At 36.8% G+C, this 288358-nt stretch overlaps 17 protein-coding genes across 23 annotated transcripts; 8 read left to right on the top strand and 9 right to left on the bottom strand.

The window, feature by feature from the left end:
- Positions 1 to 5768: 5768 nt before the first annotated feature.
- Positions 5769 to 50729, bottom strand: abca12 (ATP-binding cassette, sub-family A (ABC1), member 12; the record flags this gene model as incomplete). The annotated part of the gene is made up of 45 exons (XM_081368102.1): positions 5769 to 6646; positions 7243 to 7380; positions 8262 to 8367; positions 8530 to 8622; positions 9571 to 9674; positions 10024 to 10158; positions 14896 to 15046; positions 15183 to 15292; positions 15830 to 16034; positions 16139 to 16392; positions 17210 to 17369; positions 18250 to 18365; positions 18619 to 18796; positions 22242 to 22296; positions 23058 to 23163; positions 27581 to 27668; positions 28627 to 28754; positions 29655 to 29754; positions 30501 to 30590; positions 31560 to 31806; positions 31980 to 32127; positions 33337 to 33573; positions 34295 to 34452; positions 34997 to 35193; positions 36157 to 36375; positions 36528 to 36711; positions 37512 to 37667; positions 37802 to 37936; positions 38027 to 38096; positions 39095 to 39424; positions 39507 to 39621; positions 40804 to 41092; positions 41385 to 41564; positions 42663 to 42753; positions 42854 to 42973; positions 43591 to 43730; positions 43883 to 44078; positions 44188 to 44352; positions 44755 to 44922; positions 46077 to 46207; positions 46354 to 46430; positions 47088 to 47296; positions 47555 to 47661; positions 48986 to 49089; positions 49405 to 50729. The coding sequence occupies 45 exons, from the start codon at positions 50727 to 50729 to the stop codon at positions 6545 to 6547; spliced, it is 7917 nt and encodes a 2638-aa protein (XP_081224228.1). The 3' UTR covers positions 5769 to 6544.
- Positions 50730 to 88848: 38119 nt separating this feature from the next.
- Positions 88849 to 98721, bottom strand: pofut2 (protein O-fucosyltransferase 2). The gene is made up of 9 exons (XM_081367536.1): positions 98537 to 98721; positions 97096 to 97346; positions 95465 to 95609; positions 93133 to 93243; positions 92980 to 93046; positions 92721 to 92846; positions 92301 to 92481; positions 90911 to 91034; positions 88849 to 90251 (listed from the first exon to the last, which is right to left on the bottom strand). The coding sequence occupies exons 1-9, from the start codon at positions 98710 to 98712 to the stop codon at positions 90098 to 90100; spliced, it is 1335 nt and encodes a 444-aa protein (XP_081223662.1). The 5' UTR covers positions 98713 to 98721; the 3' UTR covers positions 88849 to 90097.
- Positions 98722 to 100415: 1694 nt separating this feature from the next.
- On the top strand, positions 100416 to 130400 carry hibch (3-hydroxyisobutyryl-CoA hydrolase). The gene is made up of 14 exons (XM_081369376.1): positions 100416 to 100922; positions 101347 to 101389; positions 102640 to 102771; positions 102893 to 102977; positions 103092 to 103172; positions 103254 to 103306; positions 112060 to 112138; positions 118717 to 118862; positions 121103 to 121189; positions 124563 to 124621; positions 125918 to 125999; positions 127961 to 128080; positions 128235 to 128268; positions 128913 to 130400. The coding sequence occupies exons 1-14, from the start codon at positions 100891 to 100893 to the stop codon at positions 129026 to 129028; spliced, it is 1149 nt and encodes a 382-aa protein (XP_081225502.1). The 5' UTR covers positions 100416 to 100890; the 3' UTR covers positions 129029 to 130400.
- Positions 130401 to 132416: 2016 nt separating this feature from the next.
- On the bottom strand, positions 132417 to 132956 carry akap19 (A-kinase anchoring protein 19). Its single transcript, XM_081369378.1, has one exon. It carries the CDS (start codon positions 132813 to 132815, stop codon positions 132546 to 132548), a length of 270 nt encoding a protein of 89 aa, XP_081225504.1. The 5' UTR covers positions 132816 to 132956; the 3' UTR covers positions 132417 to 132545.
- A 4074-nt stretch (positions 132957 to 137030) lies between these two features.
- mstnb (myostatin b) lies at positions 137031 to 139987 on the top strand. Its single transcript, XM_081369377.1, has 3 exons — positions 137031 to 137501; positions 138246 to 138616; positions 139467 to 139987. The coding sequence occupies exons 1-3, from the start codon at positions 137126 to 137128 to the stop codon at positions 139845 to 139847; spliced, it is 1128 nt and encodes a 375-aa protein (XP_081225503.1). The 5' UTR covers positions 137031 to 137125; the 3' UTR covers positions 139848 to 139987.
- A 15567-nt stretch (positions 139988 to 155554) lies between these two features.
- pms1 (PMS1 homolog 1, mismatch repair system component) lies at positions 155555 to 186727 on the bottom strand. Of its 2 annotated transcripts, XM_081367661.1 has the most exons (13): positions 186609 to 186727; positions 186299 to 186440; positions 185573 to 185755; positions 185099 to 185201; positions 184857 to 185020; positions 181065 to 181181; positions 174078 to 174200; positions 173136 to 173285; positions 172287 to 173056; positions 161303 to 161782; positions 160961 to 161091; positions 156117 to 156277; positions 155555 to 155860 (listed from the first exon to the last, which is right to left on the bottom strand). In XM_081367661.1, exons 2-13 carry the CDS (start codon positions 186428 to 186430, stop codon positions 155663 to 155665), a joined length of 2712 nt encoding a protein of 903 aa, XP_081223787.1. In that variant the 5' UTR covers positions 186431 to 186440; positions 186609 to 186727; the 3' UTR covers positions 155555 to 155662. The 2 variants fall into 2 exon arrangements, with proteins under 2 accessions (XP_081223787.1, XP_081223788.1); XM_081367662.1 differs by lacking the exon at positions 174078 to 174200.
- Positions 186728 to 187380: 653 nt separating this feature from the next.
- ormdl1 (ORMDL sphingolipid biosynthesis regulator 1) lies at positions 187381 to 194001 on the top strand. 2 transcript variants are annotated; one of them, XM_081368022.1, is made up of 4 exons: positions 187381 to 187508; positions 189754 to 189936; positions 191651 to 191802; positions 192709 to 194001. In XM_081368022.1, exons 2-4 carry the CDS (start codon positions 189763 to 189765, stop codon positions 192842 to 192844), a joined length of 462 nt encoding a protein of 153 aa, XP_081224148.1. In that variant the 5' UTR covers positions 187381 to 187508; positions 189754 to 189762; the 3' UTR covers positions 192845 to 194001. The 2 variants fall into 2 exon arrangements, with proteins under 2 accessions (XP_081224148.1, XP_081224147.1); XM_081368021.1 differs by having other exon boundaries at positions 187381 to 187513.
- A 449-nt stretch (positions 194002 to 194450) lies between these two features.
- Positions 194451 to 196704, bottom strand: adat3 (adenosine deaminase tRNA specific 3). Of its 2 annotated transcripts, none has more exons than XM_081368437.1 (2): positions 195980 to 196128; positions 194451 to 195661 (listed from the first exon to the last, which is right to left on the bottom strand). In XM_081368437.1, exon 2 carries the CDS (start codon positions 195630 to 195632, stop codon positions 194628 to 194630), a length of 1005 nt encoding a protein of 334 aa, XP_081224563.1. In that variant the 5' UTR covers positions 195633 to 195661; positions 195980 to 196128; the 3' UTR covers positions 194451 to 194627. The 2 variants fall into 2 exon arrangements, with proteins under 2 accessions (XP_081224563.1, XP_081224564.1); XM_081368438.1 differs by lacking the exon at positions 195980 to 196128 and adding an exon at positions 196515 to 196704 and having other exon boundaries at positions 194480 to 195661.
- On the top strand, positions 196311 to 200654 carry osgepl1 (O-sialoglycoprotein endopeptidase-like 1). 2 transcript variants are annotated; one of them, XM_081368435.1, is made up of 7 exons: positions 196311 to 196683; positions 197481 to 197868; positions 197951 to 198155; positions 198747 to 198895; positions 199667 to 199797; positions 199887 to 199958; positions 200520 to 200654. In XM_081368435.1, exons 1-7 carry the CDS (start codon positions 196490 to 196492, stop codon positions 200602 to 200604), a joined length of 1224 nt encoding a protein of 407 aa, XP_081224561.1. In that variant the 5' UTR covers positions 196311 to 196489; the 3' UTR covers positions 200605 to 200654. The 2 variants fall into 2 exon arrangements, with proteins under 2 accessions (XP_081224561.1, XP_081224562.1); XM_081368436.1 differs by having other exon boundaries at positions 196360 to 196683; positions 197628 to 197868.
- Positions 200636 to 216231, bottom strand: ankar (ankyrin and armadillo repeat containing; the record flags this gene model as incomplete). The annotated part of the gene is made up of 22 exons (XM_081368434.1): positions 200636 to 200929; positions 201036 to 201082; positions 201174 to 201370; positions 201501 to 201610; positions 202542 to 202659; positions 202915 to 203073; positions 203165 to 203287; positions 203373 to 203479; positions 203578 to 203739; positions 204369 to 204522; positions 205846 to 206087; positions 206275 to 206443; positions 207527 to 207774; positions 208800 to 208904; positions 209116 to 209324; positions 209933 to 210134; positions 211256 to 211457; positions 211558 to 211738; positions 213259 to 213371; positions 213890 to 214053; positions 214149 to 214586; positions 216165 to 216231. The coding sequence occupies 22 exons, from the start codon at positions 216229 to 216231 to the stop codon at positions 200781 to 200783; spliced, it is 3666 nt and encodes a 1221-aa protein (XP_081224560.1). The 3' UTR covers positions 200636 to 200780.
- A 1571-nt stretch (positions 216232 to 217802) lies between these two features.
- LOC308692432 (uncharacterized protein) lies at positions 217803 to 219825 on the top strand. The gene is made up of 8 exons (XM_081368432.1): positions 217803 to 218159; positions 218265 to 218354; positions 218433 to 218512; positions 218607 to 218722; positions 219055 to 219152; positions 219244 to 219312; positions 219392 to 219450; positions 219537 to 219825. Exons 1-8 carry the CDS (start codon positions 217812 to 217814, stop codon positions 219655 to 219657), a joined length of 981 nt encoding a protein of 326 aa, XP_081224558.1. The 5' UTR covers positions 217803 to 217811; the 3' UTR covers positions 219658 to 219825.
- Positions 219622 to 221857, bottom strand: asnsd1 (asparagine synthetase domain containing 1). The gene is made up of 3 exons (XM_081368431.1): positions 220403 to 221857; positions 220126 to 220307; positions 219622 to 220030 (listed from the first exon to the last, which is right to left on the bottom strand). Exons 1-3 carry the CDS (start codon positions 221804 to 221806, stop codon positions 219784 to 219786), a joined length of 1833 nt encoding a protein of 610 aa, XP_081224557.1. The 5' UTR covers positions 221807 to 221857; the 3' UTR covers positions 219622 to 219783.
- On the bottom strand, positions 220739 to 222999 carry asdurf (ASNSD1 upstream open reading frame). The gene is made up of 4 exons (XM_081368433.1): positions 222835 to 222999; positions 222639 to 222692; positions 221945 to 222020; positions 220739 to 221859 (listed from the first exon to the last, which is right to left on the bottom strand). The coding sequence occupies exons 1-4, from the start codon at positions 222910 to 222912 to the stop codon at positions 221819 to 221821; spliced, it is 249 nt and encodes an 82-aa protein (XP_081224559.1). The 5' UTR covers positions 222913 to 222999; the 3' UTR covers positions 220739 to 221818.
- A 5057-nt stretch (positions 223000 to 228056) lies between these two features.
- slc40a1 (solute carrier family 40 member 1) lies at positions 228057 to 234912 on the top strand. Its single transcript, XM_081368430.1, has 8 exons — positions 228057 to 228410; positions 228538 to 228605; positions 229163 to 229322; positions 229453 to 229568; positions 230288 to 230414; positions 231149 to 231397; positions 231881 to 232501; positions 232730 to 234912. The coding sequence occupies exons 1-8, from the start codon at positions 228377 to 228379 to the stop codon at positions 233041 to 233043; spliced, it is 1689 nt and encodes a 562-aa protein (XP_081224556.1). The 5' UTR covers positions 228057 to 228376; the 3' UTR covers positions 233044 to 234912.
- wdr75 (WD repeat domain 75) lies at positions 234709 to 256519 on the bottom strand. The gene is made up of 21 exons (XM_081368429.1): positions 256381 to 256519; positions 254834 to 254963; positions 254652 to 254717; positions 254466 to 254565; positions 251625 to 251749; positions 249896 to 249966; positions 248523 to 248639; positions 248347 to 248435; positions 248076 to 248234; positions 246527 to 246586; positions 246331 to 246446; positions 245917 to 246092; positions 244194 to 244345; positions 243889 to 244069; positions 241403 to 241497; positions 240784 to 240879; positions 239850 to 240019; positions 239351 to 239410; positions 239122 to 239265; positions 236370 to 236461; positions 234709 to 236201 (listed from the first exon to the last, which is right to left on the bottom strand). Exons 1-21 carry the CDS (start codon positions 256485 to 256487, stop codon positions 235982 to 235984), a joined length of 2526 nt encoding a protein of 841 aa, XP_081224555.1. The 5' UTR covers positions 256488 to 256519; the 3' UTR covers positions 234709 to 235981.
- Positions 256520 to 257501: 982 nt separating this feature from the next.
- Positions 257502 to 276373, top strand: stat4 (signal transducer and activator of transcription 4). Of its 2 annotated transcripts, none has more exons than XM_081368825.1 (24): positions 257502 to 257850; positions 258777 to 258911; positions 259106 to 259241; positions 261815 to 261913; positions 262154 to 262246; positions 262354 to 262432; positions 262576 to 262661; positions 262907 to 263058; positions 263845 to 264003; positions 264165 to 264257; positions 264370 to 264429; positions 265714 to 265734; positions 265960 to 266050; positions 266487 to 266528; positions 266749 to 266832; positions 268020 to 268118; positions 268330 to 268465; positions 268634 to 268686; positions 268799 to 268893; positions 269147 to 269283; positions 269652 to 269843; positions 271134 to 271179; positions 271278 to 271380; positions 275173 to 276373. In XM_081368825.1, the coding sequence occupies exons 2-24, from the start codon at positions 258784 to 258786 to the stop codon at positions 275185 to 275187; spliced, it is 2199 nt and encodes a 732-aa protein (XP_081224951.1). In that variant the 5' UTR covers positions 257502 to 257850; positions 258777 to 258783; the 3' UTR covers positions 275188 to 276373. The 2 variants fall into 2 exon arrangements, with proteins under 2 accessions (XP_081224951.1, XP_081224950.1); XM_081368824.1 differs by having other exon boundaries at positions 266484 to 266528.
- Positions 276374 to 278032: 1659 nt separating this feature from the next.
- LOC308692637 (signal transducer and activator of transcription 1-like) lies at positions 278033 to 286484 on the top strand. Of its 2 annotated transcripts, none has more exons than XM_081368822.1 (23): positions 278033 to 278146; positions 278755 to 278882; positions 278966 to 279110; positions 279193 to 279288; positions 279560 to 279649; positions 279802 to 279880; positions 280109 to 280203; positions 280329 to 280480; positions 281162 to 281320; positions 281527 to 281619; positions 281748 to 281807; positions 281986 to 282015; positions 282347 to 282437; positions 282546 to 282584; positions 282654 to 282737; positions 282839 to 282937; positions 283017 to 283152; positions 283250 to 283305; positions 284152 to 284246; positions 284695 to 284834; positions 284953 to 285141; positions 286017 to 286092; positions 286191 to 286484. In XM_081368822.1, the coding sequence occupies exons 2-23, from the start codon at positions 278755 to 278757 to the stop codon at positions 286216 to 286218; spliced, it is 2160 nt and encodes a 719-aa protein (XP_081224948.1). In that variant the 5' UTR covers positions 278033 to 278146; the 3' UTR covers positions 286219 to 286484. The 2 variants fall into 2 exon arrangements, with proteins under 2 accessions (XP_081224948.1, XP_081224947.1); XM_081368821.1 differs by having other exon boundaries at positions 280314 to 280480.
- Positions 286485 to 288358: the final 1874 nt, after the last annotated feature.

Raw genomic sequence — 288358 nt, 5'->3', positions numbered from 1 at the left:
CTTAGTACAGCCCAAATCACCTTCATGAGCTGAAAAAACAGATCTATATGTATACAAAAGGGACTTAACCTGAGCCTGTTTGTCCTGAGGCAACTGAGACAAATCCATATTCTGGATTGCCTCCTCCATTTTATCCACTTCGACCGCCTGTAATGCAATAGTGGCTTGGTGACAAAATTGTTCCTCTGATGGTACAACAACATCACACCCCTCTGACTGCGAAACAGTCTCCACTTTACACAATGTTCCCACTGCGACATGAGGCTGCAGCAGGGCGTCCTGTTCCCCTACATTAACTATAGGTACAAAGGCCACCCCTTGGACAATTGGTACGAGAGATACAGAGGCTAAAAGGCCAGCAGGGAGCGAATTCTCTTTCCCCAAAGGCTCGAACAGCAACACAGGTGGAAGGCCTGCCGGTAAGGAAAACGTAACGGGCAAAAAACGCAATGAATCAGCAGGGATTCGCACAGTTTCTCGGCCCCCAACCCTAGCCAGTCGTTCCGTGGTCTCATACAAATCAATTTCAGTCTTCTTACAATACTGTAGGGCAGAAAGCCATGCAGGAGTCTCCTTCACAGTGGGAAGGTCAAAAAGCTTATGACCATGTTGACTAAACAACTCTCTATAACACTCCTGGATAACGTTCATGCCCAACAACCCAGGGAACCCACCCGGTAAGGAAGAGTGGGACAGGTCTTTCACCACGAGTACCCCCTTACTCTGAATTCTCTTCCCAAGAACAACAAAATCTAACTCCAAATAACCCAAATATGGTATGTCTAAGCCATTTGCAGCCCGTAACTGTAGCCACCCACAACTAAGCAACTTCTCTTTACCCCAAGGCTCAAAATGCTGGAAAAAGAACCTCTCTGAAATAGTGGTCACCATCGACCCAGTGTCCAATAAACAGGGAACCTCTACCCCACCCATAGTAACAGTGACAGAAGGACAGTTACCTAATAATTTAAGAAGGGCCTGGTTCCCACCTAATTCAGCAGGCTGAGAGCCAACGGTTACCCCTCCTGAAGTGTGGCTCATCAATTCAGGGGGTTGAAGTTTTCCGTCGGCCTACTAGGATTCAGAGAGCTACCTGGCTGTGACAAAGATGCCTGCTGCTCTGTAGATCTACGAAAATCCAAAACACAATTTCGGGCAATATGGCCTGGTTGGTTACAACGTCTGCAAATAATAGGGTTAACTCGCCTAGACGGATTAAAAACATGCTGTGACTGCAACTGCTGTAAACCTTGGGTGAGTTGATTAAGTTGCTCTTGTTGGGCCCTCAACATCTCTTTCAGTTCAGCCAACTCAGACGGATTCTCTCGACCTCGGGAGGGTAAATTATGCCCTTGGACTCTATACTGAGTAGCAAGAGATGGAACGGAGTAACTTCTTTCCCGTGTATCAGGGCGAAAACCCTCATCAACCCACCTAATTGCCTCTTTCCTTACCTCCAAAATGGTAGACTGTGGATGGAGCCGGACATAGCGCTTAAGCTCACGGCATAGGCTGTTATCGATCACGTGTTCTACAAACTGATCCCTGAGTAAAGAAGCGGAATTAGGCACGCCATCTGGAGCGCATTGTACCACCTTCTCCATCAAAGCAAAAAGGGCATGCGAGAAGTCTTGCAAGGACTCCCCCTCTTCCTGTTTACGGGAAAAGAACTGCTTCTGAAGGGAAATATACGAGTGCGCACACCCATATAACTCCCTTAACACAGAAAACACCTTTTCTGGATCCTCCCTCTCCTCCCTTGGTCTAAACTTAATTTCACTTCTGGCAGAACCTCCTAGATGGTCAAGAATAAACAGAGCTTCCTCCCTTGCTGATAAATTTCGAGCCCTTAAATTACTCTTAATCTCCTCCACCCATTCAAACACCTCTTCATCATCCCTTCCACTAAACATGGAACATCGTCTCTCTCTAGGGACAAGAATGACACGCTCTGCCATGGGCCTGGGGGCATCCACCACACCGCGAACATGTGTATCAGAGGCAGAGCTAATACTAACCGAGGGCCCTGCTGCAGAACTAGCTTGACGCTGTAACTGCTCATTCTCTGACTGCAAGGACTGAACCTGTCTTCGCAGATCTTCCAACTCACTCTCCATTAGGAAAATGCACCAAAATAATAATAATAAACCTGAAAGACGTACTCACGGGTAATTTGACAAACTGCCAGTCTCGAGAAAGCTTCCCTTGATCACTGCCCGCTGCTGCTTTGCCGCTGTAAAATAAACACTCACCCAAAACATCCAAATAAACAAAAACAAAAACCACAAATACACCTCCAAATTCAAACACATACAAAGTGTCCCAAGATTAGAAGTACACACCTCTGCCTGTACAAAACCCTGCCCGACTACGCCAAATGTGAGCGGAGGCTATTGCCACCTAAGATATAGAATATGTTTTGTAAATGCTCCCAACTACAGGGTTTCCAAATAAATGGAAAAAACAAGCAGAGATGCGTACAATCTTTATTTGATACCAAAGTAGTAAAAGGATAATCATACAAAAATTATAAGAAAAAAATACACAAGTTACAAATACAACAACATTCACACAAAAGAAAAGAATAAATCAAAGTGGCCACCTGTAAAATTGGATCTTGGACCGTCAATATCAATATCCCTTGGGATAAGTCACATTTGGGAAAGAAAAAGAAAAGAAAACAAAATATCCAAATGAATTAAATTCAAACCACCTCAATTCACACCTTCATACAAATGTATAACCAAAAATCACAATCCACACAATAAACAACAAAGGTATAAATGAATTAAATTAATCCTCCCAATCCCAGCAGCTAATAGCCCATGGTAGTTGTAAAAGAATTGACAGTAGATAAGAACGGTGGCAATAACCACCCACAGTACTCAAGAACACAATTAGCCACAGAAGAAAAGAACAAAAAGAGTAATATCAAATTAAAGAAAATACAATTAGATCAATCAATATAACAAATAAATAATTCAATACCCAATCATCTCAGCACACGCACACACTTCCATACACACAAACGCCACCACAAACACGCGTTCACACCGAGCTCACTCAAATATGCGCTCGCCTCAACACACACTCAAATAAAGACTCGTTCACATCAAACGTGTTCACACAAACATGCGTTCACACGAACACCCGCTCGCATCTCACACACGCACACACATAAAACCCCGCTCACACAACTGTGCGCTCGCACAAACACACGCTCGCATCAACACACACGTGCGCTTCTCAATCACAGTAGACCGTGGTGGGACTTGAGCGCGCACCCTCTTCAGTCTTCACAACACAACACCACGGGTCGCAGTTAGCGAGCCGCCACACAGCAGCAAAACAACAGCGGGCAGATTTCTATAAAAATAGTTACTCAATTTGGTCATTAACCACACATACACTATATCTAAAATTACATCTGTGATTAACAAACAACTTACAAAATAACATATCAACTTACCTACAGCACAATTGACTGGCCCTCGGTGAGAACGGTGAACAAACCACCCATACTGCCTCGATCACACTATATAAACGAGTCATCATTAAAAACGGCGCTATAAAAGAATAATTGCAGCAACATATCAATGCAGTAACATACCTTGATATATGTTAATGCAATTGAACATCCACAGGCCCACGGCAAAAGTTAAAAAAGGGATTTCCAACTTATGCAGGTCTACAACACTTAATACGCGCTCAATGCTTGATGCATAATAGATTGCTCTTGCGACACAAAAGAATGCAGCCTGCGTACCATGCCGGAAGGAAAACGGAAGTAAGAGGAAATCTCCGCATTTTTAAAGGGCCGTGAGCGTACCATGCCAGAGAGAAAACGGAAGTGAAAGGGAATCTCCGCATTTTTAAAGGGGCCGTGAGCTTAACTTCCGCCCAGCTCCATCCACCTACACAGAACGGAAGACCCTAAAAGGGTCACCCCATTACATTAGCTATACATTTTACATCTCATTGGGAAAAGGGAGAAGAGCGAGTTCGGCAAAAGGCGAATTCGAACTTGAGTCGAACGCGTCAAAAACTACTTTGTTTTAAGCACCTCACGCACGCTCTCAAGCCCCGTTCACTGTTCTACCTTCTCGCAGCAACATGAATTGCAAACACACATGTGACGTGGTTTAAACGGCTAATTAATCATTCAGAGAGCTTGAAATTTTATTTTTGAATACAAAAAAATTACCGAGGTCCAGACCTCGGTGACCTCATAGCTGGCTACGGCCATGGCCCCACTAAGGGGGATGCAGAGATGTTGCTACGTCTTTATATTAACATTTCTGATTGTTTAAATGATCAGCCCCCTTAAAATGTCTGGCTTGCCTGCCCTATTGCGTACCTCTGCATACAGGTGCAACACTGTTGCCCAAAAAATTGGTGAAGGGGGCCTTTGAGACATCTGTGCCCAGGGCACATCATCACCATAATCCGTCCCTGGCGGGTACCCATAAAAATATCACTGTAAGTCCCATCATTTGAATTCTGTATAATGTTTGCTGTATTTCTATTAAAATGTCTACTTTCCGGATGACTGTATTGTAAGATAACCACTGATGAACTTGAGTCTGAACAAACAACTGATTTCAAAGGTCTTATCTCCTCTGTCCACTGTGTTGCTAATAATAGTGCAATCATTTCCCCTGTATAAACAGGTAACTCATCACTTATTGATAACTGAAACTCTGGAACAGTAAAAGCAACTCCTATCTTTTTGTCTATACTCTTTGATACGTCTGTGTAAATCTTCATTAATATATGTCTGCACATTACATGAATAACATGTTTTTCTTTTCTAACAATGTAAAATCTACTGTGGCATCTGAAAGTAACCAAGGTTTTATTACTGGTAGCGGTAGTTGGACTAACTTTTAACTGATTAACTTTTAGTTCTGTTGCTTTCTGTATTACTGTCCATCCGAAGCTTTTCGTTTTCCATCTCTCTTTTTCCCAGCAGGGCTTTAAAGTGTCTTGTGTCAACTGGGCTTTAGTTATGAAGTTCAGTTTTAATGGCCTTCCTTCGTTCCTTCCTTCCTTTATTTTTATTTCATAGTTTTACTTACAACAGAATAAAACGGCAATATAAATCTTCCAAAACGTTCTGAATAAACTTTAAATATAAAGTATACTGTCTCATGGGCATTGTTATTGTATAGTATATTCTATACATAATATTTTGTCCTATATTGTCGGATAAAATATTAAACTTTTATAGATGGCAATCATATTAGTTTGTTTTCTTTTATCACAAAAGCACAATTAAGTGAATATATGGGTGCATTCATAATTAGCCTACTTAATTTCATTACTTTGGGTGCTTCTAAAATACAAAAATATATTTATTAAGAAATAAACTTGATATTTTACCAACAATTCGTTAAATATCATGGGTTGTTTGTGACTGTTATAATTTCCATTTTAATTTGACTATTGTGTATCAGTGTATCACTAGTACAGTTCATACTGTAGTGAAGGTATTTAGCTTTTTAAAATGCCATTGTGTGAGGGGTTAAGTCATTTTAAGTCATTTGAAGTATTTTAAAATGACACCGGTGACAAATTATCAGAAAGTGTCCCACTTTACCTGTGTTCCCATATGTAAAAGAGGAAAAAGAAAACTGAAATGCAGTTCGAATGAACAAAGTTCATCACTTCCACAGTGCTCAATATTCTATGCAAAGAAACTGCATACCTCAACTTATGACATAAAGAACCAATTGCACCGCATTCAATAAGACAAACGCTCAACAACTGCATGTGAAAAATAGCTTTAATGTAAAAATAAGCTTGGTACATTTTTAAAAGAGGAACTGTGCCTTGAAGCAGACAGAGGAAAGGGCCGATGAAATATTCAGTACATTCTTGCACAAGAGATGTGCCTTCAGAGAAAATATTAATGAGAGTGAAGATGTGCAGACATTGAAGAATCATTTATATCTCGGAGCCAAAAAAGTCTTTGTGATTTATTTCAACCGCAGACAAGAGCTGCATCGATGCAGCCAGCAGTTTAACAGGATGGACCCTTCCCTCTGCATACATATTCAGTTCTGTTATGTTTTGATTAAAATTATAATATATATCTGGTAGAGCTGGTAAAATTTCAAACAATTTAGTAAATAAATAACTTAATTTCCTTTGATAAGTAGCAGTGAATTTGTTTGAGGCCAAATGGAAGTATATGTTGAATTTAATGTAATGTAAACTAATGTAATGTTCTGCATATTTAACCTCAAAGGCGATACAAAGAACAAAAAAAAAAATCCATAAAAAGGTTCTTTAACGTTGATCAATATTTGAACCCATATTTGGAAGAGTAGAAAGGTGAATACACATAATTCTTCATAATGACCTTCAATAATAATTATCCATAAGGTATTTGGCGACTTCATTATTCAATACAACATTTTTTTTTTTGCCTTTCATCAAAATCACAAACCCAAAATATGATATAGTCTATAAAAGATTTCCTATATATTAAATTAATGTCTTTTTTGAGGTTCATTGAATGTCATAACGTGCAAATATTTCATCAGTCTAAAGCATCGTACGAGTCTAGACTGTCGATGTCCGAACCTTCCGGGACTTCCTGTGCGTCTGTGTCCATTTTCCCCATGGCAAAGTTAATGAAAACCTAAGGAGACAAGTCAAGACAATCATTTAGTGTCCAGATCACCACCTCAGTGTCTCTTTTCATTTTTCTCCATTTTCACCATCACCACCTTCACAATTAAACATTTTGTCATTTTTTACTCATTATTTATTCATATTTCAGTGTATAACAAAAGAGACTTTGGTCTGTTCCTCACATAAAGCTCTTGAATGATTTCAAAAGAATAAATATAATGTCAGGCAGATGTATTATTATAAATGAATCTAATTGTTACTTGAAATAAAAGAAATGTTAATATATAATCAAATAAAATATAAAAAGGGCATCTCCTCCTATTTTCATTTAGTCTAAACCTGATGTACAAAACCCCCTTAAAACTAGACATTTGACAAAAAGCCAGAACAAATTAATAAAACTTTAAATCCAAACATAAAATCTAATTCAAAACATTAATAAAAACTATAAAAGTATCTCAATGATACTAAAAAAAAAAAAAAAACACTGGTTTAAGGACTACTTTTACGACTTGACAAATCACTATGAACTGTAGAAAATGAGATGAGTGTGAAAATTCTTCAAAAAAAAAAAATCTTTTTGTTCCACAGAATGTATCTTACCTCATCCAGAGTGGTCTGGCTGACTGAAAAGTGTTTGATTTGCAGTACAGCCTTGTTGGACTCTAACAGGCCAAAGATTGAAGCCACACCACCAGGAGCAACAGGCACATGGTACTCCACCATATTCGAGTGATGATCCTTTATGTACAGAAGATGGATAACTTAGCTAGCTAAAATAACAGAATACACTTAAAGGGATCACATCAAAGATTTTTTTTACTAATAATGTTAGTAACATCATTTTCTGTTCCCAAAACAAGCATAATTTAATTTTTATGACCATTTCCACCCTCTCTCTGACCCATGCTGTTTTTATTTTTCCTGCTGTGCCTTCAAGACTTCTCTGTAAACACCCTATTTACATGTCAAATGAGATACAGTGCATTGCTGTCAAGTCCAATATACTGTAATTTAAATCTTCAATAATTGCATGTTGGCACATATGTGGGCTGTCATATGTTTAAATGTCTTCATCTGACGTAAAAAGTAGACGTTCAGAACGGGCTGGTTTCACAGCTTAGTTTTAAAGAGAATCTGTTATGTGTGTTTTTTTGTTGTTGTTGCTTTTTTCCATTTTCAACTTTCTTTGGTGTGTGATGTTTTTGAGCACAAAAAGGTCTGCAAAGTTTCAAAGCACAAAGTCACTCCAAAGAGAGTTATTCTCTATATATCAGTAAGCGCTGAGAGAGGTTCTGCAACAATGTAAAATATGTTTAAAAAAAACATTCAAGCATGAAAACTTGAATTGACTTTGTAAAAGGGCATAATATGTGCTCTACATAAATACTCACTTTCACTGGAAAAGTAGTTTTGAAACTTTCACAGTATGTTTTCATAGAACAATGATCTCTTATCATAAAAAAATCAAAGAATTTGATTCCTCATGACTCCAGAAGTGATCAATTCATTTAAATTTAGGAAAGATATCAGAAAATATACCCCAAAAATGTGTTAGTTGAATGTGTTAGAAATGTGTTTGAAGAAAAACATCATTGTGATATGCTTTTTTTTTCTCTCACCTTCAGGAACGTGCTGGGGAAATTCTGCTGCATGAAGTTACTGATCATATCTATATCATAGGAAGATCCAGCTAAGTACATCTTCACCGTGAATCCTTTGCCAAACCTGTCAGATGAACACAGATTATTTTATCACCAGGAAAAAAATGATGAAGCATCTGCAGGAGATATCAGGCTCTAGAGTGTGGAAAAGAAAAGGAGACGGGAAAGAACTATGGAAAATAATTGGTCGGAGGATACACGGGACACAGAGAGATAAAACACTGACCTGTTCTTGATGTGCTGTAGGGAGCCGAGACATCTGAACTGTCCTTTTACCATTATAGCCAGACGGGTGCAAAGGGCCTCACACTCCTCCATACTGTAGGACACAAAGACATATTGCTGAAACTCCCTTTCCAACTCTCTCAAACCCATCAAAATTGGCAAAAAACTTAAGAGCATAAGAAAATGCATAGACTCTTAGTCTATAATATATCACTGTCTTCAGGCTTTTTAAAAAACTATTTAAAGTTTTAGGCAATGCTTAGTGAAGCCAACATTTAAAGTTTGTCTTAAACTTTCATTTTATCAAGTTATCAGTGGAAACTTTGAATGCTTGAAACTTTTAAGACAAACTTTGAATGTTGGCGCCACTAAGCATTGTCTGAAACGATACATAGGTTTAAAAAATATATATTAATAGGTTAACTTATAATATGTAGTTAAACATGTTTAATGCAATATTTTACTACATTATTTAATATGTATATGTATATATAAAATATATGTATACATACGGCAACATTGTCTATAAAGCTGCTTTGTAATGATATTTATTGTGGTAAGTGGAATACAAATTTATATATATATATATATATATATATATATATATATATATATATATATATATATATATATATATATATATATATATATATATATATATATATATATATATATATATAAAATAATACATTTACTCTAAATAATTTACTCATAATACATTTACTCATAAATAATACATTAATACATCTTACTCTAATAGAGGGTTGCTTAGTATAATGACAGTGTCAAGGCCAGTTATTGTCCTTATAATATCCTGCTTAATATTTTTCTCAGTACAAACGCATCTGTATCTATGAAAATGTAGCTGCCTTTATAATTCACAAAATATGTCCCTTACAGTATATTTGAAAGTGGATCATCATATTTGGATGTCCTTGGCATCAAAAAACTTGAAACCCCCCCAGTTTTGGGTAAATGTGTCATTACTGCCCCCCATTTGTTTGGAGGAACTGATGGAGTTCTAGTCAAGAGCAGTCATTACCTGTGTGATGTCAGGACCACAGCACATTTGCCCATCACTTGCTCAGAGATGATCTTCCAAAGGTGTCGTTTGGAGCGTGGGTCCATTCCAGAGCTGGGTTCATCCTGAGAGGTTAGAGGAGACATTTAAGAAACGTGGGATGTTTCTGTGAGTTTACACAGAGACAAAAAAACCCATGCAAATCCCACACACTCCCCAGGTAAATGCAATCGTGCAATGCACCAAGCCAAAACTTCAAGTTAGAATAACTGATGTGATAAGAGACTTTGGCCAAACAGCACACCGACGCATTTCAGAGGTGTTTGTAATGAGTGTGCAATGTTTTACCCATTCAAACCCCTCTGAGCAAACACTCAAGACAACATGCAATACAGTGATTTATAATGTAGCTGTACTGATTACTAAATGGTAACTAGTTTCAGCTTAGTGGGATGATGTGTGTTTTTCACTCACCAGAAGAAGGATCTGTGGGTTTCCAATCAGAGCCAAGGCTGTAGACAGCTTCCGGCGTGTTCCACAACTGTAGTTCTCGCTTGTGTTGTGTCTGTGGTAATTCAGCTCCAACTTTTTCAACAGATAGTTCACAACCTAAAGAAAAAAAGATCAAATATTGAGATTCTCACAGCATGTATTAATATAGCATCATGTTAAATAAGAAAACAAATTGATAACAATTTGATTTTCACATTTAATGATGCAAATATGAGTTCCTCTTGCTCGTGCAAAACCCCACAAATCTAAGGTATTGTGATTGGTTGCCAGGGCGTTGGTACAGTATGTGGTTACAAAGGTGTTTTGGGTGGTAGTTAGGGTGTTGCTATGTGGTTGTTTACTGGGGTTTGTTCAAATCATCCTTAACTCTACAACCGTAATAGTGATGTTAGCCTTGCGAACATTACTAATTATGTAAAAATTAATTCAATTTTAAATTGAGGTTGCTCAATTAAATTGAAATAAACTGAAATCGCGATATGGGCGTAGTGTGGTTATCAAATTGCAAAGGCTGGGATTTAATTAAATAAATATATATGCTACGTGTTTCTCATCTCTGCATCTGCTCTGAGTTTGGGACGCTCTTTATGTGCATTTGGAAACGCACTATTTGCCAACCAGCTTCCCAAACTTGTAATAAAAAGCGTTTATAAGCCAACTGTGGTCAACAAAATAGAGGCTCCTCATGGTTTTCACCAAAATAAAATCTTGATGGTCTAATGTTTGAAAATGAAGAAATAAAGACAGCCGTAAGTATTGTAATTTTACAACTACAAAAAAAAATGTAGGTAACACTTTATTTTGATGGTCCCTTTTGAACATTCTGTTGACTATAAGTAACTTTGCAACTACATGTCAACTAACTCTCATTAGAGTATTAGTAGACAGTCTGTAGAATGTAGAACAGACAGAATGCAACTACATGTCAACTTATTCTAACCCAAACCCTACCAGTCTACTAATACTCTACTAACACTCTAATGAGAGTTAGTACACATGTAGGTGCAATGTTACTTATAGTCAACAGAATGTGTTAAAGGGACCATCAAAATAAAGTGAAACCAACATTTATTATTATTATTATTATTATTAAAAACTATTTTTTACAATGAAATATTCATTATTATGATTACTATATTTTAATAAATATTTTTATGAATAATATTACGAATCACCATTTAAAATCACAATTGCAATTTTTACCAGAAAAAAAAAATATTACAATTTGATGTTTTCCCAAAATTGTGCAGCCCTATTTCAAAACATTTATCACACTTGCAGTTCAGTCATAATTTCCCAGCAATTTAGTTTTGATTAACAAAGCAATAATTGTCCCCAAAAAGGCTTAACAAGTTGTTCTAACACATTAATTGTGTAGTCTTGACATCATAATGAGTCACTTTGAATAATGTTTTGATTAAATGCCTGTTGACATTTGACCCCACACAGAGAATGTCATGGTTTCTGCATTCATTTAACTAATTGGATTCATACATCAAAGGATCCAAGTAGACATTCTATGAATTTAAATAGCTTCTCATAAACCTGCAAGAAACCATAAAGGGCTCTCCGTCTAACAGGGTTTATATGCACCTACAGATCATCCTTTTGGGCCGGCATTGAACTGTGTGCTTCCCTCAGGACATCAAAATTTACCAGCCGTTTCCTCTGAATCCTCTAATCCAAGTTAATGGGCCAAAAAGCAAAAAGCCATTTCAAAGTCTCAGCAGCTTCTACACAAAGGCTTTCGGTCGCCAAAAGATGACTGATGGTATTCATAGATTGTTAAGTCAATTCCTTTGCCCTTTTTATAGAAGGGTAACATCATCATTACAGGGTGCCGGTTTTACTTCATTTTAGACAAAGTTGCACTTTATATCAACTTTATTCAGAATATTCATGCTTGGAGAACTAACGCTTCAAATCTTTGTCACGATTTACTCACCCTTATGTCATTTAAAACCCTTCTGACTTTCTTTCATTCACGGGTATATAAAAAGGACAGCGTTTATAGCATGTTCGAGCGGCTCTTTTCCTTAAAATGAAAGTGGATGGTGACCAGGGACAATCAAGCTCCAAAAAGACACAAAAAAGCAGTATAAAAATAGTCAACATGACTTGTGTGCCATTGTGTTCTATTATAAGTGTTTTGAAGCGAATCAATAGATTTGTGTGAGAAACAGAACAGATTATTCCCTGAAAATCCTTTAGTCACTTTCATTGTATAGAAAAAAAGAATATTCTTCAAAGCATCTACCTTGGCAGATGATACATCTTCATTTTTGCTTTTAAATTTGTTGAATTTCGTCACATTACTGTAATCAAATACTGCAGCTTCATATAAAAGCAGACTTTTTTCACAATTTCTGTAGATGACTCACAGTTCTTATAATGTTTCAATTTCAAGATATTATATACATTATTTGTGATCATTTCACCACAGGCTAACCAACGTCAAGTATTAGAAGAGACAACGCCAAATTACATAAGAGAAATGAAAACGCTTGACAGTGAGGTATGTGTGTGTTTGAGCCATGTGCTCATAACGTCATACTGTACATGCATGTCACAGTCTCTGATCATAATGGAGTTGATATATTCAGTTCAAGTTTAAGCCCTTTAGATCAAAATATTGTGCAGGATCAGGATGCAATAAAGAGAAAAAAGACAAAGCAGTGCGATTTATCTTCTAAACAGTTCTCCTGCGTATCTTCAGCAATTTCGCAATTGAGAACAGCACAGCAGGTCCTGCATTACAAAAACTGATGGTTCTGACTCTAAAATTTGATTTAGAAGCTCATGTATTCCTTACATTTAACTTTTTAAATGTCTTTTTTCATATTGACATTGCTGCTTCTGTATAAAAGCAATAAAAGCCTTGATTCAGTGTTACACTCAGCTATTAATAACCCATTGTTTCATAGGAACACTATTCCAACTTAAACTTGTTTTCATAATAACTTGCTAATATGTGACCCTGGATCACAAAACCAGTCACATGGGTCAATTTTTATAAATTGAGATTTATACATGACCTGAAAGCTGAATAAATACATTTTCCATTGATGTATGGTTTGTTAGGATAGGACAATATTTGGCCGAGATACAACTATTTGAACATCTGGAATCTGAGGGTGCAAAAAAATCTAAATATTGAGAAATATTCACGATTGTGCTGCATTCACTCACAAAAATAAATGTTTTATATATTTATGGTAGAAAATTTACAAAATTTCTTCATGGAACATGATCTTTACTTAATATCCTAATGATTTTGTCATAAAAGCAAAAATAGATCATTTTGAGCCATACAATGTATTGTTGGCTATTGCCACAAATATACCTGTGCGACTTGTGACTGGTTTTGTGATCCAGGGTCACATATGACATAGCAACCTCTTATGCAAATTATATATACCAGCAGTGTTTTAGCCTTTAGGAAAACTGATAAAGAGTTCAAATCATCTGCAGCCAAAGGCAAGTTTTACAGAAGTGCTTTTTACCAATAATCCTGAGAGAATGCAAGATTAATTAGCTTTCTCATTAATCAATATGGAAAAGAGCCAACCATTTCCTGTCAAATGCAATACTCAGACAATACCAAACTGAAATCTATTCACGTTCTACTGAGAAGTCCAGCAGGGATTTCCAGGTGGGTCGATGATGGTTAGTGCTGGTCAAGTGGGTAGACCCGCATTGCAAAAGTTGTTTAAAACTGGTGACGGTGGTCTCAATCACAACAGCAGCATCTCAATCACACTATAAGCTGGTGCTTTCAGAACTGCTGTTAAACCTCCATTTCCTGAAATGTTTTTGCATGTGTGGGAAAGATGTCACACTTGACGAAAGACACATGCAAAATCTTTCTTAGAGAGTTAAATGATGTCAATCGGTCATTGAGTTGTACATGATATTAACAGACAGCTGTCTGCTACGCCACATCTCTTCTCTCTCATTTCCAATCAGCAAACTCTATCACCAAACTCTATCAGTGGAATACATTTAATTGCATATAAGCAGGGATGTCAAGAGTATTATAGAATCAAGTCGATTATAGCATTATAGAATCAAGTCGATAACAAAATAAAAAAAGATGTAATGATGCCAGTCTCTCTTTATTTTCAGCAATTCAAACTATTGACTCAGCACTAACTCTTAAACTTGCGGATGTGTGACTTTCACTTTAAATTGAATTTGCTTCTATATATAACTGTTTAAACCTTGGGGTCAGTAAGATTTTTTGATGTTTTTAAAGAAGTCTCCACATTTATTTGATCATAAATACTGTAAAACAATGATATTAATAATAAAATATCTATTTTACATTTTTATAAAATGTCATTTATTACTGTAATGGCACAGCTGAATTTTTTTTAGTGTCACATGATCCTTCAGAAATCATTCTAATATGCTGATTTGGTGCTCAAGACCCATTTCTAATTAATTTCAATGTTGAAAACAGAATTATTTTTGTGGAAACTGTGACTTTTTTTTTCAGAAATCCTTGATGAATAGGAAGTTCAAAAGAACAGCATTTATTTGAAATAGAAATCTTTTGTAACATTATAAATGCACTGATCACTTTTGATCAATATGATGTTTGCTTGTTGAAAAAAGGGTATTATTTAAATCTTACAGACCCCAAATGTTTGAATTCTTGAAATTAGTATCGCGACACTTGAAATTTTATTGGTATCGAATACCGGAATTTTATAAAATAAAATGACAACCATGTATCATTATAACCGAAAACATGCACTGTTTGTAAGTCAATTTAATAAGAAACTGGCCTTTGCCAGAACATAAAAGATGTTGATATAGCTGTGACCTTACCTGGCTAGTCTCCCTCTTGGAGATGCCCCTGATGCGGGCATAAAAATAGAGATGCTCTTCTCCCGTCAGGAGGTCATCCAGTGCGTCCACCTGGGGGCAGTAACCAATGTTTATGCCCTCTCTCCTGCAGTCTATGATGTCAACCATCCTCCTGAGGACACAGGCCAGGGAGATTTATGGTCATGCAATGAAACCCAACGCAAATGCCTTGTAAAATGCTTTAGAAAAAGACGCTGAGCGACAGTAAAGGTACCAGATGTAGTTTTTAAAAGGAGAAAGAAAAGTACCCGTCAATGTCACAGATCTGAGCCGAGCCATCGGTAGGGCTAATGTCTCCTGTTAGCATCTTGAATGTAGTGGTCTTCCCTGCACCGTTGACTCCCAGCAATCCAAAGCACTAAGGAAGATATTAAGCTTCCGTTTAATCACAATGAATGTTTTGCTGTCATTGATTATTCTTAAAATCTGAATCATAAATCTTCTATGAATAACATTTGGAAAATAATGAAACAAATGCCTTAAATATTAAGTATATATAGCTGCATTTCCCCTCGGTGATCCATATTCTGGTAAACTTATTGATTTGGTCATTTTGTTTAATACTTGCACTAAACTTTATCCAACTCACTGAAAAAAACATTTTTTTAAGTTTGAAGCATAAAAAACAAGCATTTTGATCTTTGATCTGAATTTACCCACTTTACTTTCATAGTAAACATTCTTAACCTCCAGGTATTATAAATCATAAAGTGGAACAGCCACTTTTCACAATCCAATTCATTCACAATGCACAAAATCAATGATCATTTCTTGTTGATAATCGGAAATACATCTCATTACGAAAGCAAAATGTATTGCAAATTTATGTTTACTTTAATATTCTTGCGCATGTAAACACTCTCATAATTCATTTTACTAGGCAAATGGAACAGACCTCGCCAGCTGGGATGCCAACAGACAGCCTCTTCACCGCCTGTACCCTCTTGCTCAGGTTTCCGTACACCTTAGACAGCTCATTAACCTGCAGAATATCTGCACTTGCATCCCCACGGTCCACACGTAAGCGTTCAGCCACCACGTCTTCATCTTCATTGGGGCTATAGCTCTGAATAACGTTCGTCTTACACCAAAATAAACGTCTGTGAAGAAAACACAAATGCACAAAAATGAGACCGCTATATGATAAAAGGTTTTAAAAACCAGTAACCACTTTAAATCTATAGTGCCCGAGCCTCAGGTATACCTGACTTTGCGAAGGAGTGTCTTGTTAAGTAGCAGGCGGAGCGTGAAGCAGATAAAACCCTGCAGGAACATGGAGATGTACATCCAGCCCAGAACATCCATGCTGAAGGGGTTCTTGTAGGCATCCACCCCAAAAGCGCTCAAGATTTGCACCTGCATGTCAACCCTTGTCAACTCCATCAACCCATTGCCAAAGCTGAACTGAGGGAAGACTAGGAAGATGTTGCTCATGGTACGGTACACATCCTGGATGCTCTGAAATGGACAGGGAGAGGAAGTTAGAGAAGGAAGGACAATTTGCAAAGCTACTTATGTTTTTTTTTTATGTTTTTTGGTGGAAATTTATTTTAATATTCTCTGTTCTATTCCATACACTACAGTTCAAAATATTAGGGGTCGGTGAGATATTTTAAAGAGATAAATACTTTTATTTAGCCAGGATGGATTAAACTGATCAAAAGTGACAATAAAGACAATTATAATGTTACAACAGATTTCAATCTTAAACAACTCCTGTTCTTTTGAACTTTCTATTCATCAAAAAAAAATTATCACTGTTTCCAAAAAGAATATTAAGCAGCACAACTGTTTTCAACATTAATAATCAGATGAAATGTTTCTTGAGCACCAAATCAGCATATTAGAATGATTTCTGAAGAATCATGTGACACTGAAAATTCAGCTTTGCCATCACAGGAATAAATTACATTTTAAAATATATTCAAGTATAAAATAGATATTTTAAGTTGTAATAATATTTCACTTTTTTTTTTTAACAAATAAATTCAGCCTTGGTGATCATAAGAGACTTCTTTCAAAAACATCTTATCGACCACAAACTTTTGAATGGTAGTATATATCCCTACTTACTAAAGAATAAAAAAAATTGTATAATAGGTAGTGAGAATTTGAGGGCAATAAATGTGCTTAATTGTCATGAAAAAATATCACAAAGCAAAATTTCTAAATGGCCTTAAAATTGGTTTCAGTGTCTTAATATAATTTGATTTCTTTTGTAATTTAAATTTTTTTTTTATTTGGGGGTGAAACGTCCCTCTGACTTTTCTCTCACCAGGTCATTCTGGTTAAGCTGACCCAGGAAGTAGATAATGGATGTGGCGATGATGGTGTTGATACTGATGAAGAGATTGATGCAAACATAACCAATGAAGGCCATCTCCGTATCTTTGAATATCGCAGACAGAAGGTACATCCAAGGAAAGGTTGAGAAACTGAAAATAAATAATGAAATCGATGTGGTAAGTGACAAGCTTAAAAAAAAATGTCTGAACAGAAGAATTACAACATGGAGGAAGACAAAAGAACTATAGTAAGACTTCTGCTTTGAGTTTAACAAAGAGAGAGAGAATATATTCCACAGTTGAGCTAAGAAGCCAGAAGATAAATGAGTTCATCTATTTCCTTTTCGTGAAGCATTCTCTCTCCTCTTCAGCTCCACAGAATGATCTGTTTTTTTATTCATTACTCTTGGTGATTGGGGTGGCGGGGTCAAGGAAGAGGATGTGTTTAAACTGAGAGGGTACCGTGTGTGTGTACGCGCGAGTTGGCCGGCCTGTGTGCGTGTATTGTTAGTGGTGGAAAGTCCACACCGCTCAGCTAAACAAAAGCAATTAAGCAGGTTGAAGGGAAAGTGGTCGGATCTCTGTGATGTGTGGTTATTTATGGGCCGAGAGCCGGTGAGCTCACAGGCGGATGAATGCGGGCCAGACTGCTGACTTCACACATTGAAGGGCCTCCCAAGCAGCCTGGAGCTCTGAAGCCTAAAGACTGACTGTGAGTGGCCTCACTGCTCTCCACAATGCAATTAACTGGGTGACGAAGTGTGTGAAATCGCTTCTTCAGAGCCCAGGCCTTGCAGGAAAGCTTCAAGCAGCTCTCCTCTTTCTAGCAGAGAGCCTGTGTTTACCTGAAAGACAGCGCATTAACTAAAACTTCCCCTTTGCCAATGCAGCGACGTGTAGCATTTGCTGAATAATACATTCATGAAGCTCTAGTGCCTTGAGGACCTGTCAGCGCTAAGACATTCTAATGAGATGTCTGTCTTGTGACAGGAAAGTCTCTGGTGGTAAAGGTACTTTAATGTATGCTGACCCAAATAGCACCAGCAGAAGTGTGACCGCGCCAAGGTTCTGCTTCTCTGTGAAGGCTGGGAGCTGGAACGCTGCTATCATCACCACCGAGAGGACCACAGGAATCATGTAAAGAGCCTGCAATGCAGCAGAAAAGACGTCGTAAACACAAACAGTCTTCTGTAATATATATATATATATTTTTTTATTAATATTAGATTAATTATATAATCTGAGCAATTAAAAATGGCACAGGCACAAATGGTTGTTGTTACTGCATGCAGTTTATGTATTCTGGGTTGTAATTTTTTGCATAGTTTTGGTTTCTGTATATTTTAGATCAATGCAACGGATCTAAAAGGCTAAAATCTATCAACTAATGATGAAGTACCATATCATAGAAGAAGTTGATGATCCAGTAAAAAGGTTCGCTGATGCCAGAGATCTGTTGGAGTCTCTTGGAGCCTGTGTGATGTTCCTGAACCTCATAGATGACAAAGCTGGCAGTCATGATGGAGTAGCCAGTGAGGACACAGAGCGCAACCAGGATGCTGACCAAACCGCCCACCCTTGAGGATACAAAATGAAAGATTTCAATACTGAGGACCTCAAGACATGCAAGTTCAGAGTATATGACCTTACGGTATGTGTCCATTTATAATAGAACATAGGAATAAAAAAAATCTTATATATTGGTGCATTTTATAAATATATTTATTGTTTATATTTTATTTTATATTTTATATATACATATAATACCGGACAAAAGTTTAGAGTTGGTAATTTTTTTACATTTTGTCAAGAGAAGTCTTTTATGCTCAGCAAGGTTGCATTTATTTGATCGAAGATACTGAAAATAGTAATATTGTGAAACATTCTTACAATTAAAAATAAATGAACAGTTCAAATGCAAAAGACTCCAAGTGCCATCTGAAATTTTCTTCTAGAATGATAATTTTTATCAAGCTTGTATATTTAAGTTCAGTCATTTCACTTAAATGACAATGAAAATGATCTATTAATTGTCATTTAAGTGAAACTACTGAACTTAAATATACAAGCTTGATAAAAATGATCATTCAAGAAGAAAATTTCAGATGAACTCTTCAAATATTTTCTGTTTTCTCTCTCTGTGTATGTATGTATGTATGTATGTATGTATGTATGTATATATATATATATGTGTGTGTGAATGTATGTATGTATATATATATATATATATAAAATACTACTTCAAAATTCAGCTTTGCCATCATAGGAATAAATTACATATTTTCAGTCTTCAGTATCACATGATCCTTCAGAAATCATTATATTATTCTGATTTGGTGCTCAAAAAAAATCTTAATATTTTAGATTTTTTAAAAACAGTTGCTACTTAATATATTTTGTGGAAACTCTTTTTAAAAAAGACCTTTGAATGGTAGCACAGATTGATTACATGCACACATAAATAGTTTATAATAAGACCAGAAACATGTACAGTATTTATAAAGTAAATAGGTCCATAGCTGTACATTTAATAGATACACCTGCAAAAAACTAAAAAAGCTGTTATTCTGTGGCAGCTGTGCAGCGTGAGCATGTCCTGCTGTCTTACCCTTACAATACAAACTGCACTTCATATTTCCAACACTGTCACACATGAGCTTAACACTGTTCTTCAGTCAAGCCTGATGCATTTACAATGGCACCAGACACAGTGAGGAGAAAACATGAAAGCCATGAGAATTAAGATCTCTCTATCTGTGAGAATTGTTTAAGACAGAGTCAGAGACGATCAAGAGTTCAGTCTCAGTAGGACACTTCTTTTTCTAGCAGTCACCAGCTGAGCTCTTGCCTTTAATGCTGCCCCTTTGCGTCCCATCTCTCCCAAGCCCTCCAAAAAAATATAGCAAGAATGGAGGACAAATAAGAACAAACTGATCCCAGGGAAAGACAGAGGACCCATACCACAAGAGAGTTGAGCCTGAATGCAGAAGTGAGGATCATTTTTTATTCAGATAAGAAAGGGCTCGGTTGGTTGATCACTGAAGTCAAGGTATAAGAAATTACTTATAACGCACTTGTCTACAGCTTCAGACTTTCCTAGACAATTTTGGAACTTTGTATTGCAGATTTTCTTATTACCTCCTAAGGTTGACTCGATCGCATCAAAGCACTTTTTATTACTTTGAATTCAACGTGACTGCCTGACGCCAATGAAGACTGCTGGACATGCCCTATTTTAGCTAAAATTCCTAAATAACTCATTTTGATTACATTTGGATTCACTCACATACAACTTTTTCAGATAGTTGTTGAAGCTATAAAAATGATCAGCCTCATGTTAAAGTGGTGCTAATCTATGGTTAAGACACTTAATATCGATTTGGTCCTAACTAAGATGACTGACAACAACTTTGAAAAACAAATAAAAAAATTGATTTCATTAGGTATGAGACAAGGTTAGCAATCACACATTACAATATGTTACTGAAACATAATCTTCACAGTTTTTGAGTTTTTGAAGTATATACAATAGACTACTGCAAGAATGGCATAATTTTGTACGCCAACCTAGAAGTTAGAATCACCCTGGTTCCCTCAATATAAAGCCAATAGAGCTTTTCCATTGATTATTTCACAAAATAAGCTCTGTGATCAACAAAAGTTTGACTTCAGTGTCACCATCTCTACAGGTGAAACTCGAAAAATTAGAATATCGTGCAAAAGTTCATTTATTTCAGTAATTCAACTTAAAAGGTGAAACTAATATATTGATGATTATGCATGGCTTACAGCTTATGAAAATCCCAAATTCAAAATCTCAGAAATTTTGATTTTGAATTTAAGCCATAATCGTCAAAATGATAACAAATAAAGGCTTGAAATATCTTACTTTGCATGTAATGAGTCTATATAATATATAACTTTTGCACGAGTTTCACCTGTAAGTTTCAAACCAATATTTTAAGCTTTATTTAAATCTACAAGTTGGAAAGTTTGAGTTAGAATGGTAAGAGCGCGAGTATTACTACAACAAGGCTTTAAAAACGGGCGCGGCGTGATGATGTTTAATGTCCCAGACGACCATTGTGGTCCCATTTAGCCAGTAAAAGCTTAAATAATTACAAGTAGGGTAGTACTGATGTATGTCATAGAAAAAAGCTTGTGTTAACCACAGACCTTATTTCAGTCATATAACTAAAACCCCATTCAAAAAACCCATTGACTGCAGGATGATGGAACCAAGTTAAAAAATTATGAATCATTTTTGTGCTTTAGGACTCGTTCCTGCAGCACTCGATTTGTACTTGAAACAGCTGCCTGAGGCTGTTACCAATATGGCCGCCAAGTGCTTTGACTTGCCTTAAAAAGGGACTTTGCTTTTGATATAAGTATCTGGGAAACAAATGCATTATTTTCTGCTCTTTTCAGCTACTCACGGAATAATTTTTTATTTTGAGTAGCCAACCTATTCCTCTTCATTTTACTTGCTTTCTCTGCATGTTTTCTCCTCAGCCTAAGCCTAAGTAGCAGGCGTCAAGCCAGACTCATCCTAGCTGTGAGACTGAAACAATTGCGTTCATTTTACAGAGCGTGTCTTTCTAATTTAGGCACGGTTGAAATTGCCCACAGTGTTCAAAATACAAGCATGTTTGGGTGGCGACGTGGAATCAATTAACCTCTGAACCACCTTCAGAGTAAACACACATTATATTGGGTTAGTAATCAATAAGCCAAGCTCAGGAAAAAAAAAAAAAATCAAAGAGGAGTAAATACAGGAGTCAAATTGCATTAGTTCAAGTGCTCCACAAGAATGAAAATGTCAGAGCAATATTTGCATATCTTATCTAAAGCCCATCATTTGGCTGATTGCTTTCTTTTCCCCACCACTAGGTCTGTGATTTGGTACCGACCCAACTAATACGCTCAGTCTGTATTTGGTCCCACAGAGTACTTTATCAGCTTTAGTTGCCAGACAGAAGGACGGGCGTGTGTGTGTGTGCGTGTGTGTGCGTGTGCTCTTACATTACATCCTCGTCTTGCACTTGGCCAGGGTAAGGGTGGCTGGATATGGAGATAGCTGTAAAGAGAGATTTTAGCACATGAGAAAATACACTTGCTCCGGCCAACATGTGATCAGCAATCTGCTCCTCCCATGAACCTTTACTGAATTTATGCTCTGTTTTGCCCTGAATGAGTTCACTGGCTACATTTGAATGAATGCATCCCCCCTTTCCATTATTGACTGCTAGGATTGCATTAATCTTGCCTGGAGGCAGACAGTGAATCTCAGCCACTGGGCCAGTCTGGCAATGTTGAAATAAGACCAGCTCTATTCCTTCATTTCAGTTCTCAGCACCTCTAATTAGCATTCAGACCACTCTGCCTTCTAGTGGGAGATAGAATAGACACACTGCCCCCTGTCTAAGGATAGTGGTATTGCAATTGTTATTGTCACTATTGTCTCTGAAGGCAAAGATGATATTTCAGCATATTGCAAAAAAGCTTATTTTTTTCAGATAAACCCAGTAATTATAAAAAATATTTTTTTAAAGAACTTGGTAGAGTTCTTTGCAGTCAGTCAGAAGGTGTCCTCCTGTCTAAGTGGGCGGTTCTTGCTCAAAATAAGGTGCTAAGTGGATTAGACCTTATGATGCAAGTCAAAATTGTATACGCAAAAACTAAGTGCACAATAATGAAAACTCGGGATGCAGAACACATTTTATCTGTTATACAACTTAAAATTATAATCTTACTGACTCCAAACTTTTGAACAACAGTTTATGTGAAATGTTATAAATTCTAAGAGAAAACAAGAATCTACAAAAAGGTTTAACTAACTATATTGTTGTCGTTTCTCAGGTGGCAGACTGGATCTCAGGAGGAAGTTGTTAAGGCTGTTGAGGTAGGCAGGCATGGTGTGGTGACCTTCTGGATTATACCAAATCTGTGTGAACACAAATATTAATACAATGCACCACAATTTCTCTCTAATCAAATAAATGCTAAGGTAAATAAGGCTATAAGGTTCTGTTCCAAAACTTACTGAGCTGCATTGACTGCTGCCTTTTAAGGCTTTAACAGGAAAACTAACAGCCTAATATCCTAACATGTGTAAAAATACTGTACCAGATATTAGAATGATTTCTGAAGGATCATGTGACACTCAAGACTTGAGTAATGATGCTTGAGAAATGACTTGAGTAATGACTTGAGAAATTCAGCTTGGCTATCACAGGAATAAATTACATACATACACACACACACACACACACACACATATACATATATACACATACATACATAATATATATATATATATATATATATATATATATATATATATATATATATATATATATATATTATATATAAAGAAAACAGTGATTTTTACTGTATTTTTGATTAAATAAATGCAGCCTTGATGTGCAACATCTCAAAATTACAATGTTTCCAAACTATTGAGAGGTACTGTACATTGCTCATACAAATATTGGGCTCATACAACATTTGTAATTAGACTCAACTACTGTATTTTGGTATTGAATTAAATTTTCTCTTGCTTCATTTGTCATCTTGAAAGTATATGTTTTCACTGAATACTGCGTTCTTCACATGGGATGCATGCAATTGTCACAGTGTCTGGTTTATGTTCCTTGGGTCACCACTAGATGTCCTCCTTCCTCACGGTGTCCAGCACACTCTTGAACTACATTCCCCATGACCCTTGTCTTTTCATTGCACTCAGCTGTCCCTTATTACTGATCATTGCACTCAGCCTGTTTCCCATTATCATTGTCATTTCCCTGTGTATAAATACCCTGCCTGTTTAGTGTTTGTCACGGAGTCCTTGTTGTATTTCACGCCACTTCTGTGTCCGTTTCCTGCCTGTTCCTGTTCCTTGTGTTTTGGATTGCTTTATCGGTTTTTGACCCATGCCTGGACTTGACCATTGCTTTTGGATTACCCTTAATAAATCTTATACCGCTATTGGTTCTTCCTTTGTTTCACTAAGTGTGGGTCGTGACAGAAGGACTCCGTCAAACAAGAACCAGCAGTATGAGTTCAAACTTCTCTTCCCCAGCCACCGAACTGGAGAGGAGAGAATTTTTTAAGGGAACCCGCCTAGTTATTTTTCGTGGGACCCGGGGTGGTCGCAGAGGAGGAGGTGGTCGAGTGGAGATCCAACAGCGCTCTTCACCATGGCCCCCCTTCGACCCTGGGCTCGTGAGGGACGGACCGCAACCACCATCTCGCCGTCGTGGACAGAGAAGAGGGAAAAGGAACACGTCTGCTGATCCAGAGACTGTTCATGTCACGGCGGCCGATCCAGAGTCTGTTCACGTCACGTCTGTCGAGCCTGTGTCTTCGGACAAGATGGCCGACGCGGAGCTGGTGTCCCCTGAGGAGATGGCCACTGGAACATTGTTTGATTATTTTTCAACGCTACTTAAGATCCTAGAAACACCCAGGAATGTTCACGTCACGTCTGCCGAGCCTATGTCTTCGGACAAGATGGCCGCCGCCGAGAGCGTTCACGTCACGTCTGCCGAGCCTGTGTCTTCGGACAAGATGGCCACCGCCGAGCCTGTTCACGTCAAGCCTGCCGAGCCGGTGTCTTCGGAAAAGATGGCCGCCGCCGAGCCTGTTCACGTCATGCTTGCCGAGCCTGTGTCTTCGGACAAGATGGCCGCCGTCGAGCCTGTGTCTGTTCCTGGGCCTGAGCCGGTGGTGTCTATTCCTGAGCCTGAGCCGGTGGTGTCTGTTCTTGAGCCTGAGCCAGTGGCGTCTGTTCCTGAGCCCTCAGTGACCGCGACACTGGCCATTATGGCCACAGCCATGTGGTGTGTGTGGGCTACGCACACACTTGAGCCGGTGGTGTCTGTTCCTGGGCCGGTGGTGTCTGTTCCTGGGCCGGTGGTGTCTGTTCCTGGGCCGGTGGTGTCTGTTCCTGAGCCGGTGGTGTCTGTTCCTGAGCCGGTGGTGTCTGTTCCTGAGCCGGTGATGTCTGTTCCTGTTCTTGGGCCGGTGGTGTCTGTTCCTGAGCCGGTGGTGTCTGTTCCTGAGCCGGTGGTGTCTGTTCCTGAGCCGGAGCCAGTGTCGTCTGTTCCTGAGCCGCTGGTGTCTGTTCCTGAGCCGGAGCCAGTGTCGTCTGTTCCTGAGCCGGAGCCAGTGTCGTCTGTTCCTGAGCCGGAGCCAGTGTCGTCTGTTCCTGAGCCGGAGCCAGTGTCGTCTGTTCCTGAGCCGGAGCCAGTGTCGTCTGTTCCTGAGCCGGAGCCAGTGTCGTCTGTTCCTGAGCCGGAGCCAGTGTCGTCTGTTCCTGAGCCGGAGCCAGTGTCGTCTGTTCCTGAGCCGGAGCCAGTGTCGTCTGTTCCTGAGCCGGAGCCAGTGTCGTCTGTTCCTGAGCCGGAGCCAGTGTCGTCTGTTCCTGAGCCGGAGCCAGTGTCGTCTGTTCCTGAGCCGGAGCCAGTGTCGTCTGTTCCAGAGCCTGTGTCTGTTCCAGTTCCTGAGCCAGAGCCAGTGTCTGTGTATGTTCCAGAGCCGGAGCCGGAGCCAGTGTCTGTGTATGTTCCAGTTCCTGAGCCGGAGCCAGTGTCTGTGTATGTTCCAGTTCCTGAGCCGGAGCCAGTGTCTGTGTCTGTTCCAGTTCCTGAGCCGGAGCCAGTGTCTGTGTCTGTTCCAGAGCCGGAGCCGGAGCCAGTGTCTGTGTATGTTCCAGTTCCTGAGCCGGAGCCAGTGTCTGTGTATGTTCCAGTTCCTGAGCCGGAGCCAGTGTCTGTGTCTGTTCCAGTTCCTGAGCCGGAGCCAGTGTCTGTGTCTGTGTATGTTCCAGTTCCTGAGCCGGAGTCTGTGTCTGTTCCTGAACCTGAGTCGGTGGGGCCAGTTCCAGTGCCAGTTCCGGTGGTGCCAGTTCCAGTGCCTGAGCCGTTGGTGCCAGTTCCAGTTCCTGCGTCGTGGCCGCCCGAGGGGTCTTCACCGCCGTGGCCGCCCGAGGGAAAGTCTCCGCCCTGGCCGCCCGATGGACTGTTGACACCGCCCTGGCCGCCCAAGGGGTCTTCACCGCCATGGCCGCCTGAGGGAAAGTCTCCGCCCTGGCCGCCCGATGGACTGTTGACACCGCCCTGGCCGCCTGAGGGAAAGTCTCCGCCCTGGCCGCCCGATGGACTGTTGACACCGCCCTGGCCACCCGAGGGAAAGTCTCCGCCCTGGCCGCCCGAGGGAAAGTCTCCGCCCTGGCCGCCCGATGGACTGTTGACACCGCCCTGGCCGCCTGAGGGGTCTTCACCGCCATGGCCGCCTGAGGGAAAGTCTCCGCCCTGGCCGCCCGATGGACTGTTGACACCGCCCTGGCCGCCTGAGGGAAAGTCTCCGCCCTGGCCGCCCGATGGACTGTTGACACCGCCCTGGCCGCCCGAGGGAAAGTCTCCGCCCTGGCCGCCCGAGGGAAAGTCTCCGCCCTGGCCGCCCGAGGGAGAGTCTCCGCCCTGGCCGCCCGAGGGAAAGTCTCCGCCATGGCCGCCCGAAGGGTCGTCTTTGCCATGGCCGCCCGATGGGCAGTCTGCTTTGCCCTGGCCCCCTGCTAAGTCATCACCCCTGTTTCTGTTCCCCTCCATGGTCCTGGCCCTCCATCCCTTCCCCTGATCCTCCACCGTTGCACCTTCCTCCTGGACTTTTGTTGGGTTTCGTTTTTTGTTATGTCTTGGAGCGTCTGGTAGCCGCTCCGTAGAGGGGGGGTTATGTCACAGTGTCTGGTTTATGTTCCTTGGGTCACCACTAGATGTCCTCCTTCCTCACGGTGTCCAGCACACTCTTGAACTACATTCCCCATGACCCTTGTCTTTTCATTGCACTCAGCTGTCCCTTATTACTGATCATTGCACTCAGCCTGTTTCCCATTATCATTGTCATTTCCCTGTGTATAAATACCCTGCCTGTTTAGTGTTTGTCACGGAGTCCTTGTTGTATTTCACGCCACTTCTGTGTCCGTTTCCTGCCTGTTCCTGTTCCTTGTGTTTTGGATTGCTTTATCGGTTTTTGACCCATGCCTGGACTTGACCATTGCTTTTGGATTACCCTTAATAAATCTTATACCGCTATTGGTTCTTCCTTTGTTTCACTAAGTGTGGGTCGTGACAGCAATATTGCCTTAAACTTATGCCAAAAAGGTATCTTAGAAGGCAACATAATGATGCTGCCTACCTTTTGGAACAGCTTTCACAACAAGAGGGTGATTATGATGCATTAAAATGCTGGCAGCTTACTTGGTTTTGGAACAGAGCCTGTTAGCGTCCACATAAACTGCTACATTGGGACAATGAGCCACTTTGCCATTGGGGCAATGTAATATCACTCATCCAAATTACCTTACTAAGCGTTCTGTTAGCTGGCACATCTAACATGTCCAACTTAAGATCAATGGGAAGAGGCTTTCCAAAGTCCCAGCCTCCATATCTGAAACAAAGCACAAAACAACTTACATTAGAACGTGTAACTCCTGGCTGGTGTAACATCTTGTTCACATGTTGTATATATTTATTACATCTTCTGAATAGCTACTTATACAGTAGCTGAATTGAACTCGTTTAATACTTGAACTTTACACAGTTATTGAATTGAACTGACCCACCTCTGAACTGACTTGACTTTTTAGAGCTGCTTTACAGCAGAATTTGAATTTGTTTCATATTTAGTGAAGTTTGCATCATTGATTCTGTTATTTACAGTGAAGCTGCTTTAAAACAATCTGTACTGTATAAAGCGCTATAAAGGTGACTTGACAGTAACTGGGTGCAATGCGGTTGCTGGTAATTTTGACCCTATTTATGCATTTGTGTGGGTTTTTTGGTTAATGCATTCTAGGGTTAAAGGAATCTCATTTAGTAACTTTAATATATAAAGAATGTGGGAAAGAACATATAATTTGCCATCCAATTAAAGCACAATTTATTTAACAATAAATTTAGTGTTTTGAGACGCTAAAGACTTTTTCCTCATGATATACTCCTAATTAATAGTTTTATGCATTTGTTGAATTCTCATCCAATTTCTTTGTAGAGCAGTGATTTAGCTTTTTTATTACTATTTTCGCCGCCACACTGCAGCAGGGCTGTGTATTTTATTATTATTTTTTGGAAGAGCAATATATGAATAATAAATGCTTGCCTTACTATTTTAGGTGTAATAAAGTATTTTCGTGCCAGCAGCACGCTCAAGAGCTGTGTGCTATTTGACTAGGATGGAAAATGTCAGCTGGTCGGAAATGCCATGGTAAAGATGGGATACACCAATGCGCTTCCTCTTTAATTATTAATCAGCCTACCAGCGGTTCATAAATTCCTTAATATTCCACCTCACCTCATCTTTTGAAATTAGTTTAATGCTGTGAATTGATATGTGTAATCAAATTCACCTGTTTCTGACGAAGTCATTCGCAGTGGCCAACAGGTAGTCCTCTACGTTGATGCCCGTTAGGTTGTAGACAATCTGGGATGATGGATTTCTTGTGTGAGGTGGTTGGTAACCTGATGCAGGACACGACTGAAAGTGACAGAAAAGTAAGTGATATTTTGAGCAGACGCCACGATACAGGATTGGGAAAAAATCTGAATATAACAACGTGCTCCCTGTCAAATCGAGAGTAGAATTAGATACGCCCCCCAAAGGAAGCTGATTTGAAATAACATGAAGAGGCATTTACTAAATTACAAGAAAATTATAAGAAAATTACAAAAATCAACAGGCACACAGCAGAAAATTGCATTAGCCCAACTCAAGTTTGGCAACCAAATGTATTAATTACATCATTAAGTTGACAAATTATACCCATGTACTTGCTGATATGTAATAGTTTTTCCTCCATTGATATATTTCCCTGAATTAAGTTAAATTATTTGAATAAGTTAAACTAAGTTGAATACTGCAGAAAAACAATTTAGAGAACATACAGAACCACACTGTTTTCATTTCATTTTTTTTAATTAAGTGTTCTTCTATGACAGTCCATAAAATGAAAGCTATTTTTTTTAAAAAACTATAACTAATTTTATAGGTATAGAAATTAAAAACATGAATTAATATCATATAATGTCTATGCAAATGTGTGTTGTGAATGATAACGTTTATGTGTAATTTGAACGGAAATCATGTATTATTTCAATTATTAATTATTAAACATTCTATTTTTCTTATTCCTTACATTTGAATGTTGATTTTGCATTCTACTTGCTGCCTTGATTCAAAGTCAAAGGAACTGATTTTAAAATGCATTCTCAAATCAATTGTGAAGGGCGCGCAACCCTGCTGTGATCAACAATCACCTTCACGCTATCAAAACACTAATGATCTTTTTATCAATATTTAAACAGTGAAAGATGCACATCATTGAGGATAAGTGATAATGTTGTTTGTGTTATGATGGTTATGCTCTGTTTGACCCACCTGCACTTGGTTGCTACACTTGCAGGTGGTAAATGTAGCAGAGCTGTTGCCTCCAGAGATCCAGGTCTGAGATCCTGCAGGAGGTCTCTCTTTGCAAACCCTGTAAGAAAATAAAAAATAAAAATAGAAAGAAAAAAAATGTTTTCTTGTAGTAAAAAGAAGAAAACAATAGTCTACATGCAAGAACCACTTCAAACTCTGTAATGATTATTTTGAAGGTATCAGTGATAAAGTATAATCGGGAAATCAATCCTACAAACAGGAAATGCATGAGAAATGCAAATGATCCCTGGGTGAATCTCACAAAAACGTGCAAGTGAGGTTCTTCTCTGAGATTTACGCCCCTATACAGAAGCATTATTATAAGCTCTTACAGAAGAATTACAAAAGGCAGAGCTTTCAGATGTGTGGGTGAAAGAGAAATGGAAAAACAGAACAAGCAAGCAAGAGAGTGTTATGAGCGAGTTACAGAGAGAGGAAAAAGAGTAAGATGAGAAGAGATGGGAAAATAGCGTGATGAAAAACAGTGATAGAAAACTAAAAGTGGCACATTAGTGTGATGAAATTGACCAGGAACACGAGCAGACCCACTGACACAAGCAGACAGAGTATCAGAGTCCCAGGGCTCAGCTAAGTAGATGGCTACCAGAGCTTAAGAACAGACCCTACGAAGATCAGAGAGGCTAAAATCATAGCCGGCAAAAATGAAAGCCATTTGCAGTGGCCAGGTGAGCTGATGCTGTGATATGTAATCACTCAAGGCTTATAGCGGCCTGCAGTCTGATTACTGAGCTCACAGTTCTAAACTGCACCGCAGATCACTAAGACATATGGATGATTACTTACGAAGCTGTGGGGTCTCTCGTGCAGACGTGGTCAATGCCTGGATAGGACATCATGGCATCTACAAGACTGCTGGTGGTGGGATTCTGATTTCTGTGGAATGTGCAATGGCAATGTTTAAGGATGTGCAAAATATTTAATATTTACACTATATTTTATATTACTTTGGAGGCAATAGAAAAAATAACCAACGTTGGGAATACCGCAATAATGTGCTTTTATTTGCCCATGAAGTTTTTAGGTTGCGTCAGCTAAAGTGGCAATTGGCTAGTTGTGTGCCCGTAAGTATGAGAGGTATTTTATGTATCTCTGTCATAAACTTCATTAAATGTCAACAGAGTGAGGAAGTTCAAATAATTTCAGTGAATCAGTTATTTTGAATCAGTCAATGAATGATTTGTAAGCATAATTACTCAAAAATGTTCATGCAAGTTTTGGTGAGGCATTTTACATGCTTTGAAAGGTTGTAGTAAAATATATGGAGGTAAATGCTGTTGTTTATTATGTATTTTCCATCAATAAAAATGCTTACAGATATTTATACTTTGTGTTCATTTTGTGGGGGGAAAAACACTGAGGGGAAAAAAAGCCTTGCTAAAAAAAATAGCATCCCTACATTTACATTTCTACAAATCACCCTTCTAGGCAATTTCAGAGTTAAATAAATAAATAAATTATAGCCAGTCATAATCATAAAATAAGTTTTGTATATTTTCAATAATGATCATATGAAAGTACATTATCCTATACTGTTAAGCTATATTACCCAGTCATTAACAACATTATCATTTTCTGTTATCATCATCATCACCACCATTATCTTTGAGTAGATTAGCAAAGTCTAAACTTGAATAAATACATTTTAATAGAGTTCATGTAACTCAAAAAACAGAGCATGGCTCTAGTAATAGTAATGGTTTCAATACCCGGAGGATACATTAGCTGATGAAATGTACACTTTGAATGCAATGTTATTTGAAGTTAAGCAGTACCCATATTTTCTAACTGAAATCAGGGCTACTTTTGAATCACAAGCAAGTTACACAACAGAGCGAGTCTAACCTGAAGAAGGCATACTGTTCATCAACGTGGTACAGAGCAGGAGAGAGCACAATCTTAGGAAAATGCTGAAGATCACTCTTGATGGAGCCCAGGCCCATGGCAGCAATTACAAAGAATACGGGCAGCAACACCTGAGAGAACAGCCCCTTCCAGTCCCTCCTGGAGTGGTGCACGCGTTTCAGCAACATGGCCATCACCCGCTGTGCAGTCAAAGCAAGCCCACTCACAGTTGAGGTCCCAGTGAGGCCTTTAAAAGAGAAGAAGGGAGTATGCCACATAAGACAGAGCCACTCATCTCAACCGCTTCAATCCAGGTAAATTCTGAAGATGACCTTTCAAAGTTCAAAGCATTTAAGGGGTAACTGGGAAAGTACAGGCACTAATGCTGCAAGAAACTAATAGTCCTAAAAGACCACTTACTGGCTTTCTCTCCGAGGTGCATGCTGTTGATGTCGTCAGGAATGCTGTCTCTTGAAGCACACATGTCATTCACTATTACAGACTCTGATACAGAGAAGGTGTCACTTTCTCTAGGCTCCATGTCATCTCGAGTCAACTGCAGGAACACCTGAGAGAAAACACAGTCTTGTTGAGTGCACTTGGACAGGGTGGATCATGGTTCCCCTTTCAGGGATTTGTAAGGTGTTTCACGATCCTCACACTCTCAGAAAGTATTTGTACACTGTAAAAAAGATTTCTCAAAGTTGGAACTAAAAGATTATTGGAGTATGTTTTAGAAGAATATACTATTTCAGTCTTTCTACTTCAGGATTTCAGACAAAATGTTACTGGCTGTTTCTTTATCATTTTTTTGTGCAATTTCTAAGTGAGAATTGTAAATCCTACACCAATTTATTTTCAGTGTAGAAATTGTGTCGGAATTTGTGATTTGTGAATAATGAAAACAGCATGCAAATTCATCTTTTGAAAAACTATGAGACAATATATAAAACATCGAGATGACGGGAAGTGAAAAACCTTTCATAAAGAAAATAGTAATTTAAAGGGGTAATTTACTGTCACCATTTACTCACCCTAAAGTTGTTCTAATCCTGTTCTAAACACAAAAGAAGATATTTTGAAGAATGTTGGTAAGCAAACAGTTGCTGGACGCCATTGACTTCCATAGAATAAAAAATAAATAAAAAAACTTGGAAGTCAATGAGGGCCAGCAACTGTTTGGTTACCAATATTCTTCAAAATATATTATTTTGTGTTCAGAGAAACTCATACAGGTTTAGAACAACTAACTGATGGTGAGTAAATAATGACAGAATTTTTATTTTGGGGTAAACTATCCCTTTAAAAATTCTGTCATTACTGATGGTGAGTAAATAATGACAGAATTTTTATTTTGGGGTAAACTATCCCTTTAAAATGCTTGGCAACCCCGGCTGGAAGCTGCGACCCTCATGTTTGGAAACCATATCCCATTGGGTGGTCCCATCTCCCACCATAAGATGACTAAAAATAGTAGCCAACACAAATCTTATGCATTTAGACATGGATTGATTGCCTCAAAGATTTGAATTTCATTTCAATAACTGAAAATTCTCCCAGCTCTATGTAGGATCTTTGATTCTGAAATGATGTAAAATGTGAAGCTTGCACTGTATGCGCCAAGAATCCCAGGGAACCTAGTGGGGTTCGGCTTTCTTTAACAATGTTGGGCTGCACTGTTTGAGGCTTTGAAGGTTTCTGGGCTGGCTGTCTGAACCCCAGTGGCAATGGCTCAGTCCAAAATTCAATCTTGCACCTGTCTTCATCTGAAAATTACCTCTTCCAAGGTGGTGTCGGAAATGCCGTAGCAGCCCAGCTGAAGCTTGTCCAGGTTCTGATCCAGATCGGTGAGAAGAGACTGGTACGCAGCTGCGTTCTGGGTGGTGTATGGTGGAAGGGCGTAGACCAAATCACCCACCTCTCCCTCCTTCCGTCGAGCGTCAGGCAGGTAGGATTGAATGAAATCTCTGATTTCTTCAATGTCAAACTTTTTATTTGAATCAGGAGTCTGAACCTGAACCAAAAACATAGAAATGCATGTTGACATGACAAATTTAAAAATATAAATCCTGGAAAACCAGTGTCACATTTTACCACAATAATATAAAGATACATGAATACGATAATCATTATATACAGTATATAAACTACCTTTCAAAAGTTTCAAATAAGTATGATTTTTTTAAAGAAAATAATACTTTTATTCCGCAAGAGTGCAGTAAATTGATCAAAAGTGACAGTAAAGACATTAATAATGTTCCAAAAGATTACTATTTCAAATAAATAATGTTCTTTTGAAAGTTATACTCAAAGAATCCTGAAAAAATTGTATCACGGTTTCTACAAAAATATTAAGCAGCACAACAGCTTTCTTGAGCACCAGATCTGAATATTAGAATGATTTCTGAAGGATCATGTGACTGAAGACTGGAGTATTGATGCTAAAAATTCAGCTTTGCATCACAGGAATAAATTACATTTTTAAATAGAAAAGATAATTTATTACAATGATAATTCACAATATAAAAAAAAAAATGCAGTCTGGGTGGACATAAATGACTTAAACCAAAACATTTATAAAAAATCTTACTGACTTTTGAACAGTAGTGTATATCAATGTACCTTGGTATTACTATTTATACCCTTGTACTACAAGTGTACTACAGTACTCACATGGTACTTTTTGAGAGAGTTAACTCAAGCAAGAACTGAATGACATTTTCCATAGGATGTACCTTCTTTGTGAGGGTGAGGTTGTAGCCTTTAGCCAGCTTGTCTTTAAGGTAGAAGGGTGAACCACAGCATTTGAGGCCTCCGCGCTCCAGGAAGGCGATGCGGTCACTGAGAACTTCAGCCTCATCCAGGTGATGGCTGGAAAGAATGATCGTGCGTTCTGGACAGTTAAACAAAACGAACACAGAGGCATGTCAAATCAAAGATCCACTGATACAGGAGAGAGAGAGAGAGAGAGAGAGAGAGAGAGAGAGAGAGAGAGAGAGAGAGAGAGAGAGAGAGAGAGAGAGAGAGAGAGAGAGAGAGAGAGAGAGAGAGAGAGAGAGAGAGAGAGAGAGAGAGAGAGAGAGAGAGAGATTCTGAACAAAGAGCAGATGAACAAAGATAAACCAGGAGAATCTGACATGACCCTCTTTTACGGTCTTAAATCCTTGCTCGAGATAAATTCGCTAACTGTCTCCGAGGAAGATAATTAAACATCAGAGGGAGCATGATGGATAACAATCAGTCGTTACTACATCTGCGTCTGGATTTTTCCCTGTCTGGATTTGGCTGCACGCACCTTGAGAAAATCCATTCAAGCCTAATTAAATTCTAAACCAAGTGTCAGATACCCGATAAGAACAAAGCCCTTTGGGGAGTTTGCTTCAGGTACAAGCCAGGAGATTATTTTCACTCTGGTCTAAACTGCAGAGGGATTTCACCTTGCTTGTGCTGAAGGACAATGTCCCAGATGCTGCGTCGGGAACAGGGATCCACCCCGGTGGTCGGCTCATCTAGCACCACCAGCCGCGAGCCTCCAATGAAGGCAATGGAGATGGATAACTTCCTCTTCATACCTCCTGACAGGGTGCCGACACGCTTGTGGCGATGGGCGTGCATGTCTGTTTCCATTAGGATTCTAAGACAGGAAAAAGAGGGACCAAGTTAATGCAAATTTCTCATTTAGAAGATACTCTTATCTATAGTGATCTGAGGTAAATTGCCTTGCTCAAGGGCACAGTGTGTTCATGGATCTTCCATTGTGGTATATGAACCAACAAACTTTTACTAACATATAAATTAACCAATAAGACAGACCATTTCCAACTTAAGGTGCAATGTTGGGGACTAACTAAATCTGTACTTTTTCTCTGGAACAGTTATGGTTAACTAAAACTAAATTGAAATAAAGCTGGAATAAATTAAAATATACATTTTATGTATATTTTTTTTTAAATGCAAAGATGAATAACTCCTCATTTTTATAGCACTAAAAAGAATTAAGCACTAAAGTTAATAAATGGAAATAAATAAACCAAAATAAAAGTAAATTAAACCTAAATACGTATATTTAATAAACGATATAATTAACTAATAAAATGGCAAAAGCATATAACTAAAAAGTAAACAAATTCAAATGAAAATATAAAAATAAAAGCAATAGAAAAATAAATAATACTAAAATAACAGCGGTCTAAAAATAAGTATAAATATTTTATACAATTTCAAGTTAATGAATATACAGATATTTTACAAGGATAAACAACTTTTATGATTTATGACTCTTTATGTATCTAAATATTTTGTTAAACACTGCTGTTCATGTTTTTGTCTGATTTTATTATATTATTTTCATATTTTTAATTCTTTTATTTTATGTATTATTATTTGTTAATGAAAGCATATCACATTTACTTTTTCTTAGCAGCTGAACTATAGATTACAAGTAGGCTGTAGTGTGGGAAGCTACAATTTTAAAGGTTTCACATTAGAATACATGCCATATTAGTCAGGATAACAAATGGTTTCCAGATAAAGTAAATTTTCCTCAGGAAATGTCACAGAACAAAGTAATAATGTTGAGACAAATGTTGAAACTTACCTGTGCACTTGTTCTTTCACTTCCTGTTTGGTCAAGTTGGGAGCTTTGATCTGAGCGTATAGCAACAGATGTTCCTTAGTGGTAAGGTGGTCGAACAGGACATCATACTGCATGCACACACCCATCTCTTTACGCACATCATCTATCGACGTCTGCATATCCATCCCATAAACCTCAATAGTGCCGCTGGTGGGTGAAAACAACCCCGTCAGAAGCGACCTGAAACATAGAAAATACAAAAGTACAGTTCAATTTCAACTATTTTACCTACAATTCATGTGGACTACGTATTTGTATGCTTATTAGAATATTAAATCATTATCTTAGCAATTACAGCTATATTTAAATATAAAATAGACTTATGCTCTTACATAGTGGTGGTTTTTCCAGCTCCATTGTGACCCAGCAGAGAGGTGACATGCCCCTCATAGAAAGAAAGGTTCAGGTTGTCTACAGCATGCCGGCCTCCGTAAGTCTTTGTCAGGCCATACAGTGACACTCCAACAGGCAATCCTGAGAAGTCTTCTTCTCCATTACTCGCCAAGCTACTTTTACCTAACACAGATAAAGAGAAACAAAGATGTTAAAATATTGCAAAGAAATTGAAAGGATTAAAATGTTTTCCACAGTTGTAATTTGTGTCACCTTCACAGAGGGTAGAGAGTACAAGTATATTGGAGCAAATGAATTTGAAGCAAATGAAGAAACACTACCGTTCAAAATTGAATACTTCTATTTAGCAAGGGCACATTACATTGATCAAAACTGTGACAGTGAAGATATATCATTATTATTAAGACCTTGAATACTAAAAATTCAGATTTACCATCACAGGAAAAAAAGAGACATTTTCAAAGATATTAAAATGGAAAACACAATTTTCAAAATGTAATAATATTTCACAATATTAGTTTTACCGTATTTGTTATCAAATAAATGCAGCCTTGGTGAGCATAATAGGTTTCTTTCAAAGATTTTACAGCCCTCAAACTTTTGACCGGTAGTGTAGGAAATGTACTGAGGTGAAACAGAGGGGTCTTATTATTTTGTAATAATGACCAGCTGACTGTATATTACCCTGCTACTTACACAGCTACTTAAAACAGGCATTAAAAATGTAGTCATTGAAGCATTTCATTTCTTTGTGAAAATTATTCGATTATCTTTCCCTTAAATCAGCTTACGTGTTTTCCGAAAAGAAAAAAAACACACAGACATTTTTTTGTTTTCTATGAACTAGCTAAAAAAAAATTGTTGCAATACAGATTAGCACTCGTGCAAAAGTTCTTAAACCGCTCAATGCTGCTATTGACCAATCAGAATCAAGCATTCCAAATCAGTGTGTAATAATGTACCTTTGCTCTTGTCAGTGCTCTTTTGCTCCTGCATCACGTTGGTGAACAGCAGCCCTCTGCTTATTTTCTTTGGCGCTTTGCAACAGCAACTGAACATATCTGCCCAGAAGGATCGTGTCACAGGAAAGTACCATGGAACACCAATCCCATACTTTCCTGATTGAGAGAAAAATACACTGGATTACAACCATAATATTGTAATATTCACTTGTAAAATGAATATTGTTTCTTTTCATCTAACCACACAAAAAAAAATGGTTGAGTTTCTCAATTTAGCAGCTCGCACATACCTGGGAAGACCATGCGGATGTAAATCCCGACAATAAAATATACTATTGAGTCAATAAACAGCAACCAGCAGAGCCAACCGAAGGAGGAAGTGTCACCAGCCAGAGGAGAGATAAACATGTTGCTCCACTGGATGCCTGAGGTGTAAACACACAAAACATTCAGTCAATGTAATTATCCCAAACAAAAACTAATTACAGAGAGTCCGAGGGTTCTTGCCGACTTACCTTCCTCCTGTTTTTCATAGCGGGAGATATACTGACTGGCATAACTGAAGCATGTCGGAGAAAAGAGACTCTGTGAACCAAAGACAAACACAGTCAGACAGATTTACTACGGCTGTCATTCGATGTTCACCCAAAATCGAACATTCTGTCATTATTTAATCTCCAACAGGTCATTCCAAACCTTACTTTCTTACAAAACGTGAGCTGTTAAGGAAAAACATGAGAGTAAATAATGACAGAACATGTGGGGGTGATTATTTTTATGATCATTTTGTGATTCATCTCATATTTCTTGTAGCTAATACAGTAATGCATTAAAGAGAACAAAATGATCTTTAATTATTGGGTTTAGTAATGGAATATACTGTGTTCAGTCTCATTATATCAATATGGACATAGAGGTCTCACCTCACTCGCACAAAAACAGATCAAAACTCATAGAAAATAGTAATACCAACATGGAAATGCAAGTCTGCAATAACTCAAAACAACTGTATAACCCCACACTTCATGGACATATTACATGTGAAGTTGTTTTTGCAGCAGCCTGTGCATTAGTCCTCTGCTGGTGTTCGCATTAAAATTTCTATGAATGATGCGGTTTCACATTTGTGGGTGATATTTCACTTGTGGAGCTGCTATGATAATTAAATTTCACCAAACAAAGAATGCAAATGACTTTTGTTAAATGTCCCGTCTGGCTTTGATTTATAAATAAATTATCCGTCAAGAATTCTTTCCTCAGTTGTGTGTGTGTGTGTGTGTGCGTGCATATTATAATATTTGGTAAAACCTGAAATCATTGAGGAAAGTGACCTAATACACATACTAATTAATCTATAAATATAAAAATGCAAAAAGGTCCCCACCATGATAGAATGGTGTTTTAGAACTCACAACGAACAGAATGAAATTTATAATGTCAAACTGAAAGCCTGAAAAAAGCTGCATTCATTTTATATAATTAATCTCATGCGTTAATGAGAACTTTGAAAGCCCTTTTACATATCTCAAAATGTAACTGTGCAATGATGTTAAATTGCAAACCAATTTAAATGCAGTACAGACCAGAGCGCTCTTCACTGAGAAGGAAAGATTGTCCTCCAAGTGGATCAGCACGATGAAGGGGAAGAAGGAGATGACATAGATAAGGCTGCCACACAGCCCGGCGATGTTGGTCTTATCAAAGAAGGAGCTGACCAGGAAGCTGATTGCAAGGACGCTGAAGCCGTAGTCACAAAGGTAGAGGAAGAGCACAAAGCCATCGCTGCGAGGAAGGATGCCGCCAGCTTTCAAAATGATGGTGAGGATGATGATGGTCGCAAGCAAGAACGCAGCACTCTCTATGAACCAGGCAAAGAAGTGGCTGATGGGATTGACCCCCATCATTTTCATGTACTGTGGGATAAGAGAAAAGAATTTAGAGACCTAATCAAAGCTTGTTGGACCCGACTATGGAAAAATATGTTTGGTTCCATACCTCGTGAAGTCGTAGTTCTCTCTCGTGGACGAGTTTCTTCACAAAGTTGGCGATAAACAGCACCCAGGAAATCATGAGTGCCATTGGGAAGGCAAAAGCGATGCTGTTGAGATAACTGGGGAAGAGAACGATTTGAGATTAGCAGGTGGAGGCTATATTTGTTATCCTTAACTATATCACTTCAAAAGTTTAAGGAAGAGAAACCGATAAGCTGACTGACTTGTTTTGTAATTAAGAGTCTAAATTGATGGCCCAAAGTCTGCAATTAATTCAGACGTTAATTTGCTATGTAATGAATTGGTTTTTGTAAGATTACGTTTTGTAAGATTCTTTTTCTTTTTTAGATTAAACATTACAAATCTTTCACGGATCTGCAACGTCGGATTTTGAATATGAACATTTAAACAGTGATGATGTCATAATAATATTTGCATACTGATTGGCCATTTAGCCTTCTTTCACATTTACCTTTGTACGGCGAAATTAATCATGAGCAACAAAACAAAGTTAACTAGCAATTTCAAAGTTGCTAGTTTTCAAAGTTCTCTAAAAAAAATTCCAAATTATAACATTGTTTATTATTATGCTGATTAATAATGCTAAATGTATGGGAAAAACAAAACGTCTGAAGGAGCAACGTGTAAACTTGTCACAAACCTGGTTTAGTTAAACGGTCAGTTATCTGTATGACGGATCAAAATAACTGTATTTGTTGCATTCTCGTTTTCTGCAGCGTTGTAGCAAAAGTATCTATTTTGGTGCTCACTGCGTTTCAGATATTGTTAAAATAACCGCACCATCTGCAGCTCTTAATCTGGCGCTTTACGTCTTTAGTGTAAATGATTTTTACTAGTTTTTTAATGAACAAAAACAACACCAGCATCTGTTTAGCCACATTTGCATTGCAAAATAATTGTATGGGATGTCATTGTGAACTTATTTATACTGATTCTCTAGCCAGCAGAAAATACAGTGCCATGACAACAGCTCTGATCCAGCACTTCATCTACACAAAACCAAAGCCAAACCTAAGCTTACCTAAAACCTACACAGTTGTTTTGCTGTCTTGAAAGCACTACAGTTTGATGTAGCAAATGCAAATCTAGTATTTCTATGAAATACAAGAGAACATTCGTGTTACTAGAGTTTTTTTTCTAATAAACAAAATGAAACAGGTGTTCAGTGTCGGTGTAAAGCTGCTGATTATTTATACAGACTCCACATCTTAGATGAGCATCTCAGTCCTTATATGAGACGCTCAGTGTGTATGTGGGGTTTGTGCTTGTGAGACACTTACTCATCCTTGTAGTAGCAGGGATAAGGGAACGCCTGCATCTGGACCGCTGGCCCATCCATGGCTTTACCCGTCTGCATTTCGATGATGGCTCTCTCGATGCTCTCCTGCAGGAACACAAAGCCTCGGCTGTACCGCTGGGTCTTTGTTGACGAGATGTAGGCATCTTTCACCCAGAAGGGATTTCGCGAACGGTCGGTGCGCATGACATTCTCGATGTTCATGCGGATGGTGTAGTCGATGTTCGGGGGCAGGCTGCTGGAGGTCTCCTCGGGAAGTTTCAAAATGATGCCTGTGAAGATGAGCAGAACTCGTGTGTATAAAAGGGAAGTTCAGTATGCGAGTGATCTGTTGTCATAGTAACCTCAGAGGCCTGCTGCTCCTCGATAACAGTGAAAATCTATATCTCAATGGAATTGAATCGAATTGCACTGAATTACAGGCTTTACAGCCCGATGGCTCTCCAGTGTCTGTGGTGTCTTCAACCGAAAGTATCACCAAAGGCATGAGTGGAGTAGTCAGTTGAAGAGGTATCTCCTGATGAGAGTGTGAGTGTGAGTGTGTGTGAGTGTGTGTGTACTCACTGGCGTAGAGCTCACGGTTTTGAGCCAGTTTCTCTGCCTGTTTGTCGAGTTCATCCGTGGAGTTGAAGCCTCGGTGGCGGTCAAAGTTGACACAGGAGGAGAGGTTCAACATCAGCATAGAGAGGGTGGTGATCTGCTCCATGATGTACTTGTTTTTCTCTAACAGGACTGTCATGTTTGCTGAAAAGAGAGTAAGAAAAACTGTTCAAGCCACTGCAGATTTAGGATAAGACACATTTGGGTGTATAGGAGTAATGCATCTCTGGCTGTTGTCATGAGTTGTCAAGTGCTCGACTGTAAAGCACTATTCAGACCTGGCTAGTTTTCCCCGATGAGGTTTGGTAAATTTGTATCTCACAGACTTAAACCCTAATTGGAAAGTAAAGACAGTATTTCTCAGGGAGTCATGAATTCAGCATGTATAGATGGTAGTCTGTAATTTAAAGGGATAGTTCACCCAAAAATGGAAATTCTGTCAACATTTACTCATCCTCAAGTTGTTCCAAACCAGTATCAAAAGAAGATATTTTGACTTCCATAATATAAAAAAAAAAAATTGGAAGTCAATGAGGCCCATCAACTATTTGGTTACCAACATAGTTTAAAAAAAATATTTTGTGTTCAGCAACTTGTTTAACAAATTGTCACAAACCTGGTTTAGTTAAACGGTCAGAGTTATCTGTATGACAAATCTAAATAATTGTATTTTGCTGCTCACTGTGTTTCAGCTACTATTGTTAAAATAAGATGTTTTGAAGAATATCGGTAACCAAATAGTTGATGGGATTTTTCATACTATGGAAGTCTATATATCTTTTGTGTTCAGCAGAAGAAAGAAATTCATACAGGTTTGGAACTACTTTGAGGGTGTGTAAATGATGATTTTTGGGTGACCTATCTCTTTAATTGCTGTGTGAATCATTAATGTCCCTTTTTAATCACTGCTCATGGTTTATAGACAAGCTTCAGGGTCTTTGAGATTACAAGGAAGAATTGATATATTGTATATAAAACTAATAAAAAAAATGTCTTAGTCATAATAATGAGAAACTTTCTTATAATTATGGGTTAATATGTTAATTTATTTTTTTAAACACCTCATTATTAAAACTTTATATTATAACACAAAACTTTCTTATAAACACTAAATGAGAACTTTCTCGTAATAATGACTTTGTTTCTCATAAAATTGAGAAACATCCTTGTTATATTGACTATGAGAAACTTTTTGTAATAGCAATGATGCATAACCATGATATCAAACTCATGAGAACTTACAGAATTGGTCGAGAGTTGAGCTCATTTGTCCAACATCAATACCAGTCTGAGTCTGAATGAAGTTTTGGACGAAGGGATTGCGCAGAGAATTCTGTGAAGAGTTGTTTGATAAGTTAATGCAGTGGAGGGGAATTTAAAAAAATACAAATAAAAGTGTTTATTTGATTTTCACTTGACTCATTGTAGTATACCTGGAGTATTGGCAAGGTTTTTGTCAGAATGTTAGCAGACTGCATCACATAGGATGATGACTGAATCCACTCAGATGCATAAAGCTTTAGATCACCAAACTGGTGCAGTGAAGAATTTGACTGCAGGAAAGAAAAAAAAATTGCTTTGTTACAGTCAAACACAAAATGTTAAAAGAAAACACAATATTTTTTTCTTTGTAACCAGACTTGGTCTACAGTATAGGAGAATCAGATATGACTTTAGATGTAGGTCAGATGACCTTGTTTAAAAAAGCAGGATTTATGCTGCACTCCATTCCAAATCGGAAGTGGGATATGTACTTTACTTTGCAGGTATCTGATTCTCATCTAAGGCGTATCCTAGCAACCAAACATCGGAGGAAAAATTACGCTATGCAATGCTATCAATACAGTTACCAAAAGAAAGGTTCACTGTGTTTCACCATCATGTAGGAACTTTCATTTAATTCATACTTCTTTGAATATACTTATTTGTGCATACTTCTCCCTGGGTGCAGCCATGTTTGCATGATGTCATACATTCACAGTTTTATTCATATTTTCTTACACTTTTCAATGGAGAAAATCAGAAATTCCAACTTGAGAATGTAAAACGCATTTAAAAATGGGATTTGATCTCACATTTTTTTTATGCATGCAAAAAAAAAAAAAACAGTCAGTTATCATTAATGTATTTTATTACATTGGAAGTTTAAAAATAAATTTAAAAGCAGCACCTTTCTCATGATCTCTCTCGTCAGTGGTGTGTCTGGTGAGTAGAGGACCTGTCCTAACAGCATGGGCTTGAGGAAGGCCCAGGCCACCGCACCGCCTGTAGTGTTCACCATATCCAAGTAGAGGTTCATACAGAAGGGACCTGGAGACAAAGACATAAGCAGTATATTAATTAAGCCTGACCACAGCACTTCATCAATCTGAACTCAACATGCTGTAAGCAGATTCTTGACAGGTCATTATCATAATGCTTTATTGCACATTTAGCTGGATGCTGAGATTATGCGTTCATACTAGCATCGTGTGGGATTTTGAACTTCTTAATGAGCTCTTCTCTGTTGTGGTCCGACTGGACAGAAGGATCAGTATCGGTTACGATGGGAACTTTCGCTATGGCAAACAGCGTCAGGATGCCGTTTTTGCACAAGGCACGAGAGATGGTGTTAAAGGTGGCCCTGCTAGATATGGTGGACCGCTTTCCCCTCACCAGCTGTGGGAGAGAGAATCCAAAGACACATTTAAATAAATGAATAAACACAAAAATTAATGAATAATTATTAAATACATACATACATAAATTTTTCTTTGGGAGAACTTACACTGCGGAACTCTTTGTTGGCCACCAGGTTTAGTTCTCCTATGTTTGTCAGGTATTCCTGCAGTTTGCTAATGGCAGGTACCAGTTTCTGCATCATGTCCGTCAAAAATGTGACCATCTGTAGCATAGTTGCCACTAAATCCTGAATCTCTTTGGATAACATTAGCTGTAAAAAAATAAATAAAAATGTCACAGGGTTACAACAGGCAGTACCTCTGGTTTACTGTATTTAATTTTATGGTATTTTTTCTGGAAATGTAACAAAAAGTGATTTATATATTTATATATATTTATATACTATATCTGGATATTCCTGATAATAGCTTTTCATTATAAATAAACTGTATAGCAAAATATTGGCCATTTAACAGCAAGACCCAGCCCTAATCTAATAAAGTAAATAAGAAAAATAATGATGAATGTATGAGAAAAAAACAACTATTATTTAGTTTCATAGTAATCATTTGCGAAACATTACTTGTATTTAATTAACTACAAAACAGAGGAGCAGCCTTTGTATTTCATTGGATACAGTATGTCCAATACATTCTGTGGCCCCCAGCTTTACCCTGAATAAAGCAGCCTTCGTGTCCACATGACGAAGAAAGAGAACCGTGATGCTGTACCAATCATCTGACAGTTCACAGAAGGCACTGAAGATCTCCTGGCCTGTTGGGTCCAGTTGCAAAGACGAGGGGTCTGAGCACTGGTGTAGGTTTGCCAACCATGTCAAGATCTGTGATGAGAGGAAAAAGGACAAACAGAGACCATTGCAATAACTGTGTATTACCAAACATCTCACAATAATATATATATATATATATATATATATATAATATATATATTTCTGCGGAAAAACGCAGAAATTCTAACCCGATCCGAATTTTTTCATGACGGACTAAAGTTTCGGAGGCAGTGTGTAAACGTGATTGACACAAAGTGAGGTCGTATTTATTTTTTAACTTCTGAAAATGTATATTATATGTAAGGATACTCTCAATCATTGATATATATAAACCATAGTTAAAGTATGTGTGCTAATGTTAAAACTCCTCAGTTTCCTAAGAAGACCAAGGTGTTGTCTTGCCTTCATATGGATGGACTATACGTTACTTTGTTTATCATCAATAATTGTTCCTAGGTATTTAAAATCAAAACATCCTGTACAGTCTTTTCAATTTTAAGATGTAAAAAACTAGCCTAGAAATCTAGACGCACCCTAGCAGCAGCAAAATTTATTTTGCAGCCAGGGTAGTCTAGCAACTCTCCGTTGACTTTCGGAGCAGTAAAAACCTAAATTGGGTCAGGCCAATCACGTCGTGTAAAGAGTAGGCGGGGCGGGCTTAACATAATGACGACAGAGTTGCGACGGTTCCCTGTTACGTTTTTCTTTGAGAAAAGAGCAAAGAACGGCACTTAAGTCATTCTTAAAAAAGGAAGCTGTGTTCGTAGTTTTGCCGGCCAGATTCAAAAGTTGAATCTATCAACTAACATTAGCTCCGCTGTTGGGAAAATGCTCTGGTTGGTTGAAGCGCTGTCCTATTGCGTGCAGAGGGAATTTGAAAGACAGCCGTTTATCCCGCCCCTCGGACTGAGCCGTGTCTATGGTGAGTTGCCAGACCTAACATCTTGATGTATGTCTGGCTTGCCAGGCTAGTAAAAAACTACAATCAAACCCACAAATAAGACTATCAATATACTCAAAGTATGAGCAGCAGTTAATTTCCTTCTGACAGGAAACCAATGTCATATCATCAGCATACTTTATGAGGGAGAGATTATTACCATCGCACTGTAACTCACTAATGTATGCAGAGAACACTGTGTGAAGCCTTGATTTTTGGACAACTCTTTTGAGCCCCTGAGATGTATGCATGATTTGTGGTGTACCTGCATGTTGCTGCTGGGTAGAGGGTAATCTAGCAGAGTCTGAAGAACGGTAGGGGGAAAGTTGGTATACCGCTTGACATCCTGAACAAACAGAGTTGTATTTTTCAGCAGCTCTGAAACTTTCACTTCAGCTGTCAAAATGCAAGACAAAAGACAAGTGAGAGAGCAGACATGCATGCATGACAAAGCTGAAAAAGACTGATTGAACCACCATCTGATAGCTGAGGAATACTGGTGTTTCTGCAGTTCTTTTGCTGAAAGCGACAGTGGTACACACCTGGAGATGTAATATTGATATCAAGAGTTTTCAGAGAGGAGACGTTGAAGCCTACAATTTGAGAGAGAGTTGAGGTCCTTTGGAAAAAAGAAAACAGAAAGAGAGAGATATTAAAACCATGAGTATTATTCCTGGAGACAAACCGTTTAAAATGTTGTAAATTGTATTATATAAATAACTATATAAAATATATATATAGTGATAACAGTGATAAACAGCAAGATTTAATTTGATAGATAGAACAGATAGAAAGAGAAAAAGATAGAAAGAAAGATATATAGATATAGATATAGATATAGATATAGATATAGATATAGATATAGAGAGAAGATGTATAATCATCTGATGAATTGGTGAATCATTTATTTAACCTATTCATTGGAATTTGGGGTCTGAACAAAAAATGTATTCTCAAAATATATCAGGCTTGCCAATGCTTCATATGAAAAAGTGGACATTTGAGGCGAGTGAGTTTAATCGCTACCCCAGTTTGCTAAGCTTTAAGGTTATAAAGCATGGTAGAAAAATGTGACACTAATAACAAATATAGTGCAAACTGTTGAAAAAGTAGCTTGATACTGGAAATGCTTCATTGTATTGAAAAGGAATTAGCTGATTTCACTCTAATAAAAATGTTAGCAGTGTAGCTACTAGCTAAGTTATTCCACAACACTGGTAACATGCATAATACAAGCTACGGCAACAAGGTTGAAGGTCATTATAGAATGCAGTACCAGTCCACGTCAGTGCTGTAAGTGCTAGGGTCTCCAACAAATGTCTGGAAAATCAGATCATAGATGTTGCTGGTTTGGTTCACCAGGCTGGTTGAGAGCACATGGAAGGCCTGGATTGTGGGAACAACGGTGTCACATAGCAGTCTAGGGCCTAGTGGCAGAACCTGGCTGATCAGCTGCACAGAGGACATGTTTTCCAGAGCACATACCTACATTATCAAGAAAGAAAGTTACGGGTAAACCAATACTACACAGAAATCCACTCTTGTGCTACTGTATACTGACATAAAACTATATGTATGTCTTCAGAATACTTGAAACATAGCATATGAGTTAAATGGACTAAAAATGTCTCCTTTTGTCATTTTGTATGGCATGTGCATAATAATGAGTAACTAATGACAAAATGTTGATTTATTCTTCTAATAAACGTAATTTTTTTCTATGTAAACCATCAAGAATCTTACCTGAGTTAACAGGTTGTCCAGTATCAGGCCTGAACTCTCATTTGCCCAGTTGGCTGAGCCAAATTCAAAGGCAGTGTTTAGCACTTGCAGTAGAAGATGCAGATTTTCTGCAGAGAGACGAGAGAAATGGAAGAGAGAAAACAAAGATCAAGCTTTTGCAGAGCTAAAGTAACTTAAATTCCCTACAGGCATCATTACTTGCACCTAACTCCGCTTTCAGGCCAACCTTACAGTGCAGCAAGCAGCAAATGATCTAGCAAAGAAACCTCCCTTAGAAAAGAGACATTGAAAAGCTTTATGGTGCCGTGTGCTGATTTAGATCTGACAGCTCTTAGGTGTATAACACCTCAAGCAATATATAAGATCAGACACTTATGAGGGAAATTAAATGCTCAAGACATCAGCTTTATTAAAGAAAATATACCGCAAACTGGGAGGCTTAAAGAGCGACTTATCAATGAAAATGAGGGAGTGCTGCACACAAAGAAATGTGCACTCTGAAGAACAGCATGGTGATATATTTTAAAGTTAACTTTTAAAAGGATACTTCATCCAAAGAAATTGATTTACTTGCACTGTCTACTGATCTACTTATTTTTTACCAGAAAACAAGACATATCTAAACATCTGCAGAAGTGAAATTAATACTTAGGACTTGTTTTCAGAGCATATATATCTATTAGGTTTATTTTTCTTACCCCAAGGCAATGTTAAATTATTTTCTTGTTTAAAGCAAAAATGTCTCTAAATTTTGTTAGATATATGCCTAAAACAAAAACTATTTGCCAATTGGGTAGATGGATATATTCTAGAAAACAAGCTTTAATATCTAAATAATCTAAATGTCTAAATAATGCAGTTTTTCTTCTCAAGAAATGTAAGGTTCCAAATTTCTTCTTTCCATTTGTGTTTTATAGGGTGGGGGGAGGCAATGCTCAGTTGCTTTAAATGATAATAAAAAAGAGAGAAGTGAGGAAGAAAACAGAAATATTTGCCATTTTAAAGAGCAGAGACACTGTAAAAGGTTTTCTCATATACTCTGTCTGGCCACATGCCTTCTGGCTGAATATTGCAGAAAGCTGGCTTCAAATCTGTTGTTTACTGCATTGCTATGAAAACCAAAAACATGTTTGCAATGACATAAACATAAAGCAACATACATTGTTTAATGTCAATGGGGATTACTAAGAGTAATGTATTCAGTGGGAGAATATGGAGCCTGCAACATTTACTGTGCACATGCATCTTGTTCTTGAGCTAAACAAATGCAAATTATGCAGAAAAATAATTATGTATTCACACAGCTAAATGCAAAATACTTAAACGCGCTATATGCAACTGTGGATATCTAGTCAGCACATAAATTTGTCGAAATAACCCCTGAATGAACAGTGTTAGAGGTCAGTAGATGTTGTGAGATGATTTATGTACCTCGGGATTCGTTGGCCAGACTTCTCGTGATGGACTTAATAAGTGGAGAATACTGTAGGTCATCTGGAAGGCTATTAGCAAGGTTTGTCAGCAGCACAGGCAGCCTATGTAAACATAGAAAAGTTTAATTAACTAACAAAAAGTTTATATTTTTGCTGGGTTAACTAAATCATAATGCACTACACTATGGATTATGATCATTTATTTTCATGACCTCAAGAATGTGTTCTTTTCAGAGTCATAAACTATACTTCTCTGAAGAAGTAAGAAATTATGCAGGGTAAATGCCATGGTGGATGAAAACATGAGAGCAAAGTAATAGCCATGCAATGAACAAGAAAAATAAATGAAAAACTGGGCCTTGTTATGAGCTCATAACCAGGAACCAGCCTTCAGAGCAGAACCTCAAAGAAACTCACTTGTCGGTCCAGTTAGTGTCATTCATCCCCAGCAGATGGCCAATATTCATGCTAGAAGCCCCCAGCATTATTTTGGCGAGTTCAGACTCCACACTGCTACTATTGCCCAGCGAGATGAGATTTTGGATGGTGTGCAGCAGCTGCTGGGTAATATCAGCTGTTTGGGTGAGAGGGCTTCGGTCTGCTTGGATGATCATTAAGATTGTCTTCAGGGTGTGCTCCAGGTCTCCTATAATGCTGCTGAAAGAGTCTGTGTTCATGTTGGGCACCATGGCCAGAAGGTTGTTGAAAGAACTGACTACTTGAGATACAGCCCCATTGATGTCCCCAAAGGTGCTGGTGTCATTAAGAACAAAATACATTGTCTCCATGAGTTTGAGTGTGATATTGATGTACAGCCGTCCCTCAACAGGCATTATTGAGTATATGGAAGATGCAACTCCACTTAAAGAGTCCACAACTTGTAAGATTTGGATAGGGGAACCGGATAACTTAAGGCCCTCATAGAGACTCATGGACACTTGATTAGACACTGTCATCAAGATGTAAACAAGGCCATCTGGAGTCATATGCGTGGATGTCGGATCATAAGTAATGTTTAGAGAGTTAAGGAGAGACTGTGTAACCAACTGAGAGATTTCTGGGAAGTGGGATGTGATATCTGCAGTGCTGGATACTCTTGAGAGGGCAGTGAAAAGAGCCGATTTGATAGCGAAGAGGTACATGTGTGTTTCATTGGGGAGAATGACAACCATTGGATCGAATGTCTGGGTCAAAAGCATCTCCCTCTCAGCATCACTGCTCAGGCTGTAATTTGACATGGAGAGGTTGAAAAGGATGTGGGTGGCCATGGCACTGCTAAGAATGAGGGGATGGGTGACCTCTTGAATGGATTGTCCATTTGGAAGAGTTGTGATATTTGAGAGAGCAAGGACGTGGTTTAGGGAGTTAGAAATCATGCTGGTGGACATCATGACTTTTTCTATGTCTCCAGGATATGCCTCAAGCAATGCAAAGGCTTGCAGCATTTCTCCAGATATGTTGAAATACCCTGCTACCTCTCCAGAGAGGAGTGAGGTGAAGGTTTCAGCAGTTTGATCCATTGCTGTCAAATAGGATGCCATGCTCATCTGTGACCCTGTACTGTAAAATGAGCCAATTATGTTTTGGAGAATGCCAGTGACCTCAGGGCTGATGTCCTTGATTTCCTCAAAGTTCTCACTAAGGATGCTGTTGAGCGTCGTGAGGAACTGGATTGCAGTGTCAGTGCCATTTCCTTCTTGTGAGACAATGTTCGACACCGAAGCTTGAAGTTGTTGGGCCATGTGCTCGATTCTTTGTGCGATGTTCAGAGATGGCTGGTCAGATAGCGCCATGGCCACGTCAATCATTCTTCCGAGGCTTTCTGCCAGATTCTCTATTTTATTTAGGTCGTGCAAACTCCCTCCTTCACTAGCGATGTCCATGAACATCTCTAGGAACCATTGTCCATTACTAGGGAGTGTCAAGTAAGACAGCACGTTCAGAGCTGTGTCAATGGCTTCCTCCTGATTTGTGTTTCCAGCCATTTCCCTCGAAAGGCCCTTCAGGATGACACCCAAGTCTGGATTTGCAAAGAAAACATGGATGGTCTCAAAAATTTCAGTCGAGGTGGGTGGAATGGAGAGAGTTGCAAGCAAGGCTTGGTAGTCAATGTCAAGAAGGTCAAGGAAGTCATCCACCGGCTCCCTCTGTACTTTACGTGCAACACTTCTGTTGTTTCTTGTATGGGACAAAAGACCTTGTGGGTTCTGTCCATGAGCAATTTGCATTTGAAGTGGGCTTAGATATTGTTCCACAGGGGCGAAGAGGTCACTGGTTAGTTTGATCTGTTTCAGCAGGTACAAAGCATTCCCTGCAAGGTCAATAAAAGTGTCTGACAAGCAAGACAGAGGAGTTGGCATCTTGGTAAGAGTATCCCTTAATATCTCGTACAACTTGCGCAGGATCTCCAAGGCAAAATTTAGTCCAGTATCTTCAGTAGTGTACAGCCAGTTGAAAAACTCAACAGATTTCCATAGGGTGCCACTTGTATCTTCGAAGTACAGTACCTGCTGCATTACTCCATAAAGCATAGGCCACTCTCCCAGCAATCCTGTACCAATGATTTGCTGGATCACCTCTTTTATTATATTGTCAACCATGCTTCCATTGGGGTTCATAAATATGTCTCCACTCAGGATATAATTAATGGTTTCCTCTGTGAAATTCATTCCGGTTAGTGTGATCTCCAAAGCCTGCATGACGATCAGAGGGGTTGCAGTTGAGTTCTGTAGGAGATTGCCATTCTGTAGGATGACCTCAATGGTTTTTCCAATTGCATCGATGTATGGCACCATCCAGGGAGCTTCTGTCTTAATTTGCTCAAGAGCCATTTGTACTGTGGAGAGGCTGATGAGAGAGAAATTAGTATTGCACATTCTCATTCACAAAAAAAAAATATATATATATATATATGTATATATATATATATATATATACAAATAAAAAAGTCTCTTTAAGGATCCATTCACTAGCTAGATCAGATAATGTACTGTTATGCATATATACGAGAGATTATGAACTAATTCAGTCAAAGATATTTAAATTGATCTTTATGAATGAGCCATACAAACATAAGTAATCCAGTTTAAAAAGACATTTGTAGACATTTTATATCTAATTGCTGCAAAATTCATCTTGATTTTTGCTCTCCATTTCAGTGGGCACTCACATTATATTTATAGAACTGTATAGTTATAATAGACTTAGACAATTTCCATCATGTTCAATGATCTACAGCTGGTGCATAAATGTTCCTCCAGTCTTCCGTGACTGATTTGCCCAGATATGCACAAATGCATAGTTTGATTCCTATCAGTAGTCAGTTCATTACAGGGATGAGCACATAAAGCAGAATCAAGTTAAGAGCAGGGAGATAAAGTAATTTCTATTATTCTGTTATCTCTATCTGCTCAAACCTGTTTGGAAGCAAAGTAGTCAAACTGAATAAATCAACCTCAATGCAAATTTAATTACTCTTACTTAGTTGGTTTGCATGATTTCAACCCCTGGTCCTTATGGGTAATAACTGCAAATCTCATTGCAAATTTGAGGAGGTATTTCGGTAATTTAATCTTGCTCATGATAATGTTGAGGTATAATGGGCGTATGAGTGCATGTGGAATTGCTGCATTCTTTTGTTGTCGCCAATTTATTCAAGCTATACAGTTTGAAAAATAAAGGTGAAAAGCTCAATACACATTGAAGCACAGAGTGTGTATCTTTGTAAAAGATCTTTCTCTGTTATAAGACTGCCATTTGTTTTCTGTCATTTAATATGACTCAGGTCATGTTTCACTGTGAGAATTATGTTCCTGTAAAAATAACTCCAGCACATTAATACCTTTGGTACAGCGGCATCTGAGAGAGCTGGGCATTCCAGTTAGCCAGGTTTGTTAATTCTGATACTGAGAGGTTGGATATCATTGATGTGTTATAGAACAGGACTTCTGTTAGGTGAATGCTTGCAAAGGTATTGTTCAGGATCGCCCAGTAGAAAGTCTCCAGTGAACCGGCCATCATTTCTGCAGTGACGTTTATCCAAAGAGGGTTCATCTCCATTCCCTGTTTAGAAACATAAAGGGACAAAGTCTAAATCAGTCTTTAGTGCACACCACCATCTAGTGGTGACATATGACAGTTGTATTTGAGAGCAAAAAAAAACTGCTATTACCACAAACTACTAACAGAAAAACTGTAAATTGTTCATAAAACTGTAACTTGTCTCACCGTCATATTGAAAGCTGGAGTTGCATCTCCTGGTTTATTGAAGGCTGCTATGACTGGCAGTAGGCTGATGTTACACCACAAAGTGACATGGTCTTCACTTATTCCAGTCACAACTTGGACATCCTGCCATATCTGCTCCACGTAGCTGCAGTTCAGGCTCTGACCCCCCAAACCAGCCTGAGGGGTGAGCAATGAAAATAAAATAATTATCAGAGAAGGCAGAGATTGCAAGAGATATAGGATGATAATATATAGGATTTAAGAATTTTTATTATTTATTGGCAAAGTTCATAAAGACAGCTTATAAAACCAAGAATAACTACAGTATACACAAATAAATGTAAAACAAATTATATATAATTTATATTCTTTTCTTCTATTTTATTCTTCAAGGACATGTCACATTTGAAACAAAATAAAACAATATACCAGCCAAATAAATAAATACATAAAAACATTTCTCAGCTTGTCAGGATGGCAAAAAGTTGACCATGGTTCATACATTGGGCCCAAGGGAAGGGGAGGGGGGGGTCTTGTTTTATGCCTTGTGAATTCAAGTGATGTGATCATTGATACTCTCATAGACAAAGCATTCACTGAATGAGTGGCAGGAAGTAGAGCAATATACAATTATATACAATATAAAACACAAAAGTAGAAGCAGATGTAAAGATATACGACTCCTGCCAGGATTTGAGCATCTTTTGTCCAAGGAAACCAAATTCACTCTAGGGATGAAAAGCAGCATCTAACGCATGCTAGCTAATGTAGGCTAACTGTTTATCTGTGATTAATATACTTCTTGGCACACTGATTGGGCCTTTTGGGCCAATATTGCTATATTCATTTCTAAAAAAATTACTTAATTTGCTTGTTGTGTGTTTCCAAACAGCTAAAGGCACAATTAACAAATAATGCCAAGGTTATGCAAGATCTTATCTCCTTAACGCCTGATCAAAAACATAGCACATTACTGTGATATCATGTTCCTACTAATAAAAAGAGATTTTAACCGGTTAGCTCTCAAAGCCAACCTTTCAAATCCTCTTTTCTGTTTTCAGTTATTCTTCAAATGGCATAATAGGGAGCCATTTCTCTCACTTCCAATCACGCACCTAATAAGAGTGCTTAAAAAAAATGTTGTCTTAGCCAAAATCAAGTCATTTGAATAGGCTAGTGGGAAGCCACCTTAAGGGGAACCACTGTGTAACAACTAATCATAGATACAACTCTCCATTTTGATTTTACACTTTCATTCTTATATAATGCCATTCTTTCTTTCTACTGTCACTAAGCTCGACCCACAACAAACACATTGTAGGTCTCTGATAACACAGTATCATGCAGATTACGTTGTTACTGATGCAGTATGTGTCATGAATGAGAAGGTCAATAATTATTCACCAAGCTTCAGTTGCATGACACAGGAATGCCAGTTCACCAACCCTCTATTATATGCTGAAATCCCTGCATTATTTACATTCTTTAGAACTTTCTGAAAGTTCTGTCTTAACAGTCCATCACATCAGTAGATAGAAATGTTGTTCTAACCTGTAGAGCAGCTTCTGCAGTCAACACAATGGCCTGTGGCAATCCACCAACAAAAGACTGAGCATTAAAAGTGCTTGTATTCATAACATGGAAAATATCTGTCAAAAGGCTGGACAATGGCTGCTGGAGGAGATAGAAGAGCTCTGTGGAAAAGAAAGCACTTGCATTATAGATGCATACAGATCATATCAGGAAGAATCTGGAAACCTACCCTGCAACTCTTTTGCAGCTGTACTCAACTGTAGGCATGCTTTTCTCACCTGTTTGTGCCTGCATGTTGTGAGTACTGTTGACAATGGCTTCTTGAATTGTGGACACAATAGATGGCAACAAATCCCACATAGGAGTATCTCTGAATGTTGAAAACAGAGCAGCTAGCATCTCCTCCAACCTGTTCAATAAACACAGTCGGATTACCATTCAAAAGCTGAGACGATAAAAAAAAGGAAACATTTTAATATAGACTGTGGTTATGTATGCTTATGGGTTCGATTCCTGCCAATCCATACATGTAAATGTATGTGTGCTTTTTAATATACAAAAGTGCCCCTATTGTGCTATTTTGAACATTACCTTTCATGTAGTCTAATATAGCTTTCTGTTACAGTAAACAAAGTTGTTGAGTAGAAAGTGCACAGTTATTGTCTCCCAAAAGAAAGAATACCGGTAGAATCTGAACCGCTTAACCGTTAGTTCCTACATGTGCACCGGAATAAATTAGAAATATACACATCGGTTTGTTGATGGACATACACTTGTTAATGCTGATGGTGTGTAATTACAGTTGCAACATCTTATAATGTAGCGTATCACTGAGAAACATCCTGCTCAAGATGTCCTTGCGATGGAGGATCGGGTTGAATGACTAGTTCTTCGCACTCGAATTTATTTGGTAAAATCTACTCATCGTTATTGTCTTTACAGTGTGTAAAATCACTGAGCTTAAGGAAGCCTACCATTCAGTTATGGTTATGGGCGTTTCTTTTCCGACATGCGCTGTAGACCAATCACAAGAGACTGGGCCATCTGGCAAATCAGAGCAGAGAAGGCTCACGAAAAGGATGGATTTAGAGAGACTGAATCTTTGTACATTTGACAATCATTGAAAAATGTGGTGATGTGCAATGTATATTATGGGAAAATAAAAGTGTTTTTTTTACATTTGATGCATGTAAACCTGTAGTAGGAGACAGAATTAGGAACCTTTAAAATAGCATAATAGGGGCACTTTAACATTCTGGGATTCTGAAGAGCATTCTCTATACTGATCAATATGGCAGAATTTCATCAGCTGATTTAATCAACATCCCATTAGAAGACTCTAGACAACTCAATTTTGGTAAAAAATTGCCAGACCTACTGATAGTTTATGCTGAAATCGAGATGTGACAGACTAAACGACTGCCTCTGACATTTCTACCTCTGCTATCATAATTTTTTTATCATTTAAAAGTAGAAAACCCACAAACGCTTGATTAAAGAATCATCAAAGATCAACATGTATCTTAATTAGGGCTGTCAAAAGATTAATCGCGATTAATCGCATCCAAAATAAAAGTTTGTGTTTAAATAATATATGTGTGTGTACTGTGTATAATTAAATTTGTATATAATTACACACACATGCTTGTATATATTTAAGAAAAATGTGTAATTTATATATAAAAAAATATATTTATATATAATATAAATTATATATAAATATATACAGTATATGTATGCAAATATTTCTTAAATATATACATGCATGTATGTGTATTTATATATACAAAATAATTATACAGAGTACGCACACATATATTACAGTATGTAAACACAAACTTTTATTTTGGATGCGATTAATTGCGATTAATCTTTTGACAGCCCTAATCTTAATACAGCATTATGTAATAAGTGGCTTTGTGCAAAAAAAAAAAAAAAAAAAAATTGGACCAAATCTGAAGTGAACAAAAGCTATCAGATCTTCAGTGTGAGAAAAAACTCAGTCACAGCTAAAACCATGAGAGTCTGGGCCAACAACTGTCTGTGATCATTTCAAATATGGTCAAAGTTGTCAGAGAATATAAGCAATATGGCCACATGGACTCTCTGATTCTCTTGACAATGTAAATGAAGCTTTTGACTGAAAATCAGATAGTGAGTTGCCAGCCTTACTTGTCAAAGGTCAGCTGGTCAGCACTCCTGGAAAGGATCTGGACTAGAACGGCTACAGATTCGGTGGCAGTCTGGGCAGACTCATTTATGAATGGTGACACAGAGCCCAAAAAGGTGGCAAGCTGTGGAATCACAAATCAAGTTAAAAGTTTAAAACAAGTATAAATTGACATGTTTGTGTGTTTTTATTTATGAAATAAATGTGTCAGAAGATCTGTTTGTTATGAAGGAGATCTCAATCATGGGCCTTCGAGAAATAAAAGCAATTTACCTGTTCTGTTATTTCATTTAGGCTGCCAAGACTGAAGTTTCCTAAGTTGTCCCACATGTTTGTATAACCTGAGAAAAAATAATATGGTACATATAATATGGTACATATATCTTTGACAACTTGATTGAATAAAAAAGAATGATGCCCACAGTAGTTATGATCCAATGAATTCCAACAAACAACACCACAGTAAACTTGCCTTCATTTGAGTTTAGAACATACTCTGTGACCTTAAGAATTAAAGATATGATGGGCTGAGATGTGTTGTCTGATGGCAGAGAATTCTGAAGCTCTCTCATCACATTTACAATGCTGAAAATGAGAAAGAAAAAGATCATTAACTTCCATGACACATGCATACACAAATACATGTACTGCATATACACTACATACACACAACGTTTAGGGTCAGTAAGACGTTTTAATGTTTTTAAAATAAGTCTCTCATGCTCACCAAGGCTGCATTTGTTGATTAAAAAAAATACAGTAAAACACTAATATTGTGAAACAATATTACAATTTAAAATAGCTGTATTTATTTATTTGAAAAAATCTTACTGGCCCAAAACTTCTGAATGCTAGTACTGTATATACAGTAGATGAATAGATGGATGGATAGATAAATGTCTGTTTTTCGTTATCTACTATATATTAACAGATCTCCCTTATAAAGATATATCCTCTACATTTATACTCCATTCAATGTGTAGCTAGTAGAGGGGCCTTGGAGATACAAAGGCTGAGAATCACTGCTCTATACATATTTTAGGGGAAAAAAATGAAAGAGAGACATAGACACAATACTTTGGAAGTAATACAGTCTACACTTACATTTCATTCCATTTGTCAGGTCCACCAGGTTGGGATAGGGTCTGCAAATAGGTTAAAATGCTGTTTTTCATGGGAACCAACACCTCAGCCACCTCTGCTGGCAAAAGGGCATGAATCGCTCCTTCTACCATCTGGACAGTCTCCTGAGTGAGGTTGCTAGCTTTACTGTAGTCCATGTTAGGGTTCAGGATCAGCTGAAGTGAACCATGAATTGCACCAAGAATACTGTCGACCACATGCTGAGGTAAAGCTCCAGTCTCATTAGAAATACTCTCCAGAAACACTCTCACAGAACTGATGATGGCTTCTGTAAAGTTTTCACTTTGGAGACCACCTTCAGTGCTAGCCAATTGCAGAGCGTAGGTTAGTGTCTGAGATACTTGTCCAGTGACAGAGATGAAGGCTCTGTCCTCAGGAGAGAGCAATGGTGTCAGTGCTTCCAAAAGCTGATTAAGATCATTCCCAGTTGATGTGAGATCTACAGTGCTAACGTTTCCCTGGAATAATCCGGAAAGTGCCATTGTTAATTGTTGGGTAATTATCCACTCCTTTGTCAAGTTGCCTCCATTTGAGCTCAGAACAAATTCCGTGAGGTTTAGCAACATAGATATGATGGGCTGAGCTGTGTTGTTTGATGGCCAGGAAACCTGAAGTTCTTTCATGACATTTATAACTCTGAAAAAGAAAATGAACATTGTCAAGTTTCACATGACTCTTTCATAAGAGATTTGTTGCATTTATTATTCATGTTCTATAATTCATGTTCAGAACCAGACCTGTTATAAACCTAAATATACTTGAATTAATTAAAAAGTGTACTATTCAAGTAGTAATAGAAGATGTTTATTGTAGTAATGATGACAGAATTGCACATAAGAGTAGTAGCTGTTCCGTGCTACCACACAGTTAGCGATCACACTACACGTCCGTGCAAAGTAAGGAGGGATCATACTAGTCCAACGAACCAGACTTTGGAGGTCAAACGTGCTCCGGCACGGTTCAGATAGCCATGTGTCAGTACACACATATTGAAAGACAGAGATAGCCAGAATGATTTGGAAGAAATATATTGTCTGCACTTACACTTCATTCCATTTGTCAGGTCCACCAGGTTGGGAGATGGTCTTCAAATAGGTTAGAATGCCACTTGTGATGGGAACCAACACTTCAGCTGCCTCTTCTGGCAAAAGGGCATGAATAGCTCCCTCTAGCATCTGGACAGTCTCTTGCGTGAGGCTGGTAGCTTGATTGTAGTTCATATTGGGGTTCAGGGTCAGCTGAAGTGAACCATTAAGAGCACCAAGAATATTGTCAACCACATCCTGCGGTAAAGCTCCAGTCTCATTAGAAATACTCTCCAGAACCACTCTCACAGCACTGATAATGGCTTCTGTGAAGTTTTCACTTTGGAGACCACCTTCAGTGCTAGACACCTGTAGAGCGTAGTTTACTCTCTGAGACACCTGTCCAGCAATAGAAATGAAGATTTTTTCCTCAGGGGAGAGTAAGGGGGCCATGGCTTGCAGAAGCTGGTCAAGATCTACACCGGTTGCTGCAAGATCTACAGAACTAACATTCCCCTGGAAGACTGCCTCAAGTGCCATTGTCAGTTGTTGGTTAATAATCCAGTCCTTTGTCATGTTGCCTTCATTTGGGCTCAGAAGGTTTTCTGTGACTTTTATTATCATTGATATGTTGGACTGAGCTGTGTTGTTAGATGGTAGGGAATTCTGAAGTTCTGTCATCATGTTTATAATGCTGAAAAAGAAAATCAGTAAACTGTCATCTTTCCTCCAAATATACATATAGGTACATATAGAAATGTAATTAGAAAGTGAGAGTAAATAAAGAGAAAGACAATATATGCTAGAAATGTAATTAGAAAGTGAGAGTAAACAAAGAGAAAGACAATATATGCAACAAATATATAGTCTCTACACTTACAGTTCATTCCATTGATCAAATCCAGCAGGTTGGAAGATGTGATTCAGATAGGTTAAAATGCTGTTTTTGATGGGAACCAACACCTCACCCACCTCTGCGGGTAAAAGGGCATGAATCGCTCCTTCTGCCATCTGGATAGTTTCCTGTGTGAGGTTGCCAAGTTGAGCATAGCTCATATTGGGGTTCAGGATCAGCTGAAGTGAACTATTGAAAGCACCCAGAATTTTATCAACCACATCCTGAGGTAGAGCTTCAGTCTCATTAGACAGACTCTCCATAACCACTCTCACAGCACTGATGACTGCTTCTGAGAAGTTTTCACTTTGGAGACCACCATCAGTGCTAGCCACCTGCAGAGCATAGGTTAGTGTCTGAGACAACTGTTCGGCGACAGAAAGGAAACCTCTTTCCTCCGGGTAGAGCAGGGGGGCAAAGGCTTGCAAAAGATGGTCAAGATTGACCCCAGTTGTTGCGAGATCTACAGTACTATCATTCCCCAGGAAGATTCTGGCAAGTGCAATTGTCAGTTGTTGGTTAATGATCCAGTCTTTTGTCAAGTTGCCTTCATTTGAGCTCAGAAGAATTTCTGTGACCTCGATTATCATTGATAAAATGGGCTGAGCTGTATTGTTTGATGGGAGGAAATTCTGAAGTTCTGTCATCACATTTATAATGCTGAAAAGGAAAAGAACATCAGTAAAATTGTCATCTGTCCTCCAAATATACATAAAGTACATATTGTATAGACAAATTTAAAAAGAAAGCGATGGTGAAAAAGAGTGAAAGAACAATATGCAACAAATATATAGTCTCTACACTTACAGTTCATTCCATTGATCAAATCCAGCAGGTTGGGAGATGTGATTCAGATAGGTTAAAATGCTGTTTCTGATGGGAACCAACACCTCAGTCGCCTCTACTGGTAAAAGGGCATGAATTGCCTCCTCTACCATCTGGATAGTCTCCTGTGTGAGGTTGCCAAGTTGAGCATAGCTCATATTGGGGTTCAGGATCAGCTGAAGTGAACCATTAAAAGCACCAAGGATATTATCAACAACATCCTGAGGTACAGATCCAGTCTCATTAGACATACTCTCCAAAAACACTCTCACAGCACTGATGATGGCTTCTGTAAGGTTTTCACTTTGGAGACCACCTTCAGTGCTAGCCACCTCCAGAGCGTAGTTTAATGTCTGAGACACCTGTTCGGCGACAGAAAGTAAGGCTCTGTCCTCAGCGGAGAGTAAGGGGGCCATGGCTTGCAAAAGATTGTCAAGATCCACTCCAGTTGTTGCAAGATCTACAGAACTAACATTCCCCTGGAAAATTCTGGCAAGTGCCATTGTCAGTTGTTGGTTAATGATCCAGTCCTTTGTCATGTTACCTTCATTTGAGCTCAGAAGCTTTTCTGTGACTTTTATTATCATTGATATGATGGGCTGAGCTGTGTTGTTAGACGGCAGGGAATTCTGAAGTTCTGTCATCATGTTTATAATGCTGAAAAAGAAAAAAAGTATAACTGTCATCTCTCCAAATATACATAAATACATAAAAATGTAATAAGAAAGCGAGAGTGAAACAGAAAGAAAGAACAATATGCAACAAATATATAGTCTCTACACTTACAGTTCATTCCATTGATCAAATCCAGCAGGTTGGGAGATGTGATTCAGATAGGTTAAAATGCTGTTTTTGATGGGAACCAACACTTCAGTCGCCTCTACTGGTAAAAGGGCATGAATCGCCTCCTCTACCATCTGGATAGTCTCCTGTGTGAGGTTGCCAAGTTGAGCATAGCTCATATTGGGGTTCAGGATCAGCTGAAGTAAATCATTAAAAGCACCAGGAATATTGTCAACCATATCCTGAGGTACTGCTCCGGTTTCATTAGAAATACTTTCCAGAACCACTCTGACAACGCTAATGATGGCTTTTGTAAAGTTTTCACTTTGGAGACCACCATCAGCATTAGCTATCTCCATAGCGTAGTTTAATGTCTGAGACACCTGGTCAGTGACAGCAAGGAAGGCTCTGTCCTCAGGGGAGAGTAAGGGGGCCATGGCTTGCAAAAGCTGGTTAAGATCCACCCCAGTTGTTGCGAGATCTAAAGAACTAACATTCCCCTGGAAAATTCTGGCAAGTGCCATTGTCAGTTGTTGGTTAATGATCCAGTCTCTTGTCAAGTTGCCTTCATTTGAGCTTAGAATGAATTCTGAGACCTTCATCAACATGGATACAATAGGCTGAGCTGTGCTGTTTGATGGGAAGAAATTCTGAAATTCTTTCATCACATTGATAATGCTGAAAAAAGGAAAATCATCAAGACTGTTATGGAATCTTCCCATCTCTTTATACATATACAGTCAATCAAAAAAAGAGAGACACTTCATATGGAACAAATAAATAAGAAAATAAGAAAAAAACAATAATTTGGGAGTAATATAGTTTTGCACTTACAGTTCATTCCATATGTCAGGTCCACTAGGTTGGGAGATGGTCTGAAAATAGGTGAGAATGCTTTTTGTTATGGGAACCAACACCTCTGCTGCCTCTGCTGGCAAAAGTGCATTAATCAGTCCCTCCACCCTCTGGACAGTCTCCTGTGTGAGGTTGCTAGCTTGAGCATAGCTCATATTGGTGTTCAGGATCAGCTGAAGGGTACCGTTAAAAGCATTAAGAACATTTTCAACCACCCCCTGAGGTAGAACACCAAACTCATTATACATGCTCTCCAGAACCACTCTCACAGCACTGATGATGGCTTCGGTGAAGTTTTCATTTTGAAGACCACTGTCAGTGCTAGCCACCTGTAGAGCATAGTTTACTGCCTGAGAGACCTGGTCAACAACAGCGAGATACTCTCTCTCTTTAGGAGGGAGTAGGGGAATCATGGCTTGGAGGAGCTTCTCAAGATCCATCCCAGGTGTTGTGATATCTACAGAGCTAATTTCCCATTGGAAAATTCCTGCAAGTGCCGTTGTCACTTGTTGGTTAGTGATCCATTCCCTTGTCCAGCTGAGATAGGTCATGATCTGAGCTTCAATTTCAGCAGGAATACTAATGTTCATTGGGAAGCCAAGAGAATCGTAGAATGCCTGTTGAATCTCAAGGTTTCTTTTAATCAGTCCCAGCTCACCTTGCAGCATAATCATAATTGTATTGGCAACTCGTACAAGATCTTCGCCTTCCAGAGGAAGCTGCACATGGGTCAAGTTCTGGATCTGATTCATCACCAGCGTTACCATATCTGCCTCTGCATTGATGAGTGCCACTTGCATTTCTGTCATGCGTATCAGATGATTGAGAATCTCTGCAAACATACTGCCACTGGTGCCATTTGCAAGCTTGTTAAGATACCACAGAGTGATATCTCCATACACCTTCTGTGCATACTGCCCCTGCGCCATCAATGTTGAGTTAATGGTGTGGTATGGATACTGTTCTCTGATTACCTTTTTTAAGAGGTCTTCCAGAATGTTTAAATCACTTGTAATATCAGTCATGTTCTCTACACCGAGACCCTGAAGGTTCTGTCTGATGGCTGACAGTGTTGTTATCAGCACCTCTTCTGTCAATGCAAGTAGGTCAGATCCGGAACTAGACATGTTACTTAGTTTCTGATACTCTACCACAGTGATGTTAAGCAGATCTTTTAGACTCATTTGAGCATTCTCTGCTACAGGCATTATTTCAATTAAACCAGATGCACTCTGAATGAGCTGAAGGACACATTTGGCTTTTTCACTGGCAGGATGCCATTGGGGAGATTGTGTGGTTTGAGTGTTCAGGCATTGTGGGATTTGAACGGCCATATTCAGAGTCTGCAGTATGGATGCTGACCATCTATAATGAATTGTAGAATTGATTTGAGCTAATTCAAAAATGGTGAGATTGGAGGCTCGTAGTCCTTGACTGATGTTGAAAACAGGAGATGCATAAGCCAGCTCGAGAAGATGTTGAACCTTCCTCACAATTTCCATAGAGGCTTCTGCTGGCTGGGACATGTTCCATGGCAGGAACAGAGTGAGCACATCAACTACAACAGGGAGAGTCATGTTTCCCCTAAGAGGTGTTATTTGGATGGTGATATTATTTCCAAATGCAAGCATTGCACCAAGAAAATCAAATACATTCTGGATGTCAGCAACACAGTCATGGCCAAGAGCTGAACAGATCTCCAGATCTCGAATGAGGACATGAGTCTTATTTAACCCTGCTTCTAACTGATACTGCTGCTCTGGAGGCAAAATGGTTCCAAGTTGGCTCAAAATTGTGTGAAGAACTGCAAAACTCTCCTCATTGTTTAGCATCTGGATGGACCTGTTGTTCAAGACCTGAAGAACGTCAATGATCACTGGGTGTAGGCTGGTTGTCTGGGATCCTCCTGACAACAGGTTCTCTATCTGCCCCAGTCCAAGAGCCGCCATGATGTCATTTAACAGATTAAGTGAGAGTTGAGTGTCAAACTGCTGTGTGGACTCAATGTTGGAGAGGAGCTGAATTTCTTTTTCAACTGTATTAATGAGGTTCAGCAACAAGTCTTGTAGTGAAATGTCACTACCAAGCAGTTGACTAGGTATGCTGTTTACAAGGACTTGTTGCAAAAGTGCCATGTATCTGTTTTGGAGGAGAGCCACTGTTCCCTGGAGAGGTCTAAAATCAGAATAAAAAAATGTCTGTATTACAGTGGAATTTAGTCTATGACAAAAAAATATATGCAGTGTAACATATTTTGAATATTATGAATGCACATAGTAGTACAGAAGGAAAATATTACTTTTGTATCAATAAGTGTTTTGCAGTAAACAATCACTACCTTAGCAGGCTATCAGGTTCAGAGATCACTTCAGATATCAAAGAATGAATCAGTGGAACAAATGTTTCCCAGGTAAAGCCGGTCTGACAGTTGAAGGTCAATGAAGTGCCTGCAAAAAAGTGAGCATAATTCACTGCATATTATTCATTTTTGTTCCAAAAATACTCCTTCCGGTTTGTCACAAGTTTCGGAAAGTTTTTTTCGAGTATGGGTCTATGTTACGTAAGATGGTGCGGAATTTCCTTATATGGGTTCTAAGGGCACTTCTCCGGTAAGATCGCGGGCGCGCGCGCACTCGTAGACCAGAGCAAGGGAGTGAAAGCAGTTCGCCATCAAAGCGCCCTGCCCGGCTTTTGGGAAGTCAATGTCACCAAAGAAGTGTGTTTTTGGTTGCCAGGGCAAGACAACCCTGCACAGATTCCCAAAGAACCCAGCGTTAAGGGACCCGTGGATGGAGTTTGTTTTCCTGAGCATAAACGGAGTTGTGTAAGACTGTTTGTTCCCTGCATTTCGACGATGATTGTTTTATAAACAAAGCCCAGATCGACGGATTTGCAGATCGTCTAATGCTTAAGGATCGAGCAGTCGCAATGATAAAGGTTCGCGGTCGTGCGTTGGAACCGGACGGTGAGTAAAACTGTTGAACAAATGTCTCTGTGTGTTGTTAGCTATCGGCGAGTTAGCACAGCTTTAGCTCCGCCCACACGGCCCGCCCCCAGCCGCTCGTTTTTTTCCGGAAAGACTCGGTACAGCCTATCTTTCTTTTATAAATATAATAAAACTAAAGACTTTTCGGAGATATGAAGGATGCAATACTACTCTATAGGTACTCAAGATTAACAGGAGATTGAGTGAAAATGAATATTTCACCCCCCCTTTAATTATAATTTTGTTGAAATAAATAAAATGACAATCAAGCAATAACTTCTGGAATTCCAAAATGATGTTAAGTTATAAGATAATTGGAAATTATAACACTTTTCAGCACATTGTCAAAGTTATATTTATGTCATATCAATAAAACTGGCAACAATAAGGTTGTTTTCTTAACATCAGTTAATGCATTAGGTTTCATAAACAAGTATACAATAACGATTTTACAGCAGTTATTAATCTGTATTAAATGTTAACTTATAAAATATAATATTGTTCATTGTTATTTCATGTTTGTTCGAAATACATTAATTTGAATTTATACAACTTATGTTGAATTATAATTAAATTAAATAAGAAAAAAAACTTAATTGATTAAAAAACAGTCTGGATTAATAAATGTAAAAAGGTTATTCATCATTATAAAATGAATAACAACAACTATGTTAAATCATATAATTCCACAACATAATCAGATATTAAGAATCAAGTCTACTGATTGATCACAGATTTGTAATTTTTTGACACTCACAGTTTGGTGATACAGTGGCGTTTGGTTGGTAGGTCAAAATCCAATAAGCCATATGAAAATATGGTTCCATGGAGGGCCACAGAGGGCTCTTCTCTAGCAGAGAGCCCATGGTCTCAAGTGCATCAGTACCTCTGTTTCACAAGAAATTAAAATGCAAATAAACATGTAAATTGCCCTGAAATGTGTTTCCATGGTGACTGTAATAGTTTGGTTCACTATTTGATGTAATTCTCAACAAAAAAAAACATTGTTCAATCTCTGCTATGTGATCAGGATGAGTAGGTTACTGACCTGGTCAACAGAATCTGGTTCAAACCAACTGAAATGTTCCCTGAGATCCAAGCAGCAAAATATTCCTCATTAAGCTCAGTTTGCAAGTTCTGAAGAACAGAGCCATACTTCAGGGAGGTTGTGTATAGACTGTGCCACTCCGCCATAAGAATGGAGGGTGTGATGTTGTACATTACAGTTCCATTTACTACACCAACCAACTGTTGGACCTGTGAAAACATTTTTAGTAATAATCATTAATTTCTATTTTTTGTCAAATAGTAACAAAGCTTGAATCTGCAAATCACTTCAAAATACATCCCTTTACCTTCTCGATTACAGGCAAAATTGGTGTTAAGAGTATTTGCTGAAGACTTGTGTCATTCCCAGAGCAAACTAGATTGCCCCACATCTGAGGGTCTATAGAGCTGTATGTTGACATCCAAGCCCAGGGAGCAGACAGTTCTCTACAGCTGGTGTGACCTTCTAGAACCTGTATGAAAAAATTAGGGGACATCCAATTTGGCAAATGAAGTCTTTAATGCAAACTACATGAATTCTTTTTTTTTTTTTACCCACCTTGGCCACTGTTTGCACAATAGAGTGCATGCCATGGTCAGTCCAGGCCTTAGCAAATGTCTCATTCTGCATTAGAGAAAGGAAGACCTCCTGGACATACTTGGCATCCCCCAGGACCACATCAATGAATACTGTGAAACAGATCATGATAATTCAGATGAACTACTGTATGAGGTTAGCATTGGAAATTGTTTGCATAGCATCATTTTCTGCACATGCTGATACATACGTAGCTGTGCTTCCATTGCTACTCTTGCCACCTGCATGGATGAATGGCCACCCATCATAAAAGTCTGAATGTATTCCCAGCCTGGCATCCCTTGTAGAAAATCAAATGCTGTACTGCCTAATCCGAAGATTCTGTAGGGGGGGGTAATGATAAATAGGTTGGATTTTAGGTTCAACTTTAAAAACAGATTTCTTTTTTTCATTCAGATGTCAGATGAACCAGCATGAAGTGGCAGTGAGAATAAAATTAACAAAAATTGTTCAAGAACCTTGTTTCATTTTTTATGACAAATACTTATAGGCTGTAGATTCTCTCGCTAAATCAGCAGTAACATGCAACTGCACTGTGTTTGTTTGTTTGTTTGTTTGTCCAATGCCATGCCAGCTTCTGTTGCCAGACTAAATCAGGTTTTTCAAATCTATTTTTGCTAAAAAACAATTACTCCATGTAGGTGCTCTATGCTATTCAAGCACAAAGTCACCTCTCACTTCACCAAACCAGATTCTGCAGATGCCACCATAGACAGGTTGCGTGGCATGCACTCACCCCACTGACTATATAGAATGACTCATATAATGAAGTCATTATATTGATCAGTGACTCACCCTCAAAAAACAACCAAAACTATGCAAGTAAAAACCGGTTATATACTTTCATTGTTCATCACTTGACTCCCGTAAAACCGACTACAGTATTTGTTACAGAAAAACAGATCGATTTCATTACTGCTTCTAACTCCATCTAAACAGATGCAAAGTAGTCTAGGTTGACATACAATTGTTCCACTAGGCTCTGTGGCTGAGCGTCACTGCTGCGCTGCGACCTGCTGTGTTTGAGAAGAGCATCCATGCTCAATGGAGAGACTAGGCCCAGCAAGCTGTCAAACACCTCCTTAGTGAAGGCCAGGTCTGCAGAGGCAGAGGTCTGACTCCAGGCCAACAGCACCTGCAGGGAGCACATGCAGGCATGAGACATGAAAATGTTATTGGTCTGGTCATTTACAATATTAAAACATCATGCAAAATTGAAATTAATGCAAAAGGCATATGCAAGAAGTGGGTTTGTTCCAAATATATCAACAACATTTTTTTATTTCAAGCAACTTTACAGGAAGTTATTCGGTCAACAAAAGTAGGTCAACTAGCCTCAAAACGTGCATGCATTTTTTTTTTAATCACCCTAAATTAATATGATTAATTGACAGTCCTACTAAATACTCAGCATGGCATTTGTCATATGAACATGTCACATGCCTTTTGAATGCAAAATCATGGTGATAGGATATTGTTGTGGAGTCCCCTCTGAGGTGAGTGGAATATCTAATTGGGGCTCCCTGGAGGCTTGCTCCATATACATGCTTTTTATGCAATCAGTCTCAGCGCGGTTAGCGTGCTGTTTTGTATTTAGACTGAGCTGGTTTCCTAGGTAACATGCATAGCTAATGTTTGTGTGTTTTCCCACAAGATACCAGGTAAGTAGGAGGAACCACAATTGAGAATTTCTCAACCTACAACAGGTTATTTTGTAGGTTATAAAGCAGATATTAATAGTTACTGATATGTATATGAGAAATTTACCTGTTCAACAACCTTCAACGTATTTATCCCTTGAAATATCTGGCCCACTTCCCAACTCCAACAATAGGGGGCGAGAATGTTTTGGTCACACAAAAAGGTACGAAAGTCTTCCTCGTTTAGCAGCACAAGAATCTGAGAAGAACACAATATGTGTGAGTGTGAATGATTGTGTAGGAATCCGAACAAAGTAAAAAAGTCCAACATTGAATACTTCCCTACTATAGCACACGAAAAAAAAAAAAACAGTATGCGGAAAGTCCCAGGATGACCTACTACTTCCGGCGGAATTCTGAAGTGTGCATTCGATGGACACTTTACTATCCCATAAGGCCAAGGTAGGAGATTTATGAATGGAGGTGAAGTGACGCAACTGACGCTGGTGGGTCACATGATAGTGACAACATGGTGAATGTAGTACGTCTGGGTTACATTCATTCTCTGCACTCATACCATATATAGAACATACTTTTTTTAACGATCTCGAAGTAAGTTTAAATTCAAATGTAGTAACTACTCAGGCAGTACGCGATTTCGGACACACTGATGGTCTCTCCCAAAACAAAAAATAAAGAAATTTTGCAAAAATGTTGCTAATGTGACCGCATCTTTAGAGTATCATGTTGTTGCTAGCCTAGCAACATGTTAACGCCAAATACTACTCAAACTGAAACACAAACTGAATAAAGATTTTTGCAAAATTGTCAACTTATATAAAAAGTGAAAAATCCATGAAATGTTGAGAACAAATACTAAAAGGTCATACAATAACTAAATGCATGAATCAAGTTTCATGTTAGAGGATCATGTTGCTGTTAAATTAGCTACATGCTAACATCATACTCTACTGAAATCAGATGAAATATAAAATGAATAAGGAAGGTAAATATCTCATGTGAACAGAATATTTGTAATGTGTATATTTAATGAATATAAAAGTCTTTCTAAGAAATTAGCCTTAGTGTTTAAATGTTTAAAATGTTATTTCAATCTCTCTCATTTCCACCACAGAATAGTACACACATAATTTGAGATGTGGTGGACATGTTCATAACTTTTAAAGGAAACAAAAGGAAGACAATTCTCTTCAATACACGCCTATACAATGGATGTAGTTAGTGCACAAATTAAACAATAACAAGAGAGTGAAAGTGATCTATGGGATTTATTTCCACAAGGCTCTATGTCCATAATGGAATAAGCACTCATATTTTGAACAAAGAACCGGCACTGAGAAACCATGAGAGGCTTACCTTGTCTAGAGGGATCTGGGTTTGGTTGATAAGGTCCTTTATGTCTGAGCTGAGTTCAACAATGCTGCTTGGGCTCATTACATCACTCAGTTTGACATTCACATCTATACAAAACAAGAGAATATGTGATTGCACTCAACACATCTTAGTGCAATTATGCAGGCAGCTTACAACCAAGCCCGAAACTCATACCTTTGGTTGACATTAACCTATGAATGGCTCTCATATGCATATCTGTGCATATTAAACATGGATCAAAATAATAATAATAATTATTATTATTCATTACATTTATATAGCGCTTTTCTTCACTCAAAGAGCTTTACATATGGAAGGGGGAATCTCCTCAACCACCACCAATGTGCAGCATCCAACTGGATGATAAGTTCTCAAAATGATAAAATCCATTAAAAACTCCGCTTAGCTTTCTTCTATGACAACATAATTGTAATGTGATTTTAAAAAAGTAGGATATTCACCTTAATTTAAGGCAGTCCAAACAGGTTTTGACAATAGACCAGGTGTTTTCAAAGTGTGGGGCGCGCCCGCGCCTCCCCAGGGGGGCACCAGAGTATGCCAGGGGAGGTGCGGAGAGTGGTAAAAATTATAGCCTAATAATTAGTTTAAATCAATAAATTGAAAAAGTTAAATTGTTATTATTCTGACACTGCAGGTCTTGATGCCCAATTCTGATTTGTTACCTTTATCCGATCTGTTTGATTGTCCGTTTATACGTTCTTTCAAATGTGAACCATTTCCGATTCATGTGTTTACACTTGCCATACTATCTGAAACATCGTGCATACTTAGGGTTAAATTCTCTTGCACAGATGGACGAACGCAAAAAATGCTTGATGCTAGCTCTGTGATGCAAAGTCCAAACATCACCATGATTTTGAGGTGGAGGAGAACGAAAAGTGCCATCATTGCAGCCTGCGCATATGCTTCAGTTATTGTGAACGAGAGAGATCTCAGGACTGGTGGGAGGCTGGGAGCATATTGTGTTTAAATATTGGCTTTAACGAGGAGCAGTGGGAAAATCCGATCTGCCTGTTTACATGACAGTCACTTTGGCACATATCTGATTTATATCTGATTTATTCCCACATATGAATCCGAATGCATGCGTTTTGTTCCTGTTTACTGGTCATAGCACATCCGATCTGTGTCACATGTGAGTGAAAAATTGGAATTGGGTCACATTTCACTGACAGTGTAAACAAGGCCAATGAGGCCTGAAACCGATCTCGAAATATCTGAATGCATGCGTTTTTTTTCCGTTTTCACGGTCATAGAACACATCCGATCTCTCACATACTGTATAAGCATAAAATCGGAATTGGGTCACATTTCAGCACTTTTCATGTTACCTCAAACAATGATAAAAGTGATGAGTTAAGAGTCTGACTATGTGTGTGTGAGTTATTTATTAATTTATTTTTATTGGGTATTCCATTGGGTAAGTTGTGTCAAAAGGGAGTCCCACTGTCTTTGAAAACCCCTGCAATAGACCATTGGTTTCTAAATAAGTAAGGAACCTGGCAGCCAACAACCAGGGGTTACATACCTTGCTCAATGGCACAATGGCAGTAACCTTGTAATGGTTCAAACCATCAATTTCCTGCTTTACAACCTTTTCTGTTTATCCTTATCCAATGAAAAAACTCATCCAACCTTGAACAAACTTGACATATTGGATGTCAATGATACCAAATGCTGGTTTTTGTGCATTCAAGTTTAAATACTGTATTGTTAGATTTTGCTGTATTTGTATTTGGCCGAGCGATCGTTTGTGTGGCTCGCCAATGTATTAGATTTCTCTAATATATAAAATAAGTAAGTTGACCAGAGTTCGTGTGGGGAGAAGATAAGGTTTGTAGTGTAGCAGTTCAGCAGCGATGTTAGCATGCTGTTCTTCAAAAATCTTAACCCAAATTTCTGTCTGTGGGGCAGAACTTTATAACAGAGATTCAATACTCGAGATTTGTGTACAAGATCTCTTGTTCTCACTAAGTAATTAAGAGAATGACAGCACTTTAAATAGATCACCACAAATACCATGCATGCAGTTCACAAAACAAGTTCAGCAAGTCAACTTCACCATACCTCTCCCTTTCCAATCACCCATGTAGTTGAGAATGCCAATGCCTTTATTGATGACTGGTTTTGTGGCAGCAGTAGAGATGTTGGCCTGTGGGAAAGTCATCTCGAGGAATGTCAAGGCACTAATTGAAAATAAATAAAGAGAGGCTGAGATTCTTTGAAACTAGCCAAAACAACAAACATTACATGTACATAATTCACACGTGATGGGAACGAGCAGTGTTGTGGATATACACATCAAACTGACCTTCAAAATCCAAGCAGAGCACCTACATATATCAACATAGATATACGAAATTTCCAGAACCCTAATGTCTGAACTAACATATTTTATCACTTGCAAAATGACAGTCTTAAGTCTTAATTTACACAATTGTTCAAAAGTTTGGGGTCAGTAAGATTGTTAAATGTTTCTGAAAAAAAAAAAAAAAAAATCACTTATGCTCAGCAAAGCTGTATTTAAAACAGTACAAACAAAAAAACAGTACAGTAAAAACAGTAATGTATCTTATTGTGAATTTCATTCATTCCTGTGATGGTATAGCATTATTCAGAGTCACATTCTGATTGATCCCCCAGAAATCATTCTAATATGCTGATTTGAGGATCAAAAAACATTTCTTATTATTACCAATGTTGAAAACAGTTGTGCATTTTTGTTTCAGGATTATCTGATCAATTGAAAGTTCAAAAGAACAGAATTTATTTGAAATAGAAATCTTTTGTAACATTATAAATGTCTTTACCGTCACTTTTAATCAATTGAATGCATGTTTGCTGAATAAAATAATCATTTCTTTCAAAAAGAAAATATTCTTAATAACCCCAAATCTGTGAATGAACGTATGTGCGATATGACCACAATTTTATTTGAGCACTATTTTCCTCAAAACTCACTTCTTAAGATTCTCCAATTCCCCTGCCCCAGATTTTAGTTTCTCTTTATCTGTGGGCTTCAGGAAAAGATCTGGTAGGCCAAGCATGAAGTCCCACACTGACGTCTCCTGTTGAAGTCTATCTAGGACCACCACAGTCCCTCCAATCATTTCCAACACTTCTGTCGGGTTATTGAGCAGCATTTCTGTCAGTACCTGGTGACCCACACAAGCCATCAGATTAACATAAAAGCCATGATGTCTAATGATTCATTTAAATGACACTTTCATTTGATATTCGTGGGCATAATGAGACTAGACTGAAAGATTATGAACAGTGTGGGAGGTCTGACCCACCTGGTTCACGGTTAGTAAGGATGCTTCTAGAACCGTGTCATTAGAACTGCAGAAGTTTATTAAGCCTTGTGTGAAGACATCCTGGCTACCGGCTGATGTGTTGATGGCAGTCATGGAGAAGCTGCATAAGGACTTTTTCAGAATGTTCACTGACTCCCAAACAGATTCCATTGTCTACAACAAAGAATAAAAAATAAAAAAAATAAAAAACTATTTAATTAAATAACAAGCCATTTCCATGTTTGTTGTTGCATAAGTCAAGCCAAGATATTCATGTAACCACAGTGCATGAAAAATATACAGAAACATTTAAACTATCATGATTACTTTTTAATGGACCATCACAACAAACATTGAATATTACTACATATGTATTTTTGTATAGACTGTATAACTATAAAATAATATAAAATAATTAACCTTTTACATATTCTCTCTCAAATTAAATTAAATTTAATTAAATTAAATGTGAGTAATTTTTAAAATGTGGTATATGTACACAAAATACATGGATACGTCAAGATTATGAAAAACACAAACCTGATCTGTGTTGTTAAAAGCTTGCATGACTGAAGTCACATTGGGAATGTTTTGAAGGCTGGAATCTTTACAAAAAGATGTAAACAACAGTTAAAAACACATAGAAACTGATAAAAAAAAAAAAAAATATATATATATATATATATATATATATATATATATATATGTTTTATTTTTTGAATGAGTTGCATTGTATTAAAAGACTAAAGATAATTTACATACTGAGCATCCTGTCCCACATCTCCAGGAGCTCTGGATGATTTGATGTATCCCTTTTCAGGATTGAGTGAACCAGTCCTCCCTTCTCCAGATGGGCCAGTGGAGGTAAACCATGGAGCAGTGCTGGTAGACTAAAATAAAACAGGACCATGGATATAAACAAGAATTCTAGTTATTTTTTTAAAGAATAATCTATAGTTTTGTTACTTAAAGTGTAGCAAATTGTTATATTATACTATGGTTATATAACATGATTATGTACTCAACAAAGACATATGTACTGTAAATGCTGACGTTTTTGCACAAGCCAACACAAAAGAAACAGGATAGACAGATTTTTCAAAAGCCCATGTCACAGTGAAATATGGATCATTACTTAAATATAAAAAACTACTAGGTAAAGGATTACACAAGCAAGTCATGTGAATGTTGTTTGTTGAGAGTGCACAAAGAAATGTACTTAATAATAGGAAGTAAAATGAGGAATGCCACCATGGGAGTTTCTGCCCTACCTCTATGCCCTACCTCCTGTGCCGGGAGCAGCAGCTCATTTGCATTTAAAGGAACAAGACACAAAAACGATGCGTTTTTGCTCACCCACAAAAAGTGACAATTTTTCTGTGGGGTATTTTGAGCTAAAACTTCACATACACACTCTGGGGACATCAAAGACTTATTTTACATCTTGTCAAAAGGTCATTATACCACCCCTTTAAATCTATGGAAGGTTTAAATTCACTCATGAAATATTCTGTGGTTTATGCTAAAGCAAAGTAAAGCTAAACTAACAAACCTAATTGATAAAGAGAATTTTACTTTAAATTGAGGCGGTGCCACTTAATTCTTTTTCATTCTTTAACCTTATAGTTTCCTTCAGTTCACTGACATGCTAGTATAATTTAAAAGTTTTTGATCTGGAGGCAAGAAGAGCTGAATGTTAACCTAAATGTATGGAAAAAGAGTAGCTTTGACATTTTTACTCCTTTTGTGTTTCACAGAAATGCCTATCAATCCTAACTCTAACCTGACTCACCAAACACACATTTGCAACAATGACTCAACTGACGAAAGATTTTGACTGTTGACTCAATACGGACATTATACACACTGCAGTATGGAACTGTTGTGGAACAATGGGTTTAATAAATATTCCTCTATTAAACACTTTTGCGAATCATCTGACCAAACAAGGGTATTCATACACTATACTTTATGAGGTGCAGTATTCTGGAATGAGATCCATTGTTATCTCATCAGTGACGCATTAAAATACAGGAGAATGAGCCATCTCTATCAGACATCTAAGGCACATGACATTAATGTGCTGGGTCACAAATATCACCATTAATGTACATATCAGATCATCATAACACAACCAAAATGGAATTCAAAACAAAGACAGACTTGAGGCATTCTAAGAAAATGGTGCTACATGAAACAATTTTTTTTGTGGGGGGGGGGGGTATTTCTGGAAATGTGTTATTTTACACAGACATAAGCAAGATGCCATGCATTACCTGTGAGATTCAGTATCCCTGCGGCGACGATGATCTGTGTACCACTGCGATTTGGACTGTCCTTCAGTTAGGTAAGATTTGTCGGTGCACACACTGTCAGTGCTGCACATGAGGGTCTGCAGGAAAGGGAAGAATCCGGTGCTCGGAAGGTTTTTCGGTGCCACATAGCCTGAAAGAAACAGCACAGAGTTACATTTTATTGTTCAGAGGTTTGTTTTTTCATGATGTCTTGTTGAACACAGTTTTACTTCATGTATTGACATATTTCCTACTGAAACAGGACATATCAAATAATTTGCCACTTGCTATTGCTAGACAATGGCAGGTGGTATAAGTGGGGACATTCTCAGAGACATTTAATTGGACAGACATATATATATATATATATATATATATATATATATATATATATATATATATATATATATATATATATATATTACTTAACATACATGTACTGTATGTTGCATGAATAAAAAATGTTCTATTGTTAACTAGAACACCGATGTATATTTCAAAGTGCTTTCCATCATTTTGACTGATAACAAATAAGGGTATGACTTTAGTGTAGGGTCCAATTCTCACTATTAACTAGTTGCTTTTCTTATTAGCATGCATATTACAAGGATATTGGTTGCTAACCAGTAATTATAAAGCACATATGAATGCCTTTTTCTGCATGACCATTCTACATCCCTTAACCATACCCTAAACTTAACAACTACCTATTAATGACCAGTAATTAGATGTTTACTGAGGCAAAAGTCGTAGTTAATAGTTAGTTAATAGTAAGATTTGGACCCTAATCTAAAGTGTGACCCAAATATTGTATTTCTCTGCTTTAGAAACATTCTAGTTAACACTGCTGAAAGGGATTTGTGGGAGTGACACCAATCATTTAAAAAGGAGTAGACTCATTTTGAAAAAGTTGATCATATTTGCTTGTCAACATTTAATCCTAAGAAAACTTTAGGAATAAAACTCGGACACAGACAATTCAATTTTTAACTTTTCTCTCTTTTTTCACTTCTTTCTACTTTTTTCTCTCCTTCCACTCTCCTCTCTGCATACCCCTGTCATCAATGGTGTCATGATTCCGGTCTTGTGTTCCCCTTGTCTTGTGTGGACTTTTATGTTATCTCCTGTTCTGTGCCAAGTTTTGTAGTCCTTTGTAGTTTTTCTTATTGATTAGTTCCTGATTGTTCCCAGGTGTGTCTTGTTTGCCAATCTCCACCTGAGTGTATTTCTCATGTTCTTTGTCTGGTGTTGTCCTTCAATGGATGTTACGTGTGTGCTTGTTGTCAGTTTTGTTTGCTTTCCTTGCCCGTGTCTGCATTCATCAGTTTTGCCTGGATTTACTTTTATTATGTTTGTTTGAATAAATGTTTGCTGCATCTGGATCCCACTCTCGTTTCTCTGAAACAGCCTCCGTAACAAATAGATACCGCTGAATTGACATCAAATATTCAAATATAACATCAGCTTGCATCTTTTACATAATGTAATAAATGTTTAACTCTTACAATCGCCCACATAATTTTGTCTTGAAGTAAAGCTCATATTGAAGTCTTAGATATATCTGATTGCCGACTACAGTCTCTTGGCGAATCTGAGCAGAGTTTGCGGCACTGTTTGTCCACTGAAACTCTAAGAGGAGGAACTTTTCCTCAGGAGAAAAAAAATCATGGAAGCAGACCAGCAAACGCCTACGTTCATTCTCTATTTAATCGCATTGCTGTCTGGGAAAAAACAATTGAGATCTCAATCATGTTTTTCTCAACTTGGGTTGGTTTTTCGTTTTTCTAGGGGAGAGAGAATGTTTGTTTTTACTGTCTGGTTTTATGGTTTAGGACTTTCAATGGCAATATACCATGTTTGATTTCGTCAGTTCTTAGAAACAAACACAATGCCATGAGACAAAACATACATTACTATAGATTAAGAGTGACCACTTAATGGATTCATACTTTAGGATTATTGACCTTATGCAATGTTTGTCCAGCAAATAGTGTTTGAATGAACCAAAACCATAGAGAAACCATAGAGACTTTAGCTACTTGGGGTGTGCCAAGCATACAAATGATTTGAAATGACCTCCTAAAACATACAGAGAAAGTATTATTAAAGGAATAGTTCATCATTTACACACCCTCAAGTTGTTCCAAACCTGAACGAATTTCTTTTTTCCGCTGAACACAAAAGAAGATATTTTGAAGAATGTTGGTAACCAGACAGTTGATGAAACAGTTGATGGTCCTCATTGGCTTCCATAGTATTTCTTCCATATTATGGAAAAAATACTATGGACGTCAGTGGGGACAATCAACGGTTTCATCAACTTGAGAGGGTGAGAGTAAATAATGACAGAATTTAAATTTTTGGTTCAACTATCCCTTTAACAGGAGGAAATACTAACAAGGACTATTGCATTAACCCTCTGGTTCTGTTTGTGTGGAAGTCAAAATTTATATATTTTTTAATTAAAAATACTAGATTTTAGTGTAATAATGTTTTGATGTATTTAATGTATTTATGTAATAGTTATGATCAATTTATAACATGTTAATCACTTATTGAGCATAGACCTGAAAATGAAATATAAAAAAAGTGGAACAAAAAAAACACTAGATAAAATCCCAGTACAACTGTGACTATTTTTTTCAGGACCATTTAACCTTTTTGAATCAGATTCATATCCATGATTTTTTTTAAATTGTTATTCGCATAGCAAGTGTCAAAACCTTTACCAAGTTTCATACCATTCCGACAAAGTAAAAAATTCAAACCAAATGAACGAACAGCACAAGAAGGTTAAATTAGTCATCAATAAATTTTAATTTAACAACAAATGCGATTTTATCATAACCAAATGTTGTTTTTTACAGATATACTAGGATAAATGACGATGCATCATATTTCATTAATTTACTCTTTATTTGGAAAAGGGCGGCCAGGATATTTACCTAAATAGTCTCCTTTATTAGTTTTCTTTTAACAATAAAAACAGCGCCTAAAAAATATACTATTTCGTTTACTTATTATCTACTGTATATGCAAATATCAAGGAAAACACACCAACTAGAATTAGTGGGGGGTCAGAATAGATTACCTCTGAGGTTAAGCGCTTGTTTTCTCACATTATCAAATGAGTTTCTTATGGATGCATATACACTTGAATCTGCCTGTGTGGAACATGCAAGGCATAAGGGAGCTACTTGCAAGAAGGACCAGGCCTAACAACCCAATCCTCAAAAGAGAGATGTGAAATAACAGAAAACTCCCAAAGGACAGCCAGCTTAAAGGGAAAGATTGCACAAAAATCTGAGTCTTTTTATCCCATATCATATTTAAAGGAACCTGGAGGCAGATGGATAATGTAAAACATTTAACAAGAATAAAGTTGATTTGGAGATTAGCTACTGGGCATCCATTATATATATATATGACACTAGTCTAGAACATTCCCAAGCAAGACATGGTGGATGATGTCAAATGTGCTCAAGAGATCTGTGGCATCACCCTGCTTAAAATCGGCACCATTACACATTTAAATATGAAGTAAAACTTGTTCAGCAGTATGAATCAAACCATCAGCAGTGGTACTGTTCTTTGCAGATAAGCAGACCCACTTTAGAGAATGGAAGTTACAGTGCACTAAGTGTAATGACAGTCCCCATGGGCTAACCTGAGGTGAAGTGTGTTGCTCAAGGACATAATAGTAATAAAGCAGGATTGTGATCTCAGTAACTCCACAGCTTCTGACTCAGACCTTCTTCTCAGGATTGAAACCGCAACCCTTTATATAGAAGCCCAGAACCTAAAACATCTTTAACCAACCCAGAATGCCTTCAGTCACTGTCATGTCACTGTGATCACAACAGTATTTATTTAGTTGACTTCCTTTTCAGTCTACATAGGATGCTGTGTAATAGAGGTACTTACAGGTGTCTTTGAGTTTTGGAGGGAACTGAGAACGGGTGACCGCCAGGATGATAAAGATCACAAGTGGCCAGATAAGGAGAGCCAGTGACCAGCCCTAAAAACATCAATAAACAAATGTGCTGTCAGATTTAACTGTTGGTTACATTGTACTGAACATACCATAAGACATGCATAATGTATACTAAGGTCTTCTGAAACATATTAACAACATTAAAGCAATAAAGCACAGGTAAACCAATGTCTATGTAAAGATGTGTAAAAAGTTTTTGAATAACTGAAACACTTTGAATTGCCATATTGTATGAAATGTGCTATATAAATAAACTTGCCTTACTGTCCTACTGTATCTGATAGATATCACTCCATAGAGTACAGTATCACTTTGCTGTGTTAACTTAATTCTATAGCAATAACGAAACCAAATCAGCCAACAAAAAGAAAAAAAGGCGTGTAGAACTTACATTTTAACATTCGTTATGCAAATTTTATGTTGTGCAAAGTCTGATTCATTTTGGGTAGAAACCCACAGAGCTCCATAGAATCCATGCTCAATGCAGACATTATCATTTTAATCTGGGCATCCATTTTTTAAAAAAAAATTTGGAAACCATAAAATTAGCATGTCCAATTGTACAATTTGCATTTAGGCTACTCACTGGCTGCCGGATGACACTGAGGCCATTTTTCCAGAGAAGAAGTCTTAACTGTTGTATAAAGGAGGCCATTAGAGGAGATGTGCTGATAGAAACAAAAGAAAAATGCAGGTTATGTTACAGATATTCAGTAATTCCAGCACTGGTACAGATACTGTATATGTTTCAAGATCAATTGCACTTTAATATCAAGAAGCAATCAAACATAAAAGTTACTAATAATTATGACCGCCGCTAGCGTAGCTAAGGATTGTCAAAGGTTTTTTTTTTTGGTTTTTTTTTCGTCATCAACTGAATTTTTCGTCAACGATACCAGGGACACCGAAACACCGGGGAACATGAAATTTGGTGGGCATGTAGCCCCAATAGACTTTTGGGTGTCCCTCATTTTCCTATAAATAACCACGATTGTCCCGCATTTTCTGTCACACACACACTGACACACATGCAGGAATACAAACAAACGCAAGCATGCATGCACACACACTGACATCCACACGCACAGACACACACCCATACACACACACAAATCCACATGCACAGACACACACACAAACACACACGCGCACACACGTACGCACGCATACACGCACAGACACACACATACACAAACACACACACATACACAGACAGACATGCACATACTACTACTTTTTTTAGGTAGGCCTATATACATAAACACGCAATACAGCCAAATTACTCCACGTCATTTCTTTTTGTGGAAAGCCAGTGCAGGCATGAGCGGCGGTCATATTTTGTACCGCCATGCGGTAGGCTACATCTAAGGTAGTTATTAAAGTGAACATGATCGAGCTTCAACATCTAACTGATCTCAGCGAGTTCATCATAAATCCAAATGAGAATGTTATTCTTTAACAGCATCTGGCTTGGTAAACCTTGAACAAACTTGTAGACCACATCAAAAACCAGGGATGGAAATGGGTGCAGGAAGTGAATTTAAAGGGTGGACGGAGTTCCAGTTCAAAATGTAGAGGATTTGTTTTCATCTTTTATCCACATAATAGCCTCAAAACGCTATGCAAACTTCATAAATATAGTGGGATTTTTTATGCTTTTAAATATAAAATATTTTAGTGAATCTCTGACATTTCCACCACTGAGGGTTGCCAACCGTTCCGTATAATACGGAATCGTCCCGTATTTGACACATAAAAGTCTTGTTCCGTAGGCTATTGATCTGATACGGAACGCACTTTGTTCCGTATTTTTTAGAATTAAGGCCGGTGACACACTGGATGCGTGGCGTGAGCGTCTCAGCTGCGTGGCGTGTCCGTTTTTATTTCGGCTCCCATGTTAACAGGTTAGAGCTTGCACACTGCCTGCGTGACACGCGCGTCTCAGGCGCGGCTCGAGCCGCGCGGAAAACGCGTGCCTACTAGAAATAGAACCGACGCCTATTTTTCACGCGACACGCAAGCGTCTTGGAAGCGTTTCCAGGCAAAATTGAATAGGAAAAGATGTTTATATGACATTTTGACACGAATACATATTAATAAATTATTATCATTTTGATGTTTGAAAGTGTCTAGGGTTTGACATAAATGCAAATATAAATGCAATTTAAAAAAATATTATCGATTTTCAAATACTGCACCTGTCAATACAGAACGAAATATTCTATAGTCTATATTGCCGTCAACACTGCCGACGTTGTCTTTGCTGCTATATATTTATGTTTAACATGAGGTATAGGCCTTCCACAACTCTCTCCCCATGTCACCAATATGTCACCTAGCAGCAGCAGCGCCGCGTCAGACACGCTTCTGGTGTGCAAAGACATGGAAAACGCGATGCAGCCGCCACGCAGCTGACACGCAACAGAAACGCCACGCTCACGCCACGCATCCAGTGTGTCACCGGCCTAATTCAGTGCAAATCCATGACACATAGCTTCTAAATATATGTCAGACTATGAACGACGACATAGTAGGCTATAATAAGAAAAGAAAACCGACGGTGCGGTGTGAGATAGGCTATTAATTTCTCCCCCTGTTTGTCTATGATCAGCGTAGCGTTTTTAACATCATCAGAGAATGCCCTTTTAATTGGTCGTTTCAGTCATTTTGAGTTACGTATATCGTAGCAACGATGACGACAAGTGACAACAGCGGCAAATGTAAACTACCTCCGAGCAGCCGGCGAAAAAGAAAAGAGCACAAAAATACATACGGCATTGTATTGCTTGAATGCAATATTTGAGTACAATATTTTATATTTTCTTTATTAGCTGTTTTTTATGTATTGTTTTGCACTGGAAAGAAAGTTAACTATAATGGACGTATAATTAGGCTATATAAAGATATTTGCACTAGCCTACACTTCCTTAAAATGTTGTCTAATTAAATTAAAAATATATATTTTTTTGCACTGGAAAGAACATTCTAGAAGTCTAATTCTATTGAATAAGTTCGTACAAGGCTACAGAAAACTGTTGTGTTTATTTTTCTTCAAATGCAGTCTAAGCCGAGTTTTGAATGTTAGGCTAGGCTATAGTTTTTAAGTTAAAAATATTATAAACTAAACAAATCCATGGTTCATTGTTGGCAAAATGATCATGATAGTCTTTATATTTCACATCTTGTATTAGGCCTACTTTGCTATTCTATAAATATATAGGCCTAATAAGTTGTATTATAATATGCTCTAATATGCTATAATATTCCCCCCCTCCACCCTTATTTCCATTTCAGAAAGTTGGCAACCCTATATTATGATATCTTGCCTACCATGTTTTGTTGCACAAGATTTCCAACTTTATATTATATTATAACGCCATTTTTATTAATAATACAATTAATAAAAAAAGTACATAAACAAAAATAATTAAAAAGGCTGATTTTTTTTAATCTAAAAAAAATAGATTAACCCCCCCCCCCCCCCTTACTACTTGTGTCTTTGAGCGCTTTTGACTAAAACTGTTTAAAATCATCAAAATCTGTTTTTTCCTAACTAATCCCCACTGAATTCCATTTACCTCATTTTTACTACCGCTAATATGTAATTGACATTATGACTGAATCTCGGTAACTCACTTTATTATCGCTCCTGCAAAATTAATAGCCTACCGCACTTCACCAAATGTCAGCACTCTTCTTATTAGAGATGAATAAAAGAATATAGGCTATGGATGAAGTTATATTTACCTTGTTTATGGGTTGAATTTGGGTTTATCGTTATTGGGTCCGATGCGTTTGATATACTGAAGACATTTTGCTAGGTTATTCCCAGCAAAGAGCTCTTTCCATGTGATATTCAAACACTTGAAGAAAATTTAATAATAACAACGAATATCAAGTATGTAGGCTGCTGTTAATAACGCGCCGTAGAAGAACCGTTTTTAAGTCTCGTCAGGTGTTCGCACCGGTGATATCCAATAATAGACTACTTCTCTCTGTAATGCGTATGACTGTGATTGTACAGGTGAGAGGCGGATGTTTCACACACAGCTGGTATGACCGGTTTGAAGATTCCGTGCGCCTCAGCTGGTCTCTCTCTCTCTCCGACAATATTCTTTACACGATTCCATATTTGTGCTATCTCTCTACACACACACTCACAAAGAGAGAGAGAGAGAGAGAGAGAGAGAGAGAGAGAGAGAGAGAGAGAGAGAGAGAGAGAGATCACAGGTATGTAATCGTATTGAGTTAATATTGAAACTACAAGTAGGCTTATCTTCAAATACAAAATGCAATTTCAACCAAATAGGCTATAGAAAATTGTTATTCGACTCAATTTATATAAGGGGCAATAAACGCTGTAAAAACGTTGCATAAACATTGTATTTAACGTTGTTGCGACGTTCTTTAAAACGTAAATATCACGTCTAACTTTCTGGACGTCGTCTTGCTTATTCACCCGAAATCACCAAAACAAGGTTTCCAGGTTGTGCTTTGGATGTAAATTTGGATGTAAATTCCAATCCTCACACACTGCATGTGTTCAACACCGGATTTTTTGTGATTCCATTGTGAAGCGTATCGACCCGTTAAAAACATTGAAACGTTACTGGACAAGAAATATAGAGATAAGTTAATTCTTAGGAACTGATTTTACTTAACTCATTACATTAAAAGTTATGGATTGATTTATTAATTCAACATTATAACTACCCACTTTTCCTTAAAGCAAAGGTGTCCAAAGAACAAAAGTGTACTCAAAAAAAGAAAAGAACTCATATCTCACAAAAAAATACATTTATTAATACAAAAAAATAAACCAATATAGCAATATAAAATATATTAGAACTTTTATTATATTATATTATAACCAATATATCAAAATAAATTTAATCAACAAAGAAAATGCATTGTAGGCCTATAACAAAAAAAACAACTATACAAAGAGCATACAGATACACAACTGTAAAAAATAATGTTAAAAGTATTGATATATGAAAAAAAAATACAATGCTGATTGTTGATTGGCTGTAACGATACGCGATATGAAACCGAAATCTTTTTGATTTCCGAAATCAAAGTGAATTTCGTTTTGTATGAATTGTATCTTACTTTTAATCAATGTTTCATCAACCAATTACCTGGATTTAATAAATAAGGAGTAGCCTAAATATAGCAGACAATAGATAATCACGACAATGTGTTAATTAACACACAATCGTCATCATTAAAAGTAAAGAAACGAAATGTTGCCGCTGTTTCTGATTCAGAAATTTTAGATGATGATCAATAAAATACAGCTAGGCTATCTGTTGCTTTCGATGAGGTGCACTCCATTAAATCTGCAGCATATAGCGCGAGAATTGAAGATCGGATTTAAATCTGTTTAGCAAAAACACATGTATGTGACCAGGTGTAAATGGAATCGTGTTGATAAATCTGATAGCTATCCTTCTGAGAAAACGCATAAAGTGGCCAGGTGTAAACAGCCCCACAATCGTGATTACAGATCTACCATTGCAATGGTGTTATTCCAACGTTTTTGCGCATGTGAAAGGATGCTGTTTTACGTGGATGATGTGACACGAGTGAAGCACTATAATTCCACGTGGATTCCACTTGGCCCAGATGCTGTGTTGTTGTCTGGGATATTACACATCACTATACAACATAGGCTATGTCCTTATTACGAGAAAATACGTAAATATAACGAGAAAAATATTTCGTTTTAACAACATAACATCTCGTTATTACGAGAAAAGATGTTGTTAAAACGACATAATTGAGTGGGAAACAATAATATGTATGTGGCAGCAATGTGCCACCATAGAATCGGTTCGCGATTCAGTTCAAAACTGCTTGAAACAGCTTCTCTCTACACCAGAAACGGGATATTGTAGGCGCAGCCAACAAAACCTCAGTGAATTGAAACAAGATATGAGTTTCTATCGTTTGCCAGTGATAAGGAAGCTCTTTATTTAAAGGTTCAACACCTGTGCAACACTAAGTACTGTCTGCAGGTCAAGACATTTTCCAAACAAAAGAGAAGTCAACACCCATAACAATTCACTAAAGAACAGAAAGAACTATTGCATTACCATGACTTTGAAGTAGGTCTACTCTTCCATAAAATAGCATATAGCATATAGGCCTATATCAAATAATGATATAAATATAAAACCATCAGTGCTGGGTAAGTTAAAAAAGTAATTAATTACTGGCTAAACTAATTACATCTTCAATAGTGTAATCAGATTACTAATTACTCTCTCTAAAAAAGTATTGGATTACTTGTTACTAATTACTTTTTAATAATCAACCTTGGCCAGCTGAGCAATGCAAGGATGCAGTGCTGACCAAAATATGTAAAGGGAGAAGGTTACATTAAAAACATACATTTTAACATTTCATTTTGATTTATTTTTTCAAGGGAAAAGTAATTAAATTATAGTAATTAGATTTACAGTAATTCATTACATCCAACACTGATACCATCACAGTGTGATACTGTTTTTGAATGGTACATTTGCTAAACTTACATAGGCTAATATATGCTTTCAAATAAACATGTATACAGATTTCAAAATCATCAAATTACAGCAGACTGTTTTTTATAATTATTTATTTAAAAACGAAGTTGCTTAAATTAACTGTAAAATCAATGAACTTGAAGTAATTTAGTAAAGTCCCATTAGAGTGCTTCCTCTAATTGGTCAATCATGGTAACACACTCGATCGGCCCAAAACCGGCATCCGATCAGCGCGGAAGGTCTCTCTCTACGTGTTACTGTCTTTTCTCGAGGCAAAGTATTTTTTGATTAAATGCAATACATTTGAATATGTATTCTCTCGTTATTTCATCTGACTCCATAAATGAAAAGGTTTTAATGATATCTGCGCATCATTAAATGTGACCGGTCAAGACCACAGCATGCAGGGATATCATTAAATTGTCAGCACATTGTCTTTTTTGATAACATCATTAATGTAATTGATTGTAAAACTTCCTGCTTCAAATGCAAACAATAACTTGTTTATAATTTGATTTATTTTGTTTCTGTTGCCGGGTCAGTAATCAACAAGGGACTGTGTCAAAAATGTCCAATTTTAAAATGACCAAAATGAATCAAATTCCCAGAAAATTCAAGATAATGCTCACAAAAAAGTATATAATTAAGCAATATCCCTTTTTTATGAAATATGAGCATGACAACAGTTTGGTCTTGACTACAACAGTAACTAGTAACCAAGTCTGAGAGAGTTATACAAATCTGTCTTATCACCATTGTGCTGTTCACACGCCTATTGTTGTTGAGGAAATTAAAGGTCCCGTTCTTCGTGATCCCATGTTTCAAACTTAAGTTAGTGTGTAATGTTGCTGTTAGAGCATAAATAATATCTTTAAATTTATAAAGCTCAAAGTTCAATGTCAAGCCAGATATTTTATTTAACAGAAGTTGACTACGGCTCGTTTGGACTACATCCCTCTACTTCCTTCTTTAATGACGTCACTAGAACTGTTTTTTGACTAACCTCCGCCCACAGGAATGCTCCCAACTTGCTGTGTTAACTCAGCTCTTACAGTGATTTTCTGAAGGGTAACTGACCGACGCTTCATCTTTTGTGTGATGTACAATAAACTTTATTAAACTCATCAGTATATGTTTGATCATCATTCAGACAGCAGACTTGTAGGCTATTAATAAATAATGGATACATACAAGCAGATGACAAATACGTTATAATAACCGTAATTAAACTACTAAACTATACCTGTTTCATCTCTATACAGCACTCTGACTTTGTAGGCATTATTGTCCGACTCGAAATGAACACCATTACTGAGAGTTTCTGATATTATCATCATTCCGTGAGATGAAATTGTCCTGACAGACTGAGCGCGAGCTCATGAAGCTCCGCCCCCTGGGTCGTCCTTGGGTATTGAGCTGAAACTTCACATACACATTCTGGGGACATCAGAGACTTATTTTACATCTTGTGAAAAGGGGCATAATGCGGGACCTTTAATATTCATGTCAAGCTGGGAAGGTTTCATAAGAAGAGTGAAACCTAAAATTCAAATTCATATTTTTGCTGTATCTGAGTAAAAAAGATTTTTACAGAAAGGTTGAACCATGTTCTCAGGATAAAAGTATTACATTTCAGGTCGGAATCAACAAATATTAATTACAATATTTAGGCTACACTTTTTTTTGTAGCCAAAACTTTAAAGTATGTGCCTACAAAAAAAAAAAAACAGACAAAAAATAAACCTCCTGAGAAATATTCACTGAAGGAAGTGTGAAAAGTCTACTCTACAATGGTGATCTTCACACAAGTTTGAAATTCATTTTTTCCAGCTTATTCATGTTTACATTTTTACTGTGTTTTCTTTGAAATGGAGATCAAATGATGGTTTTACAGATTGTAAAGTTCATTAAGTTAAACCTTCCTTTAGGCTAGATCAGGGATGGGCAACTTTGGTCCTGGAGGGCCAATGTCCTACAGAGTTTAGCTCCAACCCTAATCAAACACACCTGAACAAGCTAATCAAGGTTCTCAGGATTAGAAAGTTACAGGCAGGTGATTTTTTTCAGGGTTGGAGCTAAACTCTGTAGGACAGTGGCCCTCCAGGACCGAAGTTGCCCATCCCTGGGCTATTCTAATAGGAAAAAGACATAAACGTACATACAGTACATTGTATTGTATATCACCTACATTTTTCAATTCTAAATCTGATTGTAATAATAAACAGCCAAGATTAGGATCCACATACCACGCTATTGTTAAAATTAGAGACTTGGCTTTAGAAAGTTCCAGAAGTTCCGACAACAGAACAAAAGACTGAAAAACACTTCATGCGGCCCCTTTTCTGTGAGAATAAGTCACAATGCATTGTCTCCACCCACAAGTTGAGGTAAAATGATCAGTATAGCATTGAGCAGGACAGATTAGCATCATATGAAACCAGATTCAACCCCCAGGAGAGAGGTTGTCATGTACAAACAAACAAATCCTACAGGAAGTTAACTAATGTATCTGGCTGATTTATAATGAAATACAGTCCAAATCACTGATTAGTTTAAACCCTTATAAAAAAGCTCTTTTCACAGAAATGAAGCAAAAAAACATTTGATCATGTTCACATCAACTGAAGTGATCATTACAATTTCATTTTTTTTTTATTTTTTTTTTACTTTTAGAAAACATTTATAGAACGAGCTCATATACAGTACATTTCAGAATGGTAATGGTAAACATACACTTAATAAATTCCAAACAAAAGAAATACACAAACCAAACCCTGCTAATGAAAAACTGCTTGTCATTAACTGAAGCAAACATAGCTAATGTTGCCATACCACAAGCTTATCTTTAAGCTTTGTGTTTTTTTACATACTTGTGATTGAACACCTCCAGATATCTTTCTTTATGAAAGTAAAAAGCACACTGTGGTATTCAAATTAATAAGAACATGAAAAGCTTCACTACTGTATAGTGTAAAAATACTATATGGGTTTTTTTTTTCTCCAAATAGCAGACAGGCACAATACTGACTGAAATATCGGTAACACTTTACAATAAGGTTCATTATTTAACATTAGTTAATGTATTAACTAAAGATGACGTCGATGAGCAATACATTTGTTACAGTATCTATTAATCTTTGTTAATGTTAGTTGATCAAAAATACAGCTGTTCATTGTTTGTTCATGTTAGTTCATTAACTAAGGATTAACAAATACAACCTTGGATCTTAATAATATATTAGTAAATGTTAAAATGAATATTAACTAAGATTAATAAATGCTGTAAAAGTATTGTTCATTCTTATTTCATGTTAACTAAGGTAGTTAATTAATGTTAACCAAGGAACCTTATTGTAAAGTGTTACAGAAATATCAAATAGACACTAATACTGTATGTTTAAACAAATTATTTGTCAAAGGCAAAAAATGTGGTGAGACAAAAATAGTTGGCAAATACTAAATTACACAAAAAGCTAGACTTAGACTGGCGCAGTGGTGAAATCATGTTGAGCATTTTCAAACAGGTTTGATAGTGTTATACACAGTTCATCTTGAGTATCAACAATCTGAATGAAAGAACTGTGAGAACAGAGCAGCAGCATTCACAAATTCCATCTCTGACACAAGATATGAGATGAAAGCAATTTGATATATTTATCTCATGGCTTCCCTTATCTAACAAAAGGACTAACCCAACATTTTACACAATTGGAATCCATCGACTCTGCCTTTAAAAGTGTGTATTTTCAACATTGTCAGCAAAAACATTTAAAAAATATAGAATACTTTTAAATCTGAGAAATGAGTTGCAGTCTGTGTGACCAGCATCATGTTTTCTGTGGTTTCTGTGTTATTAGTAGACAATTTTCCAGTGTGTTGGTTGTTCACATTCGTTCTCATCGTCACCACAGAATCGGTTATAGGTGGTTTTAGGATCGAAACCTAGGATTTCTCTCTCCTCGTGTATTCTGAAAGAGAAGGTTGAAACCGAAGTCCCGATGAAAAACCTGACAAGAAAGACAACAGATGTGAGTGGGTGATACATTGTTGTTTTACAAAAGATATGTTGATAGGTTGGTTGTCATATCAAACAATGAGCATTTTTTCCAGTGAAGCAAGTGCTTGAGGTAATTGAAAGAATTGTGGTGCAAGACATTACGTCATAGGTCACGCTTTGGTTTTTAATGGAAAGAATCTTTCAGTCACACCCAATTCAATGAAACAGCAAATAATCTAATTTGTAATGATCCTTCATCCAAAATAAACTTTTAAAATTAAGCTGATATTAAAACATAAACGTGAAATAGTTTGCCAAGAGAAAAACAACATTTTGTGATTATATTATACTCCGTTCTCAAGTTTAAATTGAAACAAAATTGTAGGATTTTCTTTAGTACTGACACTCCATCAACCAAATCCTCTAGGGACAGATTTAAAATGAAGCTAGACAAAGAAAAATTATAGTCAAATAAAGAGATAAAGGAAAAAAGAACTAAAGTAGTCTTAACTGGCTTAACAAAAGCAACTAACTAGAGTAGATGACATTTGAACAGTTGAAAAATCAGGTTTTGTACACCTACAGCATAAAAAAAATGCAATGTCATTTCATAACTTCTTTGTTGTGACAGAAAAAATAAATCACACAGTAGAGGGTGTGGTTCAATACCTTGCATGGGCACAGATCCACTGGTCTATGATGGCCACCCCTCCATCCTTCAGGAGCTCAAGGTCCTCCCAGGTGGGCTCGTAGCGAACCATCTCAGGAAGCATCCTTTTCAGTTTAGCAAGCTCTAAAAGAAGAAAAGGCCTGATGTCACATACAAATATATGTGTGTGTGTGTGTTATGCTCACCAAGACTGCCTTTAATGAATAAACAATTAAGTAAAAATGGTAATATCGTGAAATTTATGACAATTTAAAACAACGTTGCGTAATTTAAAACAAATTTTAAACTAATTTTTTTCTGTGAATTTTCAGCATCATTGCTCCAGTCTTCAGTGTCACATGATCAGAAATCATTCTAATATGCAAATTTGCTGCACAAGAAGCATTTCTTATTATCAATGTTCACAACAGTTGTGCTATTTTATTATACTTTTTTGTATCATTCTTTGATAAATATAAAGTTCAAACGCATTTATTTAAATGTTATTAAAATGTCTTTACTGTTATTTTTTATCTATTTAATGTGTCCTTGCCGAGTAAAAGTATACTTTTTTTTTTTAAATACTGACCCCAAACTTTTAAACAGTAGTGTATATGAAGAGAAGTACAGAGCCCTTAAAAGGACTTGAAGAAAAAAATATGAGATGGAGGAAAAAATATATTTCAATGCTTTTGCATTCACTCGCAAAAGTTTTGCTTTCCCCGAGAAACTTATGGGACCACAAGACATTTGCGAGAGAATGACAAAAGCATTGACAAATATAATTTTTCCTCCCATCTCACCATGTCCCTTTAAGGGCTCCTTATAGAGAAGATTATACGTGAATAAATCCAATTTTGGCCTTTTCCTTAAACAAAGCTATCAAATGGCTTCAGAAGATATTAAAGGTAGGGCAAGCAATTTTTTTCAACACTTTTTGTTATTCTGGTTTAAACTCTCTTCACATCCTGATAGCAATCAGTAATAGAAATATAAAACATTTTTTTTACATATATCGTCCGAGGAACAAAACATTTTCTTTCAAAATGCATTCAGTCCAAATGCAATGATACGATGTCTTACCTGCCATTTTGAAACAGCACAGACATTTATGAATATACTTTAAAATCGTATATTTTGCTGAACAGAAATAAATATCAGCACAAGGTTTTGGAATGACACAAAGTTGAGTAAATAATAACAAATATCTGAATTTGTGAGTAAATATTCCTTAAAATCCCACAATGTTGTGTATGTTGCTGTTTGGCGGGAAGTATGGCCTCTACCTCTATTCAGTGAAAGTTTTGAAGAAAAAAAGAAAGAAAGAAAGAAAGAAAGAAAGAAAGCATGTCTGACCGTAAGCTTTAATGCTTGATACATTATTGCTGTTTTACTTTTTTTTAACTGTACCTTCTTCGTCTGCATCCGTGGCAACAAAGACTTGCTGAAGTTTGTGTTTCTTCATGAGGCTCTGGATCTTCTTTACTGCACCATTAAGGCTAGGCACATCTTCTCTGTGACCCCAGATGAAGTCCTTCCTACGTAAGTGGACTCCCAGGTAAGGGCCACCCTTAGCACTGCCCAACCTGTTCTGGGCCATAGAGTTTATCAAAGTTCATGAAACAAATATGACTGCTATCATAATGAAATGAGCGTGGGTGTAAAGCACATTGCAAACATTCTAAAAATGAATTGTCATGACATGTTGACTAAAGAGCTCAAATCCTTCATCTTGTTGTTTGATTCTATCAATCATGCAGAGAGCAGTGACACCAGCACTTCTTGTAGTTGAACAATGAGAAAGGGAGCATTACTGTAAGTAAAACATACTTTCATTTGGGTCCAGTCCTCGTTGTATGGTGTCTGGTCCTGTTTATCTGTGGAGTTGAGATACTTGGCCCTAAACTCATCCCCTATGATACGCAAGTGTTTGGCAAACACCATGCTTCGCCGTGTCTGTTGAGCAATATAATCAAATGTTTGGTTTCATTTCAAACTATCAGGTGAGAAATGTTTCAAAAATCTTAATTACTACTACATTTTAGCTAAATTATTTCTAAAACATGAAGATATTTGTTGATGGACTTACATCCCAGTAGTCCTTCCCAGCATAGTGATCATGAAGGACAGTCTCTGCTCTGTCCAGCATTACTGACCTGTGGTTGAATGACAACAAATGTACAACACCCCCATTTGCATTTATAAGCTATTTTATTGCAAACCTAATTAAAAAGTGACTTACGTGGCTGATAAGTTGTTTTGTAGGAAAGGGGCCAAGATAGAGGCATGTCCCTGAGCAGATAAACAGGTGACATTTAATGCTCTGGTCTCCTCATAACCCCAAAACCAACCTCTGGAGAAAGAGAAACAATATTTCATTAAATAAATAGTTTGAACATGAAAATTCTGGCATCATTACTTTGTTCCAATCCAATGGATCTCTTTCTTCTGTGGAACACAAAAGAAGGACCAGTGTTGTTTTGTATGGTCTTATCTTGTCTAGTTAAAAATACATTCTTTCACATACAAAAGAACAAAGAAAATCCTACACTGGAACAGTGTGCGTAAATGATGACACAAACTATCCCTTTTATTTCAGTTTGTTCCTAACACAAGGGCATCGTAAGGCTTCAGAAGCCTTGGAATATAGTACACAAGTTGTATGGACATACTTTGCAATTCAAAATTTTTAAAAAAATTATACTTTTATTCAGCAGTGATGCATTAAATTTGTCAAAAGTGACAGTAAAGACTTTAATAATGTTACAAAAGCTTTCTATTTCAAATAAGTGCTGTTCTTTTGACCTTTCTATTCATCAAAGAATCCTGAAAAACATCATTATGGTTGCAGCGGAGAGGAAACTGTATTAATAACACACTCAAACTAACAAAAATACTCAAGATTTTCAGAATACAACAACAAGGAACAGAACAACCAGGAATTAGCCAAAGGTACACATAACGACACAGACAAATGAACATGACTCAACACTGGGCTTAAATACGCCACAAACAAGAGAGGGTAAATTAACGCGACACACGTGGGGCCTGTACCATGATGGTTGTTGAACAAACTCATGGTTGCAGGATTAGTTTGAGTTGACAAAACCAAACCAATCCAACCCGGCTTTGTTGATACCGTGATGCTGATCATCAACTTTCTCTGTCAAATCAGCCTTTGATCCTGAGTTTAGGAGTTTAGGTGTGACATCAGTAGCGAACAGCCAATCACATGCTGAGAGAGTGAAACTGTGATTCATTTCTCACGAGAGAAGCAGCGCAATTCACTTATTAAATAAAAGTTTTCAAATATTAAGAATTTAAACAGCAAACAGAAAATAGCAGTCTATGAAAGAGGACAGCTAAAAGAAAAAGTCTTGCTATATCAGTGCAAGTAAAAGTTGTGAAGTTAGTTTATACAGTTGATATAGAGAGAATTGAACATAGCTTCATCGATTGATTTTAAAGCGTATTTATATTACCTTTTATATATTTATTCATTTAAACTCTGCGTAATAATAATTGATGAACTAAAATTGTACATGTGTGATCGCTTAAGGGTATAATAATTACATAAATAATATCTAAATCATACAAATTTATTATTCTAAATAAGCATTACTAAAAGCCAGACGATTTTGTCTTTAAAAATCATTTTCTATGTAGTGACCTTTAATTTGGAGTGGAAACAGGTGGAGTGACTTTATCGCATCAGACATGTGTCATGTTTATGGTGCCTAAAACCCAGGGTCGGCGCAAACTAAACTGAAACATACCTGGCTAGCCACCTAAACCGGCTTCATGGTACTCAACTAACTTAATCAGTAACCAAGAATACAAACAGGCAGGGGACGAGGAAGACTGAACTAATGAACACGTTAGAAGACTAACTAGGAAACACAGACATGAACAGAGCTGGAAAAGAGATTGCAAATATACTATAAACATGAACAAATAAATTCAAAACATGACACATGGTTTCCACAAAAATATTAAGCAGTACAACTGTTTTTAACATTAATAATAATGTTGAAGAAGAATTTTTTTTTTTTTTTTATAGTAATTGCTGCTGAAAAATCAGCTTTGCCATCACACTTTATACTTTAAATTAAATTAAATTAAAATAGAAAAATAAATACTTAAAATTGTCTAAATATTTCACAATATTACTGTTTTACTGTCTTCTGATCAAATAAAGGCAGCTTTGGTCACCATACATTAAAAAAGCATCCCGACCCAATGATTTGAATGGTACATTATGCTAGCTTAACAGATATGGTGAAATGTTACAGTATATGGAAAAGAGCTGCATCAAAATGTCTTCTTTTGTGTTCCACAGAAGAAAAAAAACATCTGTGGAAAAATGACATGAGTGGGAATGACATGAGGAGTCTAAAAACTCTTTTTTATGTAGGACTACAGATGGAAATTAGCATAGTGCTAAATCTGGTGCAGCCATCTTTTTAATGTAACTGCACATTGTCCTGATATAAATAAACTAAACTAAACTAAATGAATTTTTATTTTTATTAAAATTATAAAAAAAAAAAAAATGTATAATATATATGTGGTACCTGTAATAGTTCTGTTTGTCTTTTGAGTACATCAGTCTTTCAATGCATGGTCGTTCATCCACCTTCTCCTCCCATTTCCCATCTGTCCAGCCCTCTGCATAGCTCTGCAGCACAAGGATCTGGTCAATAAAGGGACCCCCAGACTCTGAGACCAATCATAAAGACACAGGTTGTGGGAATCATAACTGAGTGTGTTTAATTGTTTATAAATGCAATGTTCCTATTTAAATAAAACATGACTAACTAGACAGTCACGCAAGACCGTCACCTTGTGGAATTGCTAAATATTTTAAACCCTTGCTCTGTGTTGAAAATCCTCTAACGCCTTTGGTGTTCCCAGTCAAAAATGACTGGCCTTTTGTGAATTGCTAGTAAATTGCTTGTTATGCTATATTATCACCAAATATTGGATTCCATCTTTTTGTTAACTTGTTTTTTTTTTTGTTTTTTTTTTATTAGGATAGGTTTTGTATTTCTTTTTGGAAGTGATTGATCATAGGCCTTATTGATCTGAGCTTCTGCACCTTTGAGTGAGTATTTGAGAATAATTTGAGAATATTCCACAAAATATGGAAAAATGTGCAGTTTATCACACTAGTGTGCTTTCATGTTTAAACAGGAAATTTGTTTTAATGTGCTTTTATTTTGCTTCACACTTGTGGTGTTTGTGGTCAAAAATTACCGGCCTACAATTTGTTTTTTATATAAATCTCTTGTTATGCTAGGCCTATATTGTCACCAAATATTGGATTCAACCTTTTTGTTAACTTGTTTTCTTTCAATAAGGACAGGTTTTGTATTTATTTTAAATGATCATAGGCCTCATTGATCTGAGGATACAATTCATCTCTGTGAAAAAGAAAGACTGTAATTACTCAAAATAGTCTGTGTACATGCACGTGTGTGTGTGTGTGTGTGTGTGTGTGTGTGTGTGTGTGTGTGTGTGTGTGTGTGTGTGTGTGTGCACAGTAGCGCGAGTGTGCTTGTATGCACGCATGCAGAGGTCCGAGGCCTTTATCTTTTCAAGCACACATGTACATATGTGAACATGCACATGATGAACACCTTATTTTCTCTCTCCCCCTTTCATTTTCAATGGATGGATATAAGCTCAGATCAATGAGGCCTACAATCAGTCAGTTTCAAAAAATAAATACAAAACCTGTCCTAATCGAAAGAAATCAAGTAGACAAAAAGACTGAATCAAATATTTGGTGATAATATAGCATAACGAGAGATTTATAAGCTATTTTTTGCAGGCGGTCATTTTTGACAGTGAACATCACACGTGTGACTTTGTTCAATTCTGTACAAAATAAAAGCATTTCAAAACAAACTTCCTGGTTAAGCATTAAAGCACACTAGTGCAATTAACAGTGCACATTTTTGCAAATTTTTTGTATGAAGGTGGGGGTAAAGTACAAATATTATCCCAAAAAATTTGGGCAAGCAGCCTAGTTATACCCTGTGTGAGTGAAGTCAGGAAGTTTTAGTCCAATGCGATGACATTAACTACAATTTAAGAAATTCCTCTCGGGGTCAAAATGACCCGAACACACGGGTTAAGCATGTTTCTCTGGCATTCCCCCTATTTGAACAAATTAATGGTAAACAAAAACAGCACAGCTCACCAGCAATAAATTCCTCATACTCGATGACTGGTATCTTCGCCTGCAGGCTCGTCACGCTGAAGAATTCTCCCCAGGGGATGCGAACCTGATGTATATCAGGGCTCTGCCAGTGATACAGACGACCCCATGGAGGCAACACTAGCACCCAGTCGCCCTCTTTCCTCAATGTCTTCAGCAAAGAGGCCATGCGAATGTACACATCCCGGCGGAGATTGAAACCCTCAGGAGGATTCACATCATACAGGAGGTATCTGAGCATTACATAAAAACAGGGTCATTCCAACAGTGCAGTTCAGTTTCAGGTTCCCAACTTGTGTGTCTTAATGGTTGATGGTTAAAATGTTCACATTTTTAAAGATTATTTTCATATTTCTAAAAAGTTTAATTAATCAAACTTTCAATACTTTGGTTTGAGTACTTTTAGACTACAACTAAAAACTATTTTTAATCAATTTTAGTGTGAAATAATCCATGTGATTTTTCTTTTTTGTCCTCTCTCCAATTAAAATGTTTAAAACAAGACTTTTTATTGTACAATTGTATTTTTTTTCCCACAACTTCTATCTTTCCAACTAAATAAAGGATTTTTCAGACTCACAAAGAAGTTAATAAAATTGAATGAATTGAACCTTCAATAAATTAGTAGGAGCATTTTTGAGGATTTTATTTTTAATTATTATTAAATTTGGTGTGAAATATCCCATGTGATATTGCAATGTTGTCCTCTCTTCAAATTAAAATGTTTCAGAGAAAACATGTTTTTATTATTGAATGTTCATTATGTTCCCCTACTTCTATATTACTGAAAATCAAATCAATACCAAACTAAAAGCATTTATAAAATAGCAGATTTCCCAGACTGCAATCACAAAGAAGTTAATACAATTTAATGAATTGAACTTTAAATAAATTAGTTTGAGCAATTTCATTTTTCATTAATTTTGGTGTGAAATATTCCAGGTGCTTTTTTGAAAATAAAAATAAAAAATTGTCCTTTCAAACCTGACAAAAATTATCAAAATGTTTAAAACAAAACATGTTTTTATTGTAAAATTAGCTATAAAATTATTTTATTATAATATATTTCTCTAACGTTACTTCTGTCTCATTTGGAAATCAAAACAATACCAAATTAAATGCAATTTGACAGAAACATACTTTTCGGTTTCTCGCAGTATTGTTTGTTTTTATTGTAATAATGGACATTTTAGTAATATAATGATAATATATAACAATGGTGATATCCAATATAATATTCTATATGAAAACAAATCTGGTTTTGTGTCAATAAAGAGGTTCTTGATGGCGGTATACAAGACAAAAAGAAGAAGTGTTTTAATGACGGAGTTCAAAGGGTATCACATAACATGAACAAACCAACACATGCTCTGGACAGCAATGTAAAAGCAGGAAGCATCTTTTCCAGTATACGAGATCCTACCGAACATCCCGTGATGGTGCAGCTACCGGAGACAGCATCGACTGCCCGGCACGAAATGCATCGTCGTCTGAGGCCGAAGTTAAATTATAGGATAGAACAGAGAGAATTAATACTGAAAAATATCGTAAAATATGATGGAAGAGGAGAGGCACAGCTGTTCCCCTCCTGTTCGCCATGTCTCTCACAGCCACGTATTTCCGGCGTTGGTACAGTTGCCTAGCAACTCAGGCTAGTGTCAAAGAGTATAGAAGTAACAAGAGGCGAAACTCCGTTGCAGTTTTGACAACAGCCACTAGGTGGCGCTTCGGTAGCGCGGCCGCCATTTTGGACTGAACCAACGGCTTTACTGGTAGCACAACTACTGTACAGCATTAACATTATGTCTGAAAATAATTGCAAACAAAGAAAACAGTGTTCTGCCATCAACTGCAACAACTACCAGTGTACAACCAATCAACTAGCATTTCATAGATTCCCCAAAGATCCAGAGAGGTAAAGTAGAAAAGGTTTTATTAACTTTAAAGTGAGCTAACGTCAACGATAACAGGTGCTGTAACGTTAATGTAAGCTATCCCATAACCGCAGTAACAGTTTGCTAATGTATTTGGTCGAAATTGTCAAGACTCAAAATGGGCTTTTTAAATCGCATACTTTCAGAGATATATGAACACCTAACCTGGCAAATGACCGCTTTATTAATTCATTGTTATCACTAAATTAACCCTTTAACTGTCACCTTTTTTTCGCTTAAACATGAAAATCACTATCCAAACTTAAATGGTTGTAACGTTAGTATGGTTGTAACGTTAATACTATGGTTGGTCTTGTTTTAATTTGTCAGATTATTGTTGAAGTGAAATAAATTATGAAAGTGAAACAGAAAAAAGTTATATAAGTTTGAGTTTATTAAAATGTACAAATTTTAAAATATAATTATTTATATTTTATATAATATATATATATATATATATATATATATATATATATATATATATATATATATATATATTACAAAATATATTTTACTCTAGAACTGCAAGAAAATGAAAGCAAAAAATCTGAACAAGTTGTGTTCCACATTTTAGGTTGATATGTTGATATCTCGCTCCCTCACCCTTTCTGCCGTGTGCTCTACACGGTTTGGAGCTGCGCGCTCTTGCTCGCTCGCTCTAGATTCCGGGTGATTTTAGCTAATTTGCGGGCATCAGGGAGCCGCTATAAATATGCGGGAGACTCCCGGATCTTCCGGGAGACATGGGATGTCTGCTCTAGAGATATTAAAAACTAGAAACTACTTTTTAGTTAATTTAACCGCTTTTGAATTTGAACCGGTATAGTTCAATCCTATGACAGCGGTGTTGCGTTCAGTCCAAGATGGCGGAGCTGCAGCTCTGCGCATGGGTGAGTTTGTTGCAATGGAACGTTCTATTGAGTTTCGCCTCTTGTTACTTCTATACTCTTTGCTAGTGTCGGGCGCTTTCCAAAGACGCTTCGTGAAGCTTCGAAACCTTTGTGAATCATTTGTTTCGAACCAGTGATTCAATGAACGAGGCTTCGTTACATCATATTCGCCGCTAGGAGGCGATGATCTATGTAAGTTAACGAGCAACATGTATACATTTTTAATGGCACATTTGTGTAATAAAAATAACGTTTTTTAGTTAATAATCTCTTATTGACCTGATTAATCAAGCTCTCCATAAAACAAGCCCCACAATAAATAGATACAACATATTATACACATATAATATACAGACACTTCATATTTAATGGTATTAGATGATTTGTTTATTGCATTTAATAGATGGGCTTTTATTAAAACATTGGCAATTAGTTTGTAAAAGGTGTTTATTTATTTACTTTTGTTGCATTTACACAGCTGTGACCTGCAGGCGGCACCAGCGAGTCGAGTTTCGAGCGCTTCGAAACCATGTTCGAAACAGTGAATCATTTTGCGAAGCAATTGGTTCAATTGATTCAACGTTTCGAAAAGCTTTGTTTCTCCCATCACTTACTTGTACAGAACCTGTTTATATCGGTGTTTACTCCTTTTCGTTGTTATCAAAAACCTTAATTCAAAAATATCAAAAGTGAATTATAATCTTATAGATAAGACCATTAATTGACCTTTTTAAGAAAAAAGAGCATAAGATGTACTATTTTCCAATGACAAGACGCGGGTGAAACTGTAGTTGGCAGTGTCGAAACTTTTGCTTTGACACACCGCGAGATTTCCTCGATGGTGTCGCGCCACCATGACATCATGAAGGAGGGCCAATGAGCAGTGGCGACAGGGTGAGAGCTCTCTGTGTACAGTGATCCAGAACATCAGCTGAACTGTCTGAGTTTTAGCCATGTCATTAATTATCTTAACATCAGCGCACAGGTGAGTGTTCCTGAAGTGTCATGTCTGATGCTATAATGAATTTGTTCCGCTTATAGCCTCCAGAGGTAAAATAGTGCATGCAATTTGATGGGCAGGACATCTGCAGACAGTGCAGCAACACTGTACTCTTTCCCAAAAAGAATAAATAAGAAAAACTTTTGACGTTGTGTGTGTGTGTGTGTGTGTGTGTGTGTGTGTGTGTGTGTGTGTGCGCGCGCGTGTGTGCGCGTGTGTGCGTGTGTGTGTGTGTGTGTGTGTGTGTGTGTGTTCTACACATAACATAACTGAGGTTTCAGTTTCAAAATAGCCTGTTGCCTTTATTTTAAGAGATTAATTTTATTAACAATATCCAACAATATGTAACGTTATAACAATTCGATGTTACAAAAAACAGTAACACAAATATTGATTTTATCCCATACAGACTACGATCAATCTTTAGATTGCAGAGAATACAAGGACACATGGTAAGTTTGATCTCTAAGGAGGGATGACGAGTATTCATGTTAAATATTCATATACAGTATATATGTGTATTATTCAGCTAGTCAAGAGTATGGACACACTTAATGAAATTTATGCTGCATTTTTTATTGATTTTTATGCCCACGAAAACGAAAACCTTTTGATCTGGGCCCGTATTCATAAAGAATCTTAATGCAAAGAGTAGCTCCTAGTGACAAAATTCTAAGAAAATTCTTAGAAATGTGGGCGTTTACTCTTAAATTTAAAGAAAAAATCCTAGTAAAGAAAAAAGTAATTCAGAAAGCATCTTAACCCTTAAAAGAGGTCTTAAGGTCAAAATTGTTAGGAGCACGGACGAGGACTTTTAAGAGGCTTAAGAGTTTCTTTAGCAGAGGAGAAAATGGCAGAAAGACGAAGAAGGAGAAGAAATGTGTTGCAGACAATGGATGACAGTGAGTTAATAAGACGCTTTAAATTAGATCATGCAGGGATCATGTTTGTGACAGATCTTTTTAGAGACACGCTAATATCTCCAACACAGCGCAGAAATGCCATAGCGCCCGAAATGAAAGTAATCACTACATTACGATATTTGGCAACTGGGAAAATTCCATGTTTGATACATTAAAACCAACATTCAAACCACCATTTAAATAGACATGCCAACAATCAGTGTAATTAGAAAGAGTGGAACAATTTTTATCATTCTAAGCCAAGCAAATACCTTATAGGAAATCAACAGCATGGTTAATAAAATAAGGATTTATATATATAATGTGTGTGTGTGAGAACGGTCAAATAGGAACAATTACGCATGTAATTTCAAAGTGAAGGCTTAGAATTAGACCCTATACTTAAAATCACTTTTTTCCCCTTCTTGGACAACCAACCAATCACAGTCTTCAAAAGATTGTGTCATACATAGCAACGGGGTCAACCCCGCCTTCTTACTAAGATAAAAGTTTTTGTCTTTTCCTTACTCAGAGTTGCTCTCAGATCAGTTAAGACTCCTACGTAAAAGTTTTTAAGCTAAATTAAGAGTTTTCTGAGAGGATTCTTAGAATCTTTATGAATTCGGGCCCTGGTGTTTTATGCTTAAATGCCTGAAATTAGTGCATTGTATTTAAAAAAAAAAAAGACACGAATGAGCTGGTCTATGTGTGCAAACCTTGACTGGTAAAGTACATGCTAGTGTTTATACTGGGAACTTCTTTCGTTAAGTATTGTTTTATTACTGTATGTCTCTTTTCAGATGTCCAGTCAAGCTGGGTCTGAAGTTCTGTTTGAGAAAGTAGGGAATGCTGGTGTCATCACACTAAACAGACCCAAAGCTCTCAATGCTCTGAATCTCACCATGATCAGACACATCTACCCTCAGCTCAAGGTTAGGGGAGACTGGAAACCATTCTCACAACATCACTAACCACCCTGTATTATTGTTATTCAACTCCATATGATCATCCCTGTTGATTGTTGTCCTGATTTGATCATTGTGTGTTTTGTAGAAATGGGACAAAGACTCCGAAACAGATATTGTGATCATTAAAGGAGCGGGGGAGAAAGCATTCTGTGCTGGAGGGGATATCAGAGGTAATTATCTAAGATAAACACGCATTTTGTTTTCTCATTCACTCTTTTATGGATCCGTGCATTGATAATGCAAGTAATGCCATTCACACTGAAATGCTAAAATGATTTTCCCAGCTGTCACAGAGGCTGGAAAAGCAGGTGATTCCCTTGCTCAAGACTTTTTCCGTGAGGAATACATTCTGAACAACACTATTGGTATGTTTTCACACTTTTGTTGCCAGTTTTTTGGTTTGATGAACAGATTTATCTATTAATTATTTATTTGAACTTTTTTAGGCACATATCAGAAACCTTATGTGGCCCTAATTGACGGAATTACAATGGGAGGAGTAAGTATTTATCTAAAGTTGTCATCTTGCTGCACAAGTACACCAGCAGATGGTGCTGTCTGTTCTGATTTAGCAGAATATGTCATCAAAGGAGTCCATAGGCAATGTGGGCCAGCTTGTCTTTGTGTTTACAAAATAAATAAAAAATGAATGAATGACAAAGTGTCCTGCTTTGTTTAAACAATACATATAGCTGTGCCACTCTTTTCACAGTGTCAAAGTGAATTTGTGCAAAACAGTAGGACTCACTTTGCCATTGGTTCCTTGCAAAGTCTAGAACCACATACTAGCTTACGACTCCTATTTCTGCCATTTAAAGATATGGCAAATGTAGTATGCAGTTCCCAATTCAGCATTAGTGTTCTCATTTGTGAACAAATGCATGAATAATACTAATTACAATCATTAGTCAATCAAGGATTATAATATGACTATTAGATGTGTTTTTAGTGCAATTTTCAATATCTTGCAGTCATGTTTGACACTATGAGCTGCAGGAAAGCTGTGACGCACTACGAGTCGTAAACCCCTCTTTTAATCCTCTTAATTTCTGTCCTGCACTGTGTATTTTATCCAGTAGGTTTCAGCAATGAGCTGCTTTTGCAAACAATCTTTGGGTTTCTTGTGAATCCGTTTCTCAAGTGTCTTTTGATTGGTAGGCTAGTCTATTGATTTAGTCTTGGATTGAGTAACACTTAATATCATTATGTCCATGTTGCACATAATACATGTAGGCTTAAATGTCATTCATTTAAGCAGTTAGAAATACATCACAACCTATTATGGATCAATGCACAAAAATTCATACAGAAATTTTAACTGAATTACAAATTATTCTGCTTATTAAAAAAAAATCAAGAGGTGCCTAGAATTTATTCTAATGAATCATCTGCTGAATATAGTGCTTAAAGGAGAACTTGGTAACTTTTTTAACTTAATAAAATTGTCTAGAAATCATTTGGATGGTTAAACAACCTGTTCTGGTGATATTGGTGACTTTCCCCGCTCCCCCCAGCGTTCCCAGGCGGAAAACCAACCTTGCAACTTGGGGACTACCGTCCCGGCAGCGATATTTTTTTTCCCAGGATGGTAGGGAAAGACTCATGAATATTCATTAGGGAAGTCATCCCTGATTGGTCTGATGACCTACCCCTAACCCCACCCCTAAACCTACCCGCCACGGGGGGTCTGATGACCTACCCTAACCCCGCCCCTAAACCTACCCGTCACTGGGGTTAAGACCAATCAGGGATGACTTCCCTAATGAATATTCATGAGTCTTCCCCTACCATCCTGGGAAAAAAAAATTCGCGTCCCGGCAAGATAGAAATTGGAAGTCTCGTGAGAAGCGAGAACGAGAACGAGCGCGAAACCAGAATTGCTTTACGGCAATTCGACATAAACACGCATGTATGATGTATTACCTGATTACCCACCTCGGTAGACATAGCTCCACACAATACAGTTGGCTTGCTCCGATCAAAAAAAACGCACATGAGCAGCGGTAGAGAGGGGGAGGAGGCCGCCGCAAGTGAGTTTTTTACGACCGTCATATGTGAAATATACGCCCCCCACAGCTGTAGGGGGAGCTCGTGGGGAAAACATGCGATAACAAAAGGGAAAATTAGCGAAGAAGTGACTAGAGTTCGCTAGAGTTGCCGAGTTCTCCTTTAAAGGTGCTGTGTGTAATTTTTTTGACTGTATTAAAGCATAAAAAATACCATAATACGTTTGCAGATATTTAGGAATCATGCTAAGGTCACACTTGTTTCTCTGAAAAACAGTGCTACAGTCAGTTATGCTGCGTTCACCCTGTCCTAATTACTGTGGTCACGTGATTCAAGTAGGAGCTCTCAGAAAATTCCCCACTTAGAAGTTCTACGAGGACATGAGCGCTTTTTACATAATTATGGAAATTATGACATGGCGTAAACACACCTTTATTCTGACAATGATGGAGAGACTCAAGAAGAAGTGACAATATGTAGAATGCAACAGGACATTTCTGAATGTTTAGTTAGTTTATGAATTTATGTATCTTATGTGTGGTTATCTTCTAGTCATTGATTAGCATATTCTGGCTTGATAATCTATAAATTGTGTTCCGGGGGCGGGGTTTATGTAAATTTTAGGATTTGTGATGTCACTAACCCGGGAGGAATGTCGTGTAGTCCCTACCAGCCGTTTGTTTTAGTCCTTAAAAAGTGATTTCTTTAAAAGCAAATATCTTCCTTTGCTCTGAACTTTGAGCTTTGTAACTTTGCAGATCTTGTTTATGCTCAAACAGCAACATTACACACTAACTAAAGTTAGAAAAGTGAAATCATAATCAACCACCCCTTTATTAGTATTTCAACATCCTGGTTTGGCAGGAAACACAGCGTACTGCATCCATGGAAGCCAGAAAATGAACTAGGTCAGAGATCGCAGATTCTACCCAACCTAAAAAGCCTCGGCATCCATCTAAAAAGCTCTGTGACCAGAGGCATAAGTGGATAAATCATCTTGGAGTACAAGGCTTGTCACCTTCCATAGTGAAATTGCGGTCATTCCTGTTGTGTATCCTCAATCCTGTCGAGTCTAAGGAGGAGGGGGTGGGGGAAACAACTCTCTCAAAGGCTGTGTCCAAAATCATCCCCTATACCTTTAAATAGGACACTATTTGAAGGGACAGCCATTTGTAGTGGTGTCCAAAACCATAGTGGACGTTATCGAGTGCAATTTTTCAATCACATAATGCACAACTGATGTACACTCAACAGCTAGAGACTACCCATAATGCACTGTGAGGGTAATGTCGAATGAATTCCCGTGTCTGTTGCAAGTTCATGCAAGTTCACTGAGTCCATGATGACCTCAGATTTCTCTAAGGTTTAAAAATGGATTTTTCCATTTACTGAGATATTTGAGAAAAATAAATGGGCAGTAGATGCAGAAATACAAATAATGTCATAATAGTGCATAAAGGGCTTCCCCCCCCCCCTCTCCATCATTAAAGGGATAGTTACCTCAAAAATGAAAAATGAGTAAACGATGTCTAAATGACTATATTTTTCTGTGGAATACAAAAGGGCAAATTTGTAATAATTTTCAAGCAGCAAATGACTCTTAATCATTTTTAAACATTCAAAAACCTCTTTTATGTCTTTGTTTTCCTTTGTGGAGCATAACAGACATGGTAACATACTACGAGCTATAGTTTTTTATCATTTTGTTATTTTTGGATGATCTATTTCTTTTATTTGCAGACTCCATTATGCTTAATATGTGTTGCTGATTATCTACTTGGGTTGATAAAATGTTCACCATTTCAAATCTAGCCACTAACAAACATGTAAAAAAAAAAAAAATTTAACTTTTTTGTGATTTATTTTTGGTCAATATTGAAATCAAGTTTATTTAACACGATTCGATTATTGGTGGGTGATATCTTATTTCACAATATGAATACATTTAAATATCAGTGATATTTCACAATTATCGATACACAATAATTATTAATTACAGCAAAACTAATGTACTAAAGGTCCTCAAAACAATTACATAAGACAAGTAAACCATCGGCAATACAATAAGAACATAGAAACTAATTACAAAAAATAGGCAAATAAATACAAAAGAACGAAAATACAAATTAAATAAACTAAGTTTTTCAGGAAGATGTACTAGTATTCCAATAAGTAATAGCCTTCAACAACAAAAAATGTAATAAACATATGTAAAATAACACTGCATAGTCTTACTGTACACATTAAATATAGATTTACCTTATTAAAGCTACTTAAGTTATTCAGTCAAGATCAGTGAGTGATTTTGTGTACGTTTACTTAAGACATAACCCACTGTGTTTACGTGAACACTCTCCAAAAAGGCATTTTGACATTTTTGTGTGCACACTTTTAGGCGCGTATCTGAAGCCCATTTTTATTCATGTTTAGCTCTGACTGGGAGCGCATGCACAGATAGTTTTCTGGGGAACAGTGTAATCAGTGTTTAAATGGTGGAAAGACATCAGTAAAACAGCTGGTAAACAATATCCCACATAGCATTACATTTACCTCAGGCAAGTCATTCAGTGTCCAGAGCTTGTTAGTCAGCAAGAGAAATCAACTCTTTCGCTAAATAAATGCACTATATTAGCCTATATATTCATTAGTATATTTTACTTAACCTGTTAGTGATGTCTTGATTTATGTTTAAAATGTCTGTCATAAAAAATGACAGCAAGTGTGTAAATGATTGTAAACGAATTTGAGTAAAAACATAATTAAATTTAGAAGTTAATGCAAAAACTGCCTTATGTGCAGTTTACATGTTTGCATACAATTTGTTATTTGAGTGTTTATTATTATATCTAAAAATAAATAGCAACTGAATTTAGGCTGATAGTTTGGGCTCTGTGGTTAACCTTTAATATTATAGGAATGTGCAAGTAAGGGCTCCCTAATGGTAGCCTATGGTTTACAGCATTAGCAGAGATAATGAGATAATTATAACTGAATTAATTTAAAGACAGAGACACAATTTGTAGAGTAAACCACTGTTTAATAAAAAAATAAAAGCAATTTTATGTTTAGTTTTCTCCTCCCCTGTTGTATCAAACGTGATGTCAAAACCGAAGTACGTACCGAACCGTTACACCCCTAAAAAATAAATACTGTATATATATATATATATATATATATATATATATGTATATGTGTATATATGTGTGCGTGTGCGTGTGCGTGTGCGTGTGCGTGTGTGTGTGTATATGTGTGTGTGTGATATATATATCGGTTACACTTTATTTTGAGGTGTAATTGTTACAGTGTAATTATATATTTAAGTACTGAGTAATAATAAGCAACGACATGTACTTACTATGGGTTAGGGTAGGATTAGGGTTCGGTTGAGGGTTAGTTGTAGTTATGCATATTTTACTGTTATTACTATGGTAAGTACATGTAACATATGTAACAAGGACACTGTAAAATAGTGTTACCATTATTTCTTACTGACACCAAACCTTTGAATAGTAGTGTATACACATTTGGATTATCTGTTACTAAAAGTTTTTCTTACCTGTAGCTGCCTGTTAAAGCATGACTTTGCTCTTTTAAGTTAACAGGAACGTTTTTAGATTGAGTGGTTTGCCAAGTACCTGATAAAGCTGTTCGCCTTTTTAGGGATATTTGTGATGAAACGTTCCAGAGCTCTTTCATGTTAGAAAACTACCTGATTAAAGATGGTCTTTAAACATTTTTGGCAAAATTTCTGTGCCATATTTGTCTCCTAAATAGGGGGTAATACTGTTTTTGATAGGTAATGTTTTCCATCCTGGATTTGATTTTTAAATTTAGATGCTGCCTACATTGTCTGCAAGTTTTCTGTCAGATTTCAGCCAAACATTTTGGAGAATGGATGAGAGTTTCCACCGCTTCTATGTAATTGATTTGATACGTCCAGCTACACATGTTTCCCGTTTGACTCAGAATACTTACAAATTTGCCAAACGATTCAGACGGCTTATTCCTACTGCTTCATCTGCCCTGCCCTGATAGTTTGAGATGGTTGTTCTCACTTAATCATAATCAACCTAATGAGTTTGCATGTAGGGGACACGTGCTGCTCTGATCGCAACATGCTTCTCAAATCCCCCAGGAGAAGATCATTATTATTGTCTTTTAATGAGCATCCCGTTGAGAATGCAGTCCCCAGGTGGTTTCGTAATAACTGATTTTATGATGTGTATTTTGTTCAACTAGATGAGTCTGTGTCAGTCATGTGCTGTGATCTGATGAGGCACATCAGCTTAATTCATTGAAATGATGAAAACGATGATGCTGTCTCATTTGTGGATCTTCTTTATGACAGAATCAGGTCGAGTTTTGCAGTGACACTTTTGGCTAGGTTATTTTGTATAACGGCAAGTTTTAAAATTTTGTGTCTTGACATTCCAGAATATTTTCTTCATAAGCCGTTTCTAACTTTTTGATGATGATTCATCACCAGTGCTAATTAGAGGCAAAGACTTTAGATATACAAAGACGGTGAACTCATAGTACTATGAATAGGAGAAAGTGCAACACGCAATATGGTGGAATAAGTCTCGCCTTCTATATTAAAGAGTTAATCGTTGATTTGTAAAGTCTTTGCGTCACTGCAGCTGCACATGCGCATTGACGGATCTAGCCTGAAAATAAGCTTTTTAACTAGTGCTGTCAAATTGATTAATTCCTTCTAACATAAAAAAGAATTATATATACCGGTATGTATAAATGAAGACTTCAGATGCAAAAGCCTCTAAGTGCCATATGATATTTTCTTCTAGAATGATCATTTTTATCAAGCTTGTATGTTTATGTTCAGTTATTTCACTTTAATGGCAAAGAAAATTACCTATTAATTGTCATTAAAGTGAAATTACTGAACCTAAATATACAAGCTTGATAAAAATGCTAATTTTAGAAGAAAATTTCAGATGGCTTTTGCATCTGAAGTCTTCATATATAAAATCGCATCTAAATCGATTTAGATGCGATTAATCACAAATGAATCGATTAGACGGCACTATTTTTTAACACTGTTTGAACATAAGACAACAATATTTTATTGGTGATGAACTTAATCATAAGCTCGGTGAACTTTGTCAGTGGCCAACTAGTATGTTTCTTTTTTTCTGTGGTGATGCCGATATTTAAAGCAAAGTGCTTAATGGTTGATGATATTATGCTGATATACACTATCGTTCAAAAGTTTGGGGTCAGTATCTAAAAAAAAAAAGAAATTATTACTTCAGAAGGCTGTCTAGTGATTGTGAATTGATAGACTGACGAGAAAGACAGTCCAAAATCGACCTCATTGATGCGAGTGGCACAGATCCTCAAAAAACCCTGTCTCTGTACAGCCGTGATTAATTAGATCTTCAACCAGATGGAACTGGATTAAATATTTTGAATGTTCCGATCCCAGTCTGACTTCTGACGTGTGATGCCGCCTGAATCATAATCATGCACTGTTCGTTCGTTGGGAACTGGCCCCCCCGAACGAGCCTGGTTTCTCCCAAGGTTTGGGTTTCTTGCCACTGTCGCCTCTGGCTTGCTTAGTTGGGGACACTTAATATATAACAATATTATTGATCTAACTGCATGGACGGCATTGTATATGAACTGAACTGAACTGGACGATGGCATCGCTGTTTTCTCCAGAGCTGCTGTATAGATAAATGAACTAAATTAATAACTAATGCTTTTTACAACAGAAATGAATCAACACTGAACTTACTTAAGCTGGACTATGACACTATTTTCTTCTAGATCTGCTGCTCAGCCGAAACAAACTTTGTTGCATTATTTTCCTGTTATCACTGTAAAGCTGCTTTGAAACAATCTGTATTGTAAAAAGCGCTATATAAAAAAAGGTGACTTGACTTGACAAAGATATTCGGCCTGTATCGGTAATCTAAACATTTTGGCCGATTTATTAAAGACCTGGTAATCATTTAGCTGTGCCTGTAATGCAAGCGTATCAGCCGTGTGCTAGGGTTGCTGTGTTGTACCATTTGTTTCTAATCCTACGTGGTGCGGGAACAATCTGGAGTTTCAGAGCACATAGAGATACGGTGTGCCATACATCAGTGGACTGTTTGTTATTCCATTCCTGGGTCTTCTGCTTAGGCGAAACAGTCATGATGCAGGGTCTCAAACACTACTAAATCACAAAACATGTTGTTGGTGCTTCACTATAGCAACAGTGCTTAGGGAGAGGCTTAAGTTCTGACACTGTGCATATGGTGCACAACGGTCCAAATTGACTTTGTCCACTCTTTTTCCACTGCTGTTGTTTTACAGGACAAGTTCAGGAGTAGTTGCTCATTTCTGTTGTTGAAAACATGTTTTTTTGGACATCTTCACAGATCTTTTCCATAAAATGAAAAGATAAAGTGGAAAGATAAGTTTATAGTAACCATGGGCTGTCAGTCTTCAAACAAAAACAAAAAACACTAAAATGAGTCTGTATGAATTGTGCTCTACAAACATACACTACCGTGCAAAAGTTTGGTGTTAGTAAGATTTAAAGAAATTAATAGGCTACATTTATTCAGCTAGGATGCTTTAAATCATAAGTGACAAAAAATACTTTTCAAATATTTAAATGGAATATTTAGATATTTAAATATTTAAATTCTTTTGAACTTTCTATTTATCAAAGAAAAAATCCAGCTTTGGTGAGTATAAGAGACTTCTTTCAAAAACGTTTTACAAATGTTTGAACAGTAGTAAAAGTCACACTTAAAAATGTATGAGGATGATTGTATTAGACAACACAATACCAAAGCAAGTGGCATCTGCATGGTCTAAATATTGTTTTAGTGGAATTCGGTTGCACCAAATTTGATAACCAGAAAGACAGTACATTTTGTCTTCATCTTTAAAAGCATTTTTTTTTTTTTTTTTTAACAACCTTACAAGCTCTGTAATTTGTGCTTGAACTAATTCTTCAAAACAAACTGCGTTTTATACTTTATCTAATTCAGTTAATGTCACCATGAACTGAGCTGTCCACAGTTGGCCACAAACTTTTGAACGGAAGTCTCACACAAAGGTATTGGAGATTTTTAGAAGTCTTCATATGGACCACGCATACAGATTTGGTGCGACATGAGTAATACATTTTCATTTTTGAGTGAACTATTCCTATATGTGAACTATATCTGGTCTGTGAACATGGTACACAATTATTGATCTGCACTGTTTTCTCTGTCTCGGCAGGGCGTGGGTCTTTCAGTTCATGGACGGTTTCGTGTGGCCACTGAGAAGACACTGTTTGCCATGCCAGAGACAGGCATCGGTAAGAGACAGCCAGCGTTCCTCTCTCTCCCTGTGGGCTGTAACTGGGTTATAATCTGAGTTCTCATTAATAATGTAAAATGGCTTTGGTTTCACAGGAATCAATAGTACTTCATCCAAAAAAATGGATTTTAAAAGTGAATGTGAAGCAGCATTTGCCAAAAAAAAGTTTTGGCACATCTATTTAAGTAGCATTTATTTCCCCAGGGGTCACTTTTAATTACAGAAAAAATTGTTTTGTTCCTACAAAATTGTACACACTTAAAGGCAGGGTAGGCAATATGTTCCAGAATTTTTTTTTGTTATGCTGGTTGAAAGTCTCTACAATCCTGATAGCAATCACTAAGTTAAGTGGTCTTAATGTATTTATATGTGAATATATCGTCTGTGGAAGGCGTAGGACCATAAAATGTTCGTCCAATCATGACCTAGTATGTCCTACCTACCTGTCAACATAATGTATTTCCATACCTCCGCGCAGACATCACACGTCATCAACGAGTTTCATGCTATATAGAGTTAGACAGACGTCAGTCACCGAGCACCGCACCCGAAACAGCAGCCGTCTTTTACAGTTCCCTCGTGGACCAAAACATCGAGCTTATGCTGCGTTCACATCATAACTACTGTAAAGGAGATGGAAACCCATGATGTTATACTCGAATTTTTGCGTTTCAATGGCAACACTATAAACTCCGAAATGAATCCGCAGCGGTCAGGTGGTACAAGTCAGTGCTCTTTAAGTCATGTTCATTATTATTGTAATGTTATGTGCTTTGAGACATGAGGTAGTTTAACGGCATCTCTCTTGACGCTTTTTGCTCCCTGCTGTATGCATTTTGAAGGAGGCGTGGCTTTTGAGACACTCTGAAGGGAGGGTTGGATGTCATGCTTTCAAAGCTAACTTGCTATTGCTAACCGCCCTGAAAATTGCCTACCCAACCTTTAAATACTTTGTATTTTGACTGTTGAATCATGTCCAAACCAGACGTGACATGATGCTATAAAAGGTATTTTTCCCATGTTGAGTTTTTTTTCCTAACCAGTCGCAACAGGGGATTCTATTATGGAAGCAGTTTCTATTTCTGAGAACATGCAAACTATGACAATGATAGTCTCACGTAATGATTCTGTGCTTTATTTAATCTTGTCTAATATTACCATACTGAAAGCGATAGTGGATAATTCACCTCAGAGCTTGAAAATAAATTAGAGGAAATAAGAATGTTTGAACTGTGAGCTCAATGTGAACAAACAAGTGTTTTCAGTGACAAAGATTGTTTCATTAACTCAGTGTTTTTAATAATAGGAAAATGGTGTAATATTTATTCATTAAAATATGTGCCTATCCATTTAATTGCGAGCGCAGTGTGCCTGTCGAGAGAGCTCTCCCCACACGCTCTTCTGATTGGCTGTGTGATATTTTATCGATTTTGTCACGTCTCATTGCGTTGTGGACAGACAAATTGCTTGTCACTGGCATCGTGTCTGATTAAGACAGGGTGTTAGATAAACTATATAAATCTTTCACCTCATGGCAAGCCAAATTACAACCAGACCAACTTGAGCTGAAGATGTTACGTCTGCCTCTGAAACGACACAGCACTCACCTTTGCAACTATAAAAAACCCTTTTGGCCCAAAGATTTCTCAAAGCAGTCTTTCAAAGCAAATTGTTCATGTCAGTATTATGTGGAAAGTGCATTGAGAGATGGTGTGGAGTGAAGCACCTGTCTGATGCTTGTGCTCTCTGAATGAGCAGCATGCTGAAACGCTCCATAGACAGCAGGAATCTCCGTTTCGCTCATGGAAGGAATTCTGGCGATGCAGGCGGCGTCCCATCAATCTGCCGCTGATATGTAAGTGAGTGGGTCTTGTTCCAGTCGTGAAGCCAACAGATGATTCTTGCGCTGAAGTATACAGATTTCATTCCCCAACCTCTCATCTGGTCTAGGTTTGGTGGAACTCAAATGTGGACAGCTCAGGTCATGGTGACATTAATTGCATTAGATAACAAAGTTTAAAAGCCAGTTTGTTTTAAATAACAAGTACAAGCACAAATTGCCAAGTTACACGAAATATCAAACGTTTGGGGTAGTTTTTTAGATTTTTTTATGTTCACCTAGACTGCATTTATTTCATCGTTTATTTGCATTTATTTGAATAAAGTGAATTTTTTTTAATTAAATTGACAGGAATTGCATTTGATCCTGTGATGGCAAAGCTGAATTTCAGCAGCCATGCTGTGGTGATCCTTCAGAAATCATATGTAGATTGTAATCAATATTGAAAACAGTTGTGCTGCCTAATATTTTTGTGGAAACAGTGATACTTTTTTCCCCACGATATTTTGATGAATCGAAAGTTCAACAGTACAGCATTTATTTGAAATAGAAATATTTAGCAACATTTAAAATCTCTTTCTTGTCACTTTTGATCAATTTAATGTATCCTTGCTTAATAAAAGTATTGAATTCTTTAGAGAAACGGAACTTGCCCTAAGTACATCTTAAATAATGGCATCACCTACCCTATCAATACAGGCTTAGAAGGACATGAGGGCGAGAAAATGAAGACAAAATGTACATTTTTTGGGTCCAAAGTGAATGTTTCCACATCCATCTTTTATAACCATTCCCTCATAATATATCCATGTGTGCTGCTGTCTCACTTTTTATTGCACATGCTTTAGATTTTTCGTGCTTCTTTTCATTCCATGTTCTAATCACACCCTGTGAATGGTATGTCGGGAGCCTTGATGCGGTATAAATCAGATTGTCTGTGATGAATACCCTGCCCTTGTCCATATCACATGCTCCTACACATGTAGGCAGAAGTCTGCCTTGGCTATTGTAAATCATTCTAGACTCTTAATGAGAGCGCTTTACAGCATTTCCTCTCGAGCTGCACTGCGTCCTTCACTCTTGCGAGCCTTGGGCAAAGACTCCCTGCAGAACTGTTAGAGTGGCAGGAAGTAGTGCTAATCACAGTTTGTGACACATCTGTTAAGCGTCTGTGCAATTGCGTGTGTGTGTGTGTGTGTGTGTATTTGATTGAGTGAATGCTCAGAGTCTGTGTGCCATCACCCGCTAATTCCATTAAGAGCCAGTGTTTCCCAACCCCAGATGAATGAATAATCCTCTTTGGGTTAGCACTTGTCTTAATGGTTTATTCTGCGGTAAGGCGACCAGCCTCATCTGTCTCGTAACCGGTACTTCCTTATAGTTCTTCCTTCTCGACATGAGGTGGTTAAACAAGTAATACATCATCATGTGTGCCTGGGATTAATGTGGATGTTTCCTTTGCACCTTTGGTTTGAAGAATGCTGTCAAATCATGATCAGTTTGAAGTGTGACCCAGTTATACTGGTGTATCCCCCATGCGAACAAGGTGATTGGCCTTGCTGACATGCATCTCCCCCTTCTTGGCACTAGTCCCACCCATTCATGCATAGGGACAGCATTTGGATAATCTCCAATTATCCTGAATGAGGTATAAGGACCCACACTGTATTTACAGATTTTTCTGTTTGTTTTTTGCATGCCGATTTTAAAAATAAAACTGCACACAAAAAAATTTAATAAAAAAAAATGCACTCATTAATTTTTTACCCTCTTTTTTTTATATTTAGTTATATATGTTATCTATTTTATTTCAGGTAAAGTTTGTATTGTTTCAAGTAACAAAAAGTTTTTTTATGGTTTTAGTTAAAGATAATAACCCTGACTTGCTTCCTCGGTTGAGGCAATACTAACAATATTTTGATAGATCTATAGTATATATGCTTTTCGGGGAAAGTTTCACAAATATATTAGTATTTAAAAAAAATATGTTTAGAATGAGTCAATTTACTCTTTTGAAAAAGTACCTTAACTACAATCCATTAATTGTAAATTGCACGCATACACACATACAGTACATACATATTTATCTATAAGATGAGAGTCCAGTCATAGCAGTGTAACAAAAGTTTTAAGCAGAAAAAAATAAATGTTTTAAGCAGATTTGCAGATTTACCGATTTGCCATAAGTTGCACAAGCACATAGTTCCGCCCCGACTCGCTCCATTGGTTGAGCCACTGCTATGATGTGAGGTTGCTTATACAAACAACATTTTATCTGGTTTAAATAACTTTTTTGTGCTTTCTAGTCATGTTATGCTTTAAATGCTCCAGGCGAAGTGGGATTCCAGAAGGAAAGCACCAAGAACAGCATGTTAGCAGTAGCCTTGAGCCATTTGTGCTGAGCTGTGACATTCACCCATGGTGGCTCCTTCTCTGTCAATGTGCCAGCCATCTGTGCGTCGAAAATGCAACCCCCCCCTCCCCAGCCAACCCTGCAACCTGAACCCCTCCTCTTCACCCCCTTCCGCTTATGGATTAAGGGGCTATTTGGGTCTTAAAACTATGCCAGCCTTAAGACAAAGCGACTGGGTGCATGGCAAATGTAATCTGCATTTATGATATTACATTTGCCTCCTGGAATCAGGTCAGGGGACTTAATCCTGTCGCGCCTTATTCAGAATTCTACCTCATGCTGAGGGTTTATGAGGGAAGTGATGTCATTTTCTCAGCCTTTGCTATTTTAAAAAAAGCACATCAGGTTAATAAGATTGTAGCGCAGCACTATGACATTTTATAATCACATCCTGCAGACTGAGCACTGCATTTGATAACTGGATGGTTATGGCATAATTAGCAACTATTTATGCTAGGGTTTCTCTTCAGGTTTATACGTCTAACATAACTCTAATAAAGGGTAGATAAATATAGGCTGTAAATGTAGTATTAAATATTTTCCAGGTATTTTTTTAATCATCTTTTGGCTTTAGTGTAATGACAATATAAAATCCTATTATTTAATTTTGTCTTTATACTTTACTATTTTTCTTACACACTATAAATGGGTCTTTTGTACATGGAAATATACAGCTCCCTTTATATTTTAGGAAGGGGGTCCCTTGGTATTATCATATTTGTTGGGCCATTGGCATTAGTGACTCTTTGTTTATTCAAGTACACTGAACAAAATTATAAACGCAACACTTTTGTTTTTACCCCCATTTTTCATGAGCTGAACTCAAAGATCTAAGACTTTTTCTATGTACACAAAAGGCCTATTTCTCAAAAAAATTGTTCACAAATCTGTCTAAATATGTGTTAGTGAGCACTTCTCCTTTGCCGAGATAATCCATCCACCTCACAGGTGTGGCATATCAGGATGCTGATTAGACAGCATGACTATTGCACAGGTGTGCCTTAGGCTGGCCACAATAAAAGGCCACTCTAAAATGTGCAGTTTTATTGTATTGGGGGCATCCGGAGGGGTCCGAAAACCAGTCAATATCTGGTGTGACCACCATTTGCCTCACGCAGTGCAACACATCCCCTTCGAGTTGATCAGGTAGGTTGTTGAATGTTGGTCCACTCTTCTTCAATGGCTGTGCAAAGTTTTGGGATTTTGGAACACGCTGTCGTATACGCCGATCCAGAGCATCCCAAACATGCTCAATGGGTGACATATCCAGAGAGATATGATGTTTTCAGCTTCCAGGAATTGTGTACAGATCCTTGCAACATGGGGCCATGCATTATCATGCTGCAACATAAGGTGATGGTCGTGGATGAATGGCACAACAATGGGCCTCAGGATCTCATCACGGTATCTCTGTGCATTCAAAATGCCATCAATAAAATGCACCTGTGTTCGTCGTCCATAACATACGCCTGCCCATACCATAACCGCACCGCCACCATGGGCGACTCAATCCTCAAGTTTGACATCAGCAAACCGCTCACCCACACGACACCATACACGCTGTCTGCCATCTGCCCTGTACAGTGAAAACCGGGATTAATCCGTGAAGAGAACACCTCTCCAAAGTGTCAGACACCATCGAATGTGAGCATTTGCCCACTCAAGACGGTTACGACGACGAACTGCAGTCAGGTAGAGACCCCGATGAGGACGACGAGCATGCAGATGAGCTTCCCTGAGACGGTTTCTGACAGTTTGTGCAGAAATTCTTTGGTTACGCACACCGATTGTTGCAGCAGCTGTCCGGGTGGCTGGTCCCAGACGATCTTGGAGGTGAAGATGCTGGATGTGGAGGTCCTGGGCTGGTGTGGTTACACGTGGTTTGCGATTGTGAGGCCGGTTGGATGTACTGCCAAATTCTCTTAAACGCCTTTGAAAGACGATTTATGGTAGAGACATGAACATTCAATTCACAGGCAACAGCTCTGGTGGACATTCCTGCAATATGTACACAAAATAGGCCTTTTGTGTACATAGAAAAAGTCTTAGATCTTTGAGTTCAGCTCATGAAAAATTGGGGCAAAAACAAAAGTGTTTCATTTTTATAATTTTGGTCAGTGTATTTCCTCAATCACAGTTTCTGATATTACTTATGAAATCTCTTGAGCAATTGTAATAATTCCCTTACACAAATTTTCCTTATTCCTGTGGCCTGAAATTAATCTTTTTCTTTTTTTTTCTCTTATGTAAAGTCATGTGTAGCAGATTTTTACTTAAGATCATGCTCTAAATGGATTTTGCTTTGTGTGTTTTGTTTCTATAGGTCTGTTCCCTGATGTTGGCGGTGGCTACTTCCTGCCTAGACTTCGAGGCAAGCTGGGCCTTTTTCTCGCCCTGACAGGGTTTCGCCTCAAAGGAAGAGATGTTCAAAGAGTCGGGGTGGCTACTCACTTTGTGCAGTCCGAGAAGGTAATGTGTATATACTCTAGTAAATGACTGATACATATTGGCTACTTCATATGACAATATTTGGCATAAATATATAATGTGTCAATTGGTCAAAGTCTTCTGATGACCTTGTGAATATAGATATAGCAACTTTTTCTGTTGTCAAAGATTTTTGTGAATTGAGTAAATATTGTAATGTAAAATATTAGTTCATTTCAGCAATGCTGTGCATGTCTGATTTGCCTTAATTAATTTAAAATATTATTTTATATATTTTTATATATATTATAAATTGTGAATAATATATATAAACATGTTGTTTATAATTTAGTATATGAATGTATTTATTATAGTATAAAACATTATAGTAAACATGCCATTTTATAGTTTATTTATTAATATAAAACTATATAAAATATTTTACATATATAGAGTGTGTATGTATGTATGTATGTAGGCTATACATGTGATTAAAGACTGCGATTGAATCCTTAATCTGATTATTGGAAATAATCACATTATTGGTGCACATGTAAATGTAGTCATTGACAAAACCATGTTGCATTTTCACATCCAGCTCCTGGTTTGGACACAGTAGTAAGAAGAAGATACTATTGTGATTGTAGGACAGTTTTAGTACAGTTTTGAGAGGATGAAACTCAAATTCAAGGTAATGGTGACCGAGCTGAGCTGGTGCTGGCCTCCTGGGCTTTTGGGCTGCAGTTCTTGCATTTGAAGGTACTGAAAGGAGAGGAGTTAGTCAGCATTTCTCAGGCTTGCCAGCGAACTTTCGGCAGCAGGGGGCGACTGAGCACTGACACTAAGCCCAGTTCATGTGCCAGAGGTGAAAATGAGTACCAGGGCTTGGCACTGCTGGAGAGAGAGGGGCATACAAGCCTACACACACACACACACACACACACACACACACACTCACATCCTCTGGCCAAGGACAGATGACCAGCAGGATCTGACATACACGCTATTCACAGAAGTGACTTGTGATAAAAATAACCACAAAAGGGCTCTGAGGACAGTGCGTTTGTTTGTACAGCACAAGAGCTGATTCACTTTAATTTATGAGCAAATGCATAATGCATAAAAAAAAAAAAAAAAAATTGAGTCAGGCTGTATTATCATTCAACAGGGCAAATTTAAAAATTGTGATTTTTTTTTTTTTTTTTTTTTTCAGGCCTAGAAAGCATATGGAAATCTAAAACATAAAATTTCTATAGCGAATATGCATTTTCTCTTGCTCTGAGATGTGCGTTTTTCTCAAGATGCGTCCCAATTTGCATAGTTATCCAAAAAGAAAAAGTGCATATTAAATCCCTGGATGATGCACTTATTTACCCAAAAAAGTGTGGAATGCTGGACACTTCATGATCTAAATTGTCACAGATTGCCTTGCTAAGTGGAAAGGCAGGGCTATCTGACTGATGGAGGATGACAAAAATAAAAACTTTTAAACCTCATACACTACATGGTAGAGTAGTCATAGTGTATAGTACGTCATTGGGACGCTACTCCAGTTAGTAACAGATTAGCACTGTTCCAATGAACCTCATAAATTATCTATTTGAAACACTCAACATTGGGAGCAACTCAACAAAACAGACAAAAACAGTGCTCCTGAAGTGCACTAGAGACTCCATTCACAATTGATTCCAGTAGAGATTAGTGTTGGTATGTGGATAAGCTAACGAATGAAGCTCTAATAAGCATACACATACATATGGGGCACAAATATTGAGTTAGAGTCCATTTTTAATTAGACAGAATTTGGTCTATTTGTTATGTGGCTCATAAATCAATCCAACACACTGAACATTTTTTAATTGATACTATGCGTTGAATGAAATGCAGGTCAGCATTTCTCTCGACTTGTTCGCCATCTTGAAAGGGATTTTTCAAAAACTTTGTCGCAGTGCATTGTGTGGTCACGTCTACTGTTGCTCGGCAACATTTTGTGAACAAAATCATTCCATTAGAAATCCTCGTGTTCACAAAAAAGTTGACTTCGAATGTGCCTTAGAAGGCTGTCCTGCAGGCAGCGAACTATGTTTTGGATCAGAGCTGTTGTTTTATGTTGTTTCACTGTGCCCCTGCAGTTTCCATCAGGAAACACCTTGTAAAAAAAAAATCCTGTTCTAAACAAAACATTCCCCTCTCTGCTCTTCAGTATCTGATTTAGACACACTTTTTTTTCTACCTGTAAGGTTGAGAATTTTCCCTTTTTCTCTCTCTCTCTCTCTTATTAGATTGCATCTCTTGAGAAAGATCTTGTTGACTTGAAGTCTCCATCGGTCAGCGACGTGGCTCAACTGCTGGATACTTATCAAGAACAGGTATGTGGCAGAGACAGATGTGACTTTAAAACGGTCTGTGCAGACTTTTACAGCCTCGGTGCTTGCAGTTACTCTACACAGTGGTGGGCTTGTATAATCTGTTACCATAGCCACAGTGTACAACACTGATGGATCTGCTTTCAGTGCATCTTTATATGGTTCAAATTAAATGCCATGTGGCGACACAAGTGTGGAAGATTTTCACCAAAAAATGAACAGCCCTGTGTAGTTCCAAACCGGTATCACTTTCAACCTCTGTGAAACTTGAAAGAAGTTATTTTAAACAATGTTGAATGTTTTAAACAACACTGAACCCCACTGACTTGCACAGTATGTACTGTACAATAAAAAAAAAACAGCGTGTCATCTTTTCAAAACATGTTTTTATGTTCCAGAGAAGAAAGTCATGCAATTATATTAATAATTATTACAATAATACAACTTAGGCTATATGTTACAATATACAACTATAATATAATGTAATTAATCAATATAAAACAATATATCAAATTTGTTTTCTAGGACTGGGCCTGTTGCAATTATTGATTAATCTTCTGATCATGGTTATTCGATCTAATCACAATTATTTTTGATAACCGCAATAATTGTGCAGTTTAAATTTCAATCGCATTTTTCCATCCAAATAAGGGAAATTTAGGCGTTTAAAGAAGTCCCATCAAATGTGCGATGTGTGATAGGAAGAAGAAGTGGAGTTATAATCTGTCTGGAAGTAAAGAATAAAGAATACCAAAAAAAAGCCACGTGTTACACACACATATATATTATATAATATATGCGTATACAGTATATACACACAGAGACATAATATATATATAAATATAATATATACATATATATATATATTATGTAAACAAACTTATGTTACATGCAATTATTGCGGTTAATCGATTTGACCGCAGTAATTATATTATGTAATGTTATGTTTTTATTTATATTGGCATATGATTCATTATATACATATTATTAATTTCACAGCATTGAAGTTTATCATCTGGGCCTGTTTTATTATAATTGTTATTATTATATTAGCTATATACGATTCCCTGTAAAAAAGAAAAAGAAAAAAGAATCTATAAGTGACATGAACAAAACAGAATTCAATTTTTAAATCACAATTATGTGTATGATAATCGTCAGCACAGAATTCATGATTGTGACAGGCCTATGCTATGTTGAGAGCCTCTGAGCCTCTCCAAAAGCTCAAAGTCCTCTGCTGTGTTACTATACTCATTACACTCGTAATGGCTTGGTGATATGGATTTATGGCCATCTGTGGTTAATGCTGTGAAGTTGTGTGTGCCGAACAGGAGTGTCTAAATGATAATTATTATGACTCATACAGTCTTTACATCACAAAGTTTTCCAGAGATCCTCGGGAGGGAGGGACTGATGACACACAACTTTCATGCTCCGGACAAACATATTCGCTTTTACAGACCCTTCCCAGACCCATTTTGATCATTTATTTTACTTTATTCTCTTCTATCATCAACAAATCTTGATAGTAGCATAATTAAAAACCTACACGTTGTGAATTATTTACAGTGAGTCTTTGCATTATGGTATGCCATGCCCTGGATGTTATTTACATCTGGCAATGCTCCTGCTTCAAAGAGAGTTTTATCTACAGCAGCTGTCACTAAACCATAAAACCATACACTTAACTCTTTGTTCATCAAGGTTGCACTTTAAAGCCTGTCGATTGTTTGATACTAAAGATTAGTAAGGGTGTATCCAGACCTGAGCAGATAAGAGAAGAATATAGACGCTTCCATTCTGTATTCAGATTGTACTAATGGTGGATTGTGATTCCATGTCATGGATTCTGTGAGAATGTATTGAAATAGAGATGTCAATGTTTGTGTATCTCTAGAGCAGGCGTAAAATGAAATGTCACTGGGATTCATGTCACAGCTTTTAAGCACTAGGAGGGGAGTAAATTAGTTTGTCCATCCGTACACCTACACAAAAGATAAAATTATAAATGGGCTGGATCTACATATATATATACATGCATACAATCCCGCTCTGAGCAGTGCGAGTAGGGCCAGTTACATTGGTGCCGTGACCCAGGTGGGAGTGAGGTTTAGGGGTGTGTGTGTGTGTGTGTGTGTGTGTAAGTAAACCTCACTCCTCTGGCCTCAAGAGGTGCACTAGCAACTGATGCCTGATGCTGCGGTCTTTAGCATCCTTGTTAGTGTGCCTGCCTCCCATGCTGGTGTGAATCCCACTCTGAGCAGTGCCAGTTAGATTGGCACAGTTACATAACCTCACTCCCCTGGCCTCAAGGGATGCACCAGCAACTGAATGCTAGAGGCTACATATTCTTTAAATTACCATTTCTATGGATATTTTAAGCAGGGATGCACGTAACTTTTTTGGTCTGGTTCTCAGGGGAGCACCTGGAGATGCTGCTTAGTATACTCACACTTTACATGGCACACTTATCCTACAAGCTGTCATCACTTTCCTCCTAACTGCTCTCTTCTTTTTTATCAAATATGGTAGATGATGATGATGATGATGGTTTTTTTGTTTGTTTGTTTTTTATTAACATTAATGGCACAGACAACAGCAAGAATATTAGGCTGCTGTCACTTTAAGACTGAATACATGGACCGAATATACTGACACACATCCGGTTTCTTTTTCAACTGTTCACTTAACCCAGAGAGAATACTTGCAGAGACAGGTTTTGTGTCCGTTCAAGCACAAGTAAACGCGAAAGAGGAATATATTCGGTGTTCAAGCACTGTCTGAATCGTGCCCCTCTGCTTTGGGTGTGTGAGGCTGTGCGCACAGATAATAGCGCGCGAGTCCCGATTTTCGCCTCTTCTTCCGCATTTAAAATAGTTTGAATGTGTAAATTGGCAAGACCAAAGACGTCCAAATGATAAACTCTATGATGGCCGAACAGTGGGGCCTGGTCCGTACGGATCACGGATCAACTGCCAGCCTTTGCACCCCTAATAATTAATGAACACACTTATCATCATGATTTCTGTCTTACCAAATATGGAGAACAAAATCCTACTCCAAAATGTAAACGTGTCCCTGTCCCTTGATTTGCTCAAAAACGCTTCTCCACGTTTTCTGGTTACCATTAGCATCTATGTTGCATCTAAATCAGCAAAAATGGATAAGATGAAGGCATTTTAGTTGCCTTGATACCTTCTTATCTTTGTAAACTGCCTGATGAGCATTTTTCAGCTTTCAGGTAAGGTTTCTGTCAGGACAAAAATGTCGTCAAACATACAGACAGTTGAGGATTGCAGTTGTCGAGGTTGAAATACAGCACTGTATATGTGTTTCAGCTGCTGTCTAAACACAGGCTGCTGTTATGTCTCCTCAGAGCCGTCTGGATGCTGAGAAACCTTTTGTGCTGCAAGAACAGACCGAGGCCATCAACAGGTAAACCTAAACCTAAAATAAACCATTTGCTTTAACCCAGAATAGAATTAAACTAAAGATCCCCCTCTGAATGGAAAACTAATTATCTTTCTTTCTTTTTTTTAATTAAGGGACAGAGGAATTAGGTTTTAAGTATAATTTTCAGCCTGATATTGTTTTGAATTGGCCATGTATGGTCATTAGTGATGCTTGCTAAAGTCAATTGACTATTAAAATTTGGGACTAGGGGGTGGATTCTTTTGACTTAGGCTTGTAAAGTTACTGTACCTAGCAACACCCTAGCAACCACCTACAATACTTGTATTGTCATGCCAGCATGGGCAAACACACATTTTCACATTCATTTATTTTCCAGAAGTTGTTAAAAGTAGTTTGTAAGTATTGTATGAATATTTATTTTTTGGAATTATCTTTTAGTATAAGAAAATTCTGGGTTGAACACAACTTTAGCTCTGTTCAAATGTGCATGTAATTATTCAAAGTTTACAGTAAAAACTAATATTATTAAATACTAATAACATTTTAAACAATTGTTTACTTTTTAAATATATTTTAAATATGTTAAAAAATATTGATTCATCTTTTGATTGATTAATTCCATTTGTGCTGAATAAATCTATTAATTTAAGCAAAAACATTTATGAACTTTTGAATAGTAGTGTATATTTTTAGCTATATCTCCCAGACGTAAAGCATTGAATTTAACCTGTAGCCTAATATTTAAGTATGAATGACAATTTTGCATACTGAGACTGTGGCTGCAGAAACCGTGCTGGCTTGACATCAGTAGACTTCACACTTTTGGAACCAATTAGTTATACTTGAGGGTTTGTGTCTGTTTCTCTGGATAAGCTTTAGCCTTCAGGTGCTGGTAAAACTTTGAGGCTTTTTTTTTCTCTGAAAGGCACATAATTCTACGTGCAGGGAAAAAGTTGGGTATATTGATCAAAGGCCTGAAATGATAAGACTGATAAACACTGGACACGCTCCAAAACTTAGTTTCCACCGTGACCTGAGTGTGTGCAGCATTGTCTTTGCGTCTCTCCTTCTGGGGCTTGAGTGTTTAGTGAAACAAATTATTTATCAGCCTATACACCCCTTGTTTACCTGTTTTTGTGGAGTTTGACTCTGCATTGCATATGAGCCTTATGTAACGTCAGTTGATGTTGCACTAATCTGCTGTCCCAGGATCAAACCTGATGGCTAATTTGGCTTGCCTGTTTGAAAAATATACACAAAATACTTCCATGGATGGTGTTCGCAGGACTGACCCTGTATATTTTGTTATTGTTCCAGGCTCTTTTCAGCTGGAAGTGTGGAGGAGATCATGGAGAACCTTAAGAAAGATGGCTCTGCTTTTGCACTCAAACAGACTGAGGTGAATTCAGGGATGGTGGCTAAAAAAAAAAAAAAAAAAAAAAAAGTTCAACCAAAAGTAAAAAATAATTTACTCACCCAAATGTCATTTTCAAACCCTTAAGACTTTCTTTCCTCCGTGCAACACAAATGTTGTGATTAACAATTTATATTCCGGGCTTGTCCTCACGCAAAACGTATGACTTCAGAAGTCAATGGAATATAGGGCATACTTTTCATCTAGACCACTTTTATGATGTTTTTGGTTACTTCAAATTTTTACAGCCCCAGTCCTCATTAAACAGGATGTTCTACTTCTTACTTTTTGTGTTTAAAAAAAAAGGTTATTCAGGTTTGAAATTACATGAAAGGTAAATTCATAGATAGATAGATAGATAGATAGATAGATAGATAGATAGATAGATAGATAGATAGATAGATAGATAGATAGATAGATAGATAGATAGATGGATAGATAGATAGATCACATACTGTATATAGTAAGTACATTTGGTTTGGACTTACTACTTCCGCCATGTTGTCATTATCATGTGACCTACAGCATCTGTTGCGTCGCTTCAGTGCCATTCGCAAATCCTCTCCCGTGGCCTCATGGGATAGTAAAGTGTCCATCAGATGTGCACTTCAGAATCTCGCCGAACTTAGTATGTCATCCAGGTACCTATTAATCTACTGTTTTATGAATTTGGATACACTACTTGGCACACATACTGTTTCACCTACTATAGTATATAGTATAGAAGTAGGCATATTCGGACAAAGGGTATATCTTGTATTTCGTCCCTTTATGAAGGCTGGCCGTTTATTCATTCTAAGTCGCAAGTGCAAGTGATGTTTTTATGAACTTCATAAAATTACACTGCAATAAAGAAGGCTGTGGCAGGGTTTGGCTTGTTGTCTCCACATCCTGCTCCTGCAGCTGGATAAAGAGTATGATGGTTTCCGGGATAAAGAAAATGAGTGCGTATGGGTTCTCATTTGAGGTCTGCATGCTCTCTGCTGCATGCAAACCCTCTCTCATATTGCGTAATGTGCCCTGAATCATATTATACCTCATTAGTATTTCAAAGCCATTCTGTTTTTCCTCCCATAGCGCTACTTTGCCATGCATCACTTTGTTTAGTGTGAGCTGTAGAAAGGAAATTGATGTTTGACATTGTGACGTTTCATTGTTGAAAATTGCTGTTGCTCAGCATGTGTGCACTGTTATTTTATTTTTCTTTGTCCCATCATGACCTAAACAAAGTTACAATATAATCGAAATACTTAATAATCCAGACTTATACAAAGTGACACAGATATAATGCCTTAAATGTTTGGTTTTATGTCAGAGCAGGTCATGCGATGTTCTCTTTAACCACGAGTCTGTTCATGGACTGGTCTTCTGCTCATATAGGGCCTCTTTTTATCAACAGTACACTTGGCCATTATGTAAACAGGGAGGTTTGTACCTTAAGATTTCGTGTGGACCATTTAATGTCCTTCCCGGCTCATACTATTTATTTTCCCAGCGTTAGTCCCGCTCATTTGCAGGGTCCGCTTCATCGGAATTATCCGCACACACACATTGGATTTGGCACAGGTTTTACGCCGGATGCCCTTCCTGACACAACCCAGCACCGTGAGTGCTGGGACCCACTCACACACACACACACATTCCTACGGCCAATTTGGCATATCCATTCCACCTAACCTGCATGTCTTGGGAGTGTGTGGGGGAAACCGGAGAACCCAGAGAAAACCAATGCTGAAACAGGGAGAACATGCAAACTCCACACAGAAAGGACTCCTGGATCAGCTGGGGCTTGGACCGTCTTCCCGGCTCTCACTCTTTTTTTTTGTTTTTGTTTTATTGTCCGCTTCAGATTAACTTGCATTTAGATAGCTATATCAGTTATTTTAATTGTCATTTATTTATTTTTCATTAATGTTTCATAAATATTTTTGTATTGAATTTTACAGATTCTGGCCAAAATGTCACCAACCTCTCTGAAGTTAACTTTCAGGCAGATTCAGGAAGGGGCGAGAATGAGTTTGCAGGAGGTGCTGGTGATGGAGTACAGACTCAGTCAGGCCTGTATGGTATGTAATGCAATTTTATGTAAATGCAATGCTTTATTATTTCGTTACCTAAATCAAATCAGTTAAAGCTGTTTTTTTCCACAGTATGCCACTTATTAGTTTAGAGGAAGTATTTGTGTTATTCATGTCATGAGGTTTTACTCTTGCTTTGCAGAGAGGTCACGATTTTTATGAGGGAGTCAGAGCAGGTAAGATGCACATTTCTTCAGAAATTCACATATTAGTAAATTTGTTTCTATCGATAACAGTATGATAGGTGTACCGAATCAGAAGTTGGTGTTAAAGGGTTGGACCAAATTTAATAATAAGAATGGACTCCATAATATTAAAATTTTGTAATTTAATAAATGTAGCATACTGTACACATATATGTTACATACACATCTCTATAAATGGCATTTCAATCATTGATCTTATTCCTTTCTGGAAATACCCCATGTGTCCATTATATTATGTTTATGGGTAATTCATATTTGTGTTTTTTTTGTTGTTTTTTTTACATTATATTTAACAATTTAAATTCAAATTACAATTCCACATCCTGTTTGCTTTCTCAATTATATCTAAATTCAGGAACTGAATTGAAATTTGAAAGACATTCCTAAAAATTCTGAATGAATGCTTATGAAAAAATAGAGCATTATATAATCTTCTAATGTCTGTTAATGGTAATAATACAGGGTATTATAGTGTTACCTAAAATTAAAGTGCTTTATGTGCTCTTACTTGTATGACATTCTTGGCCACCTCCACTCACCTGTTTTTTTCCCAGAACAACCCCAGAGAAAGGTCAGTGCATAACTAACAGATTTTACCCCCTCTCTGCTCGCAGTTCTAATCGATAAAGACCAGAGTCCGAAGTGGAAACCTTCTACCCTGTCTGGGGTCTCAGAGCAGGCTGTAGAAGAATGCTTCAGCTCCCTGGCTGAAAGAGATCTCAAACTATAGAAACTCCCCTCAAAAATCCTGCAAGTTGCTTTTATAAACTTCAGAAATGTATCAAAGAAATCAGTATTGTTATTTCTGTCAGCATAGCTGACAAATGCAAATTCCTCTGAGACTTCTGCATAGATCCGCTGATCCTTGTGTTGAAATGAACAATGCTGGTTTCTTGAGGAAATTTAGAGGTTTGGGGAGTTTTCTTTTCTCCACTGGGAAATAGAATTTAAAATAAGATAACAATTGAGAGCAGCCTAGTCACATTTTAAAGGAAAGGTTCACCCAAAAATTAAAATCATGTTTAATATGACAATATGAATTTACAGCAGACTTGTCAGAGTGAGGTGCTGGGAATCATATTTTGCATATTTCATTCTTAGAGGTGTCTTTTTCCTTCATACTGTGTAATCATTTGTGTAAACCCTGTGGAAAGAGAATGGCAGACGATTATTTTTGCACATTCTGCAATCCATGATTAACCTTGACAACCTTAACACATACCCTGGCCACGATTCAGTTTGGCAGGATTAAAGTATTGTCATGTGGTGCCTGCAGTATGACTTCTATTAACCACAGTGTTTACTACACAAGCACTTCCACTGGCCTTGACTATAGACATATCAGGCCTGACAGGATAAATCTGACAGATGTCAAAACAACTGTGATGCCTTGAATTCAGATGATTTGGTTGCTCATATATCTGTGTGGATGTTCATAAAAAGTGTGTGACCTATATTTGTGCAAAAACAAAACATAAAAATAATGTTTTTGATTTTGATAGCAGATATGCCCGAAAAATTTTACGTGCCCACAGTACCTCTCAATAAAACCAACAGTGTAAAAAAAAATCTGGTTTTCTGCATTCATTGAGCTAATAAAGGTTGATTGTATAGTATTAGTTGATTGTATTGTATAGTTGATTGTATTGAGCTAACAAAGGTTGACTATAGAGGTTGTAGTAAAGTTAGGCACGCGTTTGTGTATATGGACATGAATGTTACCTCAAATTGTATGACATTTTGCTGAGACGTTTGCTATTACTTTTCAAAGCAATCAGACTTACAATTTCCCCCTGGTGGATGCTAAAACAACAATTAAATTCCCATAGACTTGCACTGAAGGAGGGACCGAAGGACCATATGATAAAGGGCATGTTTTAAAGTTATTCTGTCTTGTTACATTGTTATATTATAAATACGAAACAGAAGAACCTGAAAGAAGGTAACAGCTGAGGTATCAAGAAAGGCTGTGGTTTTATTGATTGGCATAGGTTTTTTTTTTTTTTTTTTTTTAGGTTACAGAACTGATATTGCACAGATTACAAGTAAAACACGTCTGCTGAAATATACACTGAAATATGAAATACAACTATTTTGGTCAGAATCATCAGTAGTACCTTGTCAAACATTTATGAGATGGAAATGCCAAGAGAAATCAGCTTGACAGTACAGGCTGGTACAAATGTAGTCTGACTGCAGTGTATTTATTTATTTGAATCACTTTTTCCTGTGATACATGATCGCACACTTTGGGTAGTTCATAATAAACCAAATATAATCTAGTTCTATTTAGCCTAGTATAAGTAAGGAGGATAAGGAGAGTAGTGAACACCATGAATCCTGTGCTAATTGTTCTTTGAGATACTGAAGTTCTACTCTTGAGCACATTCAGTAATGTGCTGAAAGGCCTCGTAAAATACAACTTTAAGTCCTTCTTTCATATCTTAAGATTTCACTCTGCATTTATGACTCTCTATGCAAAAGTTTAATGGTCAAAGTGCAGTCCTTGCTTAATTGTCTTTGCAACAGGCCATAACAATGACTACCCCACTTCTTCAGTGGCCTTGGTTCCGGAAGTAATTTTCTCATTGATTTTCTCTATAGGGATTTGAAAAAGTTCCTCAGTAAAGAGATTAAAGCCATGAGCCAAACCAGTCAGAAGTAGTTTGGGAGATTTATTTGATTACAGGACATTGCACAATGCTGAATAGGAGAGGGTGGTCACTGGCGAGTTCACTTCAGAATAGGTTTTCATGATAACTCTTCATGATTATAAGTAGATCATTCCCTCTGAATTTAATTTTTTTTGTTTTTTTTTTATGTAGTTGAAATCACACTGACTTGTGAAGACGCACTTCGAGAAGCATACATCACCACCTCAGAGCGCATGGTGGCTAGGTCTTAAAAGGTTTATACATTATTATTAAAAATCAATCTCTATGGAGATAACGAATGTGATTTTTGCCTCCGGAACCCAACTGTTGCACTCAATTGATCCGAAATCATTAAATCTTCATATTCATTCATCTTCATTAAAGGGATTCTGGCTACCTGACAGCATGGCACAAGACCCAGAAGTGCCAATATATCCATCAGTAAAAAGCATTGGTGAGCAGCTGTTAAAACACTACCAGAAGAGTAATTGTGCTTGTATTAACGATCATTAAGGACATTGGCGTGTTTGGTCCCCACTCTGAATTTTTAGTGAGGTAATGTAATTAGCAATATGTGATTTTCAGTTAGCCTTTAAGAATTGCATATTTGAGCTGCACAGAAGAAAACATCTATTAACATGTATTAAAATATCATCATGAGGATACAGGATGAGTGACATCTTTAAACATCTCTAAAACTATGAGTTTGTCATTGATAAGCAATGTCTGGTCATAGTGACCACAAGGTTGTTGATTTTGTACCAGGAATTGCGGTTGACACAGCTGTCATGTAAAAAAAAAGGTTACCGGTGAAGTAATGTACACCTATTGATCCATAGAAGCCAACACTCTGGCCTTCAACACTGGTTTCTTAAAAAGAAACTGTGACCCCTGAGCGGATGATCTGTAAATGTGCGGTAACATTTACTGTTGTTCAGTGAAATCCATGGGGAAAATCCAATCATTTAAATATGTGATTGAGAATTTCATCTGAGGGCGATAGATTTCCCCAATCCCCATGCAGATTTCACGACAGGTACAAGTTGGGTCACTCAAATTCACTACGTTGATCAAAGGAAAGCTGCTTGGTTTGAAAGTGACTTGGTTTGAAATGGCAACAGACAACGAACCTTTTTTCTCTGTGAAATTTTGTAGAAAGTCAATGTGACCACACCTTAAGACCGATGGATGGTTGAAATGAGGTACTGTCTGATGTGCTGAAACACAAACATGAAATGCTAAAGGCAAAAAGATGAAGTCTATAATTAACATGGTTGTGATGATTGTGGCCTTTGGACAATTTCAGGGACTCTCCCATTAAACAACTGGGTTTTGATGGTAAACAAAAGACATAAAAAGATGCTGCCTTGTATTATAACAGCTCCATGGTCAGTTGTTAAAAAAAAAAAAAAAAAAAAAAAATGGCTGAATATTTCATGTGAATCCTAAAGAGATTTTCAGAGAGCCAAAGAACATCTTTCCAAAATGACATGATTCTCCACTGGCTTTCATTTGTCAATCTGAAAGCTCTCCTTTACATACAAGAAAGGTGTGAGCTAGACCAATCCAATCTTATTCCACACAGTTAAAAACTTATGGCACATCACACTCAATGTAGGGGATGTCACTGTACCGGCTGTCCACCTCCGCCCATTGTTGTACTGCCCGGGCCACAATTTCCTCTGAGAGTCTCTGGGCATAGTCCATCAACACCGGATTGACCAGCACTGGGTCCTCCATGGAGCCGATCTCTGAGAAAACTAGAACTGCTTTCTCTCCTTGCTTTCCTGACTTGCCATCCACTTTCTCCGTTGAGCCGGAATTCTGAGTAGGGTCGCGGTGCTTGGATTTCATGCATCCCATGATATAAATAATGTAGCATTGGTTTGAAAGCAGTGAGGCGAAGAGATGCAAAAATGGCGTGATACAGAGGTTATATTCCCTTGGTTGGCAGTTTATAGGGTTTTATATGGGTAAGAGGCTAGGATGTAGAGGTATTTCTCTACAAAGTGTAGTCCAGATGGTCAGCCATGATGTATAGCGTTCTCACACTTGCCCTGTGTGAAGAAGACGCATGTTTTCAGTGAGTTATTGCTTGTCTTTGCAACCTTGTCCAAGACACTGTAATGACTTGATTTTCACAGGAATGAGGATTTCCTAAATAGGCAGTATAAAGTAAAAATATAAAACTGCATGTGCTTACATAGGGTTTATAAATAACGTAGTAAATTGGCTAGATTTGTTATTCATTAGTGATGGCAATTCCGACTTAATTAAAATGAAAAGATTTAGTGCTTCTTAATGCGAACACGTAATAACATCATCAAGTTGACCATAGGATCGCGGCGTGGCATATCACATGCTCTGATAGCATTTTGGTAAAAGATAGGGCAGGCAATTTTCAGAGTGGATAGCGATAGCAAGTTAGCTTTGAAAACATGAGATCCCACCCGTCCCACAGAGCGTCTCCAAAACCACGCCTTCTTCAAAACACATGAATGCACACAGCAGATTACAATAATATTGAACGTTAACAATATATCGTCACAGGCTTCCATCTCTTCCAAATTACAGTTATGGTGTGAACGCAGCATAAGCTCATTGTTTTGGTCCAGGAAGAACTGTAAAAGGTGGCTGCTGTTTCGGGTGCGGTGCTCGGTGACTGACGTCTGTCTAACTGTACAGCATGAAACGCGCTGATGACTGTGATGTCTGCACATTCCAGTCGGACCGAATGCAATGATTGGAAGAACATGTTATGGTCCTATGCACTCCAAAGACAGGTATACAATGCTATCCATTACAGGTTTTCTATTTATAAGCGTATTTAGCCCAGTTCAGATCCAGCTCATAAAGTAATTTAAAATCTCAAATAATTAGTATTTACATGAAACACTACTACAATTAATTTGTCTCACTCTCCTCCCTAAATGAGACAAAAACATACTCTTATGCTCATAACCATTGCGTATATGAATAGCGATAACGTTTTATTTGTAACATTTCTACTAAATCTGCTTTTCATCAGTGACACTGGTTAATTTGCTTCACTCTAAAATGATCTTACATCGGTTGACTTTAAAACTGCTCGGACCGATTCAGTTAGATTTTCGATTCAGACCGATTTTGTGAACGGGATCAACCTAATCATTGAACTGATCCGACTCAAACGAACGATTCGTTCAGGATTCGGACGTCTATTGTAGTTGGCGTTTATCTTGTGCTGCCTGCCTAGGGCAGCTAATGACTATAACAGACTTCTTACAACGAAAGCCGATGGTTCACTCCATTTGCAGCTATTACACAGATACCAAACATCTATCATGTCTCATTTAAATATAAATCGAATTATGTGAAAAACATTGTGGATTCTAAATCTACAAGCTCTTTTGGGCGTCTGTTAATATTTTATTGAATAATGTTATTACTCTCGGCAGTTATTCTCGAATGACACTCAAACCTGTTGTACATAGCCTACATCAAATGCATACCATGCAGCCAAGGACAACCGACAATCACTGTCTGCAAATCTGAAGTGATCAACAGTTTAATAAACATCATGATTTATTCTATCCTGGTTACAGTGCTGTAGCAAGGGTGAACGAGATTAAAATTTCAGCTTTGTCGATCTTACTAGTAAATTGGATGGTCGTATTTGTGTCAAGAAAGCTTCAAGGTCAAGTCAAAATTATATATATATTTTTTTAAATGCACGATGATCCGTAATTTAATGTTAAAAGTGCACATTCCAGAGATATAATCAGTGTGGGTATACATACCCCTTCGGACTGCAGGCTGCGAGCGTCCATATTATGGATACAAAATCGAAGAAATCGTTTAATCCAAACTGAAATGCGTTATTTAACATGAAAACTGCGATAAATCCACACTAATAAATAATAGGCAGAAGCTCCTTCCTCATCACCAGTCTCGGTTACTCCACAGGAGAATGAGAAAGCATGTTGATGAACTTGCTCTGGTAGGATAAGTCGGGTCAGAATTCAGCATGTGCGTCCGGAGTCCACATATAATCATGATGATAACGTTTCAGTTTCATTCCAGTGACAGGACAGCGATGGGGCTCGACAGCGCATTAATCCGTGTTGTTTTTAAATTCCTCCCTGTCCATTCAGACATGGCCATCAACATGACTGAAATTGCAGCTGGGAAATTCTTTCTGTTTCACGTACACACTTAGTTCATGCTGTCCTAGCCTAAACATTTGTTTGTAAACTGGGTAAAATAGGTTACTGCAACACACGAAGACACAGGTTGTGCCTCGTTGTCTTTTTAAATACATTGTCGCCACCTAGTGAAATTAGCGTTTTCCCTATAGATAAACAAATGTTGATTCCCAAACTTTCTCATGCTATATGACCAAACTAGAGATGTATAATGTAGTCGAGATTCATTCGAAATTTATGAAAAATAAACGTATTTGTTGTCATACAGCATAGATGTTTTGTCATATAGGCCTATGATAGGCATTGCCTACATGATTCAGTAGTTAATTCAGTTAATGTTTCATTAGGCTGCATTGTAAATTATGAGTTTGTGAGTTTTTACAAATAAATTCAAGGCATGAGCATAGGCTATTATTTAGATAATATAATAGGCTATATTATGCATTATCGTAGCTTATAAGCTATGAAATTATAAGTTTCCGTTTCAATTCTCTCCGTCATTAGCCTATATTACTTTCACATTATTAGACCGAAAATATATTGCGACATTAAGTGATACGTAATGGATAATAATGCCCTGTCATCGATCGGCTCATTATCGCATAATATAAATATAATATAATATAATATAATATAATATAATATAATATAATATAATATAATATAATATAATATAATATAATATAATATAATTTTGTCGAGACTGGGTGATCTAGGCGCCAAGTCTTGTGACCCTGAAAAAGTTTATTTTGCGATAATGACCGGATGACTGCACATTTATTATCCCGTTAATTGGCTACTTGCCTAATAAATAAATGGACATGAAATTATGATTTTAGTTCAAATAATTTTATTATGTGAGAAGGAGAAACAGTGTAGGCTAATGCATGTGAAATCGGTTGGATAACATCAATTCGCTTAGCAATCAGGCCTATTCCAAGGTAGCCTAAGGCCTAACTCATTTTTTAATTAGGCCTATTTTGTCATGAATGATGATCCAACACATTGATGTAAATTAGAATATTTGTTTATATTTGTGTTTATTGGGCTATGTTTGCGTGTTACCTATCCTTATTATGTAACCTATCGTTTTACTAATAACTCACACTGTGCAAAACTTCATGCCAGGACCTGCTTAACGCGTTTTACACAAGACGATCCACAAGATGGCGCTATGTATCTTACCCATGGATCTAAAAAACGAAATAAGCTGCAGCAAACAAGATGACTTGTGATTATTCAATGTTACTGTTAAGAAATACATACGTGGTGAAATTACTTTGCGTTGCATTGACAGAAGCAACGTGAATATTATACAAATGCCTCTTTTTCAAATACCACAAGAAAAATGAGAGAGGGAAATTGAATGTCACAAAGGCTGAGAACATACTGTCATTTTAGCAACAGTTATTCACATATAAATTAGCAGATGAGCCCACATGTTAAGGCTGTCAATCAGCTTTTTACCAACAAAAGCATGCTGCTCATGTGTAGGCTAAATGTCAAGTAGAGTAGACCATCAAGGTGCTTTATATTGCAATGTCATAAAATAGTAAAACAAATATTCTGTTGCTTATGATTTTATATTCACAAATATCAAATGTAGCCTTTACGTTCTGGGTCAGTTGCGTTTGACGACACACAGGGAGCATCCTGGATGCACGCACTGAAATGTTGTAATAAAAGTGCGTATTTTTTATATACATGTGCATAATTTGCATTAAAGTTAGACTGGTTCTTCCACGAGTCCTCTAAGATGTGTCATGCCTCTTTAAGAACTGCGAAAGAAGTCCAGCTCTGTCCATTAGGTTTATTGTTGCCAGCTCAGCCAATCATTGAATCTTACGACACAATAGAGTGGCCAAAGTTGCAGTATAAAAAGCCTTGCCGAATTTAAGCATGACATCTACTTGTCCGGTGCGTGGTGAGGTTCATTTCCATAGCAAATCAGATCAAACATAGCAAACATCCCTTAGCACGCCTTGGAACATGCATTTTACGCAGGTTTTAATTTCTCTAAGTGTATTAATTGCATGTGGTCCAGTGGGTAATGGAGATATAACGGCGCCCCAGCAGCCTTCCACAGCCACGGAGGAAAGCGAGCAGTGCTCCACATGTGAGTTCAGGCAACACAGCAAGCTGATGAGACTGCATGCCATCAAGTCCCAAATTCTTAGCAAACTCCGACTCAAACAGGCTCCAAACATCAGCCGGGACGTGGTCAAGCAGCTGTTACCCAAAGCACCGCCTTTACAAGAACTTCTGGATCAGTACGATGTTCTGGGGGATGACAGTAAGGATGGAGCTATGGAAGACGATGATGAACATGCCACCACAGAGACCATCATGACTATGGCCACAGAGCGTAAGGATCAACTATTTCAAAGATTCATTCATGTAAATGTACTATCATCTTAAAGGACAAAGAATCTAGGGAATAGCCTACTTGGAGAGACCCTTTACGCAGTCTTTACGCCCAAGCCAGTTGCACTCACGAGGCAACTATTGTGCATAAAATGCACAGTTAAGATGTATAATTGTCGATTCCTGTTTTTTAAGGCTTTGTGCCCCTCTTTTTCAGCCTTGCTTAAGCAATTTTACGCACGCTGAACATGGAAGTCCAGCAAAAGCGCACCAGCGTCGGTCAGAAGAAAATGTTTTCACCTCTACCACACGTGATAGGCGAACTGTAGTTTAAACTGGTTCACATCTTAGCCAATATTTTAGGTGAAACTGTGTATTATGTCTAATGACTTTTATATGCAATGTCTAAATATAGACATTATATCTGTAGCCCATCCATTCGTTTTTAAAGATATAAATAGCCTGTTCCTTGTGCAACGCTGTATATATAGCCTACAAATATAGTGTATATATATATAGTCAATCTAATTATTACATATAAATGTCCCCCTAATGTATGTAATTTATTTTGTTTTGTGGGCGTAGTCAACGTTATTTCTGTAAAAGTTTTTTATTTTTATTTTTTTTATTAGCCCATATCAGTGCGTAATTTTATGGACCGCTTAAATAATAAAGCTGTCACTGAAAACCAGTAGTCTAGATCCCGTATAATCACTCTTGATTTACTTTCTCCTCTTTTTTTCAGCTGACCCCATCGTTCAAGTAGATCGGAAACCGAAGTGTTGTTTTTTCTCCTTCAGTCCGAAAATCCAAGCGAACCGGATCGTAAGAGCGCAGCTCTGGGTTCATCTGAGACCGGCGGAAGAAGTGACCACCGTCTTCTTACAGATATCACGGCTGATGCCCGTTACGGACGGAGGAAGACACATACGAATACGATCCCTGAAGATCGATGTGAACGCAGGAGTCACGTCTTGGCAGAGTATAGACGTAAAGCAGGTGCTCACGGTGTGGTTAAGGCAACCGGAGACCAACTGGGGCATCGAGATAAACGCGTATGACGCGAAGGGAAACGACTTGGCCGTTACCTCCGCTGAGGCTGGAGAGGATGGACTAGTAAGTTGAGCTGTTGTGTCACCAAATGTGCGGTTTTTTCAGACAACCAATTTTAGACAGAGCTCCGTCAATAGTAATTGCTGTGAATGATAATAGCAAGAAATTATTTGGTTTAGTTATACGTTTTGTTTCAGCAATCTCCCCAAAAATTAGTCCCTGTAGCACCAATGTAAACATTTCTTAATTGCATGTTTTAGAGCGCGGAACATTCAGTGATCGGTGTAGTCATGAATGTTTTTGCAAATGTAGTCCGAATCCTGAACGAATGATTCGTTCAAACCGGTTCTTTTTAGTGAATCAAAAACGAACAGCGCGACCACAGTAATTCGGTTTTAGAACTAACGATTCTTTTGACCTAGTTCTTGTAATGAATCAACAGCATGCATCGCCTTAGTAACCTACAGTCCGATTCCCGAACGAATGACTCTTTTAGCTGGTTCTTTTTAGTGAAAAACACGTATGAATCAATCGAAACAGTTAAACTGACTCACTAAATTGCAAGTTACTTTCGTGATATTTGACTCGAAAGTTAAAACAAACTGAAAAGAATATATGTTAAGACTCCTGAAACTTGAATCAGAGGTTGTTCACAAGCTTGTGTTGTAATCAGTGGTACATTATAAAAATAATGTTTTAGTAGGCTATTTAAAGTGTGTTAAAAAAGCAAAACATTTATTACCTGTATTTCTGTATATTGATTGTGCTGAAATCTAAAATGATCTCATGATTTGCTGGGCACACAGTAAATGCAGTAGGAATTGAATTAATTCTTTTTTTTTTTTTATTGCAAGAATCCTTAATGGCACCATTAAGAGTAAACTGAGTAAACTTTGGGTTCTTTCTCTCACAGCTCCCCTTTATGGAGGTGAAAATCTCAGAGGGCCCAAAGCGAATCCGGAGGGACTCTGGACTGGACTGCGACGAGAATTCCTCAGAGTCTCGGTGCTGCAGATACCCTCTCACTGTGGACTTCGAGGACTTCGGCTGGGACTGGATTATTGCTCCAAAACGCTATAAGGCGAATTACTGTTCGGGAGAATGCGACTACATGCACCTGCAGAAGTATCCCCACACCCATCTGGTGAACAAGGCCAATCCGCGAGGCACCGCCGGGCCCTGCTGCACCCCCACCAAGATGTCTCCCATCAACATGCTTTACTTCAATGGCAAAGAGCAGATCATCTACGGCAAGATCCCGTCAATGGTAGTAGACCGTTGTGGCTGCTCGTGAACCAGTGCCCAGACAGGACTTGATCCGTCTCAAAGACCCGGACATCTGATCACACCACCCGCCATCCATTATCAGTGCTTTCCGCAAGACACTGTGCAATAGAAGGACGCTCACTCACTCTCTGGGCACCGCTTCATTTGACTATGTTTTTTTTTTTGTCATTTTCCTCTAAATCAGTATCTCTGCCACAGGAGTCCAATGTCACATGGATATATACTAAAGGAATGTCTTGGGAATGGACACTTTTGAAATGGACGACATTCTCTGCTTTATTTCATGTTTTCACCTTGTCAGAATACTCTCATTAGGATACACAGACAACATACAAAAAATATATTACACAACCACTCCAAAATACAATCATTTAGATCTTTGCTGTAACAGCTGTAACCAGTGAGCTTGTTTAAGAAGAGTATCCAAGAGAAACAGAGAGGGACTCTCGAACATTGAACAGAGCTTGAATAGGGTTATCTGACGCAAACTTCCACATACACTGCAATAAACACACAGATCGAATTGTTAATCATAGCTTTTGTCCACTACTCATCTGTCGAACAGCCCTACACACTTGAATTATTATTGAGATCGGCATTAAGGGAGAGAAGGACTTGAAGCAGAGGCGCTGTGAATGCGGTCTACACATTGAAATGTGTTCGAGACAGAGACGTTGGAACTGTAAGAATGAATGTTAATATCACGCTACCACTCTGTCTTCAAACCACACAGTTTGCACTATGGCAGACCAATAGAAAGAATTGGTTGCTAAAAATGTTGTAAAAACTGATTTTGATATGTTTGCTAATTGTATTGTATACTTGCCATTGTTTCCATTAACAGTTGCCTTTTTTTAACCACGGTTAGTACATGTATAAGAACACAAAATAGCAAAAAAAAAGTGTACAATATAAATCTATGTATCTGTTCAAACAAATAAAGGTGCTTGCTTTATATGTTTAACTCTATTATTTCAAATTGCTTTACAAGAATATAATATCTGGAAACATCTAATTCTGTACTTGAATGATTTAATCCAAGTAATGAAAATCAGTTGATAAAATCTTTTATTGAGTAATATGGGTCCTGATCAGAGCGTTTAAAGGGGAACATTCTCCACGTTGTGTTGTTTTATGCACAATGCAAAAGGTGGATGAAGGGTGTTGTCTGAGCTGTGTTAAGAAGTTCCTTCTGGGTTGGATTTACTATCATTTGACCTTTTCATTTGTTTTTCCTGTAATGGCAGCAAGCTGCAGTGTTACATAAGCCCAAATTAACAAATCTCCCCTCGGAATAGTTCAGCGTGAGCATGCAGCAGAGTTTTCTAAAATCACTTGTGCAGAAATGTTTTGACAGCATGGCTAATTAGACCAAGGCTTATTGGAGCCCTCACTTCCGTCCAGAAGAGGGCGAACTCAGCACTGCCGAGATCTGCTTCCTTTCCTGCTGTGAGTTGGACAGATGCCATGGAAACCAGGTGGGAACTGCTCTGAAATGAACAGAGGGTTGTGGGAGATTAAAAGTCCCTGAGCAATAACATTTCTTTCCACATTTGGGTTGAGATAATGCGCCGTGGATTCTGGATCATTTGCCACATACAATTAAACGTGGGTTCTGAAAAGCCCCAACACCTCACATGAAACTATCGATAAGCGCTTTAACATCGCAGCGATAATCAGGTGCATCTCTTCGTAATTCATCCTGTTCTACATGCAGAAGCGTTCGTGCTATGAATCACGTTCAGCAGAAGAATGATTGATTTGTTTTCTTGTGCATCTGACTTGCAACGCAGTCCTTAGTGCCAGGTAATGGCAAGTGTATGATAAACAGGAACTGTAACGGTTTCCCCGAGTTGTTATATCTGTCACATGGGAAAAGTTTTCCTGGTCTCCGTGGCTTGACGGCTGCCAGCACATTCCCAGGTTGACAGGAGAGGAAGTGACTGTGAGAAAATGGGAAGGCAGCATGGCTCCTCGGGGGGACAGAAGACTCCGGGGGGAAACACATAGCTCATCTCAGTCACCAGGCTTCCCCATATCCGCACGAGCTGCAGGGGAGCCGAGTAGAGCTGCGTGCGCTCGGACAGGAGGGAAGCACCTTCAACAAGGGGGAAGAGGGACAGCTGCCAGGTGTGGTCAAACATCTGCATCTTCACACTAACTCTGGAGCAGCTGGGGAAACGCTTGGTTTGAGTGATGAGCTGAAAGTACACACTGCCATGAGGTATCAGGTCGAATATTGATGGCGAGGCTGAGGACAGGTGATGACCGATGATGTATTTTATGCTATTGACATCTCACCTGGTCCGTTGCTGTGGTAAACATGCACTTTACTATGACCTGTCTGCCAAAAAAACAAATTTTCCTCTCAAGTTGACAGATGTCCTTCAGGTTTTGAACAAGAGACATAATATTGTGAATCGTAAGATTATTCAAACTTTAATAAAGATTCTAAAGTCTGTTTGTTTATAAATATTAATCAAATTAAAATGGGTTTTTCATATTTCAATGATTTTAAAATATGGTCCAGTAGATTTATACATGCACTGCTGATATTTTAATGGTTCAACATAAATCAATAAGCACTATTAATTAAAGGTTTGGGGTCAGTATGAATAAGAAATGTTTCTTGAGCAGCAGATCAGCATAGTAGAATGATTTCTGAAGGATCACTGAAGAATTGAGTAATAATGCTGAGATAAATTCCATTTTAAAATATATTTAAATACAAAACAGTTATTTTAAATTGCAATTATTATTTACAATATTACTGTTTTTACTGTATTTTTAATGGAATAAATGAAGCCTTGGTGAGCACGAGAGACGCATTTCAAAAACATAAAAAAATCGGACCGACTTTTGAATCTGTGGCTTTGGCTTGAAAAACATGGCATAGTGTGATTTGTTTATCATTTAAACCGATCTAACTAATGCTTCTTGCAATTTTGACAGACCTTAATATAAACCATAGACTGTAAAAAATATGGACAAAGCGTCTGTGACGTCACCCATAGACTTTCTGAAGAACGGTTTTGAGGCCGTTTATGGGGGGTATGGGCGAAATCCTAACCCCTGATGTGTTGTGTCAGATCATGGCCGAGACGTCAAATTTCAGGAATTCCACTCGGCGCAGCCTATGCTCGTTATCAGCTGTCAATCAAGCTGTCAATCAAAGTTAACCACGCCCTTATTTGTCATACATTTTATATCTAAATACGATCTAAACTAACGAGTTAGAAAAAAATTCACCCCCCTCACAGTTGTCAGGCACTCGGAACCTATACAATAAAAGTCCATGGGACCAACCTGTAAAAACAAGAATTTATGCTGTGAAAACGGACATTTTAACATGGGGGTCTATGGACATTTGCTCCCTTTTGGGACCTGCCCCTAGCGGATTTTCGATGTATTGCAGTTTTTCGCACTTCCGAGTAAGCTTCATTTTTCAGATTAGAATGTTGCCGCTTGATATAAACCAACTTTACCATGGATAAACCATGGATACCATGGTATTTAAATCAGCTGAATTTGAATCAACAATCTTCAATACTAAGCTAGGCTACATGACAGAAAACCAAATGTTCAGTTTTGTAAGGTACATAAAACGCAAATGCTCATTAAACAAGACCTAATGACAATGCCTTTCCATCAACCAGCCCAAAACTCTGTCACATCGACCATGCTTAATTTTGAGCTCTGCACTGTTCTCTTCTAATTCAGTCAACAATCAGGTTCTCTCAATGATCACAAGCTAAAGTGCCATTAATTTTAATGATTAATCTTACATTTTGCAATGTAATAATCGCCTCAATGTCCAAGGGATGTGAGATTCAGTCGCAGTGAACTTCTGCCCTCATCTGAAGAAAGCAATGAAAAGCAATAAAAGACACAAACCTCGGGCAGATGGGCGCAGATGTGCAGCCACTGACGGCTGGTTGTCAGCGCTCCTGATGGATTTATCCAGCGCATCCACACTGGGCCTTGCCTTCAACACCACTTGTTTTTTCACTTAGCTAAGAAATCGACATCCGTCTCTCCCGACACTCTATTGACCCTTGTGGAATCAACATTTGATTAATTACATCGTAAAGCTTCCGGACGTCGAAGACGGGAATGTGTCCTGTTTTAGCAATGTGTAACTCAAGATCACATTTGGGCTGGAATGAGTCATTCAGCAAGATGTGTCCATAAGTCTAAGTTCATTTACAAGGCACCCTAATGACTGAAGTGGAAAAGGTCTGTGGCAGTAAACCATATGCCCCCAGGAGACCAATGACTGACAGTGATGGAGGATAGATGCTCCTCTGAGGAGACAGCGAGATGTCTGGATCATTTGGAAAAGTGGAAACATGTCCCCTCCTGTGTCATCACAACGCCTGTCAGACAGCTGGATATGCAGGAATCGGAGGTGTCTTGTCATATGGAGAAGCAGTTCTGCTTTGTTTTGCAGTAATGTTCCTATCAAATATTGTTCAGATAAAATATTGCCAATTGAAATCTAGTTATCCGTCTATCTATCTATCTGTCCATCTGTCTATCTATCTATCTATCTATCTATCTATCTATCTATCTATCTATCTATCTATCTATCTATCTATCTATCTATCTATCTATCCATCCATCCATCCATCTATCTATCTATCTATCCATCCATCCATCCACCTTTCTGTCTGTCTATCCATCTGTCCATCCATCCATCTGTCCATCCATCTATCTATCCGTCCATCTGTCCATCCATCTATTTATCTATCTATCTATCTACTGTATCTGTCTGTATGCCTGCTTGTCTATCTGTCATCTACGTACATGTCAATCAAAGCATAGTTAACCTTACAACCATTCAGAACACACCAGAAACCAACCAGCAGCACCCTAGCAACCACTTAGTAAGCAATAAGCATGAGGCTTACCTTGTTCTCAGAGATTCTTCACATCCTTTTTGCCAGTCAAATCTGTAAGACACATAACAGACTATGCTAATTTGCATACACAAAATTGTAACACCAATTGCATACAGTTCAGAGATAGGGAATAAGCAAAGGTAACCCCCATTCCAGCACATAAATCTAACATTTATAAAGTCTCTAAGGACAACATGAAAACTGAGTCAGTCATTATACAGTTGATGCTGCCAAGTACCACAATTCTCATAGAGAAAGCATTAAGGTGGGCAGTATGCAATTCACCAATGTAAGGCAGCAGCAAGAATGAATGTTTAGAAGAGTGGATCCACCTACTGTGATCACCATATGGTGACACACTTGATACTAAGACCACAGTAAAATGGGTCATTTATAACTCCATAGATTTTCTGTGAAATTTTTTAAACAAATGGTGCTGCATGAGTAAAAATGTACTTTATCTGAGTTTTGGATTTGTTTCCAGTAGGGCTGGGCGGTTTGACAGTATATATCGTTACCGCGGTAGAAAATGTCAAAAGTAACAGATTTTTTTTATTCCGTGTATAGAGACAGAGCGCAACGCATCATAATCTGAAGACCACGCCCACCGGGGGGGGGAAAACAATCCAGCGGTCTCCATTGACTTTGCATTGCGAGAGGCTGCCTCCTTGTCATTTATGACTTATAACAAAAAAAAAAAACAATGTCTAAAAGCTGCTATTTGACAAGGTGTACAGCAAACAAGCTAAAAAACCCAGAAATAACTTTTTATAAGCTGTCGACCCCAAAAAACGGTTGTTTCAGGACATAAAAGTAGATCAATGGACCTCAGTGTTCACTGGGCTATGGTAAAATAATGACGCAGTTACAAGGTGTGTATAATTTAAACTATTTAGTCAACACTAACAGTAGCTGCTGTTCGGTTTTCATACTGCTGCTCTCCTTCTAGTCACTTCTGAACTTGATGAACTTGACACTTCTCAACTTCTCTTGATTAAAGCTCCAGGTGACGGGTTGCCAGATTTCACAAAAAGAGCAAAACAAGCCCCTTAAAAACACAGTATAATAAGCAGACATGGCAAACATGTACCGGGGAACACATTTAAACATAACTAGTAGGCCTATTACTAATATCCTACAAAATTAAAAGGAAGTAACTAATTTATTAATAGAATAGTTCAATATAAAATATTCAGATATTATAAACTGATTGATGAAGTAAAGGAATAACATGAGATTGAAAAATTATTCAGCAACACTTTATTTAAAGTTTAATTGCACCTACGAGTTGTATTTAATATCAATCAGTTGGGGGAAGTTCATCTAAAAGTTGAGGAGTGTGTTTTGTTTACTATATTAGCTATCAAAATAGTTTACCAAAGAAATTATTTACCAAATAAAATCCAATTTAAAAAAGGTGAAGCACTATTCATTTCTAAAGTATTTGGGTTTATTTATTATACAAAGCCCTTTCTGTCGATTTTTCGAGAATAACTTAGTCTAATATATAAATAACTATATCGTGAAATATATCGTTACCGTGAAACAGAATTTTGGTCATACCGCCCACCCCTTGTTTCCAGAGCTAAAATTTGACAGAAAAATGTGGACTCTTTAATGTGCAGGTGATTTCAGCTCTCAAGCAGAATGATAATATCTACCCGGGCCACATAGACATCTGTCTTCTGAGCCACAATGTTTCTTAACCTTCGACCCCTGTTGCAGAGGCACTGGAATGGCATTTGGCACGTTCCCTGCCCATCTCATGCCAGACCCTCCTACAGTACTCTCCTTCTAGTGCCAGCTGCTCGGTCTTCAATTAATAGAGGCCCATTTAACAGCTAATTATATACTGTTAATGTACAGCAGCACGTTTCGGAGATTTGCACTTTGTTTGAGAGCGAAACGTTTATCTGTTTGAAAGAATAAAAATGGCGCCTGAATGAACAGTTGAAAGCCGTGGAAAAAGTTGTACAGTAGCTTTCGAATTAACACGATAATATAGAGGTAATAATTATATATATATTATACCCTCTGCCTTGTAAACAAATTCTGTAAATGGGATTTTCCTACCCTTGGAGCAATTCAAGCTTAGTCCGCCGTTCCAGCTGTTACTACAGGCAACGTGTCTAGTGTGCGAATTATTTTAGTTTTTATCGCAACGTAAAACCGTCAACTTTCTTAAAGAAAAAAAAAACGTTTCTTTGATACTTTTGTGATGTACAAATCTATAAAAACGTGTTAAAAATGACTATACTTTAGGATTGTCGATGTAATGACTGACACCGTGAGCCATCTGTTGCGTAATAGGCTACTTTTTTTGTGTGGTTCTAGTGTTCATAACCGCTAGATGGAGCTAAACAAAAATGAAAACAGAGGAAATGTGCTATGGTTGCTTGTTTTCGCCAAAGAATAAAACATTTTTAACCCTTTCATGCATGAATTATGATAACCTCAGCCAGGCTTTTTTTTTTTTTTCTTCTGTGTTTTATTGCTTTTTTATTTTTTTTACACATTTTTCAAAGAGATTTTCAGTTGTCCACTTGAGTGGACAGCATACCTTTATGGTTTAAACTGAAGAGATACATAATACAGTAATAACACCGCTATACTGTGTGTATTTAACAAACCAATCAATACAATTATATAAAATCATGTGAAAACTATCAAATATATACAAAAAAATTAAATGCGAAATACTGCAACTTTAGGCAATTGAACTGAAGGAAGGAACTGAAGTGATGGGTGGATATTCCGGAGAAACTTGGCATTTCTGATTAGCCATTGGCCATCTTACATCGATGGCCAAAGCAATTTATCAATGGCATCGAGTTACATCTTCTAATTCTGACTTCTTTCTCATAATTACGAGATAAAAACTCGCAATTGCGACTTCATCTCATGGAATTCTGACTTTATATCACACAAATCTGAGAAATAAGATTAAGATTTGTGCGATAAAAAGGCACAATAAAGGCCTACCTTTTTTATTTTCAAGGAAACAAGCTTACATAGGTTTTCGAGAATTTCGTTTTTTATTATAGACTGTATTATAATGTATGCAAAAAAAACAAAAACAAACAAAAAAACTGTATGTTTCAAGATTAGTACTCATAAAAGAGCAGGCAAAAAGTACTCAGATGACCTACGCAAAGAACTTATGCTGGTAGATCACATGATAATGACAACATGGCGAATGCAGTAGGCTAGGCCTAGCCTAGCCATTCATACTACACACATTCACACTATATAGAACATGCTTTTTTAGCAGTCGCAAAGTAAATACTTATTCAAAATAAGTAGGCTATGCGATTTCGGACGCAGCCAGAGAGAGAAAGCAATGCAGAATTTAAAGGCGCTAATCATTTTATTAAAAACTACAGCACGCCTAAAAAGTGCTTGAGCTTGATTTTATAAAATTAATTTAAATTAATGTTAGGATAAATTAAAGTAAGGCTATACCTATTTAAATATGATTACTTGCAGTTAATTTGCTTTATTGGCATAAACTGTAGTTAATTCAATATTTTAATGAATAATAGCACTATAATTTATAGATGTCTATTATTTCAACTTATGATTTCTACTGCAAAATGTGCATGCAATCATTAAATATTAACTGGGTTATTATAGCTAATGCTCACTTGAATTTTTTCTAGCTAATTTGACGTTTACATCGTAAACACATTTTGCTTTACCAGAAACACTTTTTCCACTCTCAAAATTGTGTTGGCTTGCCTTTCCGTCTTAAGTTAATGGCTTAATAATAAAGCTGGGCTGTGTAAGGCACCCAGGAGCCTTAAAATAATACAGTTTTTCTCAATTGATTTGGCATATTTTTCAAAACAGTATTAACATTCTCTAAACTTGTCACAACTGTTTTTGCTGGAACATAATGAACTGTATTGCATGTCTGCCCAAAACATTTAACTCAACCTTCAAAACCTAGTTTACATGCAACACATTTCTACAAAAATAAATGTATATGAATAAATAAAAATGCATTTATATAGCACTGATGTAGCTGCCGCTGTTCAGGGTTGTGATGTTCCTCCATGTTCAAAAATGCTGATTGTGCTGGGCAAACTTCCATATTTTATTGGTTTATTAGTAATATTGTGATTCCTATTTCATTACAATGGCAGGCCATTTGCCAACTCAGCAGACATTGCAAACATTCCATGTCAGATATTTATGGACTATACATGCATGTAACAGATTTTGATAAGTGAATGTTATATTTTGCATGCACGATGAAAGAATGTTTAGAAGATGTCAAGAATTTCACACTTTCACTGAGAATCAACTCATCAGTTTTGATCAACAATCCATGTGCATTTAGCCATTGTGTAAATTGTAGACAATTGTACTTAATCTTTTGCACACGTGTGCCACGTGCATACAAATACAAATCTGATGTGAACAAGAAAGTAGTTGTTCAGAGATCTAAACATATTGTTTTGAGAGAAAAAAAAATCTCATTCGAAACCTGCCAAAGCTATCTTTCCCTAATATTTGACAAAAGGCACAATTGCCCTGCACATAACACTAATAAAAAGACTAGACTAAAATAATAAAATAAAATAGTTTTGTGTATACCAGCTGGCATGCTATACTAGGCTAGCGCTAATGAGCTCACGTGTGCTGAACCTGAGCGCAGAGCCCACGTGGCAGTGAATCTGATCATGCAACGGCACTGCAACTCGATAGTACGTCTTATGATAATATTGTATTTAACATAGGGAAAGGTCAAACCACAGCACACGTTTTAGTTTTCAAGGCCCTGTGCTGCGACTTCAGCACTCGCTCTTGTGTAGCTGCAGGGTGCAAATTCTAAAAGCAAGGGTAGCATTCGGTAGCCTCATTTCTTACTGACCCTTGTTTCAGACTTCCATTAAAGTTGAGAGTATGTGTGCCTGCTCTCTCGAAAGCTGTGCCGTATATGCTTTGGATATGAATATCAGCCTGATTAGCCAGGATGATCATCTCAAGAACACGTGACCCCTCAGTTATAAAGGTCAAACTAAATTCATTTTACCAGCTGTCATCCGTTTTAGGCCAAAAATCAGTTTCTCTCAGAATACTGCAAATGCAACAGGTTTGCATATTCCGTGACGAACCGTGGTGAGAAAAACCGAGCCTGTCGGATCTCGTGGGTTATTCCGATGGTGTTGATTGCCTGAGGCTCCCCTGCTTGTGCCCCTCTCTGGCTTTACGTACAGTAACTGTGCACATTTTTTCACATCCAAAATGAAACGACACATGCTACGTGCATCTCCTCCTGGCTATTTTTAGTTCAGTGATGAGGATTGAGAAAGGCCAGAGAAAGGAACCCAGCACCACACCCAGCTGTTTTAATTTAGCAAACGGAAACATGGCGTAGTGCATGACTGACTAAAATTTGCTGGGACAATGTAGACCACAAATAATAACGTCATGCTCATAATCTTGTGCTGAGTCAATAAGTATTGATGCGTTCCAAAGAGGTCTGTAATACCTAGATTTTGTTTTTATCGCTATAAATTTGCAGGAAATCTTAAATATGTCTTATTAATTTAACATCATAATCTTTTTTATGTATATATACAAATCTGTTTCTAATCCTGGGTTTAAATAAAAAGATTAAGGCTTGGTTTCACAGACAGGGCTCGGGACTAGGCCTTAGTTAAATTAGGACATTTAAAGCTGCAGTCCGTAACTTTTTTTGTGTTAAATATTTACAAAATGTATATAATAAGCGAGTACATCATGAATCCATTTTCCAAACCTTGTTTTTATCTTATCCTGAATCACTACGGTACACTATAATTAGTGTTTATATTCTGACTATTTTAGACTGGAACGGGTCGTACCACTGCGGAGTAGTAGCCCAGTACCCCAGTACCACCCAATCACTCTGGCGCGCGGCGACACTTTGATAGCACTTAGCTTAGCCTAGTTCATTCATTAGGAACCAAACAGAGATGAAGTTAGAAGTGAGTCAAGCGACCAAACACCTCCACGTTTTCCCTATTTAAATACTGTTATACGAGTAGTTACACGACCAAGTATGGTGACACAAAATAAAACGTGGCACTTTTCTAAGCGGGTAAAAAGGATAACTATAATGTATGGAGGAATAGCACTTGGGACACAGGAGCACTTCGACTCGGCGCAGTAAAAAGTCGCTCCTGAAAAACCCTCTCCCACTCACTTCTGTCAATGTGACTTTTTACTGCGCCGAGTCGAAGTGCTCCCAACTTCAAGTGCTATTCCGCCATACATTATAATTATTCTTTTTACCTGCTTAGAAAAGTGCCACGTTTTATTTTGTGTCACCATACTTGGTCATGTAACTACTCGTGTTCGTGTAACTGTATTTAAATAGGGAAAACGTGGAGGTGTTTGGTCGCTTCTAACTTCATCTCTGTTTGGTTCCTAATGAATGAACTAGGCTAAGCTAATTGCTATCAAAGTGACTAAACCTTGTCTGTGAAACCGGGAATAAATCCCAGATGTTCAGGGCCTAGCTTAACCCTGAGACACCGCAGATACCTGTTTCAAAAGGCTTTTAAGAGCTTAAATGACAATAAAGACTAACATGTTTTCACAGCAGTGATATTTAACACAGAGCACATGTTTCTTGAGTGCCTAAGTTAAGGAGTGCAAGGTAATTGCTTTACAGCAGCTGATTGGCAAAATTATGGCCGAATTAGGACGTGTCTGAGTAATTTAGAGGCCGAACTCAATAGCGCCGTTAATTACGCCTAACATTTACTCTCTCCTAAAACCAACCACTTGCCACCACAATTAATGCTGTTCGAGAATCACTTTAAAAACAATACTGTGACACTGTGGACTCTAAGAGGGACTGCAAACAACAGGTTGGACATTCTGAATGAATATGGTGGCTATGGATTTGTGAGCGGTTATCCGCTGCAACCTCATCACTGTGTCAGTGAGTTGAGCTCGAGAATCAGATAAGTCTGATTAGTGAGTGAATCATTCAGACTGAATCAAAAAATGGACTCAAAGATTAATGAATGAATCAGAATCAGAATATTCAGTGAATAATGACTTCGTAATAATGAAAACTATGACTTGATGAGACAATATGAATATAGTACATGGACCGCTTTATTCTTCATAGTGCCTTTTCATTCTTTTTGAAGCTTGATAGCTTGTTTTCCTCCTAAAAATTTCTTTAGCTTTTTTTTTTTCCCACAAGAAACAATTGGAAAATCAATTACACTGCCGTTCAAAAGTTTGGTGTTTTATTTAAAGATTTTTTCAAAGAATGGTTCTCATTCTAATATGCTGATTTGCTGCATAAGAAACATTTCTTATTATTATCAATCTTGAAAACAGTTGTGTTGCTAAATATATTTGTGGAAACTATGATAAAAAGAAATTCAGGATTCTTTGATGAATATAAAGTTGAAATAGAAATCTTTTGTAAGCTTATACAAGTCTTCACTGTCACTTTTGATCAATTTCACACATAAAACGTACTGACCCTAAACGTTTGAGCAGTGGTGTAAATAATGAACATACTGTTATTCTTTCCATATTTTTTTATAACTATGATATTACTTAAACAACCATTGAGACAATGTTTTCATATGCATACCTCCAAACATTATATCTCTGAAGAACCCAGAAGTTCCTTCAAATTGTGTCCTCTATAGAGGACAAAAATGAATTGCTGGGTCCCCAGAGGTTAAAATGCAGTTCGTGGAACTGATCAAACACTGGAAAACCACAAACCATATGTCTACAGGGGAGCAACTGTTAAAACTTCACAGCATCTGAGCCTTATTTTCAGCTGGTAATTGGAGGTCCCTGACTGCGACTGCACACTTTTCGGCAACCCCCAGAGCCCATCTCTTTTGGCTTTATGGGCCCCTAGTGCCTGCTTTCATGATCAGCATTCAAGGTGCTGATTTTTGGGGAAGAGTGAATTTACAACCACACTGCATTCAATTTTGTGGTTCACTGGCATCTGCTGTGGGGTCAGTAGTTCTGGCTTGTTTTCTTTTCTAATCAGAAGTCAACAAGGCAAACTTTTAAAGTTGGGTGCTTGACCTTTCCTTCATTACCAGTAATGCCAAAACAATTTCCCCACAATAAATTAAGACAGAAAAGCAAAATACATTCATTAACATCACAAAAAAAAAAAGTTTTTTTTGAATCTTAAAATCATATTCACATTCAAACAAAAATTTGTAACTTTGCCCTCATAAAATCGTTCATAAAAAGTTACATCATTCATAAACCAAGGATGTCAAAATCTGGACTGAAGCAGCTATAATGCATTATAATTACTGTGGCCAGCTATTTTATTAGAATCATATTAGAATCGACCATTGTTGGGGAAAATTACTTTTAAAAGTAATGCATTACAATATTGTGTTACTCCCTAAAAAGTAACTAATTGCTTTACTAATTGTGTTACTTTTTATGGAAAGTAATGTAATGTTACGTTACTTATCCTCACCTGGGCTGCTGGGCTTGCTTGTTTGTTTTTTAATAACAAAAACAAAAAAGTTTACCAATAAATTTTACCCCCAAAAATGTTGGTAATTATAAAGGCTCTTTCACACCAACAGTGAAACTAATAAGCCTCAGGCTGAAGGAAATGCAAATTGACGCCTCTACAGTAGAGGGCGCCGCTCAAATAAACCTTTCAACTGTGCTGCTATTATGGATCGCAGAAGAAGAAAATTCAACACACTTTCTTCAGCAATAAAAACAAACAAAAAAATTAAACACAGATGTGATGTTTATCTAAAGTCATTTTTGCACAGTAGTACGATAGAACTGGATCATCGAAGGTCCGCAGGGAAGGCATTGGTTAATAAAGTTAGATTAAATACATGAAGGCCCAGTTTCACAGACAGGGTTTAGATTAAGCCAGGATTAGGCTTTAGTTCAATTAGGATATTTAAGTAGCTTTTATACACATGCATTAGAAAAAAACATAACTGGTATGTTTTAAGATATGTCAGTGCAAGTTGCTTTCAATTAAAACAGCTCAATAATGCATTTTAGTCTGGGACTAGACTTAAGCCTTGTCTGTGAAACCGGGGGAAAGTATATTTGTGTAATTCAACATTAAATATGCGTAAAATTCAGGTTTGAATTTCACAGTTTTTATTTATTTTGAGGAATACTGAATCTGTTTTTGTGCAAGTGAGATGAGTAAATGCCAGCTCACATTTAGTCTAGGACTGCAATAACCATCATGTTAACACAGCGCCCACAACACTTCTGTATCTTACTCCTGATTTCTCTCAACATGGGACAGGAGAGGTGTCAGTCTATAAACGGGAAAACAATGTAGGGGAGAGTGGGGTGAGTTGTGCCAGTTTTTACTCAAAGTGACTTTAAAGTGAGGCCATGGCAGTAATGCCTTCAACTTAAGGATGTACATATATTTCAGGATGTGGTGCATCCCTGAGAACAATAACTTTGGATCTGAAATAAATTGTTTCAGAAATATAGCTCTTGGAAAAAAAGTGGTCTCATGGCACAACTTGCCCCTGGTGCGGGGGAAGTTGTGCCTTTGGGGGAATACATTGGGGGTAAATTGTGCCAGTGATTTCTGAAGTAAAACAGAACATTTTAATGTTATGAACCATAATGCTATATGAAAGCAAGATAAATTCAATACAAAATTAATCATTTAAGGTTTATTTAGATATTTTCACCCTGGAATACCATAGCATGCGTTTTTCCTACTATGGTCAATTGCATAGGGATTTTGTATTGAACATAACTCTGGATCACAGTGTCATAGAGACAAGGGGGCGGGCTCATTTTACTCAGACGACCAATCAGTCTCTCAGGATCATTGTGAAGCTATCAAACTACGCCCTAGCAACCATTTAGAGCACCATAGCAACACAATATATGATATTTGTGAATCATTTCTGGCAAAAAGGCTTTGGCAATAGATGCCTGTTGACATAGCGCTGTCTGTCAATTATGTAACATATAAGAATAAAGTGACTAGGCTAATTTCTAAACATCCTGACATAGGCCACTTAAAAACGGAATAAAACTTCTTTTTAATAACATAGAGCAAACTCAAAACTGAAATCAGTGTTAGCTAAATTAAACAAATAACAGGCAGGCCCAAGTAAAACACTGATGAGGCATGCCCATCTCCACACTTCTCAAGATTATCCCCTGTGAGTATGTAGGTCTAGGTGGTCTGGATCTGGCACAACTTACCCCAGGCCCTTTGGCACAAATCACCCCAGACCCACAGGTTTGAAAAACTAGCATGATCCAGCAGTTAAGAGCTAACATCATGCTAACTGTATAGACTCATTGTGTAGCCTACTAAAGCACTAAAACATGTGTGAAATGTTTTCAAACTTGTCTATAATTGTTCAGACACTACAATCAAAAAACCTTAATCATAGAAATTTTAATTTGAAAGGGAAAAAACAGTTTTTTGCACTAAAATATGCTTAACTCTCATGCCATGTGTCTCCCGTCTTTGGAGGACAAGTAAAAGTGATTGCTTTTCAAAATGATGTGGACACATGACCAATTTCTTCTATGGTTTTCCAGAAAAAAGGCTGGAACTACTTCCCCCCTGGCACAAATCACCCCACTCTCCCCTAACTTCTGTTACTTATTTAAACAAAGTAACTCAGATACAAGTAATGCATTACTTTACTAGTTACTTGGAAAAAAGTAATCTGATTACATAACTTACGTTACTTGTAATGCGTTACTCCAACAATGGGGTTATGCAAGATCTATGCACATAAATACATATGTATATTGATTATACCTCAAATCATGAATGAAAACATCAATTCATCAAGAAAATTTTTTTTTATTCCAAAAAACAACTTTCATACCTTTATATGGTACAGTAAATGTTAGTGTGGAACAATTTGGACTTATAATGAAGTCATTGAAATCTTTAGCAAGAACTAGACATGATTTGCAGAGCTTCCAGCTCGGTTTCAGGAATGGTAACCAGGTCGTGAAAAAATGGTCGTCCGTGAATGCAGACCTGACTTTCCTCTTCAAGTTCATGTTTCATTCGGTAAAGCGTGTTTGTAACATCAGCTCTGGAGAGGTTTAGAGGTAACTGTCTAGCTAGTCTCACAGCCTCACTCTGAAAGAAAAAGTGGGAAAAAGAGTTTATAAAGAAAAAAAATTGGTGTAGAACAAAATTTCTCTTCGAAATTGCTTGTAATTTCATAAATAAATGTGAAGATTTTAAGTAGAAAGACTGAAATTGTATTTTCTTGTAAAACGTACTCCAATTATCTTCAAAAAATATATTTTTACAGTGTAGTCTGTACTGTGATTTACCATACTGTGATGGTAAATGGGTCATTAAAAAGTATGTTCCAAGGAGCATCTCTCACCTCTAGGTAGTTTGAGACTTTGAGAGGTCTACATTGCTCCACGGTTTTCGCATCCCGGACCTTTATAGCCTGCAGAATTTCCCTCAGGTCTCCTATCCCGAAGAAAGGCATGCAGTCGGCCATGCCCGTCACTTCAACATGCCTCTCAGAAGACGAGGAACCTTGCCAAGATAAGCAACAAGGAAGGATTAATAAACTCCAAGTACAACGTTCTCCAGGAAAAAAATAATAAATAAATATTGTGATTTACACGCTGGTTGGAAACCAAGTCAGGCGGGCACCGCACCAAATTACGCTATTACCATGTCTTTGTGGACTGGAAAGAAAAACCAAGGTGGAGGAGGTTTTCAACAGATGATTTAAAGATGATTGCTTTTCCCTAGACGCATCTCAATGAAGAGGTGAAATGTATGGAAAGGTCATCAAAAAAACGCAGACTAAACATTTTCTCCTTCCCTATGCGCTTTAAACAGAGACGCAGTCATTTAAAATCTGACTTGATCTGACATGCTTACAAAATGATATTAAAAAACAGTACATACTGAATAGACAACCCAAAAGCTACTTTAATTAAGTGTCAATAAATGCATTTTTAACATAACGGTAAATTTATGATCATGTCAGAACTTGATTCGTTCCATTGCAAATGGTAGATTATTATATTTTCTGTTTGATATTTCACCATGGCACTGCTATGTGGTAGGGTTGTCATTAGGGCTGCACAATATATCGAAATTATCGAAATATCGCAAATGTATATATCGCGACATGCATATCGCAACAGCTTGCAATAACTGGGGTCATGAACAAAAGACAGAGAAAATCACTCAGTGCTCTTGGCTGAATAACATTTGAAACATATCTTAAAGATAATTTATTTTACACACTTTAAGCATTAACGTATCGCATATCGAATATTGCATTCATTAATGAGTTATAGCTTATCGCAATTTTCTTTAATATCGTGCAGCCCTAATTGTCATGGTACCAACATTTTTGTAGTCGGTACCCATACAAGTACAATTTCGCAGTTCTCAGTACCAATTTCGGTACCAGAGCAAAAACTGTTGAATTAAGTACTTTAAAAAATGTGTCCCGTTTTGTCTCGTCCATTGGTTATCGATGTCAATCATCGCAGTTTTCGATTCAATTACTAAAACTAAACTTATATTCAGACTGTGAATGGTAATAAACAGAAAGCAAGAGAAGAGCCCTCCCTTTATAATCACCAAGGCTGTCAATCTCTAAAGCTCACTGAATTCTGCACTCTTGCGTAAATAATAAAAAAGCAGTACAAAAAAACTGTACAATGAATCTCTTATTTGCATTGTTTTTACACTTTATTGGTTATAATGAAAGGATTTGCGAGTGTGAACAAAACCTTGTGCGTTTTCAGCTGTGATTCTGACTAACTTACTGACTAGCACCTCTGATAGGACACTGCGTTCACACGCTCAACAAATGATTGTGATTGGCTACAATGCTCAATACTTGTAAAAACACGCTGTAAATATAAAAGCAATTTATTAATAGTTAGAATGAGCTTTTTTTATATTTTCAGTTTAAATTTTAAAGTTTTAGTAACTTGTGCTTTTTTTTAATAGTTTTAGTTTTTTAATCTGATGGTATTTGCAAACCATCAGATTTACACCGGGCAGATAATTAAACAGAATATCATTTTAGTACTTATTACTTATTTTACTTAAATTTAGCTGACAAGGCAACATTTCTAATTTTCGTTTAAGTTTTTCATCTAATATTTACATTTTATTTCAGCTTTATTTCAATTAACTAAAATTATTTCTAATAGTTTTAGTTTTAGTTAACAATAAGCAACAACACTGCAAGTCTGTATGATACTCTGTTTAATTATCTGCCCGGTGTAAATCTGATGGTTTGCAAATATAATAGGAAACTTCTCCTCAACAAGCTGAAGATTTTCAGGTATCGTTCATATTTGTAGTACAAACTGTGCAGGGCGAGTTATGCACCAAAGTTTATTACTTTGGGGTTTTGAAAGGGCTAGAAATCTGGTGCGTGTTTTTGCCAAATCCCTTAAGTTGGCTCCAAAACTATTCCCTTTTGTAAAGGGCAATTTTCCACCACATCACCACACTCTAGTGCAAATCCACCATGCTGGCAAAAGCTCAGGCAGCGAGCCAGCATCAACCACGATGACCCTTACCAACACAACACTTACAGGAACAGACTGAGTGGGAAGTCTTAAGTGCATTTCATAACAACAGGCAAAATAAGGTCAAATGAGGACTAGGATGGTGGCCTCCTCAGAGAGAGGACAACACTTCAGAATAAATTGGTTCTAAACCTGAAAATGTTTTTGCACCACATGCATGAGAACTACATCAGTTATCTGCCAATTTGTTTTATTTGTCAGTGTCGAAAATTAGATATTTTATGGTTTCTGCTTGACTTCATATCCTAACTAACCCTATTCAAGGGTCATGCTGTTTAAAGGGTCCTAGGATTGTCCAGAGATTCAGACCACTAACTGAATCTCTGATGCATATGATATACTTAACTGGAAACACTTCAGGATTTTCGAAGTTCGTTTTTTTCTTCTTCTTCTGATTGGTTGAATTCTACAGCAGGGCTTGACATTAACTCTTTTGCTCACCAGCCACTGTGGCTAGTGGTTTTCCAAAGTTACTAGCCAGTCAGCATTTTCACTGGCCACAATTTTGACATTGATACCATGGGGAAAAACTGCCATATTAATATTATCTCATAATTTGGCAGCAGGTATATTAGGCTGCTGTCACTTTAAGACCTGACGCACGGATCCATTATACTGTTACACATGCGTTAAACAGACGTGAATACTCGCCAAGACCAGCATTTTGACATTAGTTTGTGTGTATTTGACTGTTCGGTCGCAATAAGCAGTGAAAAGAACTCAATTTAGTACTGAGAGGTGGCTTTATGTGTATCATGTATCTATTCTGCTGGAAAAGAGTATTGGAAGCGTTTCAGATATTTCAGAATCGATATGTATCGAAAAAAAATCTATATTTACACTAATATACTTTTTACAATAAGTTTAAAACATTGTTTTCTAAAAGTGAGGTAATGAATATGCTTGATGAAAGACATATTCCATACTTCATTGCCAGTTTGAGTATTGGTCACAGTGACACTAGACACTAGAAACCCCTCTAATAATCTAACAAGAGTTGTTTTTATAATATTGAAAAATAGAAGGCACCTAAAGAATGCACAAGAAAACATTTAAAGCAAACACATTCTTCACTAATCAGACACGCAATTCTGTCAGAAATAATTGACTGTAATCCTGTTATTCAAGCCGTTATATTTGACATTTCAAAACAATTTGTGAACTGTGGCATTAATGATGTCCAGTGGGTCCAACCTTTGTTAAATCAAATTGGACAATCCTAGAGACCTTTAAACAGCATGACCCTTGAATTAATAAAGGCACATTTTCTCAAGAGAAACCTGGCAAAGAAAAAAAAAAAAACACAAACCATGTGTAGAAGTATTTCTGAATCTCTCGCACTCCACAGCACATGATGAGCATGAGGAGAGAAGGAGGGCAGCGAATTCAAGCGAATGCACTTAACGACCATCTTAAAAAGCTGAGGCTGAGTCATACAGGAAGTGCACCGATCGCTTAGAATCAAGCCCTCTCTTTTTAAAACGATTTCATATTATACCTGTGCTCACACTGGGCTGTGTAGGGGAAAAAGTAGTGCTGACAAAGCACTTTCCACTTAAGCAATTTGTATAAACAATGACTTCATCACTTGGCACAGCAAGAATTAACGTCTCTAAGGTAATAGCATGGAAATTAAAAGTTATTAAAAACTACAAATTAAGCATTAGCATCATATACTGAAAGTTCATGAAAATGTCCAGGGATGCATATGTAATGGAAAAAGTGAAATACAGACAATTGTTTACAATTTGGTGACCGGCTCCAAAGCACCCAAATACGCTGTCTATATGAAGGCAGAGCATTGAGTCCAAATCATATCAAATCAAACAATTGTCTTGTATTGCGTCAAACATCATTATTTTACATGATTACGACTCTTTAGGGTTATATTTATAAAACAGGTAGTTTCGCTCCTCTTATTTGATTGGCTGAGCAACGTAGGTTGACACTCCTTTCATTTATTTGTTTGCGGTCTTCTAGACTCAAGTATGTGAGCGCTGTGGAGTGAAACAAGTGGGAAGTGAAGTATGTTTGTATATTTTGCCTGCTGGAAGCGGGTTGTTTTGAACGTCGGAGTGGAGGTCGGGCTAATATACACATACAGTATATACAAGCCAACATATACATAGTGATATGATTTCATGACAGTGAATTAGATTTGCACAAATTGCTGAAATTACCATTTATATTACACAATATTTTTATTTAAAATTCACAAAAAATGTGGAAAATTATTTACATCTTAAAATGGCCAAACAGTGTACAATATATCAGGCTTAATAATCTATTAAATGGAAAATATAAGATATTTTGATTGGAATAATTTTTTTTTTCTCCACACAATGGACATCAATGGTCACCAAAAAAGTTTGGCTATCAATATTCCTCACAATATGTTATTTTGTGTTGAGAAGTAGTAGTAAATGAGGACAGATTTGTGGGTGGTCTTGTTTGTATATACAGTGGAAGTCAAAGGTCACCAAAAGGGATTGGTTACCAACATTCTTCAAAAAAATGTATTTTGTGTTCAGCAATAGTAGGAGTAAATAAAGAATTTTCATTTTGAGCTATGCCATTTAAAAAACGAAAAAGCGTGAATTAAACTAATTCAACTGAACACACATACAGTACAAATGTCTTTGAGCGTTACCTGGAATCATCCTAATCTCAAAACCATTCGCCACAAGCCTAGGATCAGTAAAGTAGATGTGTCCATTAAAGCAGGCACTGTCTTTCTCCATGTTCAGGAGGACATCCATGTATTCTGGCCCACCAAGCACCCTGGGAACGGAAATGTATGTTAATATGCAAATATAAATATTAGAGATTCTATTAAGTATTCAGGATAGTGAGGATTAATACAGCTACTAAGCGTATATTGTACTTCCTACAAAAACCATACATTTTTACTATTGTAGATTCATATTTTTCACATTTAAGGTTTGTACACATCGAAAATGTCATCATTAGGTGAGAAAATGAGACTGGCTACCCATCTGTCAGCGGTACAGGGGTCTGCTGGCTCACGGTTGGAAGTATATTATTCTTCAGAAGTCTTTTAAACAGCAAGGCCTCCTCCACTCGAAACGGGTTCAACAACATGAGCTTTCTGCCGCATAAAACGACCCAGGCACCGTGAGAAGCCAAGCGGTTTACAAGCCTGAGGCCCTGCGCACTTGAGCTGTTCTGGTAGGAGAGGAGGTTAAGACTCTGCTTGAGGGTTGCAATACTGAACGGGAGGGGTTTGGAGAGCTTGGCAAGGCTCCTCTTACTCGAGGGCTGAGAGGAGAAGAGTTTGTCCAGGGCCTGCTGGTTGGCGAGGGGGGCCTTGCGCTTCACGCCTTGAGCTTTGTTCAATGAAGACTCTGCGCTCATCTGCTTCTTGCCCTCTCCGCACTGGCCACCTCCCTCCGTTGCCCTCTTCCTTTGAAGGTTGTAGGCGTTCAGAGACTTTTCTGCCTTGCTTTCATACCTAAGATGGGATGTGATACAAGAACAAGTATTTTGTTACAGTCCAATTTGTACATTTTGTATTTCCTTTGTGTAACTGTTCAAATGTGGTCAGAAGATACACTTATTGAGGACTGGCGACAGAAAAAGTAGCCGATCATCAATACCAGCTAACATTTTGGACTGAATGTATGTTTCTAATGATCTTAAAATGTGCTGAGTTAGACTTATGCTTAAATGCTTGAAGCACGGTTATTATAGTAAGAAACTAATAAAAAAAACATTTTTGTTACTTGAAATAAAATAAACATTAACTGAAATCAAATAACACACACACACACACACACACACACACACACACACACACGTGTGTGTGTGTGTGTGTGTGTGTGTGTGTGTGTGTGTGTGTGTGTGTGTGTAAAAAAATCTTATTTACTTACTTCAACTAGTTTCCGAGGCAACATTTTCATTTAATCTAACTTGAGGTACTAAAATAACTAAAACGAAAACTGAAATAAAAATAAAAGCTATATATGCACATTTAAAAAACAAAAACATAAAATAAAATGACAAAAATACATAATAGAAATACTAAAACTTAAATTAAAATGAAAGCTGAAAATATGAAAATAAAAACTAATTCAAAACAATAATAAAAAATATAATAGTGTCTCAATGATACTAAAATAAGACAATTATAAATTGTGAATTTCTTCACAAAATTAAAAGTTCATGTTTTTTTTAGTTGCCCATTATGACGATCCTTAAAAAAGATAATAAATATTTGTTTAATTATTAAAATAAAATAATTTCAACATCGTTTAAAAAGCTTCCCAGAAAGCACCTAATGAAACAAACTGTGGCAAAAGTATAGAAATAGCTAAAATATAAGATAGTTTTTATTTTTATTTATTTTTGGGGGGGTTTCTTCCCATGCTTCCAGTTTTGTCATTAAAGGGGTCATATAATGGTACATGCACTTTTACAAGTTGATTGTACTGGAATGTGTGTTGGCAGTGCCTGTATACAACCATCATAAAATTATAAAAATACATCCAGTGTTTTTTTTTTAAATCTTCTTATATGTTTCCTCCCATCTCAAATCAAGCTGTTCGATTGACAGCAGCTTTTCAACACAGACCCTCCCTCGCACCCTCGTGAGCGAGCTGTCAATCATAACACGCGCCGACTGGCGCGTTCATTGTTGATAGCTGGAGCACTGAGTAGAATGGTGTCTAAGTGATTGTGGTGTTCTGTTCTTGGGTGTAATAATAACGAACACAGTCATATTGATGTTCCTAAATCCGAACCGTTGAAGACGCAGTGGCTGAGTTTGTTTTCGAAGGGAATATTCCCCACGATCAACGTCAATGCTTTCATGTTTGCGCGAATCATTTCACACACTGCTTTACAAACGAGGATCAGTATAAAGCTGGTTTTGCTAAGAAGCTGCTCCTGAAAAAAGGATCAGTACCAACTATTCGTGTTCCTGCTGCACCTCCAGAAGAACTGAAGTGAGTGTAACGTTTTATAGACCTTCATATTAATCTTTATATTAATCTTTGCAAATCGCTTGCATGCTTCACGATGAATGCGGCTATTTTTACACTCAGGTACATTACGGCATGTTTTCTATGTATGACGTTCTCAATATAATTCATAATCCCACGTTTATAATGAACAACGCGTTATGGTAATTGTGTTATTGTGTTACAAACGGTGTATGCACAGAACAGAGGAGCGGGGTGAGCAAAGCTCATTATCATTTAAAGACACATGCACTTAAACGGCGTGCTGAAAACAGAGCTGTTTTTGACCAGGTAAAATTAGTGTTTTCTTACAATACTAATGAGAATTTTTAATTAAAGTATATTACAAACTTTTAATTTAGACCCTAAAGAATCATATTAGCTTGTGCAAAAATGACATTATATGACCCCTTTAAATGATAATGAGCTTTGCTCACCCCGCCCCTCTGTTCTGTGCGGACACCGTTTGTAACACAATAACACAATTACCATAACGCGTTGTTCATTATAAACGTGTGATTATGAATTATATTGAGAACGTCATACATAGAAAACATGCCGTAATGTACCTGAGTGTGAAAATAGCCGCATTCATCGTGAAGCATGCAAGCGATTTGCAAAGATTAATATAAAAGGTCAATAAAACGTTACACTCACTCACTTCTTCTGGAGGTGCAGCAGGAACACGAATAGTTGGTACTGATCCTTTTTTCAGGAGCAGCTTCTTAGCAAAACCAGCTTTATACTGATCCTCGTTTGTAAAGCAGTGTGTGAAATGATTCGCGCAAACATGAAAGCATTGACGTTGATCGTGGGGAATATTCCCTTCGAAAACAAACTCAGCCACTGCATCTTCAGCGGTTCGGATTTAGGAACATCAATATGACTGTGTTCGTTATTATTACACCCAAGAACAGAACACCACAATCACTTAGACACCATTCTACTCAGTGCTCCAGCTATCAACAATGAACGCGCCAGTCGGCGCGTGTTATGATTGACAGCTCGCTCACGAGGGCGGGTCTGTGTTGAAAAGCTGCTGTCAATCAACCATCATGGGAGGGGCGTCGATTTTGTGACGTCACAAAATCGAACAGCTTGATTTGAGATGGGAGGAAACATATAAGAAGATTTAAAAAAAAACACTGGATGGATTTTTATCATTTTATGATGGTTGTGTACAGGCACTGCCAACACACATTTCAGTACAATCAACTTGTAAAAGTGCATGTACCATTATATGACCCCTTTAATGACACATGCACTTAAACGGCGTGCTGAAAACAGAGCTGTTTTTGACCAGGTAAAATTAGTGTTTTCTTACAATACTAATGAGAATTTTTAATTAAAGTATATTACAAACTTTTAATTTAGACCCTAAAGAATCATATTAGCTTGTGCAAAAATGACATTATATGACCCCTTTAAATATTTTTTATTATTTTACTATTTTATACTTTACTATTATACTAATATGCACAGAATAGTAATAACAGAGATGAAAAAAAGACACATGGTTTGGAACACTTCGCTTTTGGCCTATTAATTTGCAGGGTACGAACGAGTTGTAGCAAAGAGGTCAGAAGTTGTGTCTAATTAAATATACTCAATTCACACAAGGAACCTTGATTTAATTTGCTCTAGTGATTCTAAGTGGGCTGTTGTAAATCACAGAGTAGAAATGTGCAGAAACAGGCGAGATAAAAAACATCTGCTACCTGTGACCAGATGGGGGCCGGAGAGCAGCGAGGGAGGGGGGAGAGGGCCTGTAAAAACATGCAGCCCTGACCCTCCACTGGAAGTTTCTCGATGGGCTTGCCAATTAACAGCTGTGCCATTGCACGGAGCTCGCTACTGTACAAAGGACCGGGCACCATTTCAAACGCACTGTATGGTTTCGAAGCATAAAGCTCGGGTGCAAGAGAAAGATGCAAATCAACTTGCAAATGCTGATAAAAACCACACCAATCAAGATGAAGGCATGAAATGTGCTGAAGAGAAAAGCAGTAAGAGGCCAATGGGGGAGATAAATGATTCCATAATGGAACAGAAGGTTGAAGCTTGAGGGGATCCCCTGCCATGTACACTGAAATGGGTTCTTGACCTGAGGGCTTTTGGACTTTAGTTTGCTGTTTGAACACAGTGAAAATGTATAAACAGACTTTGTGGTTGAGATTTACGTATGAAAAAAAGAAGTCCTTAATAATGTTACAAAAGATGTGACTGGAGTAATAGCTGCTGAAAATGCAGCTTTGCCATCACAGGAATAAATGACATTTCAAAATACATTCTTTTAAATTGTAATAATATTTTACTGTTTTTTTTTTTTTTTGACCAAATAAATACAGCCTTGGTAAGCAAGAGATGCTTGTCAAATTGATTAATCGTAATTAATCGCACCTAACATTAAAATTTGTAAATTTTGTAAATGTAGTTTGTATTAGGGCTGTCACTTTTGTGAAAAAATCCTGTTCGATTTTTGAGACATAGGCCTAAGTGTTCATTGAATCGATTGTAAAATCGATTTTCCATGTCTAAAGACGTTTCCATTTTAAACGCAAATTATGGGCAAATCCACGGACAACGAACAGGCATTAGGACGAACGTAAAGAGGGCGCTTGAGACACGCACAAGTCTGCAATATTTCTGATGATTTATTGGCGTGAAGTTTCGTACACAATGACAAACAGGAGTGCAATATTCTCGAAAAACAATAAGCAGAGTGGACTGCCATAACATCAATGAAAAACATTACCTCAGTCTTCAACATGGCTGTTTACGATTAGAAATGTCAAACAAATTTCGCCTACGTAGGCGATTGTAGACGCGTAGCCCGAATTTGTATCTAAATGCATGAGACTGTCTGCATATGGGCAGAATATGTATACAATACAATCACACAGCAATGCATTGTACTATATAAATTTACACAAATACACTTACAATTGCGACATGGTCAAATCACTGGGAATGGGATAAAGCTTTGCACCTGCTGGCAGATGCTGCAACTACATAATTTTATAATAATAAGTTAAGTTGAGGTCCCATTCTGTTTAATTAAATTTTAAAATCCTAATTTATTGCCCTGATGCAACATGTGTTTCCATCGAAAAGGGCACAGATTTGTGAGCTACATACAGAATAGAACTGAAACCGTGGAACCTTCAGATTATAAGATTAAATGTATTTATGATGATATTACAATTTGTGTCTTAATATAATTATCTGTATTGATTTAGCAATAGGCTGTAATTAGGACAGAGCCGTGAACCATGATTTGCTACATGATAGTCAGTGTCACACGACATTAGAAGGAGGGACTTTGTTTTCCCAGAAAAGAATGACTGTACATTTAGTGTAGGCCAGTGGTTCCCAACCCTGTCCTGAAGGCCCCCCAACACTGCACGTTTTCTTTGTCTCCCTAATCAAACACACCTGATGCAACTCATCAGCTCATTATCACATGGGTTAATTGAGCTGATGAGTTGAATCAGGTGTGTTTGATTAGGGAGACAAAGAAAATGTGTAGTGTTGGGGGGCCTTCAGGACAGGGTTGGGAACCACTGGTGTAGGCTATATCAGCAAAAAGTGAATTGTGTCAAGTATACTAGTATATATACATAAATGAGCCAAAACACATTGACTAAGATACAAAACTTTCATTGATTTCATGTGAGCGTCCAAATATGATCACCCCAAATTTTAACACAGACCTTCAGAGACAAAACGTAATAATAACAAATAAAAATTCATTACCATTATTTATATAGCGTTTTTTTTACTTTTTTTTTTTTACGGCGGCAGCCATATTACGCCAGAACGCCCACCACACACCAGCTTACTGGTGGAGAGGAGACAGAGTGATAGAGCCGATAAGTATATGGGGATGATTAGGAGGCCATGATGGACAGAGGCCAATGGGCAAACCCCTACTCTTTTTCGAAGGACATCCTGGGGTTTTTAATGACCACAGAGAGTCAGGTCCTCGGTTTAACATCCGAAGAACGGTGCTCTTTGACAGTATAGTGTCCCCATCACTATACTGGGGCATTACGACCCCCTGCTGGCCTCACTAAGACCTCGTCCAGCAGCAACCTGGTTTTCCCAGGAGGTCTCCCATCCAGGTACTTACCAGGCTCAACCCTGCTTAGCTTCAGAGGGCAACTAGTGTTGGGCTACAGGGTGATATGGCTTCTGGCCAAATTAAGACAATGCGCTAGGGTTATTATCGTTAACTAAAAACTAAAACCATACTAAACAAAATAAATGTTAACTGAAATTATATTTAAAAAAAACTTAAGGCAATATTTCTCATTTTCATTTAGTTTAACAAACTAAAACTAATTAAATTAATAAAAAATATATAGACATAAAAACTAAAAATAAAATGACGAAAACACAAAATTAGCGAAACTAACGTTTTACTATTGAAACTTTAAAGAAATAAAAGTGAAAGCAGACAAGATAAAAATAAAAATATCAAAATATTAACACAAACTCAATGATACTACAATAACACTATGTACATCAAGGAGCCGCCCACAATATCTCCACTGATGGGATGAATGTGCAAACAGCACAGAAACAGCAAATAAAGACACCATCCTCTCTCTTGCCTTCTGAGATGGACCTCAGTGGACACTCGCAAACGTGATGATAGCCACTTAGGGAGCATGGTTTGCATTTTCAGACTGGAATTCATAACGAGCATCAAACGCACATAAACCATGCAATAAGAAAGCAATGTTCCCTTGGTGTGGGCACTTTGGATGTAAACCAAGTTCATATAGAGTCGCTGGATCAGCGCCAGACATTTTATTGCTGCATCAGACCATTGCAACCAAAATATAACAAGCATGGTACTCCCTCCCGCAAACATCCATGTCAACAATCTCTGACCCCTTAGCTCAGCATGCCCATATGTGATGCACCTATGTTACATGAATCCATGTATGATTCTCAGAAGTGTATGCTACCGTACAGTATATCTGCAGGAAAACAAGCTTGCTATTTCACATTTAAGACAACAGTAATATGCAACAGGATTCAGATGTCTTTTTCCATGTTACATAAGTGCCTCTAGCAATGCTGAAACACACTTTCCATTCATTTAATTATGCTGACTTGGCATGCTGTGATTTAGACAATTTTTTTTGAGGGGATAACCCTTTTACCTTTTAGTTTAAAGTGATAACCCTGATGTATTCCTAATCTAAGGTTTGAAAATTTTCAATTAAAAATGTGATTTTTGTGGCTTTAAATTGATTAGCTTTGAGGCCATAAAAATGTAAGCTAGTGTGCTTTACAAAAATCACTTTTAACAGAGATACACAAATTTATAGTATTTCTCTTCTGGAAATAAAAACAAAAAATCTTGACGACTCATCTTTCGCAACAGATTTTTGTCAATTAAATGCTCGAATTAGAATGTGCCTCCAATATAGTTCCGATAGTTTGGGGTCTGTGAGGTTTTTATTCCCTCTGAATAAAGAAACGAATACCTTTATTCAGCAACGACGCATTAAATTGATCAAAAGATGCAGTAAAGACATTTATTATGTTACAAAAAGATTCAAAGAATCCTGAATAAAATTTATCACTTCAGTATTACTCAGAGGTCTAGTTTTAAATATAATTCTTTTGAAGTGATGGAGCTTTTTGTAACGTTATCTAGCATAAGTGACAAATCCCGCTTGACAACTGTACAAGCAACTGTATACAGGCCACCAGGGCATCATACAGACTTTATCAAAGAATTTGCTGATTTTCTATCAGAGTTAGTACTGGCTGCAGATAAAGTCCCTATTGTTGGCGATTTTAAAGGGGTGGTATAATAATGCCCTTTTCACAAGATGTAAATTAAGTATTTGATGTCCCCAGAGTGTGTATGTGAAGTTTTAGCTAAAAATACCCCACAGATATTTTTATATAGCATGTCAAAATTGTCACTTTTTGAGGGTAAGCAAAAACGCATCGTTTTGTGTCTGTTCCTTTAAATGCAAATGAGCTGCTGCTCCCAGCACAGAGGGCGGAGCTTCAAGAGCTTGCACTCACACGAACATGCACTGAAAATTTCAAAAACTTTAAGCCTTTTATGTTCAAACCGGATTCAGACAATGATGGAGAGACTCAAGAAGAAGTGACAACATGTAGAATGCAACAGGACATTTCTGAATGGTTAGTTGATGAATTTATGTAGCTTGTGTAGTTATCTTCTAGCCACTGATTAGCATATTCTGTCTTGATAATCTATAAATCGTGTTCAGGGGGCAGGGTTTATGTAAATTCTAGGCTTGGTGATGTCACTAACCCTGGAGGAATGTTGTGTAGTCCCTACCATCCTTAAAAAGCAATTTCTTTAAAAGAAAATATCTCCCTTTGCTTTAAACTTTAAGTATTGTAACTTTGCAGATGGTGTTTATGCTCAAACAGCAACATTACACACTAACTAAAGTTAAAAAGTGAAATCATAAATCAACCACCCCTTTAATATCCATGTAGATAATGAAAAAGACGCATTGGGACTGGCATTTAAAGACATTCTGAACTCTATTGGAGGTAGACAACACGTGTCAGGGCCCACTCATTGTCGTAATCATACTTTAGATCTAATATTGTCACATGGAATCAATGTTGATGCCATTGAAATTCTGCAGCAAAGCGATGACATCTCAAATCATTATCTAGTCACATGTATACTACATTTAGCCAAGGTTGCTAAGCCAACTCTGTGTTACAAATATGGTAAATATGGTAACCATCAATTCTAACACTAAAGATTGCTTTATAAATAATCGTTCAAAGCCGTTATAATTTACTCAACAAACAAACACCTGTGACCACATTACATTAGTATTACTGCGCAACTGCCGTTTGTGATTCTTTGTTGCTTGCATGTGTTGCTTGGCAACCTCTATGGAACTACATTGCTGAGGAATAATGTGTTATATAACGTTATATTTTTTGTTGCTGGTGTTTATTTTATGAATAAAAGAAATATTAAAATGAATATTTTTATGGAGTAATCGCTTTATAAAAGCAATAAGCCCCTTGAAGCCGTTTTTTACAGTGAATTTATGTGTTTTTAGTTCTTTAATGAACTTCTTTACTTACAAGCTTGATAATATTAGAGAGAAAATTGTAACTATGCAACCATCTACTACAGTATCGCATCAGACAGTGCACTGTAGTTTCCTTGAGGAAAAATTATATTTATTCATTGCTATAAGAGAGGAAGAATTGTCTAAACTCGATAAATCATCTAAATCAACATGTATGTTAGACCCCACACCGACACTAAGATATTGAAAGAGATGCTTCCAGAGGTCAAAGATCCTCTTCTTATTAATATCAGTAATTCTTCTTTGTGATTAGGATACGTACCAAAAACTTTGAAGCTGGCTATTATTTATAATAGTTTGTTAAAAAAACGCAACTTGATCCTACACAATTAGTCAATTACAGGCCGATCTCGAATCTACCTTTTCTGTCAAAGTTACTAGAAAAGGCATTATCCTCACAACTATGTTCCTTTTTAGAAAGAAATGGTATCTGCGAGGATTTCCAGTGAGGATTTAGATCGTACCATAGTACGGAGACAGCTCTCAGAGTCACAAATGATTTGCTCTTACCATCCGATCGTGGTTGTATCTCTCTATTAGTGTTACTCGACCTTAGTGCTGCATTTGATACTATCGACCACAACATTCTTTTGAATAGACTCGGAAATTATGTTGGCATTAGTAGAATTGCATTGGCATGGTTCAAATCATACTTATCTGACCGTTATCAGTTTGTAGTAGTAAACGAAGAGATGTCATATCGATCACAAGTTCAGTATGGAGTACCGCAAGGCTCAGTACTAGGACCGTTGCTGTTCACCCTGTACATGCTACACTTTGGAGATATCATTAGGAAGCATGGCACTGTTATGCTGATGATACTCAGCTCTATATTTCTTCGCGGCCTGACAAAACTTACCAATTCACAAAATTAACGGAATGCATAGCTAATTCGGAAAAAACAGAGATTCTAATTATTGGACCAAAAACCTTTGCACATAATAACCTAGAATACTTTCTAACACTTGATGGTGTTCTGTCAAGTCTTCTTCGTCAGTTAGGAACCTGGGTGTGCTCTTTGATATCAATCTTTCATTTGAAAGTCACGTTTCTAGCATCTGTAAAACCGCATTCTTCCATCTTAAAAAACTATATAAATTATGACATATGCTCTCAAAGACAAATACGGAAAAGTTAGTTAATGCGTTCATGACCTCAAGGCTAAGAGAAGCAGTCTAATTATTATTTTTTTTAAATAGATGACTTAGGATATAGTGACATGAAAGTGTCCAGCATACATGGGAACTCCTTTAATACAGTTTAAAAAGCATCCCAGTATGCACCTCATGTCTAGACTGTGCAGAGCTGGAATCTAGGCAAAGGGTACTAACATGGTTAAGGTTTTTGGTCACTACATATTTCTCATACTTCCATTCGTGTTATTTCATTGTTGACTATTATTCTAAAATGTGGAAAAGAGTAATAATAAAGAATTAGTAGGTATGTCCAAACATTTGACTGGTAGTCTAGTGTGATAAAATAAGATACATCCATATATCCAACCCAAGTTTTCCTGGAGCTCATAAAAAACAACCAATAAATTAGGCAGATATGGACTTCATCTGGTATAGAATGAACTGGAACCTTCTGGCATCTGAGACTGAAAGAATGTGGCATTCTTTGGAAAAAACGGAATGCCTCTTTTACAATGGAAAACAGGCATATTGACCATCAAACCAAGTAATCAAACACAGTTTTCTGGAAAATACAAAAGTTGATCAATTCTTCCTTCAGGTAGTAACATGACCAGGCCAAACAGATTTTCCAATCCATATTTTACACATGATAGTGGCAGGTCTATTTTTCTCTCGCTACACAGAGCCTGAATCACAACAACTGGAAACTGAGTCTTCGAGGGTGAAATCTGGAAACTTACTTCTTGCGGTCTTCCTCCCCGAGGCTTTCCCATCTCTCTTTCACAGCAGTTGTGACATCCTGAGGACTGGCTCTTGGGTTCTCCTGGAGGACCTGCGATCTGGTGTCTTGCTCAAACAGTGAAAAGGCAGACAAGGGCTGACGCACAGAGCGGTTGCTGATCAGCTCGTAGGCTGTCAGCTTGGCCATTTTCTCCATAATCACGTTAGTGGGCCTCTTGGACGTACTTGTGGGCTCAGTTCCTCCGAGGTCTTCAGTTACTTTTGGGACGTGGAGTTTCACAGGTTCCAGGCATTCTCCGGTGATTTGATTTGAGAAGGCCCTGCCTGTGCTCCAGCTCTCAGCAGATACTTTGCTCTCTTGACCAGAGCCACTGTCACTCTTAGTCTCCTTTGGGGAGTTACAGTTTAGATCAGCTGTAGAGTTCATTACAACATCGTCAGCAGGTAATGAGGAATTAATACTGTCAAAATCACTTGAGCTTCTGTTGATCACCCAATCCTCTGAAATCGAAGAGGAGCTGGTGTTTGCAGTGTTGTTCAAGGATAGCTCACTATCTTGTTTTTCTGCATTCGTGGAAGAATGCTCAAGCAATTCTGGGTCGTTCAAACTAATATCTGTGGTATGTGTAGGAACAACTACATTAGCATGTTCAGGTACATCCACATAACTAGCATTGGGCGGATTTCCTCCTGTTTTGAGATTATCATCGCCAGTGGAGTCGCCGTACAAGGAGATTAACATAGTCTCCACCGCCAATAGCACTTCTTCCTGGAGAAAAGTGTTAATGAAAGTTTAATTAGCATGGTAGGAAGGAACAGTGTTTTACTTTTAGTATAAATGTTTGTACCTTATTCTGTAGCATCACTTCGGTTTTATCAGGTGTCAGGTTAACGTCGACTGTCGAGGCGGGTATGGTGATGTTCATCATTAAAAAGGGATATCGGCGGTTTGCAGATTCATTATTCGATTGAGCACTGGTGTAGTATTGCTTGACAAGCTGCAGGGTAAAATGTGCATTCACAAGAAGATTGTGAGGATACAAGTGGATACAATTTCAACACAAACACATATATATTCAAGTTTACAACTTTACTTCTAACCTGTTTGTAAATTTTACACTTAGATCGTTACTAAGCAATCATCAAATAAGAACATAACTAGGCCTAGACCAAATCTATTGATTTCAGCTTTTTCTACAGATTACATAGGACAATTTACACAATTTAGTTGATTTAAATATGGTAAAATATATTAAACAGAGAAAGGTATTGCTCAGAAAATCTGTAACCATTCCAGCACTTTGATAAAACCTATAGAAAGCACTTTTGATTACAACTGTATATGACGCATAATGCAAAATTACTGGATTTTCTAATGATAAAATGATGACAAAACTCATTTGAGAGTGAAAACATGCTACGATATTCTGGAACCTAAATATGACACTTTCGGTCCCTTTTTCAATGTTTTATCTCAGTTATTGTACAGTATCACTCACAAGTTATACATTTATTTGAATTAATTTACCACATTAATTTAAATGATTGATGTGGACACTATAATGCAACTGAAGCATTTCTTTTTTTAAAGGGATAGTTTATCCAAAAATTCTTTCTAAATTGAGGCTAATATCCACATTTTACAGTTATGCAAGGACATTTCATTTTACAGAAAAAGTCAACTGAACATTCATATACAAATTTCAACACAAACACGTATATATTTACACACACAAACATTAAATAAATGTAGGTACATTGGTATTGATGGTATGTGGCAGTTCCTTTACCTTAAGTATTTCTTTGGCATGCACAGGTCGACTATTTACAAAGATGAATGTTTTATCAGGTGTATAGGAGCTGGTGGAATTCAAATCTGAGACCGGTTTGGGGAGGAATCCATCAATGCTGATCTGTGCAAACAATAAGACTTCATATATCAATATTTAAGCCAAGAACACATAACAAAAGTGTCATATATCCACATTTATTTCCAGGTTTGAAATGTGTATTAAGAAGCTACTGAGTAACAATCTTCCTCCATGTTAAATCTAGTATAGCTATTCTTTAATTTCCCTCTCTGCCACAAACCATACTCACTAATTGTCAGGGCACATTGAGGCTTCAATGAACTTTTCCCAAAACAAACAAAATGACACACTGCTGGCCTTTAGCCCGCTTTGCAGTAACCAATTAAGACTTCACTGTGCTATCAGAACCCATTTGTCATCTCCAAACTATGGAGTGGCCAAGTTGCTAAAATGTGCAATGTTTCTGTTAGCTAAAGGCAGCATCGGCGAAGTGGCGGGATGAGAAACGGCTCCAAATTAATCAGTGATCTAGGGCTATATTGTGATGCTTGAGCTCACCATTTGGAATTAACAAGCACAGCAGTTGGCTGGCAAGAGGACATTTTAATTGGAGTCTCTAACAAACATGATAATCAGGGGTATTGTGACTTTCACAATCAACACTTATGTTCAGTATACTTTACCACATTTGTCAATTACTGTGGTGTAGGTGGCCCAGTCCTTTCTGTTTTGTGCACTGAATGGAGGTTATTATTCTGGACTCTTCCACTGCAGAAGGATCTCGGCCACAGCACAAAAACAGTCAACTGCACACTTGCGTCATGTTCCACTCTTACTCAGAAAACCTGTAACCATTCCAGCACAAACTGATAGAAAGCACTTTTGATTGCAATTCTATATAACGCATCATGCAAAAATACTGGATTGGATATTCGAATGAAACATGCCCATCTCCAAGTCTCTACGATATTCTGGAACCTAGATATGACTCAAGTCCCTCTTTCAATGCTAATGCTAAGTCTATGGGATTGAAGTGGATGGCCGAATGGGGCCAAATCTTCCATTTTGAGATCACATGACTAGCCAAATATTAAAAGGTTACAGCAAGATATGGATCAAACCGCTCGATTAATATGGATTAATTTTATGATGCCTTTATGAGCTTTTTTTGGATCTTCTTTGGTTACCTGAGAGGTTTCATAAAAATATCTTGATAAAACTTTCTTATGAGTTTGGAACATCATGAGGGTGACTGTTTTGGGGTGAACTACCCATTTAACTTCAAAGTTTCGGTAAGAAAGGTTTTTGAAAGATTTCCTCTTATGGTCGCCAAGGCTGCATTTATTTGATCATAAAAACAATAAAAAGAGTAATATTGTAAAAATATTGTAAAAAAGTTAATACATTTTAAAATGTACTTTATTCCTGTGATGGCAAAGCTGAAATTTCGGCATCATTACTTCAGTCTTCAGTGTCACATGATCCTTCAGGAATTAATAATGACCTAACATTAGAACTAAAAAAATTAAATAAAATAAAAAGCGATTAATTTGTTAACATTGTAAATCAATTGCTGTTGCATCCATTCTGCTTTTTCTCAGCAAAAAACACACACAAATTGTGCCCATTCTCTAAATTTATAAACAAGTTTTGAGATTATGCAAGATCATGACAAGTAAAATGTCAATTGTCATTGTTTGCTACTCAGGTTTATGAGAAATTGAATGCACCACCACAATCTTCAAATGGCTTGGTGTGTCTTAGTTGTGAAGGGTGGGGTGAATGGTAAGCAATGGTCTTCTTGGCATGGGGCTCGACCTGATGATGAGTGTGCACCTAATGACTGAGTACTCCAACAGATCCTGCTCTCAAGGCCATAAATTAACTCCTGGTAAAACCCACCAGTTTCTAGAATGCAAGGATGACTTACAGCTAACAAATACTGAGCAAAGATGCATTCTCATCTGGCACATGGCTTTAAAGGACATTGGCAAGACTCAGTGAAAACCATCCTTGAGCGTAGCTGTATATGCAATGTGTTCTGCTATACGTTCAGCAGGAGAGGACTGAGCTGCCAAAATCGGCCTGAGCCAAATACTGAAGTGTGCCTACAGAGAATTATTCCTACACGAACGCAAAACGCAAGCAGGGACTCTATACAAACCGCAGAGCTCTACTAAAAGCGTATTCTGTAAGAGGACACTTAGCATAAATAAATCACACGTAAATGAGCCAGCAAATTTAGACAATGCTAGCGTTGTGCATTCTTCATCAGCCACACATATAAAAGTAGGACACCATGTGTGCACCAACAATAGCATCCTTTCCAACAGGGCAGTGATGAGATCAGGCCAAATGCCTGAATTAGAATCACCATGTCATGCATGTACTGTATGACCTATACAGTTCTGCGTAACAGGGAGATAATTATAGAACGAGAGGCAGATTCAGCGTTAGGAGAGCCTTTAGCTGAAAGAAGGGGAGATAAGAGAGTGTTATTGCTGACGAACATAGAAAAGGTCAAATGGTTAATTTGAAGATAGGAAAAAAAAACAGACCAGAAGGAAGGTACATGGGTCATTCCTGTTATGCAGAGTCTATAACTTATAACTTTTAAATGGATATACTTCTGTTGTAATATAAGTATGTATTTCTGTAAAATACTTCCATTCTTTGTACCTCGCTTAATACATCTGAGATGATTTGACAGATGCCAGATCTTCTAAACGTGATAACTGATCTCTGGCTAATTTGGTTCTTCAAGCGAATTTGCAGATTTTATTAAAATATCTGGATTAAGTTATCTGAGATTACTGGGCGTTCTTGTGTTCATTGGAAAGGGCAGATATATCAATACTCGAAACCATGATCAGCAATGCAGCGATTGGCTGGCGATTTGACAGCAAAGTGATGACATTATATTTAAAAAGACCATCACACACATGATGAAAAACCTGACGAATTTCTGGACCTTTATAAGGAAACAGCCAAGTGACTAAAACCACACAAAAGTTATAATAGATAAATGAAATGTGTATTGTTTGCCACAGGATTCCCAATTATTTCCATTATTTCACGATTTCTAGTATTTGTAACAGGCTTTACATTTTTATTTCAATGTTGTAATTAGCAATTAATTTGATTTTACCTGTGAATCAGCTTTGTTACGTGACGGCATTAAAGTTTGACAGCACTTTTTACTAAGTTATCAGCATCTCTTGCGCTGCCACTCCCATAAAAGCTGCCACGTTCAAATTAATGCACGGCTTAGACTAACTGTACATCATGTGTAAAGGCCCATTCACACCAAGGATGACAACTATAAAGATAACTATAGGCCTATAGTTCTAAAAATCGTTCTCAATATTAAAGAATAGCAGAGTTCACACCACAGCTATAACGATAACGACAGAGAAAAGATATCGTTGGAATCACTTTAAGAATGATTTTATCCAGCTGATGAAAGATAAATACATTGACAGCCAAACAGAATCCATCCTGCTATAACGAGCTCGAGCATTTAAAGCGGCAGACAAGCACGAGCATAGAATAAACAGAACGATATCACCCGCTGGTGGGACGCCAATTTAGTTATCCTGATAGTTAAAATTCTTGGTGTGAACAGGCCTTAAGACTCTAATAAAATGATTAGGTAATTATTCCCTCACAAATAATTCTCTCAATGAGTAAAACTGGCTATGTCTATATTATGATCGACAACAAAATATTATTTTCAAATTCAATTTTGAATTATTATTATTTTAAATGATAATTTTCCCAGGTTCAATAGGGTTCTCTTGTAAGAAAGTAGTAGTGGCTGGGACAGACTTCAAGTATCACCTCCGCTTAAAAAGATGATTACATGATTCCGGTTTACATGAAATAAGCTGCTCCTGAGCAGGTTTGAGCTTACAGAACTGTTGCTATGACAGAAACTCTGGGATGAGCTTCAAAGAACCTAACAATCCTGAATCATGTCAAATCGTCAATAGTAAAATCCAGATAACTGTGTAATCCATGTATGAAGAATGGGCCCCTGGTCAAGATCAGGCACATCAACGTCAACATTTAACTTAAAGGTGACATATGCCCCTTTTCACAAGATGCAATATAAATCTATGGTGTCCCCTGAATGTGTCTGTGAAATTTCAGCTCAAAATACCTCCCAGATCATTTATTACAGCTTGTCAAATTTGCCCCTTTTTGAGTGTGAGCAAAAACACACCATTTTTGTGTGTGTCCCTTTAAATGCAAATGAGCTGCTGCTCCCCGCCTCGGTTCAAAAGACGGCCGATTCTTACTCCGGCAATAACAATAATCTCACTCATCCAAAATCTCAGAAATAACCAGTAGCGGAGTGCAGCCTTACAGAGAATCTTACCTCACTAGACTTCACTTCACTTACTTTACTAAACTTTTAGACTGCACCTGGACGTTTCTGACTGGTTAGTGGATACATTTATGTAGTTGTTGTCGAGTTACATTCCCCTCATTGACTTGCATGTACCGTCATATTTAACTTTTACACAAGTTGACACAGTTCCCTGAGGTCTTTATAAGACAGCTGTGCCATTTTTTGGTCAAATAGTGATCTGTGCTCGTCTGTGCAGCAACTACAGAACAGTTTGCATAGTTATCTCAAACTTTTGCCATTGCGTTAGAACTGGTTACAGTGTTGTCGCTTGTGAAAACCAAATGTTGTGGGTGGTGCAGATTAAAGGGATGTAATTTCAACCAAGTGCCCTAGCTTTTTTTTACCCTTGGTCGAACATTATTAAAGTTAGAGCATATTTAGAGATATCAGCCGAATGGCTTAGTGCAGGCGCTAATGGATCCAAGAGGATGTATCTCGTAAATTACCCCACTAATAATGAAAAATAAAATTAAATAAATTAAAATCAAATTTGGGAATTTTCTGGTTAGAAGTGCATAGCGCCTAATAACATGACAAAAGTGACAACACACAGATCTAAGTAGTGAAATTATAACAAGTAGGCTAGGATAGCTAATAGGATTTCCAATTTATATGATAATCCAAAACATAAATGATGGGAATGTTCTTGCAAATATACTGAATAATAGGAGCGACCCAGAAATGTTCAAGATTAGTCAAGCAGGATTAGTGTTGAGAAGCACTGCATGCAGTGAGCAGGTTACACCTGCAGCAAACACATGCAGAACAGACACATCACTGCTGCGGCAAACACTAAATCTTCCTATGTATCTTTGTGAGTCAGAGAAATGTCACTAAACTGGACTAAATCAAGCACATGGTTTTTACAATGCATAATACTATACATCACACATCTTATTGCTTGAACAAGCGCTTGCTCGTTGCATTTGTAGCAGTGTATTAAATCCATGCCAGAGCAGTTGGATTGTGGCCTCAGGCCAACACAGGCAGGTTATGTCCTTCTGAGGCCCTTTCACCACGTACATTGCAGTCCCTGAAGGCTCCTTTAATTCACTGCTGCATTTGTCGCAAAGTTTGCCGCATTCAGTCCATAGGTCCACTGCTGACACTGTAACATGATCCGTCACTGACCGCTTGTGAGGTAAACGGCGCATGACAGTATATGGTCTTGCAAAAACACATAGCCTTTCAGGATGTGTAATTCTACAGCCTTTATGATTAAAATAACGCAATTTTAGCTCTCAAAATATATAGTGGCCCCAAAACGTATTTAGACACTTAAGTCGCACAGAAAATGTATGAAAATAGTTGCAACAGAGAGCAAAATATCAAACCAAAGAGCCCTTTATATTAAAGAAAAAATATACTTTTCAAGCAAATACAAAACGATTGTTGGGTGAAAAAGTATGTAACGTTAGATTTATTTCTCAAAGTGAAGATAACACTTTACAATAAGCTTCTATTTGTTAACATTAGTTACAATGAACTAACAATTAAAAATGCTTCTAAACATTTATTAATCTTAATTAATGGTAATTTCAACATTTACTTATACAATATTAAAGTCAAAAGTATATGTTAATATTATTAAATGGGCCTGAGTTAATATGAACTACCAACGTTGTATTTGCATTAACTAGCGTTATCAAAGCTTTATAAATACTGTAAGAAATGTATTGCTCATATGTTAGTGAATGCATTAACTAATGTTACCTAATGAAACCTTACTGTAAAGTATTACCTTAAATAGTATTTGTAAACTTAAGTCAACCTTAAACATGTATAAAAGCAGTTGCATTAGATGACAAAAAAAAAGGCATTTATTTTAAAGAAATGACAGCAAAAATACATTTATCAAACACAAAGAAAATGTTTGGTTTAAAATGAGTTAACAATATATGTATTGGTCAAAGTGAATTGTAGACTTACTCATTGTTAAACAGTACTGGATCATGTTCAAAGTTAATGCAATGAACTAGGACACCTGTGTGAGCTTGAGGAGAATTGACCTCAAATAAATGGTTTGATATTTTGACATTGATGCAATGGCATTCAAAAATGCGTATGTGTGAAGTCAAGTGTGCAAAAGTGTCCTGATACTCTTTGGGACCCAAAGTATTTGTATGCATACAGACAAAATATTGACTAGAAATTTGAAAATTAAAAGGCATTATGAAAGGTATAACCTGGGTAAGAATGCTGAGTCATTCATGCAAAAAGTCATCGCTGCGGAATGCACAACCAGGAAAAAGAGAAACAGCTCTCCAGGGAGAGGAAAGCCGTTCGGAATTAAGTTGTTACACGAGTCTTTGAGTTTAGCAACCTGACAGAAGTGCAGGGATGTTTAAAGTCGGTTCAAGCAATAACTTTGCACATGTAATTTAAATGAACCCTGATTGTTTGAACCTTGAAGAACATTCCTGTTTTTGTGGAAAAAAACACTTTCCTATTGCAAACCGTCATGGCGGCCCCAGAGCTGGTGCATCTGTGGAACCCCACTGCTCACGCTGAAAATGATAAATATGTCCGTGTTTTCTCAGCGCTTCACTGACCTCTGGTTGCTCCTGGTGATGCTGGACGGGGAGCATGTTGGCTACGGAGGCCGCTCCGAGCACGGCCATGAGGGCAGTTCGGTGATCCGACACCCTGGATTTCTGCCAGACCACAGCCTGTAGCAACACAGTAAAACGGGTCAAGTTATTTTTCGGTCATCCTAAAATAAGACCACCTGTGGGATTGCATGCTCGCAAACAGCCATTAGCCACCAATCAAGTCTTCACAATAAACAATTATACTTTTGGTAATGTTTGGATATTACGAAATTAACTGCACAGGGAGCACTGCAGGCAACCGCACGGATAAATCTCAAACCGACTACTTTTCATTAAAAGGCGCTTTATGTTATGAAGACTTGGCAGCATCAAGCAAACATGCTACTTGCACAAATGTCATTTCACATTGCGGAGCGCAGTTACGCATATATTTTCACACCCGTGCGTTTGCCTGTCGTTGGCACTTCCACATGCAAGTATATATATCCAAGGTGTTGATTTCTGAAAGCATGCAGTCCGCAGCACACATCTCTGCTATGAAATATACAATTTGGTGACTGTAAAGAGATCAGACTAGTAAACAGCTTTTCGAGAAGTCATGAAACCCAATGCAGGGCGAAGTGCAAAGTTTGTGATACGAGATATGCCTGGAAGTGCTGATGGCATGAAATGAGTGTATAGCCTTCTCCCGATGATCTACAACCTGAATGATATGAATTTAATGACAGGTACGTGAGGTCCCGCCGAGCAAGGCCAGATACGTACGCTATCATGAGGCCAGGCTGTTAGTGGACTTGCGAAAACACTCGGAGAACTTATACCACTTAGCTTGTTACTTTAGGATCATGTGGCAGTGTGAGATTCGAAGGCTTAGTGGTTCATCCTGCGGTTGCATTGCTAATTTTGGACAAGAAGCAGGTGAAATGTCCACTTTCCCAGGTTACGCTCTAATTGATGGCACTCAAAAGATGTCTAAATGATGGAAATGTCCAGGCTGTCATCATTACATGCACGGGTTATCGAATGAAGGGCCAACTTCATACTTAATTATGAGTTTTCCAAAAGAATTTAAATTGGTTGTGAGCATAAAAACAACCAAATAAATAGCATTATATTACAACTATACACCTATTTATTAGAATTTCATGCTAAAATGCCTTATCTTTGCTGATTAATATGAGGATTTAAAACATAAGATTGTAGCTGCAACGAGGGAGCAGAGTCAAAACAGTAGTGAAAAACCAGAGCAATAAACAAGTTACATAAGTTCTAATTAACGTTAGCCGAACACTATTAGCACAACTGATATCATGCCGTGTGATGGTTAAATGTCACTAAATGTGGGTAAAACCCTAGAGAGTAATACCGCATTATTTGTTGATGTGTGAGGCCACCTTGTGGTCAAATATACACTACCGTTTAAATGTTTGGGGTCAGCTAGACTTTTTAAAGAAATTAAGATTTGTATTCAGCAAGGATTTATCAAACTGATGAAGAGTGACAGTAAATACATTTATAATTGTACAAAAGGTTTCTATGTCAAACAAATGCTGTTCTTTTGAACTTCAAAAGAATCCTGAAAAAATGCATCACGGTTTCCATAAAAATTATTAAGCAATAATAACAAATGTTTGTTGAGCACAAAATGAACATATTAAAATGATTTCTGAAGGATCATGTGACACTGAAGACTGGAGTAATGATGCTGAAAATTCAGCTTTGAATAGAAGGACCGTTTTAAAATTGTAATATTTAACAATATTATATTTTTTGATCTAATAAATGCAGTCTTGGTAAGCCTAAGAGACTTCTTTCAACACATTTTTAACTGTAGTTTGTCTTTATATAACAACTAAAATAGTTTATCTTAAAAATATTTCGTTTATTTACAGATTTTTTATGTGTTCTCAGAGTTTTTGGAGCTCACTACAAGGGGGACCTATGATGCCCTTTTACAAAGGGTAAGTCTCAATCAGCTCCCTAGTTCAGTAGTCAGGGCACTGAACAGGGAGTCAGCTATTTTAAGGACTGCCTCAATCGCAAAATTCTTCCAGTGCACTGGCACGTTCGTTCCCTAAAAGTCCCACAATGCACCGTGAAAAGCAGGGAGTTTATGTTAACTCTCTATGTTCCCTTACCAGAAGTTCTAAAGAGCAAAACATCAATCGCTCACCACACATGACACGCAATAGATGTTTTTTAAAAAACAATCCCTCATTTAATTATATTTCGGCATAAACACATTGCAAGACAAGTAATGAATATAATGTAGCTAACATTTATGGCTGAAATGTTGCAAATAAACGTGACAATCAAAGCATTTATTTATTATAATGTACTTTTAAATAACAAACAATTAATGTCAAAAAGATATATGTGCTGCTGTTGTCCATAAATGCCAGTAGTGAATAGTGATGCTGTACATTGAGGACATTGCCATGTCCTCAACAGTGCATTAATTTGTGTACGCAATATACTGGTTCACGACCTAGAGAGCTGATTGAGACACACCCAGAGTCTTGATTTTGGGATCTACTAGAATAGATTTTCATGCTTGAATGTTCAAAAAACACATTATTTTTATTTATATATTGTACATTATTGCAGCACCTCTCTTCCCATTCTGTCAGTAATGCTATTTAATTCTAGCCTGGGAAAACCCAGACAACTTCCGGCAAATTTAGATTTGCTCTGCAAGTAAGTCTGGCAAAGAGCTCATTCAAGTCCATTTCCCCATGCCGAGAAATCAAGGCACCAATCAGAAACGTTGAGGCGGGCTTTACACATGACGATCTCTCTGATTGGTTTTAGGTCTAGCCTATCGAGAGGCATTTGAGCGACGTCCACTCCGACGTCCGTTGGTGAAGCACACCGACTTTTAAATGCATTATTATATTCAAATTGCAAACACATGAGGATAGTCTCCATGAAAGACCCACTGGCAGATGAACGTGTTACTACATTTCTCTCCGAAACGGTAGGAAATTAAATTAGATTTAAAATTAATAGAGGATTTTAACTGTGACAAGATGATTGACAGGGCAGTTTACATGACGGGATGCACGCGACAGATCCGTCCAATGAAGATGACGAAGTAGTCTGTCCCAAAGTTGCCTACTTTTTTGCTACACATTCAAAAGTAAATACATTTTCTTCACAAAAAGAGTACATATGGCGTAGTGTAACCATAGACTGTAAAAAAATAGAGTGTAACATAGGCGAATTGGGACGCAGCATATGGCTTTACACATGACGATCTCTGATTGGTTTTAGGAGTTTTAGGTCTATCCAATTGTGCCCAGAGGCATTTGAGCGACGTCCGTTGGTGACGCCCCTTTGGAAATGAGTTATTAAAGGAGCTTTGCCAGACCATATCTCAGTTACTACTAAGAATGGTCTGGTTTTAACCAGGCTAATTTAATTCCGGTCTCTATTAAGCCCCTCCTTCCGAAAAGCGCAGTGCACTCTGATTGGTCGGCAGGTGTGTTGTTCCGATTGGTCAACCGAGTTTCAACAGACTACTTATGCGACTCAACCAGGCCTTGTCTCTTTTTTAGCGTGTGCATTGAAGCCGGAATTTTATGAGGAATATTATGATGTGTTCATTACCAGAAGAGTTCAGTGCGTTTTTCAGTGAGTTCAGAAACAGTGCTTACTGACATAGAGATTAACTTCATTTGGAGTGGACTTTGTGCTTTGCAACTTTGCAGACCTTTTTCATGCTCAAACAGCAACCTTACACACTAAAGAAAGTAAGTTGAAAATGTAAACCACATGGCAGCAGTACCATACCTTGTTGTGGCTCAACGAGATCCTTAACTCAGGCTTAATAACAGCATAGGCCATGAGTAAGTTCTGGACCCTCTTCAGTTCCTCTTTGCATTTCTTAGTGTTGGAATAATACTGCCGTCTGACAGGGAGGTTCTTGAACAGATTTGCGGCACACACACTGGTGCCTGAGGGAAAAGGTATGTTAGAAGCAGTCTGTTCCCATAAATCAAGAGTATTAAATAAATGCAGTAACAGACGCATACCCTCGCCAAGATGTGATGGCTTTTGAGAGACGATCTGTCCGTTGCGATCGACTGAATATTGAATGCTAAAATCATCATCTGCGGTTTTGGTAGTGATGACCACCTGGTAGGTGAAGGAAAGGTCAATTACAGAGGAAACATGTTCAACATTTGTAATTCACTGATTAAAATGACTCTCATGGGCTCATTGGAGATGCACAATATTTCAGTACCATATCAGTTATAAAATGCCAATATTAGATATATATATATATCAGTGTCAAACAATTCAATACCAGCAGATACTGGATATTTTATAATTATGCACATATTTCTGCCTAATCCTGCATATAATTTTTTAGTATTTATACATATTGCCATAATGGTATAGAATTTTAATATCAGCCATAACATGAAAATAATTGTTTATATTATCTGTCAGTTTTAATATCAGTGCATCTCTAACTAAAACAACAATAACTAGCGAGATGCAACCTCTGAGATAGCGCATATAGATGCCAGAGCTTCTCCTCTGAAGCCGTAAGACTCTAGGTGCTCCAGGTCTTCGTGGCAGGAGATTTTAGATGTGTAGTGTTGTACAGCCATCACAGGAACATCAGTAGCTTTGATTCCAGAACCATTGTCTCTGACTTCAATGCGATCCAATCCATAATTCTCCTGATCACAAGGGAACATTAACATAGATTTAGCATAGCTTTTAACAGTGCACACAAAAATCGTTAGCACTTAGAAATGTATAAAAAGTCTTTGCATTAGAAAAAAAAAAATCACTAAGTTGCATCTGCAAACTAGAGCTTATTTCAATTGTCCCAATGTGATTTTTAATGGATATATGAAGAAGTCAGATCACCTCAATGGGTGTCATACAGTACTTCATTTTGTGAAATGTTTTGAAAAATGTGATTTTCTTTGTTTTGATTTTCTTTCTTTATTTTTAATTCAATGACATGGAAACATTTAAAATGATAAGTGTTATAATACATTTTGGGGGGTCCTGCATGCTTTAAAATGCACCTCAAAGTAAATGTTCCTGTATCTGTTGCTACCAAAGCTAAACTAGTACCCACTTGGTACCCCAATTCAGGTCACACTTACCAAAGAGAGGTATTAGCCAAATATGCTGCATGTTCCCATGCCAATTGCCCCACACCTATGTCAAACTAACTGGTCAGTATGTTAGTATATTCAACGTGAATTTACCAATTTAACTTCGAGGCTTGAAGAACCAGCATCAAGTGAATTTTCAGTCAGTTCCTTGACAACATTCAGGACAGATGTTATAACCTGAGAGCTGCACAACAGACGCACAGTCTCAGGTGGAAGCGCCTTCATTTTGTGCTCCCTAAGAAGAAAGTGACAACAATCGAGTTACACTCTGCTTAAGTTAATTCAGACACAAACTACTTCGGGCAGCATGCATTATAAAATGACACATCAGACCAACAGTGACATGAATATCATTATGATACGTTAAACTATTAAATGGCCAAATATATTATAGCTTACTTACGTATAAAATGAAATAATCCGTTAAAAGATATCCAGTAAATTCATAACACAAGTGTACTTCACGTTTCCAACTCGCTCTCCAGTCAGGAGTCGGATGCTATGGTCGGATGTAGCTTGACTGGCGCCTAAATTACGTCATTGTTATTCTCTGCATTGATTGGATGTTCTCTCTTTGTCGTATGTTTTTATATTGCTTGAACAAATAAATAAAAATGTCATAGCTACAGCAAATGTATTTATTTTTTAAATTTGTTTAATTTTTGTTCGACATATTTTGATATTCTGTCTTTATAAATATATGAAGAGAGGCTTACAGTTGTTGCGTTTGCAGATGTAGAATTTATAAAGAAACCATAATACATTTAGAATTATGCATTCATCAACATACATATTCAACATATTCATAGTTTAAAAAAATATCTGTCTATTGTAATTATGGAAAACGTATTTCAACAGTTGAAATAAAATATTACAGTAAGAAATTGTGGCGACAGAAACAGCAGTTTTTATTTTAAACAGCAGTTTAATGCACAGAAAGACAACGGTGGATTATGGTTCCTACCTTTAAAAAGCATTATAAAAATGTAGTATTAGCCTTTATACGTAGATTAAATTATTTGGAAATGGTCGAATAAAAATCCCACAATTTTAAACAACTAACTCACTAATAGTAAACCAAATGTTTATTCAATAATCATAAAAATTAGGATTTGAGATTCTTTCCGTAAGTAGTAAACATCCCACTTTAAGTGGGCGTGGGGCGTCAATCTCGCGAGATTTGCTGTCGTAATCCCGTTAGCTGCGATAGCCTGAGTGTGCTAGTGGTGTGTGTGCGGTGAGTCAGCCCACAGTGCGCGCAGCGGAGGCCGGCAGCGCTCCAGCCTGCTTCACCCGAACGCACGTAAGGTACCGTTACTCATCTCTTATGAAACCAAGTCATTCGAGTCGCTACTTTGAAACCAAATATGCGAAAATCCGGCGATAATGGGGCGATTGAATAGCTTTAATTGATGTTTGCGGTGTTTAATTGAAGTAGAGTTAAACAAAAGCAACTGGTGTTTGTTATGAAAGCAGTTTATGCTAAATAAAGAGCATTGCTCATGCGCAAACCCCAAAACAACTTGCTATCATAGTACAGGCAGGATGATAAGCGTATTTAAAGAGTGTTATTTAAGTGGTTAAAGGAGAGAAGACAGTGATTTGTGCAGAGATAAGACAGTGTTTTGTCATTTAGCTGTGCTGCTAACTCAATCTGTGTCATGGACTTGTTTACTGCAGCTGCTTTTGGGAAAGCCAACATTAATCTATGTCTAATATTGAATAATTTTTAAATAAATGCAAGCTGCCTATATTGTTTGCATGAAGCTGAGCAATGTCTAGTCAATTCACTTCCTCTCAACTGTGTTGTCGTCTTAAGGGATATTAACATACTACACATTCTTACACAATCAAAGAGCTATTCATATTTAGGGAAGGATCATTTGAGTGGTTATTGACAGATGTGTACATGATTAAGAGTAGCTGGACTTCAGCCTTTGATCTCAGTCTGTTTTGCTTTGATTATAATACTAATAATGGGATAAAAAGAAATGTTGGCTTTTTTTTTTCTTTAATTGAAACATATATATATATATACATACAAAGCAACAGACTTGCTAAGTAGAAACCTGTATGAGTGAATGAAATGATTTTAGTGAGAAATCTTGAGAATATTAGGCAACATTGAACTTTGACTTTCGAACAGCTGCCTAAACTGTTTACTGTGACGGATGAACCAAACATGCCATGAAATGTCACTTTTACCTTCTTTGCTCTTTCAGAGAAGATCTGAACTGTTGCGAATTATTTGAACAAGCGTAGAAAGCATGAACAGTAATGCATTAGGGCAAAGTACTATGAAGAATCACCCCATTGTAAGAATGTGAACATGCTTTGTTGGCATATAGACGAGACCTCATGCTGACTGTAAGACAGCTTCTACTCTTAACTAGTACTTTTCAAAGAATAAAATAACAATTGCGGACCACTTAACAACACCCCAAATCTGGAGAAAACTAGCAGTTGCTTCAAAACGATCACCTAGATTGTAGTAGTGCATTAATGATCATTCATTTGAATAGTTTATATTTTGTAACTTGAATTGATTGAGTTTTCGATCTTATTTCATTCTTATTAAACGATTAGACTCCTGAATAAATAACTAGTCTTCTACTAGTTAGAATCTGACTAAACATTTACAAACACTGACATGTAACGGTTAGTCAAGTCAAGTCACCTTCATTTATATAATGCTTTTAACAATATGGACGGTTTAGCTATGTTGAAGTGGTACAACAGAAACACACTTCATCAATACAGTCAGTTAATTCATTGATCAGCTGAATAATTTAATGTTTTTATTTTTTCTTCCAGTTTTAATAATTGAAAAAAAAATCTGTAAATAAATTCATTTTGGAAATTATTTATAAAATTATTGCTAGGGGTATAACAATATATCGTGTCACAATATATCGCAATACAAAAATGCAACAATATGTATCGTGAGTAGTTCACCCAAAATAAAAATTACTATGTGAGAAAAAATTAAAGTTTTCAGAGTTTTAGTGTCAGTACTACATTAAAATATTATATATAATGTTGAATATAATGTATAATAATGCAATAGGGGAATATCTGTGTAAAAAAAGTGGCCTACATTATTTTAAATGTATCTGGTCATTGACAGAGAAACATATTTGTCTAAAATAACTGTATTTTCAGCTTCAGAATCATGAATATTTTTATTCTGGAGTCTCTGTTGTCCTGTGCTTTGGGTTTCCAGCACCAAGTCCAAGAATATTCATTTATACACACAATGTAATATCAAATAAATTTTTTGTTAACCTTTTATCATATGTCTTGGAGTATCACAATAATATCACATTGTGAGTTCAGTATTGTGATTTGTATCGAATCGTGACATGAGGGTATCGTTACACCCCTAATTATTGCTAATTTTATTTCTTTGTTTAATTGTTTTATTTCTTTTTACATTTCTTGTACAGCTTTTTATACTAGTATCCAGAATTATTGTATTATTTGACTTGCAATTTCCCTTTTGACATTTTGCACTGCTGTCTGTGTTTTTCTTTTTGGTCTATTGACAGAAAAACAAGATGAACGTCGGCGTGGCCCACAGTGAAGTGAACCCAAACACCCGCGTGATGAACAGTCGGGGGATATGGCTGACATATGCGCTCGGCGTAGGAATGCTTCACATTGTACTGTTGAGCATTCCCTTCTTCAGTGTTCCTGTTGTGTGGACCCTCACAAATGTTATTCACAATTTTGTAAGTGTTCTCTGTTGAATAATCCTTTGTTATATCCCGTTGTGTTCGCTTGTCTATGGGTTGTCATTTTCTCAGCAGTGCCCTGCGGCCAGTTGGACTCTCGACAATTGATGCTTCCTTAGTAGTCTGTGTGGCATTGTTATGCAAGGACTCGCTTGCACAAAGATACAAGGTCAACAGCATGACATCACTGACCAAGTTTAAGCTCTCTGGCACATCATGATGTATAAAAAACCTGTACCACAATTAAAGAGAGAAGCTGTTCATAGGGATACTGTAATGTTTCTGTTGTCCTGAATCGGTAGACAAATTTTGTAAGTATGCTTCTTAAACCCGGGACGATTTTTGATTGCCGGTCGGCTTAGTTAGTTTTTTCAGTGTGTTCCGCATCGTTTACTCTTGTCGGATGCCGTCAGGTTTTTTGTGGGGCCGATTCAGCATGTTGAATCGGTGTCAGTGAGAGAACGAGAACTCTGATTGGCTGTTCAGCTTAGCGAGCGAGTCAGTACATGAAAATGATAGCAAAAGTGATGAAAGCGAGCAAAGAAGTCAAGACGGTACAGATAGAAGGCTGTTATTTTATGTCATCTTACCTGAGCATTCGAATGCACTAATATTTTCATAATAACAAGAGCTGACTGGAATGAAGAAACTGATCTGTGTGATTGATATTCAAAATGCTAAGCAAATGCTGCTTTGTTAACGGTTTGTTTATCTGCAGTCTTAGTTTCCGTTTCCCTTTTTAAATGACGAAAATAGACTATTGAAACCTGCTGATATGGACAGATATTTACTTGCAGTCGCAGAACGCAAGCTGACAGTCGCCTTTAGTCCTTTTGGTGTGTTCAAGCGCAGCTTTCTGGTCGAGACTCAGCTGACGAGAGGCGACAACACAGTCAGCTTTCGTCGCCACTAGCTCTTTGACATCGGCTTGATGTGTCCCGGGTTTAAAGGAGGGAGGGATGATCTGAAGTCTTTATTCCAAGTCTTCTGAAGCCGATAGTTTCCACACAGACCCCAATTTAGTTCATAGTTATTTTCCCATCAAAACTCTCAAATCTCATTTGCAAAGATGCGTTTTGAGACTTCAAGTCAGGGTAATTATAGTTAACTAAAACCATTTAAAAAATTGTTACTTATTACAATAAAATGAAAATGAACTGAAATTAAATTCCAGCTAAAACAGAGATATATATATATATATATATATATATATATATATATATATATATATATATATATGTATATATAGACATAAAAAAAAAACTAAAAATGAAAAATATAAAAATAAAAACTATAATTCAAACTATTAATAAAAACTACAATAGTGTCTCAATGATACTAAAATAAAACTGGCTAAAGTACTTTATGTTCTTGACTAGTCAAAATGACCAAAATGTTGAGTAGAATGGCATACTTTTTCAACCAAAAAGTATTTTTTACTCACCCACTTGTTGTTCCAAACCTCTATTACTATGTTTCTTCTGTGAAATCCAAAAAAAAATCTTTTGAAAAAATGTCTCGATGTATTTTGTCCATACAGTGAAAGTCAATGAAGTGCTGTTTTGGACCTCTTTGATTTTTATTGTATGGGCAAAAACAGAAGGAACATTCTTCATCTATCTCTTTGAGCTTAATATTAAGAGGTCCAATTGTTATAAACTTTGAGAATGTCTATCCATGTCATTTGGATCATCTTTCTGTCTTCCCGCAGGGTATGTACGTGTTTATGCATGCAGTGAAAGGCACACCATTTGAAACTCCAGACCAGGGCAAGGCAAGACTTCTCACACACTGGGAACAGCTGGACTACGGCGTGCAGTTCACATCATCTAGAAAATTCTTTACAATCTCACCAATCATTTTGTAAGTTTTTGAAGTTTTATGCAACATTTTGAACTAAATATCCCCTTAGGAAACTCAGGATATTTAGGATATTACTTTTCACGTAGTGTGTATTAAAGATGTTTGTGAATGTAAAAGGTCTGCAAAGTTTTGAAATTGCACGACAAATGAGAAAGAAAGAACTGATTCTGAACTGCCTGAAATGAGTCATACATAGGTTTGTAACAAATTTGCATAAAGCCAGCCTATGGTCTTTTCCCTATGGCCAATCTTTTTTTTTCTTTCTGCAAATCAGCGCACAGACCATTTGGATTGCAATCTTCTTGCAGGCTATCATTTTCAATAACAATTTCAGTCTTGTGCGAGAACTTGCGTTATTTCCTTATCACTTCTCACGTGCGTTTGGTTGTGAAACGTAGTTTGCGGACCAGACAGAAGTCGTCTGCGAATCTTTCTTTTGTTAAGTCATGCAGTGTGAAACCTCCTGTCGCCTCCTGTCATCCATCGTGCAGTGCGCACACACCAGCAACTGAATGTTACCCCAGATAGTCGGGCAGTGTGAAAAGAACAGTGACCCGACTACTTTGAAAATCGTGCAGAGTTGAAATTCTGATATGGTAATGGCCGTTTCATTTCTGATGAGCGATAAACCAATCACAACAGGCTGAGCCATCTGACCAATCAGAGCACAGTAGGAAAGGAGGGGTTTAGAGAGACCGAATCCTTTATCGAACCGTTTCAGACACTGTAAGAAGAGAGGTGATACTGTAATGTATATTATGAGAAAATTAAAGTGTTTTTGACCTTGGATGCATGTAAACCTATTGTAGTAGACCCCGAAAACAAAATTAGGAACCTTAATAGGAGCACTTTAATAGCCTGTATCGATTTTGAAATGTAACACTTGTTTGTCTTTTCTATTCGCAGATATTTTCTCGCCAGCTTTTACACAAAATACGACACAGCACATTTTGTGATAAACACAGCTTCGCTTTTGAGTGTTCTCATCCCAAAACTGCCACAACTCCATGGAGTCAGGATCTTTGGAATAAACAAGTATTAAAGCCCAGTGTTCAGAGGGCACAGACCAACTCGGAGCTGTTGCCCGATATGGGAGAGGAGATAACCCTTTGTACTTTGTACCGCAGTTGTGTACACTTAGCAGTTTTGTACAGTCTGTGTAATTGTGAGCCTCTTTGTTTGATATATCTTGAGAAATTGTTGTAGGGATATGTTAGGAGGAGGACAATTCCACAAGCATTAATAACTTAAGATATTTAATGTGTTTTCGTTAGTTGTTTTGTGATCCTTGTGGATCTGGGCTGGCCCAGGTTTCATGGTTAAAGATTTTTTTTCTTTGTTAATTAGTTTTTGTTTGTTCAAATGTGCTCACAACACTGATACACTAAGATAGATTAATGCTTTTAGCGTCACTTCACATTTCTAAATACATTCTTAAATAATGCCATGTGTTTTTAAAATCATTTGAAAGCCATGAAACCTTTCTGCTATTTCTTGAGTTTTGTTGATGTTATCATTGCTTCGGATACAAACCAAAACTCAGTTTGCATGATTTCCTGAAAAATATTTATTAAGTCACAATATTATGTATAGTTTTGTTTGGTTAATGTTGTAGGGTTCATAGGTGACAATGAAAAAAGATTAACAAAACTTTAGAGTTTAGGCTTTTAAGTACTTTCACGTTCATTTAGGTCAACATGAAACTAAAGATAGAACTTGTTAGGTAACTTGTTTCTGGACTCATTTTGCACAGTTTATCAGTGCATATTATTTCAAAGAACATTTCTTTGTAACGTTTTAACCGCTTCATCCGCCCCAACGTCAAGTTCTTCCCTACGTTGTTTTATCTTCTGTTTGAATCGGAAATACATTGCATTACAAAAAGTTTTATGTTGACTCTTAACTCCATTTCAGTATGTGATTGTAAAACTCTGGATCATAACCAAGCTTCAGCAAACCGTCATGTTTCTTTGCTCTCTTCTGTGTCACGGTTATTGAAGTTGATAAACTGTAACATAGACCCATTAAACTATTTGAATCCTTCCACTTTCTTGTCTTTTGACATTACATTTTACATTTACATTAATTATCTGAAGGCTCAACTGTGCCAATTGTTTTGTCCTTTTGTTTCGAGAAAAGGTATGAACCATAGTGTGTGTTGTATTACATGCTGCAAACAAATAAAAGTATTAGAAACCCTGTTGTTCACTTTTACTAAAAATGATAGAATACACACAACTGTTCAAATATTTGAGGTCGGTAATATTTGTTTTTAGGTAATAGATGTTTTTGTATCATGTTCACTTATGCTGCATTTATTTGATCAAAATCACTGTAATATTGTGAGATATTACTACAATTTAAAATAAATGTTTTATAGGTTAACGAATTTTAAAATGTATTTTATTCATGTGATGCAAAGCTGAACTTTCAGCATCATTACTCTAATCTTCAGTGTCACATGATCCTTCAGAAATTCTAATAAGCTGATTTGCTGCTGAAGAAACATTACTTATTAGTGTTGAAAACTTGTGCTGCTTAATATTTTATTTAGAATTTTACTTTTTTTTTACTTTTGAACATTAATATGCGTGTGTGTGTGTGTGTATATATATATATATATATATATATATATACAGTATAAAAATGTAGGACATGCCTTGGTCTGATAAAACAAATACAATATTTAAAATGTAGACAATCCAATTTTATTTCCATAATTTTTATTATGGTCCTATTAAGAAAAAATATTTGGCAAGAGTTACAAAACAAAATTAAAATGACAATTTTAAATATTGTCTATTAAGAACAACTTCTAAAAAATATTATTTTTTGTGTAAAGCCTCACATGCATTCAGCATCACTGCTTTAAACACTTCAAAGTGATGATTTAAATCTTTTTGGCAATGAATTTTATACTTGGTTCCCAAGGCACCATCTGCAGCGGGTGCTCCATAAAACACTCTGTTGATTCTTGAGTGGACCAAAGCCATTGCGCACATCACACAGGGCTCTCGTGTGATGTAAAGGTCATATCCAGTGCAGATGTAAGGCTGACCAGTTTCTTTCGAATTGCAGCCATTCCTAAAGAACTCAGAGCTGCTAAATTGACAGGCTGGATATTTTTCGTAATTGTAGGCGCCTCCTCCTTGCCCACAGGCCACAAGATCAATACAGACCATGACAGCATGATGGAGCGGCTGAGCGCCACGCTTACAGTCATGACCCACTGCAACAATCTGCTCAGATTCTGGGTCAACAATCACAGCGCCCACCGCATCCATTCCCATTTCCCGACCTGATTTTGCAGCCTGGATTGCTGCCGTCATGTAGCCTTGCATTTTAGCTTTCTGATCGGCATTGAACAACTGGCCCCTCAGAGCAGACGTCACTTGCTTGTCCTCATGAAATGACGTGGGCCAGTGTTTACTAGCTTTTTCAAACTGTGGTCTGGTCAGTGGAGGATTGGCAGGTATTTCAACAAGGAAAGGTTCACCTAAACCACTGGAGTCAAAAGAATGTGAGTGAAGCAGATCAGCAGGCAGAACTCCTTTGGCCACATCCCTGGCCAAGCACACAATGACCTCTAAAGGATGAGGGCTGCTTTTGTCTTTGCAAGCCCTCACTCTTTTTATGTGCTGCAGACCGGGTAGAGGGTAGATCAGGGAAAGCTCTTTGACCAGGCGAGTTGTTTCTCTTTTCTCGATGATGGGTGCTGCGTAGGCCGGCAATAATTCAGTGTCCCGGGACTTCTCATCAGAGAGAACAGGAAGAACATCCCAAGTGTCACATTTGTCCATTTCTTTCCTCCGTTTGACTTGTGGTTCCATCTTGTTCTACTCATTAAACGGATAGCATTCTGTAGAAGCAGAATGTGACAGTAAAAGGTCAGGTTCAAGTGCGAAAATGTCCTCATATAAAAAAAAAAAAAAAAAAAAAAACTATTTTAATATATTGATAATTGCAATAATTTATTGCATGTATATGTTACCCTATATATATATATATATATATATATATATATATATATATATATATATATATATATATATATATATATATATATATATATATATATATATACTGTCTCCGAAAATTGACATTTGCCCAACTACCCAAAACACAAAAATGTATGAATTTGAATTCAGACATACACTTGGGCCTGGAAGACCATTACCTTATTTGAAGGAAGCAATGGACGTTAAATATCAAATAATAGTTGAAAATAGTCGAACAAACTATTTCATGTCAGCCAAAGTGTGAAGAATTCATCTAATTCAGTGTAAAACATCCTTCCCATGTGAGTGTTCATCCCTCCTGTATTATTAGCCCACTGGAAACAAGCACTCTATAATGGTTCCTCTTTATTTTGAACTCATGCTAATTATAATATCGTTGCTAAATTACTCATATTTATTTATTTTTATATAAACCATAGACATCTTTTTTTCTATGCTGAATTTATAATTTACAGCTTAAGGAACAACTAACGGAACCCAACTTCGCGTGTTGTGAGTGGGACATGTTTATATGTAACGTCTCGTTTCATACAGGGTCATGGATGGATTTTTATAAGTTAAGAATTATTTTTGAGTTACTTGAATTGTTGAAACGTATGTGGTCTTTCAGACTGTTGTCCAGTTAAAGCGACCAGTGTTAACGGCAGTGAATAATCAGTGTTATCAGAATGTTTCCGTGTGTTTTGAATGGACCTGTTCGTTGCTGGATGAAGCACTGCACATCTAGAGCCTTCACTGCAATGCGCCCTAGATTAGTTTTGGGGATTGAGACGAGCTGCGATGAGACAGGTGCGGCTGTGCTGGACGACACTGGAATCATTCTGGGGGAATCTCTGCATTCTCAGAAACAGACACACCTGGAGTAAATATTGCCACTAATTTCATTCACAAATAACCAATCTCGATAAGTTGAGACCGACATAGACTAACACTTGACTTATCACGTTTTCAATATCTTAAAGGAGCAGTTCAATCAAAAAGGACATTCTGTAGTTATTTATTCACCATTACAATGTTCCTAAGCTTCAAAAAGGACAAAAACATCATACAAGTGGTCCATATGACTAACTACAAGCAGTGTTATTTTTGAGTATTTTATATACTACTGTAAGATTTATTAATATTTTTGGAATTGGCTTTTATTTTTATATTTACAGTTTTCATTTTAATTTTAGTTCAAGCTTTAGTAATTTTGTTAAATGTTTTTGTCATTTTTATTAGTTTTAGTTGTTTTTATATATTTTATTAAGATTTAACTTATTTCAGTTTTAGTGTTGTAGTAATTTTAGTAGTTAAACATTTTATTTCACTTTAAGTTTAGGTTTTTTAGTCGTGATTCACTGAAAATAACAGCTTAAACATTCGTCTGTGAATAACTTCTTGAATACTGGTATAAATATATACAGTATATATATGTGTGTGTGTAAACCAAAATGTCAATTTACTTTTGCTTTTATAGACGATCTTTCATAAATGTCAGGACATTTTTAGGTTAGGTTAGTTCACTATGTGAACTCAAAAGAAAAAGCTAAAGAGGGATTGAAATATACCTAAAATACACAATTTGCTTTATATTTAAAAAAAAAAAATTAAACGGTATAAACATGATGTAATTCCTGCTGTATTGTTGTGTCCTCTATTTGATTTGTTCTCTTACAGTTCGGGTGGAATTATCCCACCTGTGGCCCAACGCCTACACAGAGAAAACATCTGTAGAGTTGTCCAGGAGGCCTTAGACAGAAGTGGCATTGAACCCAATGAACTCACAGCTGTGGCCACAACAGTAAAGCCTGGTCTCTCCCTCAGCCTCGGGATCGGCTTGGATTTCAGTCTGAAGTTTGTGAGACTACATGAGAAGCCGTTCATCCCTATACACCATATGGAGGCCCATGCCCTCACTGTAAGAATGCTGCACCCTGTAGACTTCCCTTTTCTCGTGCTCCTTGTCTCTGGGGGTCATACTCTTCTTGCACTGGCCAAAGGAATCGATGAGTTTCTTCTTCTGGGGCAAACATTGGATGTAGCAGCTGGTGACTCTTTAGATAAGGTATCAGGATTTCACTTAATATTCAAATACAAGAAAAACTGTATGTTTGTCATAAACGATTTATCTTTCCTTTCAATGATAGATTGCTAGAAGACTTTCTCTTAGGAAGCACCCAGAGTGTTTGACTTTGAGTGGTGGACAAGCCATAGAGCTTCTGGCAAAAGAAGGGGATCGGCGTGCATTCCACTTCAAGACGCCAATGGGGCAGATTTACGACTGCAACTTCTCTTTTGCTGGTTTGCAAAACCAGGTGACAATGGAAATTAAGAAAAAAGAGAAAGAAGAAGGTACTTTATCTGATCATTTTAAACAATAGAACAGGTTATTTTCCGAAACCTAGTGAGCTGCCTACTGCTTACATAGACAGCTGAAACAGCAGCTTATAAGTGACCCTATATAGGCAGCAACTCCACATGTCTCTCTCTCTCTCTCGCTCTATATATATATATATACATATATACATATATATATATATATACATACACAGATATAGCACACACAAATATTGGGCAGATGTAATGCATTTTAATTAGATGTAAACTTTTTTTTTCCTGTATAAATGAACTATATATATTTACAATCCAAATGTCTCTTGCTCTATCCGCCAGCTTGTCACAGTGCATTATGGGATTGCCTTCTTAATCATCCACTGGAATTGGGACTGATTAAACATCATCAAAAATGTGGAACCTCGCTTGCATCTGTAGTATGATGCTATGCTGTAGTCTGACCTATGATGCTTAAAATACTGCCTAGGTAGGCAGCTCACTAGGTTTTTATTTGATTGGAGATGCAATACAATTAGAACAATTTATAGAACTCTGTATTGATAATAATCAGTTTTGTATTAACTGTAAGACAGTGTTGTGTTTCCTCAGGTGTTGAAACAGGACAATTATTATCATGTGTTAAAGACATCGCCGCTGCTTCACAACACACCGTTTCATCTCATATAGCCAAACGAACACATCGTGCCATTTTGTTCTGTAAATCCAAAGGTCTTCTACCACAGCACAATCCAACTCTGGTAAGTTCCCTGCACCTCAGGACTCGGATGTGGCATTTCATATTAAAGAGGCCTTATTATGCCCTTTTACAGTCTTGTTTTTGTTTTGCGGTTTTACTAGAATAGGTATTCATGCTTATATGTTAAAAAAACACATTCTTCATATACCTTACATTTACATTTCTTCCCAGTCTGTCTGTAATACTCTGTTTAGTTCCGGTCTCTATGAAGCTCCTTCGTACGGAAAGTGCAATGTGCTCTGATTGGACAGCTGGACCAGTGTGTTGTGATTAGTTAACTGCTTCAAGCGTGTTTCAGAAATGTCACACCCCTTACCATAGCAGCAAGTTTCAACACACTACTAACGCAATTAAATTAGGCCTTACTCTTTTTTTTTTTTTTTGCATATTCCTCGGGCTGGTTTTATTTAAATGAGCAATATTGTGACGTTAACGTTCCCGGAAGAAAACACAAGACTACAATCGAGGCGTTTCAGGGAGCTATGAAACATCGCTTACTGATGTAGAGAATAACTCCATTTGGACTTTTTCATTTGGACAGTTTAGACTTTTTGCTTTGTAACTTTGCAGACCTTTTTCATGCTCAAATAGCAACATTACACACTAAAGAAAGTTGAAAATGTAAAAAAGCATAATATGTCCTGTTTGAAATTTACTCTAGCTTCGCTTGACCATTTTATAATTTTTAAAAACTTTTGAGAATTGATATTTGGTAAAAATTCCACTCTATCACAACCAAAATTTCACCTCTTCGTCTTGTGCACCTCTATAGGTTGTTTCAGGAGGAGTAGCAAGTAATGAATACATCAGACAGACTCTGAAAATCGTCACAGATGCCACTGGGTTGCATCTACTGTGCCCTCCGTCAAAGCTTTGTACTGATAATGGAGTCATGATTGCATGGTAAGGTGATAACATTGGTGCACATCGCCTTACAGCCTCGATTACATGCATAAGACACTCTGACTTTTGTTCCACACTATTGTTCTTAGGAATGGCATAGAGAGACTAAAGCAAGGAAAGGGGATCATGTCCCATACCGAAGAGGTCAAATATGAACCCAAGTAAGTTAAAATTACATTTGCTTTGTTAGTTACTAAATTTGACCTATTTATGTTTTCAATGCATGTTTCTGGTCTTACTGTGCATGATTTAACAGTTCATGTCATTTCCAAGTAAAAAAAAAAAAAAAAAAATGTTTTAACTTTCAACATCAAAATGTAATAACTTGCTCCGCCTATTTTTTAACCACCTGGGTCCATTCTATAATGTAATGCCCACTTGGATAAAATCTCACTTTATATTATTTCCCATTAAATATCATTATTAATTACAGAAATAAAACTGCATTTTGTTTACTTTAAAAGTTTTGCACAAACTGGTTGTTGTTGTTTTTTTTTTTGTCATTTTAGCCATACTATACTATGTTCTAAGAATTTCTAAAATTGATTTAAAAGACTAATACATATAAAAAGATTCATTTAAACTTTCACTCAAATTAATCTCCTGATATTGTGCATTTTAAATGAAATACAGATGTTATATATATATAGAAGTATTTCCAGTCTTAGACTTTTGGACCCTATTGTATAGTGTCTGTGCTGACAAACATTTTTTTTTTTTAGGGCTCCACTTGGATTAGACATCACATCAGAAGTTAAAGATGCTGCAATCAAAGTTCCACTATTAAAACTCAGGATAAACTCTTGACATTGTGTTGTAAGGGAATTTGCATCTTATTAATAAATGACCGTTTATTTAAAGAAACAAATGTTTCTGTTTTGCATATGCTTTTTGTTCAAAGCTTTTGATGTTATTTCTCTTCCATCACCTTTTGGTGTGCATGGATGTGCCAGAGTTCATGGCCTTTCATTGAACCTCAGTGGTTAGGTACTGTGGAAGGACCCCTGTCCCGTTCTGACTCTGGGGTTTGCCGTTCTGGCCCTCTGTTTTATACGGTGCGGCAAAGGAGCCGGTGTTTCTCTCTCACCGGCTGCTGACTGACTACACCAAGCATTCAGTCTCTTCGTCAGTCCTGGTGAGAAGTGGTATAGCGCAAACAGCTGTATGTGAGATATATTCCTCTTTGCTTTAGCCAGCATCACAATATTTCTGTGTCATACACAAGTCAACTGAAATACCTTTATTATCACGGTGAGGCACAGGAGGGCCGCCGTTTATCTCCAAACTGCAATGGAGAAAACAGAAAGAAAACAAATTATGCTTGTGAATTATCTAAGGCCTCATATTCAGTGACTTCCTGTATAAATTTAAAGCACCTGAGGGACGGAAACCCTATTCTTCTCTGTCTTTCAAACTCTTCTGTAAAGAATTGTGATATTCTGGCATCTTGTGCTAGATTCTTCTTTAGAAGGTCATATATGTGAGGGTTTTTTCTACATTTTGCCAGAAGCTGTCGATGAGCAACGCGATTAGAGGTCAGGTAGCCCAGAGCACTTGCACAAGCTGTTCGAACCTAAAATGTAGGTAGGAAGAAAGTGTATTATTTTAGTTTTAAAATCCCATGAATGCAATTTTAAGCACTTACAGTATTTTTATAGATTGGGAAACACTAAATTTACATAAGCTAATGAAACACTATCTACCTCTCCATCTTCTGAGTCCAGATGAGCAGAGAGATCATCTATAGCACCCATGGTGACAATCGCATCAGTAATACCTGCTCTCGTGTGAGCCAGACAAGCAAGTAGTTGTGCTGGATTAATACAAGATGGAACATTACACAAGATTATTTTCTCATTTTATTGATACACACCACTAGGGTTCCTCAGATCTTGCGCTGGGGGGCCAATTCCCTGCAAGGTTTAGATCCAACCCTGATCAAACACACTCAATCACTATTCCCTACATTAGTCCACTAATACAGTTCACTTGAAGAGGTGAATGCGAATTCGGACAGCTGTTGAGCGTACATCGGCTGATAATGTTCACTATGGTTTCAGACACCTCTACAAATGGCTGCACCCTTAAATAATGCCCTATTTGAGGGTATAGGGTTTGATTTTGGATTCAGACATAGATCCGTGAGTTGGATCAGGGTTTTGAGCTGAACTCTGCAGGGTAGCGGCCCTCCAGGACCGGATTTGAGGAACCCTGATACACTATTGTTCAAAAGTTTGGGGTTTGATTTTTGGTTTAAATGTTTCTATTATGCTCACCGAAGCTGCATTTTTTTGTTCAAAAATACAGCAGAAACAGTAATATCATGAAATATTATTACAATAAAACAATACAATTTGATTTTACTTTAAAATGTAATTTATTCCTGTGATAAAAGCTGAATTTTCAGCATCATTACTCCAGTCTTCAGTGTCACATGATCCTTCAGAAATCATTCTAATATGATGATTTGCTGCTCAAGAAACATTTCTTATTTTTAGCAATGTTATTAATATTTTTTGTGGAAACCATGATACTTTTATTCATTCATTTATTTGAAATAGAAATCTTTTGTAACATTATAAACTTCTTTACTGTCACTTTGGATCAATTTAATGCATTCTTTCTGAGTAAAAGTATTAATTATTTTTATTTTACTGTTTTTTTTTTTTTTACTCCAAACCTTTGAACAGCGGTGTACATTAACACTGCATGTTTGCATTATTTTTATAAGCAGGTCCTCTCACCTGCAATGACTAGAGTGGTGGATTGGTCAGACTGCAGTAATTCAACAAGATCAGTGACTCCCCTTGCAGTCAAAGTCACGTCATCTGACCCACCAATTACTCTGGCTAACACAACTATCTGTCAAACATAAGATGTATATTTAATTACCTGTTTTTCCAGCCCTTAACAGGTGTTCATTAAAAGCATAAATCTGTTAATGTTTTGTTGAGAACATACAATACAATGTCTGAAATCACATTAATTTAGATTTTTTTTTTTTTTAGTTTGAAAAAAAAAAGTTATGTAAAATGTATACATTTTAATTAAAATGTCTACAATACATTATTTAGTATATATTGTATATTGCGTATAAATTCAGAAACTTCTGACTACCTGAAATGCAGCTTTTGCTCTTTCGGTCTCATTGTCAGAATTCAAAAAAGTTTCATATGTCTTCATTGGAATTCCTCCCATTTGTCGAATTGCCTTCTGTTGTGCTTTGTTGTTGTATGCAAACAAAGATAATGCAAATCCAGCATCCAGACATATGTTCTAAAAGAAATGACTTGAGCAGTTAATTTCGACAAATACATTTAGTATATCAGTGGCATCAAATAAGCAAGTTTAAAGTGGTATAAATTACTTTGTTTTCAGCCCTCATGAGCTCCAGAACAATTTCATAAGAGAAGTCCTCTTGTTCCCAAAATTCCCTTTGGAATTTTTGGTTCCCCATCAGCACACAAGCAAGAGTCTGAGCCACTTGTACCTAATGGGATTTAAAAACACAATGAAGTCACTTCTTGTTTAGGGTGATGGGTATAAAAAAAAAAGTTTTTGAAAATAATTCTTACCTTGACCTCAGGAGATTCATGGGATTGTAAAAGCTCTAATAATATAGGAATGGCCTTTTCTCTGTAAATTTTCTTTTGACTGTTTTTATTAGTAGTGAGTATCACTCCTGCAACCACAAAACAAACATCTTATCATTTGCGCTATAACAAAGCCATTTATACCACAAAAAAATTTATAAATGGAAGAAGAAGTGTGAGATATTACCAATGCACAAACAACCCAAGGCTTTGATGACACTGAGCAGGGTCTTCAGTGTTGTTCGGGACCCTCGAAGCAAACGCACCAAAGGCGGCACCCCTTTCTCCCTGCAAAAGCCTTCCTGATGGGTACGACTATCTCGGATAAGCGCTATCGCCGCTCGGCACCCTGTGAAACAGCGAGATACGTGCAGATAACGTTCTCCGGGGGGTGGAAAATTTCTTCCAAATGTGTAACGATATGAAGGTGTGGACAGTTCTGTCTGAAAAAGTTTTTAAGGAACATCTGTCAGACAAAATGTTTTAACAGACGATCCAGAGGAGACCCGATCCAGACACCTGACTGAAGAGGAAGCACTTTTGGAATCACAGCCTGTAATCGGGTCATAGCTTAACACTAATAGCAATACAAGAGACGGAGCCACTCTTGTAAGCAATGTTTACGGAGAAACCCACTGGGGGAATAACATTCCACTTGCATGCCTTCCTGTCTTATGAGTCTAACAGATCGGTGCTGTCTCAAGACAGGGGAAGTGCTGGCCGCTTACCCGCTGGACCGGACCTGTTCTGTCAGTGACAGGGAGAAGCACAGGCAGTCAATCTGCTCAGTTTATCCAGTGCCTGTCAACACGTAGTCAATGGGAAGCTGTTTTTATTGCATTTGGTGCTTCTTCTGTCTGGACGACAGCTTTACAGCAAGAGTGTTACTTGCATTCATGGGTGACTGATTGGTTGGATGGAACTGGGTGATGTCTTTTGGGACGGTGTATAATGAGACCGATTTGTATCTGGCCTTACCCACGTATTGCATTTTGTCTGAAGAGGACAGAAGAAGGCCAAGGATGACAGGGTAACCCATCTGCTCTGCCATGAGTTTCTGTTGCTTCAGAGTTTGTCCTGCCAGGGCCCACAGAGACGTTGCACCCTGTTCCCGCACGTCCAGCTGGAACACCTGAACACAGGGTGAAGGTCAGAAAGAGTTTACTGTGCCAAGGGTTGACTTGCAGCTTTATGCAGTACGAGAACCGGACTGTGTCGTTTAAGCATATTACGAATACTGTTGGCTTGTTTGTATGTCGCTTTGGATAAAATCATCTGCAAAATGAGTAAATGTAAGTTATCTAGAACCCTACAGGTCATTTAACCAAAAAATCTGGCCTTTTTGTGCTAAATTTAGCAAATTTAACCCTATAAAGCCTCCTGTGTCATATTTGATATGCACATTTCTATGGCCTTCACAATCTACTACATGCCTTCTGTCGTCTGATTGATAGTTTATACTTTTTTAGCAAGCATTTTGGTACAATTCTAAAAATGTCCTGCTTCATTTTGCTGTGAAATCTTTAGTAATGTTTATGTTTATGAAGTAAATGTGAAAATAATTTGAATCTTTTTTAAGATGAACACCTATTGGACTCAAGCAACTTGGGTTTACTTGATTTTAGTTTAGGAAAAACCATGTTAAAATGTGAGTATCAAACACCAGCCTTTGAGGAATGTTTATTTGTACATCTGTCAATCGTCAATGTATTGGATTGCTTTATGTGTTATGCCCCCACAATAAAAACTACAGAGCTTTGATAATAAAACTAAGCATTTAAATATCATCTTACTAAGACATATTATTGGGAGATATAGAGTGACAACTGAAATTAATATGCATTTTATGCATGTGGTCTGGTCTGCCAAACGATTATAAAGATCTCATTGATTTGCATTACAAGGTAGCAACATTTCCTCTTACTTTTTGGCCATATGTGTAAATAAAGTAAAATCACCAAATTTCATATTTTTGCACAATCAGTTTTCTGAAAAAGAGAATTAAGGTGTTTTTTTCCTTCTCAAATATGAGCTCCATATTCTAACTAAAACATTAATAATCACTAAATCAAATAAGGTAATTTACTAAAATAGTCTTTAAAAAGTGCTTAAAAGATATGCACAATATGGTCTGTAGTGGCTAAATCCACATCCATTTCACTATAGCAAACTTAACAAAAACATTAAAGCAATTCATCATAATTCTTCACTGAATAATGTATGTGACTCTAAATAGTTCAGGCACTAATGGATGTAAATCAGGGGAAACATTTTCCATGACCAAAAAATGCACCATTCCAAAAATGGTGAAAAACAGCTTTATATTGATTTGTTCTAAGGCATCCCTGCAATGTTTTATTGATGTGCCTGAAAGGTCAAGAACTGGCTTAGTTACCCAGAGGCAACATTGTGCAATAGAGGTTTGAATAGCATGCTAAAGCTGCAATTACATTACCTTTAAAAGTTTTAAGAGATAGTTATCAGCCGATTGCCCGAGGAAGCGCTGCTGTATGTCAGGATTGTGACTGGCTATAGATTCGAGCGCTGTGGCCGCCTTGACCTGAACAGATATCTTCCTCTCTCGCAGGGCTTGCACCAGGGCACCGACCGCTCCCATCTCACATATGAGCTCCTGGTTCTCCCTGTGACCCCGAGCCAGCTCTGCAAGGGCCAAGCAAGCCTCTTCCTGCAGTGCTTCTGTCAGGAAAAACACATACGTTTAATCTGAAGGCTATTGATTTCAGAGTTTCTCCTTTTGAAAACAACAGCAAAAAGGTTTGGAACAACATGAGAGTGAGTAAAAAATGACAGGATTTCCAGTTTTGAGTGGTCTATTATTTTAAGAACAGATATTTGTTATTATTTTCCAGAAGGTAAACAGTACCAGAGTTCACAGACAGGAATTCGACGAGATGTGGAACTCCTCCAGCGTGTGCAACAGCAGTTTGGTTGCATTGGCTTCTGACGCATAGTGTTCGTATGCACCTGACAGCATTTACTAGCACATTTTGGAGGTCAGAGGTCAGGAGCTTCACTACTAGGGTCACCCCACCCTGCACAAAAATGTTTGAGAATTTGTTAAAAAAAAAAAAAAAAGAAGCTTTAAGCCCGTTCACACCAAGGACGATGACTATAAAGATACTGATAAAATAGTTCTAAAAATCGTTCTCTAATATAGTATAGCAGAGCTCACTCCACTTTCAGAACGATTTTATAAACATTGACAGCCAATCAGAATCCATCCTGCTGTAACGAGCTCGAGCATTTAAAGCGGCAGACGAGCACAAGCTTAGAATAAACAGAACAATATCGCCCACTCAACACTATTTATAGTTATCTTTATAGTTATCGTTCTTGGTGTGAACAAGCCTTTATACTGATGGTGAAATCTTTGGAATAATTACGATTTTTTTATTGTTTTTGACAGAAGTCTCTTCAACTCACGAAGGCTGAATTTATTTGAACAAAAATACAGTAAAAACTGTAATGTTAAATATGATTACATTTTAAAATAACTGATTTTACTGAACCAGTCTTCAGTGTCACATGATCCTTCAGAATCATTCTAATTGCTGATCTGATTGCAGATCTAATATGCTGATTTGGTGCTTAAAATGCTCAATTATTAATAATGGTTCTTATAATTATCAATGTTGAAAACCGTTTTTGCTGCTTAATATTTTTGTGAAAACTGACAATTTTGCATGATTTTTTGATGAATAAAAAGTTCAAAAAAAAGAACAGCATTTATTTAAAATAGAAATCTTTTGTAACATTATAAATGTATTTACTGTCATAATTGAATGAATCCTTGTTGAATAAAAGTATTAATTTATATACTTTTAATAAATCCTAACTTACTTAGCCCAAACCTTACATGGTAGACTATCACGGTTTCCACAAAAATATAAGCAGGACAACAGTTTTCAACATTATAATAATAAGAAATGTTTCTTGAGCACCTAATCAGCATATTAGAATGATTTCTGAAGGATCATGTGACACTGAATTCAGGTGAGCAGAGGAGACTTCAAAAACATAAAAAAAATCTTTATTATTCCAAACTTTTCACCGCCAGTGTATAAGCTTAGGAACTCTAGATGTGAACAGATAGCATAAAAAGTATCTTGGCTCACCAGCTGAGCGATGAGGCTTTGGTGCTGTTCGCTGTGTCCCGCCAGATCGGCTAGTATAACAGCACAGCGAGAGTGCAGCTCAGGCTGATGGCCGCTGAGGAGCTTGATCACCACCGGTACGGCACCATGATGCACCAGATCTTCACAGACTTTTGCATTCTCTGACATTTGACACAGCACAGCTGTAGCCATGCACTGCACAACCTGTCTGTCCGAACCAAGCAGGCCCACCAGCGCTGGAATACCTCCTGCAGTGCAGTGACTATCATTAGGCACAAATATAATGCAGTCTTCTAAAGGCCAATTCACACTGCACCGACAGATGGAGACCAATCGCCAGATGACAGTACGTCACTTCTTCACACTTCATTCCATGTCCCGACAAACGCCAATTCAACACGTTCAACCAAGTGCCGACTGTTGGCGTTGGTTGGTGTCTGTCGGTGCAGTGTAAATTGGCTGTGAATCTTCTAGCCCAGTGGCTCTCAACTGGGTTCGCTCAGAACCCAGAACTCAACAGTTCCAATATTGTTTATCTTACAAAGGTAAAAAAGAGCTTAAATTATAGTGTTAGGTTGCTGAAAGTGAGAAATGCATTTATTGAGCTATTTTTTGTCCTGCTGTCAGAACTAGGGGTGTAACAATACATCATGATATTTTGAACAAAGCCAAAATAGATATAAAATGGTCACTTTTTTTTATTAATAATTCTAACTCGAATGGTAAACAATTAACAAAAAGTACTGTTCATTAAAATGCTACATTTGATGTTACAACAGGAATGGACTTGGACTTGGCTCAAATGCCACCTTGGCAAAGGTGACTAAATAGAAATATTCATTGTTCTGCTTAACTAAAAATACAGAATTATGTCAGACTAATATGCTTGCACTCTGTCCCTGACTACATACATTTAAAATGTTTTAAATATTGTATTTTATTATAGAATAACGTATTTCATTTTTAATTTATTAATAATAATTAATAAACAAGCTGAAATGTATGACCTTCTGGGTTTACCCTATTTAAAGCACCATTGCCATATCTGATTAAATCTACATAAACTTTCATTTTGGGTAAACCATACATATTATCGCTTTCCACAATACATGTTGCATTTTTTTGTATTGCGATATATTGAAACATGATCTATTGTTACACCCCTAGTCAGAACAGACACATGACCCATTTTGGGGCCACAACCTACTAGTTGAGAAATGTAATAAAATAATCTTCTGTCTGAAATTAGCTTGATTATCAAGATATCTATGACCTGCTTCCATTATGTCCTCACAGGAGGACTCAGTGTTTACACAAAGAGCCTCAAGACACCTGAGGGCCATCTCCAACCGCCTGGTGTCCTCACTCTGGATCATTTCTGCCGGAAAAAAAAGAGGGAGACCAGGCAAATCATTACCACAATTGCAAATTTAAAAAAATAAATGAATTACTTATTGATTTAAATAAATTATTTGCTACTCATCTAAAAGTTTGAGAAGCTGTTTCACTCGGATATACGTCACAATAGGGAAGAAAAGACAATAGAGACTTTCGTTTCATGACATTTTAAATCTGCTACCGTATCATACCGACAAGAATCTTCCACACAGGAAGCCCATCCAACTTCAGCTGAATGAGGTGTCTAAGGACATCTGTGTGAAAGTAAAGTGCTGCCAGGTGGACAGTGTTATTGCCCTTGCTGTCTTCCTCTCTCCAGTTCGCCCCACTGGACAACAGGACGTCCAAAGCTTCCACTGAACCAGAGGTCGCTGACAATAAGAGTGGTGAACTACCATACCTGTAAAATACCCATTATCATGCATCTCTAAAAAAACCACGGTGTTTCTGATTATTATGATGAAAGAAACCCTATTAAATACATGCATACACTTCTGTTCAAAAGTTTGTTGTCAGTGAGATTGAAAAATAATTCCTTTATTCAGCAAGTATGCATTAAATTGATCAAAAGTGATTTCAATTTTAAATAAATGATGTTCTTTTGAACTTTCTATTCATAAAAGAATCCTGAAAAGAAGTGTAACACGGTTTCTACAAAATATATGAATTAGCACAATTGTTTTAAACATTGACAATAGAAATATTTCTTGAGCAGCAAATCACCACATTAGAATGATTTCTGAAGGATCATGTGACACTGAAGACTGGATTAATGATGCTGAAAATTCAGCTTTGATCACATGAATAAATTACATTTTAAAACAATTTGTAATATTATTTCACAATATTACTGTTTTTACTGTATTGTTGATCCGTATTGAGACTGTATTGAGACTTTTTTCAAAAACAAAAAAAACGTACCCACTCCAAACTTTTGAAAAGTAGCGCGTACACATTAAAATATATAATATTTTTACAGTTAATCTATTGCTCAAATATATCACATACTCAGCAGGGGTCCTCATCTCCAATAACGTAGGGTCTTTCCTGCATAGTGCTTGAATACACGCCACCTGGCCGTAGAAGGCTGCAAAATGAATAGCCATCCAGCCTCTCTTATCCACAAGTTTATAGTCCGCTCGCAGTGCTAGAAGACAGTTTAAGGATTCCAGAGAGCCACATTGTGCAGCGAGGTGCATTGGTGTGAGCCCTAAAAGAGGGGGAAAATAGTTATCAATGGCATCTTTAAATACCCAATGCAAGGTTTTAGCTTTTTAGAGTGATTTTGAGCTGTCACTTAATAAATAAAGTGGTTACAATTTATTTTGATGGTCCCTCAAACATTCTGTTGACTATAAGTAAAGTTGCACCTACATGTCAACTAACTCTCATTAGAGTATTAATAGAGTATTAGTAGACTGGTAGGGTTAGAGTTTGGGTGAGTAAAGTAAGTTGACATGCTCTTGCAAAGATACTTATAGTCAGTAAAATATTGTTGATAATACTGTTGGAGGACCATCAAAATAAAGCGTTAGCAGACATTAAGCAGACAGTCAACTAATACTATAATGACTGGTAGTTGACATGTACAGTAGGTGAAACATTACTTACAGTCAAGAGAATGTCTAAATGGGACCATCAAAAAAGTGTTACCAATAAAGCATAATAATACATTATTATTATTTATATTATTATTATTGGTGTGAGCCAATAAAGAAACATCATTGGTTACATCCGTTTTAATTTTATTATTGTCGTTGTTGATATTATTATTATTATTGGTTAAATGTATTTCTCTTTTAGGATATGAGAGCTTTGATACTACAACTAATAATAATAATAATAATTTGTATTATTACATTTTTATTAATCAATTATTAAATTATTATCATTAATATTCTTTTTTTTTTACTAATAATTGATCAAATATATATTAATAATCAAAACAATTATAATAATTATTATTATTATTAAAGATGGCATCTTTAGATGTGTTGTGTCGGGTTTGGCATCATTGGTTGCATCTGTTTTGCCTAATGAAATGACCTTTATAAATGTCACTTAGTACATTGAATACATTTTTATATAAAATGTATATTTTACAAAATAATTATCATTAGTAGTAGTAGAATTGGTTGCATTGGTCATAGATTTTTTCTTTCAGGAGTTTCCAGTATAAGACCCTTACCAGCTCCTTCTATGAATGGACCTCCAACACCTGGTTTTCCTGCCAATAAAAAAATAGGTACTGTAAGAATATGATGAAATGTCTATAAGCTTCTAAAGGCCTTTAAATCCAGCCACACATGAAGAGACTGATAATGTGCTGACCTGTGTTGGTGAATCTCTCGCTGCGAGTCTGGTTGAGATTGACTCCTGCTGCAGCGAGCTGAAGGACGATGTGTGATTGGTTGTTGGCCGAAGCGTGGTGAAGCAGAGAGAGACCCTGCTCATCAAGAACATGCAGGTGGGACGCCGGGTTCCTGCGACTTAGTGAGTGGAACGCTGCACACAGTCCTCTCTCTGCTGCTGATTTCAGCCCAAATGCCACGTTCTGATAACACATTTTTGATGTTTAAACACAGAGTATGTAAATGGAGGAACTCGGAAACCAACTGATTGTCATTTATCACCTTGCACTTTATTGCTTTTGTGCAACCAAATGTTTTCTTGAACTGCTCGTGTAGCTCGATGTCCGTCAAGGGCAGTCTCTTCTCTTTGAGGGTTTTGATGGAAGCGGTTAAAGCCCCCCACCACTGAACCATGTTTTGTTGGGGATAAAGCGATTCTAATTCAATGGAGATGACATTATAGCTGCAAAACACAAATGTAAGTTAGATGCCATGCAAAGCAACAATCTACGTGTACAGTATTTGGTAACACTTTATTTTAAGGTGATGTAATTACATGTTACTACATGTACTTAATATAGTAATAACAGAAAAATTATGTATAATTACAAGTAACAAACCCTAACCGTAAGTACATGTAGTTAATTAGTATTACTCAATACTTATATGAGTAAGTAACTATACCTTAAAATAAAGTGTAATCCAGTATTTATATAATTGAAAATATTAATACATGAATGTTGTTGTTAGGGATTATCTGAGTTTGTGATATGTTTGGATTGGTTTTGTATTATGTTTTAGTTCAGTGCCTCAGGCACAAACGAAGAAGTTTTTCCTTCGCGTACAGACGACACCATTGTCAAAACGATCCCAATTCACACTGATCTGCGAAAACGACTGAAAACGGTGTATTCTGCTGCCAGGCCATTAGATGGCAATGAAACACTATAGACTGAACGCATGTACATGACGTCATCGTTTTCAGAGATTCACATTTTTGTTGTTTACAGGGAGACCGCTTTCGAAACCTTGCACTTTGAAACCCGTTTTTAAAACAAAGTCTGCGTTTTCAGGCACCCAAAACGCTGTAGTCGTGTAAATGAATGGCCAAGGGTAAATGAATGAAAACGGGTTTCAAAGTGCAAGTTTTTGAAAACAACACCCTTACCATTTCCGTGTACACAACAAAAACACAAATCTGTGAAAACGCAGACATGGTCATGCACATGCCTATTAGGCCTACGTGTTAAGTCTGTAGGCTTTTTTTGCAAATGAAAGGATACAGATATTAACAGTAAGAAATAAGGGGGGCATACAGACATCATAACAAGTGGTTATAAGAATTACACAAAGCAACACAATATAACATGTTGTCATCATGAAAAATTAAAGGTTCCTTGCAACAGATTCAAGGATGATAGTTTTCGAAGCCTTTGTGAAGATAAAATTTACCCAGAAGACAAAGTTATAATACAGTATTATCAGGATTAACATCCTTAGAATGAAAAAATTATAAATTATGTAATTTGTTTCTATAGACATGTGCGTTCGGCTCGAGTGCACTGCAGTAAAAGAATGTGTATTTGCGAAGAAGAATGTGTATCTTTCTTTACCAACTACTTGTCTGGCATGAATAATACAGCGTTATTAGTCGTTTTTACAGATCCGTGTGAACGGGGATCGTTTTGATAATGTTGTCATCTGTACAAAAGAAAAACTTTTCCATTTTTAGCACATCGTTTTCGTATCGATACGCTGGTGATTCTGACCAATCACGTGAATGTGTGATCGTCAACGAGTGGATCTCTGAGCTGGTGTGAGTAAGTGGAGGCGGGGCTAATTTGCATATTCATAGAACCGTGCATACTTAACGAGTCAAGGCAGTAGAGTTACATTTAAGCTATTTTAAAGCATGAAGAAAGGAAAAATTTTGGTGATCAAAGATGAGTTTTAAGGGATAGAATTTGTGACAGAAGTGCTGACCTTTTCCCTTCAATCTCACTGAGTGGAATTGGAAACTGTGTTTTATAAGAGTCCTGACGAAGCAACTCATGAAGGTAATTGGCTGCTTGAGTCTGCAGAGTTCTGAAAGCCACCTACACACAAAATAAAGAAAAAGAAAAAAATTCAAAATATAATATCAACTTAATTCTGTAAACAATCTATTTAAAACCCTAAAATACATATCAATGTCTGATTCTTATCAAATGAAATGGTTATTTCATTTAACAATCCAGAAATTCATTTATATTACAAGGGATTAATAATATATTTAACTATATTCATATTTTAAATATATTATTATATTTAATTGCATACAAGCAATATTAAATATAATTTGTATAATTTTATTTGTATTATTGGTTTTTATTATTGGCACATATGCAATTAAATATTACAATAATAATAATTATTATTATATTTAATATTGTCTACATGAAATTAAATATTATTATTATTATGTTTTATTTATTTACTTCACAAACAAACAAATACATTTTATAATTATATTTTATAATAAAATTTTATTTATAATTATAAATAAATTTTATTGGATTCTATAAGCTTTGCATTTTTATTAAAACGGAAACTGTCCTAGACTCATCTCTCTCACCTTTGTTTCCTCAGTGATTTCATCAAGAGGAGGAGTCCCCAAATCAAATTCAATCCCTCCATGAAGGTGAAAATACTGATCTTGCTTTTGTGAAAAGTGCTTGCAGGCAAATTCTGGTCCAAGAAGATGTGGAGGAACCTCTCGTTCTGTTTTCAACTTGTCGTCTTTAAGCATAAAAACAGGTTTTAATTTACCAATGTCAGAGCATCCACATATTTATCAGGCATGGCAGTGATAGCAATCAAAAGAAAATGCAAACCTGACAAAGGTGGGAGCATTTGAGACAGATTAGGAATCAACATCTTTTTCCTCAAAGATATCAGCAAGGGCACCAGGAACGTGATGAGCTTCAGGTAGGCGAGGTCTCTGGAGACTTCTGCATTCCTCTCAAGGTGCTTTCTCACCACAATAATGTGTTCAGACAGTCTTTTCTGTAGCCTCTGGTAGGTGGCCAGATCAATGTTGTCCTCGGTGAGTCGGACCACGTTAGACAGGCTGTGAGTCCCCTCAAACACAAGGAGATTCTGGTGCTGGCGGACAGAGGTCAGGTAGGCGCTCAGCTTGATCAGGATGTTCTCCGAGTATCGTGAGAAGAGATTCTCTTCGTCTGCGCTGTTCGGTTCATAGGTTGGGTCTACATCGATGTTCTCCTTATAAATGTCCTGATAACATGGATCATCTGAGATGTCTGTGAAACCTGATAAGACAAATCAGTGTTATTTTAGTATCACTGCAATGCATATATTGTATTTAAAAATATTATAGTTTTTTTATAAACTATAGTTTTAAATTTTAAGACTTCAGATGCAAAAATCTCTAAGCCCGTCTGTAACGTGTAAGCAGGGACGAGGCAGAGAGGGAATCCAGATGCAAGCACAAGTTTTAATTGACAAACATAAACACAGAATAATCCAGGAACAACAGTAAAATCCATAAAGAGAAGGCAGGAGATAACTGAATAACTGAAGCACAGAGGTTTAAATAGACTGGTTAACAAGGGGCTGATGGACAGGTGTTGGTGATTGATGTCATGGGAACTAATGAGGGTAACTATGGTGACAAACAAGGTACAAGGCAAAACAGGAGCCAAACGCAGGAAGTGAACACAGAAACAATGGCTGGCGAACTAAGAATATACCTTCAACATAAAAGTCCTACAACACACAAGACAGAACAGGGATCATGACATCGTGTGACATTTTTATTCTATGTTTCGGTTCAGTAATTTAATTTTAATGGCAATGAAAGGGTTATTAGTCAGTTATTGAAATGCCTTATTTGCAAAAAAAGTTCACTGACAAGAGTAAAATTAAAAACATAAAATACTCAGAAATGCTCAAAAATGTCAGATGAACTTAGAGGTTTTTGCATCTGACGTCTTCCTATATAATATTTTATAATTATTTATCAATGAATTATTAAAATATAATCATCAAATATTTAATAATATATTTATTATTATATTTATTATTATTTAACATTTAATCATATTTTGTTTTTATATTTTCCTTTTATTTTTAGTAATTTTGTTGTGTCTTTTTTTTTGTCTATACAGGCCTAATTTTTATTGATATTCAATGAATTTTAGTTGCACTTATTTTACATCAAGTACAACTTTGTCTAAACTAGCGCTTTATATATTTTATTTTATTTAGGTTTAAGATTATTTTATTTCATGTAATTTTTGTAGTAACACTTTACAATAAGGTCTCATTAATTCACACTAATGCATTAACTAATATTTTTACAACATTTATTAACTTTTATTTGAAAATGTTAGGTAATACATTCAGATAATACGTTCATTCAGAGCATTAATTAGCCTAACTAATACAACTTTTGACCTTAAAATGTTTTAGTAAATGTTTAAAATTAACTAACAATTTAACATTAAGATGAATAAATGCTGAAGAAGTATTGTTCATTGTTAGTTCATGTTAACATTTCCACCTGTTTCAACTTAAAAATGTAAGTTCAGCTTTAATTTTTTTAAGTTAAATCAAGTTAAAAGCACAAGTCATTTCAACTCAACTCACTGTTTTAAATCTTGATTAGTGCTGAATTGCTCTCTATAAGTTGACAATATTTGCTGTTTCAACAATTAAGTTAAAAAAATGACTTCTAAAGTGCATTCTGTCCTGACGTGGTATCAACTTACAAATGTAAAGTGTCACTATTTTAGTGTCATTTAGCGTATTACCGATAGACTCCAAATGACATTATTACTTTCACACCATACTTTGGCTGTTCTGGATCGAAATAATTGATATCTCACCTGCATTGAGGAACTGTTCAAGCACATCTTTCTTAGTTTGAGGCACACCATCTGAATCAACGGGCATGATGGATCTCCATAACTCAGAGAAGCGCATGCGTTTTTCTCTAGAAATGTAACTCCCGTGCCAGAGAGCCTTTATGGTATAATCTATGTTTATTAGTATCTGACCGACTTTTGTATCGTAATATGCTGGTGGTAACTGGCACGTGGAGCTCTGGTCATAGTTGGGTACCAGATTGATAACAGGAACTTGGTTAAAACCGTATATTCCCACAGTCAGCTCCCTCACAATCTGGTGGACCACTTTGTAATCCAGGGGCAAACATGCGTCAAAGGGAGCCAGAATGATTATGTTGGGAGCTAAGATGTTCCTCATCTGTCTGATGATGCCTGGAGGAGCATCCACAGGCTGGTTGTGCACTTCACCACTGAGCAGCCAGTTACTGGAGGTCAGGCTGAGCACTTCTTGCAGTTCCCTGCGGTCATATTTCTGCAGTAAAGACTGAGCGGTCAACGCAGCACGAACAGCGCTCTCGCTGCTCTGGTCGGATGAGTTCTCCATCAAAACTTTATCAGTTTATTTCAGAAACAGACCATTGAGAGATTCACCTTGAGAGATTGAGCTGTCCGATGAAATGTGTGATTTTGAACAGTGTTGCTCTTAGCAACCAGTGACGCATAATGACCGTTCTTCTGTAACTCTTCAGATCAACCCGTAGATGGTGCTGTTGCACGCTTTCGCGGTCAAGGTGAGTGCAACATGCAGGATCAGCTCATAAATAAGGTGTTACTTAGTATTTTTTTATTTTTTTTTTTATTAGTTTATGTAACATGGACAGTGCACATTAATTAACATTACTATAAATGCGCCAGTCATCTGTAGTTCAAGACAGAATGTTACAAAATCACCCTAAAAACAGATTTAAAAAAAATTAGTCAATTTTTTAAATAAAAGGAAATATGTAAATTATTATAAAGATATGCGCAAAATCACATTATTTTTTTTATTTGCCTGTATAAATCCATCTATCTAACCCAATAACACCAAAGTAAGAGACACCCATTTGGTTTAATACTATAGAGGGATTAAATATTAAACTTTTGTTATAAATAATAGGATTTTTTTTTTTTTTTTTTGGTTAAAGTAATTTTATTTATAAATGCAGATTTTTTTAGAATGTCACCCCTTAAAACGTCTTTAATTAAACATACTCGAGCCAATAACTATTGGTATGATCTATAATGGAGTATTATCTATTAGAATATGATTTTATATAATGTATGTAATATAATAATGTACATAAGTTAATTTGTATGCCTACGCGCACATATTTACGTCTATTGCATAAGTTACGTCATGCCGTAGGCCTAAATGAATCAATGAACCGGTATCGGACTGTTCAAAAGATCCGATTCGTTATTTTTGTTTTTGTTTTTTACTCTTGAATAAAGTGTACAGATTTAATATAGTATGCACCAATACAGAACAGACATATCTAGATAGTCCTCAGAGTAAACGACCCCTACCCTAGGCTACTACCCTTTAGCGTCTCGTAACGTATTTAATATTTATGAGCTAAGTAGGCTAACCTTCGCGGATATATGTGGACCGCTTTGATAAAGTTGTGAGGATCAGCACTGCGCATGTCTGTGACTGAGGAAACAAACTACAGCAACCTTTACCCAGTGAATGTTTCTGTCGAAAGCCCCAGAAAGTGTACAATTTTGCGACTTTTTCGAACTTATTCAAAATCACATGCTGAAAAAAAGAGCTGTTTTCACTTTCATTATCAGCTGACAATGAAAGCTGTTATTTTAGCTGCAGGTTATGGAACTAGACTGCAAAGGGATATCGAGAATGACACGACTGGGAATTTCAAGCATCTGGGCGGCATTGCCAAGCCGCTGCTTCCCGTCGGTCCATGTGCCCTTATCTCACACTGGGTTCAGGCACTGACCAAAACAGGATGTGTGGACACAGTTTATGTGGTTGTGAGTCCATAATAACTGCTTAGTTTTTTTTTTTTAATGACCATATTGAGCTTTGAAAGTAATAGTGTTTGACCTAAATAACAAATTGTATCATCTATTGCACAGACAAATGATCTTTACTTTGAAGCATTCCAGCAGTGGGCTCAAGAATTCCCCAATGTGAAAATCATAAACGATGGTACTAGAAGAAACGAGGTGAGCATACTGGAATGGAGTAATTTATGGATGTCCAATGTTGTTGTTTTTTTAACTCCCTTTCAATTGTCTCTGCAGGACAGACTTGGTGCTGTTGCCTGTCTTCAGTTGACAGTCAAGTTGTGTGCTGTGGATGACCACTTACTAGTTATCGGAGGGTATGACCAGCTTCAGACTGAATAAGGCACTGTCTTTCAGGCAGTGTTTGAGATGGCTTTAAAAGAGAGACATTTTTATTTTTTTATTTTGCAGCGATACTTTATTCAAAGAGGATTTCAGCCTGAGGAAATTCACAGAGAGGTTCTTTGAAGTGCAAAATAAAGACAAAGAGAGCAATTTAGTGCTGTCATACCAATGCAAAGATGAGGGTGAGCGTATAAACAGAACAATGACCCAGTTTCACAGACAGGGCTTAGATAAAGCCAGGATTAGGCCTTAGTTTAATTAGGACATCTAAGTAGCTTTTATAAACATGCCTTAGAAAAAAACAGTATTGGTGTGCATCTTGAGACAAAACAATGGCACTGACATATTTTAAGATATGTTAGTGCAGGTTGCTTTCAGTTAAAACAGCTCAAACATGCATTTTAGTCTGGTACTAGGCTTAAGCCTTGTCTGTGAAACCTGGGGATGTTTTTAACTTTGCTAAACATATGGTCACTGTTTTTTAAATCCATTATTACATCATTTCCACCTTCAGAAACATCCAAATATGGGATTCTGGAGTTGGATGAGGACCTTAAAGTACAGCGTATGAAAGAAAAACCTCTCTTAAGTGAAACAAGTTCACGTAATGCAGTATGTTTTCATTTGCATTGGAAGACATTTCAGTACTGTTTATCTTTATTTTTTATAAGCGATGTCTTTACTGTGTTTCCTCGTTTTGCAGTGCCCTTGTTTTTACTTGTTTTCAAGAACCACCCTTCCTCTATTGGACATGTTTCTTAATGAGAAGAAGGTACAGTTGATCTATATTTATTAAATTATTCCATAGTGTGTGTTTTTATTTTTATTTTATGTAACTCTTCTCCATACAGAATGCACCTATTGAAGAGCGGGACGCACCAGGGACCTTTCTGTCATGGCTCATATTAAGGTCACTTAAAGGCAGACTGTAGACAATAATAAGGCATTGTTTTTGCTTGCATTTAACGACATTAATCATGCTTGGTTTAATTTTAGGAGGCCTGTGTACGTGCACAGGATATCTGGTCGATTTGATGTGGGGAATCTTGCATCATACGCAGAATGTGACAAATACTTCAAGGACCAACTTCACAATCCAACTGTTTATTTAATGTAGTTCAAACATGTAATGACAATCAAACATGAAAACTACATTCAGAATAAAACTGTATCAGTACCACTTTTGAGTGAATTATTGTCACAATCTTGTTAAATTAGAAGGGACAATACTCAGAGAATTAAATTAGGTGGCGACCAGCCTTTTGCACTTATCTGAGGCCTTTTCATGGCTATTTTCTAACTTGGCAATTCTAGTGCCAAACTGCATGGCTCTCTTAGGTAAGAGAGCAGAGAGTCCCAATCCTAACTCGACAGCTGCTAGCCTCAATAACAGCTTTTCCCCAACTCCTCTGGGTAAAGACAAGTCAGCCTTCTCCGACACCGGTAGTCCATTAAGGAAACTGACTACATCTTCGTCCAAGTATGGAAATCTGAGTTAAAATAAATATACAGTATGTATTATGTGCGATACTATAGAATTTCTTTAATCTTGGATATTTCTTGAGCTGCAAAGTGTCACTCTTGCCTGGCCTCTTTTCCATGGTCCCCAATGATTCGGTCATCCCTTCCCAGATTTCTCGAGGATATTCGTCCCAGCTCCATAGCCAGCTCTTTTACGAGTCCCTCCAGTCCAGAGCTCTTATACCGCACTCTGTGTCTGGAGTATCCCGCCAGCTGTTCATCTGCTCCGATGCCAGTCAAAATCACCTTTAAGAATAGGAAAAACAAATTTCATGCAGTGTTTTTACAATATCAATTTTCATATAGACATAATTCAAGTGCAAACAGAAAAACAAAGTAACCTTTGCTTCTGAAATATAAAGCTCTTCTTCAACACCCTCATTTATGATGCCAGTTCCTCTGGCAGCAAACCAGACGGCACATCCAAGGCTATCATCCAGAACGGTGTCCAAAGGGTGGACCAAATGACGGATGCGTTTGTGTCGCATTTCTTGAAGCTCCTCTTGAGTTACGTTAATTTCGATAAAGTTCCACTGGCGGTTTGGACTGAGATTTTTTAGTTCTTGCACACCAGCTCTTCCAGTTATTCTGTCTGGCACATCAAAGCAGTTAAAGCTCTGCTGATCCGATTGAGTTTTATCAGCATCACAGTCTTTCTTCTTATTTTTCCCTTTCTTCAAAGACTTGGGAGGCACTTTTGCCTCTTGGATTTTGAATGCAACATTGAGTAGGTCAATGGGTTTGTCTGCAGGAATATGCCTATCAGCAAGGGCAGCTAATATCATTGAATCAATTCCCCCAGAGAAAAGAATGGCAATACCAGCTTTTGTATAATTTAAGGGGGCCGCCAATTCATCTTGAGCAGGTAGATAACGAACTCTCTTACGGACAGCCTCGCTTAGAACATCAATGAGCGTGCTAACCATCGCTTTCTTTTGAGTGTTTGTTAGTAATTCTTTCAGACTTGCAACAGAGGTTTGAGAGGCATTCTGATCTTGTTCAGTTGTGAGTGATGAAATTGATGTATTCATTGGACAAACAGGGCAGGTCAGGTAAAGTCCAGAACTATTTGTGTTTACAGAGACAGATCTGGGTAGACTTTCGCATTTAAATTCCGAGCTTTCATTTGGCTCATTGCCATTGTGGAAAACCCATGGATAAAGATCAAAAACGAATGTCCCTAGGGATGAAGAGTCCGTTAGGTCAAACCTGTAAATACCACTAGGTGGTACTTCCTGCCACTGAGATTGAATTTTATCTGCTGACTGGGAAGCAACAGATGCGAGTGTGAAAGAGGCTCTTTCAGGATCAAATTTCCAAAGCAGACTTCTTCTTCCAAAAAAGTCCCTCCCAAACCAGATACAGTGCTCTGCTTTTTGGTAATAGATAAAGGCCCAGGGTCCTTTGAGTTGTGAGAGTAAAAATATCACATCTGAGGTGCTCTGCGCCATTGACAGGTGATGGAGAACAACTTTGGTGTCATTATCTTCCTGCTCTACTCTCAGACCACCAAATACCTCTCCATTCCAGAGAAGCATGTTCCCGTTGTCATCTTGAAGAGGCTGAGGTGTCAGGCAACCCCTCATATGAAGCACATGTGCGGAGAAAAGGAGACTGCAGTCTGAGATTTTTACTGTAATGTCCCGGCTACAGTTGGGCCCTCTGTTTTTGAGATTTTCATGCACACACTCCTCTAGTGGATCATGCGGTGTGGTCAAACTGACCACACAGCAGATCCCACACATGATCCCACGGAACTAAATATCTTGATATTCTTTCCTCATGTTATCAAGATCCTCTGTAAAAGGCAAGATGACAGTATTAGAAAGAACTCACAACAGTTGGCATTTATTATTTTATTAATTATTCATGATGAAACTTACTTTTACATGAGCTAAGACTCTCTCCTTTGTCTGCCAGGAAGAATATATTGCTGTTGGGTTGCTGTATGTACACTCTCTATAAGAATAAGGTTAGGATTACCAGAACATAATGATATTCTGGCAAAATCATAGTATATGATTATATAATCCTGCATATATAATCCTAAGAATACGGGTAATCCTAAATCCTCTTCATTTAAATGTATGCCATGATAAGACCACTAAAGGTAAATGGTTAAGATAAAAGTTACTAAGGTAAATGTTGATCTTGTTTACATGTTAGTTCATGCAAGATAAAAGCAGTCTTTTGAAGAAGGACATGGAATTGTAATATTTGATCCCAAATGTGTTGGAAAATAGCAATAGATTGTGTGTATATAAATATATATTATAAGTATATATATATATATATATATATATATATATAGAGAGAGAGAGAGAGAGAGAGTATATACAATATATATTTGAAATCGCTAAGCATTACGGACCAGAGATAAAGTGAAAAAAAAATTAAAATATTAACCATATAAGTTACAGTTAAAAGCATATTTTTAAGCATATATGAACTTCTATATGATGTGGAGATGAGTAACTCTACAGTTTGACTTATCTATAATTGAGTGACAGCATCTGCTACTCAGATGTAGCATGACCAAGCCTATATGATATGAGACAACATACATAACATACATACCCTGTTTTTCTTCAAATTGCTCAACTCGTCGACTAAAATCTTTTGCTCTTTTATCTGTAAATAAATCGTTTGGTTTATTGGAAAAAAAGGTTTGTAAACAGTGATTAAAAAAAATAAATTACTTTATAACTGACAAATAACGTAAATGTATGATTATGTAGCTATATAGGCTTTGCAAAATATTTGAATAGGAAACCTTATTGTTTAGCTCCTCTTTTTGTGCGAGCTCTTCTTGAGTCCCAGGTTCCGTTCGCTGTATGTTCTTATAAGACATTTTATATCAAAAGTCAAAACGCTTCGTCTGATTTAAGGACACATTTCCACATGCAAGTAGCTCGTTCGTCGAATACGAATGACGTATGCGGGGGTACAGACAACGGCGCTTTAAAAGTGCGTCACGTAAGTGTTTACGAAATCATAACCCCCACAATAATACCATTATGTTAAATTTAACTGTTTAAAGATAATGAAAATAATGGTTTGACGGTAGCTGCAAAAGGGTGGAGCATTTGAACAAAGAAATGCGGATTAATGAGGATGATAGATGAGTAAACAGGTAGTTTTTCATTACTGAGAATGTGTCGAGATAGAATGTAACCATGTGTTTTGGTTTGCGAACCATGCGAATTGATTATCATTTGTATAACCACAGTATTACTACAAATATCATGGTTAATCCATGGTTAGTGTTGCAAAATCATGGTTAATTTGTGGTTACCATGGTTTATACTGCAATAAGGAAACTTTCTTCTTATTTTTTTTTTTTTTTTTGTCTGTTAAATAATGGCTTGTTTTCGTAAGGATAAGTTTTCAAGAATAACAGCTCAGATTGGTCCAATACTTCCAAACCCTGGATTTTACAATATATTTCAACATCTAAGGCAGTGACCCACTATCAGAGCAACCACAGCTGATACCTGTCTCAGACTGATATGATCTGATACTGAAACACATCCTACCATACTTGAAGGAGAACAAAAAAGGATCATGATACCATAACTCTTGGTGTGCATAACATCATATTATTAAAAATATTTTTGTTGCCATGATGTGACTAAAGAGCTTTGCTCAAGACATGTCAAAGCACATTGATTGCATTTAATAGTCAAAGCTGACCAGCTTTTACTGTCTTACTCTAAAAACAATGGAGCCTCTTGATTTTTTTCTCCCTCAAAACTAAAGAGTTCAACAGCCAAAATCCTAAATCCAGAATCCTGATCTATGAGGTCATTGCTTGTGATGACAAAAGGTTTTTTAACACATCCCTAATTGACCATAAGTCAATTTTATGCATCCAAATAGATTTTGTATTATTTCACTCCCAGGGCAATGATCCACTATTAAGAGTTTTTCATCACCAGAACCTAGAACTGATATTATATGATTCTATTCTATCTGATATCCTGCTGTACCATACAGGTAAAGAAAATTAACATTATATCATAACTCTTATGCAGCCTCCAATTATCCAAAAAATGCTGTTGTCCTGTAACGAGAGCTTTGTTCTAAACATGTCAAAGCACATTGTTTGCATTTTAACCTTAGTCAAGTTTAGTCAAAGCTGACCGGCTTTTACTGTCTTACTGTAAAAATGTGTTGAATCCAGGTAGTATTTAGGGTACAATGGAGCCTTTTGATTTTTAAATAGGCAACAGCCACAATCCTAAATGCAGAATCCTGATTCATGAAGTCATCGCTTATGATGACAAAAGGTTTTGTAATACTTTTAAAATGCACATCCCTGGAATGATCACGTGTATTGAGACAAAAGACTTTGTGAAAAAGACTACTAATGTAACCAGATTTCTGAAATGTAATCCAGGGACATTTCCTAGTTTAGTGGTTAAAATGGTGCTGAAATCTCACTTGTTTATTATCTATGAATCAAAAAAGTTTCTTAAACTATTATAATTAATAACTATATTATGTTTTTGCAGGTCAAACTGACCCCAATTGGTTTTAATTAATCAAAAATCACACTAAAAATAGTAAATAGTAACCATTGCAAACAGATCAACACAAAATTATTACAAAATTATGACTTTACAAAAAGAGATTTGCAAAAATAAATATGAGATAAATAAAACTGTATTTAACAAATATTTTGACATTTTCTAAATGTATTTTCACAAACTGTGAATATGCTCTATACAATATTTACAACCTTTTTTTAGATGTTATTTTGTGTTTGTGTTTATGGAAGTAGATCTTTACTATCCCTAACTGGACTTATTATTTTGCACAGAACAAATCATGTGCTTTCTGCAAGAGTAATTGCTAAAAGTAGAATTGTTTACTTTATTAATTTTTTAGTAAAATTGAGGTGTACTTTCACCCAAGTGGCATAGTTGCAATGTATTAACGTGCTGTAAAGAGGACAACTCCAGTTGGAGACCAAAAACCAGGAAACTGTCCCCAGAAAGAGGTTTATCTGGTCACCCTAAAGACCCCTATAACTGCCTCTAGCTATGTTTTTTAATCAAACCAAGCTTCTTTTATCATTCACCATTGTCCATCAGTTAAATATTTCCATATTGTTTTGTTGGGCTGGCAGACATAAACTTTATTTTAAGGTTTGAGTCACCGCAAGTGCACACTATACATGCACTTCATTTTTCAGATGAATAATGCATAATAATGAATAATAAGCAAGCAAGCACCTGGAAGTCATTTTAATCTGTTGTCTGTTGTTCTAAACATAGGATCTATTGGTTTTTGTAATCATTCCTATTTTTAATACCAGTTAGATCCCACTATCCTGTTTCGTAAACTTCTAACCTCATTCATGACACAGAAAGCCTGCATTTACTGAATTACAGTGTTTGTGTTTGTGTTTGTGGTCCTGTTGATTGTGCATTAGCCCCTGTGCTCTATAGTTCTGTTGAAATGTGTGGTCACCTTTAAATGGCTTAAGTGTTAAATCATGTGAACAGTGTTTACTTGTGTGTTTCCACCTCTAATATCACAAACACACTAGTTTGTTTGGGTTCAGTCTTGGTCATGGCAGCAATCCTATATTGATTCTAGACACCTGTGTAAAGTTTGGATCCTTATCAGCCGAAGAATTGCCAATGTCCAGGGTTAGTAAATGTATTGGGACAGTTGCTCAGCTGATTTGTCAGGTCAAAGAAAACCATGTTTAGTTGTAATTTTCTCAATTTAATCTAGATATAGACCACACATGTGGGGGGGGGGGTTCTTACCATAAAAACCATGAATAGAGCCCGAACATTGTTGTGGTGTGTTAAAAAATGTGTAGTTTGATAAGTGGGAAAGTCACCAGTGTCGGATTCTTTCATTCTACAGATGTAAAGGATATGAGCCAGCAAGTAAAGCACTTATATGGTCTTATGAGACCAACAGAGTGGTGGAGCACAAAACCAAGTCTCTGATTTCCATGTCTCAGATATCTGTGGATGGTTCCGTGTGCAACATGACTCAGCTTTTGAGCCTTCCGTGAATGGGATGGGTTTCTAATCGTCAGACTTTTTAATCAGGCCCACAACCAGTGTTAGGTGTTGCTTTGTCATGCATAGGCTACTGCAAAATACTGCAGCAAACAAATATGAAAACCACTAACAAAGAGGTATAACAACACAATCCTCTCTGTTTGTTTTGTGATTAGACATATCATTGCATCACGTTATTATTTAAAAACAATCAAACCGAGCAAAGCATTACTTCACTTTTTATGCATGCATTATCATGTCAAAAAAATTCACGAGATAAGAAAAACATGCTATTACTTTTGCCATGAGTTTCTGCATCAGAAAGAAAGCATCTATATTTCCATGAAAAACCTTTAACATCCATAGTACCTTTCCATTGCACAAAAGGTTCTTTATAGTGAAAAGGGGTTCTTTAGATTAAAATGTTCTTCACACTAAGTAAATACATGTTTTTTTTAAGAACTGTTCACTCAAAAGGTTCTTTGGGAAACCAAAAATGGTATAGCCATTTTAGCAAAAAGTCTATAGACAATTTTAATTGAAGCATGTCCACTGAGACTAGAAATGACTTTATAAATTATAAAAGACTCTAGTTCCTCTCATGGTTAGGCAATAATTGGGTTGGAGAAGTGAGTGTGCAATAACTTTCCTTTAAAACGAAAGCAGAAAACAAAACATGTAGCTTTCCATGTAATATTTCACATTATGTTTGTTTCTGTGCTGAAGTTCTCTGCTGTGTGTTAGTACTGACCTGAATAGAATAAATCTGGATACTATTGGGAAGAGGCATATACTGCCAAACTGTTGGGAAATAGCTGTCAGTGATCCAAAGTGCAACCAAGAACAGTGAGAAAGAAAAATCTTCCAGTACTGATTGTGAAAATAAATCTATCTAGATTGATATTCAGTATATAAGACAAAGTGGACACTGATTGTATGGAAACCCTACTAATTGGCAATAGTTTCTGGATTTCCATAAATCAGTAATGTTCATCAAGGCTTGTGTTGTAGAATTACCCATTTGACCGAGTTTTACAGTACCATGCACTCTTCAAATTCAACAGGTCACCCATCAAACTGTCATGGTGACATAGCCTATAGAGATTGTTGATACTGATATGTGTTTTTTAATGGCCAATACCAATTTAATGGCCACTGGTGCATCTAAGAAACCTTGCTGTGGTAAATGCTTTACTGATTTGTTTGGCAGGATGCTGTGTACAAAAAAGTTTAGACCTTATGGTTCACCCAAAAATGAAAATTCTGTCGTGATTTCCTCACCCTTATGTTTTCCCAAACCTGTATGAGTTTCTTTCTTCTGTTGAACACAAAAGAAGATATTTTTGGAAGAATATTAATAACCAAACAGTTGATGGTAGCCTTTGACTTCCATTGTATCTTTTTCCAAATATGAAAATCAATGGGTGCTGTCAACTGTCTGGTGACCGATATTCTTCAAAATACCTTCTTGAGGGTGAGTAAATGATGACAGAATTTATATTTTGCAGTGAACTATCTCTTTAAACACTTGACTGCAAGTAACTTGCCTAAATTAAGAATTTCCACCATTAATGCCCATTAAAAACATTGTGTGACAACATCCCCCAATGCCTTCGTTATATTGTTGACCCTTGCCTAGCTGTTTGTCCACTTCATATTTCAAATATGAGAATATTGAATTTTAACTTTGGAGGAAAGAATTCAAAACCATTTTAATTGATAAGGGGTTTACACTGTTTGTAATCATGTAGTCACATATGGAGAAACAAACCCCTACAATAACATTTTTAGACCTGTTGATTACCGCAACGAGGCTATTTTTAAAATAGCTATTTATTTTGCAGATTCATCTAGTGAATCAAAATCATGACATTGATCTGTTCAGACGAGCTTGTGTTATTAAATATGTTGCTGTGTCACGGAAACTGTTCTGTTTTTGTTCAGCTTAAAAGGGGCGGAGTGTATTTTCGCAGTATATATCAGCAGTCTTGTCAGACTGGTCGTGTCTGTGGGATAAACACGGAGCTCGGCTGCATCCGTGAGCGCGGGTCTGGCCCTTTTGGGTGTTATATGTTTTTGCACATTTAGTTGTTCTAGAAAGGTTATTTCTCTCCAACTTCAGCTACAGTGTTGGCTAAGTTAGGAGAGGAGAGAAGGGGAATATTCGTGTTTTGCGCAGGAAATATTTGCATCGAGGATTTACTTTGCCCGTTTAACCCGAACCCTTACAAAAGAATCTAACGTTAACGCTTGACAAAACCGAACAAATACAATCGATATATACACGCAATGGACAGCGCTGCATCTAAGAAACCTTGCTGTGGTAAGTTAAGTGTTTACTGATTTGTTTGGCAGTAGGAATCTGTGATAAATGAAATGCGTTAATATTAATAAATAACCTTGCACTTGAATTATCTCATCTCATCGCAATTTCTACATTTTCTCTTCAGAGAGAGTTCGCGAATTCTTCACGTCTGCAAAATTCCTCATTTACCTCGGACATTCTCTGTCAACATGGGTGAGAGATTTTTTTGCATTAGGGTCTTTGTTTGACAGCTCTCGTTCTTCTTTTAATGTGTCAGTTACAACAACAACAATTTTTTTTTATATAAACATTTGTATTACATTTTATTGATTATTTATGAATATTTTAGATTACTGAAGGCTTAAAGTGATCCAGAATTTCTTTATTTGTTTGTCTTAAGTTCAGGGAAATTCAGCTTTACCTTTTTTCATAATAACTTCATTTGTTATTTTAATGTTTATTTGAACTTTAAACAACAAAAAAATAAATAATTGGTTTTGATATTACTAAGAGATAATATCTACCATGACAGCAGAGTGACAGTTTGAAGATCATTCATTTTACTCCAAAACACACGTGTCTAATATATGAATTATTTTATTAAAACTTTGTCTTATAGCCTATAAATGTGTTGATCCATATCAGCTAACATAAGCTGCAAAATACTACTGACAGTGACAACTAATTCTTTTGCATGAATCCCAGTGTACTAGTCTTATTTCAATCACAAAATTACATTGACCGATGATCATTGTGTCATTATGTTACAGGGGGATCGGATGTGGAATTTTGCTGTGGCTGTGTTTTTGGTGGAGCTGTATGGCAATAGTTTACTCTTGACAGCCGTGTATGGACTGGTGGTTGCGGGGTCCGTCCTCTTACTGGGCGCTATTATTGGTGACTGGGTGGACAAAAACCCCAGACTGAGAGGTAAACATGACAAAGCCCCAACTACAGAGCATGCAGGATTATTGTGAAACACAACACATTAATTACTCATTAATTATGCCAGTTATTCCAACATTTTTACTGAACGTCTGGATTTCTTTCTTAATTTCAGTGGCGCAGACATCTTTGGTTGTCCAGAACAGTGCTGTCATTCTCTGCGGTATCCTTCTGATGGCCGTTTTCCAGTATAAAGAACAGCTTTCTACCATGTATGACGGATGGTTGCTGGTGAGTCTGATTCCTAGCAAAACTCTGACACTATTTATCGATCAGTATTCGCTGTGTAAATAGTTCTTCGAAAGCCCACAGAACTAACTCATATTTATGCACAATAAAGAAAGTCATCATTTCCAAGATCAGAACATTTTTGCTGCAGTTCTTTGGCCTCCAGTTTTGTTTTTACTCCATTTTTATGCATATTGTTTCACTCTGACTTGCTGTTTTGAATGTGTGGAAAAACAAGTTTATTTTTCATAGTTGGCAAAAATTATAAGAGGATATTGAGAGTAATTTCAAGCTCCTTATCAATTTCTAACCTATATAGAAGATAATGTCTTAAAAGAGGGAAAAGCTCCCCTCTTTATTTTGAATGGCCTCAATTTAAGTTCATGTAAGTGAAACACGACACCTTGGTAACAAAACGATGACATGCTGTCAGCAGAATCCAGGGATGTCACATGAGTAGAAAGCATGTTGCTTACTCAATATTAGTCCTTTGAGTCTGTTAAAAGACTGGAAAGCTTAACATATACAATAACAAACAAAACCTGCTGTTTGTCCCGTGTCACTGAGGTCGAGAACCCATATAGCAGACAAAATGTGGCTTGTTCAATGAACCGTTTTTTGTTCTGGATTGTTCCTGAAAATTGAGTTTAAGCTTTTTGTGGCAGTGTACTAAAACAATTAACGATTTATTGGACACAGTGACATGTTTTTTGTCATTGCAGACATCATGCTACATTATGGTCATCAGCATTGCTAACATCGCTAACCTAGCCAGCACAGCTATGTCTATCACCATCCAGAGGGACTGGGTTGTGGTTGTAGCTGGAGATGATCGGAGCAATCTGGCAGGTCAGGACTTTTAATGTTTCACCTTCTTCAACTTTATTACAGTGGCCCCAAAAAGTATTTGGACACTTTTAGACACTAAGCCAAGCTAAAAATATATGAATTTCATATATTTCAGAGTAAACACAGTTGTAGTTCATCACATTAACTAAGGACATGTTCCACTAAGTTTAATAATAAAAAAGTGTCCAAATCATTTTGTCTTTATTTTTTGACTGATATATTTGTTGTTGTAAAATTGAATAACTAGTGTAACAAACAACTTTTAGTTGAATCATTTTTAATTTTGTAAATTATTTAGCAATTTGTATTTTTTCACGAATTTTATTTAACGGAATGTGGCTTACGTGTCCAAATCATTTTTTTTTCGACCACTATACTGTCTATAATAATCATTTCACTTAGTCGAGAAAACTCATAAAATGCATTACAGCTCTTTCTCCATCAATCGTCTTATCTTTATAGAATGCTTGCATCAGCTGTCATTCCATATGACTCTCATTATAAACCCATCAATGAACCCAGTAACCTCCCAGAAATCCATGAAAGCATAGCTAACACATAGCTTTCTCATTACTGTGGAAAAAACGAAATAAACATCATATATATATACACATTTAGCAAATGTATATAATATATATTAAGCAGCACAACAGTTTTCAGAATATAGAGAATAGGCCTATCACAGATTTTAACAGTTGTTCTCTCTTTTGTTTTCTATATTTCTATTTTGTCAGATATGAACGCAACTGTAAGAATAATTGACCAGTTAACCAACATTCTGGCTCCAATGCTTGTGGGCCAGATCATGTCATTCGGTTCCCATTTCATCGGCTGTGGCTTTATCTCGGGCTGGAACCTGTTCTCCATGTGCTTGGAGTACTTCCTGCTTTGGAAAGTTTATCAGAAGACTCCAGCGCTTGCCTTAAAATCAGGACAGAAGAACACTGATGACCAGGAGCTGAAGCATCTCAACAAACAAAAAGGTTTGTTGTACCACCCAAACTCCTCTGCCACTTTTCACTAATACAGTACATAGAGTCCCAATACCTTTTCTTTTTTTAAGCATTACAAACAAAACTTTGTGCAGAACCCTGTTACCTATGGATTTTTCCCATTACAAAAATGTAACATTCCTTAAAATTGTGACAACCAGGAAGTAAACAATTAATTTGATCAATAAGTTACTCAAACTACAGTGTTAACTGCACTTGGTAACTATAAACCTTCATATAAGGCAAATTATGAAACTTTTTATGAAACATCTTCACTTTGTTTTTTCTTCTTTTTTGAAGATTAAGCAACCTTTCACTGATCATTTGCTTTTTTTTTAAGTTTCAAATCCTATTTTGTTCCCTATTTGTTGAAAGTGCCTTTCATTGTGCATTTTCTAAATGCTGACGCAAAGAGTGACATATCCAGTTATATCTATAGCTCTTTACTTAACTTTACTTTATTCACTGTTACAGAGATCGGAAATAGTGAAAGTCCAGTTGAAGGCTCCCAGCTGATGAATGAAACCGCTGAGGTGAAGAAGAAAACCAGTTGCTGCTACCAAATGACAGAGCCCATCCGTACCTTTAAGGATGGCTGGGTAGCCTACTACAATCAGTCCATCTTCTTTGCCGGCATGTCTCTGGCTTTCCTCTACATGACCGTTCTGGGCTTTGACTGCATCACCACTGGCTACGCGTACACTCAGGGCCTGAACGGCTCTGTGCTTAGTCTCCTCATGGGAGCCTCGGCTATATCTGGAATCTGTGGAACGGTGGGCTTCACCTGGATCAGAAAGAAGTGCGGCCTGATCAGAACAGGCTTCATCGCTGGAGTCATCCAACTGTCTTGCCTCGTGCTCTGCGTGGCATCCGTCTTTGCTCCTGGCAGCCCTTTCGATCTCAGCGTCTCGCCCTTTGAAGAGGTCTTGAAACATCTGTTTGGAGACAGCGGCTCGCTGCGTGAGAATCCTACTTTTGTTCCTACAATTGAACCACAGATTCAGACGAATGCCACTGTTTTTGAGGAAGCCCCCCAAGTGGAGTCCTACATGTCTGTCAGTCTTCTCTTCGCCGGTGTCATTGCTGCTAGAATTGGTAAGTAAATGAGCAACCAACAGGAAACAATATAAATAGTTGTATTTAGTCCTTATTTTCCGTTATCTTCGAGAAGAGGAAAGTGATATCCATATCTTTTTATCACCTGAAAGTTGTAAAGCCAACCTTTGAGACCAAATAACAACAAGTCATGTTTGTGATAATTGTGTGCTGGCGCTCTTTTAATGTCACACTATGTTTGAATTGTTTCTCTTAAATTGCTTTCAGGTCTTTGGTCCTTTGACTTGACGGTGACCCAACTGATCCAAGAGAATGTGATTGAGTCTGAGAGAGGAGTCATCAATGGTGTCCAGAACTCTATGAACTATCTACTTGATCTCCTGCACTTCATCATGGTCATCCTTGCACCAAATCCAGAGGCCTTCGGCCTTCTCGTGATCATCTCAGTTTCCTTCGTTGCAATGGGACATATGATGTATTTCAGGTTTGCCTATAAAACCCTCCGAAGTCGACTCTTCCTGTTCTGTTCGCCCGAGCAGAAGCCAGATCCCAATATTCCCTCACTTTCCAACTCTGTATAACAATTTAGAGACCGTAAGCCAATTTCTACTAGTTTTGCATGCTGTGTTCTTCGAGAACGTCGCCAGGAACCCATTCCATCTCTTTTACTAACATGCATGCTTTTGCAGTGCTTGTGCATGAGTAAAAATTCTTCTCCATTAGCTAAAATAACAAAGAAGAGGCGGAGCTCTCCTTAGCGTAGCTTAGAGATATGTATGTCAAAAAAAGCATACATTGCTTCCCTTGTTTTTTGTGTTCAAGGTGCTGTAAAAATGCCTGAGAAGTAATTGTAGGGGAAAACTAACAAATGGGAACTATGGTTCTAATGTGATATACCATGCTTTAATAACTCCAAAGCAAAAATGGGCATATTTATTCTACTTTTACATATTTTATACATTGGTTTTTCGACTTTATGGTCGTAGTTAATCTTCAGACTAGGTATGTGAGTTTTGCAATGTGTTCTACTTAAGATAGAGTAGTTTTGTAATGTTTGCCCCTCAATGCTTTTTACAAGCCATGGTTAAAGTCTCTTTTATAGTTATTTGGAGTGTTCTAGTTATTCATTCAGTTATGCTTATATAATGCTTATATATTTATATACATGTAGTCAGTATTCTGTATCTCAGCTTCGGTGGTGCTATTATTACAACTCTTCTGGAAAGCAATGCAGACATATATATATACAGTTTGTACATGTAACCAAAGTGGATTTTTTTCACCATGTGGAAGTGAGGGAATTGCAGCAGTTTTCTTGTTAACATTCCTAATATTAGTGGTGTGAACATTTCTTGGAGATTTAGGCCCTGATACACTCGCCCCATTGCAACTAGTTTTTAGCACTAGATTTATTTTGTTCTGTTTGATTAGAAAGTGATTTTTAGCACATAATTCTTGTTTTTGCAAAGATTGTTACACAAGCACTTTACGTGATTACACTTTGTCGGTTACGAAATGAGTGCAACGAGACACTTCAGGTTTAAGGTATTTGCACACAATTGATTCCCTTCCACCAAAGTTCACAGTCAGGCAGGAATTGTGAAAATTTCTCTTGCAGTTCTGCATCAAAACTGGAAGATTCTCATATTTGCTTCAAAAATAGCAACAGAAATGGGATTTTAGAACTAAAATCTGTTTTACTGCCCTTTAAGGTGATGCCACACCTCAGTTTTTCCTTCATGCAAATCATATGCTAATCTAGATGTTCCATGGTACTAAGTAAACATTACAGACCTGCTTTTTTAGGCCTATGAGCCCACGCTTGCCACAAAAGCCACAATCACTCAGGCACTAACATCCTTTTGAAAACCACAGCTGGCTTGACATATAGTTGAGGTATTTTGTAAGTTGTGTAATATTGAGGTTGGACACCAGCGGGGCTCCACCATATGCACAGAAAAGAGAAGGGATTGAGTCCAATGTGGACGGCTGGTTTGAAGTGCAGCTGTTGTTAAGTAAGCATTTTTAATGTTTCATGAGGCCCTTGTGAACATACTGTCGGTCTTTAAACTCATGCTTCATTGCGTCAGTGCATATTGTCTGTATTTCTGTGAATGTGAAGCCTTATTTACATCTGTAAAATATGTTTATATTCTTGTGTTGACTACTATTTTTTGAATTCAGTTTTGTCCTATGTAATGCCACACAGATCACCGTACCCTTGACAATTACCAAATGAAACACTTGCAATAAATTTTACTTTTAAAATCCAGTTGAATGTAATGTAAGAACAAACATACATTATTCTTTGTGGGAGCATATTGATTCTGTTCCTGTTGTGTTATACTTGCAATAATTGTGGATCACACTCCAATGCAGGGAGAATATACAACTTAAGACTTGTACTGCATCTCACTTCAACTGAAATAAACAGATTTGAATCCACACGCAACATTTGAGTGATTGAAATATGTAGGGGGGGAATTAAGACGTCGACTAAGAACCCGACATGCAGCAGCAATTGTACAGGGTCACATTCCTCAGAAGGGTTTGCTGCTAATTTTCTCTAAAAGGCCCTTTCAGACTTTTTTTGGTTAATGCACTGACTAAAAGCTGAGTTGAGCTTGGCTTGCATGAGAAGCAAAGACAAAGAACGACCTGATTACTTGCCAGCAACAAACGCAACGCCTCCCATTCTGGCTGACCTGCCGGGTCTAGACCTAAAATTTGTATGCAACTGAGTAAAGTTTCTCACTGTTGGTCCTAAAAACACAATCTAGACGGTAAAAAAAAAAAAAAACGAAGGCAGAATGTACTCAATATTAGTTAAAGCCTGAAGCAAAGTGGGAGCAAAGCTCAACTAAAAATTCGACTTTGCTTGAACTAGAAATCAAGACATGGGTAAGAGATAAGATACTCTCCTTAGTGATTGAAAAAGAAATGCGCACGTGTGAAATACCCTGTGTCCTGAGCAATTCATTTTATACAATATCAGTCCTAAAAAGGTATATCACAACCATGACCTTTGATACATTTCCTGGAAAGCAGTTCTAATATATAGGCGTTAACATTCGTTTACCTTGTCTGCAGTTTACATTAGTACAGAGAAAAAACATGATTGAAGTAACTGTGAGGTGTTACCAACACATGACCGCCTAACAATTGACCAAAACCACTCATAAACCATTAAAACAGAACAGTCGAAGCACTTTTTGACCAATATTTGTTGACCAGAGTTACAAAATCAATGCACACATAGACCAAAATATTTTTTTCACAGCACATTGTTCAAAAAGTCCTTTATAAATTAATGTTAATGAAAATGGGATGAACATTACACTAACATTCAGAATTACAAAATAGTATTGTCCTTTTTGTTCCAAAAAGAATCATTGATCAAATCCCAACTGGGCAGCTGCAATCCGAATAAACAACTGCTAACCAACCACCATTCTGGGTTTGAAGAAAGTTGGGAAGAATAAAAAACCCCCACAATAACAGGATCATGAATTTGCTTCATCATGGTTTGGAGACAATGAGGCCAGTCATCCAGCTAAAGTCAGTCTTTCTGACCCTCTTCAGTTCCCTCTCTTGTGCTTTAGAAAGTTTCGGCGTCACCTCATCCACTGAACCCTGAGCTCTGAGCTCCTGCTGACTATCACGGGTCTCCATTTCCCCCTCAGAGTCCTCTTCCTCTTTCTCACTGTCCATTTCCTGCTCCGAAGACTCCATTTCCTCTCTGTGCAAAAGCAAAAATATTAAATGAATGTGCTTACAGATCAGCTCATAAAAAAAAAGGAGAAGGGAAACTGAGAAATAGTCATGTTTACTGCGGTTAACTTTCAAAGAAAACAAATATTCATAAATATCCATTGTGCATGCAAGGAAAAACCCGAGGGGGTCTTACCGGACTCCGGTGTTGGAGATCAGGAGGGAGTTGACAAACATTGAGCACAGGACTGAAGCAGCAGGTAGAACATGAGCTGGTGTGTGTAACAACTAAGAAAAAAAAAAAAAAAAAAAGACCAGAGGATGTAACAAGAACTAAATACTTAGATATCCATATTCCATTCCCACCCCATGGCTTGAGATTAGGGCTGGGTGATATTGAATACTGATGAAATACAGCAATATTGTGACAAGTGTGATTGATTTCTTTCTATGCATGTTTTGGCCATATTTTGATTTTAATATAATATATGTTTGATTTGTAATGGCAAAGCTGAATCAGAAATTAATCTAATATGCTGATTTGGTGCTCAAGAAACAATTTTCATTATTAGTTTTGGGGAAACCATGATACATTTCTCACAACTCTTTGAATAGAAAGTTCAAAAGAACAGCATTTATTTAAAATCGATTGTAACAGTGTCTTTACCTTCATTTTTTATCAATTTATTCAGAGTCCTTGCTAAATAAAAGTACTAATTTTATTCAAACAGGTAAATATAATAATACATTAGAGCTGCACGATTAATCATTAAAAGATCACAATCTTGATTCAAACACCCACACGATCTCATTCCTAATTGACAACGATTCAGCTATGTCTATTAAACCTTTGACAAAATCACACCGGAACATTCAGATCTGTGTTCGTGCCACTGATCTTTAAACATGACAATTGACATATAAATGTCATTTATATAGATCAGTCTCATATAGAACAGTCTTTTCAACCACACAGTATCATTATGTCTGTCCTACAAATATTCAAATTATCATAGAAGTTCGGATATAAACACTGATGTCTACAGTAACGTTCAAAACAGAGCAAAATATCTTTTGGAAGTAACTTGGCGCTTCAAATAACAATTGTATCAGTTACATTGCTACGCCAATAGGTGGCGACAATTTTGCTGTCCATCGTGTCCGATGACGACTTCCTTCGAATTAGATTTCTCTAGGAGTCCTGTTTTTTGCTTGGAATCAGTTTATGCTTGAGATTTCTTTTAACTGTGTCTCTGAAGCGCAGCTTTGGCCTGCCTATGCCCCTCTTTGAGCTGGGAGTAGATAATCTATTTTGGTAGTTGACTATTGTCCAGTCTGCTCAGATGACCAGGCCATCTCAAATTGCGCTGGATTAGTGTTTCGTAAATACTGGGCGTGTTGGTTTTATCTAGTAACTCTTTGTTGGATATATGGTGCCACCATTTAATGCCTAGAATTTGTCTCAGGTGTCTCATCATGTAGGCATTGAGGTTGAGGCAAGTGACTTAAAAAAATGATTTCATTGCATCATTTAAAAACGCTGATTCATCCAGTAATGAAGCAAGTGAAGTATTTATGAGTGAGCCATTGAATCATTAATTCAAACCGATATATAAAAAAAAAAGTGTTCAAATTAATAAAACATTTTAAATAGACTGCAGCAATTAACATTTTGTCAGAACCTCTAGTAAATTACATGTTATTTTGTTTAGTTTGCTCAGAATCGTGGTCAATTTGAAAAAAAAAAAAAAAAAAAAAAAAAAAAAAAAAATATATATATATATATATATATATATATATATATATATATACACACAGTACAGGTCAAAAGTTTGGAAACATTACTATTTTTAATGTTTTTGAAAGAAGTTTCTTCTGCTCATCAAGCCTGCATTTATTTGATCAAAAATACAGAAAAAAAATTATATTGTGATCTATTATTACAATTTAAAATAATTGGTTTTCAATTTATTACACTTTAAATGATCATTTATTTCTGTGATGCAAAGCTGAATTTTCAGGATCATTACTCCAGTCTATCACATGATCCTTTCAAAATCATTCTAATATGATGATTCATTATCAAAGTTGGAAACAGTTCTGCTGCTTAATATTTTTTTCATAACCTGTGATACTTTTTTAGGATACTTTGATGAATAAAAAGTAAAAAAAAAAAAAAAAAAAAGCAGCAATTTTAAAAAAAATAGAAATCTTTTTTAACAACAATATACAGTACTGGTCAGTAATTTTGAGTCAGTAATTTTCTTTCTTTTTTTTAAATAAATCAATACTTTTATTCAGCAAGGATGTGTTAAATTGATAAAAAGTGATAGTAAAGAAGATTTATATAATTAGAAAATATTTTTTTATTTTGAATAAATGCAGTTCTTTTTAAACTTTTATTCATCAAATATATTAGGCAGCAGAACTGTTTCCAACACTCATAATAAATCAGAATATTAGAATGATTTCTAAAGGATCATGTGATAGACTGGCAGTCACATGTGACACTGAAGACTGGAGTAATGATGCTGAAAATTCAGCTTTGCATCACAGGAATAAATTATTTTTTTTAAAGTATATTCAAACAGAAAACCATTATTTTAAGTTGTAATAATATTTCACATTACTGGTTTTTTTTTCTGTATTTTTGATCAAATAAACGCAGCCTTGATAAGCATCAGACTTCTTTCAAAAATATACAAAAATCTTAATGTTTCCAAACTTTTGACCTGCACTATATGCGTGTGTGTATGTGTATATATATATATATATATATATATATATATATATATATATATATATATATATATATGTATATGTATATGTATATGTATATGTATATGTATATATATATATATATATATGTATATGTATATATGTATATATATATATATATATATATATATATATATATATATAATGAATAGAGAGCCCACCCTACTTACTTCTTTGATGGAAACTGAGGCCTGTTTCTGTTGGGGTTTGTCAGCCGCTGGATGGGATGGTGTGTTGAGTTTCTGCTGCTGCTGTCTGTGTTTGCCCAACAGCAGGTAAAATGGAGTTACAGCAACGCTGTCGTCAATGACAAGCTGTACCAACGAGACACATGAAGAGTTACTTTGGGGCCCTCAAAATAAATGAGCATAAGGTAAGAAAAAAAAAAAAGAACTGTACCCGTTTACTTGATGACAACATTCTGTCCTCCTCTGTTACCATGCTGAAGGTCAATAAATCCTGATAATTTAACACAGTTCATTTTAGTAAAATGTTGGGACACAATTCACTAAATCACATTTACACTCTACCCACACTTTTCCATGACTTGCCAGTGATATAATTTATTTTTAATATATTGTATATATTTATTCACATTTAATATTATATAAATATAATAGTGATTTATTATAATAAATATAATTTATTACACATTTAATAATTTGATGATTAAAAGTACTTTTCTACGTAACTTAAGTTAAAATTAAAGATTTAGTTAATGTTCAAATATTTTCCAGGTCTTAAAAACAAGATTTAAAAATCCATGTTTTCCACTGCTGTGGGAACCCTTCATCTAAATCTGAAGAAAATAATGTTGATTAAAAAAATTACACTGTCCTACAGTTATGTTTATACGCCTGTTCAGGCCGTTCTGTGATTAGAATTATCACTGAAGTACCATGTTTTGGGTGAGGAAGTACAGTTGAGATCCGTTGAGCCACTGACAACTTTCGTCACATCCATTCAACGGCTCCTCTCGAGGAGCAAAAATGGCATGATGTACCTTCTCTGAACACACTTTCTTATGGGTGAACAGAGGCAACGGCTCGCTGGGTTTGAAAACAAACACTGTACAGAGACCAGAGGACACATTAAAAGCAGCTTGTGAATAAGTCTGAATGACTATTATTATGAAAGAAACCAAAAACGTCAATCATAAATACACACTATTGCCAAGGCCAAGTACACACTGTAAAGTTTCAGGAGTGAGTGACAACCGCATTTAAATGCAGTTCTGTAAAATATGGTTTCTTTATGTGTACGGAACAAGACTTGCTCCCAAAACCACGATGATTGACATTGTGGTAAAAAAAGCAACGTTCTGGCGTCTCTGGCGTGTTTGGTAACCGCTATTCTGACCAAAGAAATATTACAGTGACAAAAGACTTGTTATGTTCAGCAAACTTAAAGCACAGTTGCGAAGGCGTCTGCTTCACGCTCTTGCAATGTTGCCATGTCCACTTATTAGAGGCGTTTTTAGGCTTGGTGTTTAAACTTGCTCATAAAGCGATGGAGTTTACAGGGTTATTAAAGTCAGAAGGTGCAGGTCACGATACTTTGGCCTTATTTTCAGCATAAAGCATTTGGATGTATTTCATTTTTTTGTAAATGCCTTTGTCACTACCTGCATTTTTTTAGAGTTAATTTGGTTGTAGAATGCGGGTGTCACTCCTGTAAATTACTGAAATGTGTGTGTACAGAACAGGATTAAGCACTTAAAAGTGAATTGACAACCGAATTTAGTTGCAGTGTGTACGTGGCCCAAGTGTATTGCTAACCAAACACTAAGGAGATGAAGAATGTCAAGAAGCAAGGACCTTTCAAACACTTACGGTCGGTATGTTTAGACTGGTAAGAAAAGGCAGCCACATTTTCTGACAAGGGGTCCGGCTGCAGCTTGGAAACTTCCAAAGATGTGCTCCATTCCACTGTGAGAAAGAGATTTGACACTGAGTAAATCTGATCAGGCAAAACCAAACAGTGAAAAAAACCAGACTAAACAAGCCTAGTAAGACAGAGGTTCACCCAAAAATCGAATTCCCGGCATTATTTACTCGCTCTCATGTTGTTTCAAACCTGTAAACTGTTTTTTTTTTTTGTTTATAGTAACCTAGGTCTATCAAGCTCCTAAATGGACCAAAAAGCCCATGAAAGTACCATGAAAAGCAGTTCATATGACAGATTCAAAATGGAGCTTGACAGACAATTTTGCTGTGAAATGCCATTATATGAAAAAAGAGATGCTTTAAATTTCTCTGTTTGTGTCTTGCAGAAGAAAAAAAAGGAAGAAAAAACAAAAAGAGTCTACAGATTGTTTCGAACACCTTGAGTGTGAGTACATAAAAGGCAATGTTCATTTTTGGCTGAACTATCCCTTTAAGCTGGCTCGTTCAACCGATGCCTCATAGCAAAATTTCAAAAGCAACTGAACCAATATTAATGACCACTTACATGCACAAGTGAGGAGATTCCAGCAGCAGAGAAGGTTCTTGGTGGTGGTGCCAAGCAGATATTTGGAGCAGCTTAATCGGCCGAAACAAAGGTCCCTGGTGGATCAAAGTAGCTGCCATTAGTCGGTTTCACCGATTCAAAGACCACCAGGATCAGAAAGGCTCATGTCACTTACATATTTCATCAGATTAGTCTCAGTGCATGATAATCAGTTGCCTTACTGTTAATCAGAAACTGTGATACGACAGCAACGAACAAAACATTAACAATAAATATGACTGACTTCTTACAATTGTATCCAAGTCTAGTCTACAAATAATCAAAAAGATTCACTTTTTTGTGGGATAATAAAGATCAAACATGGTGCAAAGCTGCCCACGACTTGATGGTTTTAACAAATCAGTGTGAGAGGATTGGAAATACTGTACAAAGCCGATTTAGCACTCGCTGACATTCTGAATTATTATATATTCACCTTCTATGCTTCATAATACACAATACAGTAAAATACTGTATAAACTACAAATGGAAAGATTTTCCGCAGTACTGTTCATGTTTTTCAAGCAATTACAAAAAAGCACAAACTCAAATGAGTCCGATTAGTGAACCAGTCATTTGGAACAGTTTTGTGAACTGGGTTAACCAGTTCTCTGGAAAAATCTGACTTGAACAATTCATTCTCAAAAGAGACATTGCTAGTTTTCTTATCAAAGGGAATTTTGATAAATATTAATAAATCAAATTGATAAATTTCAATCTTTTCATCTCACAAAGTTATGATATGCATATAAACTTTTTTTTTTAGTGCTTTCACTTGCCTGGTTTCCATTAAAGATTTGCGCAAAAATTTTGCAATATTTTCTAAATGTCGATAAAAAACTATTGCGAAATTACAGCGTTTCCATTAACCGATGTTATGCGACTAAAACGTATTATTTCCTCTTGCGATAAGTCATTCTAAAAAAACATGTCAAAGGATGTTGGTAGATTTAGTACGTATATCGTAGCCAATGCACCAGTCATTATTTTTTAATCGAAAGAGACGTATGAGTGCTATCCAAGCATTAGCGGCCGCGTATGAGGTGTTTCTGGGTGTTTCTCCCTCTTATCTGCTTCGAGGTCTTCACAAATTGAGGCATTTCTTTGTTGTTAAGAATCCAGTATTCTCATAATTCTTTTGTTTTTTATGAGTTTAATAAAGAATTGTCTCGTCTCCTGTCCAAACATACCACGTCATTTTAAAGAATGATCAACTTTTACGTACGCCAGGTGACCTGTAAATGCACTGCAGTTTTGCAAAATCTTCCTTTTTCGAATTGCCTGAAAAACCACCTCATGCAAGTGAAAAAAACGTTGTGACATCTGGGTGATTTTTGCTAAATTGCTGTGTTTACATCGTGTATAATTAATTCCCAATTTGCGCAATTTGAAGCGTCACAGGAAAATGCAGCAACCGTAAAAGCATGATAAAAGGAACTAATGCACCTGGTGTTTCACAAATAAACTTGAACCAAACGACAGATTTTTCATGTTTGGGTGAACACTTCAAGACCAATTTACTTGTGTTTTCACGATACAATAGCTTGAAAAAGACTGAAATTCAATACATTTTTGAAACCATAAGGAAAAATTGCCACAACAATAAAGGGATAGTTCACCCAAACATCTAATTATTTACTCACCCTTATGGCATCCCAGACATATATGACTGACTTGCTTTAGATAAACACAAACCAAGATTTTTAGGAAAATAACCCATCTATAACCCATCAAACAAGCAGAAACCATTCAATGGTATTATATAGACTCAGATGGATTATTTGCCTAAAAAAACTTTGTTTATCTGAAGAAAGAAAGTCATATATGTTGAGGATGGCATGAGGGTGAGTAAATGATGAGAGACTTTTCATTTTTGGGTGAACTATCTCTTTAAGGGTATAAATTCTTTACTTTTGCTTTCTTATCAACTGAATCCATTTTTTCTGAGAGAAGAGCAAGAAAGCACATCTTGTATCGGTGCATCTATACTGCGGAAAATTAGAATTTAAAACCATTTTAAATTTCAGTATCGATATGTATCAAAAAATCTAGTGTTATGCAAGGAGGTAAGGAAGAACTGAGAACAGTTCTTGACAAAGAATGTCATGCACTTTTGATTATGACGTTAGCTGGACTTAACGAACTTCCTTTTTATTTTAAAAAACGACAGAGTGAAACTGTGTCCCTGGTGACCCTGCAGAGGTTGGCTTGTACCCAACTCCTTAAGCAGGACTGAATCCCCAGTCTGTCTGGCCAGCATCTAAAACTTCATTGGTAAGTTACTACCATTCAAACTGTGCGGGCAGCCTGAAACGAGCTCAGTGAATGCAACCAACTGCTCTGAATGGGATACACCTCTAAAGGTAAGGAAACTGTGAAGTCCATTCAAACCACATCAGAAAGAGTTTAGACTGGCTGATTTGAAGACAGGGAACATCTAGTACCACCTTATTTGTCCAGGTGGTTGGCAGAGGGTGGTGAGCAGCTCCCAGCAGTCCGGGCTCCATATGGTGACCACTTCTTGGAAGCTCACCGCCAGGAGAGAGCTATCGGCCGAGAAAGTGCAGTTGGTGGGCTTTAAGTTATGGTAGCTTCCCACAAAATCACATGACCAGAAGTTCTGGTCCTCTAAAACACAAATGGAAATGTTGCGGTGAGACAGGTATGTCTGGATTCAGACTCATGATCTTTGGTGTTGGAATTCTCAAGCCAACATTAACACCTTTGCAAACGTCTGGAGGGTTTGACTTACGTTGAGTGTCTGCGTCAGCATCCTGACACCATGCTTTGAACTGGCTGTCTTCTGCTGTGGTCACCAGCATGGTGGTCTCCTCAGAAGAGCTGAAGCACATGGAAATAATCCGATCCGTGTGGGCGGCAGAAATGCTAGTGTTCAGTACGAAGCTAATAGAACAGAACAATACACAATTACAGTCCAGAAATAAAGTCTGTTTAAAATATTGAATTTTCTACACTACTGTTCAAAAGTCAGTTTCTTTATATATATATATATATATATATAAAAATTTAAATAATAAAAAAAATAAAAAATTCCGCAAGGACATTAAATTGATCAAAGTTAAGACAGTTAATACAAAGACAGATTTCTATTTCAAATAAATGCTTCATTTTTTTTCAGGATTCTTCGATTAATTGAATCAAGGTTTTAAGTTAAATATTAAATCAACACAATTGTGTTCAACATTGATAATAATAAAAAAAAATTCTTGAGCACCAAATCAGCATATTAGAATGATTTCTGTAGTAAGACTTGAGTCTCAATAACTGATGAAAATTCAGCTTTAACATCACAGGAATAAATAACATTTGAAAATATATTCAAATAGAAAACAGTTATTTTAAATTGTTAAATTTCAGATCAAGTCAATGCAGCCTTGGTGAGCATAAGCGACTTAATGTTCAAAAACTTAATAATCACTGACCCCAAACTTTTGAATAGTGGCCTATAAAATATATACATTTTTGCCACAGCTGGCAAAATGTTCTTTGGCAAACCTGCAGAAATATACACGTCTAAAAGCTAGCAAAAATAAAATTAATAATGAAGTTATTCTAATGAACAAGAAAATGTATAAACAATTATTAATAAACAAAGTCATGGTTTATGTGATGTTTTGGGATTTAGGAGCACCTAAATATTTGATTGTTCTTCTAACAGTTGTGGACCATGCCAAATATGGCAACACTGTGCAATTCTTGTACAAATGATATCAAATTCAATAGTGTTGTCAAAAGTACAGACTTCAGTACCAAGTCGCCGGTACCGAAATTAAAAAAATGTGACGATACCAGCATTTCCCTCTAGCATTTTGAGCGCTGTTGAATGGATTCTAAAACACCTCTTGTTGGCCATTGCATTCACAAGCTCAACATACATGTCTCTGATTGGTCATTGCTTTCACGCGCTCAACATACATGTCTCTGATTGGCCATTGCTTTCACGCGCTCAACATACATGTCTGTGATTGGTCATTGCTTTCACGCGCTCAACATACATGTCTCTGATTGGTCATTGCTTTCACGCGCTCAACATACATGTCTCTGATTGGCCATTGCATTCACAAGCTCAACATACATGTCTCTGATTGGCCATTGCATTCACAAGCTCAACATACATGTCTCTGATTGGCCATTGCTTTCACGCGCTCAACATACATGTCTCTGATTGGCCACTGCTTTCACGCGCTCAACATATATGTCTCTGATTGGCCACTGCTTTCACGCACTCAACATATATGTCTCTGATTGGCCATTGTGTTCATGCACTCTCTACATGTATGTCTCTGATTGGCCATTGTGTTCACGCACTCTCTACATGTATGTATGTTACGTTAAATTTTATCCATTCAACAGCGCTCAAAATGCTAGAGGGAAATGCTGGTATCGTCATATTCAAAAAAATTCGTACCAAAGTCAGTACTTTTGGCAACACTATTCCATGCTAGCATGAATACCTTTGCGTTGTCTCATCGAAAGCCCACAGTTTGAGAAAAAACTCAAGATCTGAGGATTCTCGTCCCCTTTCCTCCACTGTAGCAAGCCAGGAGCCTTTTACGTCAAAGACAGCCTTTACCACCTCAAACTGATCCAGACCTGCTTCATAAATATATTCTTGCTGCACTATGTCCAGCTGTGAATACAACAAAAAGACTGTTATGCACACATTTATCCAAAATATGAAAAAAACACATGAAAAGGGGCCCACATATCATGTGATTTCACCTGACATGTTCTTGCAACAGTCAATGACTCGTGTCAGCAGAACGCTCAACTAATATGTCATGTGATAACACATTTTCCAAACCATACTTCCCCATATACTTGAGAAAAGTTAGGCTTTATCATAGCATCGACAGTCTTAGACTCACATTGTAGAGATGCTTGTCACGTAGCAGGGAGTAGAACTGCAGATGACCCGGTTTCCCATTCAGCACTAAAGCTTTACTGCGCGGATCAATCATTAGATCAGTCAAAACTGTGTCACCTGAAAGCATCGGAAGAAATAAACTTTTACTGTCATAGTTGTGAAGTCCAAACGGTTCGTGCAAATGAGACTTTACAAACCTGTGACTAAACCCTGAATCAATCCAGACACTTTGAAGTTCCCCTCGATAACTGTGATCTCTGAGGAGGAAGAGAAGGAAAATGACAACCCAGAAAGCAGTGCAAAATTATACCATACTGAAATATGTGGCCATAGACTGACTCGAACTGTGCATTTCACAAAATCCCCAGGTTGTACTTCATCCACAAAACAATAGAAAAAAAAATACATTGCATAAAGCAAGTGAGGCCATTTAGTTTTTTTGAAATGCAACATTATTTTTAATAACAATTTCTGCCCAAATTCTCATTAGCTAAATTAGTGTTTTAATCAAGTGTGATGTTACAATATTATATAATAAACAGCCAATCAGGTAGAGAACGATTTTTTAAATGCTTTTGAAAGAAGTTTCTTATGCTCACAACGGCTGCATTTATTTCATCTTTAAGCCCGAGACACACCAAGCCGACGTCAAAGAACTAGCGGTGATGAAAGCTTGTCGCCTTTCGGACAAAAAGCTGCGCTTGATTTTGAACACACCAAAAAGACAAAAGGTGACTGTCAACTAGCATGTGCGTTCTGCGCCTGCGTATAAGTAAATATCTGTCTGCATCAGCCGGTCTCAATGGCCTTTTTCAGTCATTGTAAAACAGAAACGGAAACTAAGACTGCAGATATACAAAGCGTAACCAAAGCAGTGTTTGCTTATCAATCACGCTGATCACTTTCTTCATTCTATTTGGCTCATGTAATCATGAAAATATTCATGCTTTGTTTATATTTTTGTGGCATTTCACCGGGAAATCTAATTGGGCCAAAACAGTATCAATTACACTACCATGTAAAAGTTTGAGGTAATTAAGATTTAATTGAAAAAAAATATATATTTTATTCAACAAAGATACATTAAATTGATCAAAAGTGACAGTAAAAACATTTATAATGTTACAAAAGTTTTCTATGTCAAATAAAAGCTTTCTATTCATCAAAGAGCAAATGATTTCTGAAGGATAACACACCAAGCCGACGGTCGGCTGTCGGGCAATATCAGGTCGTTTTTGAGCGTCGGTCGTCTTAGTTTTTCCTTGTGTTCAGCACTGTTGGCTCTAGTCAGCTAGTTTTTTGGCTGAATCACCAACTTGAATCGGCGTCGGTGAGAAAGTGATGAAAGTGAGCAAAGTCAAGACCATACAGACAGAAGGCGGTTCTTGTTTACATGTTATTTCCCCTCTACACTGTTCATTACGGCACAAGGTGCTTCTACACCGTTGAATACGGAATGAGGGTTAAAGCTCGTTAGTACAAAACCTATTTTTTCCCGTTTTGCTGAATGTTTTCCATATATTTTTCCCAAGTAGAAATGCAGAAATAAATCAATTTAAATCAAAATTAGGACAGTACAATAAAAACCATTACCATTATATATTTTTTTGCATTATGTTATTGACATGGGGGATTTATGAAAATAATGTCACAATGAATAAAAATAGACTGTCCTTACGCAAAACAAAATTCTTTAAATCGTTTGGAGTGAAATTTGTGAAATACAGCTCAAAGCTGAAGACTTACTGTTGTCTGAATGGGAGACACAAAACAACTGCCCATCAGGTGATCCAGACACATGTAAAATGGATCCTCCGAGACGGGGCAAGACATCTTTTTTGCTGCCTCCCCCACACTGCCACTTGACAAGCACCGACTCAATGCCTCCACTCAGCAGATTGGTGCCTGTAGAGACAATAACAGTCGTGTTTTCTCAGATGGGGACTCTAACACACATTTAACACAGGAGAAGAGGTGAAAAAGTGTGAAATACACCCAAAACCACAGTACCACCCACCTTCTGGAGTAAAACACAAAGTGTTTACAGCATTGTGATGCCAGTGCAAGGTGGAATATGTATACTCCTTTTTGTGATTGAAGTTTCTCCTGTAGCAAAAACAAAGCAAGTCCTCCAATTCTGATCATGTGACCTGCATATGAACTAAAACACTGGACGGTGAAAACTGGCCTTACCAGAGGCGAATCTTTCCATCTTCATGACCGGTGGCGATGCAGTCGTCTGTGGGGTTACAGGCTATGCATGTGAATGCATTTTTGGCTCCTTTCTTATCTGTGGCTTTTAGATAAAAACTACAAAGAGGAAAAAAAATGTAAACTTTAAAAGGAACAGTTCACCCAAAAATACAAATTGTCGGTAACACTTTAGTTTAGGGTCCAATTCTCACTATTAACTAGTAGCTTATTAGCATGCATATTACTAGGATATCGGCTGTTTATTAGTACTTATAAAGCACATATTAATGCCTTATTCTGCATCCCTTAATCCTATCCAAAACCTAAACTTAACAGCTACCTTACTAACTATTAACGACCAGTAATTAGGAGCTAGAGGCAAAAGTCGTAGTTAATAGTGAGAATTGTACCCTAATCTAAAGTGTGACCCAGTTGTCATTTACACTTATTACCCCAATTACTTAACTTCTTTCATTTAACACAAAAGGAATTTTTTTTTAAAGAAAATCCATGTAATGAAAGCAAAAGAGGACGGATGCTGTCAAGCAATATGTCATTAAGTCATTATTCCCTGATGCATCCACACACAAATATGGTACTTTAAGTAAAAATCTACAGATATTACCTTTATGACCAGTACAAATACAGATTTTTCTGTTTAAGTGTCCAACAACCAAAACCAAACTGACTTTTAAAAATGATTTGCAATGACAAATAAATGACAATAAGATGATAATATTCACTGTTTTATTATACACTACAACTAATAACTAATTATAATCATCAATCTTTATTTTGAGATTTGTTTTAAAGCGACACATTTTTTACTTCATTTTTACACATTAATTTATTTCACACTTTCAAAATTGTATTATCTATCCAAATAATCAATAAGTCAAGTTATGTTTATTTGTATAGCACTTTTCACAATACATAGAATTTTCAAGCAGCCTTACAGAGCTATAAGTGTTGTAAGTTACTTATAAATATGTAAATATGTTACTTCACCTATGAAATCAGTTGCTTGATGCTTGTTCTTTAAAAACCAACTGGATGGTGTGACATTTGATCAAATTGCAAAGTGTGAATATCAATAATACCTTTCGTGTTCAATTGAAGAAAGTCATTCAGTTTTGAAATTACATGAGAGCAAGTAAATGACCGTTTTCATTTTGAGGAGAACTATTTCTATAAGGTGGTGTTGTCTCAACTTGGTTGTTTTCACAAAAAAAAGTGGTGGTATTTGAAAAACCAACAGAAGGGCCAAAACACGTGTCATGTGTTCCCTAAGGCCAGTAAATAAGCAGTGCGGTTGGACATGCTCCTACATGTTCTGACCTTAAAAAGGCTATTCAGGATACAGCGGTCATTACCTGTATGTCTTCTGCTTCCTGAAGAAATAAACATCAAGTTGCAGGTTCCTGGCAAATGCTATGTATTCCCCCTAAAAAAACACAATTTACAAAAAACACAATGTTAAAGGAACAACTAACTGGAGGGTTGCTGGTCAGTTTTGAAATTCAAGCCTTGAGCTTGAAGAAGTGTACAGGTCTTTCTTATTTGTACATAACCACAAATAAGGTTGAGATTGAGAAGTCATGATGTGTAATGGCTTTATCAAAACAACTAGTAAAGCTGCAATAGGGTTGCACACGGTACTCGGTCTACAAAAATAACACCAGGATGTGCCACGATAATTAACCTACTGGAGGTTCCAATACAGATACAATACAATAATACAGATTTTTGTGATTAGTCTGAACTATTGGTAAAACTGTAGACTTTATTTTTTAAGATCTGTCCTCTGTTATAATTTATGACTGCATCTTCATAGAAATATCTGATATTGGTTGATAGTGAATATTTTATTGTGCATGCTCATTTCTCATATTTTACACTTTAATTTACCTTCGCTGCCATTTAACTTTCACTTAAAAGTTCATCTTTAAAAACACTAATAATTTAATTTAATCACACTGTTAAATGTAATTAAAATGTACTGTTAAATCTATCAAATCTCAAAATGAATATCCATTTTTATACTGAACATTAAAATATTGTGATATCTATTTTTAGTATTTTAGTTTAATTTTTAGCGTTTCATTTTTTTTTTTTATTTACACAAAATAGTTCATATTGGCCATAAAATGAAAATAATTACTGATAATAATTATAATTACTTCTCTGTATTTGGAATATCCCTAGCTTTGGACCCCATTTACAACAGTATTTACACCAGTATTTTTTATTTTTTTTGTATCAACCAAAGCAAATCAGCTATAAATGTGGCATTAGAAAGAACTATATAAAAAACAACGGCTGTTCGTTTGTCTCTGAAGAACATATGAATATTTACTATTTTTTCACTACACTTAGTGTAAAACCTAACATCAAACTTACTAAATGAAGTGATTTCATCTCAAATATTACTAAAAGTTCATTGCACTTAATAGAAAGTTATGTGAGCAAAAAATATTATTATTATTAGGCAGAACTCAAAGTCACAGCAGAGTTTTAAGTCCCCAGCATGCTGTGGGAAGAGTAAATGTTGAAACCAAGTGTAGATTTTATGCGTTTTCTTCCTAAAGATTAATATAGGGTGAGATCTGTTACTGTTTAATGTTCTGTTATGATGGGATTTATATATACAGTGAAGTTTCAGCTACACAAAGTATTGGAATTAAGTGTATAGTTTAAATGTATACTAAGAAATATTCTTTTCATGCTGTCATTGTGTCTTTGTTTTAATGCAAGTACAATTTTATTGGTTAGTTTTTCACATTAATAGTTTTTTACCACATAGAAAAGGACCCACACTTCAGCAAAGAATAACATTTATGAATTCTAGATTTGTTCAGGATGGCATAATGTTTTTACATGGCCATGTGATGTGTCTTAAGTTTTAACATTCTGTATCAATGTACAGTAGATATAAAAAAAAAATGATCACCTAGCCATGCACTAAAAAGAAGTCAAAACAGAAACCTCAAGGATGTGCTAAAAACAGAAATGCTTTCAAAACATTAATCAACAGGCAAATCCTTGAAAAAATAAAAAGGATGCAATAAACACCCAAAAAGAAAGTGATGAGTGAGCTCTTACCCCTCGCCCGAAGGCTGTGCAGCTGGGGTTTGGGCTGATATGACTGGAAACAGCAGACAGCTCTTTGGCCTCCACCTCCTGATCTGCTGACTTGGGCAGCTGTGTGGAAACCAACTGGAAACACTCTGGACATGCAGACACACAAAGCTCAGGAAATGCACCTTCTATGCAATGGCCTTCAACTGTTTCATGCACTTTCACCTCATGAACCAATTTGTTAAGGTCCGTCTTTCGAAATCTGATTGGCTGGCTTATCTAATTAATAGTGCCCCTATTATGCTTATTCAGATATTACCTTTGACGTAGTGTGTAATAAAGCCGTTTGTGAATGTAAAAAGTCTGCAAAAGTTTCAAAGCTCAAAGTGCTGGTAAATGGAGTTATTGTCTACCAAAAGAACGAACCGATTCGGAACTGCCTGAAACGAGTTGTCAGTAATTCCAGGCTTACTTCCTGCTTGAACCTACGTAGGTTTGTAACAAACTTGAATAATGCCAGCCTAAGGTCTTCTTTAGCTGCCCGCGAGCAATGCCTACCACTTAGAAACGCCCTGCTCAAGTCGTGCTTGCGATGGTGGTTCAGGTTGATCAGCTACCTCTCCCAGTTTCATTATCAGACTCAGGCTTGAATTGATATGGTAAAACCACTGCAATCAATTAAATTAGTATCACTGTGTATACAAGCGATGAGGAATCCTCTAGAGCTGAAATTCAGAGATGATAATGGCAATTTTGTTTCCGACACGCACTGCAAACGGTAGACCAATCACAACAGACTGGGACATCTCACCAATCTGAGCAGAGCAGGCTCTCGGAAAGGAGAGGTTAGAGAGACTGAATCCTTTATCGGGCCGTTTCAGACACTGTGAGAAAAGAGGTGATTCTGCAATGTACCGGTGGAACTCGAAAAATTTGAACATCGTGCAAAAGTTCATTTATTTCAGTAATTCAACTTAAAAAGTGAAACTAATATATTATATATTAGGGCTGGGTATTGACACAAATTTCACAATTTGATTCGATTTCGATTCACAAGCTTGCAATTCGATTCGATTTCGATTACGATTCGATTCAATATCGATTATTTTGGATATCAGGTAGCCTACAATACATTGCAAATTTTCTCAAGGAAAACACATCTCTTAACTATTATTGTAACTGGGAGTCAGTTGTAGCCATAGGCTTCATTAGCCTACTATAATATTGAAGGTAAAAATTAACTGATTTGTGTACAAACAATTAAAATACACTTTTATTTATTTTTATAATAATAAAGTTATGTAAATTATATAAAAATTTAAATGGTGGCTGTCATAAAAAAAACTTTCCAGATTTATTGAAACATGCATTAAATATTGAAGAACATTAAACATTATAATGAAGATGTAATAATATGGTGCATATATTTAAGAAAATGCTCCTCTCTAGAGTAAATATTTCTAGCTGACTAACGTTTTTCTGAGGTAAATGTGACATTGCATGACATTGTTTACTAACGTCTTTCCACGGTTGAAACAGTGATTGAGCGATTCCATGTGACATGATACGGACTTCGATAAGTTGTACTCTTATCTTTTAACACACTTTCAGATGCTCATTCATGTTTATTTCGCGGTGTAACTGATATTAGGATGAGAAGATCACGTGCGCTCCGCGCTGCTTCTCTAGAGCTGAGCTGCGCCAGAGCGATCTCACGCCACAGCGCCAAAACGGTAATTATGTTTTTGAATTTCGTAAGAAAATGGACGTAATTTGAAATCTGAGACTTTGTTTCATATCACAAAGATGATTGCGATTTATTGGATTGGAAGCGTGCGCGCAACAATGTTCCATTCATTCATCAACTGAAAACAGGATGACTAATCGATTCTTGGGATTTAAGAATCGATATCGTTTCGTACAAATGAGAATCGATTAAAATCGAGAAATCGATATTTTTTGCCCAGCCCTATTATATATACTCATTACATGCCAAGTGAGATATTTCAAGCCTTTATTTGTTATAATTTTTATGATTATGGCTTACAGCTTATTAAAATTGTAAAAATTTCTGAGATTTTGAATTTAGGGTTTGCATAAGATGTAAGCTATAATCAAATTATAACAAATAAAGGCTTGAAATATCTCACCTTACATGTAATGAGTATATATAATATATTAGTTTCACCTTTTAAGTTGAATTACTGAAATAAATTAACTTTTGCACGATGTTCAAATTTTTCGAGTTTCATCTGTATATTATGAGAAAATTAAAGTGTTTTTGACCTTGGATGCATGTAAACCTATTGTAGGAGACCCCAAAAACAAAATTAGTAATGTTTAATATAACATTATAGGGGAACTTTAAATACCTCTAAATCAGTCCTAATAGAAATAATGTTGTGTTTACAAGGTCTAAAAAGGACTAAAACAATAAACTCTTTGAGACAAACTAATCTTTAGATTAACTAACACATATATTCAAATTTCTCTGTTGCGCTGAGATTCGTTTGCTATAATTTGAATTCGATTTTTCACATCAGTTTATTATCGTGGAAATCAATAATCAAGTTAACTGTGGTTGCTCGCTTTACGCGTCAGTCTGGTGGTTTCTTACTGTTTAAGCGGGCAGGTCTTTGAAAAAATAAGCTGCAATGTGGAGCAGAATATAATATATGTGGACGGACAGTCATAAGCCTGGTTATGCTTAATATCAAGATATTCACAATAATTCAGTGTTGGAAAATGAATCTTTTCCATGCAGAAGAGATTTTCGAGTGTCTGCTCCTAATCATTGCATCACAAGGATGCTGGCAGCAAACTACATGACTTCATTAGAACTCAACTCGGCAGTGAAATACATACCATTTTTGTTATAGGTACCCGTGGAAAGATGAAGGAAAATGACTCCCTCGTGTTCCTTGGACACGTATAGAGCAAACAACGGGGATCCAATGATAAATGTCTGGGGAGAAAAAATAAAAAACAACATTTAAGGAATGAAAATATTTACTGCAGCAGTAGCCTTGTCTTTCACAACACAAACCGTACCTTGATAAGGATGCCGTCAATGAAGTCCCACAGTTTAACAGTGCCATCTGCTGAGCAAGAGTAAACCTGCAGCGGAATTAATAAAAAGCATTTGATGAGAGAATCATCTCTGTTGTTTATGTAAGGGATAAAGTGAGAGTCAAAAATAAACCTATTTCTAAACTCATGTAAAGCGCACAGACCTGCAGGTGATTGGCAGGATTGAAGGCGATGCCTGTAACTTGGTTGGTGTGGCCCTGCAGACTATGGAGCCACTCTTCTGTGCGTGTGCTATAGACCTTCACTGAATCTCCAGACACGCACAACACAAACCTGCAACCATGAGACATTACACTTGAGTGATACACACAATGCCTTTGCTGTAATACTTCATGCCTGGGGTTTACTCGGAAAAATTATTCTTGTTCATTGATTTCATTTATATGCACACTGCAATTATCAAACACGTCACACACACATTATTTATTTGGCTTTCCATAAAATGGAATTGAATGTATTAATGTATAAATGACTAAAATCATGAGTTTAAATGTGATTATTTATTTTAATCTCTTGAAAGCCCTAACTTAAGAAATAAAAACAAAATCTACTTTCACTATTGAAAAATAACATAAGCATTAATGGAAATAAAATGTCTCATTTTCATTTTAACTTGGTGTAATAAAATACAACTAATTGAAATAACTAAAAATAACAACTAAATTAACAAAATATATATTAAAACACACACACATACATACACATATATATATATATATACATATATATATAATTTTTTTAAAACACACACATATAATATTTGGTATCATATGATTGAGATACTATTATAGTTCTTATAAGTATTTTTTATTTAGTTTTTGTATATATATGTATATATATATATATATATGTATATGTATATATATATATATATATATATATGTATATATATATATATGTATATATATGTATATGTATGTATATATATGTATATATATATAGAGAGAGAGAGAGAGAGTGTGTATGTATATATGTGTGTTTAAATGTGTATATATATATATATATATATATATATATATATATATATATATATATATATATATATACAAAAAAAATACTTATAAGAACTATAATAGTATCTCAATGATATGATGCCAAGTTAACAATGGCAGAATGTAAAATAAAACCTAATTATTTTATTTTGGAAACATAACGTTGACTTTATAACATTTCTCACACAATACATAAGCATTCTTCTGCATAAAAATATATAGCCATCTTTAATTTTAGAAAGGCTTTAAAAAGTTTAAAACCCCCAGCAATGACACAGACTTGTCACTGCAAACGTCAAGACTCAATGTTTACTGATTTCAATCTGTAATATCTGCAAAGTACTTTAACATCAGAAGTGAGTGATGTACATTATTATACATATTTTAATAAAGAAATAGCATGATGTGAGTCTTGAGCAGCGTTGAGTAAATATGTGTATACTTGAAAGCAAAACCAACAACAAATTCCTCAACAGTTTAAACAATCACCAATGTCCATGACATCTTAAAGATACAACTGAACATGCCATTCAGTGTTTAGACACACATGCAGATCAGAGTTTACTGTAATTTGCTAACAGACTGATCACGCATCACTTTGGGACCTTCAATCCCTCAACAACACAGCTCAATGTTTATTTAAGACGAGAAGTAAGAGAATATACAGACAGATTCAGACACAAAAATGTAGCGGCTACCTGGAGTCATTTGAGATGATCGGAGGTCTAAAGTTAATTTTACTGCCGCCGCAGCGAACCACGCGGATATCACTCCTTTCCACCATGTTTTTAGCCTCTCTGAACATCACATGTGGCCGCTGTGCGTTTCTCCTTCGTCTGTAGTGAAAAGAAACCAATGGAGCAATGGAGCGTCACCATGTGGCCGGGCGGTCACTGCGAGAACACGGATAGTTAGGAAAAATTATATAAAATGTTACAGTAAAACACGTACATTTGTGTACAACTGATAGTTAGGGTTAGGGCTAGCCTTAGCATATACGGTAAAGCAATCGTATTATTAATTAAAAAATAATAATACACGCAATATTGACTTTTCTGTGGTAAAGAAATAGAAATAAATGTATGAAGAAAATATATTATATTTAACATGGCAATACATGTGAAAATAAATCATGTTTGTACATAAATACAACATGTAAAATAAAAAGTATGTGAGAAATGTGGTCGGTGTTTTTGATACCGTCATAAAATTATTGTTGGCTCTTGTTCCGTTGAATGAATTAAAATGAGCTATTTTTTGAACATTTTGTCACAAATTAATTTCGTTGTGTTCGATTCACCTAATATAGGCTATTTAAAAAGTTTACTTGATTAATGTTGCACCTAGCCTAAATGAATCGTTTTTGTTGACAACTAACTGGGCAGTGTGCTTGTAGTTCCCAGCATGCTTTGCAAGGGATTGCAATGGGAAAGTAAATTTACTAAAAAAATTTAAATTATTTGTTAATGTTCAGTTATTGTGGACATTTGGAAGAGTTTCTGTTTGAATTTTGTGGTTACCTTGTGTTGAAGAGTGGGTGACGAAGGATTAGCTAATATCAGACTGATTAAAATTATGAACATGAATAATATGACTCAACTAAATATGGTTTGTTCCAATGAACTTGATTCATTCTTATTTTATCGACCAAAACTAATTCCGTGGTAAAGTGTTCTTAAATTAATTAATTAACTGAAAAAAAAAAAAAAAATCCCTTAATTTTTTTAAGTGCAGGCCCAAAGAGCATCAACCATCCTGAAGGTGTGAGTCAGATTGGGGCAGTCAATATAAAATACCCTACTAACACACTTGCTGTCATATAGGGGAGTTCCCCTTGAGTTTTTTCTGCTACTTTGTTTCCGTGTTCGTGAAGTGCTCAACGTTTCCTTGAAGAACCCACCTGTTTACCCGTTCAGTCATGATCACTGGATAAGATAGCAGACATTCGTGCCCTAAAGGACTTCATTCATGAGCGAAAACTGGACCTTACACACATCTCCAGACTTCTAGGAACATCTGAAGCGTCTCTAGCCGGATCGGGGTAGTATTCTGTGGGCAAGACTCTTGAGGAACTTCTGGTTAAAGCGTGGCTGTTGCTGGTTAGTTACTCTGAAAAAATCAGGTTCATTGTGTGACCTTCTCTGGAGTGTCTTTCATAAGAGCAACAGGTAATTCTTTTGGACCTTAGATTGGGTTTTAATGCAGATATTACCAATTAAAGAATTGAAATTTGTGTACAAGTTTGATTTATGAAATGTGATGTTTATATGAAAGTTATTGCTGAAAGTTAGGAGAGGCTGGGAAATATATAACATCTTGCACTACATGTTTCAAATTTTAATATAATACTCTAATGCACATTAAATAGTTTACAAAATAAAGAATTTATTCCTGAGCCGTGTAAATTAGTTGTCAAGCAGAACAGTGCTGTTGTTCTTACCTATCCCACTACTAAAGTAGTTGTAATAGTAAACACAAAGTGTTTCACAAAATCATATCCACAATAAATGTCAGCATCAAATGCTTTTATCTAAGGCAACTTGCACTCCATTCAAGGTCAGTTCAGTCCATGCAAATTTCCTTGGAATCGAACCTGTTGCTTTTGCTAGTGCAATTCTCTCCATTAAACTTTTAATTTATAAGTATATAGTTAATATGTAATTCATTACAGCAAAAACATTGGGAACAAATTTCAAATATAGTTTTTTAACATGCTGAAACAAAAGAACCTTCTAATTCAGATTATATCAGTTCCGTTATTCAGCATTCATTGACATGGTCACAAATCAATTTGAGATTCTCAGAATCTTACTATCTTTACTGTCACCTCAAGAGTATGATAAGAAGATGATGATCATGGATGGTAGTGGTTTCAACCGCTGTAGCATTTATAATTGGTTAAAAAGATGATGTTATCTCCGCTGATTTCTCCTAAAATTAGTTGAACGTATCAGTTTTAGTTACCATTGCTTTGATATGATTCATTGCAATATAGTTTTTATTTATTTGATATATTGCAATATATTTTCATTCATTGATTTATTTTTAAGTCGAAATCAATATTAAATTCTATCCTTTTTGCTTTTCTTCCCAGCAACACAATGAGTCAATGGAAACAAATCCAGCAACTGGATATTAAGTTCCTCGAACAGGTGGACTTTTTTTATGATGACAACTTTCCAATGGAGCTGAGGCAGGTGTTGGCCAACTGGATTGAAAGCCAAGATTGGTATGTGGATGTTTGTACATATTGATCAGAATGAGTGTTTTCAATCGCATTTGAAATTTCCATCCCAAAGCAATCACAGAACATTCAATCTAAAATATTCTGATTCTCATAATACAAGTTATGTTTGTAACACAATTCCAGTGCATAAAGGTATTATGCCTCCTCCTAAAGCATTTTAATTTTCATCGCCACAGGGAAACAGCTTCAAACCATGAATCTATGGCTACTGTACTCTTCAATAACTTCCTCATTCAGCTGGAGAGACAGTGTTCTCAGGAGCAAAACTTTCTTCATAGGCACAACCTAAAACGAATATTTCATCAGATACAGGTAACAGATGCACATTGCCCTCCTGTTATTTCCACCCGTCCGATGCAACCCTGGGCATCATCATTTCCATTAAAGAAAGCATTTGTCTTGCCCTTTAAATTATAGTTGTTCATCAAAAGCGTAGTTTCGTTTAGTGATGCCTCCTTGCCTATTTTTTCTCACCTACTCTGAGAAGTGAAAGAAAAGGAAAGTGCGCATATGTACTTGTGAAGTGTTGATATGAATGTTAATTTAAATGCAGGAAATAATCCATAATGCTAAATATTGAGATTTAGAGTAATAGTCAACAAGCTAATTATATAACAATAATATATCTCAAGTAAATGTTAATTATAAAGTGCTGTATTCGGTTGTCAACGGATGCTTGTGCATTCAGATGTGGTTTCTGATAACTTTTCATGGACTTCAGTGGAAACAGTCCTATCCAAAAATTAGCACTGAGGTCACCTACCTCACATAGAGTTTACCACATTTAGTAAGTTAGAATATTTACCAGCAGTCTATACGCAATTGCTGATATGTACACTGATATAAGATACTATTTTGATGTGTTGTTGCAAAGTCTTGAAAGGAAGTCTTGTAGGAAGACAACAAGAAAATTAGATTAAAATCACTGACAAAAGCAAACTCTCATGTATTTTCAGGCTGCTGAAGACATTCCATTCAGCTGTGCAGAATTTTCATGAGTGGGTGCTATGGGGATTTCTTAGTAGATAAATTCAGAGAAACTTCCACCGAAGAATCAAAGGTCGGGGGTTTCGCTTTGTTAAAAAAAATTACATAGCTGTCTGTAACTGGTGTTGCTACCCCAAAACACAAAATGACAGAGCACAGTGTGGGGAGACAGCATTTTTTTTTTTTCTTATTTACATAGACTGTTTTTAGGGAGGCTGCAAAAATGGTTGGGGTTTTTTTTTGTTTGAAAACCTTTACAAATATCATCAATATTGCATGAAAAAAAGAACGTCTAGACGAAACACCCACAATATTTTTTGTCTAAAAACAGAAAAGTTCAAAAGAACTTGACAGATGATTATTATTTTCTGTACCATCTAACAAATGTCACTTAAACCCCTGAATGAATCTGAAAGTCTGCAAATTCTGTATTTCAAGGACTCAATCACTAAAAAATTAAAGTGCACTCTTCTAAAGCGATTTGTGTGATGACCAGACTAAAATAAGTTGATTTTCACTAGTAATTTTTCCCTCTGCCATATGCTTTCAAATCAAACATGGGGCGTATAGACGTGTTGCATCAGGTTCAGCATTAATTATGACATTAAACATGATTGCTTTTTGTATCTCATGACATCAAATCTGCTAAAAATCAAACCCATTTCTTAACTGGAAACAAAACAGACCTCTATAACTTCATGCATTAGATTTTAGCCATGATCTGTTTCATTTACATCAATGGTTATTCATTTTAACTTTCACTTTCCAAGATTACTTAACTCTTTGTTATGCCACATTCCCCATGATACATGATTCCTGTAAATGGTGTTGAGCGTTTACTGTCAGCCAATTATTTTTAGAACTTTAAATTCCACCTTAATGAAGCGGGTACTTCAATATGGATATTAAAAACACCGACAAAAGCAAATTACAATAACTGGGTAAAAACTAGGTACTAACCCTGAACCTACCCCTAAACCTAACCTTAACCCATGTAGTTACCTTACATTACCCAGTACTTTCTTAGGTAAGCACACAGTCAGTGCACGTACTGTAAAATAAAGTGCAACTTCAAATTATGCTGTACATTTTAAAAGCTATATTGATTGTTAACCTTTACATAACAGCAATAAACTTCAGTGATTCTACTCCTTTTTTCCCACCCAGAGTCCCACATTCTCCTGCTTTCCTCACATATTGCAGAAAACATTCCAGCTAATCAGAAATCCACTGGATTATCCTTTTTCACATTAAAATGTATTTTTACCTAGATGTAAAGCAGATAGAGGGACTCTTCTACATATTCTGTGGTCTTGTCCTGACTTGGAAGAATATTGGAAAGGGGTCTTAGAGATTATTGCTATAGTTGTAGGTACTAATGTGCCTAGAGAGCCTAGACTTACCCTCTTAGGGGATACTACACTACTTGATCAACAAAGAATTAATCTGAGATTTGTCAGACTAGCTCTACTAGCAGCCATAAAATGTATAACTTTGAGATGGAAGGATTCTAATCCACCTTCTACTTCCATGTGGATTAAAGAAGTGTCATCTTACATGCCTTTGGAAAAATGCATTTCGTTTGAAAAAGCGTCAAGATTTGTTTGTCAAATACTGGGGTGGCTTCATTTCTTACTTGGGTATAACAGGACAGAACTTTTTATATTTTCTTGTTTAATTTTATTCATGGTTTATTTGGGGCATGTTTAGGGCAATATGTGCGGGGATAAAAGATTTGCTTTGATTATTCTGTACTTTGTTGTACTTTGTGTTTAACTTGGAAAAACCCAATAAACATAATGTTCAAAAAAAAAAAAAGTATTTTTACCAGCGTACGATGTAGTGTGAATAGAATTCCCGGTCTCACGTCAGTAAACGCTGTTGCATCACTCATTCAGGTTAAATACAAGGCGAATACTATTCACATGGCTGCCGTCATCTGTAACTGCCTGAGGGAAGAAAGACGCATCTTATCCACAGCCAGCATGCAGGAACAGGTATTGCCAACACAGATTTGACAAACAACATGCCAAAACCACATATACACATACACATGATTTGTGACCTTTGATAATGCAGTCTATTTCTTATTCAATGTCACGTCATGTTTCTTTGTTTTTAAACCTAAACTTTTGTATATTCTCCAGGTTAAAATTGTTGAATCCCAAATTTTCCATGTGGACCTCGCTGTAGATTTTGATCTTCTGTTTTTCATGTTTCCATTTCATTAATGGCAGGGACCACTGGAGAAGTCAATGCAAAACTCAGCCGCTTTGGAGAAGCAGAAAGTTCTTGACAACAAAGTGGCAGTGATTAGAAGCAGCGTTCAGGTAGTTCACGTTTAGTATTGGTTTAGCATTATCATCACAGACATGGTTTAGGTTTATGAAAAAAGTGCATGCATGACATGTGGAATTATTCAAACATGCTCTATCAGATGCTGGACCAGGCTGTGAAGTATCTTGAAGACATGCAGGATGATTTTGACTTTCGCTACAAAACGCTCCAACTTCGAGGTGAGCCATCGCATGACCATGATAACTTCAGAATGTGTTCCAAAAATGTCTCCATCCTGCCGTTTTATGATATAATATAGCAAATAATATAATATGGGCATATGAGAGATGGTTTTTGAAATACATCCTCTAAAATTCTGTAGATCCAGTTGAGAGGAACTCTTTGTCCATGAAGCAAGAAGTCACTACACTTCAGGAAATACTGAATCGCCTGGATTTCAAAAGAAAGGCAAGTGTTTCTCTAGGCTGTTATTACTCCTCTCTGTGTTTCTCTTCACAACCATTTCCTCTTCTTCTCGTTTGTCAAAGGTATTGTTTATTTAGATTGTTTCGCACTTTCAGAACTACCGTGGGTACTTCCTGCCTCAGACGGGTGGTTTGAGAGATTTTCACACGTCTTTGCTCAGATGTGTGCGTTGTTGTTGGCTGGTCATTGTTAAACTTTTTTTTTTGCACTTTGTTGTACCTTTGCAGGAGATTTTGTCGAAGATCGCAGATGTTATAAAGGAAATCGATGCCCTGATTTCCTCCCAGCTTAACCCTGAGCTTAAGGAATGGAAACGGAGACAGCAGATCGCCTGCATCGGAGGACCGGTTCTGATAGGACTGGACCAGCTCCAGAACTGGTATGACGCTATATAAATATAGAGAAATATAATAAAAAGAAATAATATAATATTTCTGTTCTGATGTTTAATATAGATTTTTAAAATGTCGTACTAAAAAGTCTGTCACAATGCTCAAGGTAAAGACAAGGAGGAAGTAAAACTGCAAGAGATTTGGAGTTTGAAGGCATGTACACTACCGTTCAAAAGTTTAGTGTCAGTTTTGTTTTTTTATATATACTTATATTAAGCATTATGCATTAAATTGGCCAAAAGTGACAGTAAAGATGTTTATAATGTAATAAAGATTTCTATCTTGAAAAAATGTCATGGTTTACAAAAAATGTTAAGCAGCTGCTGTTTTCAACATTAATAATATTAAGAAATATTTCTTAAAGCACCAAATCAGCATATTAGAACAATTTCTGAGGGATCATGTGACACCGAAGACTGGAATAATGATGCTGAAATTTCAGCTTTGCATCACAGGAATAAATTACTTTTTAAATTAACTTTTTAAAACTTGTAATAATATTTCACAATATTACTGTTTTTACTGTATTAGCCTTGGTCAGCATTAGAGACTGCTTTCATAAACATAAAAAAAATCGTACAGTCTCCAAACTTTTTAAACGGAAGTGCACGTCTTTCTAGGTGGTTTCATGGGTTTTCTGAACGCTTGCTAGGCAGTTTCTGGAGTATCGTGGCTGGTTTCTAGGGTGTTGTTATTGTGTTACAGTTTTATGGTTGCAAGGAGATTAGAAACTTTTAATCAAACCTAATGTTTATGTGATTTCACTTTTACAGGTTTACCGTGACAGCCCAGAGTCTGTTCCAGATTAAAAGACAGCTGGACAAACTGGGCGAGCTGATTCTGAAAGTCACTTACGAGAGCGATCCAATCCCTCTCCAGAGACCTCAGATGGAGGAGCAAGTCAAATACCTCATCTACCACCTCATTAAAAGGTACAATTTAGGGAACACATTACATTTATTTACAACTAAGGCACAGCAATTCACTTTGGGATTATAGTGGCATAAAAACGTTAAACTCAATGAATGAGAACAATAGAAAGGATGTGCTGGATGATCAGGACCTGGATAATCTTTCCTGGTCATGTTTGCAGCTCCTTTGTGGTGGAGAAGCAGCCCTGCATGCCTACACACCCTCAGAAACCTCTAATCATCAAAACACAGGTGCAGTTTACCACCAAGGTCAGGTATGAACCACAGCCTCCTCCAAACTCTTCATGTAAACAACTTCGCAAACGAGTCACTGCCTTTAGTCAAACACAAATATTGCCCATTTAAGTTCACTTTTTTTCTTTTTAGATTGCTGGTTAAATTACCTGAGGTGGATTATCAACTCAAAGTCAAGACAACATTCGATAAGTATGTTTGCTGAATTATGTCTACATTTTATCTTGAAAAACTGGGTTATTCATATCATGCAATACTTTTTCAACCCAACTTATTAAAAAGAAATATACTGGTGCTGTAATATGAGGAAATATTTCTGTAAAAGGGTAAAGTCTTGAGTCTTGAAGAAATATAATCTGGTCAAGATCAGACACTTAAACAATATTTATAACTTGTTTACTTGCACAATGTCAAGAATTTTAACAGGCTGGAACATAACAAGATGGAAATCTAAAGTTAGCCGTTGCTCAGTGAGGGATGCCATTCAGCTTATATATATATATATATATATATATATATATATATATATATATATATATATATATATATATATATATATATATATATATATATATATATATATATATATATATATATATATATATATATATATATATATATATATATATATATATACTGTATATATATATATATATATATATATATATATATATATATATATATGTATGTATGTATGTATTTATATTTTTAGTTTTTTTACTCTTATATATCATATTGATATTGTCATACAGATTTCTGTTATTTTTATTAGACGGCATGGAATGTTTTAGAGTGAAATAAACCATCTAATGTCAGAAAACACCACATAATTCATCATAATATTTACTGAGGTTTGTTCTGTTGCTTTCCTACCACATATGATGTCACTTCCTGGAGAATGATGTCAATGAACTCAAGTGCCTTTAGTTGAAGAATAATACATTGTATATGTTCATTATATAAATATATCACTTAGTTAGCCTCAACATAGATTCATTAACAACTGAGACAAATTTAAAACAATATATAATCTATAAAAAACCTGTGTAGCAATATTCAATATTTCCCAAGACAAATTGCTTTGTTTATTTTATTTTGATTAGATAAAAAAAAAAAACTGGAATGTTTCTTAGACATTAATGCAGCACATGAAAAAAATAATAACATCCACTCAAGCCAAAGTACCAGTAGTGAAATTATTAAAGATAAATTAATCCCTAATATGAATTCTATCTTTAAAATTGTGAAATATATATTACGACACACAGTATATGACAGGGACATGAAAAAGTACTGCACACTAGGTATAACCCACATATTATAATCGCTATAATCATCAATAGCATAACCTATACTCTTCCTTACATTTACATTCAAGTCTGTTTCAAAATCATTTTTGCAAGCAATGTTTGTATGACAGGTGTGTTTAGCCCAACGTGACCATGTTTTTCTACTCTTTTCTGTTTGTGTGTGCAGAGACCTTCCACCAGGCAAAGTGTGAGTGCACTCAACCTCAAAGAGAAGAAGCAACTTCCTGTTGTTTATTTAGGCCGAATCTCAATATGAGTTTTTCAGATATGTGTGGGGGGAGGGAGACAGCAATGCTTTACAAGCTAAATTCTGTGGCAGTTCTACATAGTGGGTTACTGTAATTAACAGTACTGAGGATATTGTGACTAAACAGAAAATATCATAATTAACATTACTGATATTTCCTTATAGGAACAGACAGTTCTTCATCCTCACCAACAACACCAAAGTGATGGATGTTGAGGAGTCGACTGGCTGCCTTTCTGTAGAGTTCAGGCATCTGGTACTTTACTCTGAATTCTAGCACATGATATCAAGAGCAATATGATTTATTATGAGACTTTCTATTCAATTATTAGTTCACCCACTGTAGGAAAGTAAATGAGTCATTATTTACTCACCCTCATGTTTTCCAAACCCATTTGCTGATGTTGTTTTCCGTGAAACATAAAAGGAGAAATTGTGAAGCTTTTTTTCCATACTAGGACAGTTTGTAGTGACCATGGCTCCAAAAAGTGAATAACTCACATACATGGCGTTCTTTTTCTTTTCTTTTTTTTCTTTGTTGAGCTTGAAATTGTGTTGCCACTATAAACTATTGTCCAAATGAGCTGTGTGAAAATGAACATGAGGGTGTAAAAAATATATTTAAAATTTTTTTGGTGAACTGTGCCTTTAAGAGGGAAGATGTTTCATGGTGTCTTTGTGTTCTGCAGCAGCTGAAAGAGAGAAAGTGTCCTACCGGAGGAAAAGGAAATGAGGTAAGAAAGACTGCAGTGTCTCTTACAGTGGCCCATTTTTTTAATCTTAAAAGTCCTACGTAATAATGTCTTATGTCTTGTTATGAGATATTTTTGTCATGTTGTTTGTCGATGTGGGATGCATCATCCTGCCAAGTGCCAACAGAGGGCAGCCTCACACTGACTGTATATTCTTGATCTTGGCATTGAAGTGTAACAACACTGTGTTTCTTTATTACAGGGTCCCCTGTCAGTAACAGAGGAGTTACACTCACTCAACTTTGAGGCCATGCTGATGCTACAGGGCCTGGATATTGATCTTGAGGTGTGCTTTAGAGTGTGTGTGTGTGTGTGGGTGTGTGTGTGTGTGTGTGTGTGTGTGTGTGTGTGTGTGTGTGTGTGTGTGTGTGTGTGTGTGTGTGTATATATATATATACACACACACACACATATGTACTGCAAATGTGACCCTGGATCACAAAACCAGTCACAAGTCGCACGGGTATATTTGTGGCAATAGCTAACAATACACTGTATGGGTCAAAATTATCGATTTTTCTTTTATGCCAAAAATCATTAGTATATTAAGTAAAGATTATGTTCCATGAAGATATTTTTTAAATTTCCTAATGTAAACATATAAAACATTTATTTTTGTGAGTGAATGCAGCACAATCGCGAACATAAATGGACAACTTTAAAGGTGATTTTCTCAATGTTTAGATTTTTTTGCACCCTCAGATTCCAGATTTTCAATAGTTGTATCTCTGCCAAATATTGTCCTATCCTAACAAACCATACATAAATTGAAATCTTATTTAATCAGCTTTCATGTGATGTATAAATCTCAATTGAAAAAAATGTACCCATGTGACTGGTTTTGTGGTCCAGGGTCACACACACATACATACATACATATATACATTTTACATATATATAAAATCATGCCTTATATATATATATATATATATATATATATATATATATATTCATGCCTTAGAAATTTTACACTTAGAAAAATACACTTAAAATCTAAAGCAAAGTTGAATTTCCAGTCTTCAGTGTCACTTGATCCCTCAGAAATATATTTTTATGGAAACCTGTTATACATTTTCTTCTGGATTCTTTGATGAATAGAAAGTTCAAAATGACATTTGAAACAGAAATATTTTACTACTATAGCCATACTTAGATATTTTTTTTAAGTCAAGTCAGTTTTAATGGTATATTGTATTTCTCAATGTTCATCACTTTACAGGAAAATATGTAGGAGTAGTTGTATTTAAAGTTTCATTGAAAATTATGACTCATATTTTTGTCTGTAATGTTTTATTTATATTGATTCATAAATTACATGTTTTATAAATGATTACATGACAATTTACAATTCTGACAAGAACAGCTGTAATCATTTGCATGGGAAATAAGTGTGCTAATACAATGCTTTTATGGTATTTTTTTTTTTTATTAACCATAATACCGCTTACTTGGTTTATATTTTTTCCTGTGCAGACGTGCTCCCTGCCACTGGTGGTCATCTCCAATGTCAGTCAGCTTCCAGGGGGCTGGGCCTCCGTCATGTGGTACAACTTGCTAACTGACGACCCTAAGGTGGGCTTCTAAGTTCTGATGCAGATGCAAATGAATGGATATCTAGACTTAAAGTATCTTGTCCAGAGCTTGCAGCACTTGGTAGAAACATGGTTACGGTCTGCATGTGGTCTAGTGTTGTATTATATGACTAAAAGAACTAGAGGTCATAGTTTTAATCAGTGACCAGACTTGACTCACAGTACTATTTGAACTTCTCTGACATGTTTAGAACCTTGGGTTCTTCGGTAACCCTTTGCGGGCAAGTTGGAGCCAACTCTCTGAGGTGCTCAGTTGGCAGTTCTCAAGTTTTGCAGGCCGAGGACTCAACAAGGAGCAGCTTAACATGCTGGGAGATAAACTTCTGGGTATGTTTTTATGAAAACATTGGATCATTATGATGTTATAGTATAATAGGACATTTTATATCATTGTCGGCTGTTTTACACTGTGTGTTTCGGTTTTCCTTTTTTTCCGTTTTATTGTGAACGTATTTTTGCCTGCATCTAAACAGTGTTTTGTAATTGTTTCTGAAGGTCAACACGCATCTTTTAATGACTGCCAGGTTTCTTGGTCCAAGTTCTGGAAGGTAATATTGAATAAATATTATATTCTCTTGTTATGTTCAAATTGTACTTGAGCATCATGAAAAGCACAACAATATTAATCCAATGTTGTTATTTTTTTGTTGTTGCTCTCAGGAAAACATCCCCGGCAAATCATTTAGTTTTTGGCTGTGGCTAGACTCTATCCTGGACCTTATTAAGAAACATTTACTTCCTGTTTGGATTGATGGGTCAGTGGCCTAATCTTCTTGCATGATAAATGGAACACATAATAGCTCTGTTATTCTAATAACCATGCAATGCATTAATACAACTATTTGGTAAACTACTTTAAATTAGGTTGAACTGTTTTAACCAAATATATGAATCAGTATATTTATAAATGAGAGTTCTTTTGATTTATCTGCCATTCTGGATTAATTTGTTGCTCTTTGCAAAACTTCTTTCTCCTTCTCAATGAATTCTGCTGTTTTTGGTTGTCAGTTACATAATGGGATTTGTGAGTAAAGAGATGGAACGCGCCTTATTGAAGGAGAAGAAGCCAGGGACATTCCTGCTACGCTTTAGCGAAAGTCACCTTGGAGGAATCACCTTCACCTGGGTTGAACAGGACGAAAATGGTTTGTTTTTCTGCTATATATTATGTTTGACCATATTCACAGGTAGGAGACATGATGTCACAGGTGTCCAGTTGTAAAACAAAGATAGTAACACAAAACAAGTTCCACGCAGTGAACAGTTAAACTGTTCTGTTTGCAAGCCCACCCAGTTCAGGAACTCGTGCCAAGTTAAGCAGTTGTTATCCAAGTTATATCCTCACTTGGATTTGCTGAGGGAAATTCCAGCCTTGGTGTTGTTCCAAAATTTAGAAGTTGCCTTTTATCTTATAGCTACAATTCAAGTGTCCTTATTTTAATTTGTCTTTGTTGTATTGTCTTAATTGTAATATGTTTTTAAATAATCTTAAGCACATGTATTCTGCCCACAGGAGACCCAAAGTTCATCTCTGTAGAGCCATACACGAAAAACCGTCTCAACGCCTTGCCCATTGCTGATATAATACGGGACTATAAGGTCATTGCAGATGGTGTTGTCCCAGAGAATCCTCTGAAGTTCCTTTACCCCGACATCCCGAAGGACGAGGCTTTTGGAAAACATTACAATAGCCAGCAAAACAAAGGTTAGATGTCTATAAACTTTATCTGGTTTATAATATTTCACTGTGTTCCATATTTTGTGTACAGCCCTGTTACTGTTTCTCAATCACAAAAAATGAAAACATTCTGAACAGTTGTGACACGCCTAAGAAATGGCAGGAAGGCTCAGGAAATCTCTTTATCTGATCTCTCATATTATCTATTGTAAGGCTGGTTTGCCTACAGAGGTTCAGGCTGCAGGATAGCAGAAAACATTATAAGCAAGTACAAGAAAACTGTACATTTCTTGTCTAGGCCACTGGAGTGTTTCATTTTATTTATGTTTAATACACTTTTTTTCGATTGAATGTTAAAGGAGAACTCTGGTCAATTTTAACATTGAGCTAATTTTTTTGTAAATTTGGAGTGCTGTCAATACAGAGAACAACGACAAAAATCGGTGTTGCCTACACCGTGTTATACTCTTTTTAAAATTTGCACCCTGTTGACTTCAATGGGGCAATGTTTAAACCTGCTTTTACCCTCTTAACATCCTTGATGTGTCATTACAAGTGCACAGCCAATGTGAGTGATTCCTTCAGAGTGATCACGGGTGAATCTGACTGCAGTAGATGTGAAAGATATGAATAAAAATGATGTTATTTCAGCCAGCGCACATACCTGTATTTACATCCTGTTTTCGGTCGAAGTCCACAGTAATCGATTGTCAAGTTCACACGCGTGATCATAGGAAACTAAACCTAACGCATAGGATATCACTATGAAGGAATCACTCACATGGCTGTGCACTTGTAATGACACATCAAGGATGTTAAGAGGGTAAAAGCAGGTTTAAACATTGCCCCATTGAAGTCAACAGGGTGCAAATTTTAAAAAGAGGATAACACGGTGTAGGCAACACCGATTTTTGTCGTTGTTCTCTGTATTGACAGCACTCCAAATTTACAAAAAAATGAGCTCAATGTTAAAATTGACCGGAGTTTTCCTTTAATGTTTACTTCATGAAGTAAACATTAAAGGAGAACTCCGGTCAATTTTAACATTGAGCTAATTTTTTTGTTAGAAAATTATAAAGTCACACAAATCAAAGTTTTATACTGTACTTGTGTTTCAAAGTTGAAAACCATTCATTCTTATTAGCTCATTTAATATTTATTTTAATATTTAATTAAAGTTGAGCACCTCTTTTCACTGACCATTTGTTTCTGGCCCTATTTTTTAACTATATTTGTGAAAAGTGCGCAGTTGTAGAAAGATTAGAAATAGCATATGCTAAAATGCTGTTTTTTTATTGTTGTTTTTTCCTTTTCCAGTTTGTCCTTACATTCAGACACAGTTAGTTCCAATTTCCCGTCGGAAGTGAGTATCTTCATTTCTTTCAGATTAATATTTAATTTGATTGTATGAACTGATACTAATGATTTTCTTTTACTTTCTTTGATGTCCTCATTTCTCAGTGGTCCAGTCCAACATGCATGTTCCTCTCCTGAACCTCCGATGTCTCCTGGAATGTTTGAAATTATCACCCAGCACCTCAGTCCCTTTGAGTTTGAAAGCGCTGTAAATATAATCTTTTACATTTTTGAAAACTATATATATATTAGTGCTGTCAATCGATTTAAAAAAATGAACTAATTAATTGCTTATTTTTCTGTAATTAATCATGATTGATCGCACCTAACATTAAAGCTTTGAATACATTTTTAAATTGTAATAATTTCACAGTTAAAGGTGCAATAGGTGATTCTCTACAGAAAGATTTTTTGTTATACTGGTTGAACGTCTCCTCATATCCTGATAGCAATCACTATGTTAAATGGTCTAAATGTGTTTTTATAAATATATATTGGCTGTGGAAGGCATAGGACCATAAAATGTAAATCCAAAATCCAATCATTATATTCGGTCCGAATGAAATAATACAATGTCCTACCTGCCTGCCAGGGTTTGTTTTTACATACCTTCACGCACCCTGTTCACGCAGACATCATACGTCATCAGCGCGTTTCATGCTATAAAGATTTAGACAGATGTTGGTCATGGAGCACCGCAAACAAACAGCAGCCACCATTTACAGTTCCTCCAAAACAACGAGCGTATGCTGCGTTCACACCATAACTACCGTAATTAAGAGATGGCAACCCCGTGACGCTCCAACCGGCGCTGTTCATGTCCTCGCACATTTGAATTATGCGTTTCCATATCAACAGCATCAACACCGCAATGAATCTGCAGCAGTCAGGTGGTACTGGTCAGAGCTCTCCAAGTTGTTACGTTCATTATTATTGTTTTGTGCTTTATTTTATGTGCTTTGAGACATGAGGTAGTTTAACGCTGTCTCTTGTGACCCTTTGCTGAGAGCAGATGTGTGTGTGTGCCTTCATGTGTTGTGGAGGAGGCATGGTTTGGACGGCGATTTGCAGGGAGGGTGGGATCGTATGCTTTCAATGCTAGCAGGCTAACATTAGCATTTCCCAAATCACCTACTGCACCTTTAATCTCCAAATTAATGCAGAAACAACATAAAAGCAGTTATTTTAAATATTTGATCTAACAGGTAGGAAATATACAGAAATTAAATAAAGTTACTTCACGGTTCCTCACTGCATACATTATAAATTTATTATAGATTAATCCTTATTAAAGCTACAGAAGTTATTCAGTCAAGAGTAGTAAGTGATTTTTCTTTTTTCTTTGTCTTTTGTTCTTTGATTTACAACCCCATTTCCAGAAAAGTTGGAACACTAAAATTCACAATCTGTGATTCGTTAATTATCTTGAACCTTTTTTAACTGACAAAAGTGTAAAGAAAAGTTTTCCAATGTTTTCACTGACCAACATAATTGTATTTTGTAAATATAAAAAAAATTTATATTGATGGCTGCGACACACTACAAAAAAGTTGGGACAGAGGCAAAATAAAAGTGAAAAGATTATAAAGGTTAGATTATCCAACTCTTTTGAAACAGTCCACAATGAGTAGGTGAATTGGTAATAGGTGATGGTATTATGTTTGGGTGGAAAAGGAGCTTCTCAGTCTTTCTCACTTAACAAAGTCTGACGCTGCATTAAGGAATGCCACTTGAATCTCTGTTACGCAAAGAGAAAGCTATACATCAGTTCTATGCGGAGATGCCGGCGAGTTCTCTGAGCCCGAGCTCATCTCAGATGCTCTAAAACACAGTGGAAATGTGTGCTGTGGTCAGATGACTCCATGTCCAGCTTGTTTTTGGGAAAAACAGACATCGAGTTCTCAGTCCCTTAGACAACAGGGACCATCCAGATTTTCATCAGCAACAAGTGCAAAAGCAAACATTTGTCATGGTATGGGGTGCATCAGTGCAAACGGCATGGGTGACTTGCATTTGTGTGAAGGTACCACTGACGTGGAGGCATATATTTGCATTATACAGAGACATAAACTGCCATCAAGATGACACCTTTCCTGGGAAACAAGACAGTGCCAGGCCTCATTCTTTCTGCACATGCTAAAACTGAGTGGTTTCTAGTCACTCTATAGTGGATGTGCCATTCCAGATCTGTCTCTTATTGAAACTGTTGAGCAGCTGTCTTGTATCAGACAAGATTGGGCAATAATTCCACTTGCAAAACTTCAGCAATTAGTATCCTCAATTCCCAAATGATTAAAAAGTGGTAATTAAAAGGAGAGGTGATGTGACACAGTGGTAAACGTGCCTCTGTACCAACTTTTGTGGAGTGTGTCAAATCACAGATTCTTGATTTTATTGCATTTTACTGCATTTTACAAAATGTCCCAAGTCCCAACTATTCTGGAAATGGGGTTGTACGTTAAAGGTGCATTGCGCAAGTCTCTGAGTTTTTGCAGAACTATGCCCCCTCTGGCGGCAAGCGAAACTGCAACCAGAAGTGTGCACGCTCACGGACAAAAGTTTTCTTTTTTTTATCTTACGTGGAGTTTGCGTTGGTGTTTGAAATGAACTACAAGCCGGTCTCTTAGAATCCATCTTCTACGGAAAATGGCGGCGAATACACAAACCTGCCAGACACAGCCAGGTGAGCGTGCCGTGAACGCGCATGACGTCACGCCCAGTCTAAAATTCCGGCCCGAATCCCTCTTATTTATTTTACTTTACAGGATTATAGAGACAATCTCAGTGATCAGAGAAGGGCTCATTCAGCCCATCAGGCAATTGTTTAAGCATGTATAGGTTAGAAAACGGGTATTTTTAACATGAAAAGTTGCTTAATGCACCTTTAATGACAGACATCCCAGCCGCGGCTTTATTTGGCTGCTGTCACTTAAAGATCTGAAGCACAAGAAGCGGACCTGACACATATCCCATGGCCTCACAACTCTTTACAGTCATTTAAGACTTTATTTAACTCATTTAAGACTGTGCTTACGAGGATTGTCGACAAAGCGGGCATTTTGGCATACGTTTGCGTGTCAATCCCAAACTGTACCCCCCCCCCCCCTTTTTGAGAATAGACATGAAAATGCACTATCCAAACTTAAATGGTTGTAATTCAAGAATGCTTTGGAATATAGACCTATGTTTTATCTTGTTGTAAAGAAGACACTCAGCAGATCATTAGCTGAAAAACTTCCAAAAATAAAAGTGTAAAAATATTATGGACGTTTAAATTTACTGTATATCACTGTACTAAACACTTTTAATTTTATATACAAAATAATTTTTACTCTAAAATTACTATAAAATCAAAGCCATATATCTAACCAAATTGTGTTCCAAATTTAAAGTTGATATAACAAAAGTTTTAGGTGCTGTACCAAAAATAGCCACCGGGCGTCCCACTAGAAGAATGGTGATGGGGTTAATAGCACTTGAATGAATGAAAGTCCGATCATTTACTGTGTTAATTGCTTTAAATATTTTAAATATTTTTTTTTATTTTGACAGCCCTAAAATATATAGACTACATACAGTGGGGTAAAAATGTTTTTAAATTTACATCTATGTTAAATACTTTTTTTCATTACAAATTATATTATTTGCATAGCAATTGTAGTGAAATATTAAGAAATTTCACAATGTTGTATTTTATTTTATTTATTTTATTTTAAATTGTATTGTTTACATGGTCAATGTCACACTTTTGCTTATTTGGTTAGTGACTTAACCATGCATAATCTTAAATGTGTATTATTAATTTTCAAACCCATAAAATTTAGTTTATATCCTTATTTAAATTCAATATGGTTTTTCAGGCTGTTGCTCAGAACCATATCTTTTGGGTAATTTGGGGCTGTCACTAATAAGCAAAACAAAACTGCATCTATATATTTAAGAAAAGCAAACTAACATAATCAGAAAATGACATGACACGTTTTTCTTCTTTACATTGCAGATGAATTCACCGTAGAAAGAGGAAGGAACAACCAGATTTCGCTCAGATCCTAGATTTTGGATGGGTTCGAAGCTTTCCATCTCTGTATATTCTGGTTTCTTTTGCCATTCTTAAAGTCCCCCTGTGGTGAAAATCAAGTTTTTAATGTTGTTTATATGTATATGTGGTGTTTTTAATATGCTTTAAGACAAACCATGTACAAATGCACAAGTCAACACCATTGCTGAGTATTTCCTCCTTAAAACTGCAGTGAAACGAAGACAGTCTCAAAACGCGGTTTGAAATCGCTGGTGTTTCTGACGTCACAAACTACCTTGTAGCCAATCAGGTCAACGTGTGATCATCAACCAGTGGATCTCTGAGCTGAGTGAGTGAGTGAGTGGAGGCGGGGGCTAATTTGCATATTCATGTAATACTAAATTAGGCTAGGCTGTAGAGTTACATTCAAGATATTTTAAGGCATGAAGAATTTTATAGACTTTTAAATATGTAACTTTGGTGATCAAAGATGAGTTTTAAGGGATAAAATTATCGACTACAGGGGGACTTTTTTTCTGGTTCTATGCCACTAAAAACATAATTTCTCTCCCTTTGATTTGCTGAGTGTATATTCCAAAATACTGTCAATATGAAAATGTATCAGATGTTCATTGTATTATTCAAGTTCTAGTTATGTTGTCTCATGTATCTGTAAAATTCAGATTTAACTAAACATAACTGCCTAACATTATACCCATTATACAGTTTATGTATATATTATGACAAGCTTGTTGTTGCTATAGTATTTTTTTGTTTTTGTTTTTTAATAAAAAAATGTATGGTATCACTATTGTATTAGTATTATTATTAGTAGTAGTAGTAGTAATAGCAGTTTACTAAATACCAACAATGTGCAGTCTTAAAATGCAATGTGTAATCATTGACTAGGAATTGACTAGGACATTGACTAGGCACGTTGACTAGGAATTGTGATTGTTGACATTTTGATGATGGAACTGTTGTTGCGTGAGCCAGCAGTCAGCATGCCCCAACATGGGAAAGACATATTACCACATTCTTCCTAGCAGCATATGTGAAGTGTTTTCATTTTTCACAGTAATCCAGTCATTTTAAGATGTAAATAGCAATATAACCATGTTCTCCTTTAGCGTGTAGAAGTGAATCAGAAAACTTCCATTAAAGTCTATTTCAAGATGCACGTTAAGCTGGAAACATGATTCATGGCATTTAAAAAAAATTCAGACACCTGGCTTTATATAGGCTACTTGACTTTTGAGTTAGTGCAAATACGACACTAAGTCTTTTGCATTTGTGCAACTGAATATGCATGCCAACAATTTGACGTCTACTTCATTCCCTTAGTATTGATACGCTGATGTGGCAAATAGTGCTGATATCTATCATAAGGGAAATGCTATAAAAAAGCGGTTGACGGGACTATGAATCATAAGTTGATCATAATAAAGAGTTTCATTTCTGTAGCAATCCACACACCACTTTGCAGTACATTGTCATATACCTGTCATCATGTCTTAATATATTGGATAAAATGTTAAAACTATTAAACTCACAATTACAAGATAGAAATCATATTAGTTTTTATTTCTCAATATCACAATTAAGTGAACATATGGGCTATTTTTCATCAGTTTCACTACTTTGGACTGAGCCAATGTTTTAATTTTTGCCATGTCCAATGTTTTTAAAAAATAAAGTAGCCTATTATTAAAAAAAAAAGATGTCAGGTGTATTCAAAGGACATTGTTTTTACTGGTAATCAATGTATACGTATTTCCCATATCCTCTATTTCATTTTCCATTCTGTTTAACTAACAAAAAACATCAACCTGTTAAGAAAACCCGTATTATTCTATTAAAAGTGTAGAATAATAGCTTAAGTTCCAGTTCCTTAATGAAATCATCCTCCAGGAGGTGACATTATTATAGTGGAAAAACACGCACATCAACAATATGTATTTGGCAAAGGATTTGTGATATTAGTTGGTTTGTGTCACTGTAAAACTTGCATTCCCGTTTGATAAATTACAGAAATTGTTATGTGGTCTTGATCATAGCATATTTTCATAACTCTTTACAGAACTACTTCCTAAAATGACAGCACAAACATTAATTTAATCAAACTTTAGCAACGTTGGCTACTGTATAGGCGCAGGTAACAACAGAATGGCTCGTTGTATCACATAAGATCATTTTAAATATCAGTGAAACAAACGTCGTATAGTTCTTCTCCATGTCTGCCTATACATTAAAAACAGCACATTTAAAAGCCAAGGGGTCCCCATGAAAACATCCATTGGCATAGTATTCTGATAGGGAACTGACGCAAATCCTAGTTTCGTTTCTCTGTTTAATTCCTGCATTCAGTTCGTTTAGGTCTCGCTTTCTCAGAAAACGCGTGCTTGCCTTGCTGGCTATGCCATGAGTTTCACAACCCCCCTCCCTCCCTCCATTCAGACCGCAGCCTATCAGAATGAAATACTGCTCCACGGATGTGCTCCAAATGTCTTTTTTATTGGTTGAAGGAACTTAGTTACTTATATTATGAATGTTTTTTTTTTTAATTATGTATGTATGTATGTATGTATTATTCATTTCTAGTGTGTCGCTAAGTTTCTGTTTTCTCAGCAGTTCCTATTCTGTAATCAGTGATGGTCAAGGGAGGGCTGCGCTTCTCTGGAACAGCCATTCGCCAAAAAGGCGTGGTTATAGTTTACGCACTAGAACATTATTGGTTGTCATCACTGGGATATTTACATATGGTAATTGCAGCATTCCGATTGGCCTACAATTAGAGCGTGGGCTGTAACCTGCGTCAGTTTTTCATGCATAACCATTTGGGGGCCACTGAGGAGAATAAAAGTCTGAAGCAGAGATAGTTTAATCTACGTGTGTCTTGTCTACTTAGCCTGAGAAATACTGCTTTTGTGCCTTGACCCAACTTACATGTTGAAAGGTAATTTTCTGTTATGTTGTCTAAGCGTTTTATCTGTGTTCGCTCTTGTAAAAGGCTGTGGGAAAACTGTAGAATATTATAATGTAATGTCATGTAAAGCAATTTTGTTTACCATGGAATGAAACATCAAACATAGTATATATTCTTTTATTCTGTTACATACAGCTTTAAAACTAATGGGTATTAAGTGTATGAGAGAATAGAAGCATTTAATTAATCTCTAAAATTATATTTAGTCCTTTAATCTAACTCATGTCGTAAAAGGACAGTAATGAGTGTGAACGTCATCAAACCCTTGATTTTAAGTGGTTTTAATGGATGAGCACAGCACTAAAACTCTAATATTATGTTTATTAATTTTTAAAAAATAATACTTTTTATCAAAGTCTAATTTATAATTAAATAGTATTACATTTGTGCATTTTTCTAACATTTTATTTATTTTATTTTATTAATTGTTATTATTATTATTAGCTTAATGCCTAATGTTAACATAACTGCGCATAAAACAAGGTGTTAGGTGACAAACGTCAACACAGACAGGATGTAGTATGTAAACAGTTAAAGTATTACAGTATGTCATAGTGGTTTGCATTTTATGTTTGCAGATGACACTGTGGAACCAGCTTCAGCTGCTGGACTCTCTGTATTTGGAGCAAGTGGACCAGCTTTACGATGAGGCTTTCCCCATGGAGGTCCGACAGTATCTCAGTCAATGGATTGAGAGTCATGACTGGTGAGATTGGTTTGTAATTTCATATTTCATTTGATTTAGTAGCATCACGAATTGCTGAAAATAATTTTTATTATTGGTTGCAGGGAATCCGTTGCATGTAATGAATCCTTGGCCACCCTACGCTTCCATGAGCTCCTCAACCAACTGGATGAGCACTACAGCCGTCTCAACCTGGGAAACAACTTCCTCTTACAGCATAATATACGCAAAATTAAGCGGAACCTACAGGTGCAAAAAAAGATTACATTCAATTTAATTATTTTCATTATTCTAGAATGAAATGGTAATGGAATTTATCGTCTCCCATTAGGAGCACTTCCAGGAGTATCCTGTTCACATGGCTATGATCATAGCGAACACTCTGAAGGAAGAGAGAAAGATACTGGAAACTGCACTTAGTACACAAGTAAGGCTTTTAGTCTTTCGCTTTATAGTCCTGTTCCCCATGTACATACTATGTACTTATTATAGTAATACATTATAGCTACCAACCCTCAACCTACTCCTAAACCTAATCTCCTTAACCCATGTAGTTACCTTATATTACCCAAGACTTACTTGGATAAGTTAGTTCACGTAAATGCACCTATTGTAAAATAAAGTGCAACTGTTGCGTCACAGCTGTCATTTCAAACTTTCGCTTGTGTTGTCATTCATCTCTGTAATTTTGTTTTTAGAGTAAAGGTAACTCATCACAGGGGAATTTCATGATGGAACAACAAAATGATTTGGGCAATAAAATCAACAATTTGAAGACGAGCGTGCAGGTAAAACATCTCAGTGAATAATGACTAGGTCTGATATTGAATCTTTTTGGGTCTTTACCACAAAAATTACCCACATTTCCGAAAAACTATGTCTAGAAAGTGACTACAATTTCACAAACTGGAATATTTGTGAAATATTTGCCTCTCTATAGGAAACTGAACAGGACATTCAGGTTTTGGAGGATGTACAAGATGAGTATGACTTCAAGAGAAAGACTTTGCAGAGTCGAGGTAACAGATACATTCTTAGCATTTCCCCTGGTATAATATCAGTTGACATTTTAGGGATATCTGTTATTGGTTAGATCAATGTTAAATTTTATAGATTTTTTATTGAATTTGAAAAATAAAATATAATTGAAAAATGAAATATAATATAATATTTTATTTTTATTTTATTGATAGTTTTTTTTGAACAGAGTTTGAATGAACTAATGATTTTTATTTTTATGGTTTCAGTGGAACTTGATATGAATGTCCACAAAACAAAAGAGATCCTGCAGGAGGAAATGGCAATTCGACAAATGTTTATGGAGCTAAGCATGAAAAGAGAGGTAGGTCGAGATGCCCCTGCACGCAGATAGCCGCAAGTTTGTGTTCACATCAGTAGGAATGTGTTTAATGTTGCCCTTTTCTTCAGTATCATTTCTTTTCTACAAAACAGCATATATGTGTGCAGGTGGTGATAAAGGAAATGGCTAACGTACTGACTCTAGCAGAGCAGATCCAGCACACACTCATATCAGATGAGTTACCCGAGTGGAAGAAGCGGCAGCAGATGGCTTGCATCGGTGGGCCGCCCAATGCGTGTCTGGACCAGCTGCAGAGCTGGTGAGAACCTCACCAAATTACCTGTATTGCAAGCTGGAAACAAAATAATGGGTGCTTTCCAAACGGAAGGCTGGATCCTGGTAAGGCTGCATATCTCGGCTGCCACGTCATCAAGCGCCACCGAAGGCCGTCTCAATTCGAAGGACCTTCGTTTCGTGCCCTTCATATAGCTCATTTTGTAGGTTTCATCAAGTGTATCCTCCGCGTCCTTAAATCACCCACAATCCATTGCACACATTCCAATTCACAAAGAACCGATGAAAAGTGAGTAGGCATTGAGCTTGTCTGAGTTTATGACATTATGAAATGTAAGGAAATATAATGTTAACTAATAACTTAATTTTGTTTGTCAGGATCGTTGTCATTTGCTATTGCTGTGATGTCGTTGGAAGAGGGAGGGGGAGTTATTTTGATTAAAGATTACAAGGGCATATGAATAAAAAAAATGATGATGTGTGCACAGATAAATCATTTATTATAAATACTGGAATGTTCCAATAATTTTTATTTTTTATTTTATAGTGACTTTAAGATTTTCTATTTGCTAAGTAAATAATTTGTATTATCAAACAATTAGCTGGAGATAATGAGCTTATATTGCGCGTATATTTGTTTTGGTGCTGTCCTTGGTACTGATGTATTATTTTTCTATAATGAGCTACTGCATGAATTGTGCTGCAGGTTCACAGTGGTGGCAGAGTGTCTGCAGCAGATCCGTCAGCAACTGAAGAAAGTTCAGGAACTGGTGCAGAAGTTCACCTACAACAACGACCCCCTCACTCTGGGCAAGAGCCAGCTGGATGAGCAGGCACTTTCACTCTTCAGAAACCTTATATCAAAGTGAGACACAACACCGTAACTATTCTTCCCTTTATATGTATTTATATATAGAGCACAAGCTGCAGAAAGACAAACTGCTGGTTATTGATACGAGGATTTGTGGGTTTAAGGTTCACGGGGGGATTTGAATATATTCTGTGGTTTACGTCACTTCTGAAAGATTATAGTCTTGAACAGGATGACAGCGGTTGTGACGTGTCTTTCAGTTCTCTTGTGGTGGAGAGACAGCCGTGTATGCCCACACATCCTCAGAGACCCTTGGTGATAAAGACAGGAGTTCAGTTCACAGTCAAGATCAGGTGGGTTACAGTCACTGTGGGTTAAAGTTACAGTCACTGACGCTCTTATGTCACTCAATTTAGATGCTATTTCAGTGATGTTGATGTGTAGCCAATATCCAATCTAAATATGTTTTATTATTTTGTAGATCACTAGTCAAACTCCCTGAACTGAACTGTCAACTGAAAGTAAAAGTCTCTATTGACAAGTAAGTCATTTCTATCTATCTATCTATCTATCTATCTATCTATCTATCTATCTATCTATCTATCTATCTATCTATCTATCTATCTATCTATCTATCTATCTATCTATCTATCTATCTATCTATCTATCTATCTATCTATCATGTGTATTCATACAGTATATTTATTTTTCTCCTGTAGAGATTTAACAGAGAATGACACAGTAAAAGGGTACGTATTATTACGCCAAAACTCAGAGTTCAAATGTGATGTATTACTATAATATGATGTTTCGAATGAGCCGATGTATTTAGATAGGTTAACAGACATTTAATTGTGGCCCACACAACAACCACAAAAGCTTCTGCAACCCACATTTGAACAAGACTGCAATCCTGCAACTATATTACTATACTGTACAGTATTACAGTGAGCAATGTAATAATCACTAGATGATAAGCCTGAAATACATAATGACAAACTCTGATTCTGTTTCGAATAAAATATTTGAATGGCTCACCAAAGCTCAAATAATCCAATTGTCTGTTTTCTAATGTCCTAGATGTAGAAAATTCAATATTTTAGGGACAACTTCTAAAGTTATCAACTTAGAGGAATCCAATGGATGTCTAGCAGCTGAATTTCGCCATTTGGTATGTTGTGGAAAACCCCAGGACGGACAGATAAAACATTATTGCACATCATAAATACATGTTAATGTCTGATTGAAAACGTATTGTTGCTCTCTTTTCCCCCCACAGCAATTAAAAGAAATGAAATGTAGCAACAGAACCAATGAGGTAGGCCATAAAACACATACATTGAAATGGATCATTATGAATGGCTGATGTTTTTTTCTTTTATTACAGACTTCTCTCATCATTTCTGAGGAGCTGCACTTACTTAGATTTGAAACTCAGCTCGTTCAGCCAGAACTATGTGTTGATTTATCGGTAAGGTACTCTGAAACATAGTTACAATGGGTAGACAAGACATTTGAACTGTTGATCAGACCAGTAATTCTGACCTGACCTGTTTTATTGTGATTAAACAGAACATATCACTTCCTATTGTGGTGATCTCTCACGTGAATCAGTTACCTAGTGCCTGGGGCTCCATCTTATGGTACAACATGCTCTGCAGTGAACCCCACGTATGGCCGTTTCCCATCATCAGTGTTTTTGTCCTCTGCTGATGCTTCCATTCTGACTCTCGCCGTCCATCTCTCGCAGAATCTGACGTTCTTCTTGAATCCGCCACCAGTGAAATGGGAGCAGCTTTCAAAGGTCATAAGCTGGCAGTTTTCTTCTGTCACTAAACGAGCGCTGAACTCTGAGCAGCTGAGAACGCTGGCCGACAAACTTCTTGGTGAGTTTATTTATATTTTCTTATTTCTTAATAAGAAATATTATTTATAGTTTCTTAATATATAGCACATTTTTTCAGATTTCGTATTTGTTTTCAGGTCACAAAGCCCAAGGTGACCCCGAGGGTCTCATTAACTGGAATACATTTTGTAAGGTAGGTTTATGGTAGTGACTGAAACAAAGACAGGAAAGTTGCTTTCGTTTTCTTAACCGATCTCACTTTTGTTTGTTCCTCTGCTGTCAGCACATGATTTACTGATAAAACAAAACTTAAGAGACAAAACTGAGACTGTGGAAGAACCTGATACCAAATAGAACAGCTGGGCTTTTAGAACTCGACACTAACTGAAAAAAAAAAAAAATAATAATAATATATATATATATATATATATATATATATATATATATATATAGTGGTCACCATTTGAAGTGAATCAAAACCTTTCATCAAAGTTACCCATGAATTTTAAACAATACCCACTCTTGTCTTAGGACAATTTTGATTAACTTTTTTGATCCACTTCAAATGTCTATACATACAGATGATGAAACTCGAAAAATTTGATTATCGTGCAAAAGTTTGTGTATTTCAGTAATTCAAATTAAAAGGTGAAACATATATATAAGGTATATAAATATATATATACATATGCATGATTATACTTTTCGGAGAGCTCTCATTTCTGTATTTAAAATCCTTTTTTTTATTGATTTCATGTAATATTCAAATTTTCTGAGATTTTGAAATTGGGGTTTTCATAAGCTGTAAGCCATAATCATCAAAATGAAAACTTTTGCACAATATTAAAATTTTCAATTTTCACCTGTATACACACACACATACACACACACTCTCTCTCGCACACACACGCGCACACACATACACATATATACTTTGTAATAAAAATTGCCAAGGCCATACCATATCCACTTGCTTTATCTAATCAAATGGAGGTAGTATAAATGAAATAATAAAATAAACTTGTGTGTTTTCACCTAGATGTCTCCTAATGAGAGGGGTGTAGCGTTCTGGCTGTGGATGGATGGAATTCTGGACCTTATTAAAAAACATCTGCTCAACATCTGGAATGATGGGTAAGAGTTCCATTATTATTATTATTATTATTTAATTCCAATTCGAATTTCAAATTGAAATTAATTAAAGTCAACACGAATTCAACTTTCACCCCATTTTCTTTATTAATTTATCTTTCTGCTCTTATTGTGTATGATTCAACAGTCTGCGTTATTCCAAATAAAACAAATCGCGGTAACACTTTATTTTACAGTGGCATTGTTACATGTAGCTACTATAGTGATAACTATAAATTCTGCATAATTACATGCAACTAAACTTAAACCAAACCCTAATCCAAACCCTATAGTAAGTACATGTAGTTACAGTACTTAAATGTACAAGTAAAGTGTAACAATGCCAACTTTAATTCACATTGAAATTTGATGGATATTTTTATTCAATGCCACAAGCTGCCAAAAACTTATTTATATATATATTTTTTTAATTTCTCATAACAATGTGCAGGTATATTATGGGGTTCATGAGTAAAGGGAAAGAGAAGGCTTTGTTGATAGACAAACCCCCGGGCACTTTCCTCCTGCGCTTCAGTGAAAGCTGTCGAGAAGGAGGAATCACCATCACGTGGGTGGAGCATTCACCGGACGGTGTGTGCTGGTTTGAACTGAGTATTTTATAATCTTTTAAAAAAAAACACAATAATAGTGTGCATCTGGCAGTCTTTTATTGCATGTGAATGAGTATCAACATGTGTGTAAATTATAGGTAAACCTAAGATGCATTCGGTGAAGCCCTACACTAAATCAGATCTGGCGAACATCTCTTTGCCTAACGTCATCCGGGACTACACCCTCACTGCTTCAGAGGAGGTTCCAGTGAATCCCCTCGTCTACCTTTACCCAGACATCCCAAAAGATGACGCTTTTGGTCACTACTATAGCAGCTCTTGTGATGGTAGATACACGTCCGTCCATTCATTCATTCATTGAGTAAAAAGAGACATGAGTGTAAAAGTACATCACGTGGCCAAGATTATGATGCAGATCTCATGGGTGCAAAAAAACATCACTATATAACACAAAAGGTACATAGTATATTTTAAAGGGATAGTTCACTCAAAAATTCTAATTCCATCATTATTTACTCATCCTCATGTCTTTCCAACCCCATAAGCCTTTGTTCATCTTCGGAACACAAATTAAGATATATGTAATGAAATCTGAGTGATTTCTATCCCTCCATTAAAAGTCTATTCACCCAAAACTCTGACACTTGAAAACATTCATAAAGAGATTGTAAAAGAAATCCATAAACCAAGCAGTTTAATCTTCCGAAGAGACACAATCGCTTTATACGATGAACAGATTTAATGTGATCAGCAAACAATGCTTACAGTATTTAAGTTTGCATATCTCTCAGGTTTCATTAAAAATATTAATTTGTGTTCAGAAGATAAATAAAAGTCTTTTTTGGAATGACATGAGGGTGAGTAAATGATGACAAGGGTTAACTATCCCTTTAATACATTACAGCACATTACTCTTCTAACTGTATATATATTCTTACAAGTATATAGTGTCCCCAAATATATAGTTAATGAATTTCATTGCATTAAGAAACAAAATATTGAACCAAGTATTTTTTTTAATGAGAGAGCACAAGCACTTCTTTCAAGCAAAATGGTTGACTAATAAAAATTAGTTTGATCTGAAGTCACAGAAAACAGATGTAAGTGGAACTGTGTTCAAAAGCATTTTAGGACCACTGTTTGTTAGAGACCACGTGTTTTGTCAATATCTACACATCTTACATGTTCTTTTGTCCATCAGATTCAGAGGAGATGGAGATAGACAAACCCATCACACCCATATATTTAGGCAGACGCATGATTTCTGTGTCAGAAAAGTAAGCAATTACTTTTCCTTACTTTCTACTCTCTTTTTTATAAGTGTATTTCTGTTTCTGAAAAACTATATTCATGTTTTATTTATCCATATTTTTAGCCCTGATTCGAGACTCCAGAAGTGTTGAGCACATCAAGGCAACGCTGGTCTGAGGAACGTTTCTCCACCGATGCATCTAAATTTAATCCGAAAAGTTTTTCGGGGGAGAAAATGATCCTGTTTCTAGAAGTACTGCATCTGTCACAACTATAGTGAACGATGGAGACAGATAGTGATACCCAAAGGATTCATCTTTGCACAGATCTTCTCTCTACTAAATTAGTCATAAAAATATACTACATTTATTCTTCACTTCTTATGTGAATACATTGAATACAGAATACATTTACAGCTAAAACAGTGTAATCCTATTTCTTTATATATATATATATATATATATATATATATATATATATATATATATATATATATATATATATATATATATATATATATATATATATGTGAACATATGGTCAAGAAACTTGCATTTTGTTGTCACTGAGAATGTATGTAATAATTATATTTAGTGAGTCTGCGTACCAGTCTCTCATGCTAGATATATGAATACATGCAAATACTCTGTTTCTGTTAAGACATTTGTTTGAGAAAAACCTCCTCTCTTTTGTGAAATATGTATTTATTTTTGCACATCAAAACAATCTTTACTGTATATACCATTGCTTTAATTGCACAAACACACACACTGATTCAGTCAGCCAGATAAAATAATAAACAACAACCGACCCTCTGCAGTCAGTCACTGCTTCAGATCCAAGCTGGAATAATTTTGTGAACTATTTTTTAACATTAGACAGTGTTACATAATGTGAAGTACTAATAAAGACTATTACATGCTTTTTATTCATGTAGTTTAAACGTTGTTGTTGTTTTTTGTTTGTTTGTTTCTCCACAGCGGGTTCTCTCATTCTATGGAAGCATATGGGTAGCAATATTCAATTTGAAAGATTGACAAAATTAAAAAGAAAATGTATTACAGAAATGATTAGGTATGTTTAACATGTTCAAGCAAAAACTGTAGCAAAATGATCATTTAAATGCAATTTTTCTTAATTGCATTTACAATCACAGTTAAGACACATTTTTGTTTGTTTGTGCTGCTTCGGTTTTTTAGATATTAAAGGAATATTTGTAGGTCATTCTGAGGTTACCCAGCCCCCACATGCTCCAAATAAAACAGTCTCGTTTGTTTGGGCTGGTTTGTGCTGGTTAAAGTTTTGTTTGTGCTGCTTCATTTAATTACAGGTGATGACGTCCCCCAAAAAATCATTTTACACCAAACGTTGCACACAGGCTAATGGAAAATGTAAATTTATGTAAAAATGCCATTTTACATATTGCATTGAAATTTTGCATATTACATTTCAAATTGAATATTGCTACCCATATGCTTCCATATTTTTCATCCACCATCATACCAAAGCTTAAAGATAAAGTATGTAGTAAGTGTGTAGTATGTTTGTCTGAGGCCACTAGTGGCAACAAACAGAACTGCAAAATGAAACGAAATGTTATTATTTTTAAATGCAACGCTTATCTTTTAATGAAGAATTACTTAACGCCCACAACGTGCCACAGGTAAATTTATAATGGTAAATTAGAAAAGGTTACGTTGACATATTGGAACTTGAGTCTGCGCAGTAGCGATCTCGGGACCAGACCTGCGCAGTAGCAGAGAATGTCTAATAGGAAGTACACGGGCTCTGGCAGTAGTGAGCATAGATATCATATAAAGGCTAGATGGCTCGTCCGCGCTGCTGGCCAATGGAGCTCGACATCCGCACACGGCGGCCATCTTACGACAGGGTGCTCGCTCACTCATAACATGGTGCATGTACTTTTAAATAACCATAACTTGCTCAATTTTCTACCGATTTTCAAACGGTTTGGTTTGTTATAAACGTCAGAGATGTAGCTATTGCTACTGCATACATATGAATAATTATGTTCAAAATGTTTAAGCATTCAGAATTATAGCCACGTTAATAACGTTTGTAAGAAACCAAACCGTTTGTAAATCCGTCCAGATTTCAGCGAGATAAGAGGATTTGTGTGCGTGCTGCTCACTTACCTTAATTCACAGAGCCCTGTCCTAAGATGGCCGCCGGTGATGCCCGAAGTGACTCCGCCTTGAGCCATCTAGCCTTTATATGATGGTAGTGAGCAGGAAGTAAAGCCGCGAAATCAACGCTCCGCCCTCACTCTCG

Source organism: Scardinius erythrophthalmus, assembly GCF_964197995.2.
Source record: "Scardinius erythrophthalmus genome assembly, chromosome: 6".
Lineage (NCBI taxonomy): Eukaryota > Metazoa > Chordata > Actinopteri > Cypriniformes > Leuciscidae > Scardinius > Scardinius erythrophthalmus.
This window is presented reverse-complemented; position numbering and strand designations above follow the sequence as displayed.

Excerpts from the sequence above, each read along its gene's own strand:
- osgepl1 (XM_081368435.1), top strand. The coding sequence starts at position 196,490 with ATGTTTCCGTGTGTTTTGAATGGACCTGTTCGTTGCTGGATGAAGCAC. Across the intron at positions 196,684-197,480 it reads CAGAAACAGACACACCTGGA|TTCGGGTGGAATTATCCCAC; the intron begins GTAAATATTGCC and ends GTTCTCTTACAG. Across the intron at positions 198,156-198,746 it reads GAAAAAAGAGAAAGAAGAAG|GTGTTGAAACAGGACAATTA; the intron begins GTACTTTATCTG and ends GTGTTTCCTCAG.
- wdr75 (XM_081368429.1), bottom strand. The coding sequence starts at position 256,487 with ATGTTCAGAGAGGCTAAAAACATGGTGGAAAGGAGTGATATCCGCGTG. Across the intron at positions 254,718-254,833 it reads ATCCTGCCAATCACCTGCAG|GTTTACTCTTGCTCAGCAGA; the intron begins GTCTGTGCGCTT and ends ATTCCGCTGCAG. Across the intron at positions 246,587-248,075 it reads TGTCTCCCATTCAGACAACA|AGATCACAGTTATCGAGGGG; the intron begins GTAAGTCTTCAG and ends CTTCCTCCTCAG.
- pofut2 (XM_081367536.1), bottom strand. The coding sequence starts at position 98,712 with ATGGCGAACAGGAGGGGAACAGCTGTGCCTCTCCTCTTCCATCATATT. Across the intron at positions 95,610-97,095 it reads GTATGAGGAATTTATTGCTG|AGTCTGGGGGTCCCTTTATT; the intron begins GTGAGCTGTGCT and ends GATTGGTCTCAG. Across the intron at positions 91,035-92,300 it reads CACGGATGCAGACGAAGAAG|AGCTTGCTAAACTGAAAAGG; the intron begins GTACAGTTAAAA and ends TTCTTCTTTTAG.
- LOC308692637 (XM_081368821.1), top strand. The coding sequence starts at position 278,755 with ATGACACTGTGGAACCAGCTTCAGCTGCTGGACTCTCTGTATTTGGAG. Across the intron at positions 279,111-279,192 it reads AAATTAAGCGGAACCTACAG|GAGCACTTCCAGGAGTATCC; the intron begins GTGCAAAAAAAG and ends GTCTCCCATTAG. Across the intron at positions 279,650-279,801 it reads ATTTGAAGACGAGCGTGCAG|GAAACTGAACAGGACATTCA; the intron begins GTAAAACATCTC and ends GCCTCTCTATAG.
- LOC308692432 (XM_081368432.1), top strand. The coding sequence starts at position 217,812 with ATGTCTGTGACTGAGGAAACAAACTACAGCAACCTTTACCCAGTGAAT. Across the intron at positions 218,513-218,606 it reads CACTTACTAGTTATCGGAGG|CGATACTTTATTCAAAGAGG; the intron begins GTATGACCAGCT and ends TTTATTTTGCAG. Across the intron at positions 219,153-219,243 it reads AAACAAGTTCACGTAATGCA|TGCCCTTGTTTTTACTTGTT; the intron begins GTATGTTTTCAT and ends CTCGTTTTGCAG.
- mstnb (XM_081369377.1), top strand. The coding sequence starts at position 137,126 with ATGCATTTTACGCAGGTTTTAATTTCTCTAAGTGTATTAATTGCATGT. Across the intron at positions 137,502-138,245 it reads CATGACTATGGCCACAGAGC|CTGACCCCATCGTTCAAGTA; the intron begins GTAAGGATCAAC and ends TCTTTTTTTCAG. Across the intron at positions 138,617-139,466 it reads AGGCTGGAGAGGATGGACTA|CTCCCCTTTATGGAGGTGAA; the intron begins GTAAGTTGAGCT and ends TTTCTCTCACAG.
- pms1 (XM_081367661.1), bottom strand. The coding sequence starts at position 186,430 with ATGAAGGCGCTTCCACCTGAGACTGTGCGTCTGTTGTGCAGCTCTCAG. Across the intron at positions 173,057-173,135 it reads AAGTGATGCTACAGAATAAG|GAAGAAGTGCTATTGGCGGT; the intron begins GTACAAACATTT and ends ACTTTTCTCCAG. Across the intron at positions 161,092-161,302 it reads CCTGTACCGCTGACAGATGG|GGTGCTTGGTGGGCCAGAAT; the intron begins GTAGCCAGTCTC and ends TTCCGTTCCCAG.
- asnsd1 (XM_081368431.1), bottom strand. The coding sequence starts at position 221,806 with ATGTGTGGGATCTGCTGTGTGGTCAGTTTGACCACACCGCATGATCCA. Across the intron at positions 220,308-220,402 it reads TTTATATTTCAGAAGCAAAG|GTGATTTTGACTGGCATCGG; the intron begins GTTACTTTGTTT and ends CTATTCTTAAAG. Across the intron at positions 220,031-220,125 it reads GACCATGGAAAAGAGGCCAG|ATTTCCATACTTGGACGAAG; the intron begins GCAAGAGTGACA and ends ATTTTAACTCAG.
- adat3 (XM_081368438.1), bottom strand. The coding sequence starts at position 195,632 with ATGGAACCACAAGTCAAACGGAGGAAAGAAATGGACAAATGTGACACT.
- asdurf (XM_081368433.1), bottom strand. The coding sequence starts at position 222,912 with ATGTCTTATAAGAACATACAGCGAACGGAACCTGGGACTCAAGAAGAG. Across the intron at positions 222,021-222,638 it reads GCAATTTGAAGAAAAACAGG|AGAGTGTACATACAGCAACC; the intron begins GTATGTATGTTA and ends TTATTCTTATAG. Across the intron at positions 221,860-221,944 it reads GAGTCTTAGCTCATGTAAAA|AGGATCTTGATAACATGAGG; the intron begins GTAAGTTTCATC and ends TGCCTTTTACAG.
- hibch (XM_081369376.1), top strand. The coding sequence starts at position 100,891 with ATGTCATTAATTATCTTAACATCAGCGCACAG. Across the intron at positions 100,923-101,346 it reads ATCTTAACATCAGCGCACAG|ACTACGATCAATCTTTAGAT; the intron begins GTGAGTGTTCCT and ends TATCCCATACAG. Across the intron at positions 102,772-102,892 it reads ACATCTACCCTCAGCTCAAG|AAATGGGACAAAGACTCCGA; the intron begins GTTAGGGGAGAC and ends TGTGTTTTGTAG.
- akap19 (XM_081369378.1), bottom strand. The coding sequence starts at position 132,815 with ATGGGATGCATGAAATCCAAGCACCGCGACCCTACTCAGAATTCCGGC.
- stat4 (XM_081368824.1), top strand. The coding sequence starts at position 258,784 with ATGAGTCAATGGAAACAAATCCAGCAACTGGATATTAAGTTCCTCGAA. Across the intron at positions 261,914-262,153 it reads CAGCCAGCATGCAGGAACAG|GGACCACTGGAGAAGTCAAT; the intron begins GTATTGCCAACA and ends CATTAATGGCAG. Across the intron at positions 269,844-271,133 it reads CAATAGCCAGCAAAACAAAG|TTTGTCCTTACATTCAGACA; the intron begins GTTAGATGTCTA and ends TTCCTTTTCCAG.
- ormdl1 (XM_081368022.1), top strand. The coding sequence starts at position 189,763 with ATGAACGTCGGCGTGGCCCACAGTGAAGTGAACCCAAACACCCGCGTG. Across the intron at positions 189,937-191,650 it reads CAAATGTTATTCACAATTTT|GGTATGTACGTGTTTATGCA; the intron begins GTAAGTGTTCTC and ends GTCTTCCCGCAG. Across the intron at positions 191,803-192,708 it reads ACAATCTCACCAATCATTTT|ATATTTTCTCGCCAGCTTTT; the intron begins GTAAGTTTTTGA and ends TTCTATTCGCAG.
- slc40a1 (XM_081368430.1), top strand. The coding sequence starts at position 228,377 with ATGGACAGCGCTGCATCTAAGAAACCTTGCTGTG. Across the intron at positions 228,606-229,162 it reads GACATTCTCTGTCAACATGG|GGGGATCGGATGTGGAATTT; the intron begins GTGAGAGATTTT and ends ATTATGTTACAG. Across the intron at positions 230,415-231,148 it reads TGATCGGAGCAATCTGGCAG|ATATGAACGCAACTGTAAGA; the intron begins GTCAGGACTTTT and ends CTATTTTGTCAG.